This window comes from Furipterus horrens, unplaced genomic scaffold (genome assembly GCF_987537825.1).
Source record: "Furipterus horrens unplaced genomic scaffold, mFurHor1.1.pri manual_scaffold_3, whole genome shotgun sequence".
NCBI classification, from domain to species: Eukaryota; Metazoa; Chordata; class Mammalia; order Chiroptera; family Furipteridae; genus Furipterus; species Furipterus horrens.
Genome location: NW_028327173.1, coordinates 138080616 through 138324408, shown reverse-complemented (window position 1 = coordinate 138324408; position 243793 = coordinate 138080616). Strand labels below are relative to the sequence as shown.

General features: G+C 43.7%; 1 long non-coding RNA gene and 2 pseudogenes across 1 annotated transcript; 2 read left to right on the top strand and 1 right to left on the bottom strand.

Annotated features, from left to right (window-relative positions):
* Positions 1 to 719: 719 nt before the first annotated feature.
* On the top strand, positions 720 to 53836 carry LOC150016104 (uncharacterized). Its single transcript, XR_016510035.1, has 3 exons — positions 720 to 792; positions 50347 to 50476; positions 53727 to 53836. It is a non-coding gene; the product is annotated as an uncharacterized LOC150016104 (long non-coding RNA).
* Positions 53837 to 91503: 37667 nt separating this feature from the next.
* On the top strand, positions 91504 to 131245 carry LOC150016103 (maestro heat-like repeat-containing protein family member 7; annotated as a pseudogene).
* A 16044-nt stretch (positions 131246 to 147289) lies between these two features.
* LOC150016102 (maestro heat-like repeat-containing protein family member 7) lies at positions 147290 to 182728 on the bottom strand (annotated as a pseudogene).
* Positions 182729 to 243793: the final 61065 nt, after the last annotated feature.

The window sequence follows — 243793 nt, the reverse complement described above, 5'->3', positions numbered from 1 at the left end:
GAAACTAGGCTACCTAGGAACCTGGACCGCTGCGATTTTGAGATCCCGCGCAGCCTTTAGCGGCGGAAAACTCGGCGAGGGCTGAAGATCTAGTGCTGTGAGTTTAAGAAAGGGAGCGAGGGGGGAAAAAATAGAGCTGCTCCTTTAAGAACTTCCTTTCCCTTTATGTTTACATAACATGGGGGCCGATCCACCTCAGAGCCGCCGGGGGAAGGCGGGGAGTGGGCGCGGGAGGCCCCACGCACAGTGGGAGGGAGCGCCGTGCGGGTCCAGGGTTCGGGACCCTCGGCGGGGGCGCAGCGGCTCCCACCTGCCTGCGCGCGGCGGGGCGGCTCCACGGTCCTGCCCCCGCCCCTCCCCCGCGCGCTGCTCCCGCCCTTCCCTCCCTATTCTGTTCCCTTCCTCCCTCCCGCGGGGCTTCGGCGGCGGCGGCGGCGGCGACGCTGGGCGCGAGCAGGTCCCCTGCTGCTTAGTCCCATTTGTTGTCTAGTCTGGCTCGGGGCGGCCGCGGCTCGCGGAGCTCCAGGGAACCCGGCGGGGCAGCCGCACAGCCACGACGGAGCAGCCTCGGGACTGGCCGCCCCGCGCCCCCTTCGCCGCCGTGCCCTTCCCCGGCGCGCTCACCCCCTTCTCGGGATGGGATTGTAGCGGCGGCGCGGACTCAGCGGGGATCGCGGCGGAGGCGGCGGCGGCGGCGGCCGCGGAGCGGGGCTCCATGTTTTCCCCCGACCAGGAGGAGCACTGCGCCCCCAATAAGGAGCCGGTGAAATATGGGGAGCTGGTGGTATTGGGGTGAGTCCGGGCATCCCCGACCTCGGGAAGCTTGGGGGCGGGCGGCGAGCGCTCCGGGCTGGGTAGCTGGCCCGCGCCCGCATCCCGAAGCGGTGCCAGCGGGGTGGCTCGGGCACTCTTTGGGGACCACCAGGGCGTTGGGAACGGCTGGAGCAGCTCGGAAGGCTGGGACAGCGGGCGCTGAGGCGGGAGCTGGGATGCGCTATCCGCACGGAGGACGGCCGGGGAGGAAGTGGAGGAGTGGGGCCGGTCCCGGGAGGCGGCAGCGGGCACTGGGGCTACCTCACGCCCCGCGGGGCTCAGTACTCGGGGACGAAGTCCTTGGTGTTATCGCAGGGGCAGGGATTCGACTTCCCGGAGCGTGCTGGGCCCCGGAGGGTCGGTAGGGGCCGGGGCTGAGGCGCCACCGTCGCAGGCACTTCGCTGTGTGGCAGGAGACCCCTCGACTGGCGGAGCTGGGAGGCTCGCGAGGCCCGGCCCCGAGGGGCCCTCTATCCCAGCTCCCTGTGAGCCCGGGGTTGGGCGTCCGCGGGTAGCGCGTAGCATATTGTTATGGTGGCCGCGGCAGGCAGCCGCAGCCCTCGGGCAGTGAACTGTCCCTGACCCGGGCGGGCCAGCAGGCCCTCGGTTCTCTGCGCCGTGCGCGTCCTGGATCGGCAGGGACGCAGCGGCTCCGGCCGCACCCCCTCTGTCCCTCCACCCCGGGCCGCGGCCTCGCAGATGTCCTCCCGGCGGCGAGGAGCTCGCCAGCCTCGGCGCCCTTCCTGGCTCCCTCTTCGCTTGTGGAAACCACATTTTGAAGATAGTAATTATCCGCAATCGTTAAACGGCAGCAATTAGAGACTTCATCTACTTACCGAGTTTCCTTGTGACATTTCTATTGTTTACCCTTAATAAGCTGGGAGGGAGGCTTCGCCGGATTAAAGCTGGTAAAATTGGGCAGTGAAAGGAGAACGGCGTGGGGAGGGGGAAGTGCAGGAAACTCGGGAGAAAGAGCAACTTGGGTTTAGTACTGGAGGAGAAAAGATTATTTTCCCTTGGCTGTGTCACTCCCGGGAACCCGCGCTTTTGTCCTTCTCTGTTGCAAGACGTGTATTGAGAACATCATGAGTGCTGATAGGTAGGTTTAGCGTCCATGTGAGAAATCATGAGTGTGGGAAACCTCAGAACTCTGAAGAAAGTGTTTTGATAACTGAGTACCTTGAAGTAACTGCCGACTTAAAAATAATTTTATACAAGTGTTTTTAAGAGAAGCTTCCAGACACAGTACAGCTCCCAGTTGTCTAGTCCTCCTCACTTTGTTGCTACAGTGGTAAGTGCTGTGTTATTGGAAATCTCATTGCCTATTTTGAAGCTATGTGACAATAAACGTTTTTCTCATCTGCATCTAGTTGCGCTTAGAAGACAGATGTTAGGGTTCACTGGAAGGAGGGAGGGATGACAGGAACCCCCCCCCCCCCAAACTAGGGTTTAGCTTCTCTTATGTATCCTCAGCCCAAGCTAATTTTGTGGAGTTTGGTTCTGTTTGTGTGGCTGGCTGCAAAGTATGTTTAACATTGTGATCCTGGCAGGAAAGATTAACATATGCCAGAACTTGATCTCATTATTTCCTTTTGAGGAAATCATTGTTAAAATGTTTCAGAAAAGCCATGTGTGAATGGGCCTGGAGAGGTGTTGGGTTCAGAGCTAGCTTTAAAATGCCCTAGAAAGGTTTTATACCCTAGATTGTCCTGGTATCATAGGCTTACTGTAAAGTAGGCTAGGGAAACACATGGCCAATTGCATGTTCTCTAATGCTTTTCCAGGAGACACTGAGTGTGACAGAGTTGGCACTCACCGGACACTCAGCAGTCACATGTGCACCTACTATGTGCCAGCACTGTGTAGGCGTTGAGGACCAGCAGGGAACAAGGAGCTTTCATTATAGTGTGATGTGGGAGGCATAAACAGAGAGAAACATGTAAACAAATGAATAATAAATGACAATTTCAGGTGTTGCCAAGTGTTCAGCAGAAGTGGGTTAACTCAGGGAATGTCTGCTCTAGGCAGGTGTTTTCTTTAGGAGGTCAGGGCAAGTCTCTGAGGAAGTGAAACATGAGTTGAGACCAGACTGCTAAGAAGATGCTAGTTTGGTTTTCGAGTACTTAAGAAGAATTGTGGTATTTTTCTGTTCTTTTTTGAGAGTAGGTTTTTGAGTCTCTGGCAATATTGAATGCATCAAATAATGGTGGGGGAATAGGAGAAAGCAGGTAGGCTTTAAAAAGACCCTTAATTCATATTCCATCCTTAGGACTTGAGATAGTATCTTCCCTCTTAAAGCAGCAATAACAATAAGTAATATCAGCTTTGCATGCCTGATCATCTAGGACATAAAATATTGATAAACAGATAATTTGTAGATTTTCTTACCGATAAAATTAATCTTGAGATCTAAAAATGCTCAATATTGAGGAAAAAGGACTCATGGACGGGGACAACAGTGTGATGATTTCTGGGGGAGGGGGTCTAAGGGGACTAAATGGTAATGGAAAAAATACAATAAAAATTTTAAAAAGTGCCCAATATTGATAGAAGCTTTTGTAAAATACAAAGCTTTCTCCTTTTTTTTTGAAACTGTTGTGTGATTGTCCTTTCCAGTTCTCCTTTAAATTTTATAGTAAAATGTCACTGAGAAATCCTGGAGCACAGACAGGAATTGTGTGTGTACTGTATATGTCTCTGTGCGTGTGTATATATGTATATGTGAGAAGCTATATATGTATATATCTGTGTCCATGTAGAAATACTTAGGCGTTTTTTCATGTCTTACACAGTATTAAGGGTATTTCCAGGTATTTAAGATTTTAGTAGGGTCATCACTTTCTTGGCAGGTAAATGGAATTGAATTATTTCATGACTCCAACCGGTGAATTTATCATATCTGCAACTTTTTGTTGTGCTCATGACATTGAAGGTAGAAAAAAATGATTGGTCTGTGAGGTCTTTTTCACAGTTTATTTTAAACCTGAGTACAGGTTTAAAGTTGGGGAAGTGTGGCAGGATTTGAGAGGCAGTTGGTGTGGTGGAGAGAACATGAAGGTACAGACCTGGATTTTATTCCTGCTTTCTTATAGACTGGCTTTGTGATTTTGGCTTAGTCCCTCACTGTCTCTGTGTTTTTAGCGCTAATTAGGTAGTCATCAAGGGCCTTCCTGGTCTGTACCCTGAAGTACTGTTAATTGGCTGAAACGTGGAAAATGTATAATTAATGTATTCTAGGTACCCTGGCTTGTGTTGATATTGTATATTCTTGAGCTGATGTTGCTAGAATTTGAATGAGAACTCTGTTTAAATAGCAGAAAAGACCAATACTGTGACTGCTTTTTATGAAGTAGGTATGTGCAAAACAGGTTATTTAAAACAATGACAGTGGCAGACATATATTTGTCCCATTGGTGTTAGGCTGTACATGAGGGCATTTAACTTTGGTAAAACTTTTCTGTTCCAAGTTTAAGAAAGGCAATGATGTTTTGAAATTAAGCTAAGTAGGTTGAAATAGCTAGCATAAGGAAGAGATAATCAGATAGAATTTTAGAGCTTGAAGGAGCCAAAGAAGTCCCAGTACATGTTCAGCCCTTTTATTTTACTGATGAAGAAACTGAGGCTCCAGGAAGGAAGGAGACTTTTTTAAGTTCATAGCTGAGCTGAGCACTACACTGCCAGGTCACTGCTTTTTCACTTCACTGCTGTCAGTTCCTCAAAGCTTCAGGTGGTTTTTTTTTTTTTTTTTTTTTTTTTTTTTTTTTTGTAACTTGCGTTATGGGAGCTGAATCCCTTTCTGGATTCAATTTGAAGCATACAGCTCTCTTGCTGACGAATGGCCCATCATGGTTTTTGGGAAAATATTGCTTATACTCTTAGTTTCTCTAACCTCACAGTTGAATGGATAGTATATCTTGCAAGGCTTTACTTTTCATTTGATGTTTCACAAATGGATTTTTATTGGCTCTTTCAACCAAGGGTTTTTCATCTAGGGTCCACAGATGCAATCCAGGGAGTCCTTGAACTTAGGAGAAAAATTGCATCTCTTGTTTTCACTATAACTCAGACTGAGATTTAGCATTTCACTCAATTGTGAGAATAGACAACAAACAGACTTACTGCTAGATTTGTTAGTTACTGCATATATACAGACTACACTTACTAATGTGTCACGATTTAAAACTATCTTCATAACTAAATGTAGTTGACTTTACTTGTAATCCTTTGTATTTTACTTTATGCCCTTAAAAACATGTTTCTCAGCAGGCTTTCCCAGAATGCTAATGGGATCCTTGGGACAAAAACAGGTTAAAACCTCGAAAATGAAGGCTTATACATATGTCTGAAAATGAAATATTTTAGTGGAAACTGACCAAGGTCTAGATGAAGCTCAGGAAGTACCTACTTTTTTCCCTTTGGATGGTATAGTGTTCTATCAAATAAGACAGAGGACCATTGCTTAAAAAGTTTATGGTCTTTATTTTTTAAACAAGCAGCTCCTTATTTCTAGATGCTGTTTTTGTTTTCACTTTGGCACTTTGCCTTGACTCCCCCTCCCCTTGGCAGTAATAAGAAACCTTAAAATATACCCTAACACTTTCCCTTTTCTCACCCTCCTCTCTAATTTGGGCCCAAAGACATCAGACACTAGTATACTTGATAGACTAAAGGCCCTTGAACTAACTTACTTTCTTTCTTTCTTTCTTTCTTTCTTTCTTTCTTTCTTTCTTTCTTTCTTTCTTTCTTTCTTTCTTTCTTTCGTCTTTTATAAAGCAAAATCTTTACTGTCATTCATTGTCACTTGGTATGTGGGTTGATTTGAAGAGCTCAGATCTGTTGGTGTGGACGGAGTGTCTAATTCTGTAGGCTATTAAGGGTCATGATGTTATTGGCTTTGGGTTGCTATATATTCCTTTACTAACTTTAGCCTTGTTTGGGGTATGTGGCTGTCTGTATGGCTTCTCGTCTGGCTTGCTCAGATTTATTTATTTCTCTCTCTAAACACACCAAGACTGAAGCCTTCATTAGGACTATTCATTTTTGGTTGCATTTCATCATGTGATCAATATTTGGGGATGTTTTATGTAAACAAAAATAAAACCAGGTTGATTCAGGTCCCAGCAATTTTACCAGACATGTTTTATGCAAAAGATAAAGCACGTACCCAGAACCCTGCCCCCCCACCAACCTTAAAACATGCTAGTTGCTATATTTGGGGCAGACTAATATTGCCACATCTGGGCAGTGGTTTTGTATCTGCTGTGCAGGGATCCACGGTGGCCTCTCTGAAGCAAACGTGTGGGGCTGTAGACTGGCTTTTGAATGGAGACCACAGCAATCTGTTGACTTCACTGGTGTGGGAGAAAAAGGTATTTTTAATTTCTTTCCATTTAATTAAAGGTTTTTCCTGGGGTGTGCAGAATTGTTTTATAAAAGGAAAAGTGAGGGTAAGAATGATTTGTTATTAGTTCTTGCTGGACTTATTGTCACCTTCATCTTTTGGAAAATAAAATAATGAGAGCAGAAAATGTTTCATATTTCTTAGTTTTGTCTAAATCAACTATTTTCAACCAGTATCTCAACTGCCTCATATGATCAAGCTTGAGGTATGTGGCCAGTACTTTATGACAAGTAATAAAGTGTGGATCTTTCAAATGATTCAAAGATGTCCCTTTAATACTGTCATTTTTTTTTTTATTCACTTGCATTCTGGTATGTTTTCTCAAGTGGGAGAAAAAGGGGTGGAGTTACATTAGGCAAGCCAGTAATTTATTCATTCAACAAATATTTTTAGGGTGTCTACTCTTCCACACAGAGAATACAGCTAGACAAGGCAGACACATTCCTGTCCCTTGTGAATTGCTATCCTGTTCTTGTCACAGACCCTTAGTGAACAGTCATTACCCATATACAGTTCGTTTATTTATTCCAGAAATATTTGAGTGTCTCCATGCTCTGCCCAGATGCAGTGATGAGCAGGGCAGGGCTGGTCCTTTTCTGCGGAGCCTATAGTCCAGTTAGGGAGATAGCAACTTAGAGCATTAACAGGCATCTCACCCTGTGCCAGGAAGAGGATGGCCAGTGGAGGTGAGAGGCAAAGAGAGATGAGGAAGGGGAAACACTGTATTCTGAGACCCAGGGGTGAGTGCTCCAATTGCTCCTCACGAGAACCAGGGAAAAGAGTGGCTGAATGAAATACTGAGAGAGTGAGAATGGGAGAACAGGTTATGAAAGGCTTGTAAGTTATTGGAAGGATTATGGATTTTATCCTAAGGGTGTGAGAGACTGTGGCTGGTTTTCAGCTCTGAAATGGGAGTGGGGAAAGTAAAGAGGGATGCAGCGGGAAGTGGAGAGAGAAGCTGAGGCTGGGGCTCCAGAGACAGGCAGAGAGAATGCAGTGTGAGCTAGCAGGCAGCTGTCCTGGTTCCGGTTTCTGGTTCTAGTCCCTCGGAAGACCTTGTCGCATCCCCTGCCTGGAGTTCTGTGTAGTCGGTCATTCATTCATTCAATGACTCAAAGGTACTGACTGAGGACCAGCACTGCCCTAGGCACTGGGCCATACACAGCAGCAAATGAGATAGACTATGACCCGACCTGCATGGTTGGTGGCAATTCAGCCAGCAAAAGGGTAGATAAAATGTTTAATCTCAGAGAGTGCTATGAGGAAAGTAAAGCAGGACAAGGGGGGAAATAGGTGATAGGGTGGACAGGAGTGGGAACTGTTGGGGTAAAGTGCTACAGATAAGGTAGTGGCGGGATCATTGTAGACAGAATAATCAGGAAAAGCTTTTCTGAGAAAATAGTCCTGTGTCCTCTGAAAGTGCCCACCTTTTCCAGTTTTTATTTACTTTCTTATGTTTAAGCTACCCTGCGTGGGTTTTGCTCCTACAGCCAGAGGATTCCTAGCTTTCCATTAGTTAAGGTGGTAAAGTATGTACACAGTTTACCAAAGGGAAAAGAGAAGTGTGAACAAATATAAGGACAATTATTTAACGTTCCTAGACACAAACTGGGTTCAGTCTACTGTGCTGCTTGCCCAGAGTGGTACTTGCATTGCAATAGAGCTCATTGAAACTGTCTGGGCTTCCCTTTGAGGGTAGGAACTCTGACTTCCGCCCCCCTTAAAGTGCGGACCACACCTTTATGGTGGGTACTCTCCGAGTGTCTTGAAGGAATGGGTTTCTGTGACACACTCCAGTGTGCCCCACTCAGCTCTGAGGTGTCTCTGGGGCTCAGTGAACGGTTCTCGAATTGAAAGGAACGCAGATTCTGTAGCACTGCTGTGGCTTTCTAAACAATCCTCCCAAACCGTAAGGGCCTGAGTTAAAGGCTCCCTGCAGTACTAACCGCCTACTTTACTGACATCAGATACTCCAGTTTCAGCCTTTGTTTATTTTTCTTTTTGTCAGTCACCTAACAGTCATTTTGTCACCTGCAGAAAGTTCTGCCTTGAAGGGAAGCAGGCCATCTGTTCTGATTCTGCCAGCTGCTCTGAGCTGCATTGCAGTGCACCACCGTGGCGTTGAAAGGCTGTGGTCATTAGTGCCTGTTAATGATGGCTGGAAATGCTATGGAATACAAGCCTCTTGGATGACAAACCTAATAAATATGCATCGGGGGTATTTTCAGTAGCAGGTTTTAAGACTATTGCAAGTCATTCTCTATTGAGGTTTTATTTCTAGCCATCCACATAATGCTTCTCACTCTCAAACACTTAACTCTGTTTCCTGCTTTTCTGCTTGTGCAGAATCTGTCTTCAGGATAAGAAGCATTATTTCAAGCTTTGTACTTACATTCTAATTTATGCTGGTTTAATAGAATCCAACCAAAGCAGGCAGTTGCGTGTTTGGCCTCTAGGCTTTTGGTATAAGATTGTTCTTTCCTATTACCCAGTGCCTCCAAGGAGCCTCAGAAGTCCCTCTTCCTTTCCCACCCATGCCTGGCCTTCTTGTGCTTCCTGCGACACAGTCATGGAACATGGAACTTGTGATGCAATTAGAGTTTTCTCAAGCACTTGATTGATTACCTTATCTGCACAAGGATTCTAGACACAAAGTAGTATGCTTCACACCAAAAAATTAGGCAGACTGGATTCTTGCTGTCATACAGGAGATTGCATCGTATCATAGTTTGGGTTCAGGATAGAATCTGTATTTTTCCTTGATGTGTTTGTCAGTAGTTTATGCTTCTCAACATAGTTTTTCACATATTTGAACTATTTTCACTTAATAAGCTTTCAGTTGTTTAACCCTATAAACTGTCTAATGAAAGGATTGTACCCAATGGCCATGTTATTGAGGTGGACATTACTCAGCTTTCCTAGTTGGTCTTGCAGCCAGATTGGAGACCAAATAAGAGAACTCTGGGTTTTGACTTGATCCCACATTCTTCCCCTGCTATCTTCAAATACAGTCAGCAGTAGTTCCTTAAATTTGTGGGCTGGACTTCCCATAAGAAGGAAATTCCCCTCCTCTTGAATCTGGGCTAGTTTTGTGATTTGCTTTGACCAGTCTGTATAAAGGAAGCGAAGTTTTGTGACTTCTGATGTTGCCTTACAGGGTGTTGTAGCTTCTGTTTTTGTTCTCTGTATTAGTTTACTACAACTGCCATAACAAAACACTACAGACCAGGTGGCTTAAAGAACAGAAATTACTTTTCTTACAGTTTTTGAGGGTAAACGTCCAAGATCAAGGTGTCAGCAGGTTTGGTTTCTCCTGAGGCCTCTCTGCTTGGCTTGCAGATGGCTGTTCTTGCTGTGTTTTCACATGTTTTGTTTTGTTCTGTTTTTCCTCTGTCTGTGTCCAGCCCTGGTGGCCCTTCCTTTTCTTGTTAGGACACTAGTCACATTGGATTAGGGCCCACCCATAGGACCTAAGTTAACTTTAATTACCTTTTTTGAGACCCTGTCTCCAAATACATTCTGTGGTATACTGAGCATTAGAACTTCAATATATAAATTTATGTCATAACACCCTCTGAGAAGACAGTTGCCATGAAAAGAAGCCTGACTCTCCTGCTGGAGAGAATGGTTGTGGTGGGTGAGAGGTTACAAAAGTAGAGGAGACCCGGCCAAGCCCTAGGCAGTCCGGTGGAGGCCGCAGACATGTGAGAGAAGTCATCTTGGATCCTTGAGCCAATTGAGCAGAGGTGAGCTGTTTCTGACAAATTGAAGAACTGTGAGTGCCACTTGTTTTAAGCTGCTATGTTGGGATGGTTGGTTACACAGCAATAGACAAGTCAGACACCCAGCACTGTATCTGCCTGTGGTTCAGTTGTCAGAGCGGACAGACTAATACAAAAGAATTCACCGGGTTTTTGTTGAGTGGTTTTCTGTTTTGTTCAGGTTATCAATTATGTTAATAAGCATAATTTTAGCCTTTTAGATGAGTTATTCCAAATATTAAGTACTATATGATCTGAAAATTTTAGCTAACAGAAGCATTTGTGGAATAACTTTATCAGGTGTAAGTCATCTGTGAGTTTCTTTGCACTTGTTAATCTCCATAATCAATATTATCTCCTGAAATTCTTTGAGGCACTGCAGTTGAAGAATGGCCTAGCTTAGCTGAGAACCATGCATCTGGTAGACTCGTACATAAGGAGCTTTCATCAAGGATGGCTAATATGTGACACAGGTTTTCAGTCCTTTAAAGGCCACCTGACATGAAATAATACATCTAACAGATTTGAGTACAGCAGGCCATCTAGACCAGCATCTTGCAGGTTTAGGACAGTGAATGGGCCAGAAGAATGTTTCAGCACTGCAGTTGGGAGCAGAAATAATAGGATGAAAAGCTCACTTATATCGGTTATTCCAGTGGAGGTAGCCAGCCCAGTTTCAGCTTTCTGAGAAGGTGAGTTAACTCATTCTCAGGACAGAACTTATTTGAAATCTCCAAAAGGGTCTGTGTTTTCTGTCATTCATTTCCTCCTCTGCATCCCTTCCTCTGCATGGGACAGTAGCTCATGCTGGCCCTAGCCTTCCCCTGAGAGATGGTCATGGAGGGATAAAGCTATCATTCTTTCACTCAGGAGTGTGGTTTGGAAGCTTGTGCTGGAACCTGTGAATGTTTTGGGGTCAAACCCCAACCGGCAGAGCAACCAAGAATCAAAGAACCTTTATGCTCTCAGCCAGCTGCCCTCTGGAACCTTGGTTCCCCTGAATGACCAAGTGATGGTGTCCCATGTGCATTGCCCACCAACAGAGAGGATCTGCAGCCCCCTGGCCCTCCTTCCCCAGCCTCCATGGAGGCTATGTGAAGACCATTCGTGAGCCACCCTTGTGGAGGAATAACTGGGTGTTCCTCTTACAGGCTGTTATGGTAGCCCAGGGTCTCGGCTGTCTCTGGCTCAGTTGTCCCCAGCAGCACAAGTATGGGGACAGGTGGGACTGTATTGCCCATAGAACAGCCTGTCTGGTGGTGTATTAATCCTATTGCTGGGAGAGCAGAGCAGATTCACATTCTGTTTGCAGCAGGTACAGGGTCTCTGCTCACTGTCCTGTTTGCTTTCCCTGTCTGCCCATTACTCCCATGTAACCTCTGCCTCATCTTCAGGGCTCTCTGCTCCTTTTGAATTGAAGTGCAGATCCCTGGTTAGATTAGAAGCGCACAGTTAAAAAAATCATCATTAAAGAGGGAGCATCAGGATCTGAGCCCCCCCACCCCACCCCAAGAATGAGGAAATTCTGGCTAGGCTGTTGCTACTTGGTGGCCTGGCTCTTTCTTTCTTTGGGTAGGTGCACAGAGATAATGTCTTAGTGCTTTCTAAGGCTGACTAAGAGTGCTTTCTCTTAGTCAGGTCCTGTGCAGAGTGCTGCTCACGCTTGGCCTTCTTATGTTCTGACCAAGGCAGATGGGTACCATCACTCATGCATGGCTATTGAGAAACTGGTCCAGGATCGACGGAGCTCTGATTTGAACCCAGGCCTTTCTGATTTCAACACGCTTGTTCATAAATCATCCCTCTGCTGTGTGTGTGGTTTTGCACTTTATTAATTTTTTAACCAAATTCTTTCCATACTGGGTATTCTTACTAAACATAGTAGCAAACCTTTACTCATTTAATGATGTTACTAGTAAGATTAAAAAAATTTTAAATGTTCACAACATATCTGAACTCTTTTGGGGAAATTGCCTACATATTTATTTGGCCCACTAATGTTCCTAGTGTATTAAAAAAAAATCAAATATATGATCTCCTACGAGTAAAAATATGAATTCTCCTCACATCTGCATTCATATTTACTGGACTATATTACAATTAAATTAATGCTTCAAGGAAGTACCTGCTTTTATAATCCAAAATAATTCAAAGTTTATTTCTCTGATTTTGAAGCTGTGCATTGAGTTATTCTTCGTGCAGAACAGCTCTCTAATCTCATGCGCTGTGGCATGTACCCCTAAAATCTTTCTTTTCTCATTTGCTATTACTGGTGATAATTTAGGCTAGCATGTGTATTTTGTTTGTAGCTTGGGAAAGGGGCTTCAAGTTCTGTCTTCTCAAGTACAGGTCTGTCTTTGCCTGGATACTAATGTCACTGTATGTTGATTTTTCCTTTCCTGTCTCTTGCTCTTCCTGTTAGTATTGATTAAGGGAAAAAACCTTCATAGTTCCTCTTCGTCTCCTCACTCACAGTACTTAATACAGCTTGTTCTGGCAGTGACACTGGTTCAGCTAATCCAAAAAGCACAGGCCAGGAAAAGTGTCTTTTATTTGTTTATTTTAAGTGTTAACTTAGACCAGATGCCAACTTGAAGGCTTTGATGGAGCTGTTGACTTAGACCCTTCTGGAAGCTGGCATAGCTTCATGCTGTACAGTTTCAGCCTTCCTGTGAAGGCAGTTAAACCTTTTCGGTTACAGATGTGTTGAGGCGCATTAGACCCAGGATTTCTGGGGGAAAAAAAAAGTTCTTAATAAATAGACATCCTAAGGTATTGCATGGCAAAATATCAAAGGACAAATATAGCATCTTGATAAGCAATATTAGATGTTATATTGAGAAAAAGCAGAGACTTGGAAGCACTACAGGGAACTAATTCAATCAGGTGGTTCTGATAATGTAATAAACTACACAAGGGTGAAACTTGAGTGGTTTACACACCCTAGGATGCCCTTCAATTGAATTAGTGTCTCATAATGGTTCTCTGCCCCTGTACTACTGTTCTAAATATTAAAAAACTACAACTCACATTTTCCTCAGATGGGAGAGAAAAGACACAAATCTTAATCAGTATAATAATCTGTGTGCCCATTTTCCCATCCCAACCCCCTCCCATGACTGTCAAAGCTCACGTTTTGGGTTTATTAGTAGAAATACTGTTCTGGGTAATTAAGCATATAGACTCTGTGTTGTAGAAGAAATCAAACTGCTCCTTGATTTTGCTGAATACAGTTCACCCATGGTGGCAAGCCTGCAGTCTTCTCTAGCTTCTAGGGGAGCCCGCCCACATCCTGCATCCTGCCCTGGAAGAGAAGGTGGTTCTCCTTTCCCCTTATGTTCATTCTCCTGGCAGTTCACCGACAGTAGGAGGCAGTAAGAACTTGGGATCCCTTGCACAGTGTGAGAGACTTGCAAGGGGACCGAGCCCCTGCCAGGTGCTAGTTGCTCCATTTCAGCAGGCCTCAGAGGATGTGATGTCACTCCTGTAGAGAAATGGGGAAACAGAGATGCCAGGAGATTGGAGGGACTCCGATGATTCAGCCTGGTTGTTAGCAAACTATTTTGAAGTTTAGGAATTTGAATCCAGGTCTCAGATTCTAAAACTTACACATATTCTACTTTTCAAAGCATAAATCCTACATCACTGTCAGTAATAACTTTTAATAACGATCTTAGTGTTTGGCATTAGGTTCTAAAGTTGTGTTTATAACAATAGAAATGCTGGTGATGTCCTCAGTGGACCATCTGGGATGGTGGACATGGTGTAGGGGGACAGCCCTGCAGGGAGCCGGCCCCTCCGCACTGCTTGGTGGCTTTGCCTGCTAACAGTTCCCTTTATGCTCCTCTCGGGCCAACGGAAAGGGTCAGAGGATGCTTGCCCCTGTTTTTCCTGTTACCTCCATTCAGATCAAATGTGGACAATAGCACTCTACTCCCTCAGGAGATGGGCTCTGCGGGGCTCCTTAAACTCAGTCGAAGTGAATTTTTCTGTGACCTAATTGTTTGTTTTTTTTTTTAATTGACTTGAAGGCTCATCATGTTAGTTACCATAAATCATGTACTCTTCCATTTTGCTTGTGTAGTAATTTCACCCCAATTTCTCCTAGGGTTAAACCACTTTTAAGTTATATGTCATAGGTTCTTATGAGTTTTAGATGTCAGCACTAATCATCAGCACTAATCACTTAGCTTTCTTCCACTGACAAATTTGTAAATGGAAATTTTTTAAGCAAACCATTTATATTCAGCTAATATGGAATTAATTAAGAAAGCTCTTTGCTATAAAGCTGATATATAAAGAACATTAATGAAATTTTGGAAGAAAGAAAAAAATGTTAAAAATATTTTTATTTTTCTGCATACACTTAGTTATTGTCCATCTACAAAAATATTTTGTATTCTTCATTTTATACATACTGTATGTCCTGCTTTTTAAAGTGTTAGCTAACCGACCTTCATTTTAAGAATTTGATTAATGCTAGATAAGCCTAAGATATTTTTCTTGATCAGAGCAGATATGTTTTAATAGCTTATCCGAAACAAATTCTGTTTTTTGGGGTGGGGTGGGGTGAAGTATTAGGAATTGCCATGTGATGTCTAAGGTTCTTATCTGTTCAGTCAGGGTATATGAGAGAAGAAATGCAGGTTTATTATATCCACTGAGATATTCAAAAGATCTCGGAAAGACTAGCCTGTGGCTAAGGACATGGTTTCTGAAAATAAGTTTCTTAGGTATTTAAAGGAAAGGACACTTTGAAAGACACATCTCCCCATGTCAAGCCCAAGAGAACCTACTTTTTTGCCCTTTGGGCCTACCTCCCGACCCCCATTAGGCATTCATAGAACTTTCTTCTTTTCTTCATCTACTGTGGTTTTTACACCTCATTCCCTCTGCTACATCCTGCTCACCTAGGATGTAGTTCAGGTGTCACTTCCAGCATGATGCCCTTCCTGACTCCTCCTCCCTTTTGCTCTAGCCTGCAGCAGTTATTTTTAATGGGCTCTCTGTGCCTTGTAAATGTCCCCTTCTTCAAGAGCCCCTTCAGGCCAGTGGCAGGTCTCTTTCACTTGCTCTCTGTCCCAGCACCTTGTGTAGGACCAAGCACTCAGCAGGCAGGTAGGTGAGTGGATGGATGGGTGTGGTCAAGGGTATTTTATCAAGTGGATGAAGAAATGCTGCCCTGGAAATAGAAGCATTCTAATATGATGGCTTCCTACTCCTTTCTTTGCTCCCTGCTCTGATTTTAAAGAATGGATTATTGACTTTTAAATGGGTATTTATTTGGTTTATTTATATTACTTTAATTAGCTTCCTGAAAGCATTGTCTTCTTTGCATCTTTTAAGTTGCATGGTTTTTCAGGACATACATTGATGGGCGCTCATTGACAGTTGTCTGTTTGGCCCTGACATGAGATGGTGGTAAATTTTCAATTTTCCTTTTAAACTTTAAGAAAGAGAAGGGATTAAAGTGGATGACTACAGGGATGTGGTCTGAAGCTGACAGTAATTTCAGTTTTAAATGATCTTAGTGTGTAGTATTAAAAATCTTTCAAGAAAAAGCAACAAATCCAAACATGTTTTGACAGTGACAGATCTTTATTTTTACTCAAAATTAGTTGCTCTGGTGTCTTATCTTTCCTCTCTGAAGCCACAGATAAATATTCTTTCCATTATATTTTCCTGATGCTTATCACAGTGGGCTTTTGTGCTCGTGTGCTGGCTGGGTCTGCACTTTTTCACTCTGCATCTTCTATTTTCCAAGTCCTTTCCTTAGGTTTTTAGACAGCTTTGTGCTTATAATGTATATGTGATATTTGCTGTTTAGCCGAATTCAATGTGTTCTTTTTTTATGTCCTTACAGATATACTTGTGTGTTGACTTTTCCCTTCCATCAGACCGTATTGAGTACAGCTTGTTATATATTTGAAGCAAGACAGGTGGGATACTCTGGAAGTCAACTTCAGCTTTATTTGTTTGTTTGTTTGTTTATTTATTTATTTTCATTTCTTTTCTTTTTAAAAATCATTATCACAAGGAACCAGAGATCTTGCCATAAAATGTTTCTTTTGCTGGAGAGAGCTGTGTACGGCAGAGGGATACAAGCCATTTTTCTCCTCTGCTTTTCTTTTATTCTGACTCCCCCCTCTACCCCCAGGCCAGTGTCACACGCAGACTGCAGTCTGTAGAACTCACCAGTGAATATTTGTCTTCTTTCTTTGTTCCCACTCTAGTTCTTATAGGGACCATAAGAGATAACGATTTGTCTAAAATTCAGGTTATCCACGGGATTTACAACAAATGAAAGGAAAATATGGTAGTAAAACACGGTGCACACATAGCAGAGTGCGGCGTGGTGGTATACACTACTCTGAATTCAGGCCCTTGTCCTTCTCGGCGTCTCTGCAGCCCCAAAGCTGTGTTCTAAGTACCAACCTCACACAAGTCAGGCTCTGTGAGCATGTGTGCTGCCTGCCTCATGACTTGACAACGAGTAGGAGGGAAATGGTCTGTCCTTAGTGTGTGTGAGTGCAAATCGCTGGCAGGGGGCTGCAGTCCAGTTGATTTGTGAACTGTGGTTTTGTAAACTGGTTTGATGAACTTCTTCATTCAGTTTTGATTGACTCATAAAAAGAGACTGTCTTATGATGAGTACTGGGCTGATTCCTTTTGCCTTGTAGATTTTTCTTTCTGGTATATTATGGACACCTGCTCTCAATAATAATAAAAAAAAGATACAGAAATTGCAGATATTTTCTCAAAATGAGAAATAATGTTCAGGGATGGTAGCCCAGAGATTTTGGTAGAATGTTGGTGGCTGATGAGTCAATTTATTATTGAAGATCTGTCTGAAGTGAGACTTCTCCAAGAGCTGACACTTTTGACTTTTCGTTGTAAATGTATTAGCTACACCTGGTGACTATTTTTAAATCAAAAACGGCCTTTAGTTTTCTGATAGAAAACATTCCAAAAGCTAGAACTCTTGTCTCTTCTGGACCAGAAGTAATTGGGTAAAAAGAGACTAACAATTTGCTGAATTTTCTGCTTATTAAGAAAATTGAGCCAAGCTTTATATAGTAAGAATTTCGGTTACCCAGGGTGTTTCAGGCGTGGCATACTTACGGACCATGGAAGTTTTAGATTAACTGATGATTAAGTAGAAATCTCTATAGAGGATTTTTTTCCGGTGATATAATTGACATATAACCTTATCTTAGTTTCAGGTGTACAACATAATGATATATTTGTATGTATTATGAAAAGACCACTACAGTAAGTCTAGTTAACATTCATCATCATACATAATCACAATTTTTTTTCCTTGTGATGAAAACTTATACAATCTGAGGAGGATGCTGATAAAATGCAGTAAGTATATGGAGTCTGCTGAGTCTTGCTTTGACGGCTTAGGCTCGCCTTGTTGATCCCTGTGAACATTAGTGATCGTTGAATAACACTGAATTTGAAAGCTAGAAAAAAGGAATCCTATGAAAATCTTTTTAAAAGATTTTATTCCTATAAATAAAATTTTGTAAATAAAAGTTATCTATTACAGGCCACTTAGCTCTCTGTCAGAGCAGATTGTAGGGAAGGCATGTCCGTTGGTGCAGTTCCATTGGTTCACTGACATTCTGCGGATTTGGGTTTTGCAGCATCTCCCTGGGGGTGTGGTGTAGTGCGCCATCCCCAGCTTCTTTGATTGTGCCCAGAGGCGCAGGATTTAGGTAGTGTGGCAGCAAAATAAACACATTTGCTTCCGTAAAGCATATAATTTAGAAGCATCAGTGTTAACTGCCAGATTATATTTTTAACCTTTTAACTGGTGGTTTCTCTTAATGCATTGGGGTGTTGAAAATGAGATTAAATTAGGGTTTCAGCTGAGGGGAATTGGTACCAGAAAGCAAAGCTAGAGTATGCCATACATTTGTGAGATATCATTCTCCAGGGCTGTTCATTTGGAGGGATGCCTTTGTTTAAATAAGAATAAAAATAACAATGGACTCCTTCAGCCCACTGACCTTGGTAATTGTGGCAACCTCTGATGTAATTTATTGAATGCCAAGTGTATTTAATTGATGTATAAAGCATGGAGTTTATATGGGACGCCTGCCAGTGGTCTCACTTAAAAGTTGAATGGGTATCTTTCTTCTCCTTTTTCTCCTTCATTCCTCTGTTTTCTCTTCCTCCTCCTTTTCTTGTTGTAGGTGAGCACTCTGAGATCATTTCTTTTCAGGAGACTTTGGCAGTTTGCCTTTGGCGACTTCCAGTAGGATTTTCACGTGGAGAAGAACCTGCCAGCATAGAATTAATCTGTTTCACAGCTCTCCTGTAAAGCTGCTTCACTCTTTCTTGCCTTCTGGATAGAGGTGACTGTTATTAGGGTTGGTGTCTGGTCCTGCAGAGCTGGGAAGGTTTGGTTGGGTGTTAGCATAACAATGTAAATTTCACCCACCCAGTAGAAACTTTGGTTTCATTTGCTTATTGCATTAAAGGTGAGGGCATCAAGTCTACAGGGAGGAGCCCAAGATAGGGTCTGTAACCTCTTTCAGAAAGTGGTTTATGGCTTCTCATTAACATAAGAATCCCAAAATAACTTCCCTTGGGAGGTGCCTAGTAAGATGATTTTCTCAACTGGAATTTTAGAATTTCTTTTTGGCCATCAGAGTGGGTCATAAGAAAAAAGGGTTTTGGAAGCCACATTAACAAGTAATTGCTTGGTATCTTGTTCAAAGTAGAGGAAAAGAATGAAAACCTAAGCTATTCAGAGTTTATTGGGCCATTAGATCCTGCTCTGTGGCCAGGACAGCACACTTTTTCCAAGAAGTGTGGTTCTTTGTCACCTCCAGAACATTGCTTATTTGAGTATCTAGATTTGATTCTTCTGCAGATGATCCGGCACATGTGTAGGCAGGATGGTTTTGTACAAGCTTCCCCTTTTTAGTATACCAGGGAGCATAGTTAGTGTATGAAAAATGACTACTCACATTAATATGTGGTCTCTAACATTTTCATCAATCATTAAAAAAATAAGATTGTGTGATCAAAGTGAGGCTGTTTGGTTTTAAGATCTTAAGCCATTCTGAGTTAATTTAAGTTGCTTATGTGCTTTATTTAGCTAGTCAAACATGTTTTTTCATCTTGGTAGAAGAGTTCAGAAAACTGTAAGAGTGACGCTTGGATCACTCTCATAGGAATGTTATCTGACTCCAAACATTTCTACAGAAGTGGGGACAGTGAGCCCATCGATCTGCTCTGGGTGGCAGGTCCTTGCCGACCATCACTTCTTTCCTCTGCGGTTCTGGGAGGCTCCAGGATGCCTTTTTTCCCTGCTCTTTGGCTGCAGACATCCCCGGAGACTGTTGCCCTGGGCACTGTCAGGTGTTCCTATGTGTGGGGCCAGCCCTGCCACGTGCCCTGCCACTCGCCTGCCTGCTCTCTGCACTGGCTTGCCAGGGCAGCCTGCATCTGTTATTCGCTCACCGGAGCGTTGCAGTGCTCAGAAAATTGCTTTCTCCAGGGGCTGGCTGTTTTTGTTTAGAACAGTCATTTTTCATGAGGAGGTAAAAGTAACTTCATGAGTAGTCTTTGAAAATTGTACATGTACTTAGTAAAAAGTGCTGAGTCCCAAAGCAGGTGGTGTGTTTTTACATAGGTTTTGACACAAAGCACCTTACATTGGGAGTTTTAATCCTGTCATGGAATTGGAAAAGGCATTTTTCCAGGATTTGAGCATTTCCTCTCTTTGGAATCCCCTACAACTTTCTAATCAAGTCAAAATGCAGGTGGTTCTGTGTTTTTTTTATTTTATTATTTTATTTTTTTTATTTTTTGAAGACTGAGAAACTATTCATCAGTTGCTATTTTTTGTAATAGCTGTATAAGAAAATATTGCGAAATGCAGCTTCCTAAGAGGAATATTATCTAATAAGGTATTTGCCAAATTGAAATTTCTATAGCTGTGATTCAAGAGACATTGTAAAATGATCTATTTGGCACATTTAAGAAAAAGTCAGGTCTTATTGTTAGAGATGTATGAATAATGATGGAATATTAAAATTTCAAAGATTTAATCTACCAAGTTAATAATAGCATTTATTTCTGACTGTAGCTGATTTGTGACATAATTCAAAGATAGAGTGAGCAAATTGTTTTCAATATATTGTCAGTCTAGTAATGCTATTGTTCATTCATTCACCTAGTTTGAAGTCTCAATAGTGTGATTATGGAAACACTTAGTTCATGTTGAAACAATTATTTCTACTGTGTTGTTGGTGTGTTTGTTTTCTCAGGTGCCTTTTCCCAGCCTGGCTTTTGCTTGCTTCCTGCTGACAAAGTTGATGAACATGTGGGGAGGTGGTGGGAAAAAGTGGGGTTACAAGTGATTTAAGCTGGCTCAGCCACAGAGAGCTGGAGGGGTTTTCATAGTGTCGGCGACATAGTTGCTGGGACAGCTGGAGGTGGACTCGTTGGATAAACCACAGAATCCTTAATCATCTAACTGTGTGCCTTGACTCTTGGACACCCTAAATGATAGAGCATTACATACCCTGTCGTTTTCCTCTGTTTGCTGCCCACAGGGGGAGGAGGAGGAGGGTCACGGGGAGGAAAAGGAGACAGATGGGCCAAGGAAGGTGGACCAATAGGAGAGAGGGCAAGGTGAGAGAGACTGTGGGGCTGCCAACAGAGTGGGAATGAAACCTTTGGGGTTTTCTTTGTGTTTGGTAGTTTCAAGCTTATTCTCTTAGACTGAGTGTGAAACTAGACCGAAAATTGGTGTGTCTGTATTTTGTATTCAGTTGCTTGTGTTCTAAGCAGAGTACCATGTAGGTTTTTGTTTAGTGCTTTTGAAGTTCATTTCTTACTGAACTGACTCCTTTTTCCCCTATCTGTTCCTCCTTTTAACATTGTTTACCTTTTCTTCCGGTATGTTTATATTTAGGTTTATTTTTTAAATCTTAGATTTACTGTTGATCTAGTGCCTTAGGTTCTTTTTAAAAACACTTACTGCCTTTTGTATTTCAGCTTTCCTTTTTTTGTTACTGCTGTTCTTCCATGTTGCAAAAAAATTTTTTAAAGTTAATTTTCTCAAAGTATAATTCTGGTAACCAATAGGACTCCACCAGCACAGATGAAGAACAGAAAAACTAGGGCCATGAGAAGTCCTGACAATAATCCTATCACATACCTGCCCCATTAGCAAGCTCCGTTAGAAAGGATGGTGAAAACCAACTTCATTATTAAAAGGGAGAAGTGGGATTTTAGTATTTCAAGCTTGTTATTAGTAGGGCATTTCATTATTGTTTAAATTGGCTTTCATCAGAAGTTAATGACTAATTGAAAATGGGCCTTTCTTGCCCCCACCCTTCTGTTTTCTCCCTTGTTAACATTTTAGTGCATGTATGAATGAAATGAAAATTCAGTCCTGTGGGGTTATGGCTAAGTCATGCATCATTTACACTGGAATTACACTTGACATGTGTAATTCAGACACGAGTATCTCAGTTGAGTGTACTTATATATGAGAAGTTTGTAATTTTATAGAACTGATACATATTTCCCATTGATGTCTTTAGGAGTTGTAAAGAATAGTTAATAACAACTCCCTCCCAAGACACAAACAAATAAACAGACTCATTCCTCTAATTCCAGATACTCATTTAAAATTATTTAAAACAGTACCAATGGTTGCTTTAAATGAATCATTTGAATATATTCTAGTTAGGTGCAAATTAGTCTAATTTTTCAAAAGTAGTAACATCAGCAGTAAATACAACAGCATTGAATTCTTAATTTTTGTTTTACTTTTACAGTGAGGTCTAAAAAGAAAAGGACATAAATTTAAGTAAATCTTATGCAGACAGAGCACAGCCTTCAGCAAGGTCACTAACCCTCTTTAAGAAGGTCTTTGTCAACATCTCCTTATGAAATGACAGCCAGAAAAGAGAATGTTCTAAGCGTAAGAAGGACTTAGTTGTGTTTTTAGTTTGAAATTTTGGTTCAACCACAAGTCAGTGAAAAATTAATGATCCAAGAACTAGAGCCTTGGGGTCTAGTGGATAAGTGGGCAGTTGACTTGATATCAGGAGATGACCGTCCTTCTGTACGCACTGGAGGGAGGGTCAAGAGAATGGGCAGTTACATGGAACTTGGCAGGTTTGCTGGCCAGAGCATGTAGAAGCTGACATAGCAGCTGAGTGCTTATTTCTATCCTCTTTCCCTCTTGGATTATTGTTTCATTGTCCTATCAGCTGAAGAGAGCATTGGTTCAGTAATATAAGAATAGCAATCCTGCCCTGGCTGGTGTGGATCAGTGGATTGAGTGCTGGCCTGTGAACCAAAAGGTCGCCGGTTCGATTTCTGGTCAGGGCACATGCCTGAATTGCAGGTCAGGTCCCCGATTGGGGGGTGTGCGAGAGGCAACCAGTCAATTTATCTCTTGCACATCACTTTTTCTCTTCTTCTCTCTCTCCCTCCCTGGCCCTTCTCTATAAAATAAATAATTAAAATTAAAATCTTTAAAAGAAAGAATATCAGTCTTGTCTGGTTCAGTTAGAACCCAGAAGGCTGGTGGCAGTCTTGGACCATCAGGCTGGGGTGGAAGTTGCATGGTACTGAACTGTTTTTTTTTATAAATCTGGGATTTCCTTGGATGAGATAAAAGCATAACTTGGTTTGTTTGCATTTCTTTCAGTTTTGAAATATAACTGACATTCAGCACTCTTTAAGTTTAAGGAGTGTGCAGCATAAGGACTTAACATTTGTTGCAAAATGGTTATCCCAAGTTCAGTGAACATCTGCCACCTCATATAAAAATATAACTTGTTTTAATCATTTGAAGATAGAGTGATAATTTGATTGACAATGAAAATGTTCAACACTTTTTGGGCGTTATTCAGTCTACTACACGTACAGGTCTGGGAAGTTAAATGCAGGCATGAATGGTAGACCAGAATCTCGCCTGTGCCTCCAGTGCTCCTGCTTCAGGGAACTGGCCGGCCTGTGAATGGCCAGTTAGGCAAATAAGCACCTGTTTTTTGTCTATGATTTTTCTGAGTGGAATTAGCCTCACAGTTTTTAGGAAGTAATTTGTTTCATGGGCATTTTCATGGATTTGAAGTATTATACTGCAAGGAAAATGCTTTTGTAGCATTGTACAAAGGCATTGGGAAAGCTTAAAAAATGCAGATGCATTGTGGTCGTTCAATATAGTATCAATTTAGTTCTCACTTTTTCCTGTTCTAAAGTTCTTCCATGAGCAATGATCACTAATTTACTATGACCTGAACTTGCTCATCCCTCTTGAGTGGCCTTTGACATAGAGGTAGCTGTGGGCTTGCAGATACTGACAGTGGTTTCTGTTCTACCTTTAAAATATTTACTCACCCTTTAAAGTTTAAAAAAACCTTGTTTTCTTCAAGTAAATAACCGATACGTGTATTACACATTTGTAAATCTGTGGTGCAAAATGGGGACACGATGTGTCTTCAGTGTCCTCTCTAATGGGGTTTTTTTTTTTTTTGTTCTTCCTATGGCACTGTCCTAATACGGGAGGCTCACACCAGGAATTGGCTCCATGTACCAGTAATTGTGCTCAGATCTCTCACAGTGGGCAACTTTGCAGAGTTGGGAATTTAGTGCTTAGAGTTGGTAGATTCTCCACTAACGCTGAGCTTCTTAGCCAAGAGATACTAGATTTTAGAAACTTTTAAATATGTTTCATACAGAGAGAGCCATGTCTTCCCAAATCTGAAAATGAAATCATTTTCTATTCTATCATTTCCCTGAACACTATTATTAGAAGAAAGGATTTCCATAGAAAATCTCAGGGTTACCAGAAATCTACAGGTAACAGCAGTGGAAAATTGAAATAATACCTCCCAATTTCTTTTTATAAATAAATGCCTTTCCTTAAGTAAGCTTCAATGTGTTTGGAGGGAAATAAGACACCTCACAGGCCCCACCACATGGAGGAGACAGTGGCCACCTGTGTAGTGTTTCCCTGACAATCCCTAAGCCCCTTCCTGCTCCTCCGCAGGGCAGACCCACAGTGGCTGGAGGGCCAGTGTGGATCAGCTCCTGTGACAGGCCTTAAACTGCTTCGTGGCTGCTGGGGCGGGTGCTTATGTGTTTCTCTCTCCCCACCCTAGGCTCTATCACAGCGTCCTGTGTCCGATAGACTGCATCCTAGCGTGTGCTGTATTCTATATTCGTTTATTTGGCTTTTGTGTCTCTTACACTAGAATGTGTGCTCCTCTAGCCTGAAGACAGTTATATCTCTAAAGCCTGGCAAGTGCCTGCAATATCAGAGGGACTTAGTAGAAAAATATTAAGCAATGAATGAACAAAAAAATGAATGAATCATTCAGGCCTTTCTCTTTGCATACTCACATATGTGTAAGTACATATACATTTGTCCTTAACAAAATTCTTTACAAAATTCTCAGTTTGATTTCTTTTTTCTAGATAGTACAGTTACTTTTCATTTTAGACACAGAGGATACGATTATAATGACACATATTTTCTTTAAAAGGCACTGAAAATTGATATTTATAATATTTATTTTTAGTAAAAAGAGAAGTACACAGTTTTCCAATTTTAAATTAGAAAGATCCAGACTACTGTACTATATTTAAAACTTAAAAAATGCAGGGCCAAATTTGGATCTTTTTTTTTTTTTTTAACCTTAGCTCTCTTTTTTTTTCTTTTTATAATGTATAATTTCAATCTTACATAAAAATTCTAAAAATAGTACAGAGTTCCTGCACACTTTTTACCCTGCTTTCTCTAGTGGTTTCAACTTGCATAACCACAGAACCATGATCCAACCCAGGAAATTAACACTGACAGAACACCAGTACCTAAAACACAGATCTGATATGAATTTAACCAGATTATGCCCTGATGTCTTTTTTTCTGTTCTAGGATCCAGTGCAAGATCTCACATTGCATTGTCTATCATGTCTCCTTAGTCTTCTCCTATCTCTGACAATTCCTCAATTTTTGATGACCATGACACTTTTCATAAGTACTGATCAGTTATTTCGTAGATTGTCACTCTTTTGGGGTTGGGCGTCATGTGTTCTCTGTGCAGTTTTAAGTCATAGAAGTAATGTGCTCTTCTTGGTGCATCATTAGGCGTCCATGAAGATGACTGTCTTACTTTGACCACTTGGCTAAGGTGATGTCTGCTTAATTTCTTCTCTGTAAAGGTGGTATTTTTTTCTTTGTAATTTGCTAAAGATTTGGGGGGAGACACTTTGAGACTAATTTTTGTGTTTCTTCTTAAACTTTTCTTAATTTGCCATAGTTTAGCATTCATTAGTGGATCTTCACTGCATTAGTTTTTAATATAATGTTTGCCTAATAGTGATTTTGTATTGGATTGCCCAAAAAGTCTGTTATATTTTTTCATAAAAGACACATTTTTCATTTTCACCGATAACTTTATTGATTTAGATATCTTGAGTATGTTGGCTATCTCCTGCTATTGGCTTCTAGTGGGTAGAGGCCGGGGATGCTGCTAAACACCTTCCAATTCATAAGACACCCCCACAGCAAAGAATTATTTGGCCAGAAGGCCGATAGTACCAAGAAACTTCGCAAACCACTTTCGACACATTTGATTAGTCATAGCACCTTCTCCATATACTGCATAGATCTTTTTGTGTGTTTCAGTTGTGTTTTTACCTTTCTTGTAATAATGAAGCATAATACACTGAAAATGTTGCATATCTTTTCCATTTTCAACATTAAAATGGCTGCACAAAAATTCACCAATTTTGCTAATTTTTTAAAATGCACACTGATATGACATCTGTCACAAAACAATCTAACAAAATTGTTTCGAATGAAGTTAAAGACAACTGAGCACTACTAGAGCCATCCTATGGTAAAAACATAATGGACTTTTGACCAACCCAATATTTGCTTCATTTCTTTGACCTTTATTAATGGAAATTATTCTGTAAAGAAAGCTGTCTCTTCTCTTTCATGTGTATTTGTTATTTATATCAAAATGCAGTTTTGGGTATTTTAAGGATTACAATCCAGAAGTGTTAACTATTTTTTTGCTCATGTTGTTCCAGATTTGGTCAGTTAAGAGCCCCTGCAGATTGGTTCCTTTTTGATGTTTTGGAGCACTTCCTAGTTTTCTGCCACCATGAGATGTTCAGGCTCATCCTGTATTTTTGCTTCCCCAGCTCTGGAGTCACCCATTTTTCCAAGAAGCCTTGATTTCTTTTATTGGAGAATGATATTCAGAAACCCAGATCCTGGTGTTAAGGGAGCTCATTGCTTCTAGGGCCCTTTCAGTGGACAGAGCTAGGAAAAACAGATACGTACTAACCTATGCTTGCATGCACATCTATGTTTATTACTATATCTATTTATTTATTCTAGCCCTCCCCTCTTTCCTTATTCCCCCTTCTTTCTTAGACGATGAGATATGTGGTTCTCATTATCCACAGCATATTTAGTTATGTGTTCAGTCCTGTTGTTGTATCATTGAGTGTTCAGTCAGAGAAATGGAACTAGAAGAAGATACATTAAAAGACTAATTGCAAGGAAATGTTTCCTGTGATTGTGGGGGCTGGCGAGGCAAGTGCTGCAACTTACAGGCGTGGGGTAAAGCTGCCAGGTGGAATTTCTTCTTCAGGGAAGCCTCAGCTTTGCTCATGAGGCCTTTCAATGGATTGAATCAAGCCCGCATAGTTATCTGGGGTCATTTCCCTTACTTAAGATGACCTGACTATAGACTTTAATTACATCTACAAAATACCTTCACAGAAACACCAAGATTTGTGTTAATATTATTGAGTAACTGGGGGATGTAATCTAGCCAAATGGACCCATGAAACTGACTATCACTCTTCATACTGCATGAAGTAGTTACAGAATTGCTAACACATACTTCTGTGAGAAACAGTTTGGTTTTTAAGCACCGTTTTCTATGTAAAATGTATAGATGCGACAGTGAACATAGAATAGCATTTGTCACAACCTCCAGTTAGCTCTGCTTTTTATAAGCTTATTTATTGTCTGTCTCCTTCACTTGGACCCCTATTCAGTCTTTCCCCGTGTCCCCAAGAGTTGGTGTGGTGTCTGGTACAGTGAACAGCTGTTGAATTAAAAATGAACAAGGTCATTCATCCTGTTATTTCTTTTTTGTGAGCTTTCCTCTCTGTCAGTGTTTGCATTAAGAGGGAGGGGGTGAAGGGGAAGACCCAGTTTGGAAAGGATGGAGAGAGACCCAAAGATGGGTGTTAGTTTAAAGCCTGGATTCCAAGGAAATATTTTGTTCTCTTTACTTTGGGTTAGTACTGAAATACTTAATTAATAGACAGAAACCTATTCCTTTCACAGAATGCCTGCTGGCCCTCCCTTCTCTTCCTACGTCTTCAATAAGTTCTGCTTGGTTTTTCTATCCTTGAGAAAGGGATAACTTCACATAATTTAAAGCTCCTGAATAGATTCATTTGCGGGCATTACCAGACAGAAGCAAGGCACATTTTTGCTGTTTTGGAGTAGTAGTAGCAGCATAATGCAAATTGTCTCCTTTATTCAGCCATATTTTATGAGTTTTCCTATGCCATGGATGCATTTGGACTAACAGAGAACAGGATACAGACTCTGCTATTAAAGCATATGTACTCCAGTGCACTGTTTTTCTAACTTGGTAATACATGGTTCTGTTTCAAAGGGAAAAAAAAAAATCTGGCATCCCTAGTGTTGATTTACATTACTTTGGTAATCATGTTATTTAGGGATGCACAAATACATAACTAGGAATAAACACCTTATGCTTATATCTATTTTACAACTATAAGCCTGAGCCAATTTGTAATGAAATATAAAACTACAGAGTCACTGGAATCTAGATTAACTATGTAATTTAATGTGATGGATGATATTGTTTTGCTAAAACAAAGCACCGTTTGTGATACAGAATACTGCATTGACTCATAAGGGCCAAGGTGCTTGAGTTCAGAGTGCCTTCCTTTTCTGCCTTGGGGTGACTCAGTCTTCCCACCAGCAGCTCCCTTTTGGAATGGCTGGAGTCCTTGTGTGATTTATTTGGCCTTGTGTTGATCCACTTGCATCATCTGCATAGTAGGTTGGCCTCTGTTGGTTTCTTGTTAATACCAGACAATGGAAGTGGTAATAGTCAGCCCCATCCTGATTCTAAATGCAGTACAGACTGGGACACTGAAGGGGAAGGTAGAAAATATGCTTCTTGATATTTTATGGAGCCCCAAGAATATGTCCGTGAATCCCCATTGGAGAAACATTGATTCAGTAAAGAGGGGGGTATGCACACATACAGTTACTGTATGCAGGCTGAGGGCAGTACCAGAGGTATGTACAGGTGCCCTGGGATGGTGGGGAGGGGTCAGCATTTAAGGTGAAACTTGAAGGGTGAGAAGGACTTTAGAGAACTAACAGCCTGTAGACGGTTGTGGGGACCTGGTGGCATGGGTAGCTGGGTCCTGTTGGACTATACTGCAAAGGAGACCTTTTGAAGTCGACAGTAGCATTCTTACACAGTCCTTATTATGGAATTCCGGTGTTTACAAGTTGAGAGATAAATTTTGCTTGTATTATAGCACTGTAATTAAAAGCCTTCATTTTGCTGTTAATGAGTATCTGTTTTTCTTTTTTACAGCTTTATTGAGGTATAATTTATGTGCCATGTAAGTTACCTATTTCAGTGTACAGTTGAATGGTTTTGCAGATTTGTATGTTCATTTATAAATTCATCCTGACAATGAAGTTTAGAACACTTTCATCACCCCAGAATGTTTCCTTGTGCCAGTTTGTAGTAAATTCTTGCTCCCACCCTCCAGCTCTAGGCAGTCACTGACCTGCTTTCTGACCCTGGAATTTTGCCTTTTCTAGAAATCTCCTGTAAATAGGACCATAGAGTATGTAGTCTTTTGTATCTAGCTTATTTCATTTAACATAATGTTTTCAAGAGGCATCCATGTTGTAGCATGTATCAGTACTTCATTCCCTTTTATGGCTAAATGATATTCTTGTCTTATGGGTGGTTGTTTATCCACTCACCAGCTGATGGACACTTGGATTGTTTCTGGTTTTTGGATTTTATGAATAATGTTGTTATGGACTTAGGCTTGCATGTCTTTGTGTAGACATATGTTCTTTGGTAGATACTTAGTAGTAGAATTACTGGGTCTGATAATACGTGTTCATTACATTTTTTAAGGAACTGCCAGACTGTTTCCAAAGATGCTGTACTATCTTACTGAGTATATGGTCTTCTTGACAAGAATGTTGTCATTTGCAGTTATGGGGACAGCAGCACATGCACACGGGCAGAGGGAAAGAAAAGATGTGGTAGTCACTGTGGTGGAATGGGTTGTTTTCTTTTTCTCCCACTTGATATTCTGAATTCCTATACCAGCACCAAAATGCGTAGGATGACATTCTGAGGATATTGCTTTCTTTCTTTGTAATGTCAGTATAATTTTTTTTTCTCTTTATGAACTCTTGTTTTTTGTGAACCTTTTATCAGACACTGGAATAGTGCAAGAGTGCCCCAGTAGTGACCCCCAGCTGTGCTAAAGTATCCCCCCCAGAACTGTCTGTCCTTTGATGGAATCCTTTGGCCCAGCTTTTAGAAAGTGAGGGAGAAGCGAGAAATGTGGAGGATGAGTGGATTTTTTTAAGTATGTGGTTTGGGTGTATGTTGAAAAGGAAAACTAGAGTATGGTTATGTCATCATTACCCGGGCGGTATTTTGACCACAGCTTATTAGTATGACAAGTTGTCTTGGAATCAGCCTCTGTAAGTAGCCCACGGACAGACAGGTTGAGGTTTAATATTTTAACAGCAGTGGATGGGAAGTACAGGTTGTTTCATATATTTTGGTCACAGTATGAAGTTTAGCACCAAGATCAGTATCTCTCTTCCCGCTTCAGTCTGATCCCGACTCTGGGTATTGGCATCATAAGCCCTGCAAACCAGAACCAGGATTGAGTCAACCTCGATCCTCCCCCCACCTCCCACACTGTATGGCTCGCTAAGTTTTTAAAAACTTTTTGCCTTCCAATTTGCCTTCTCTTTCCTGTCCCCTCCATGTCTGTCACCTAGTTCCTTTTCATCTTTTCTCCATTCCAGTGCATCCTTCTTTGTGCAAGTAGAGAGCTATGTCAACAATGAAAGGCAATTTACGTGACCCTCTTAGGATTTATATAAAAAAGTATGCGTACATATGTCGATTGTAGGCTGAAGTGTAAACTTTCTGTCTCCCTTGGTTCCCTGCACGTTGCCTACAGCCTCGCGGATCTGTGCGTCGCTGCTCAGGTGTCCCTAGTGCCCTGGAGCCTGCAGTCTCGGCAGATCCTGCTCTGCGTGTCTGGGAAACCCTGTCCTTCACCACCCTGTCTGCTCTGAATACGTCAGTTCTTCCTTCCAAGATATAGAGGTGGTGCCCAGGCCACCTGCCACCTTTGCAGACACCCTCCCCTCCTGTTGCCTCACAGCACTTTCACACACCTCTCTGTTTGACTGTCCCAGAGCACTGTGGCCGTGTGCTTGCGCCTCTGTCCCCTTGCTGGCCTGTGTGCTCCTTTCCTTACATGTTTGTGACCCTGACATTTAGTACAGTGTGTGGCACCGAGCGTGCATCAGTGAGGATTTGCAGGTGAGAGAGCTGAGGAGTCTGAGCTCAAGGTGGGGCTGAGCGACAGACAGGTGCTTGTGGGAGATGGGAAGTTGCCCGTGAGCATCAGGAGGAGGCATGTTGGGTCACTGTGCATCTTTCAGGATTAGACCCGACCCACTGCTGACGGATAGAGCGTCATCAGATACCACCTCCTGTGCGACTATTTCAGTAATCAGAAGCCCTCGTGCTCAGAAAATGTGGACTTATATTTTACACAAACCCTTTATGCTAGGGTTGTAATGAAATTGTAACAAGAATTGTGAAGTTAGATGCCAGAGTGTGCAAACCAATTAGATCAGCCTTAAACTACATATCCACGATTACGGAAAAGTGGGGGCTTTGCATAGGGTCTTTTTTCCTGTTTAACTTCTGCTTTATGCATAGCTCTGCTTTGCTCTGGTTAGGTATTCTGGATGCAGCAGCTCATTCTTTGTCCTTTTTTATTTCAACAACTTGCCAGGTGTGATCACAGGTGGAATTGTGCATTATAAAAGAAAGCCTGCCTGAGGTGCAGGGAGTCCATGAAGGCAATGCTATGAAGAAGAAATGTACAACTGTATCTCATCACCAGTACTTCTCTGTTTGGTTTCAATAGTTCCATTTTCCTTGGAGATTGGAGCCCACCATCTACTTTTTTGTAAAATCGACATCACAGTTGTGAAGAATCTTTTTGTCATTCTGCCAGATTAATTTTTACCTGAACTTCAGGAGTTGTATTGCCTCAGTTCATTTCCAGATCATATCACTTCTCATACCTTGAAGCACCTGTGAATAAGGTGTTAAGATCTCTATTTAAAATATTGCATACCTTATATTTTTGTACTTGTCCTTAGAGTGCAAGTGTCTGTCAGAGGATAATGCAAATATTTTTTGTCTTTCTCTTTTATATTTAAATGACATTTAATATCTTTCCTTGCATGTACAGAAACACATTTTTTCTGCTCTCTTCCTTTTTTGGTGGTGGTGGTGGGAGACTTTAACAGGTCTTGCTTCCCGCCCTGGTTGATGTGGCTCAGTGGATTGAGCACCAGCCTGTGAACCAAAGTGTCGCTGGTTCGATTCCCAGTCAGGGCACATGCCTGGGTTGCAGGCCAGGTCCCCAGTTGGGGGCGCGTGAGAGGCAACCACACATTGATGTTTCTCTCCTCTCTTTCTCCCTCCCTTCCCCTCTCTCTAAAAATAAATAAAATTAAAAAAAAAAGAAAAAAGGTCTTGCTTCCCAATAACTTTCTATGCTTGTCCTAACTACGTTGTGGGGAGGGTTGATGGCTTTTCGAGATATCTGTGGGATAGTCATTACCAATATTGTTATTAAGAGGAAACGTTAAAACTTAGACCTCTGTAATTATACTTGCTATCTTCCTTCTCAAGGCAGGTGTAAGGATAAATACTAAAGTGCTTTGATCTCCTCAAAAGCAGAGGAGTTTAAGGAGGAAATATTATGGGGATTATGTTCCTGGCAAAAAGCATTATGTAACTGTCAGGTGTGCCTGGTAGTTAACATTAAGATTCAGTGTTAAGTGCCAAAATGCCAACTTAAAGGAAACCATTTCCTCATGGATAGCCAAAGTAAAGAAATTCATTTAAACCGAGTTTAAGAATGAAGATGGATTTTAATGAGTGCTGATTGATCTGATAAAAACTTATAATTTACCCCATTCATTATCTCTTACCCTTTTGTTTAGTGTTTTCTTTCTTTTACCATTTTAAAATAGTTTTCAAGTAGTATTTTCAGATGAGTCTATACTGAGATAATGCTGTGCAGTGGTATATTAATGAATTTTGGGAGTAGATACTTTACATAAATAATTATGTTTAAATAAATGTTTAACTATATTTTGAGGTATTTATAGAATCTGGAAAATATCTTACAACCTTTTATTTCTGTGATGCTAGGTGTTTGAAGGGTTGTCAGTTTCTGTGATTCTAGGTGTTTGAAGGGTTGTCAGATAGAAAAAGGCGGCTTTAACCTGGTATAAGGAAGATTTAACAGAGACAAGGGCGTCCTTGAGCGGGCCTTCCCTGCGGCCATGTTTCAGTAGTGGTGACTGGTTGGGCCTCTGTCTCAGAGATAGCAGAGGGGCGGGCCTCTTGGTGGCAGTGGAGAGGCTGGGCCAGGTGATGCCCAGGTTCCTTCAGTCCTAGATCCCGAGAAATCTGGTAAGAAGACTGAGGTGTGAAAAAGATTAAATGATTTTGCCTCTTTGATGTTAAGAACTTAAGGAAGTGAGACGTTCAAGCACCATTGTCGTGTTACAGCTGGAGCTTAGAAAGAAAAGGTGAAAATGAGATTGAAGGTAGTTTAAACTGGGTGCTGCTGATCAGTTTTCTGACGGTGTCGTCTGCCCACACGTACGCACAGGACCCTGTGGAACCTTTTTGGAGCATCTTTGCCCACCTTGAGAGCAATTGCGGGGGTTTCATGTCACATGGTCTTTTGCATACACAGTTTCTCTGTTCCTCCCTGCCCCTCCTCACGTTTGCCTGGTGAATTTTTACTTCCTATCCAGTGGGCTGCTCTGCATTTTTCTCTGTGAACTCTTCTTTTGACCCTTGCCTACCCCAAACTTAACTGGCTCCAGGGGTTCCATCCTTGATGCTTTGTTACTTACAAAGACCTATTTTAGAACAGCACCCTGTATATGTGTTATTCATTTCTCAAGGGATTGAACTTGCTAAACATGTTACATGAATGTGATAATTCCTTAACCATTGGGACATACTGCATGGCTAATGGTTTTCATCTCAGCTCTGTAATGGTAGACAGGTTGCCCCAGTTTCTCATTTTGAATAAGGGTAATAACAGGGCCTCCCCCATAGGATTGTTAAGAAGATCAAATGAGTTAGTACATGTGAAGTGCTTAGAACAGTGTCAAGTAAGCATTTAATAAATTCCAGTTATTATTCGGACCAAAGCTAAGAACTGAGTTATTAAGAAACAAATTATTAGTAGGGTTTGTTTAAGAAGACAAAGCAAGTTTGGGGCTTCAGTATAATGAAGTTAAGTTCCTCTTAACAAAGATAACCCCCAAGTCACCTAAATACTACACCTGAAATTTAATAAACATTTCCTTGCTCATGAAATAGCCTAACATTGAGCAGTTCACTATTGCTGTGGTCCAGAGGGTCATTCAGGAACCCAGGCTTCTCTCATGTTGTTACTCTCAGGAAGTTGGTCTCACATAGTATGAGCTGTCCTAGCTCCCATCTGTGTCCTTCAGGGAAGAGTAAGGTCAGGGAAAGTGGTTTCAGTTTTAAGGAGAGGAGCCAGAAGTTTTATGCATCACTTACGGTCCCATTCCATTATCCCATCCAGTCACATGACCACATCCTAAACTGTCTTTATTTTAATTTTGGCAGGTTGTGAAGACTTTATTAGCTTTGTATTTGAATTTGGGAAGAGGGAAACTTAGGGAACTTTCCTCTTACGATTGGTTAGTGTCCCGGCTCTGCCACTGAATAACTGTGAGATGTTGGGAAAATTGCTTAACCTGTCTGTGCCTATTATATTTAAAATGGGGTGATAAGTGTACGTATCTCACAGGGTTTTGGTGAGGATTACATTAAGTGAGTACATGTAAAGCATTCAGGACAGTGCTTGGCATAAAGGAGGCACTATGTGGATGTCAGTGATTGTGACTGTTGCATTACTAAAAAAAAGGAAGAAGGGAGAATGAGTATTGGCGGGAAAAGGGAGGAAAACCAGACACTGGGGCTCCCTGGCCTGCCTCATGACCTGGGGTTTCTGAGTGGCCGCAGCTTTACTCTGGTTACTGTGGGTCCCAGGAACTTTGGGGCTCCTGGCTTGCACAGGACTTGTTTAGTTGTGCTTGGGTCATTAGGAGAAAGGCTTATGAGCTGTGTTTTCATTTTTAGCTCGCTCTTCACTGTAGCTTGTCATGTATATACGAAGGGCGTAACTTAAAGGAAACATTTTACTTATAACAATATTAATTTCTCATTTCAACACTCATTCCTCCTTATGGTGTATATAACAGTCAGAAGATGGATATAAAGTGAAATTTCATTCACTGAAATCCATTTCCAGTTGATGTCATTAGACAATGTGTACCGTCGTCGTCGTCGGCAGCCGTCCGTCTCGAGAGACGATGGTGTAGCTTCTTAAGAGTCTATCTGCACCGCCGAGAATGGTTGTGCAGTCCGACTCGGGAGTGACACGGTATCTGTCTCCTCCCGTGTTGAATCGACATCTTGCGATGACGCTGGAGTGTCCTCTCCAGTGAAGCTGAAGCTACAGAGCCTTTCTGATGTCATTAGAAAATGGGAAAGGCAGTATGCAGCCCAGTTATTTCTAACTTTTCCTGTTTTTTCTTCAAGACATTATTATCCCATATCTTTTAGTGACACAGTGGGCTGCATGGTATATACACACACATCAACCCTGGCAGTTCTCAAACTTTGCTGCTTAGAGCACTGTTCTAGGAGATGATTTTGCATGTGCCATGATAGTAGAGCATTAGGTTAAATAAATTTGGGACACACTGCATGCTGTATGTGCCACTTGGAGATTCATAGGGCATATTAGCATATTAAAATTGTGAGAAGTGTGATAGCAGAAAAAGCTGTTTAATTTTTTTTAGCTTACCTAACAAACTCTTTTGAAAATGAACTTTTTTGATTTATTGGTTTATTTTTGAGTACCACTGCTCTCTTAAGTATTCTGGGAAACTGGGTTCTGTACATTCTGGTTTGGACGGTACACAGAGTCCTGATCCACCTCAACGTTTACTACATATCAGGCTGCTAATTCTATGAGTTGGCTGAAATTCCTGCCCTTGTTTGTCATCAGAGTTGAGGTGTAAATATGAAGTCTAATACCCAATTCATCCTTAGAGAAGGCGTCAGAGAGATGATCCTGTGTGAGGGAAATGGAAGTTTGACATTGCTTAATATGTAGTGTCAAGAATTCTCTCCTAGGAATTAATCTAGAAATAAATTTTTTAGATTTAAACTTTTCAGAGGTCTGTTAGTACTCTTAATGATAAATTGCGTGAGTTAAAAATTTGACTAAAGTTCTATATAAAAGAATTAAGTATATTCATGTCAAGAATATCTGTGGTAGAAATAGAAAGCTGGGGATGTTTTTTAATTTAAAAGTACAAAAACGATAGATGCAAGGAGTTTTTTTTTGTAGAGTGACAGTTTTCCCAACTGTGAAGAACTTACTTTTGCTTCTCTGCCAGAGGTAATCCACGCATAAATGCTGTTTGTGAATGTAGCCATTTAACAGTTTAGACACATCGTGGCCTTCTATTGAGTATAAATTTATATTTTCTTCCCATCCTAAGAGTTGATTTTATTTCTGGGTATTGTATCAGAAACAAAATGAACACTATACCATTGGAAATTAAGACAATGAGACCACCTTATTTAATGAAATACATGCTTTTCTAAATGTTTCATTCTAATTTTTAAAAATACTCAATTTTTAGTCCTGACTGATGTGGCTCAGCTGGTTGGGTGTTGTCTGGCAAAGCGAAAGGTCGCTGGTTCAATTCTGGGTCAGGGCACAGGTCTGGGTTGTGGGTTTGGTCCCTGAATGGGGCATGTATAAGAGGCAGCTGATCGATGTTTCTCTTCCTCTCTTTTTCCCCTCCCTTCTCCTCTCTCTAAAAATAAATAAATAAAATCTTTTTAAAGATACTCAATGTAGATATTTAGAAGACATAGAAGAATATAAATAAGAATGAAATCACATAATTATGCTGTCAGTAACCATTGTCAATATTTTGGTGTATTTCAGTTTTTCCTATGAACACTTATTTTGAACTCATTAGTGATACTCTATGTACATTTTGTTGTATTCTCTTGTTCTTGTAATCCTTTTTCATTGCTATTAAGAATTTGTTGCGAATAGAATTTCATCATGTAAAATTGCGTTATTTACTTAACCCATTTATTAAACATGTAGGATATTTGCAGTTTTTCCCCATTATAGGCAATGATATAATTTAACATCTTTGTGCGTAAAACTTGACTTGCATTTCAGGACTATGTGCTGACAGTAGATCTCTCAAATTAGAATTACTAGGTCAAAGAACGTGAGTACTTATATATATATATATCAACATACACATGTTGATATATGTTGCTAAATTATTTTGCAGGGAGATTATACCAATTAAGATTCTCACCAATGGTGTATTACTATTTCACTTCAACAGTTTGGTAGTTTTATTGGCAAATAATGAACTCTTGTTTTCATTTGCATGTTTTTGATTCATGATGAGATTAAAACATTTAAAAATATTTATTAGTTATAGTTAATTTTTCTTGGATTTTCTACTTCTGTTCTTTTCTGTTTTTCTATTGTGTATTTATGGGAATGTCTGTTTTTCTCTTTCATATGTAAAGACATTTATGTATTAAAGATACCGAGCTTTTGTCATATTGTTGCCAATATTTTTTCTAGTTTTGTTGGATGTGTAATTTTATAATTTTTGATATGAAGAAGTTTCAGATTTTTATATATTTAAGATCTTTTACTTTTTTCCCACTGCTTTTATGTTCTTAACATTATTTCTGATTCTGGGCTAGTATAAACATTCAACTTTTTTTTTTTTTTAGTTTTATGATTGTTCACATTTACCTTTGAGTATTTTAAATTTTGTTTTGTGTTAGACTGTAAGATGCAACTCTAACCGTTTTTTTTTATTTTTTTTCTTTCAAAGTAGCTAGTCAGTTTCTGTACACAATTAATTGAATAACCCAATTTCTTTCCCATTGACTGGTGGTCCTTTATCCTCTATTACTTTCTTACAGAGTTAAGGGTGTATTTATGGAGAAAAACATGTTCTGTTCCATTGATTTGTGGTTCTTGTTCTCAAGTACTATATTAATTATTATAGCAATAACACCAGTTTTATATGTTCTTTTCCTATAGTTTATACCCCTTATTTCTAATTCAGTGGTTTTGGTTAGTCTAGGATTTTTAGACCAGAGTTTAATACAAAAGGTAACATCCTTGGTTTGTTCCTGATTTTTAATATAAATGCTTTAATGTTTTTTCTTTAAATAATTTATGGGGAGAAAGTCATTTTTTATTCTTGGCTCTTTAAAACATCAATCAGGAATGGATAAAAAATTTTTATCAAATCCCTTTTAAGTATCTGTATTAGGACTGAATTTAGTAGTTGTTTTTATAAGTGAATCACACTTTACCAGAACTTACACTGAATCCCAAAATGTGTCCCTAGAGAAAAATACTTTGGCTTTGAGCAAAATATATTTTTTGATGCTAACATGTTTTCTTTCCCTCAAAAGGCAGTAGAACATTTTCTTAATTATGAGATAGAAAAACATCTTCAAGCAAGAAATGGAGTTTGAGAATGGCTCCTAGTCCTCGACATTATTCATAGGAACTCACTTAGAAACACAGTGTCCAAAAATTAACAAATTCTAGAAATCTTGAGGGCCGAATTGCACTAGAATTCAGAATCCTACTGCTGGTCAGGCATGCAACCAGGAAGGTGCCTCCTCATTTGACTTGCATGAGCATCTGCCCCAGCGTTGTCCGAAAGAAAGTTTGTGATGGTGGGAATGTTCTGTAGTAGCTCTGCCATGTAGCCTGTAGCCACTGTCTACATGTGGCTGTGGAGCCCTTGAAATGTAGCGCATGGGAAGAATTGAAGTTTTAATTTTACTAAAATTTAAATAACCCTGTGTGGCTAGTGGCTATCATATTGGACAGTATAGCTCTCAAACTGTGTTTCTCTGAATAGGGCTATAAATTTCCTAAGAATCTTCTTATATTTTAAGACTTTGTAACTTGGGAGATGGGGCGTGGGGTTCTGATGTGTTCTGATTCTTAGGTTATTGATAATATACTCCCTGTATTCACATTGTGTACATGGCTGTTGACCGACTTCTATATCCATGTAAACATAATGTGTTATTTGTGTTAATTAAGTTAATGTACTTTTATAGTGAAGATGAAGGTGGTAGTGTGTTTTTTTTTCTTTTTTGCAGCTTATGGCTTAATGCTTCAAACCAAAATTAACTTCTTGATAGCATGCATTGTAGCACTGAAGGGTTGGTTAACAAAAATTATTTACTACAGAGAGGCTCAGAACGCCCTTTTGTATAATTGATTTGATTCACCTACTACTTTGCTGTTATAAAATGAGGTTTTAGAGAGTGCTTTCATTTTTTTAAATAAACGGATTTTTGAGTACATTTTTATATCTAAGTTTTTTAAATCTTGTGTTTTACTTATTAGTTATATGTAGGTGTCCTAGAAATAGAAAAATCTTCTTTAGAAAAGTTATGTGAAAGGGAGTGAATCTGTGTAGCATCATTAGACATGACATAGAGCTGCGAATGTCTTCAAGCTTGGTAGCTCAGTAAAAAATTTATATTTGGTTTAAAATTACTCCTCTGTCCCCCAAATTCTGTCATGGGTAATTGAATAAAGCTAATATATTTTATAACAAATTGTCTTGAGGACTTAATTGTTGTATACGATATCAATTATATATCTTTTTAGTAAGTAATTTGTCAGGGCATTGACCAGTCATGTTCCAAATTTGGATATGCTTGCTCTGACATGCTTATATTTCTAGGAATTTCTAAAAATTCTCTGTATACTCTAGAAATTTAAACTAAATAAACATTAGTAAAGTAGCACATATATTAGTGTGATTATTTTTAGGAGTAGTAAGGGAGGCTTGCCATGAAATTTTTAAAAAGGAAAGGAGCCCTGACTCTGGGGCTTAGTTGGTTGGGCATCGTCCTGCAAAGTGAAAGGTTGTCGGTTCAATTCCCTGTCAGGACACAAGCCAGGGTTCTGTGTTGGGTGCCTGGTTGGGTTACATACAAAAGGCAACCGATCGATCTTTCTCTCTCATGTATATGTTTTTCTCGTTCCCTTTCCCTTTCTCTCTCTCCCCCCGCCCCGCCCTCTCTCTCTCTCAAAACAAACAAAACTAAAAATGAGAAAAAGGGAAGAGATTGGAAGTAATTATTTTTGTAGTTAGGAGTAGTACTGATGAAGTTATGCTACAGAAGAGATTCCAGTACTAGATTTAATTTCTGGCTTTAATACTTACTCAGACTTTGGGCCAATAATCAAATTTCTTTGTACTATCAGGTTCTTTATTTGACATGCCCATAGCTTAATACACATTCAATGGTGGCCTTAATGTTAGTTTAAGATGCTTCCCTTTTAGGCAGCCTATGAGATGCTTACTTTTTAGAGGCCTCTATAGTAGAAGTTGTATATAAACAGATTTAAAAGAATCAATGCTTTGCCAAATAATTACTAAATTTTATACTGATTCTTTTATGTCTAAATTTGGGTTTTAGAGATTAAGACCTTTGTATACACATTATTTAGGTTATTTGAGGGATGATAAATTTCAATTGATAAAATAATTTTTGAAAAGAAAAAATGTACAATTATATTTCATCTTCCTCTTTGAAAAAGTATACATTAAAATATTTCTTTTTTCTTTCAGCCAATTTAAAAAGGGACACAGTTGAAATTATCTCTAATTTTAGACTTCTTCAGAATAAAAGAGCATTCTTCTATTTAAAATATTTTGATGGGTACATATTTGATATGTTATGTATGTGTCTTTAGGCCCAAGTTTTTAGGTACTGAGGAAGTTGCTTAAGTTAATTTGCTTTTGAAATGCAGGGTATTATTTAATGTTTGCTGGGTGATGCTGTGTAACCAGTCATCGCCAACTCAGTGACCTAAAACAACAGCCATTTATTCTCATGAATCCGTGGGTTGTTGAGGGATCTGCTTTACGAGTGGCTTCACTTCACGCTGCATTTAAGTGGTTTGGGTCTCCTCCGTGTGTCTCTTATCCTCCTTGGCGGGCTGGTTGGGACATGCTTTCCTGTAACTGTGGCACAGGTGCCAGACGATAATCCCGACTGCCAAACACACTTCAAGCCCCTGCTTGGGTCACATTTGTTAACATCCCGTTGGCCAAAACAAGTCATGGGGGCCCACCCAAAGTCCAGGGCAATGAAATTAACTGTAATGATAAAGTCATGGTGAAGGGCATGTCTTCAGGGAGGAGTGAAGAGTTGGCACCAATAGTTCAGTCTACCAGAGAGAATTTATACACCTGACCATTGTAATTTAGGTGATGAGAGGCTCAAATAAAGTGATGGGAAAAGAGTATGTAGGATTTAATGTTTTTCAAAATTATAATTGGTAAAATGAATAAAGAGGTGTGGAGTAAGATAGTGCTAATTCAAGAATAAAATCTGATAAATCTTTACCTGGCTGTTCTTGAGTTGTATAAATCTTGTACTATATCAAATCCATTTCTTGGGTTTTTCTCTTCATGTGATATTTCTTCTTTTAGGAATTAAACATTACTGCAGGGTAATACTTAAAAAATAGTTTTCACCCACAGGGTAAAAAATAGATTCTTTCACATAAAAGCACTAATGTTATTAATACATACTTATACAGAAGTCTTACCTGTTTTAAAAGTGACAGAAAGAGCCTTCCCTATAACTGACTTGTTGCTTACCTTCAGGTATTCAGTGAAAATAAGCTCTGCTGTTGGCCCTCTAGCTATGCTGAAAAATCAGGTTCAGTACAGTAAAAAAACTTTATCTTGTGTGATTCAGTGACAGTATGAGTTTGAATGGAAAAGACTTCAAAGACAAATGGATAGCTATTAGATAATAAATATTCTTTTCTTAAAGTTTATTTTTTACATAGACTAGATTTGCTTTGCATGTTCTTGTCTTTTGTTGGCCTTGTTGAAGGGAGAGCCAGTAGGGAAGTGTGATTCTTCCGAGTCCATAGAGCCTGAGAAAATGCAGGAAAGAGCACTGATTGCCCAGGGGCCAGGGCAGGTGTGGCACTCTTGAGGCTGGGGTCACCCTTCCGGGCCTCTCCTGAGCTCCCTAGCTTTGCCCTAACCCAAACCATAGAATGCTATGCTTTCCTACTTTATGGGGAAGGAAAGCAAAGTTCTGAGTTCAGGGACTTGGGCAAAGCCACATACAGGATTGGATGCAGAGCCAGGATGTGGTCCCCCTCTTGCCGTCACACCCTACCTTCTGCTGCAGGGGGCTGGATAAGCGCATGTGTGCAGCGTGAGTGGTGTAGACCCTGAACGAACAGCTTAAAACCTTCTGAGCGTGGGGGGAGTACTGTGGTCCTGATATTAAAAAAAACACTTTTTAATGTTTCACCCTGAAGCTAGAAAACCTCGAGATAAGAGAAAGGTAACCTGGAAGTATACCTGCCATATATCAACCTCTGCAAGGATGTGGGAGTCCTTGTGGAATGGTAGCCAGTGGTTAGAATAACGACCGCCGCCTTCACCTTCATTGGGCAGGTGGCAGATGGATGAAATGCCTTCTGTGTCCATGTTGAATTGAAATATCTGAAAGAGGTTTGGACATCTCTTTTTAAAACTGAATTTGGAACTTTGTGTTGTTTTCTTTGTAGCTGAGGAAACTGAGGCCCGTCTTGGGTAAGCTTGCAGCACCAGCCAGGAAAAGAGCGGGAGCTAGAATTCCTGTCTTGATCTCTACACCACTATCATTATTTCCATACCAACGTTGTGCCTGTTTTGTTGAGCCTCTCCTTAGCTTTAAAGTACTATGCAGAGTGCAGAGGTGTGTGTAGAGAAACGGGAAACTTCTCAAAGAGCATCCAGTCCAAATGGTATAAGTGGAAGATTAACCTGTGTTGTCACACAGGTCTGGTACAGAAGACTGTCATTAAGGTTCTGTGACTCAGATCACGTGTAGGAAACACAAGACACCAGGGTAGTGTCCTAATTCAAAGCTTTCTGCTCTGATTTATGTTTTTGCCATTGTATTTTGTAACTCACTTTCATTAGCATTTATCAGTGTTGTTTTATAGTCTTATTACCTTGCCTACCTTCTCCACCTGACTGAGTCATTGAGAGACAAGGTGTCTTTTTGTATCACTCGCCCCTTACCACCCAGCCCTGGGGCCTGACTTACCTGAGGCGCTTCATTTGATGCATTCTGAATGAATATATAGATTTTCATATTCAGTTGTTCTTATGTAGCTACTTGGAGCAAAGATCATTTCCAGCCAGAAATGGGACATTGAGAATTTTTGTTTTAAGGCCAAGCCTTAGGAAGATTTTCTGAACGGGTTTATGTTTAGAAAGCCGAAGCAGTGAGTCACCAGAGGGGGTAGACTTGTTACGGTGCTGCTCGTTCTCTGGCTGTCAGTGAAAGCCTACTGTTTATTTTATGAGACCCTACAATATGCAGTATTTGTGAGGCACAGTGAAATAATGTTGTGTCTCTGGGCTTTGTATGTAAAGTTCATTCAGGCCGGGCAAGTCCAGATGTGGATGGCAGGTTAACTAATACAGAGTGGGGACCATAATGATGTAAAGCTGGTGTCAGGCACTTACTGGTTTCTGAGCATTTTCTTACGCACAGTTGCAATTGTGCATCCACTGTTGTGGTGAGTTAGTTGTGCTCCTTCAAGACAGGTGCTGCGTGGCAGGGGTTTATCAGACTGTGCCCTGCCTTTGTGCCTCTGGTCTCTAGTGTCACCGATCCATTCATCTGCCGTGCACAGTCTACTCTGGTTGCAGTAGTTGCCTGTGATTTATCTGTGACAGAGATGTTGCTTTCGAGGGAGGGCAGAGCCTTCAGTCTGTAACGAGAAGCAGGCGGCCTGTGTAATGTGATCATTTGATGCTGATGATGCCTCCACTCTGCAGCCCACTTTCTCTTTCCCAGTTCCACGTGGATGCTGCTCTGTGTGTTCAGGCTGTTTTAACACCAAATGCAATGCCTCCAAATTGTGACTGGGAGCCCCCAGCACCCTCTCTTGCTGTTGTCTCCTATAGAAAATTCTTAGGGATCGAGCAAAAAGGAAAACGGACTCACGAACATGGACAAGAGTGTGGTGATTATGGGAGGAGGGGGGAAGAAGGGGGCTAAATGGTAATGGAAAAAAATTCAATGAAATTTTAAAGAAATTTTAAAAACTGAAAAAGAAAAGAAAGAAAATTCCTTTTGACAAATGCATTTTTAGATGGCAGGCATCTTCTCAAGACTCTGTGTTGTATTCCAAGAAATGCCTTGAATTTAAAAATCATCAGAGTTGCCTGCTGGAAAGAGTATGACATTTGGAGTCATTTCGAGCCAGGTGTGGATTCGGGTCCCGTCTGCCCTGTCCTAGTCACACAAATCTGTGTGTGCAAGCCTTCAAGCGTTTCCTCTGTCCACTAGGAGTAATAACACCTTCCCACCAGGGTTTCTTGGTACTAAGTGCACAGAAAATGCTATTAAAAAAACATTAATATGTGACCTCTGAATTTGCAATCAAGAAAAACCCTTTATTACTCCATGAGGTTTCTTATACAGGTTTTCCATTTGCTCTGCCTATATGAACAGTTAAATTTTCATCACACATTTACTAAATAAGTGGATGTCTTTAAGTATCCAGATTTTTTTTTTTAATGTGAAGCCTGAAGGGCAGCTTGTAGGTTTGACTCGCAGTACCCCTATTCCTGTGCAGTAGCTGAAACAGGTATGTCAGTAGCACTTGGAAATCTTATTTCTACAAATGAACTGGCAGAACAGCTAACCAGGCCAGGAAACATTCCAGCCTTTTCTGTGGAACAGTAACTTTTTGCCTTTGTAAACAATTTCATCTGTATGTCTGGGTTCTGCTCCACTATACAGAAGATGGTCCTTCTCTCCCATCATGTAGTTGATTTGGAGGGTTTCAGTGCCTACCATGTGCCCTGTGCAGTGGGCCAGGTGTTGAAGATGGACCCCCTGTTCCCTAGGGGGAAGAGGGGCCAGGTGGGGAGGCAGGAAGAGTGAGAGGAAGATTTGGTGATAGTGTTCAGGAGGAGGTGACACTGCTTAACTTGAATTAGATCAGGGGATGAAGGAGAGACCGGGAAGCAGGGAGAGGGAGACTGCTGAAGGGTTGGGGCTTGTTCCAGGCACCCATTTCTGTGTAACCAGCTATGCCGAACTCAGTAGTTTGAAACAACCACCATTTTATTTATTGCATGATTCTGTGGGTCTGGAATTTGGACAATGGTCTGTTGGGCAATTCTTCTGCCCCACATGGTATTGGCTGAGGTCACTTGGCTAGTCTGGAGAGTCCAGCATTCCTTCACTCTCTATGGCTAGTACCTTATCAGGGTGGTTGGAAGGCTGGCCTCAGCTGGGGCTTGCAGCTGGAGTGCCTGTCTGTGTCTTCGTCAGCATGGTGGTCCCAGGCTTCTTTCATGGTAGCTCAAAGCTCCCAAGAGACACAGGGAGGAACTGCAAAGCTTTTTCAGACCTGGCTTTGGAAGTGTCAGACTGCCACTCCCTCCCCATCCTGGTGGTAAATAAGTCACTGTGGCCCACCCAGGTTTAGGGAGAGGGACTTAGACTCACCTCTCAGTGGGATAACCAATGGAAATTTTTGGCCGTCTTTGATTTACCACACTGTATTCCTTGATAGGAGAGCCAGTTGAATGGAGTGGTAGGTGCGTGATGCGTGACCAGATTTGGAGGCAAAGGTAAAATGACAGTGGATTGAAGATTCAACAGGTGTTGGAAGTGACCGAGTGGATGTGCAGTACTCTTCCCAGGTTCTTGGCTGTGAGAAGATAGAAATGGGAGTGGAGATCAGAGTAAGACTGATGATTGGAGGGATTTGCTTATTTTTCAGTTTGCTTGTTTGACTTGAGGATGGGTGAGGTGACCAATGATCCGATCTTTTCCAGATCATATTTGTGGATTTTTGTTCTACTAACTGATTAACAGTGTTGAAATTCTCTCTTGTCTTTGGTGATACAACTTTCTTCGGACCTCATCCTTCTAAGCCTGTGGCTAAGAAGGGGTTCTTTCTATGAATGGTTGTATGTCCCAGGATCTGGCCTTGCCCTTCTTTATTCTGTATTTTTCTTAAGTAATCTCACCTACTCTCATGACTTGAACTGCCACATGTATGGAGAAAGCACCCAAGTCTATAACTTTGTTGCCTCCTACAGGTCTTCCCTGGATGTGGTTTAATTTCCTTTTCTCTTTTTAATAATGCTATCACTCTGGCCTAGGCCAGAAGCCTATATGACATTCACTTTCTCTGTCCCTTGCTCTGTGTAGCTAAACAGATTACCAAGTACTATTGATTTTTGCCATTAAAACCAAGGTTCACCACTGTGGCTGCAAGTAAGCATCACCTGCGGACGTTTTAAAATGTGCATACCTGGAGCACAGCCCCAGAGCTACTGAATCAGGGTCTCTTCAGACTTAGGCATGCCTGTTTTTTGAAAGCCCCCCTGGTGATTCAGATGTTCATCTATTATTGAAAACAACTCTCTAAAATTTTTCTCTAATCCTCCAGCTTTACTTCCATCAGCAGTGCTTTGGTTTAGGGTTTTAGTTTCCTGTAGCTACCACACAAATTACTACCAGCATGGTGGCTTAAAATAACAATTTATTCTTTCACTGTTCTGGAGGCCCCAAGTCTGGAATCAAGGCATGGGCAGGACCCTGCTGCCTCTGATGGCCTTAGGGGAGAAGCCTTCCTGGCCTCCTCCTTCTTTTGATGGTTCCAGGCACTCCTTGGCTTGTGGTTGCAGACTCCAATCTCTGCCTCTGTCTTCACACAGTTATCTCCTCCCATTCCCTGGGTCTCTTACAAAGACACTTGTCTTTGGATTTAGGGCCTACAAGTAACCAAGGAAGATCTCATCTCAAGATCTTTATTTTGACTACATCTGCAAAAATATTTTTTTCTCCAAAAAGGGTCGCATTCACAGGTCTGGGACATGCACATATCTTTTCAGAGGCTGCTATTCAATTTACTGTACTACTTCTATGGTTAGGATAGTTCTTCCCCACCTGATCATCTTGACTCTAATCTGGCTGCCCATCCTGCGCTGTGCTGCAGTTACTTTATACAGCAGGTCTTTGAATATTGTCATTTTGTTCAATGTCATCATTTTGTTATAACGTTGATGAGATACCATAGGAACTTAACTCTCATTTATATTAATTAGCCTATAGTAAAATTGGTTTCATAATGCATCGTTTTTCTTAAAGTCACAGAACCTACTTAACAACATTACGGGAGAACTTACTGTATACCCAATCATATTGTTACAGAAACAGGGGAGTCCAAAAACAAACCCGAGTTTTTGGCTGGGAGATAGGCAGCAGGAAGCAGCTTTCAGGATGCCCTTGCATGCCTGGAGCTAGTGGCTGGATACATTGTTGCAAAGATCCGCTTTACTTCCAAGACTCGGGAAGATGGGAGGGATCTTGGACTGTGGGCTGATAGTGGACTGTGGGCTGATACGGAAGAAGCAGACAGAGCCTTAGGAGGGTTCTGTGAATGGTCAGAACGGTTTGCAACACCGACTGCATGAGAGGACGCAGGGGGAGAGGGAGGGGAGGAAGAGAGAAGGAGCTGCGGACATTTGGGGCTGGCTCTGGCTCTAAGAGGCTCTCTCTCTCAGGCTCTCTCTGGCCCTCACGCCCTCACTCTCTGGCTCTTGTGGGCTCCCTCCATCTGGCTTGGAGCAGGGGTCTCCAGGCTGCTTTAAGAAGAGGCTCTTGCCAGGCTTCTTTGAGAAGGAGAGGAGATCCATGCGGTTTGCAGGAAGAAGGCAGTTTACAAGGAGGCTGAGAATCCAGGCGGTCCTGCATTGAGAGCTGGAGGGCACCACAGCACAGAAAGGACCTCCCCCATCAGAACTGAGTGATTGGCAGCTACTGGTAAAGCTGAACTGTGCCTAGGAAGTAGGGAAACGGTGTTTCTGACTTTCCTAAGACTGGCCAGGTCTGGGAGGGGGAGGCAGGACTTTGTGTCAATAAACAATTCTTTTCCTTTTCACCAAACTCTGGTATTGAGAGTTATGATTCTGGCGGCGGGCAATCAGAACCCTAACTAAACAGCCCGTGGGTTCTGTTTCAATCGGAGCAGCCCAGGGGTTCTGTTACAATATTAGTCCTTTGCTTAAATCTTACCAGATTCCCCATTCCCCTGAGAGTAAAAAGCCATGCCCCTTATCATGGAGTATCAGGCTGTTACAACCTAGCCCTTGCCTACCTTTTACCCTTCTTTCCCAGTATTTCCTCTCCTTTTGAACTGTATGCTCTGGAAGTACTAAATTATCTGTAGTCCTCCTTGCCTTTGTATATACTATTGCCCTGTGTTCCACACCTAGTCTTGTTCAGAGTTTAAGACAGTTCAGGCGGCATCTCCTCCGTGAAGCTTTCCTTAGTGCTACTAATGGACAAAATGACTAGTGCGCTCACCTGTGTTTTATCACACTTGGTTTTGTGCCTTTCTTTCCTTTTATCAGAGAGCTCTGTCAAGACAGGGAAGACTGATATTCATTATTGTGGCCCTGGTACTTGGTATTATAAATATTGAGTGAAGGACAGTGTAGCTTAACCTAATTTAGAAACTTGTCTCATCTTAACGTTGGTTTTCCTCTGCTACCTTAGTTATTTCGAGTAGGATTTTTTACTGGTAATCATCTAAATGTATTAAGTAAGAAGTCAATGTAAGTAGACTGACATTTTATTTGCTTGACCTGCAATATTTTCATCTATGCTCAGGCAATTTAAATTAAGTGTTTCTGCATATGTTAAGGTTGACATTTCTGGTTTTTGTATTTTTCCCTTTATATTAGATATGATGTGTAAGTAGCAGAAACCAAATTGAGTTAGCTGAAACTAAAAAGAATTTCATGAACAAGAGTCAAACTGTGTCTGGGCCCTGGGAAGCCCTCATGGGTCCACCCTTTTCATCTCTCTGCTACTTGTCTCTGTGCATCTGCTTCGGTCCAGACTGCAACATCCCCACAGCTCCGGTGCTTGTGTTGTACAGCTCTAGCATCCACAGAGACTGGCTGGGTGTCTCTGTCCTGTTTTTGTGTTTTCTGGGATGAGACTGTCTTTGGCCAGCTTGGACCAGATGCCCACCTCCAGCCAGGGCAGTGCAGATGGTGTTGCCCTGGCCATTTCATTCACCCGTGGTGCTGGGGCTCTCTTAAGTAGTTAAGGGATAGATTTCCAAGAACGAAGTGTTGTTGACAGCAGGTCCCTAAAGAGTGTCTGCCATATTCTTACTAGGTAAGATCCTGTTGACCAGCAGCAGATGGTTGAGAGGAAGATGCATCAGAGAGCCAGGGAAGCATGAGGGGCGCAGGAAACCTTGCCAGATTTTGTACCAGTTGCCTGTGGTCCACAGTGGTGAAAATGGTCTTCTGAATTGTGTAGAGTCCTGGCTTTAATTGATTCACATTCCTCTTATTACAGAATGTTCACCTTGATTTAAGGGATATGAAAATATATTAAAACATAGTGGGTTTATAGTGGTAGTTTATTCACAGGTATGTACATTATACTAATAATCACAAACATGTTTTAAATAATGCACATTATTCTGATCTTGCTGCAGAAAAAGGAGATGAATACTTGAAATAAATTATCTATATTATAGAGACATTTTTGTATAGCTGACATTCCTTTGTGATGGCAATGGTAACAGATGAAAAGCACAGCAGGAATAACTTCTGGTGATAATTTAAATCATTGTCATACTGTAGCTACGCAATTGTAAAACAAACACACAAAAACACTTGGTTTCAACTTTTACTGTTCTCAGTGGGCCTGATGTCCTTTCTCTGCCATACTGGCCACCGTGCCCTTTCTTGACAAAGGCAAGGGTGTTAGGACAGGAACTGTTACCAGATGTGCTGCCCCTGACTTTGGTGTTCTGAAGGAGCCCTGGAGCTGTCATACTTATCCATGTAAATATGACCTTCTTTCAGTTCTCTTGGAAAGAATTGCCAAGGGAGAGGGGAAGAATAGTCATGTCAGTGTGGCAGCTTGTGACAGCAGTCAGAACATACAAGAACCGATTAATCCAGAGTTTGAAAATTCAGCTGAAGACAGAAAAGCAACCTGCAATCCTGCATTTGTTTCAAACACTGGTATTAGCTTAAGGTATTAATACAGGGAATCTGCTTCAGGGCATGAGGTGTTTTCCAGGTGACTTCTTATATTATTATTTGACAGTTTGTGGACTAAAACTCATCTTTTTTACCTTCAGGCCATTTTGTGGGCAACCTTCCGGTAGTCATATTTTATGTTTAATTTTTATAAGCTATTTTTTGGCTCACCTGACTATGTGGGGCTCAAATAGAAATGGGAATGAGTGTAGAGAATTCAGAACTTATAAGAATGCAAGTAACTAAGTTTGGTCTTCTTACAAATAAAGATCCTCCAGACATTAACATGATTTGAGAGTGAGAGATGAGGTTTAATTAATATGCTATTTTCTAACTAGTTCATTTAAAAGTATTTCTTAAACGTTTCTCTGGGGTGCATTAGAACAGCGCTTGTTGAATGGAGCCAGCGCTAATAACAGCCTGTGTAGAATTCTCACTTGCTTATTTATATGCTGTCTCTTTCCAAAAAGATGTGAAGAGTCTGATTTTACAGGATAGGAAACCTGTAATTACCTTGTGCACCAGTCCTAAATTAACTTTCTGGAAGCATCTGACTTTCGCTATAGCTGACGTCTGTTTTGCAGCCCTTTCCTTTTGTGGGGTGTTTAGTGGGCAATTCTTTATGACCATTCCTCTCTTTTCCCTGTTCTATCTAACTTTTCTTCTTAAAACTTTTAAAACATCCTTGAATGAGTGAACTCTTTCATCTTTGTTTATAGGTACAATGGTGCATTACCTAATGGAGACAGGGGCCGGAGGAAAAGCAGATTTGCTCTCTATAAACGACCTAAGGCTAATGGAGTCAAACCCAGCACGGTCCACGTGATATCCACGCCACAAGCATCCAAGGTAGGTGGTTCTGGACCGCTGGGAGGGCTTGGCAGACAGTGACTCATGGTGATTTTCTTGTTACTCCTTGTCCTTTCAGTGTTATTTCTCTCTGGGACAGTTTCTCAACCATTTGAAGCTGGAAAAATCTTGGTTGTGAAGTGCTGTCCTGTGCATTGTATGATATGTAGCAACATCCCTTCATCTAGTAGATGCCTGTAGCATGTCAGTCCCCCCCCCCCACCACCACCAACTGCCACCAACATTGTGACAACCAAAAATGTCTCCAGACTTTGCAGAATGTCCCCTGGAGGGTCGAGTGAGCAAATCCCTCCTGCCCACCTCATAAACCACTGCTTTAGGTTATAGTGATTATATATATTTAGGTTATGTATCAATTTAGAATAGTTGTGGTAGGAAGATAAATGATGTTCTTTAGTCTAAGGAGTGTTTTTTATTAACTCTTGGTATAAACTTCATTAAGATTTATTTTCCTTCTGCTAATTGAGTAGTGGGTGTTTTCACATAATTTTCACTAATGTGGAATTGAATTTGTGTAATTATTAAAAGGATTGAAAGTAAACAGAGCTAAATGCTATAAGAAGTCTACACATATTTCCTATCATAAATTTAAAGCGAATAAAATGTTAATTTTTAGAATTATTTTATATGCTCTGATATAAAAGTGGGGACATGAATCTCAGTTTCCATTTTGGTTGATCTGTTCTTCCTGTTTGATGACAGTTTTCCTTTTAATTAAATAAATTCTTTTATGTATAATATAGTTTCCTTTTCTATAAAACAATTAGATTTACCTGAAGTATTTCATATGGAGCACTGGCTGTGCATGTTTATCATCGTGGGTTAGACCATCTGGAATAAATAAGAGACTTGATTCTCATTTTTACTGAAAACCCATGTTCAAAGAGAAATGAATGACTTCATAGAAGCACATGTGGTATTTATACTCAGTCTTAGAAACAGATCACTTTTGTTAATGTTTTTATTTTAAAAGCTCCTGTGGTTGTTTCTGAAGCTGTGCCTGGGAAAAGTTTGCTAGAATGTACCAATTAAAATTGTCTCACATTAATGAGGGAATGGTTAGGCAAGGAAGTATAAGGCTCCAAAGAAATAGGAAAAGAGAGATTAATATTTAGTGGCAAAGTTTTTGTCTAGAGAAGGGGGAATAAAGTAAAAGTTTTAGGAAGAGAAGGACATTTTGTCAGGAAAACAAAGAAAATTGGGCTTACAAAGATTCTGAGAAATGGAGGAAGTGAAATAGCAGCAGAATCTGCGAAAGTCAAGGAAATATGAGAAACATTTTATAGTCCAAAAATCTTTGGTGTGGAAGAACACCAAGACAAGTGTTTTCTAAGCATGGGATGAGTGCCAGAATATCTTGACATTATCGACATGGTCCTTATAATATTGTCTATATGTTGACATTTATTTTTCTTTCCTCTGGCTTTGTACCTTTTTTTATTACATTAACTTTTCTTCTTTTAATCTCAGATTTTATTTTAATACAATGGCTTTAGATATTTTTAAAAATTTTATAGAAATCTTTGATTACTCAGGCTTCATGTTATGATACAATATGAAAATTAGATAGTATTAGAAGGTCAGTGGCTCTTATTCATTACCCATCTCTGTCTGCTCCAGTTTTAGCTTTTTATGTTTTATACTTATGACTGCATTTTACCTGATGTCGTTTTAGATTATAAATCTCTTGCTAGTTGTCTTTCTAAATCTGTGTTTAAAAATATCAGCCATAATACTAATAGCAAGGCAACTTGGGTTTTGGTCTTGACCCTCTCCTCTTGTAACCTAGGAAAAATATATCCTCGTTTACAAAATGAAAGGGTTGGCTATAGGCAGGAGCCACATTGAATCAGATAAGATACTTTGGTGATAAGGAACATGAATGATTCTGGCATAAAAATTAAAAAAGCAAAAAAATGGAGAAATTATTAAAGGGTAGTGAGAGAATAGCTCTCAGAAATGGGGGAAAGTTGAGTAACTAGGTTTTGTGAGAACCTGGGTATCAAAATGCATTAACGTGGATTTTCTTTCAAGGGTGTTGTAAAGTGACTTGGCTCCAGCTACCTCCTATCTCTTTTAAAGGTTTTAAATTCTTAGGAAAGAGAATCTGATAGGCCTGGTCTAGGTCAGTCAACCATGGTGAAAGGAGATGAGTAGACCAGACATATTTATTGCGAGCTGATGAACTGCCCTGTACGACCTGTCCCTCATGCATCTTATTCATTTTCGTACCTGCAGGTTGAGAACCTCGCACCTAGTATTCCATCCTTCTCTAACCTAGCACCTTAGTCACAAACTCCTCACTCCTGTACCCACCCAGACTCCCATCCCTGATCAGTTCTGCCCTTCCACCCCAGCTGCTACCGTCTCTGTTGGCACCCTTGTCAAAACCCCTTACATATTTGACTTAGATGGTCCTCTTACTGCTACAATTTAACTGAGTCCTGGTTTTTATTGATGTGCTCTTTTTACTCTTTTTTTCCCACCTTTTCCTATTCCTGGAACTAGAAATGATTTCATTCTATTTCCATTTCAGTCTCCCTTTTAACCCTACATTATTAACTTAAGCTGCCCTAATCCTACTCCTGACCTCACTGACCTAGAGTTCACTCTTCTGCATCTTCCAGTGATTCAGCACCTAGGCAGGCCCATCTCTGTTTCTCCCCAACACCTGTTTAAACATAAATTAGCATCCATGATTCATACAGTGCTTTAACTCAGTTTCAGAGACTGTCACTTCCTTTCCACTTTTCCCACTGTCATTTGAAAGGGACCATAATCTCTACTGTGTTTACCTTTAGCTTCTTATCCCATCAAGACATCTGGCTCTTTCGCCTGTCCTTATTTGCCCCCATTGTTAGCCCACTGGACTTTTCCATCTGTGTTGCTGACTTCATCCCACATTCCCTTTCCCCAGTACCTTTTGGCACTGCTCTTTGTGGATTTGTGGGACCGGGCCCTGCCAAACCCCACTGGGTTGTTTTTCTTTCTCTTGCTCACCTCATTTCCCACTGGAGTGCCATGGTATGTGGTGGTACTTGGCAAAAGCTGCTTGTCCTCAGTCAGCAGTGGTTTGTCTGCCCTGGAAGTTCTGATTCTGCAGAATTGATCAGGAAAGGGTCGTTTTTGAGTGAAGTTCTAACAGTGAGAGCTAGAACGGTAGTTGTGCTTACCGTGGTTCCATTTGAGCACTTGGCCTTCTGACTGTTATTTCTTCCCTCTGCCCTAGTCACATCCTCTGCCCCACAGTCTTGGGCAAACAAGGGAGTGCGCCTTTGCTGATGGCAGCGGCCGCTGGGAGACGGGAGCTCTCAGTCTTCTGTGCATGCCAGTGTCCGAGCTAAGTCAGGTGAGGATGGCAGGGCGTGCGGCTATTGGGTAATCTCTAGCTGTGTAATCCTCGGTTGTGTACATATTTGCTCTTGCAATGCTAATAGAGAGATTTCACTTAAAAAAAAAGACAACCCTTCAGTCCTGTTTTACTTTTGGTGTGTATGTTACACAGACGTAGGGTATTTAGCAATTTATTCATCCATTCATTTCCTCACCAAATATTTATCTAGCTAGTTCTTTCTGTGTCCAGGTATCATGTTAGCTATTAGATACACTAAAGTCAACAAAAAATGCCTGCATGGAGCTAATTGTCTAGCAAGTAGGCAAACAGTAAGTAATCATGTGAGTACGTATTTAACTGCACATTGTGGAAAAGCACAGTGACGGAGAAGAATAAGGTGCGAGGGAAGACGGTACAGAATTGAAATTGGGTAGGCAGGAAAGACTGAAGGAGTGGCTTGTGAGCTGATAGCTGTAAGCTGTAGGAGGAGTTAGCCAGGAGAACAGTCACATTTGGAGCTCTCGTGAGTCTTCTGGAGAATTCGGATATTTTTCTGAGGGGAAACGTGGAAGGGACCAGCATGACATGACTGAGAGTTTACGCTGATTTATGTTTGTTCATTTACTTTTTAATGAGAGAGGGCAACTGGTTTGCTCTTACATAATCAGTAAATAGTATGATGGTGGTGGTGGTGGTGTTGCCGGAGAGGTGAATGTGTTGGTAGCAACATGGTTTAAATTTAGCAACATCACTGTGGAAAGCTCTTCATTGTGATCTTCCCTCCTGAGATTGTTCTATGTGGAAATCTCCTTTTTCGGTTATTTTTCCTTTTAAATAGTGACTGAATATCACTTCGTTCCAGTTTGCATATTTCAGTATGGAAAATATCAGTGGTCTTAAAATGACAGTTTAGTGAAAAATTAGGGCTATTTAATGTGATTACTACAGCCAGGACTGCTCTTCAACTGTTTTCACTGGAGTGGCTCTCCTGTTTGATAAGATAATGAGACTCTTCCTTATCAGTCAGCAAATAATGTATTGTAACTGGGTAAACTGGTAGAATTAATACATAAATTTCAATGTAAACTCATTAGTTCAAGCTAATTTTATAGGCTACAATCAGGTTTACTTTTGAGGCACTTACTGTCTATCTCTCTAGCCTTGGATCTTGGTGGCAAAGGATGACCTAGCTCCCATTTGAAAAGTTTTATACTTTTAGATATCATAAGCATGAATATTCTGAACCTGTCCAAGAAGAAATAAAAAAGAAATAGTAGTAATAAGTTGCAGTCCAGAATATCTTTTGATAATATACAATAATGCAAACCTAAAACAAATAACTTGTGTTTCCATAATGGAGTACAATTTATTTCAACAAAAAGATTTAAAAATGAATAACCTAACTTTATACCTTAAGGAAGAAGAAAAAGAAAAAGAAAGGAAACCCAAAGTTAGTAGAAGGAAGGAAATAGCAAAGATAAGAGCAGAAATAAATAAGATACAAAAAAAATAATAGAAAAGCAATGAAATTAAGAGCTGGCTTTTTGACACATCTTTAGTGAGACGCATCAAAAAATGAGAGGACACAAATCAAATTAGAAATGAAAAAGGAGATGTTATAACTGATAGCACAAAAATGCAAAGAATCATAAGAGAATTCTGTGAACAATTATATGTCAACAAATAGTCAATCTGGAAGAAATGGATAAATTCCTAGAAACATACAAGCTACCAAGACTGAATCATGAAGAAATAGAAAAACTGAACAAACCAGTAAGGAGATAATTTAAATTTAAATTAAAAATAATTTTCTGTCTTAAAGGGTTTTTTAAGACTTTAAAAACAGTTTTTATGTGAATGTATCATGGCAGCTCAGAGTTCTGGTCCCGATGGTTGCAAAACGTATCTGCTGAGATCCGAAAACAGCTTTCAGAAAACCTAAACCAAGCCTGTGAAATTTCTGTCATTATTGACAAAGCTCTAGCCACTTCTCAACTATATGGTTTAACAATTTACATACAATATTTAAGACTTTGAAGATAGATAATAGTTTTTGTTGATTGTTTTGGAGCTGGAAGGAACAATATCTGAGATATATTAAGCTTTATTGTCATAATCAAGAAAAATTGTCTCAGGGAGTAATGTTTAGCTGAAAACTATGAATTTTATACAGATGGTGAAAGTTTAGTGTTAGAAAAAAAGTTGTCTCCTGAAATTCTAGAAAAACTTTGGGATATTTTCATTTGATGCTGTCTTACTATATTTAGCTAACTCTGCATGATGCCATAGAAAGATAAAAGTAAAGTAGGCTATTTAACATTTTTCTTGATATTTTTATATTTATTTTATATCAAATCTATGCCATCAAGTTAAATAACATATCTGAGAACTTAGGATGGAAATAATGCTATGTTTAAGTTTGGCAGCTTGACTTGCAGTAAAGCAGCGTAATTATTTATCACCATTTTCCCTTCAGATTTATGTGAGTCTCTAAGGTAGGTTGTAAGATGTTTTAGTGTATTTTTAAAATTAAAATTCAAAGTATGATTTACAATATCTACTGTGAATAATTCTAGAAAGTTGAAGAGTTGATTCAGAATATCACATTTTTCTTAGTTTCTGCAGTTCATATAGTTTGACAGTTATATTTTTGTTTTTCTGACCCTTGTTCTAGTATATATAGTTTCATTGTTCCAGGCACTAATAACTAATGGGATTTTTGTGTGTGACCTTGCGATTACAAGGTCATTGTCTTCTTCATTTCTGTTCATTGATATTTAGCATAAATCTCTGCTTTGCTGTGTGGTTTGAACAGAATAATTTTTCATTGTTTTCTGGCAGAGAAATCTATGTCTTTTCTGTATTTATGATGTGGTTGGCAGAATAACGGCTGCCAAAGATCCCCACCCTTTAAATTCTCGGACCTGTGTTTATGTCCTCTCACAGCCGAAGGGACTTTGCAGATGGCATTGGGTTATCAGAGTGAGCCCAGTGTAATCACAAGAATACTTAACAGTGGAAGAGGGACGTAGAAGACTCACAGAGATGTGAGGGAAGAAGGGGCAGGAGAGTCTGGAGTATGAGCAAGACTCAACATGCTGTCCCTGGCTTTGAAGACGGAGGAAGGCGGTCATGCGCCAAGAAATGTAGCGCCCTCTAAAAGCTGCAAATAATTGGCAGGCAGCTGTGAAGGAAACAGAGACCTTAGTCCTGTATTACACAGACTCAGTTCTTCCAACAACCTGAGTGTCCCTGGAAACGGATTCTTCTTCCCCAGAGGCTCTATAAGGGGCACGGCCCTTGATTTTGGCCTTGTGAGACTTGGGGGGAGACACCACCAGATCTGTGAGTTAATAAATTTGTGTTGTTTGTAGCTGCCAGGTTTTGTGGTAATTTGTTGTGGCAGCAAATGAAAACAGATATATACTATTTTAAGGGAAATTAAATACAAAGTACCTTGGATTACTGAGCAGCTCTTAACCTTGTATTGGGGGAAAGGAAAGGATGGGGAAGCCATGAAGGAATTGGGGGACTGGGAAAGAGGTTTGTGTGATTGCTCTTTTTAAAATTCTTTTGGATCCAGAGCGCTGGCCCTGAAAAGTTTGACTCTAGCACTCAATAACATATATTGTAGTGTAATTTTCTGTATTACTCTGTATTACAGATATATAATAATGATACTATTGACTTGATGCAGGTATTCGTTGGAAAAACCATATAATTGGTGTCATTAAAGCACAATTTTATTAGAGTTGCTTTTAGTATGTCAATGTGGGAGAATACTTGTATTTATACTTATAATTATGCCTTTACTAAAATTTACTTGAATTATGACCCTGATTCAGGCACTAACACCCATCTTGGTGGGTTTTTGTGTGTGTGTGGAGGAAAAGAATCTTTTCTTGTAACTTTCGTTTGTAAAAACATTGAACATGAAAGTTGGAAGGAACTTATTTAGACTGACTCCTCGTTTTATAAATGAGGGACTTGAAGAAGTTCAGAGAAACCCAGTATGGAGTCTCAGGTCACTAAGCCAGGTGTGTTGCCCAGAACCCAGGAGTATTGGTCTGTTGTTGCAGGTGGCAGGTGGCAGGTGGAAAGTGCTATGAAAGATGGGAACCAGGCTGGGTCCCGCCCTTGATCCTCCCACCTCCCAGGAGTGACTTGGAAAATCCATTTATTTCCAAACTAGGACTGCTGTAACTATAAAACAAATTAATATAATTGTTAGTAAAAGTGGAAGTTTCTCTGGAGACTTAGGATTAGTAGCCCTGTTAGGATAAAGCTGTCCAGTCTTAAATCAGATTCTGTTCAGGGAGAACCTTTGTTTAACAAAATGAACAATGATGGAGGCTTGAGTTCAAGTAGTTGGTTTGTTTGCAGTGGTGGTTACAAAAGTGAGCGGTAAAAGCTACATCAAAATAAATTCTGTGCAGCTCAAAATAAGTGAAAGCCTGTAAGGGAGGGTCACAGACGTGTCATTGACCGACTTGACTTGGCTGTGGCTTCTTTTGTTACACCTTCGCCTTTACAATAAAGTACAGGGTTGACCTTCTGTCTGTGAGAAGGTACTTCAGCCTCTTTGAAGTCCTGCTGCCGACTGATTCACAGGGATACCCCCTTTACAAGCTCTCCCTTCATCACACCCAGGTCACCAGGGAGGCGTGAATGAGTGGCTCCAGCAACCTTTAGTTTTGTCTTACAAAGTGAGAGTTGATGGGAGCGTATTGGAGCCCGGGCACAGGAGCTCCAGATAGGTAACTCATCCTTGTCTTGCTGCTTATCCTTAGTCCGCTGTCAGCAAGCCTTGCAGGGCCGGTCCTCTCTTCTCTGCGGTCCAGCCTGCCCATTCAGGTGAAACTCCCCCCTGCCATGTTTTCCCTCACCGTCACGCCTTCCATGTTCCCATTTATTGGAAAATGCTTCAGCCTTCTGTACTAACTGATACTCCCACTGTTCTTTAGAACATGACCCAGTTGTCATTTCCTCCTAGAGACCCCCCTGACACTCTTTTCTTTCCCAGCCTCAGTGAGAAGTCCTTTTGTGAACTGAAGTTCCAAAAACGTGTACATCCTGCTGTGTCAGTTGCCTTACTGTCTTGTCATGCTGGGCAGCAGCTTCTTGAGGGCAGAGACTGTCTTTCCTGTCTGCATTCCCGTGGCCCAGCACAGTTTCTCGAGTGTGTAACCAAATAGTGTGGCCTGCCTTGGGCATGTGTGAGAACAGCTGGTTTTCCAGATGGGTCTGTAACTTCTGTGTGGTGTTCTGCAAACCCACAGGCACATGCACTGATCGGTTTATAATTCAGGTACATTTGGTAATTAAAATTACTCTTTTCATGCTGTTTTTGATTTTTTTGTATTATAGACACCAATCATGATAACCAGCTTTATACAAAAACTTGTGTATATCTCTGACCTTTTTTCCTTTGATCTCAGGAATCACATATTTGTTATTGACAGTTTTAAGAATAAATAGGTAAGTTTTGTAAATTATGAAAACAAGAATTGAATGAAAGTGTGGGCTTTGGAGTTTAGACTCTCTGAATGCTTAGTTTCCCTTGTTTACAAGCTGGGGACTCTGGGGCAAAATACCTTTCTGTGACTCACTTTCCATTTTTAGAAAACAGATTTGTGTCAGTCTGTATAGGTCACATTATCCTGCAGTAACAAACAACCTCTCAACCTCAATGGGTTTACTACACAGAACACAGAATATTTATTACTCACATTTCATGTACATTGTGGATTAGCGTGGAGGCTGTGTTCATTGTGGTAATTCAGGGACCCAGGCTGATGGAGGGAACATCTTGACTTAACACTTCAAAGATCATGGATGAGGTAAGAGAAGGACTGAGCTCTTAAAGCCTTTATCTGGAAGTGACATGCTTGCATTTCATTGGCTAAAGCAAGTCTCGTGGTGAACTGAATTCAGAGTTTGGTGATGCACAATCCTTTTGCAGGGAGAGGCATCAGATACTTGCAAATAGCAGTCTCTGCCTGGAGGTAGTGACTCATGAAGGAAACACTTTGAATATACCATATGGCTAGTATAGTATTGGGTTGGCCAAAAAATCTATTTAGTCTTTTCTATGAATTAAAGGACACATTTTTCATTTTCACCAATAACTTTATTGATTTGGATATTTTTAGTATGTTGGCTCTCTCCCACATGGTATGACATTGATTGTTCTCAATTAATGTCTCAATTTGATCACTATCAACTTCAACTGGATTACCTGACCTTGGAACATCATCCAGCAAGATATACACAGCATGAAACTTCGCAAACCACTTTTGGCACATTTGATCAGTCACAGCACCTTCTCTGTACACTGCACAAATCTTTTTTTGCATTTCAATTGCATGTTTATCTGTCTTTAAATAATAAAACATAATATGCTGAAAATGTTCCGTATTTTCTTCCCTCTTCAGTATTACAATGACTACACAAAAATTCACCAATTTTGGTAACTTTTTTTTTTAATGCACGCTAATATGACAGCTGTCACAATACAATCTAACAAAATTGTTTCAAATGATGTTAAAGACAGCTAAGTGCTACTAGAGCCATTTATGGGGAAAAATGAACTTTTTGGCCAACCCTATACATGGTAGTGATTAATTAATGTTTGCTAATATTATTAGTGATTGGTTTCTCTGAAAAGCATTAATTATCTCTTACAAGAAATTATAAATAGGCCCAGGATATGATGAAACCTTGCATCCATATTAATTATTAACAATTTGATTTTATGAAAACTTTACTTAAAATGCACTGATGGATTAAAAATTAAAGCCTGCAGCTTCATGATATGAATATAGGTTTTCTTTGTAAACTTGAGAATTTAAATTTATCATTTTTTAAAGGATCACAGCATTGGATGTTGAAAAAAAAATAGTTGCTGAATTATCGAACTCACTAACTTTGAGAATCAGTGCATTTCCTCCCTGGATAATGTACTTATGAATTAGAACATTTTGATAAGGCATTCTTATGTGAAAATGCATCTGGCCTAAATCAGTTTTGGTTTGTCATGCATTCTTCAGACTGCCAACATTAGCTTCATTCTTTGCTTTTTAAACAAAGGAGTAGTTCTGTGTTTTCTAATGTGGATTTAAATCTTGGTTTCACATGAGCAGTTAGATAAAAATCTTTTTTGGTCCTTCTATAGTGCCTGCTTCAAATTGTTAATATGAATATCAGCATTAAAAGAAATTATTTTATTCTGTAATTTAATATCGTAAATCCAAGAATACCATCTATTTAACTTCTAAATACCATCAATATTTAAGTTTTATAAACTAGGTAGAGCTAATATTGTTATAATTGGTTCCCCTAAAGTGCAAGAGAAAGAGAATTCTGGTAAACAGAGCTTATCTAGCATTTTTCATTTTAAGAAGACTTTCTTTATGCAAATCATAAATGTGGAGTTTGAGAGATTTTCATAGCTTACATACCTTTTTAAGCAGTAGCCAGATCAAGAAACAGTGTTACTAGTACCCCAAGGACCCCGTTGCTCCCCGACTTTCACTGCCCCCCCCACAGTAACCAGTTAACTGTCATCAGGACCCAATGCTGTAGTTTAGTTTTTGTATTTTCTATAAATTGGATCTATAAAATAGATTGTTCATTGCTATATAGTATTCTGTTGTGTGAATTTACCTTGTTATCCAGTATGATTTACAATTTTTAAAAAAATTTATTTATTTTTAGAGGGGAAGGGATGGAGAAAGAGAGGGAGAAAAACATTGACGTGTGAGATACATCCATCGATTCCTCTCACACGCCCCGAACTGGGGACCTGGCCCGCAACACAGGCACGTGCCCTGACTGGGAATCAAGCCAGCAACCTCTCGGTTCGCAGGCCTGTCCTCAGTCCACAGAGCCACACCAGCCAGGGTGCTTTACAGTTTTAATTGCACTAAAACCTCAGTTAAGTTTTTGTAAATTATTTAAGGTATTGTTTTTTAAGTTAGCTATTTTACTTTAGGACATGAAGTCAGAATACACAGAAGTCAGTAATAGCTACCAGCATTCACGTTTATAGCTTACAGCAGTGTAAAATCTGGTAACTTCACTTAGAAAACTGATTTGCCTGTTAAAACAATAATTACAGAATTGAGTATTTCAGTGAAGAACTCTTAATTGTATACTGAACTTTGAATTTTATGGTGTCTTGTATTCCTCTCCTGAAAAACATATACCTGTGTTACAGCTAAGGGCCTGAATGGCACATTTTTTTCACTTTTTACATTTGTGAGATAGGGAGGCAACCTGATATTGGAGGCAGGGAGAACACAGACTCTGATGTTAGATGAACCTAACTGTAGTGGGTCTTAGCTCCTCCCTTTGCTAATGATGTGACCAGGACAAGCCACAGGGCCCCTCTGGGTGTAACAGCCCCCTTCAGCTGTGAGGATTAGATAGAATGAACAGTACACACACCACCTGCCTCCTGATGTGGGTGGGCTCTTGGGAACTGTTCTTCTAGTTACCTCACAAGGGAGTTGTAAGGATGCAGTGGAATCATGTGGTATTTCGAGAGCCACTCTGTATCCCTATAGTAAGCTATTATTGCTCAGGGGAAACATAATCAGTGAGTTGAAAAGACTTTAGAATGATTCCCCTTTTAAAGTGCTAAAGGTGCTTATTCTCACGGGCTGTGTAATTGGATTTCAATATTTAAAAATGAGAGCACATCCTTAATATTTAAACCTTTACTAATTGCACACACACACACAGAGCATCCTTAAAACTTTCTTCTGAAAGGCGAGTGAACTTCCTTCTGAAAGGCAAATGGCCTTTCCCTCACTTGTGAAATCTGTGTTGTCATGCCCCTCCCTCAACTTGCATTAGTCTTGTCCCCAGGAGTCTATGTTCCCAGTGGACTCAAGCTCCTGGAGAGCAGGCCCTGCCCTGCAGACAGGCACCCAGGGGAGAGTGTTCGGCGACCAATGGAATGAACAACAGCCATCCATGATTTTAGAATCCCTTACTGCCCAATTAATTTACATAATTTCCTGAAAGTACAAAGGAAATGAATAATTTTTGGTCAGAGACATATGAAAGCTTTTCTCAGAAAATACATATTTTTAGCATTCCAGATAGTTGAACTGGTTGATAAAGTAAAGAATAATGTATATAAAAAAAAGAAATAAACTAAAACAGGAAAAAAAGAAACCCAATAAAACAAAAAAATGTTTTAAAAATAATAATATATAAGTTGGGAGGTGGCTGATTGAAGTTAGATTTTTCTACGGTCCTTGTAACAGTATTACTTAATTTTACATTTTGCGGTATGAAGTATGCATGTTAAAATGGCTAAAGGAACCCTAAGGGATAGATATAGAATATGGAACTTTCAATGACATAGAAAAGGGGGGGAAAAAGGAATGAAAAAGATGGCAAATGTGGTAATCCTAAAGAAAGTAAAAGAGGAGAAAAATAAGATAACAATAAGGAGAGTCTACCTCTGGCAACGCCAATGTGGCTCCGATCTATCAGAGCAACCCTCCTAGAGATAGGAATTCTGAACAAAATATACAAAACAGCTACCTGAAGCCTCCAGAAAGAGCTCAAAATCAGGAAGGATGTAGAGGGGAGCCAACATTTAAAAGAAGGAAGAGCTTCTACATGCAAAACTATGTACAATCTTACAAACATAATATTGAACCAAAGAAGCCAAAAACTTAAAAGGGTGTTGCTGTGTAATTCCATGTGTGTAAGTCAAAAGCAGACAAATGTAGAGTGGTGTTGGAAGTCAAGATCTGGTACCCTCTGTAGGGGATGGGAACTGGCAGGTGTCTGGGGTTGTGAGCAGCAATGGTCTATTTTCTTGATCTGGGTGCTGGTTGCATGGGTATCCTCGCTCAGTGAAAATGCATCAGCATTGAGAGTATGCGCCATTTCCTATATCTGTATGACGCTTCGGCATACAATTTTTAAAAATCAAAAAGGGAGCAGAAACAAGGTGACAGGCAGACAGAGGATGACTGAAAAGGGGCCTCAAAGTCAGACTGAAGAGCTTGCACGTGACCCTGCAGGCATGGAGACACTGAAGGGGTTAAGGGGGCATTGAGCTGTCAGGGAAGCTGCTTAGCTGCAGGAGGAGCGTGGCTAGCAGAGGGGAGAGCCTGCCTTGTGGGACATTATTGAGAAGAGTGGCCGGAGAAGAGCGGGTCTAATGATGAGGACCGAAGCCAGGCTAGAGGGTGTGGGGTTGGAGGAACAGGAGAGATTTGGACATAAAATTGAAAGAACTGTAACTGCACAGGGACCTTATTTTCTTTAATCTGGCCTTTTATTTTATTTTTTCCTTTGACCCAAGCTGGCCTCACCCAGCGCCCTGGCTCACCCACCTCCCTCCTCCTTGCTTAATCATTAATCCCTCAGGACAATGAGGTTCTGGTCAGCCTCCAGTAGTCCTGGGCCTAGTGACTACAGAGTTTTCAATCAAACTAAAGACAATATCTTGGCCTCAGTTGTGTTTTAGCTCCAGACCCACAGAAGGCAGAACAATCCCACAGAACAAATCCTTGTGAAATTGGACAGAACAACTCCATGGCCGACATCAGGACCAGATGCAATGATCAATTACTCCCTACTCTAGCACTAATCAATCAGTAGAGACCACGACCCTAACTCCTTTAGTAACCACGATTAATGATGTTTTCCCTATATAATTCATCCCCCTGGAAGCTATTGGGGAGCCAGGTCTTTGAGCATTAGCTACCTGTGACTCCGGGCATGGCGCCATCGCCTTAATAAATCCTTACTTTCTTGGCTGCAAACTCCTGTTAGTGTCTTATTGGGCTTTGATGTGTGCAGGCAAATGGACCCCTTGAGTCTGGTAACAGGACTTGGTGGTTCATTCGATGCATGAGACCAGGTGAGGAGAGGGAGGAGTCCAAAAGGGTTCTGGGGAGAGGCTGGTCACTGCAGCGAGTGAGGGGCTGCTGGGAGAAGCAATGAACTTGAAGGAAGGATTTTTGCTGAGAGAAAAGTTAGCCATGTTCACAGGCCACAGGGAAGAAGCAAGTAGAGAAAGAACTGGGACAACACAGTCCCCTGAAGCAGCAGGAGGGAACGAGAGGTGCAGGGCAGATACGAGGTGGACAGGAGAAAATTCACTATGGTGGATGAGAAAAGGGGTTCTATGGAAAGTAACCTCACGGGGAGATTTGATCATAAACTCCTAACTGGGCAGGTCACTGGGTAGTCACACCCCAGGCATGTAAATTTTTACAATTAGTAAAAGCTTTATCTTTGCTTCGAGCAAAACCTTGTGGATGCAACATTAAGTATAGTTCTTTTGTAAAGGGACTTATCAAGCAAGGAGCCCTGGAATTTTCGATTTCATTAGCTTCAGGGTAAAATTGCTTCTGGTGCCAATGGTGAGTGAACCTTCCCTACTTCTGAGGCAGGACGTGAAGCTGCTTGCTTGGAATGAAAGCAGCTCCCATTGTGCTCTGCCTTACTTTTCCCAATGCACAATGGGCCTTACTCCCCTCTGCCCACAGTGCCTGGCAGAGAGAAATAGAGCAAATGGCAATGATTTATAGAAAGCAGTAGGAGGGCTATTTGTGTGCAACAACCCTGGGGAGCAGGCTTTGTCTTCCGTATTAGCAATGAGGAGGATGAGGGTCAGAGGGGGAAAGTCTCTTACCCAAATTCACTAACACTAGTGAGAGGATGAGCTGGGACTTGAACCTGGGATAACGTGACTCCAAATCTACGGCCTTTCCAAAGCCAAGCTGTAAAGATGCACAGCAAAGTTTGTGGAGTAAGTGATTTAGTAAATGAGTGCATGAGCGAATAGTAAATGAGTAAGTGATGAAATCAGCTAGTGAAAGAATGGGTGAGGAAATGGAGACGAGATAAAAAGATGAAACAACAAGCTTACTTATGGAACATTTGACGTGTGCCAGGTGCTGTGCTAGACTCTCGTGGATCTTATTGTCTAGTGGAGAAACCAGATATTATGTGCCAAGAAAAGGGAAGTGGACCAGATGCTTTGGGAACTTACAAGTGGACCTCACTTATGTGGGAGACCTGAAGGCTTTTAATATTTGAGCTGAAATCTGAAGTGGTGGAGCTGTAGGTGTTAGCCAGGACAGAAGGCTGGAGAAAGGGGTGCCCAAATGTAGAAGGCCCAGACCTAACCTAGGAGCCTGGCTCTTTGAAAAAGCTCAAAGGAACTGAGGGATGGTGGAATGGAGTCGGGAAGGGAGTACCATGCATGCAGGCGAGCTGTGGTCTACGTGTGGGGCGGGATAGGGTGGGGGGATTAGGGAGGTCAGCCAGCAGTCAGATTGCTGGGTTGAGGCGGGGTGTGTTTTTGATGATTGCCCCAGCTTGTCCTCTACGTAGCCAGCCCCACCCAGAATAGGCAAACCGTTAGGGACGGTGGGCAGCTCTGCTAAGTCTGCTTTGGGAGTCTAGGCCACAGTCCTAGCAAGTTACGGGTTGGTTGGAAGTGGAGTGACTCACAAGGAAGCTCCTCCTTCCCTTTTTCTACTTAAGGTGGGAGAGGTTCCTCATTTATGGACTTCCTACCATGCACTTGGCACAGTGCTAGGTGCTGTGGATGCCCCAAGGACTAAGATATGCAGCTCTTGCCAGGGTGGAGCTCTGCCCAGCAGGGGCTGGCCTACTAATGGAGTCATTGGAATAAAGGGTGATGAATATTTTGTTGTGTAGGGTGGGGCTGGAAAAGTGGGCTGGGCGTGGTCATGGAGGTCCCTGTAAGTCACACAGGGCCTCATTTGAAAGATAGTGGGGATCCATGGAGAAATTTTAACAAGTGAGGCATTGCCTTTTCTCTCTCTTAGGAACACTGCAGAGAGTGTAACGGTCAGCTATTTGAGAGAAAGGGGCAGTGGCATTGAGGAACGTCTAGACCAGACATGGCTCTGAGTCCAAGGGCCAGTGTGGCCCTCGATGAAGAACCAAAGATGACACCGAGTCTCAACTCCACCGGGGCCCTAGTTTGGGCTCTGGCACCATCTCTGGGCCAAACCCAGATACAGACCTTGTTCCTATCTTGAATCCACCCGGGAATCCTGGCTTGGCTCTTCTTCCAGACCTTAATCTAATTCCGAGTCCTGTCTCTGAGCCAGCCCCTGGCCTGGTGTCTGATAACAGCCCCAGGCCTGTTGACAGTGAGGCCATGGCTCCAGCCTCCCTCCAGATCACCACTTCCCACTCTGGTGAAGCTCTGGGCCTGGATAGGAATCACATCTCAAGGCCCAGCTCACAGGGGCCCCCGTGTTCAGCCTCAAACCTTGTTCTGAGCCCTGGCTCTACTGAGGCCCAGTGTCTGAGCTGGAACAACTCCTCGGGGCTGAATTCTGAGGAGGCCTTCAACTGCCACTCAAGCACAATTTTTGATTTGGGTCAGAGTAACTCCAATCTTCCCAGGCCTGAATCAGATCCACTTATAAGGTCCTATTCAAGAGAAGCCCTAGCTCTGGGCTCATGTATCTCCAGGCCAAGCTCAAAAGGCCTTCTTACTCAAGCCTCAAACTGTTCTCTGGATACCAGCTCCAATGACCTGCTCAGTGTGGGCTCAAGAGCTACCTCCAAGCTGGACCTGAATGTGGCTCCAGGTTCCTGTGGGACCCCAATCCCAAACACCAACGAGACCATCACTTTGGTTTCACATAACACCTCAGGGTCTGTTTTGAAAGGAGCCTTTGGTACAGCCTGGAACGCGAGTTCCAAGGGAACCATCAATGTGGCTTCAAATAGCAATGTGAAGTCTGATTTGAACATGACCGTCACTCAGGCCTCATGCTTGGCCCTGAGTCCTGGCTCCAATGATGATATTAGCCTGCACTCCAGCACCTATGGACCCAATTCCGCCTTTTCTCCACCCTCATACATGACCTTGATACTAGGCTCCAAGGAGACTCTGAGTCTGGGCTCCAGCGAGACTCTGAATCTGGGCTCCAGCCTCATCTTCAGGGACATGTCCACCCTGACACTGAGCAGCCAGCACGATTATTCTGAGGACAACACCATCCACACTGTGCCCCTGGAGGGAGATCAGCAGAGCTTGAGCAAGATGGCCGGTGCCGAGGTGGAGGACAACACCATCCACACTGTGCCCCTGGAGGAAGATCAGCAGAGCTTGAGCAAGATGGCCGGTGCTGAGGTGGGCCAGTTCCCACTGTTGTTCCCCACCCACAACACCACAGACAAGGACACCAGAGCCTTCCAAAGTGTCCCTGAACGTGAGTGTGGCAGGGGTGACAGCCTTAGAGAGGGCACTGTCCTGGAAGAAACTTGTATTTAGACTTGTGGGGCAGGGAGGGGAGAGGAGAGGGGAAGAAAGGGAACATCAATCAGTGGATAACATGCAATATATTAATTATGCACAAGAGATTCAGTGCTCAGCCTCTGCTTGTTGAGGGATTTGGGACAAGCTACTTAATCTCTCTGAACTTCAGTCTCCTTAACTCTAACATCATCCATATGATAATACCTTTATTATGTCCAGATTACAAGTCAACTAACTATACCTTCCTTTCAAAATGTATGCCTCTTTCTTTTTTGATAAATTTCAGACCTGGCTTTCCAGATCAATGGAGGAGGCAGGCTCTAGGCTCAGCTCACCTCTATTATAGAGCGTTTGAGGTTCCCCACCTGAGCAAGGCCTTGGGGTCCTATCTGGAACCTTCACTCACTTCTGATATACAGGTGTTTTGGAAATGAATCTCCTGTTTTTGATGTTGTAAGGATCTCTCAATTATTTAGATCTCTAAATATTTATGTTTGTTCGTGGACCAATACTATATTGCAATTAAAAAATTACCATGGCTTTGCAAATATGTATTCGTATCTGGTAGGGTAAGAATCTCTTTAAAATGTCTCAAAATTATTCTGAGGGTAACAGCATCCAAACCATGCTCTGACGTCTATTAGCAAGCCCTCATTCTTCCATATACATTTTATTTTACTTTTTAAAAGATTTTATTTATTTACTTTTAGAGAGAAAGGAAGGGAGGGAGAAAGAGAGGGAGAGAAATATAAATGTGTGGTTACCTCTCTCATGCCCCCAAACGGGAACCTGGTGTGCAACCCAGGCATGTACTCTGACTGGAATCAAACTGGCGACCTTTTGGTTTGCAGGCCGATGCTCTATCCACTGAGTCACACCGGGAAGGGTCCATATATATTTTAGAATATGTTTGTCTAGGTCTTCAGAAAAATCTTGCTGGCATTTGTATTGGAATGCTATTAATTTATCCATCTATTGAAGTTTTCCTTTATATAGGATATAGCTTTTACTAGAACTGAAAAATTCTCCCTCAAGATCTATTGTATTTTTCGATAGGTTAATTCCTATGTACTTTATAGTTTTTATTGCTTGCATGAATCATATCTTATTTTTTAATACAATTCCTCTTTTGTACTGATGATGCTTGATGGTATAGAGAAATTTTGTTTCTGTATGTTGAACTTTTAAAAATACAACTTTATTGAGTTATAATTTAGATATCATAAAATTTCCCCACTTTAAGTGTATAATTTAATGGTACTAAAATACACACAGAATTGTGCAACTATCACCACAATCAACTGTAGAACATTTTCATCAACACCCCCCACCCCCCAAGAAACCCCCAAACCTCTTAGATATCATCCCAAACCCACTGTCCCCCAGTTCTAGGCAACCACTAATCTACTCTCTGTATAAATTTACCTGTTTTGGACTTTTCATATAAATACGTGGTCCTTTGTGATCGAAAAACAGTAACCCCACTTAATTCCTTCCCCCTAATTTATATGCTGTCCTGGTAATGCATATTCATTATTTTCTTAATCCTATAACATCATTATTATTTTATGTAGTTAATGTTCTTATAGTTACCCAAATATTAATCTTTCTTTTATTTCATTGCTTATTGCATCTCAGACCTTCCATCTGACATTGATTTCCTATGGCTTGAAGAGCATACTTTAGAATTTCCTTTAGTGAATTCTGCTGATGGTAAACTTTTATCATTTTTTGTCTGAAAAAGATTGCCTCTAGTTCTCTTTCATTCCTTTAAAACATGTTAAAACAATGAAAACTTGAAGAAGAATTGAAAGCACAGTATAAAATTTTTTGTCTGTGAATAATTTGATTAAATGGCCAAGTGATGTCCCACATCCCTGAATTTTGTTTTTTATTTCTTACAAAAAAGAACAAAGGTTAACCATCAAAATCATGAAATCAATGTTAATACACTGTTACCATCTAATTCGCAGACCCCATTCAAATGTCACTGATTGTCCCGGTAATTTTTTCTGGAAGAAAAAGATCCAGTGCAGAATAACTCACTGCACTTTTTTGTCTAGTTTGTTTTGTTTCCTCAGTCCTCACCTCAGCCTTTCCTTGACTTTCATGTTCTTTTTTTCTTTCTGAACATGTGCTTTAATGAGCTGTCAGGCCAAGGGGGCAGTAGCTGAGCAGAGCTCAGGGCCTAGAGGGGAGTCACCCATGGCTCCCTTTTGTCACCTCAGGAAGCCTATTTTTTTCCTTTCAACACTGAGAAAGTGTCAGAGGCTTGGCTAGCAGTCTTGTGGATGGTTTTCTGGGTGTACTTGGCCACCCCACCCATGGCTGCAGCCTGGGCTACCCCTTCCACTTGTGCTTCAGGTCCTGCAAGCCCTTGCTGGCTATGGCTGCAGGGGGCCTCTGAGGAGTCAAGGGTAGCTGAAGCCACATTGGATCTCCGGACTTTCATGTTCTTGATACATTTGAAGATTACAGGCCAGCTGTTTTGTAAGTTGTACCCAAGTTGGGGTTTGTCTGATGCTTCCCCATGATCACCTCCGTGTCATGCGCCTTTGGCAGGAAGAGCATGGAAGGGGAGCTAGCCTTTTCTCATGGCGTCCCACCTGGTGGTGTGTGATTTTGGCTTGTTCCGTTACTGATGATGCTCACTTCGGTCACATGAGTGAGATGGTTGCTGCCAAGTTCACCACTGTGAAGTCACTATTTACCCCTTCGTAATAAATATTGTGTGAGGAGGTTATCTGAAACTATGTAAATACCCCATTCCTCATCAAACTTTCTACTTATTCATTTACTTGTTTATATTAGTATGGAGTTGTGGCTTCCTAGTTTATTTAATGGACTGTATCATGTGTTGCTGCCATTATTTATTGTGATACCGAAACTTTCCCCAGTTTGACCAGTGGACTCCTCTTCAAGCAAGCTTTTGTGCCCTTTGACATAGCCTCATTGTTGCTTGAGTTCTCTTGTTCTCCGTTTCAAGATGTCTCTTCCTTGTCTTCTAGCTAATCTTCTATTTTTTGCCCAAGTCCTAGAATCAGCCCAAGGAGCCTTGTTCCTTTTAGTGGAGAATGGTACTTAGAAGCCAAGGTCTTGGTGCTGGCTGTATTTACTACTATTGGGATGTCTCTGCTTCTTTCTCTTGGCTTAATGCTCCAGCAGCCTCTGGTGGCCAAGAGGGCCCTGAAGTTCTAGGCTCTCATAGGTCCTCAGAAGGAGAAGACACACTTTCTTAAATAAAGAGCTCTATTGCCCTGCTCACCCAAGAGCCCATCCCTGGACCAGTCACTGTGGCGGTGGGCACAGGGCTCTTTTTATTGGCCAAGCTTGGGTTGCAGACCCGCGCCTATTTGAAGAGGGGGATAGGTGGGGCTTCAAGGGTTCAGCTTCATCTAACTATATGGAATGGGTAACCCACAGGGAAGGCAGGAATTCTTTTACCAAAGGAAAGATGAGCAAACCTGGGGCTGACAAAATAGCAACTATCTACTACTATAACAAATGAGAGTTTAATTATAAATTGTGATAATGGTTGAAAAAAGAGAGTAAGCTGATGCACAAGAGGATCACAGTGGGACCCCCATTAACCCAAAGGTCAGGGGAGGCCTCTTTGAGGAGAGGCAGGCAAGCTTAGACCTGAAGGACAGGTGTGGGACCTGGGCAAGGGGACGTGGCAGTGAATTGGTCCAGGTAGAGGAAACTGCCTTGTGCAAAGGCCCTGAGCATGGAAGCTTGTCTGGCCAGTGTGGCCAGAGCATGGTGAGTGAGGGAGAGCAGCGACAGTAAGGCTGGGGGTGGGGTCAGGGAGGCTGACCTGGCAGGGCCTTGAAGGCGCTGACAAGGATGCTGACTTTATGCTCAGTGAACTGGGGTGCCATTGAAGGGTCAGGGTAGGGGGAGCCTAGTCTGGCTGCCGAGAGAGTAAGGATTAGAGAAGCCCAGTTGGGGAGGAGAGAAGGGACTGTGGGTCCCTAGGTATATTATATCTTTCTACTCCTTTCTTCCCTCATCGAAACAACGACATGCAGAAGCCTTTGATGACGTGGCCTCATGCCTGGTGAACGTGCCAGGGAAGAAAGAGGATGGCAACAAAATGACTCTGGTATGCATCCTGCCCAACAAACAGCTGACTTCCTGGGATGCCCCCCAGCCCCCACTCCCCAGCCCCAGCCATCCCTGTTTCTCTGCCCAGCTCCTCTTTTCTCCATGGTGTTCATCACCATCCGATGCACAAGATGCTTTCCATCTTTAATCGGTCTCTCTCGCTATATGTATCTCCTATGCACTGGGCATTTTGATCTGTCTTATTCACAGCTGTATTCCCAGCATCTACTGTGGTGCCTGGCATATCAGAGGTGCTCAGTAAGTTTTCTAAACAACTAAATGAATTGTGAGAGGGTCTGTACTGGAGACAGAAAGGCTGGAAATGGCTTGTTTCAGGACATAGGCCTGACGCAGGTCTTGGCCACGCACCAGGCCTCGGGAGGCCAGAGAAAGCCAGTGTCTGCAGGACTTGTTGAGGGCCAGTTGGGGCAGACGGGACAGGCTGGTGGACACGAATATGACACACAGAATGTGGGCAAGGCTGGCTGATGGACAGAGTCTGGAGGTAGGGGATCCACCCAGGTCAGGACTTACAGGGGGGAGGCCCTGCCCTGCCCTCAGGCTGATTCAGAGGCCAGCTCAATGCAGCATGTGGGTGGGGGTGGGGAGAAGCTGACAGAACTATGAAGAGGTGTTGCATTTGGGAAGCATCTGTCTTTACCCCACGGCATTGTTCCAGTTGTCCACCTTGCTCTTGCCACACTAGCCTTCTTCTGTTCCATACCAAACTCATTCTTACCTCAGGGCCTTTGCACTTGTTATTCTGTCAGGAAGGTTCTTCCTATAAGATAGGCCTAATAAAGCTGAGGTGAGGTCTGTGTTACATAATGTATGCACAGCACTGAGCACGGTCCCTGCACAGAAAGAGTTCGTTACTGCAATCACTCGGCAAATTTAGGTGAGCCCTTGCTATGTGCCAGGCACTGTTTCAGGCACTAGAGATACACTAGTGAAATGACATTCTACTTTGGAGAGACAGACAGACCCTCCTTCTTGTTTTTCACATGGCTACCTCTTTCTTGTCATTCAGGACTCAGTCTAAATATTATCTCCCCTGAGAGGCCTTCCTGGACAGTGTTCTAAGTGAGCCATCCCTCTCCCATCACTTTAGTAGCCAAAGTCATTAATCGCTGTTTAACAAACTGCCTCAACACTTAGTGGTTTAAAAGTTCACTCTGACAGCCAGGGAAGTAAGGATGGAAAGGGCCCAATTTCTCATGATTCTAGTGTGACTGGGCTCAGCGGGTGGTTCTTCTGCTCTGTGTGGTGTAGACAGAGATCACTGGGGGAGGGGGCCTGGAACATCCAAGATGACCCCATCTTCCCAAGTCTCTGTGTACCTGACGTTGCCATTCCATGGCAGCTGGGTTCCAGAGGGGAAGGGCTGCCAGTTTCTTTAAGGGTTAGGCCAGAAACTGCACAGCAGCACTTGCATGGCCTTCTGTTGGTCCAAACGCGTGGTGGGATGAGCCCAGAGCCGTCTTGATAGGCAGAGTAAGAAAGAACTTGTGGGATCTTGAACCCACCACACTGTTCATCTGATTACCTTGTTTTGCTTTCTTTACTATATGAAGTCATTTTATTCATTATTTTATTTATTTCATGTTTTTTTCTCCTTCTTCTGCCCTAAGATAAGGAGAATGAATAGATTAATTGGACATTAGTAAATGTGTTGCCTCTCTCAGGTAGCAGAGTGCCTTAATCTGATTAGGACGTGTCCTCAAGAAGGGTAGATAGCAGAAGGCCCATAGGAGGTATTACATATGGTGAGATTTCAGCTTGAGGTGTGGGGGACCCTTTCTGTCCCTGCAGCCGCTGCTTCTCCCTTAGTTAACTGGCAAAGGGGGAGAATTCTGCAGCCCCTGATATCTGTCCTCTTCCAAACGCTGGACTTCAAGGATTATCCACACACCCCTGCTGTCACCTTCTCAAGGCTCACCCACTCCCCAGCTGTTCCCTTTGTGGGTTCTCATTTCTCTTGAGCAACACTGGGGCTGGCAGCTGGGGAGGAGCAAGCTGACATGCCTGCAGGCGGCGGGTGGCTGATGCAGGGGTAGGGACAGCCCCTGAAAGCTGGGTTCAGTGCGGCTCTCACCCTGTGGCTTTGCCCTCTGCTGCCCCCGAGGCTGAGAATGTCATCACCCTCCAGAAGAGCCAGGATGTGCTGGAAGGTGAAGGAGAGAAGAAGACTATGGTGAAGAAGATGATGGTGCGATAGCCACGTCTGGTCTGTGGCATTGGGGTGGGAGGAGCGGAAGTCCTGAGTCTACCCACTGATGAGACAGGGGGCTAGGCAGGGAGAGGAAGGACGAGGAGGCAGGGCACTTGGCCTTGAGTCTCAGCTCCACCTCTAGCTGCTCTCTGCCTGTCTAGAGGGAGCCCAGGCAAGTCATGTCCCTTCTCTGAGCCTCACTCTGCTCATCCGTGACAATGCCTGTGTCACTGCTTGGTGGGGGAGAACACAATCCAATGGTTTACTGTAGAGCATTGTGTACCTGGGAGCAGTTTTATTACTTAATACCAAAAGTTAGTTCTGGTGGGGAATTTTCTTATCATTTTGCTAAATACAGTCATTTCTCAGTTATCCACCAGCATGTGCTGGGTGGGGATAAGCAGAGAAGTTTCCAAAATCATACTTAGCTTTGAGTCCCTTAGAGAGGGAAAATATCCTTGCCCTTGATACCTTCATTTAACTAATATTAATTGAGTACCTATTGTCTGTAGGTAGTAAATCAAAAGTGAGAAGTAATTAGAAGAACATTTTAAAAGGAATTCAACTGGATTTCTCTCGAGGGTCCTTTGTGGTGTTTTTGCTTTGGGCTAGTAAGCTCGTAGAGCAGTTTTTACTGAAGTTCTCCATGATTCAACTGCATTTTCTGCTTCATATGGTCTTGGGTCAGTTGCTTCCTTTCTTAAGTGATCAAATTTGAAACAGATTCTATTTTTTGGATCCAAAAACTTTCCATTTCCCACATCACCATGTTCTGTTATCAATACCTGATCTTCAGAACCTTCAATTTTTACTGGAGTAAACTGGTCCAAGTTATATTGTGCAAATGCATGGGTTGCTCCTTCTCTGAGATTATCATTATTAAGCAGTAACTGAACATCGTTAAACACCTCATTAAATTCTCCAGGAGGGGCATGAATGATGAATTTTGCTGCGATACGTACCTTCTCCTCATCAGACAACTGCTCCTCCAGGTCCGCCATTTCCCTTCGGCGACAAACCGCGGTGGCAACGGCGGCCCTGCGCGCGGCTCACCCCCTCTTGAGGGTTTCAAAGGCTGGGAGATTTGGGGGAGGTCTAGGGGAGATCTCAATAGCATGTTCATTAGCTTTCTGCTGAGGAGCCAAAATGAGATTTATTTCCCTGACTTCATCTGTCCTTGGGTGTGGTTGGCACTAATTGGATTTCTGTTATCTATGTCAGTGAGTAGGGTGATTTAAGTTATTTATCCTCTGGTTAGGGAACAAAGGATTTCACGATTTACCAGATGGTTGTAAACTGCTTGGTCATTTAACTATCTCAGTTTGCCTGTTCCACTTGTCCTGGTCTACAAGCCTGTGTCAGAAGAACACTTAACTGCTTTTCACTGGTGCGTTGGCATGAGCAAGGGCCCCATTGGCTGGGAACTCTTCTGTGTCATCATGTCGACCTCACAAAGACTGTAGCACTGGCCTGGGCTTGGGGGAGCCTAGGTAACCTGAGAGGTGGCTCTGGAAACATTCCAGGAGTGGGGGCAGCCTTCACAGCCTTCACAAGGCAGTTACGGTCTTGACCCCACCCACCCTTCCTGGGTAAAAGTCTCTCTCCTAGGGTTTTAATTCCACAGTTGGAACTTCATACCTTTGTCTTAAAGCTGAATTTTCTGTTACCACATGGATACTCCAGAAGGAGGTAAGGCATTGAACTTTACACCAGCAACTTCAAGCTCACGGAGAAAATTTTGTGAGTGTGGTGGGTGGGAGTTGGGGGCAGGTGAGGGGGAAGAGAGTGAGAAGAAGACTCAAGGAGGCAGTCCCATAGGTTGGGGGACAGAGAAGGCAGACAACCCGGAAGCAAGACTTGGTCTTTTTCTCAAGTCCCCCTGCCCCCACTGTACCCTTACCCAGGGGGAGGAAGAGATGATGAGGATGAATATTTATTGAGGGCCTACTGGGGGCCAGGCCCTGTGATCATCACTCTCTGCATTATTCACTTTGTTCCCTACAGTAATCTTGTGGATTGCATATTAAGATTGATGCTCATTGTGGTAATGTTACAGAACCCCTGGGCTGCTCCAGTTGAAAACAAACCCACGGGCTCTTTAGTTAGGGGCCCGATTGCCCGCCGCCAAAATTATAACTCTCAATACCAGAGTTTGGTGAAAAGAAAACGAATTGTTTATTTAACAGTTATATAGATTTAGTTATTTGCGGATTTCCGTTGTTAAGTCTTATGCTCTTTAAAACACCCACAAACACATATCCTTGCCTCCCCCCCTTCCAAACCAGGCTAGTTTTAGGGAAGTCAGAGAAACCGTTTCCCTACTTTCCCAACACAGTTCAGCTTTACCAGCAGCTGCCAATCATTCAATCTGATTGGGGAGGTCCTTTCTGTGCTGTGGTGCCCTCCAGCTCTCAATGCAGAACCACCTGGATTCTCAGCCTCCTTGCAAACTGCCTTCTTTCTGCAAACCGGGTGGATCTTCTCTCCTTCTCAAAACTGCATGGCGAGAGCCTCTTAAAGCAGCCTGGAGACCCCTTCTCCAAGCCACATGGAGAAGGCCCCTTCACCAAGCCACGTGGAGGGAGCACACGAGAGAGCGAGAGAGCGAGCGCGAGAGTGTCTCAGAGTGAGAGCACGAGCAAGAGCCAGAGAGAGTCTGAGAGAGTCCGAGCGCCAGAGCCAGAGCGAGAGTCTGAGCTTGAGAGCCAGAGCCCGAACGAGAGCTTGAGAGACAGTCCCAGAGAGTCCGAGCTAAAATGTCTGCAGCTGCTTATATATCCCTGACTGCGTCATCTGACGCAGTGGGCGTTGCAAACAGTTCTGACCATTCACAGAACCTTACATAGGCTCTGTGTGCTTTTCATACCGTCCCCTGGTTCAAGACTCCTCCCATCTGCCTGAGGCTTTGGATGCATTAAAGCCATTTGCATAAGAAAGACAGTAGCCACCAGCCTCAGGCATGTGGAAGCATTTGAAAAGCTGCTTACTTCTCCCCATCCCCCAGCAGCAAACTCTGGGGATTTTTGGACTCCCCTGTTTCTGTAACAGTTTCCCCCCTTTCAGACTAAGACCCTTTATAATCTTATAAAGGACAATGGGCGAAGGTCTCATGCTCCTCTAACTGCTTCCTGCTGAACGTGGTCGTCGTCCTACCTACCCTTGGGTCTAGAAAATCCCTAATAAGAATGGGGATGTAGGGGAGGGTGCCCTTCCCACATGGGGAAGAATCTTGCAGAGTCCAGGTCAGTTGGCTATTCCTGCGTAGCAGCATGCTTGGTTTCCAAGGGCTGGTACTGCTGGACAAGCTGGCATTCTTGTCATATTCTGAGGGCAACAGATTAGGCAACAGGGTTAAAAAAAACACAATTCAACCTACAACCACTATATACAAAAGGCAGGAGTTAATTTTTCAATGCCCCACGTTAGGAAAAGAAATGGCTTCTTTGGAGGAAGGTGTGCAGGGCATGTCACACCTGTCCAAAGCCCTTTTGCCCACCATACTTAGCTTGGGTTGAGGGGTATAAATTTTGGATTTCCCCCCTCTCAGACCTCTGGGCCCTTTCTGTCCAAGCCATTAGGACAGAAAAGAAACCAGTTTTAAAGTGAAGCCTGCAGACCACCCCATACTTCACCAACTCAGCCACTTAGTTCAGCCAAACTGTTGAGTCTCAGGAGGTGGCAATGCAGATGGGCTTCTTAAGTGAGGCCTATATGTACAGATAATCACTCAGGTAGAGATCATAGGCTTATGCCCTATGAAAACAGAAAGAACATGCATGTTAAATCACACAACACAATTGACAAACCAGTCTCTTAATCTGAGAGACTGTCTTATTGGGAAGACATCCAGTTGCAAGGCATTTGACATTCTTCTTGCCTGTAAATAAAGCATCCTTTATAATGTCACAGACTTGGTTTAACTTTCAAATGGAAAACAAACTTTATAGACAGTTAGCTGCACTGAGCATTGCAATTTTCCTTAAGTCATGATTTTTCTCCTTAAGATCACCCTCCTTGCCAGTAAAGGGACTGCATTAAGTCCAGTTTTTAATTTAGCCTGTTCATTTGCATAAACACAACAAGAGCAGTGATTGATCACATATGATCTTTAAGTCTACTATGCTGGAACTTCCGCAAGGAACCTTCATGTTGACTTTTGTCTGCCCATCAGGGCACAGAAGCTGAGCCACATACCTGCCATTCAGCCTTGCCTGCAAACACCTGCTTTCCCAAGTTCTTTGGGTTTTCCATTGTGCCTTAAGGTTCTTTCCATCCATCCTTCAGGAAAGCAACCTTCGTTCCTTCCCTGGAAAGACTGCCATGAACCGCACAACCAACCAAGGTGTCAGGCCTTTTTCCTTCTGGGCTTTCCTTAGCTTCAAAAGTCAAGTCCAGTTCCTCAGGGCTTTCTGGTAACAACCAGAGCCTAAGCATGCCTCCTTCAGGCATGTCACTCCAGTCAAAAGTCTTGGTTAATAATACCTTTATTAACAACTGGTCTTTTTAGTTTTATGCAAAGAAACCTAATGTCATTTCTTACTCCTTTAAATTGCCAAATTCTGGAGGGATCAGGTAAGGAGAAAAATACACAGTGTGAAGGAAAGTCCTTGTCCTTCTAATATTCCCAAAATTGCATTTCCATGCCTTATACTTTCTTTTGTTCACTTTCCTACATGTGAAGTTTTTTTAACTTTCTCTGGGAAACCTCAATTTTCCTTTCAGATTATATGGCCAGTACCAATACAGAGAATTCCAGACCCTTCCTAGGCCTCAGAGAATTCTAGACCTTACATAGGTCTCCAATGGCTAATGCCAAACCAATACAGGGAATTCCAAACGACCTTTCATAGGTCCCAAGGCTAAATGCCAACACAGGGAATTCCAAATGACCTTTCATAGGTCCCAAGGCTAAATGCCAACACAGGGAATTCCAAATGACCTTTCATAGGTCCCCAATGGCTACATGCCAATACAGAGGTACAGTAACCATACAATTAGACCACAAGTAGTTGAGGTTTCCCTTTTCCCAGGTTTAAAAACTTTCACAACCTTTCTATATGTTTACCCATTCAGATTTAACCATAACCCATTTCCAATTCTTTTCCACACTGTAAAGGACTCTACCCAAACTCAGTATTTGGCAGCTAAAATTCCCTAGATTTGCAAGCACATGCCTAAAGCAAAAGAAACACTTTTAATCTGTGTTTCAGTTCACTGTCCTTTTTTTCGAAAGAGTAATTTCAAATCTTCTTCCGGAGTGCAGGTCCAACTTTCCCTTTTGGTGTCAGTCACAGCAGCAGGGTCTGTGTCCTCCTCAGGCGGTGCTCGTTTTACCCGTGTGTGGTGTATCCAGGGCTTGATTCCTACCAGCTTCAGCGAAGAATGTGTTGTTAGCATAACATCATAGGGACCAGTCCATTGTTCAGCCAGCTGCTGTTCGGGACTTTGCGTCTTCCAGGTCTTCAGTAAGACTCTGTCCCCAGGTCCGAATGGGTGCAAGGGTTTTCATTTCTACTTCCCTTCTTATGATTTGGACACTCATTTTTCCAGTGGCCCTTCTTTCTGCAATAGGCACACTGGTCCTTGCCCAATAGCTCTTTCCTCCTCTCTTTAGGGTCCTGTCTCTTCCTTTGGCCTCTCCAGCCTGTTTTAAAGAACATCAAGTCCTGTCTTCTCTTTTCTACTCCCCTTGCATGGTAAACTTTAAATGCGATGTCCACTAACTGAGAGCGGCTCATTCCTAATACTCCGTCTATACGCTGGAGTTTCCGTCTAATATCTGGGGCACTCTGCCCAATAAATGTCATGTTCACCATTCTTAAGTTCTCTTGTGCTTGTGGATCAACATCAGTGTACTTTCTATAGGCTTGATAGATCCTCTCTAAGAACTCAGAAGGATCCTCATCTGGTTTTTGCTGAATAGTCTGTACCATATTCAGGCTTTTTGGCTTGGGTACCCCTTTTCTAAGTCCTTCCAATATACACTTCCTGTAGTGTTTCAAAGGAACTAGGCCTCCACCATTTGGGTCCCAGTTAGGCTCTGTCCAAGGAATTGCCACAGTTGGGTCGGGGGTCCCATGGGGATCCTCTCCATGGAGACGCTGAGCCTCTTCATTAGCCTTACTTGTAACCAGTCGCTTCTCATCCCCAGTTAGCAGAATATTTAGGAGAGCCTGTACATCTGCCCAGTTCGGGTTATGAGTGGCAAAAATGGAGGCAACAAGCTCTGTCATTTTCTGAGGATCTTCCCTATATGAGGGGTTAGAATTTTTCCAATTTAGCAAATCTGAAGTGGAAAACGGAGTATGGGCCCAATAGTAGCCAGAGGGCTGGCCTTGCTGATTTATTCCACCTATTGGGTACTGCCGTAGAGGGAATTGGCTTGCTCCGAATTGGGAGGCCTCCTGACTATACTGAGTTCCTTGGTGGGTTCTGGCGGGGGAGACCCTCTCCTCCTCCTGTAAGGGTGGAGTCATTGACTTTGCAGTCACTTCAGAGGCTGGCTCCAAAAACGGTGGCGCGAGAGAAGTCCCTTGAGTTTGCAAAAGGGCGGGCACCGTGGAAGCCACTTCCATCTCTGGAGGTGGTATGGTGGAAGCAGCCTCCACCTGCAGAGGGCGCTGTGCCGTCGCCACTGGCGTTGCAGGAGCTGCGGCTGCCTGCAGAGGGCGCTGCGCCACAGGAACCGCCACCTCAGAAGCCTGGGCCTCCTGCAGAGGAGGTGGAGCCACTGCTGCGGAAGCTATGGCCTCCTGAACCGCCCCCACCTGTGCCTGGCTTGGTACCAAATTAGGGCCTTTGTCTCCCGGATTTAGAGAATTAAAGAGGGCTACTTCCTCATTCTCCCTTTCTTCCGGCGTTTGACTCTCAGGAAAAGGATTTGAGATCTCCTTTTTCCTCTGCACCATTATTCGGGCCTCCATTTCTGCTAAGGTCTTATTATGCAACTCTACAAATGCATTTAGATAATAAACATCTTCCCAATTTCCCGATTGCAGACAGTACCCCTTTAATTGATTAATCACATGGTAATTCAGAGAACCATTCACAGGCCACATTTTCTTACCACCCAGAACATACTCAGGCCAAACAGTGTTACAATAATAAATTAATATTTTTCTAGTCATAGGATAACAACAGTATTTATCCCAATTTTCCAAAATTCTTCCCAGCGGGCTGCCATCAGGGACTTGCCCAGAACTGCTTTCATTAACCCAGACATATATGCTAATGGCTATAACCAAAACAATCCCAAGGACTAGAAAACATATATACCACTCCGGCATCCATAATTCTATTACTTCCAGGAATTCTCCTAACCGGACAAACAAATCTAGTATCCACGATGCCATTATTTCAGAAATGAGTTTTAGCAAACAATCTTACTTCTCTAATCTCTTCCCAGTTCTGTTTTCTTTTCACCACACAGGCGTACTTAGGCGGTCGGCGCCCTCAGAAGGTGTCTCCCAAGGGGGTTGACCTGCCACGGGCAATTATTAATGTCCCACCTGGGGTGCCAAATTGTTACAGAACCCCTGGGCTGCTCCAGTTGAAAACAAACCCACGGGCTCTTTAGTTAGGGGCCCGATTGCCCGCCGCCAAAATTATAACTCTCAATACCAGAGTTTGGTGAAAAGAAAACGAATTGTTTATTTAACAGTTATATAGATTTAGTTACTTGCGGATTTCCGTTGTTAAGTCTTATGCTCTTTAAAACACCCACAAACACATATCCTTGCCTCCCCCCCTTCCAAACCAGGCTAGTTTTAGGGAAGTCAGAGAAACCGTTTCCCTACTTTCCCAACACAGTTCAGCTTTACCAGCAGCTGCCAATCATTCAATCTGATTGGGGAGGTCCTTTCTGTGCTGTGGTGCCCTCCAGCTCTCAATGCAGAACCACCTGGATTCTCAGCCTCCTTGCAAACTGCCTTCTTTCTGCAAACCGGGTGGATCTTCTCTCCTTCTCAAAACTGCATGGCGAGAGCCTCTTAAAGCAGCCTGGAGACCCCTTCTCCAAGCCACATGGAGAAGGCCCCTTCACCAAGCCACGTGGAGGGAGCACACGAGAGAGCGAGAGAGCGAGCGCGAGAGTGTCTCAGAGTGAGAGCACGAGCAAGAGCCAGAGAGAGTCTGAGAGAGTCCGAGCGCCAGAGCCAGAGCGAGAGTCTGAGCTTGAGAGCCAGAGCCCGAACGAGAGCTTGAGAGACAGTCCCAGAGAGTCCGAGCTAAAATGTCTGCAGCTGCTTATATATCCCTGACTGCGTCATCTGACGCAGTGGGCGTTGCAAACAGTTCTGACCATTCACAGAACCTTACGTAGGCTCTGTGTGCTTTTCATACCGTCCCCTGGTTCAAGACTCCTCCCATCTGCCTGAGGCTTTGGATGCATTAAAGCCATTTGCATAAGAAAGACAGTAGCCACCAGCCTCAGGCATGTGGAAGCATTTGAAAAGCTGCTTACTTCTCCCCATCCCCCAGCAGCAAACTCTGGGGATTTTTGGACTCCCCTGTTTCTGTAACAGTAAGGCTACGTGCCCAGGCTAACACAGCTGGTGGGAGACAGGGCAGGTTTTGAATTCAGGTCTATCTAATTCCAAAGCCTGGGGTTTGTGTATTATAAGCATTGGGAGACTTTTGTTGCTTTCATTGATCTCTTCCTTTTAGGATAGAGGCCTAATAGTGGCAGAGGGTTTAGAGAATGAGAACTGGGAAGACGTAGATTCACTCAGTGATTCATGCTTGGAGAATCTCTGAAATATTGTAGGGAAACCTGAGTGTAGAGGACCTGGGCTTGAATCCTGCCTCTGCCACTTGCTGGGGACTTTGCAAAAATCACTTTATATCTGTGAACAGTCTGAATTAATATGCCAGTAAATAAGGTTAATGACACTTACGTTGAAGAGTTGTCATTCATTCATTCATTCAATTTTTTATTTTATGAATATTTTCTGAACTTCCCCTGCGTGCTAGGCACTATGTCATGTGCTGGGAAAACAAGGGTAACTAGACAGCTAGACACTCACTAAGCTCATTTTCTAGATGGAGACGTATATGTACAAGTAAATAAACAGAGCAATTCTCTGATAAAAGAGTTGCTCATGTGAGGAAGGTTCCTCACCCACATTTGAGGGTCTCAGGAAGACTCCTTGAAGAAAGAGATTCTTAAGCTGGCATCTAATACGTGACTATATGTTAGCCAGGGGAGGTGATGGAAGTTTAGTTGGGTAGCCTTGGGTAAGTTTATAGGAAGAAAGAAGAGTATTTGCAAAGTCCCCAAGTCAAAAGGTTGGTCAATGCACTTGAGGCACTGGGAGAAATTGTGAATGGCTTGAGCACGGGATGCAACTTAATTGAGAGTGACTCAAGGATTGCACCAGGGAAGGGGATGGATGTCGCTGAAGAGATGGAGGGGTGAGGCATGTGGGCAGAGCTTACTGGTAAAGGAAATACACATATCAGACAGCAGATCAGGGTGTCCATCCACCAGCTATGTGATCATCACTTTGGGGAGAGGAGGTAGGGAAGAGCTTGCCAAAAAGGCTGATTCCTGGGCCCCTTCAGAGCTACAAAGTAGAGTTTCTGAGAGCAAGGTCCAGCAATCTGTCTTTTAAAAAAATATATAAACTATACCCCGACCCCAGAGTCTGAAAGCCTATGAGAAGTCACAGAGGAGGTCCGAGAGGGAAATGGTGTAGTTGGATTTACAAGCATTTTTCCTTTATTTGAGAATATCAATATTTCCACTTAATTCCTGAAAGAGTCTTGACAGAAAATCTGTAGTTGGCGGTTCTTTTCTTTCAGCAGCTGAAAAATGTATAGCACTTCTCTTTGGCCTCGTGGTTTCACATAAGAAATCCACTGCCATTCAAAGGGATGTTCTCTTAGAGGTAATGTTCTCTGGCTTCTCTGAAGATTTTTTTTATTTCTCTTCTTTTTCTTTTAGTTTTCAGAAGTTTAATCATGATGTTTTGAAATGGATTTCTTTGGGTTTATCCCATTTTGGATTTTCTCAGCTTCCTGAATCTGTATGTTTATATCTTTCACTAAATTTGGTTTATTTTCAGCTACTATTTCTTAGAAATTTTTTTTTCAGCATTCTTTCTCTTCTCCATCTGGAATTCTCATGATAAAAATGATTATATATATATATAATTTCCTCCTACATATCTCTGAGTCTGTATTTTTTTCAGCCTGTTTTCTCTTTGTCAGTGAAATTAAGTAAATTTATTGATCTGTTCATCAAGTTCATTGATTTATTGTCTGTCATCTCTACTCTGCTATTGAGCTCATCTAGTGAGTTAAAAATTCTTTTTTAGTTATTGTGCCTTTACAATAACTTCTACTTTAATTCCAGTTATTGTATTTTTAATAACTTTATGTATTGATTGAGATTTTGTATTTTTATATGTTTTAATAATGCTCAGAAATTCTGTACTTCTGATTCATCTCAGTGTTGGCGTTAGTTGATTATCTTTTCTTAAGATAAGATTTTCCTATTTTTTGGTATGATGAGTGATTTTTGATTGTATCTTTGGTGCTCTGGACATCAAAAGTCTCTTGACCCTACTTTAATCTTCTGTTTCAGCAGGGAGTCAACCTTGGTCTGCTTTGTTCCTCTGGCACTGCTGGGGCTGCCTGTAGGGGCAGACGGTGCTTCCCTGGGACATATGTTGTCCTTGGAGATCCAGGAACTGTGGGACCTGGCAAGTTCTCTGCCACTGGGTAGAGGGCCCAGAGATGCAGGGCTCTGCTAACACTGACACTGAAGTTGGATTGGTCTGTCACGGCCTAGATGTAGATGAAGAGTAGGGATTTGGGCACCTCACTGGGACTTCCCCTCTATTGGACTTCTCCTTTCCTGATCTTTTGGTCAGAAAGCAAGCTTTTCTTCTCCTTTTTCTCTCTCTGTGCGCATGTGTGTGTGCGTTTGTAAGCATTCTTGGCAGAACTGTGTTGCAGGCCTCTCTGGTGCTCAGTCGGGGTTTTATGGGAGATAAAAAGAAAACCTGGGAGCACTCACTCTCATGTCATCCCTTAAGTCCTGAGGTTTCTAGCTAGTTCACTGACTTGTCTGTTGAGCTTTTTTCAGGGTATTTAGTTGTATTTAGGAGGCAGGAGTAGGGAAAAGTGGGTCTATCCCCTGTTGTCTGTTACAAGCATTTAAAAATTGTGATACAATACACTTAGCATAAAATGTATTGTTAGTAACATTTAGTACCTTCACAATGTTGGGTAACACCACTACCTAGTTCCAGGATATTTTTTGTCAGTCCAAAAGGAAACTGTGTACCCATTAAGCATCACTTCCCAGTCCCTCCTTTCTCTGCCCTGGCAACTTTTTTGTCTGCTTTAATGTGCTTTCAGCATCTCTAGATTTGATTATTCTAGTTATTTTATATAAATGGAAGCATCCAATATGTGACCTTTTGTGTCTGGCTTCTTTCACTTAGCACACTTTCAAAGTTTATGTTTAGCATGTATTTAATTCTTTTGTATGGCTGAATAAAATTCCGTTGTGTGGATATACCATTTTTGTTTATCCATTCACCAGCTGACAAACATTAGGGGTATCTCTACCTTTGGCTGTTGTTAATAGTGCTGCTATGAACATGTGTGTACAAGTTTTTGTTGGAACACCAATTTTCAATTCTTTTGAGTATATACATAAGAGTAGAATTGCTGGATTGTATGATAATTCTATGCTTAACTTCTTGAAGAATTACCCAGTTGGTTTTTACAGAGGTTACATGATTTTACATTCCCACAAGCAGTGGGATTCCAACTTCCCACATCCAATTTGAGGGCTCCAATTACTATACATCCTTGCCAACACTTGTAATTTTCCATTAAAAAATTATAACCATCCTAATGGTGTGAAGTAGTATCTCTTTTTGGTTTTGATTTGCATTTCCTTAATGACTAATGATGTTGAGCATCTTTTCATGTGCTTGTTGGTTATTTATATATATATATATATATATATACACACATTTATATACATATAAAATATTTTAAAAATATTTTATATATATGGTCTGTCCAGAAGATATCCAGCCATGTAATATGAAAAGTAGAGACATTTATTGAAGAAGCTACAGGTTACAAGAGACATTGTACATAGGACAATGATGCCCCAGTTCCCTTCAAAGTAGGCACCTTGGGACCTCACACAGTTCTCCCAATCACCATCAGCTGCCCTGTGGTATTTTCCTGAAACTCATTGGTTTTAGTTTTGGGGAAAGCCAGAAGTACCAAACCTGGGCTGTAGGGGGGCCGAGTCACCTGGGTGATTTGATGTTTCACCAAGAACTCTGCACAAGATGTGATGAATGAGCAAGCACATCGTCCTCATGAAGCTGCAATCACCTGTTGCTCATAGCCGCAGCCTTCTGAGTCATGCGAACAGTTTCTTCGGAGGCGTGTTCAAGCTGAATGCAGAACCGATGCAGATTCATGCTCTAGTCGCTCAGTCACTTTGGATGTGACAGCCACGCAGCACACATGCTCACTCAGCGGTGGCTACCACCTTCACTGACTAGTGCAGTGCAGTCATCATCATTTACACATGTGTATTCCTGTCCACTCGCCTTGGCTACCAGCTTACATTGATGTTGCACAAACCTTTCTTGTTCTTTAACCATGGCTGGACTTTTTCCAGACGGACTATTTTTCAAGTGTATGTGTATGTGTGTGCGTGTGTGTATATATATACCCCCCCACACACACACTTCCTTTGGAGAAGTGTCCTGTTTAAGTCATTCGCTGATATAAAAATTGGGTTGTTTGTCTTTTTGTTGTTAAGTTGTTAGAGTTTTTTAATTTTTAGTTTTCTCTCTATATTTTTATTTATTGAATTTATTGGGGTGACATTGGTCAATAAAATCATATAGGTTTCAGGTGTATAATTCTATATGCATCAGCTGTATATTGTATTGTGTATTCACCACGCCAAGTGGTGAGTTCTTTATATATTCTGGATTCTAAACTCTTGTGAGATATATGATTTACAAATATTTTCTCTATTCTATAGATATTTCTCTTCTTAAAAGTATTTTTCTTTTTAAAAAGATTTTATTTATTTATTTTGAGAGAGAGAGAAAGGGATGGAGAAAGAGAGGGAGAGAAACATCAGTGTGTGGTTGCCTCTTGTGCACCCCAAACTGGGACCTGGCCCACAACCCAGGCATTTGCCCTGATGGGGAACCGAACTGGTGACCTTTTGGTTTTCAGGCCAGTTGAGAGTGTCTTTTGATGCGCAAGTTTTTGATATTAATGATGTCCAATCTATTTTTCCTTCTGTTGCCTGTGCTTTGGGTATCATATCTAAGGAACTATTACCAAATCCAAAGTCATGTGATTTACTCCCATGTTTCCTCCTGAGAGTTTTATAATTTTAGTTCTTACACTTAGGTCTTTAGTTTATTTGGAGTTAATTTCTGTATGCAGTGTGAGGTAAGGGGTCAAATCTCATTCTTTTTGATGTCAATATCCATTTGTCTCATCACCATTTGTTGAGGAGACTATTCTTTCCCCATTGACTGGAGTCAGCATTCTTATAAAAAATCAATTGACTATAAATGTGTGGATTTATTTCTAGGCTCTCAGTTTTATTCCACTTGTCTATATGTCTACCCTTAGACCAGTGCCACACTGTTAAATGTAATTTTTAATTTAAATTTTATTTTGTGTTGGTTTCAGGTATGCAGTTTATGGATTGGACAACCATATACTTTTCATAGTGTTCCCCTCCGTATTTCCAGGGTCCCACTGACACCATACAGAGTTATTGCAATATCATTGACTGTATTCCTTATGCTATACTTTACTTCCTATGACTATTTTGTAACTACCAATTTGTGTTGAATGCAATTTTAAGAAGATTTTGTGGCTCAGTTTGGAAAATGGTTTATTGGGTGCAGTCCTTAGATTCAGGGACCATTGTCAAGAGGGCAATTCTAAAACTGAGCCCCAAGGCAAGAGAGTTTCATTAGGGTCTGGGAGTGGTGATGGAGATGTGGCATGATATTTAGGAGCTTTTTTTGGAGCCAGAATGAGCAGAACTTGGCTAAAATGTGATGCAGCAAGTGAGGAAGAATTGTCAAGGATGATACTGTTTCTGGCTTGGATAGTGGAACCAGTTCCTTATAATGGAAGAAAATAGGAGGGTCCCGTTTGGGGAAAGGATAGCAAGTTGTGGTTTGGGTTTCCTAGGTCTGAAATGTCCTAATGCCAGATGTATGTGTGCACTGGCACATGTGCATGTGCACACACACTCACATGAGTGCCTTACACATTCCAGGCCCCTTCATCTGATAAACGTGTTCTCAGTGAGGAACTGGAAGATCCACTGATTTCATTTTCCTGAAAGCACCAGCAGGGGGCTGGAAGGGTTCACTGAGGTGGAGAAGACATGACGGGAATCAGTCCATGATTTTCTCAGTCTTGGATAAGACTAGCTGTTCCATGGCCATCCTCTGCCCTCCCCATTTGGGGCCCTGGGGCCCTGGGGCTTCAGGGCAAAGGCCAAAATATAGCATGTGCCTGTCAAGACAGTAGTGAGTTCCTTTAGTTCCTCTGGGTCCCACCCAAACCCCTCAAGAACCATCACTTCCCAAAGCACAATGACCCTTTAGCAGAGGGTGATGTGGGCTGCGTCAGTCATTGTAGTCAGCTCTGAAGTGTGACTTTTCTGTTGCAGAATAAAGGAGAATCAAAGGAACAGGAGAAAGTTGGGGGAGATCTGCTTTTTTCTCATGAAAGAGGGAGGGTCAGTCAGGGCTGGGACCTGCGGCTTTCTGCCCGTGACTGTGCCTCTGCTGTGTCAGAAGGGCGTAGATTACTCTCTTGGATAGCCCAGACCAGTTAGGCTTTCCAAAATCTTATGCACTGCTTCAGAGGCTTGACCTGATTCATATTTTTTTCCAGGTTGAAAATGCCTCTCTTTGATAACTATGGCATGTGTATGCATGCATGTGTGTGTGTGCCCTTGTGTGCGCAGGTGGAAGGGGTGATGAAGGGAAGATCCAGGGTTTTCTGGAGCCTGAAGCTTTTCATAGTTTTGAGGCTCCTCTTTAAGGAAAAGGAGACAAATTTGTGGATGCAACATTAAGTATAGTTCCTTTGTAAAGGGACTTATCAAGCAAGGAGCCCTGGAATTTTCGATTTCATTAGCTTCAGGGTAAAATTGCTTCTGGTGCCAATGGTGAGTGAACATTTCCTACTTCTGAGGCAGGACGTGAAGCTGCTTGCTTGGAATGAAAGCAGCTCCCACTGTGCTCTGCCTTACTTTTCCCAATGCACAATGGGCCTTATTCCCCTCTGCCCACAGTGCCTGGCAGAGAGAAATAGAGCAAATGGCAATGATTTATAGAAAGCAGTAGGAGGGCTATTTGTGTGCAACAACCCTGGGTAGCAGGCTTTGTCTTCCGTATTAGCAATGAGGAGGATGAGGGTCAGAGGGGGAAAGTCTCTTACCCAAATTCACTAACACTAGTGAGAGGATGAGCTGGGACTTGAACCTGGGATAACGTGACTCCAAATCTACGGCCTTTCCAAAGCCAAGCTGTAAAGATGCACAGCAAAGTTTGTGGAGTAAGTGATTTAGTAAATAAGTGCATGAGCGAATAGTAAATGAGTAAGTGATGAAATCAGCTAGTGAAAGAATGGGTGAGGAAATGGAGACGAGATAAAAAGATGAAACAACAAGCTTACTTATGGAACATTTGACTTGTGCCAGGTGCTGTGCTAGAGTCTCGTGGATCTTATTGTCTAGTGGAGAAACCAGATATTATGTGCCAAGAAAAGGGAAGTGGACCAGATGCCTTGGGAACTTACAAGTGGACCTCGCTTATGTGGGGGACCTGAAGGCTTTTAATATTTGAGCTGAAATCTGAAGTGGTGGAGCTGTAGGTGTTAGGCAGGGCAGAAGGCTGGAGAAAGGGGTGCCCAAATGTGGAAGGCCCAGATCTAACCTAGGAGACTGGCTCTTTGAAAAAGCTCAAAGGAACTGAGGAATGGTGGAATGGAGTTGGGAAGGGAGTATGGAGGGTCAAGAAGGGTGAAAAGAGAGTTGGGGCCACACACAGAATGGTGCTTTGGGTGTTGCTAAGGGTTGAGAATGTTGTCCTGAAGACAATGGGAAGTTATGGAGGGTAGGCAGACAGTTGGCATAAAGAGATGGTCTTGGCTGCCCTGAAGGTCAGTGGAGTGGGTGACCTTCCTCTATTTGAGCTCCACTTCCTTAAGTGTATAATGCAGCAATAATATCTCACTTTGGGACTCTGTATGTGTACACCTGACTTGTAGACTTTGCTCAGTAAGTATTGAAAAAGCCACTCTTCACCTGACTTATCTCCTCCTGTGTCTCCTCCCAGGGACCCATTCCCGACTAAGAGCACCACGCATGCAGGCGAGCTGTGGTCTAGGTGTTGGGCAGGATAGTGAGGGGGCGGGGATTAGGGAGGTCAGCCAGCAGTCAGATTGCTGGGTTGAGGCGGGCTGTGTTTTTAATGATTGCCCCAGCTTGTCCTCTACGTAGCCAGCCCCACCCAGAATAGGCAAACCGTTAGGGACGGTGGGCAGCTCTGCTAAGTCTGCTTTGGGAGTCTAGGCCACAGTCCTAGCAAGTTACGGGTTGGTTGGAAGTGGAGTGACTCACAAGGAAGCTCCTCCTTCCCTTTTTCTACTTAATGTGGGAGAGGTTCCTCATTTATGGACTTCCTACCATGCACTTGGCACAGTGCTAGGTGTTGTGGATGCCCCAAGGACTAAGATATGCAGCTCTTGCCAGGGTGGAGCTCTGCCCAGCAGGGGCTGGCCTACTAATGGAGTCATTGGAATAAAGGGTGATGAATATTTTGTTGTGTAGGGTGGGGCTGGAAAAGTGGGCTGGGCGTGGTCATGGAGGTCCCTGTAAGTCACACAGGGCCTCATTTGAAAGATAGTGGGGATCCATGGAGAAATTTTAACAAGTGAGGCATTGCCTTTTCTCTCAGGAACACTGCAGAGAGTGTAACGGTCAGCTATTTGAGAGAAAGGGGCAGTGGCATTGAGGAACGTCTAGACCAGACATGGCTCTGAGTCCAAGGGCCAGTGTGGCCCTCGATGAAGAACCAAAGATGACACCGAGTCTCAACTCCACCGGGGCCCTAGGTTTAGGCTCTGGCACCATCTCTGGACCAAACCCAGATACAGACCTTGTTCCTATCTTGAATCCACCCGGGAATCCTGGCTTGGCTCTTCTTCCAGACCTTAATCTAATTCCGAGTCCTGTCTCTGAGCCAGCCCCTGGCCTGGTGTCTGATAACAGCCCCAGGCCTGTTGACAGTGAGGCCATGGCTCCAGCCTCCCTCCAGATCACCACTTCCCACTCTGGTGAAGCTCTGGGCCTGGATAGGAATCACATCTCAAGGCCCAGCTCACAGGGGCCCCCGTGTTCAGCCTCAAACCTTGTTCTGAGCCCTGGCTCTACTGAGGCCCAGTGTCTGAGCTGGAACAACTCCTCGGGGCTGAATTCTGAGGAGGCCTTCAACTGCCACTCAAGCACAATTTTTGATTTGGGTCAGAGTAACTCCAATCTTCCCAGGCCTGAATCAGATCCACTTATAAGGTCCTATTCAAGAGAAGCCCTAGCTCTGGGCTCATGTATCTCCAGGCCAAGCTCAAAAGGCCGCCTTACTCAAGCCTCAAACTGTTCTCTGGATACCAGCTCCAATGACCTGCTCAGTGTGGGCTCAAGAGCTACCTCCAAGCTGGACCTGAATGTGGCTCCAGGTTCCTGTGGGACCCCAATCCCAAACACCAACGAGACCATCACTTTGGTTTCACATAACACCTCAGGGTCTGTTTTGAAAGGAGCCTTTGGTACAGCCTGGAACGCGAGTTCCAAGGGAACCATCAATGTGGCTTCAAATAGCAATGTGAAGTCTGATTTGAACATGACCGTCACTCAGGCCTCATGCTTGGCCCTGAGTCCTGGCTCCAATGATGATATTAGCCTGCACTCCAGCACCTATGGACCCAATTCCGCCTTTTCTCCACCCTCATACATGACCTTGATACTAGGCTCCAAGGAGACTCTGAGTCTGGGCTCCAGCGAGACTCTGAATCTGGGCTCCAGCCTCATCTTCAGGGACATGTCCACCCTGACACTGAGCAGCCAGCACGATTATTCTGAGGACAACACCATCCACACTGTGCCCCTGGAGGGAGATCAGCAGAGCTTGAGCAAGATGGCCGGTGCCGAGGTGGAGGACAACACCATCCACACTGTGCCCCTGGAGGAAGATCAGCAGAGCTTGAGCAAGATGGCCGGTGCTGAGGTGGGCCAGTTCCCACTGTTGTTCCCCACCCACAACACCACAGACAAGGACACCAGAGCCTTCCAAAGTGTCCCTGAACGTGAGTGTGGCAGGGGTGACAGCCCTAGAGAGGGCACTGTCCTAGAAGAAACTTGTATTTAGACTTGTGGGGCAGGGAGGGGAGAGGAGAGGGGAAGAAAGGGAACATCAATCAGTGGATAACATGCAATATATTAATTATGCACAAGAGATTCAGTGCTCAGCCTCTGCTTGTTGAGGGATTTGGGACAAGCTATTTAATCTCTCTGAACTTCAGTCTCCTTAACTCTAACATCATTCATATGATAATACCTTTATTATGTCCAGATTACAAGTCAACTAACTATACCTTCCTTTCAAAATGTATGCCTCTTTCTTTTTTGATAAATTTCAGACCTGGCTTTCCAGATCAATGGAGGAGGCAGGCTCTAGGCTCAGCTCACCTCTATTATAGAGCGTTTGAGGTTCCCCACCTGAGCAAGGCCTTGGGGTCCTATCTGGAACCTTCACTCACTTCTGATATACAGGTGTTTTGGAAATGAATCTCCTGTTTTTGATGTTGTAAGGATCTCTCAATTATTTAGATCTCCAAATATTTATGTTTTGTTTGTGGACCAATACTATATTGCAATTAAAAAGTTACCATGGCTTTGCAAATATATATTCATATCTGGTAGGGTAAGAATCTCTTTAAAATGTCTCAAAATTATTCTGAGGATAACAGCAACCAAACCATGCTCTGATGTCTATTAGAAAGCCCTCATTCTTCCATATACATTTTATTTTACTTTTTAAAAGATTTTATTTATTTATTTTTAGAGAGAAAGGAAGGGAGGGAGAAAGAGAGGGAGAGAAACATCAATGTGTGGTTACCTCTCTCATGCCCCCAAACGGGAACCTGGTGTGCAACCCAGGCATGTACTCTGACTGGAATCAAACTGGCGACCTTTTGGTTTGCAGGCCGATGCTCTATCCACTGAGTCACACCGGGAAGGGTCCATATATATTTTAGAATATGTTTGTCTAGGTCTTCAGAAAAATCTTGCTGGCATTTGTATTGGAATGCTATTAATTTATCCATCTATTGAAGTTTTCCTTTATATAGGATATAGCTTTTACTAGAACTGAAAAATTCTCCCTCAAGATCTATTGTATTTTTCGATAGGTTAATTCCTATGTACTTTATAGTTTTTATTGCTTGCATGAATCATATCTTATTTTTTAATACAATTCCTCTTTTGTACTGATGATGCTTGATGGTATAGAGAAATTTTGTTTCTTTATGTTGAACTTTTTAAAATACAACTTTATTGAGTTATAATTTAGATATCATAAAATTTCCCCACTTTAAGTGTATAATTTAATGGTACTAAAATACACACAGAATTGTGCAACTATCACCACAATCAACTGTAGAACATTTTCATCAACACCCCCCACCCCCCAAGAAACCCCCAAACCTCTTAGATATCATCCCAAACCCACTGTCCCCCAGTTCTAGGCAACCACTAATCTACTCTCTGTATAAATTTACCTGTTTTGGACTTTTCATATAAATATGTGGTCCTTTGTGATCAAAACACAGTAACCCCACTTAATTCCTTCCCCCTAATTTATATGCTGTCCTGGTAATGCATATTCATTATTTTCTTAATCCTATAACATCATTATTATTTTATGTAGTTAATGTTCTTATAGTTACCCAAATATTAATCTTTCTTTTATTTCATTGCTTATTGCATCTCAGACCTTCCATCTGACATTGATTTCCTATGGCTTGAAGAGCATACTTTAGAATTTCCTTTAGTGAATTCTGCTGATGGTAAACTTTTATCATTTTTTGTCTGAAAAAGATTGCCTCTAGTTCTCTTTCATTCCTTTAAAACATGTTAAAACAATGAAAACTTGAAGAAGAATTGAAAGCACAGTATAAAATTTTTTGTCTGTGAATAATTTGATTAAATGGCCAAGTGATGTCCCACATCCCTGAATTTTGTTTTTTATTTCTTACAAAAAAGAACAAAGGTTAACCATCAAAATCATGAAATCAATGTTAATACACTGTTACCATCTAATTCGCAGACCCCATTCAAATGTCACTGATTGTCCCGGTAATTTTTTCTGGAAGAAAAAGATCCAGTGCAGAATAACTCACTGCACTTTTTTGTCTAGTTTGTTTTGTTTCCTCAGTCCTCACCTCAGCCTTTCCTTGACTTTCATGTTCTTTTTTTCTTTCTGAACATGTGCTTCAATGAGCTGTCAGGCCAAGGGGGCAGCAGCTGAGCAGAGCTCAGGGCCTAGAGGGGAGTCACCCATGGCTCCCCTTTTGTCACCTCAGGAAGCCTATTTTTTTCCTTTCAACCCTGAGAAAGTGTCAGAGGCTTGGCTAGCAGTCTTGTGGATGGTTTTCTGGGTGTACTTGGCCACCCCGTCCATGGCTGCAGCCTGGGCTACCCCTTCCACTTGTGCTTCAGGTCCTGCAAGCCCTTGCTGGCTATGGCTGCAGGGGGCCTCTGAGGAGTCAAGGGTAGCTGAAGCCACATTGGATCTCCGGACTTTCATGTTCTTGATACATTTGAAGATTACAGGCCAGCTGTTTTGTAAGTTGTACCCAAGTTGGGGTTTGTCTGATGCTTCCCCATGATCACCTCCGTGTCATGCGCCTTTGGCAGGAAGAGCATGGAAGGGGAGCTAGCCTTTTCTCATGGCGTCCCACCTGGTGGTGTGTGATTTTGGCTTGTTCCGTTACTGATGATGCTCACTTCGGTCACGTGAGTGAGATGGTTGCTGCCAAGTTCACCACTGTGAAGTCAGTATTTACCCCTTCGTAATAAATCTTGTGTGAGGAGGTTATCTGAAACTGTGTAAATACCCCATTCCTCATCAAACTTTCTACTTATTCATTTACTTGTTTATATTAGTATGGAGTTGTGGCTTCCTAGTTTATTCAATGGACTGTATCATGTGTTGCTGCCATTATTTATTGTGATACCGAAACTTTCCCCAGTTTGACCAGTGGACTCCTCTTCAAGCAAGCTTTTGTGCCCTTTGACATAGCCTCATTGTTGCTTGAGTTCTCTTGTTGTCCGTTTCAAAATGTCTCTTCCTTGTCTTCTAGCTCATCTTCTATTTTTCCTGCCCAAGTCCTAGAATCAGCCCAAGGAGCCTTGTTCCTTTTAGTGGAGAATGGTACTTAGAAGCCAAGGTCTTGGTGCTGGCTGTATTTACTACTATTGGGATGTCTCTGCTTCTTTCTCTTGGCTTAATGCTCCAGCAGCCTCTGGTGGCCAAGAGGGCCCTGAAGTTCTAGGCTCTCATAGGTCCTCAGAAGGAGAAGACACACTTTCTTAAATAAAGAGCTCTATTGCCCTGCTCACCCAAGAGCCCATCCCTGGACCAGTCACTGTGGCTGTGGGCACAGGACTCTTTTTATTGGCCAAGCTTGGGTTGCAGGCCCGTGCCTATTTGAAGAGGGGGATAGGTAGGGCTTGAAGGATTCAGCTTCATCTAACTATATGGAATGGGTAACCCACAGGGAAGGCAGGAATTCTTTTACCAAAGGAAAGATGAGCAAACCTGGGGCTGACAAAATAGCAAGTATCTACTACAACAAATGAGAGTTTAATTATAAATTGTGATAATGGTTGAAAAAAGAGAGTAAGCTGATGCACAAGAGGATCACAGTGGGACCCCCATTAACCCAAAGGTCAGGGGAGGCCTCTTTGAGGAGAGGCAGGCAAGCTTAGACCTGAAGGACAGGTGTGGGACCTGGGCAAGGGGATGTGGCAGTGAATTGGTCCAGGTAGAGGAAACTGCCTTGTGCAAAGGCCCTGAGCCTGGAAGCTTGTCTGGCCAGTGTGGCCAGAGCATGGTGAGTGAGGGAGAGCAGCGACAGTAAGGCTGGGGGTGGGGTCAGGGAGGCTGACCTGGCAGGGCCTTGAAGGCGCTGACAAGGATGCTGACTTTATGCTCAGTGAACTGGGGTGCCATTGAAGGGTTAGGGTAGGGGGAGCCCAGTCTGGCTGCTGGGAGAGTAAGGATTAGAGAAGCCCAGTTGGTGAGGAGAGAAGGGACTGTCGGCCCCTAGGTATATTATATCTTTCTACTCCTTTCTTCCCTCATCGAAACAACGACATGCAGAAGCCTTTGATGACGTGGCCTCATGCCTGGTGAACGTGCCAGGGAAGGGAGAGGATGGCTACAAAATGACTCTGGTATGCATCCTGCCCAACAAACAGCTGACTTCCTGGGATGCCCCCCAGCCCCCACTCCCCAGCCCCAGCCATCCCTGTTTCTCTGCCCAGCTCCTCTTTTCTCCATGGTGTTCATCACCATCCGATGCACAAGGTGCTTTCCATCTTTTATCGGTCTCTCTCGCTATATGTATCTCCTATGCACTGGGCATTTTGATCTGTCTTATTCAAAGCTGTATTCCCAGCATCTACTGTGGTGCCTGGCATATCAGAGGTGCTCAGTAAGTTTTCTAAACAACTGAATGAATTGTGAGAGGGTCTGTACTGGAGACAGAAAGGCTGGAAATGGCCTGTTTCAGGACATAGGCCTGACGCAGGTCTTGGCCACGCACCAGGCCTCGGGAGGCCAGAGAAAGCCAGTGTCTGCAGGACTTGTTGAGGGCCAGTTGGGGCAGACGGGACAGGCTGGTGGACACGAATATGACACACAGAATGTGGGCAAGGCTGGCTGATGGACAGAGTCTGGAGGTAGGGGATAAGGACTTATAGGGGGGAGGCCCTGCCCTGCCCTCAGGCTGATTCAGAGGCCAGCTCAATGCAGCATGTGGGTGGGGGTGGGGAGAAGCTGACAGAACTATGAAGAGGTGTTGCATTTGGGAAGCATCTGTCTTTACCCCACGGCATTGTTCCAGTTGTCCACCTTGCTCTTGCCACACTAGCCTTCTTCTGTTCCATACCAAACTCATTCTTACCTCAGGGCCTTTGCATTTGTTATTCTGTCAGGAAGGTTCTTCCTATAAGATAGGCCTAATAAAGCTGAGGTGAGGTCTGTGTTACATAATGTATACACAGCACTGAGCACGGTCCCTGCACAGAAAGACTTTGTTACTGCAATCACTCAGCAAATTTAGGTGAGCCCTTGCTATGTGCCAGGCACTGTTTCAGGCACTAGAGATACACTAGTGAAATGACATTCTACTTTGGAGAGACAGACAGACCCTCCTTCTTGTTTTTCACATGGCTACCTCTTTCTTGTCATTCAGGACTCAGTCTAAATATTATCTCCCCTGAGAGGCCTTCCTGGACAGTGTTCTAAGTGAGCCATCCCCCTCCCATCACTTTAGTAGCCAAAGTCATTAATCGCTGTTTAACAAACTGCCTCAACACTTAGTGGTTTAAAAGTTCACTCTGACAGCCAGGGAAGTAAGGATGGAAAGGGCCCAATTTCTCATGATTCTAAAGTGTGACTGGGCTCAGCGGGTGGTTCTTCTGCTCTGTGTGGTGTAGACAGAGATCACTGGGGGAGGGGGCCTGGAACATCCAAGATGACCCCATCTTCCCAAGTCTCTGTGTACCTGACGTTGCCATTCCATGGCAGCTGGGTTCCAGAGGGGAAGGGCTGCCAGTTCCTTTAAGGGTTAGGCCAGCAACTGCACAGCAGCACTTGCATGGCCTTCTGTTGGTCCAAACGAGTGGTGGGATGAGCCCAGAGCCGTCTTGATAGGCAGAGTAAGAAAGAACTTGTGGGATCTTGAACCCACCACACTGTTCATCTGATTACCTTGTTTTGCTTTCTTTACTATATGAAGTCATTTTATTCATTATTTTATTTATTTCATGTTTTTTTCTCCTTCTTCTGCCCTAAGATAAGGAGAATGAATAGATTAATTGGACATTAGTAAATGTGTTGCCTCTCTCAGGTAGCAGAGTGCCTTAATCTGATTAGGACGTGTCCTCAAGAAGGGTAGATAGCAGAAGGCCCATAGGAGGTATTACATATGGTGAGATTTCAGCTTGAGGTGTGGGGGACCCTTTCTGTCCCTGCAGCCGCTGCTTCTCCCTTAGTTGACTGGCAAAGGGGGAGAATTCTGTAGCCCCTGATATCTGTCCTCTTCCAAACGCTGGACTTCAAGGATTATCCACACACCCCTGCGGTCACCTTCTCAAGGCTCACCCACTCCCCAGATGTTCCCTTTGTGGGTTCTCATTTCTCTTGAGCAACACTGGGGCTGGCAGCTGGGGAGGAGCAAGCTGGCATGCCTGCAGGCGGCGGGTGGCTGATGCAGGGGTAGGGACAGCCCCTGAAAGCTGGGTTCAGTGCGGCTCTCACCCTGTGGCTTTGCCCTCTGCTGCCCCCGAGGCTGAGAATGTCATCACCCTCCAGAAGAGCCAGGATGTGCTGGAAGGTGAAGGAGAGAAGAAGACTATGGTGAAGAAGATGATGGTGCGATAGCCACGTCTGGTCTGTGGCATTGGGGTGGGAGGAGCGGAAGTCCTGAGTCTACCCACTGATGAGACAGGGGGTAGGCGGGGAGAGGAGAGACGAGGAGGCAGGGCACTTGGCCTTGAGTCTCAACTCCACCTCTAGCTGCTCTCTGCCTGTCTAGAGGGAGCCCAGGCAAGTCATGTCCCTTCTCTGAGCCTCACTCTGCTCATCTGTGACAATGCCTGTGTCACTGCTTGGTGGGGGAGAACACAATCCAATGGTTTACTGTAGAGCATTGTGTACCTGGGAGCAGTTTTATTACTTAATACCAAAAGTTAGTTCTGGTGGGGAATTTTCTTATCATTTTGCTAAATACAGTCATTTCTCAGTTATCCACCAGCATGTGCTGGGTGGGGATAAGCAGAGAAGTTTCCAAAATCATACTTAGCTTTGAGTCCCTTAGAGAGGGAAAATATCCTTGCCCTTGATACCTTCATTTAACTAATATTAATTGAGCACCTATTGTCTGTAGGTAGTAAATCAAAAGTGAGAAGTAATTAGAAGAACATTTAAAAAGGAATTCAACTGGATTTCTCTCAAGGGCCCTTTGTGGTGTTTTTGCTTTGGGCTAGTCTGTGGTTTAAATAAACCTCCCGACCATGGGGCTTCAGAGACGCAGCTGGTTAGAACGGGGGGTGTTTGGGTGGCTTTGAACTGAGGCTCCAGACATGTCTGAGCAGTGAGCTGGCTCCCTCCGACTGGAGGCTGCCAGAGCGTGGAGGTGGGGAGTTCTGCCCAGGCTGAGGGGCTGCTGTAGCTGCTCCTGGAGGGGTAGCCGCAGCCCTGGTGGTCTGCAGCGGCCTGCTCCCCTCATCGGCCCTTCTGTGTGCCCTGCTCAGAGGCAGATCCAGGAGGAGCCACTGGATTCCCTCTCCAGCCCCGTCCGCCAGCAGGCCATGGAGACCCTGACGCAGCTGAGGTGTCCACAGCCCCTCCCCGACCCCCATCTCCTCTTCTTCTTGCCATGGGCTCCGCCTCTGTCTTCTGGAGCCTCTCTGCTGTGCCCTAACCCCACTCCTGGGCCTTCTCCTCTCCCCGTGCCCAGTCCCTCCCAGGGCTGTCTGCCCTCCGCACCCACTTCCCTCCTCCCCCCACCTCACCTCACCCTTTGTGGATCTGAATCTCAGGCCCACGCCTGGCACCCCGTCGAGGTACCCTCGCCCCAGCCCTGCATTCATAGCTCCAGCCTCCCTCACTCTATGCCTTTGCTTTCTGTCTCCTCACCAGTCACAGCCATCCTGTGCTGGATCTTTGGGAAAGGTCAGAGCTGGTGAACACGTGTGTGAAGAGTGTGTTCTCCCTGCCTTCTGTGCAGGCCATGCAGGAGAAAGATGAGGCCAAGGCTGACACCGTACAGGTAAGCAGCGCCCTCCCCAGTAGGTCCTAGGGTGGTCCAGGGTCCTCAGAGTGAGGTACATGGTAGGACTCCCAGCAGGGAAAGGAAGGGTGCTTGCTCGAGTTGCAGGGCCTGGGGCAATGTGCTGACCCTCTCTTGGTATGAGAGGGATGTTTGGTGAGTGAACGGATTTTTGGAATAGGGATCAGTCCCTCATCTGGAGGGTTCTATTGACTTCTGAGCCCTGCCCAGTGAGAGGCAGGTGGGCAGGCATTGGCATGGCCAGAGGAGGTAGCCAGGATTGACAGGAGGCTGGTTGAGGGCTAGGTCACAAGGAAGAAAGACTGGCTGTGGCCCAGAGAAGCAGGACCTCAAGGAGCTCAAACACATGAAAACCTTTCAACCTCTGCAGTTGTCCTAGGAGGAGCGGTCAGAGGTGACCTTTAGTGTAGGGTGTAGGGTCAGTGGGGGAAGTCAAGGGAGTGGTGTTTCGTCTCAGAGTAAAGCTCATTCATTCATTCATTCATTCATCCTTTCATTCATTGAATATTAACGGAGGGCCTACTAGAAGCACAGGGGTGGGATAGAGGAGGGGCAGGGGTAGGGGTGACATAGACCTTATCAGAGAATTATGCAGTTAATGCAAAATTACAACACTGGTACATGCTGCGAGCAAGAAGTACTGCTGCTATGAAGAGCCTGGAATGGAGGGGACCTGGCCTAGGTGGGCGGGGGTTCAGGATTCTTGGTGCTGGAGCTGAGAGGTTAAAGAAGAGCTTGTTAGCTGAAGGGAGTGAGGCTGGTAGAAGGAAAAGCATGCCGGGCAGAGGGAACAGCCTGTGCAGAGGCCTGAGGCTGGAGAGAACATGGTGACAGCAAGGATGACACTGAGGCGGTGTGGCTGGAGCCCAGGGTCGGGCGAGAGTGCTGAGAAGTGAGGCTGAGAGCTGTAGGGGCAGAGCATGCGGCGGTAAGAGGGCTCTGGGTCCCAGAGGTGGTGCCCTGAGATAAGACCCAAAGGAAGGGCGGGCAATCCTTGTTTGGGCCCAGGAAGGCAGAGGCCCCCTTGTAGTAACAGGTCCAGCCATCAGAGGTCAGCGCTACACAGTGCTGGGCTGCAGATGAGAAGGACCAAGGGGCGTAGCTGGACAGTGAGGTTTGCTTGGTGGTTGTGGTGCAACCCTGGTGTGAATGAACAGACTCAGGAAACCTGGGCAATACCAATGTGAGAGGCAGACATGGGGGACTGGCAGGACAAGGGAAGGCAGAGGAGAGAGGGCCTTTCCAGGGTGGCTCCAACCCATAGCTCAGCCTTGTGTATGTGTAATGCCTGCACCTTCCTAAAACCAAGGCCTGTGGTGTGATTGACAGGGGAGGAGCCCGGGCATGGGAGAGGTGGCGGCCCTGAAGAGGCGACTTGGAAAACCTATTTAAGTATAGCAATTAAAAAAAGAACCAGAGCGCTTCCCTAGAGACAATAATAAAAGTTTACCTAGCTCTTAGAGTCCTGGAGCATTTTCCCACTCACCCTCTCATTTGTTGCTTACTTGGCCTATGGTGAATGTTGGGTGTCTGCTTCCTTCACTATAAGGTAAAAAGTGCAGGGATAATAACGACCAATTTGTGGATAAGGAAACTGTAATCCATGGAGGGGAAGTAATGTGTCCAGTATCATACGTTAAGTTAGTCTCGGGTGGGACCGAAGAGCAGCTTCCTGGGTCCACACAAGGGGTGTCCTGGGGTGAGGGTCTGCTCCAGAGGCCTGCTAGTAGCTTGGTCCTTCTCCTGTCTACAGACACTTTACTGTCATACCTTGGAAGCCCTGCAGACACTGCTCAATGCTCTCTTTGTTGAGTGCCCCATTGCTGCTGGGCTGACGAGCATTTTGGAGGTGAGGGGACAGCGGGGAGGGGAAGGGTGGAGAAGAAAGGAGGATTGGCTTAGGAGGAGGGGGTGATGGGTGCTGGACCCAGAAGGAGTGATTTGATTTCAGGATGTGATCTTGTGCGTGTTCTGCCTCCCTGTCCCAGACCCGTGCCTCTTCACTCTCTCCCTCCCCTCCATACTCCCATGGTAGCTGCCCCCGTATCTTTGCTCTGTTCATTCATGCCCCTGTCTTCTTCTTTGAGCGTCATGATTCTCAATTTTTCATCTCTCTCCTCATTGACCATCCTCCCTCTAGTGTTTCAGTCCTATTCTCAGCTTCTGGACCCCATGACTCCCTATGCTCTAAGAAGAAGAGAAGAACTGTGGGGAGTGGTCTTTATGCTCTCCCCAGAAGCTGATCGGTGAAGACTGGGCTGCCCACCCAGGCAGTAGGGGCTGGCAGCCAGCCTGTAGCTCTGAGTCTTACCCTTGTCCTCACAGCCCCTGGGGCCCTGGATGAACTCTGGAAAGGCCCATGAACGAGCTCGTGCTGTGAGCAGCAATGTTTCTGTGTTGAAGCACACACTTCTCACCCTGCCTTACTCTGTGAGTGGCCTCTGGGAGATGGGGCGGGGGCGTCCTGGGGGGAATATTCCCAGTTCTGAGGGAGCCTGTGCACCTGTCCAAGCTGTCCAGAGATTCCCAGGTGGCCCTTACCATCCTCAGAGGGCTCCGCTATCAGGGACAGACATTCCATCTCTTTTTACCATTTGCTGTATAGCATTATTGAACCTATAAGACTCAGTCCCTAAGATTATTATAACACAAATAGGTATGTTTCGGATTCACGGGCCTGGGGCTTCTGCTGGGAAGACTCACCGTTCGCATCGGGGATCCCGATGAGCATATTGGCCGGGAGGCTCTGGAGGGCATCGCCATCCTTTATACCATCCTGGACGTCCGAAAACGTAAGTCTAGAGCACCTCTGAAGCAAAGCTTCTGAGCAGGCAGGCATTCAGCTAGGCACTTGACTAAGGCAGTAGCAAGGCACTGGTGGGTGGGAGATGGTGGAGACCAGCACAGGGTCTGATGGGGTATGTAGAGGTACAAAGAATTAGTCCCCACAGGACCAGGGACAAAGGCTATAAACAAACCTATTTTGATTGAAGCAATCCTTCTATCTAAGCTTTTCCTCATCCTTCCAAATGTAATCTGTGACTCTCATTTTCACATTCCCGTGGAACCATGTATACTCAGGCATGATAGCCCTAATCTCTTAGTTCCTGGTCTGTCTTCTCCACTAGACTATAATCTCACTTGAGGACAGGGCAAGGCTGTGTCTTGTTCACCGATGAATCCCCAAGGGTTAGCCATGGGCCAGGCACGTGGTGGGTGCTCAGTGAATATTTATGGAATGAATGAACAAAGAACAGATTGTATCTTAGAAGCACAGTGGTTCAAACCTGTAAGTGGAGAACATTCCTGGGATGTTCTTCCAGGGAGCTAGCGTTGCAGCATGGGCTGACACAGGTGCCCAGAAGGCACTGCACCTACAAGCGCACCGTATCATCGATTACTTGTGTCCTTCTTTTTTCCACAGTCCCAACACTGCCTCAAACCAAGGGTCCTTGGCATGTTGTTTAAACTGCCCTGGCTGTGGAGGCAGAGTGACCTGGGTACAAGACCTGGCTCTGGCCCTCCCTAGCTATATGACCTCAGACAAGTACTTTCCTTGTCCAGGTCTAGATTTATTCATCTGTAGAAAAGGGTAAAATAGCATATAACTCGCAAGCTTTCTGAAAAATTAAATGAGATCATATATGTAAAAAGACCAGCTCAGTACCACACATTATAGGCACTTGTCAAATAGAGCTTTCTTTTTTCTTTCTTAAAGACTTTATTTCCTTGTTTTTAGAGGCAGGGGAAGGGAAGGAGAAAGAGAGGGAGAGAAACATCAATATGTGGGTGCCTCTTGTGCACCCCCAACTGGGGACCTGGCCTGCAACCCAGGCATGTGCCCTGACTGGGAATTGAACCAGTGACCGTTTGGCTCGTAGGCCAGTGCTCAATCCACTGAGCCACACCAGCCAGGGCAAGTTTTCTTTTCTCCATGCCTACAATGATGGTCTTATTAGTTTCAGGCCTTTGGGATCTGTCTGGTGTCCCTGCTTTTCTTGACCTCTAACATTTGGGACAAAGATTTGTCCCCTGGACTATTTTTGCTGCTGCCCAGTAACCACTCAGACCTCCTGAGTAATGGGTAAAAGTGATATAAGTCATGTTAATAATCAGCCTTAAGGTCAGAAATAGTATAGACCAAGTTAGTATTGCTAGATTTTACAAATAAAAACACAGAACACTCACTTAAGTGTGAATTTCAGATAAACAATGAATAATCTGATTGAAAGTATTATATATTTGAGAGATATTTTCACTAAAACTTATTTGTTTACCTGAAATTCATATTTAACTGGTTATCCTGTATTTTATCTGGCAAGCCTAGGCCAAATCCACTCTGTTAGATTCTGCAGGAGAAAAGTGGTTTGTCTGGACCCCCTGACCGTAGGAATCAGCAAAGCTAGAATATAAAACCTGCGTTTGCCTGATGCCAGGTCCCAAGCTCCTTCCCTTTACAAAAAACCCACGCACTTGGTTCATGTGGTCACTCCACCTGATGGACCTTTCTCATGCCCATGTCTTGCCTACACTGGCAGATCCAGGAAGGACCCAGGCCAGGCCATAGTAAGGGCTCATAAAATGCACCTGAAATGTTTTTCCTTCAATAGAAAATACAAACCATCATGTGCCAGATACTATTCCAGGCACTGAGACACAGCAGTGATGAAATAAATATAAAATCAATTAATCAAATAATCCACGCTGTTGAACTTACCTTCTTGTTGTCAGTAGACAACAAATAAAAAAGTAATACCTATAGTAAGTCAGATGATGATGAGTCCTAAAGAATAAAGAAAGCAGAAAAGGGGCGTTGGGAATGCCAGGAGCAGGGGGATTGCCGATTAAGGGGCATTGCCATACGCCTACCGGAATGGCAAAAATGAAAGGGACAGTGCCGCACGCTGGTGTAACGTGAGCCACTGGAGCTCTCAGGATCTGCGGTGGGAGCATCACTGGCCTCCACCGCGGAAAGCTGTTTGTCAGTATCCCCTGAAGCTGAATCTATGTCTACCCAAGGACACAGCAATTTCTCTCCTAGTTATCTGCCTAGCAAATGTGTCCATGTAGTCAGCAAAAGACATGATTAGACATACTAGAGTGTTTATAGCAGCACTATGCACAATAGCTGGAACCAACCCAAATGTCCATCAGAGGTAGGACAGATACATAAATTGTAGTATATTCATACCATGGGAACTTGGGCAGCACTGAGGATGAATGAAGCAATGCTGCTTGCAACAGGGGCCATGAATCTCACCCACATGATGTTGAGTGAAGGCCAGACATCAAGGATCACATAATATATGAGTCCATTTGTAGAAGTCCAACAGTAAGGTTATCTAATCTGTGGGCTGAGAAGTCGGAATAGTGGTTACCCCAGGGTAGGGGAGGGACAGAGTGGACTGAAAGAGGGCATACGAGGGGCTTCTGGGGTGCTGATCACATTCTGTTTCTTGACCTAGGCGCCAGTTACGTGGATAGGTTGAGCATTTGAAAATTTATTTAGCTGGGTACCTATGATTTATGCACTTCCTACAATCTATGTTTAACAAGAAGTTTTAGAGAAAGGGTGATCAGGCCTCACTGAGAAGGTCCTCTTCTTACAGGAGCCAGGGATGAGAAAGAGATCCCCAAGACGGAACTGTATGAGAGCAACAAGCGTTTCCTGGGGCCCTACAACCCCGTCAGCCCACGCCAGAACATTCTGCGTGTGATCACGGTGACTGCTTGCTGCCTGCCAGCCCTGGGCCTTCCCGGGAATGGGGGAGAAGGGCAGCACCAGCCTGCCCAATGCCCTCCCCTCCTCTCCCATCTTCCAGGAAGGCTTCCCTGACCACATGGGCCATCCTGAGTGCCCATGACCCCTCTGGTCTGAGCCACAGTGAGTGGGCTGAGTCACCCAGCTCTGGGGCCACGTTGCCTCTTGTTTTGCAGCTCCTCCCCAGAGGTTGCGGGCTCTCCCTGCTGACCTCTGAGTGTGCTTGGTGGTGTTTATGGATCTGTGTATGGCTCATTCAGGGTCTGTCCATGTGTGCCAGCATCTCTGTGCCTTTGTTTCAGGAATTCAGAAGCTTCCTGGGGCCCGAGGAGGTAAAGGACGTGTTGCTAGCAGCCCTGGAAGGGCTGAAGGGTGCCTCGGAGGCTCGGGGGAAAGACTCAGGGGTGACGATGCGGCTGGCCTCAGAGATGACACTCAGCTCAGCGCTGCATTGTTACGAAGACAGGACACTGGAAGTGGTAAGGCCCCTGGGAGTGGGGGCTGGGCTGGGAGACCCCACAGGGCCTGCTCGTCCCTCAGGTAAGGCAGGGGTGGTGGTGGCTGAGTTCAAGGCAGGGAAGAACTCACCCATCCAGTGTGGGGCAGCGGGGGTGGGCAGTGAAGACAGAGTAGCTCGCTTTCAGGGAAGGAGCAGGCACTCTGCCCACTTCCCAATTTCTCTCCTGTGTGTCCCCTTCTATCCTATCACTCCTTTCCTCCTCCGTCTCCCTGCCCCCACAACTCCCTTGGCCTCGCCATTGGCCCTCTGCGTGCTCATGGCTTCCCGCCGTCCTCCAGATCCCAGAAATCACGGAGGCCGTCTACGTGCAGCTGAGCCACATCCAGGAGCCACAGGCACAGAAGGTGGCCCTGCTGCCCGTCTCTCTCCTGGCCAGCTCCTTTATGCCCGAGGTCATGGACGCCCTGCTCCTGTGCCCTCTCCCACTAGACAGGTACCAAGGTGGGGGTTGGCCTCAGAGGGTTGAAGCAGCCCCCGCCCGGGCCTGGGACTCTTCTTCTACCCAGAGGAGTCCCTTGCCCTTCTAGACGGCCCCTCTTCTGTGATCCGTGGTACTACGACGACCATTAGGCACTTCCCAAACACTGCTAGCTGTCTTTTCTCAGCATTAATAGTGCAATAACCCCATTCTACAGATGAGGAAACTGAGGCTCAGGGGAAGTTTCTTACCCTAGGCATCCACTGAGCCAGCAACAAAATGAGGACCTGAACTCAGATCTGACCAACTCCAAGCCCAGAGCTCTATAATGATGCAATAGAAAGGAGGCCGGAGTGACAGTCCTGACTCAGCTTTCAGCTGCTGTGTGGTCTTGGGTAGCCTGCTTGTCCTCTCTGGGCTTCAGTTTTCCCCCATAGGCCAAAGGAAGAAATAATCCCTGCATTCCCACTCCATATGGTGGTTGTGCCGAGTAACACAGCCAGTTGTGCCGGGTCCGTGCAGGAGGGCGCACTGTGCCCTCAGCCTTCAGGGAGCAGGTGGTCTGATGGGCAGAGGGGACTGTGGCCAATGGTGAGCTCATGGCCAGGAGAGACCAGTGTGACTGGTGCAGCCTCCTGGCCCTGGAAATGCTCCCACACCTTTGAATGACTAAATCAAGGCAGAAAGCGTGTGGTCCACATCTTAAGATGGTTGGTTGAGAGTGAAGGTAACAGAATTGTGCAGAGCTATGCAAATGGGGTGTGTCTCTAAGAAGGAGAGTTGGTGTCATTCACAGAAGCCAAGGACATCAGCGGTGAGGGCTGGGGTGACACATATCTGTCCTCCCACCTGCAAGAATTTAAACCTTGTGACTGCACTGCCCACCAGAGGGTTTGCTTCTTAGAGCCACTAGTCATGCAGACTCACAAGGCTGCGGAGGCCACACTTGAAATCAGAGTCACTCAGGATATAGGACAGGATGGCATCAGGGGCTCCTCTTTGCAGGAGACCTTGCAGCAGCCCATGAAGCTGGCCAGACGGAGCAGGAACAAAATTCAAGGAGGCCCTTGCTCTCAGGTGACCTGCCTGCCTGCACTTGTGTGAGCCTGAGAGTGAGGGACTCCTTACGTTTTGTGCCCTGGATGCTTCACTTCCCTTACCCCAGCCTTGGCCCTGGTTCCAAGAGTTGGTCTCGTGGGTCTCAGGCGGAAGGTGCGGGAGCTGCCTTATAGCTTAAGTGGCTCAGGCCACACGGGAACTAGCATTTCTTCTAACAACTCTATAGACTTGGCTTCCAGGGTCCCCACAGGGACAAGCACAGTCACCCCAGGAAGCTCAATGCTACAATGTCCCCATCGGTTCTTATAGTTAATTTATAGTTCCTCCCAGCTCAGATGCAATTTACCAGTTGGGTCACTTTTCCCATAAACAATGTTACCTAGCAACATAGTTGACATACTATCTGTATCAGGTTTCCAGGGGAACAGAGCTGGAAAGTTAATGGGAGGCTCACATGTTCCTGCAGAAGGTAGAAAGGGCTGGGTTAACCCTGTAGCTCACCGGCCCATCAGAATGCCCGCAGGCCGGTGCCGCCTGGCGCAGGCGCCTTCCCCTGCCTGGGGTACTGCCTCCTAAGGGACAGGGGCGTGGGCTTCTTGATATCATGTGACAGATGCAGGGTCCAGGCCCCAAAGGGCTCCTTGGCCTGGGGGAAGGAGCACAGGCTTTGGGACACCAGACCCGGTCACTTCTTGATGATACAACTCATGAGCTGTGTTGTCTTAGACTGGTGACTCCACGTCTCTGAGCCTCAACTCTCCATGTCTAAAATGGGAATAACAACCCACCTTGAGGGTCATTGTGAGAATTCAGTGACCCTGAATGTCTTAAATGTCTGTTCGTATCTGTATCCCCAGAGATATGCTTAGTGCCTGGACGATAGCAGATGCTCAATATTTGCTGAAGTAATAAATTGTATGTAAAGCACCTGGCATAATAGCTAGGAAATAGGGTTTTGTATCGCTGTTAGCCCCCTGCCTCATAGGGAGTGTTTTCTGGACCATTCCAGGAAATTGCTAGCATGCCCATGGGTAACAGTGGGAAGCTGGGTTGCCCCCGCGGGCCTGGTCCCCATAACTCTCTTACCCCCAACCTCCCAGCAATGGAGCAGAGATGTGGAGGCAGCTGATACTGTACAAGTACAGCCGTGATATCAAAAAGGTCCTGGACCTGCTCCTGCTCATCCTGAAGGAGGAGCCTGTCACCAAGAAGGGCGGGGCCTCCAGCAAGCCACTAGCGGTGAGCCCTGTCTGCCTGCCCCTTTTCTCCTCCCCCCTCCTGCTGGACTCAACCCGCCCAGCTTCTAGGGTGCTGCTCTGCGAGCAGCTAGTTGTGTGGCCTTGGGTAAGTGTCTGTCTGTCTGCTCTTGACTGTGATCCATCGATGGCAGCAGTGCTGCTACTTACAGTTACGTCAGTGGCCTGGAATAGTAAACGTCTAACATTTACCTGGCACAGAGCAGATATTCAAGAAATTTCAACTCATATATTTAACAATTGTTTATTGAGCACACGTAAGTTCTGGAGACTCAGCAGAGAGCAAGACATTCTGAGGGAGGGAAGCAAATAAGCAAAGATATGGGGAATGGAGGAGTGGGTGGTATTATCCTTTACAGAGGGAGATCCTCCTGTTTAGGAACAGTCTGTGTCTTGCCCAAGGTCACACAGCCATTGAGTGGTGGTGGCAGGACTCAAACCCAGATCCCGTGCTTCCCCATCGGATCTCTCTGCCTCTCTCTGCCAGCATCGAGCTCTATGGATCAGGCACCCCGTGCCCTCCCTGATTTCGGCATTTAATTCACTCCTCCCATGTATTCTCCAGTCACTCATCCATGCGTCTTGCTGAACAAGCATAGTTTGAGCATAGATACAGTGTGGGCAAATTTTTACCTTGTGGCATTGATACACCATTTGAGCAAGATTAAGCCAAGAGCAGAGCCTTATGGCACATCACCAGAGGCTTTTCTCTATACCGCAGACTGCTTTCTTTGAATAAAGTATTAGTTTTGGGCTGCTGACAAGTGGAAAGGCTTGGATTCCAAGAGACTCATCTTACCTCTGCCACTGCCTCTCTGTGTAACCTTGGCCAGTCACTTCCCCCTCCTTAGCTTTCATAGTAAGATCTGTCAAATGAGTAGTCATAACTCTTGCCTCTCTGTCTTACCTGTTGAGAAGAGTGAGATAGTGGATGCGTGAAAGGGTTTCCTAAGCCGTGAATTACAAATAAGGGCCGTTTATTGTTCTCCTCCAGCCCATATTATGTCATTTATTTCCATGGGAACAAGTCATGGGCTCTTTCACTTCACAATTAAATGGGCCAGCTGCATGGTGGCACAAATTTCAATCATTTCTTTAGGAAGCAGTCTCCCTTCTCCTTCATTCACTTCTCACCACATCTGTGGGGCTGGCTGGACGAGGCCCAGTGACCTCACCTTATGGAGGATGAATCTGAGGCTCAAAGGGGGGCAGGGAGCGGTGGAGCCAGAAAGAGCCATCAGGTCTTGTGACCCCAACCCATTACTGCCTGCTCCCTGCCCCCACATTGTCCTGCAAGTCAGGGAGGATTCAGTGAGCCAAGTGTGAGGGGTGGGCCCAGGCCAGGACCAGAGTGAATGTAGGTGGGGAAGTTGGAGGGGGACAGCGGTGAGTGCAAATTTGGTCCTTGGGAACCTGGTGGGACAAATGCCAACGAAGCCAAATTCCCAGGGCTTGGGAGGATTGGTGTCGGGGGGGGGTGTGTGAGGCAGGTTGTCATGGAGTTCAGAACAGGTCCTTCCTGGCTCCTGCTCCAGGCTGCGGCTTGTTTCTTTTAGCTGCTGGCCACATGGGGAGGCAGTGAGGGCAGTCCACCTTAATGGCCCAAAGTAAAGGGTCAGCTGGTGCCCCTTTGCATCTTTGTTCCTGTGGTACAGAAGAGGAAGAGGAAGGGCATGCCACAGCCCTATCTGAAACCCTCGGTTCAAGACTCAGCCCTGCACCCCAGGGGCTAGGTGACCCTTGGGCAAGTCCCATCACCCCTCTGCTCTTGTCTCCTCACTGGCACAGTGGGATCAAGACCACCACCATGATCTTCCAGGGGTGTGTCAACATCAAAGAGGCAGGCTTTTGTTATTGCTCCAGTGCAGGGCTCACCCACAAAGCCAGGAGTGGGAGTCGGGATTCGGGAAGATCTGGGCTTTCCCAGGCCACGCCAGAGTAGAGCAAAGATCCAGGTCTGACCTCCTAGAGAAGCAGTCCACCCCCTGCCAGCAATGCTGAGACAGTGGGCCAGGACTTCCCACACGCCTCTTCTCTGCCCCCAGGCAGCCAGCGGCCTGTGTGAGCTCCTGTCCGTCGACAGCTGCCTGGACCATGTGAGGCGCATCTATCCCCAGCTGCTTCTGGCCTTGCTCGTTCAGGTGCATTACCACATCGGCCTCAACCTGTCTGGCCTCGTGGGTTCCCACAAGGATGCCAAGGAGGATGCACAGCTGTCTGCCTTCGTACCTGTGCGGTATGCTCCTGCTGTTCCTGGCTCAGGGAGGGCCACCCCCCAAGGGCCCTTCTGAAAGTCTTTAGGGCAATCGGTAAATAGAAATCAGCTGTGAGACTTGAAGAGAAAACAGAACCACACTTCTATGAGAGGCAATCATTTGTTCAGCAGCTATTTGTGAACCCTTGCTGTGTGTCAGACTCTGCTTAGTGCTGGGCTGCGGGAGAGAATCGGCCCTCCCCAGGGGGGTTTTATCTAAGGCCTGAACATCCAGTTTTAAATGATTAATTGGAATAGGTAATAAATGCACATGGTAAAAATCTCAAAAGATATTTTCTTCACCCAGTCACCCTCCCCAGAAGGACAGAGTTCTTTCATGACCTTCCAGAGGTGGTGTGTACAAAGATAAGCACACATTTATTTCTCTGTTTTTCCACCGATGGAACTGTGACCCTTAAACGCAGTTGCACATTTTCGCTTTTAGCATATATTATGTCTTGGAGGTCATTACATATAGTGCCACCCATTATTTTTCACAGCTGCATGATATTTCCATGTAAAAAATTAATTTCAATGTTAATTTCAATGTACCGTAATTTATTTCACCAGAGTCCTCTTCATTTAGGCACTTTGAAGCCCTTTGTGATTACAAACAATGCTGCCGTGAGTTTGCTTGTCCACATGTCTGTATGTGCACACATGCGATCATATGTATAGGAGGAATTCCTGACAGCAGAATGGCTGCAGCAAAGAAGGTTTCTGCATCTAAATAGTCAGGTGGAATAGGAATGTGTGGGGAAAAGGGTTCTTGACCAGTGATGTGATGGAAGAGAAATTGCAATATATCCTAAAGCAACGAACTTGCCAAATAGCCTCCAACAAGGGCACCGCCACCAGTGGTGTATGAGTGTCTGTCTCCTCGCATTTTGCCAGCACAATACTGTATAAAACATTTTCATCTCAGCCAGTCTGAGAACTGGGGGAAAAAAGGTACAGTAGTCCCTCTCTATATCGCAGTTCACTTATCGCAGCCTCACTGCATCACGGAATTAAAAAATATATATTATATTTAATTATTTATCGCGGATTTTTCGCTATATCATGGGATTTTGTGGTACTGTATACGTATGGTGTTAAAGTTACGTAGGTTTCAGAGTGTAGAATAAATATAAATTTCCTACTTCATGGGGGAGGGGGCTCTAGAACGTAATACCTGCGATAAGTGAGAGAATGCTGTATTTTGCTGCAATTTTAGTTTGTGTTTCTCTTATCGTGAGTGGGGTTGAGGTTGAGATGCTATTTGTGTTTTCTGTGAGCCACTTGTTCTTGTCCTTTGTCCAATTTTATACAAAACTGTTGGGAATTTTCCTTAATTATTTGTAAAAGCGCTTTACATATTAAGGACACTGCTCTTTGTCATTTATATTCTAGTTTGTTACGTGACTGGCAACTATTTTATTATTTATTTTTTGTTTGTTTGTTTTTGCCACTCAGACATTTTAAATGTGTGTAGACCAGTTTGTTAGCTTTTTCCTTTCTGGCTTCTCTTGAGTGTTATGCTCACAGAGGTGCACTTTGAGGGGCACAGGGCAAGCAGTTGTGCAGCTGGGCTTGGATTTGAGTCATGGTTCCACCACTTTGTGCTTTGCACTTTAGGGAAACTACCTTAACGTCTTGGTGGCTTGTTCCTTTGCCTATAAAATGGGGTAAGAGATTTCTACCCCGTAGGTGTGTTGTAAGGACTAAAGAGGATGGCATCACAGCAGGACACTGGCTCTCATTCCCCTGGCGCTCACAGGTGCTGCCATGAGGGTGTCACCCCTGACTCAGAAAGCTGGTGGCTGGAGGGAAAACAAAACCAGAGGAAAGTGTAGGGGGCAGTGGAGGAGGAAGAAGAGGAACACATCGTGGAAAAGTCCTGGGCTGCCGAGTGAAGGTGCAAACTCCGGACATGGAGGGCTTCAATCCGCTGACGCTTGCACCAGGGAGCTGGAAGAGAGCCTGAGCGCCCCCCCTCACCTCTGCCTCGCAGGAGGCAGCACCTGAGACAGAAAACCAGAGGTGGGCAAGTGCCACGCTGAAGGGGACCAGAAAAGCCACAGGGTGGTACCTGGGTGGAGAGGGCTGCATGCTGGGTCCCACCTGGAACCTCTAAGTGTGACCTTATTTGGAAAAAGAGTCTTTGAAGATAATTGAGGAGCTTGAGATGACATCCTCCTGGACGAGCCAGGTGGGTCCTAAATGCAGCAGTAAGTGTTCTTACACGAAGAGGAAAAGACGCACACGGAGGGGAAGGCCACGTGAAGAGAGGCAGAGACCGGAGTGCCGCAGCCACAAGCCAAGGAACGCCATGAGTCACCGGAAGCAGGCGGAGGCCGGGACGGGTGCTCTCCTCGACCTTCAGAGGGAGCAGGGCCCTGCTGGCAACTGGATTTGGGACTTGTGGTGTCCAGAATGGAGAGAGAATAAATTTCTGTTGTTTTAAGCCACCAATTATGTGGCCGTTGGTTAGGGCAGCCCGAGGAAACTAGGCACCGGGGCGTGGAAGCCAAGTGGGTCGTGGGTGCTCCAGGCCCCGGTGAAGGAATGGAAAAGCTCTAAGGAGATGGCTAAGTGCACAGAGACTGTCGCACCCTCCCGTGAGGAGAGGTGGGTGGAGGCGATGAGTGTGGGCACCAGCTCTGTCACACAGACTTGGGTTTGACGGGGGTGGGGGCGTCCTGCTGGACCGGACACCATAGATAGAGCTTGACAGTGCATCCCGTGCAGTCCAGCTTCCATGCTCTGCAGCAGCCTCGGGCTCTGAAGCAGCTGGTGTTAGATCCTTGCTCCCTGCCCTCTTCCCACCCCCCATCCCAGTGCAGGAACAGGGCAACACTGGCTCCATTTGCTGGGAAAAGCCAAGGACCTTCCAGGAAGGTGAAGCTCGCAGAGTTGGTGTTTGGAGAGCCGAAGGAAATGCACCCCCTACCCCGCAGCTTTCTCCCAACAGTGTACCTCTGCCTTTTTACAAAGCAGCGCAGGCTGGCCTTCTTTGGGCTTTTCCAGGTGTCTCTTCGGGAGTGAGGTGGGGAGGAAGGGTGATGAAGAAGGTCATTTTTGTTAAACTTTGGAGCCTTATTGAGAAAGTGGTGAAGTGGGAGAAGACAAACTATGAATGACGTAGCTCTGTGTTTGGAAGTTTTGGCCTAAATCTACATTCTTTGTGGGCTGCACAGATGAGGTCAGGGGTCTACTGTGACTGTCTGAAACCTCTTAAGTCACATTCTTTCCTGTGGAGCTTCTGAGCCCTGAGCTCAATGCTGTCCCCAAACCAGTTAGCGAGAGGCGACCAACTGCCACCGGACATGGAGACACATAACAGGGAGCACACGCAGGTGGTTCGTTCTGTTTTAGTTAAAGGTGCTGCTAATACTGGAACTGGAAGGTATAACCTTCCTTCTCTAAACAAAATGCATAAACCTCAGCTTAGCCAGTGCTGGGAGTTTCAGGGGCAGAGGGAGGACAGTGGATGGGAGAGTTGGGGAGGGTGAGCCCTCGGCTGTTAGGGTGAACAACACCTGGGGTCTGCCCCACTGCATCCCCTCGTGTGTGTGTGTGTGTGTGTGTGTGTGTATGCATGTGTGTGCATGTATGCACGTGTGTGTGTAACTTGAAACTCTTAACGGCATGGCTGGTGAAGGACTGTCCCCGACAGCACATGTTTCAAAGAATCCGCACAAGGATTGCATGACTGGAATTTCTACACTGGACTCATATTCATTACAAAACCCCAAACAGAAAAATTCAGAGCAAATTCCTGAACATCACCTGAGTTCCAAAATGCTTTGATGCCTTGTCCGGGATGCTGAGAACCACCAGCCGTGGGCATCAGCTGAACTATGCCCACAAAACTGTGTCTTAAACTCTTAAAGCAAGGGTTTGGCTTTCTGGAAAACTGTGTTTAAATGTAAACTTTATTACACACATTGTCAGTTTTTATTTTACTAAAGGCTCATACACGCATGCACAGATCTACACGCGTGCATATCCAGACACACACATATACAAGATATTCCCATGAGCAGCCGGGGCCGTGGCAGGCATGCAGGAGGATGACAGCCCCTGGTGGAGCCCTCCTTCTGCTCCCTCGTACCGGGGCTCCTCAGGCCCACCCAGGGCCTTCAAAGCACAGACCGGCGTCCCAGCCTGATAGTCCCCGGGTTGCGCAGGCTCCCCAGGAACTTTTGTTGTGCACCTAGACTTGGGACTCACTACTTAAGTGTCCTGAGCGAATGAAGGACTCAGGGTTGGACAGGAGACTGTGTGTGAAGGAGCAGAAAGGACTGTCCCATGGAGCTCCCCCCGCCATGGGCTTGATGGGGGTGGAGGGCAAGGTTGAGGCAGGACCTGGGCGGCGGGAGGCTCCAATCCAACCTCTCCATTCAGTAAAGAAACTCAGGGGAAAGGGAGGGTAAAGCAGCAGCTCCAAAGAGAGGGACATCTTGCTTCTGTTTACTTTCTTGTTCTCAAAGCTAATAATTGTTTGTAAAAAAGCCACTTTTTGTGGATCCACTGGACACCACTAGCTATTGATTAGCATGACAGAGAGGAGCTTGTCTGGCCAGATGGGAGCTGATGGTGGGAGAGTCCTGGGTGGAGGGCGGCCCAGCCTACTGGGGGGGGGGGGTGACATGAGGTCTCAGCTCTCTTATCTTGGCAGCTGGGTGGTCAAAGTGGTGAAAACCCTGCTGCTGAAGATGGGCTGCTCGTCCGAGGCCACCTTTCTGGATGAGCAGGGTGGCTGGGAGCTCATGGGACAAGCGGAGAACCACCACCGAGGAGTGTCCCTGCTGGCTAGGTGAGGCCAGGGGCCCCCAAGGCAGGCGTTGGAGGGAGGGGAGGGACCTCAGCGTCTTCAGACAGACTTGGGTTTGCATGTCTCTGGGCAAAACCCTTCCCTCAGTCCATCACCTCTCCTCTAAAACCAGCAGATCCTGTCTGCCTTGGTGGATAGACAATATAGATGTGAACGATGGTACATGCTCTTCAGAGCAAACTGCTTACCACAGTACCTGGCAAAAGCAGAGCACTTAGGTTGTTTATAAAGCACCTTTCCTCACAGCATCATGAATTTAATACCCCCAATGCTAAAGAAATGATGGGATGGCTGAGAGGTTCAGAGTGTGGCCTTGGAGGTGGTCTGCCTGCATCTGAATGCCCGCTTGCTGCGTTCCATCTGTGTGACACAGGGCAAGTTACATCCCTGTCCATGTCTCTGCTTTCCCTTCAGTAGTAAGGAAGTAATAATAGGACCCACAGCCAAGATTTGGGGTGAGGATTAAGTAAAGAAGTTTGAACAGCCCCTGGCATATGGTCAGAGCTCAGACACACAGGTTAGCTCTTACTATCGTTATGCTGCCTGGTGGGGCAGGAATTACTGATGCAGAGGACGATGCCAGAGAGGGACAGTTGTGTCCCAAAGGTCACACAGCCAGAAAGTGGCCAAGCTGGGAAATGACCTGCTGACCCCAACTGGGGCTCTTCTCTGCAACCACACACAGCCTCCCATGGGGTCAGGAGAGGACAGACACCTTGATTTTAAAGATGTGAGTCCTGCAGGAATGCCTGCCTCAGCCCTGCACCAAGTGCCCAGGATGGGGTCTCCTTGGGGTCTCAGGATACAAGCACATTTATTGAGCACTTACTATGCTTGAGGCACCATGCAAAGAGCTGTATGTATGTGGATTATTCCATTTAATTCTCACCGCGACTGATGAAATAGTACTACTGCTATCCCAGTGTTCCCAAAGAGGAAACCAAGGCACAGAGAAGTTAAGTGACTTGCCAAAGTCACACAGCTAGTGGTGGGGCCAGGATTTGAACCCGAGCTGCCTTACTCCAGTCTGTGCACAGCTGCCACACTTCCTGGGTTCGCTGATAATGGAGCATAGTGCAGTGGTCCCCAGACTTGAGCAAGCAGGGCTTGTTTCAACACTGATTGCTGGGCCCCACTCTCCGAGTTTCTGATTCAGTCGGTCTGGGATGGGGGCCCGAGAATGTGAATTTTTGACACGTATCTAGGGATGCTGATACTGCTGATCGAGGGGCCACGTTTTGAGAACCACTGACTTGGTACAACGAACAAGGCAGCTGGAGTGGGGGGCCCTGGGCTGGGGCGCCAGCTCTGCCATTTTTCCAGTTCTGTGATCCTGAGCAGGTTACACTCGAAGCCCCTGTCCCCTTATTTATGAAAATGGGAATAATAATAATGGTAATCTGCTCGAGGCTTAATGGGGAGGATCAAATGCAATAACAATGTGAAAGCACCTGGCTGCTGCCGGGCGCTTAGTGAGTGGGTCCTCACACCCTCTCCTTCCGGCCTCCTCCTCCTGGGGTGGTCCTGTTCAGTGGGCAGTCTGAAGCCAGGCTGTCTTACTGATTTGCCCTGTGCTGTTGGGCAAGCCACATTCCTACTCTAAGCCTCAGTTTCCCCATCTGTAAAACAAAATAGTTAAACTAGATGGCCTCTGAGGTCCTGTCCAGGTGGGAAATCCTGGGAATGCAGAAGCCCAGGTGACCCTGTCTTGTCCATGGTTTGCAGAGTCTCAGCCAGACTCCCGCACAGCAGGCCTCCCTGGGGCCGGAGAGCCTGAGGGACTGTTCCCCTTCCCCACCTGCAGGGCCATGGTGCACTGCTCCTGCGAGGACCTGTGCCGCGTCCTCTACCTGCTCATCCCGCTCCTGGAGCGAGGCGACGAGAAGCACAAGATCACCGCCACCGCCTTCTTTGTGGAGGTACCAAAGGGGCACCGCGTGCAGGATGGGGCTGCTCCCAGGCCTTCCCCTGAGCATAGGCTTCAGTTCACATTAGCGGTCTTTTGTCCTGCGCAAATAGTACTTAACAATTGACAGCCTGTCGTGCGCATGATTTCTCGTGAATGTGAAGAGCTCCTTCTTCCCTCCCTTTTCTCCTCCTCTCTCCACTCCTTCACTCCATTCCACTCTTCTCAGACCCCTTCTGTTCCCCAGGCAACCGCTATCCTTTGCTGGGCATTTCTGTATGCCAAGCACCAGATTGGAGCTATAAACATACGTTTGACTCTGTCCTGCCCTCAATGAATCCTTGGTGCAACAAAGGAGCGAGATGACATCCTCGTTATAACATGCGGTGCTGTAGAGTGATGTGTGCTATGATGGGGATCATCAGGGAGGGCTTCCTTGAGCAAGTGATATCTAAGCTGAGTGAGTGTGTGTGTGGGTACTAGGAGGGGGTTGCTGGGGAAAGATTAGTCAGGACATGGATAGGGTCAGACCCAGCAGGAGAGACTGACTTATAATAATAGAACATGTACTGAGCACTTACTACCTTCCAGGCACATTCTAGGAGCCTTACACATACCGATTCATGTAATCCTCACACAATCCGGTGGTGCAGATACCATTCTATCTCCCATTTCAGAGGAATAAACAGGCACAGATTTAAATAACTTTCCTAAGGCCATGCAGCCTGTAAGTGGCAGATCCGGCATTCAAACCCAGACATCTGAGCTCTTAGAACACTGTGTGTATGTGTGCGCGCGTGTGCGCGTGTGTGGTAAAATACACATGGGGCAAAAGTAGGTTTACACTTGTGAGTACATTATTTTTGTATTATTATTTATTAATTATTGTATTATTTTCCATACGAACAGCTGTAAGCCTACTTTTGCCCCACCATGTATATCATAAAACTTACTGCTTTAATAATTTTAACTGTACAGCACAGTGGCATTAAGTGCATTCGTAGTGTTGTGCAGCCATCACCACCATCATCTCCAGAACGTTTTCATCTTCCTTCCCAAACTGAAACTTCCCATCCACCCTCTCCTGGCCCCTGGAACCACCTTCTACTTCCTGTCTCTATGAATCTGCCTTTTCTAGGTTTTGGATAAGTGAAATCTACACTATCTGGCTTATTGTACTTAACATAAGGTTTTTAAGATTCACCGATGTTGTAGAATTTCGTTCCTTTTTAAGGCTAAATCATATTTCGTAGTATGTATATACCATGTTTTGTTTATCCATTCATCGGTTGACGGACACTTGCAAAACCCACTCTCTTAACCTACCCCTGTGTGCCTCTTTTGACCTGCCGATTGTCATAGAGCGGGTCAGAGCTATCACCGGGGTCTGTACAGTGGGGCTCAGAGGCAGGAGGCTCAGTTAAGGAAGGCTTCCTGGAGGAGGTGCCATTTGAGACAGGCCTTGACAGGTGAGCCAAGTCTGCCAGGCGGACAGGAGGCAGCATGGCATTCCACGTACTCCTTGCATATTTTCTGCCTCTGCAGAAGTCCTCTTCTGGACTGCGAGTCTGCAGAACAGGGGCCATGCATTGCAGCCCCAGACCCAGTCCTCAGAGGGCTCCCAGATGGGGAGATTGAATAGAGGAGTGAGGGTCGGAATGGACACTTTGCCTGGCTTTGCAGGCACCAGCAGAACATCACCTCCAGGATGATAAGCATGGGTCTTACTTCTAATTTTCCGCATGGTTCCAGTGTGGAAAGGGAAAATACCATTTCTTGAGGGCCTACTATGTCCCAAACCCTGTGCTGACCGCTTTCATTTGTTAGTTACCCTTCTAATCTGCACAGCAGTGCTGCAAAGGAAAACTTGTGATGCTCAAGTTTAGGGACATTTTTCCAGGTCACGCAGCTCAGGAAGTCCAGAGAGCTTCAGACCACGTCTCCATGACTGGCTCTCCTATTGCAATCAGCCTTAGTCTTAAGTGGCTGCCACACAGTTTCTTTGGGGAGGGGTGGGAAGTTGGACCTTGCCAGATCTCGGGGGATGCTCTTGTTTTCACCACAAGGTCATGGATTCTAGACTTAATCTTCCGCAGCATTCCCCTGGAACCCTGAGCAGTGGCCCTTCCTCTGGGAGCAAGGGTCCTCCCCTAGGCTCTCCTACTTCCCAGAAGAGGTGGTGGTCTGCTCCTGGCCAGAGCCAGGCCTGCTGCGTACACTCTGGAACTTTGATGTAGCTCAGATGTTCCTCCCTGGCTCCCCCGGCCCCTATGCTGTGAGTGTCGTGTGTGTACTTGCTTCTACCAATGGCCGGAGAACTCCTCTAGGGAGCTTTGTGACCTTGGGTGAGTCATGGAGCCTGCCTGTGCCTCGGTTTCCTCACCTGTAATATGGGGATAATGAACTGCCCATCTGATAGGGTTTCGATGAGGATTCAGTGAGTTTACATCCAGCACTCAGAACAGTTCCAGGACACAGGAAGTGCTCTCTGTGAGTCAACTCTGTTGCTATTATTACCACCATCATCATCTTTACTCTTTCCTGTATTTCTAGTGCCCAGCACAGAACCTGGTGCATAGTAGGCCTGAGTATCCTGTATGGATGGGTAGGAGCCCCTCTCCCCAGCTCTCTCTTCTCATTATACAGACACATGGTCTCACTAGTCTCAGTAGATATAGGGCAAGGTAAGAGGTAGGAGAAGTGTTTATTAGGACAACTAGGAGGAAATTGAAGAGCGGTGGTTGTGGTGGGTGGGGAGGGTGTGGAGGGAGAGGAAGGAGGTGAGAGTGATGCCTGGTTTGGGGCTGGGAAAAGAACTGGGGAGGGTGGGGGTTTGCTAACCCTGCAATGGGGACACAGGAGGAAGGGCAATTCTAGTGAGGAAAGGATCCAAATTTCATGTTTCAGGCAACAAGTGTCCCCTAAGCACATATGCCAAAACACAGCTGTCTCAAAGGGACCCAAAGGAGAAACACTCGTTTGTGTCCTCAAGGAAACCCACAATGGGAGAGGGCAGGCAGATACATTAGCAGAGGGGAGTCCTAAGGTCTCCATGTTCAGGGCCCTAGGGGGCCCAGAGAAGGGAGCCAGCTGCCGAGGTGAGTCTTGGGGGCACTGTCAGACATGGCTTCTCAGGGGCTGAGTTCTAGATGGAGTCATTCAAAGTAAGCATGGGCTAGAGCGGAGGTGGCTGCTGTGGCAGAAGGGCATCCTGTCCACCCTAAAGGGACAAAACAGTCTGGGTCATTCCATGAATGATGCGCAGCTTGTTTAGAAGCTGGTTGATAGTGAGTGTGGCTAGAGGGCAGGCAGGCACGAATGGGGCCCCAGAGCAATTAGGGTTGATGGTGGAAGGCAATGGGGGAGAATGGGGGCTCTGAGCTGGGTAGTGACATGTTCAACTCTGACATGAGGTGCTGGACATCCAGTGGAGGTGTGCGGTAAACTGTTGGTTTTCCAAATTGGAAGCTCCAGATGGAGGCTGAGCCGGAGGCACAGACTTAGGAGTTATTTACCCAGGGACAGCAGTTAAGATTCTGAGAATGGGGGGCTCACTGGGAAGAGTAGGCAGAAAGGACAGGGCACAGGGCCGTCACCACTGAGTGCCGGGTGGAGACAGAGGACCAGTGGCTATCACTAACCAAAGCTGGACCGTCCAATATGGTTGCCACCAGCCACATGGGACCTAGTGACCCTTGTAATGCAGTCTGAATTGAAAGGTGTTTGGAGTATAAAATTCACACCAAGTTTCAGTGTGAAATATATCAATAATTTTTATATTGATTACATGCTGAAATGATACTAGTTTGGATATACTGGGTTAAATAAGATGTATTAGTAAAGTTAATGTTACCTATTTCTTTTCACTCTTTTAATGTTGCTATTAGGAAGTTTAGGCCTGCATTGTGGCTTGCATTGGACGGTGCTGACTGGGCAGTAATTGTTCGTGCTCCACACCCGGCCCCTGGTCATCCGGCCTGTGCTACCAGTGCATGGGGACCCAGAGGGCTGCCTATCCCCTCCGTCCAGGGAGTAATCACTGTCCCTCCCTTAGCTCCTCCAGATGGAGGAGGTGCAGCGGATTCCTGAGAAATACTCTTTGGGGCGGATGGTGGAAGGCCTGAACCACCGCGATCCCATCATGAAGGTTCTGTCCATCCGAGGCCTGGCCACCCTGGCCCGCAAGACTGAGAAGGTAAGCCGAGGGTAGAGGAAAGCCCAGCCCAGCTGGACTCTGGGTTGGAGGAAGGACAGAGCTGGCTGTCATCGACTTTCAGATGCCGGTGACTGGAATCAGAATCGGAGCCTGTTTCTGTCCCTGCCTCAGTTGCTCCATCTGTAAAATGGATATCCCTTAATAATTCCCTAAATACTTCATTTGTTTTGAAGTAGTTTGTAATCCAGAGTTTTCACAATGTCCCTAAAGGCAGCGTGTGTGAGAGAGGGGCTGGGGATGGCAGTAATTATTCCTGCTTTACAGATTAGGAAACCAAGGCTAGGATTGTTGGGACATCATTAGCATTTCTTAAAGTGCTTTGCTTTTTTCTACCAAGCACTGTTACGGCTCATGATATATATATATATATATATATATAGCAGGAGAAATGACAAGATGTAGACTCTAAAGTTAACTAATAATTATACAATGAAGGGAGTAGACAGCCAAGTGCTTCGGGTATTCAGGCCAGGAAGGAGTCGGCAGAGCCAAAGAAGACTCTGAGGACAGCAAGAGCTTCAGTGAGGGTGTCCCAGGCTGGAGGGATGGCAGAAGCTAAGGCCTGGAAGTGAGCCTTGTTGCACTAAGTTCTTCTCGGTGAAGCAGAGGCTGGGTCTCCCACCTGTTAGCCCAAGTAGGAGGCCCCATCCCAAATGCTCCTGCCCCACAGACCACCAAGGTGCAGGCTCTTCTGCCGTTCATGGTGAAGGCTCTGAAGGATGTGGATGGGCTGCTGTTGATGGAGGCAGGCGAAAACCTCAAGACCATCTTCAAGGGGTTGGACCACAAGAAACTGAATGACAGCTCAGCCTATGTGGAGCTGCTGCAGATCCTGCTGCCACACTTCAGTGATGTAAGGGACCCCCTTGGGTGTGGGTGGGAGGGGTGGGAGTTGGCTATAGAGGATGGTTCTTTACTTCCCTGCAGGTTGCAATACCTCCATGGCCCACTGGCACCTGGGCAGTGCCAAGTGGGCAGGGCCAAGTCAGCCCAGGGGAAGGGGTACCTCATTCATCATTCCAACTTGTCTACATCTTTTTGTAATAGGTCTGCATAGAAAGGTCCTTTTCTAATTGTCTCGCATGGAGGGAGCTCTTCTTTTATAATCAAGTCTCCCAGTGACTTGCTTCATTGCTATTGGTCCACCTACAGGAGGTGCATTTCTTATTGGTCCAGGCAGAGGGCTCATTTTCCCACTTGACTCTAAGACATGTTTTGGGTGAGCAGGAGGCCTGGCTGGGAAGAGCGGGAGGAGCTCCAGACCTGGGCTCCAGCAGGGAGACACCAGCCCCAGATCAGGCCCACCAGGGGGCCTCTGCTCTTCTCTGTCTCTGTGCCTCCTGTGCCTGGAGGGCCACTCAGAACGAGTGGAAGGAAGGCCGTGGTGTGTCCCTGTGAGGCGCAGAGGCCCAGGCTGCCTCCTGGAGGAGGGAGCGTGCCTAAGCCTCCACGTCTCTCCCAGTCACGAGAAGACGTGCGCTCCTCCTGCATCAAGCTGTACGGCAAGGTGGTCCGGAAGCTGCGGTCGTCGCCCCGCACCCCTGCCATGGAGGAACAGCTGATCAGCGCCTTGGTTCCCCTGCTGCTGACCATGCAAGAGGGCAACACCAAGGTGGGCCCGGTGAGTGCGCGCAGGCCCCTGGCCCTGCGTGTGCCTCTCCCTCTATGGAAACTGACCCGGAGTCACTAACCACTCTGGTGAGAAGTCTGTTTTCCGAAAGCACCTGTGTCAGGATTCCTCTTCCAAACACCAGCTGCGCTTGTCCACTTCAAATAGGAATTGATTCTCCAAAGTGCCGTTTCACACGACTTTCTTCTGGAACATGTTCTGGCTGTCCCGGAACTCCACAGCTCTGGTATTCTCTTTCTGTTGGTCCTCAGTGCTGCGTGAAGACCCTGTCCCGCTGTTCTTGCTTCATGGCGTGGGACTTGCCAAAAAGAGCTTATAGCCGGAAGCCCTGGGACAGCCAGCAACGGACGGTGGCCAAGATTTGCAACTACCTTGTGAGTGCTTCCAAGACGCCAGTGGTTCCTTCTGAGTATGTTGGAGGTGGGCAGTTCTTTCCTTTCCTCTTCTTTCTTTTTACATCTTGACTGGAAATTCCAATAGCACCCATGAGTTGTTGGCTCCTGAATGTTCATCTCGGTCTCTAACTTCTCTCCTTACTCCTAGTGTTCCCTTTCCAGGGGTTTACCACACACAACCCCCAAACTGAACCACACAAACTGTGAGCTCAGCATGTCTCTTCGGTACTTATGACTTTCTGTTGCAATTTTGCTCTGTCCCTCTTGAGCCCCAAAGCTGAAACCCAGAATCGGCCTAGACGCCTTCATCTCCCTCACCTTCCACACTGGATCAAACTTAAATATCTTAAATACGTCTGAATCTGATTTTCCCTCCCCACCCCCACTGTCACTGCCTTTAGTTCAGGTCATGGATGTCTCTCAGCTGGGACTTGGGTCTAGCCCTCCAGTGGGTCTCCCAGCTTTTATTCTCACCTTTCCAATCCATTCCCCACTCAGGCCACCAGAGTGGTCTGGTGAAAACACACATCTGTTTATCTTGCTGAAAGGGCTTTACCGGCTCCCTTTTCTACAACAGTAATTCCCAGAGTGTCTTGTCTATGACAACGGTTCTTTTGTTTCTTTTTATCCTTACCTGAGGACATGCTTATTGGCTTTTAGAGAGAAGGGAAGGGAGGGGGAGAGAGGAAGAGGGAGATGAACATCGATGTGAGAGAGAAACATCGATCAGTTGCCTCTTGTATGCACCCTGACAGGCCTGGCCCCCAGACCTAGGCACGTACGCTGACTGGGAATAGAATCCGAGATCTCTTGGTTTATGAGATGATGCTCCAACCAAGTGAGCTGCAGCAGGCAGGGCTGTGACACCAGTTCTATAGGATATGCCCTACTGGGGAGAAAGGACGTTCTCAGACGTCCCAAACTAGGTTTGCGAAACACTGCATTGTCATCTTCCTCTTGGGTATTTGCAGCACCATCAGCTCTTTAAAGTCTCTGAGATGTTCCGTGCTAAGGACACGTTTCATGGCTGTTTAATTTACGGTTTTCCAAACTTATCTGACCACACAGAACCCCTTTTCTAGGTAACACCTGAGAACATCCTAAGGTAGTAAAGTGCTGGGTATGGCCCAGTACCTACGCATAACATTTAGGAAGGTTTGGCATCTGGTCCCACTTACCCTCCCTGTTGTCATGGGCAGGGTTCCCCTGGATGCAGACTCTTAAGACGGATTAGCACGCACGGGGTTTATGAAGGTGCACCCTTGGGGTTAACACCTGCAGAAGGGAAAGCGAGGAGCAGGAGTGGTAGAGCAGTCAAGTCTCCTCGTGGTTGCAGGGAGGCCTCAGCCAGCACTTCATGAGATTCCCCAAATTGGAGTCGGGGGTCATATCTTTACATCCTGCCTGTCTCTGGCCGCCAGTCCCCCTGGGAAGGGACGTGACCTTGGGTTAACGGTTTTCTTCAGCCAAAGCAATCTCCATAGCTGGGGGAATACATTTTTCAAACCCAAAGGGAGATTTGGACCGAGCATGTCAGTATTCCCCATACCAACCTAACAAATATATACAAAATATCAGATTGGGAAGATGTTTCAGGACCACCATTCTCAGGAAGGCTCAAAATCTCCTCACCCAGTGTCTAATATCGTTACCATCATTTTACACAGAGAGAAAACGCCCTGGAGGAAGTGCTTGGCCAGGGCGCTAATTCACATACTTGCAGTGCCCAGGGACTGGGCAGACATGATCACGAGTGACGTGGCAACGGTAGTGCCTGTGGCAGCCTGCAGGGCCCAGTCCTGCTGAAAGCCCGAGTGGAGTGCTCCAACTCACTGTGCAGCCACTCTTGCCAGGTCCTCGCCTTCACAACAGAAGCTAGAAACCCAGATTTTTTTTTTTTATTAGAGAGAGAAACATTGATTTATTGTTCCACTAATTGATGCATTCATTGGTTGATTCTTGTATATGCCCTAACCAGGGATGTGACCCATAACCTTGGCATATTGGGAAGACATTTTAACCAACTGAGCTACTTGGCCAGAGTGAAACCCAGATTTGTATAAGACATTAATCAGTAATCAGTTTAGCTTGCTTAAAACACTGTGTGGGTCACCACTTGGCTGGTCACTTATGGCCCGTGCGCTGCCAGCTCGTGACTCTGCAGGATCCTCTGTCCATAGTTTTGCTCACGCGAAGGTTAAGTTCTACCGTTTGGTTTAGGAAGGGGTTGGGAACCTAGTCACCAATTCATTCATTCACTCACTCACTCACTCATCCATCCATCATCCAACAGTTTCTGGGCACCTGCAGCATGCCAAGTCCTGTGCAGGCCACTGAGGCCCTGAGTGCAGTGAGATGGCTCCTTCTCTCTGGGGAGCTTAGGATCCGGTGGAGGAAACGGGTATAAATAATTACAACACAATGTCATAGGTGCTGTGACAAAGATTGTGCAAGATGCTGCAGAAACATCACAGGTGCTGGGATCAGCTCTGCCTGAGGTTTGCGGGAGCTTCAGGGAGGAGCTGGCTTCTGAGCTGAGCCTCAAGGGATGAGAGGGAATTCCTCAGATGAAGAGAGGGAAGGGCGCTGCAGTTAGGAGCAACTGCTTGCATCAGGCACAGATCTGAGGAGAACTGGGCTACGTCCTGGGACTGGAGCATAACGTGCATGGCAGGTGAAGGCAGTGCAGAAGTTGAGGCCGAGAAGGAACATGATCATAAAGGCTTTGCATCATGCCCAGGAGTTCACTCCGTGATGTGGAGATTGTCAACAGGGGAGTGATCAGATCAGATTTCTCTTCATTTCCCACAACAGCCTCTTAGCAAGATGTCTGCCCCCTAGTTTCTACTTGATCAAATTCATCCCAAACACCACTGTCAGATTATTTTGCCCAAATTATTGCTTTGCCATCACCTTATCAAGAACGAATGTTGGGCTTTGGCTAGTGTGGCTTAACCCATTGAGCGCTCACCTTCAAACTAAAGGGCCTCTGGTTCAATTCCCAGTCAGGGCACATGCATGAGTTGCAGGCCAGGTCCCCGGTTGGGGGCGCACAAGCAGCAACCACTTGTTGATGTTTTCCTCCCTCTTTCTCCCTTCCTCCCCCTCTCTCTAAAAGTAAATACATAAAACATAAAAACAAGACAAAAAAAATGAATGAATGCTGGCTTCCTATTTTCTAAAGCATAAGTCAGCCCTCTGCCTGCTTGGCTTTTAAGGGCCTTTAAGAACTTCCTCACTTTCCGGTTTATTCCCACCTGCTCTGCAACTTGAATCCTTCACCCTGGTCAGACCTTTCTCCTTATCGATCATGTCCCTTGTACGTCATGTGCATTCTCGCCTCTGAATGGACTTGCATTTTAGAATTTTCCTTCCAGCTGCAGCAGGGGGGTGGGTTGGAAGAGGAGACACTCGAGGCAGAAAGACCACAAAAGTGATTTTTGTAATCCGCCAGGAGATGAGGCCTGGCCTCTGGGGGCTCAGGCAGAGATTTTCAGGAGGCAAGAGGCCAGGGCTTGGCTGCCTGACAGTCACCATTCCCAGCTTCGGGAGGAGTGGATGAGTAATTAGTTCTCATGAGGGCTCAGCACTTTGGGGGTTCTCTTTGTCCCAGGTGAACACCCACCGAGACAGCGCCTTCACATTTCTCAACCAGAGCCTGGAGTACGCCAAGAATTCCCGAGCCTCCCTGCGGAAGTCCTCCGTCATGTTCATAGGTAACCTACCTGGGCACTAGTGCTGCTCCTGGGGCTCTGCACAATCTCCAACTTGGAAGGAAGCTGCTAGCCCTTTGGGCACCTGGGTGGGTGCCTCCCCTGGGGTTTGAGGGTTGGTTAGCGGATAGTTGTGGTGCAAATTAGAAAGGTCTTCTCTCCTCTGAGATCACTGCGTGGACCACAGGCTGGATTCAGCCTGGAGTCCTTGTGCAGGTCAGAACCTTGGCAACTATACACAGCAGAACAGTTCCCCCTGGAGTGCAGCCTGGGCCCAGGTGCAGCGAGGCCCTGCCACTGTGGACGTGGAAAAGTGACGTCGAATCTCAGCTCCATGACCCCCCTTTCTGAGCTCAGTTTCCTTACCTGTGAGATGGGGAGCAACTACTGTTTCACATACTAGACAAGAATTTTTCTTTTTTTTTAATGTGAAGCCTGGCACGTCAAGGTGCTCACTCAGTGTTAGTTACCTTCATTCTCGCCACAGTGCCAGGCTCTGTCTCTGTGTGGAAAAAACAAATAGCAGATTCCCCTCACCCAGAATCCCCTGCAGGACCCTTCTGATGACATGCTGGGTATGTCTTCTTTCAGCTATACTCCTACTCCCCACAAAATAACTACACACCCTTCACCAAAGACCAGGAAGCCCTGCTGCAAAGAGGCTTAGAGAGGATGACGCTCCCAGCCCTGTACTTTGTAGAGTGATGTTTCCTTGACTTTCCTCAAATCAGTTGCAGTTTTTTATCCATCCATCCATCCATGGATCCCTTCAGTGGTTTGTGTAGCAAATGGTGGTTGACCGTCTACTCTGTGCCAGTCACTATGCCTAGTCCAGGCAAACAAAGAACCCTTCAGGGGGTGATGCCGTTCACATGATCAGTGATGGGACAGAGGAGTCATGCCCTCAGAATGTGGGGGCCTGTTCAGAGGCAGCTTCTCCCGGGGAGTGACATTACTTCCTAAATCTTGTTCCAAATTAATCACTTCTAAAGATGTTGGTGTTTAACACCGTGGGAGTCTCCTCTCTGCCAGGCGCTGTGCTGGGGGAACAGAGTTGAGCATTGCCAGCCTTGCCCACAGACAGCCCCCACTGTGGGGCAGGACTCCAGCCTCCATGGGTGACCGATCTTTTGTGAGCCTCTGAAGAAAGTTAGGAACACCTTTTCTAGGAAAATGCATATCTGCATACAGTTGTGCCCATGCTCTAGGATCCTTGGAGACTGCCCTCCCTCTCCCCCAGGGAGTTTAAGCTGAAGAAACCCCTGGTCTGATGGGAGAGTCATAAGTCACATGTAAAATACAACAGGCCATATACAGATAGAGAGAGACTCACAGGGACTCTGGGAACCCAGAGAAGCATTTAACCTAGCTTGGGGGCAGGGGCAGGAACGATTTCCTGGAGGAGCAACTATGTTGAGCTGAATATTCAAAAATAAATAAGAATTAGCCAGGTAAGAAAGTGTAGGAAGGGCCTTGCAAGAGGTATAGGCCATTTAAGGATCTGGTGGCACTTTGGGAGCCAGGCATGCAGGCTGGGGGCAGGGGAGGGCTAAGTAACATCGCTGAGGAGCTGGGTCTCAGCCCCTCCATGGGCCCTGCCAACTGCCTGCCTGGAGGGTATGCCAGGCACTTGGTGTCTTTCATGTTATTGTGGTTCCAACTCCCCAGAGAAGGGGCAGCTGGGGCAGCACCGCCTCCAGTCTCAGGTGAGGATACTAAGGGCCAGTCTGACTAAGTGACTGCCTGGGGCTGTCTGTCAGAGTTGGCTACAGCCCACATCCTGCCCCTGTCCTGGAGCCATCCCTGCCCGTTGAGCCTGCCACCTCTCTCAGGGCCTCTGTTGCAGGGTCAGAATGAAGTTCTCCTTTTGTGTCCTCATTTGCAAGGCTGGAGAAGGGTGGGGAGAGCTTGTCTGAGGAGGTCTGGTCCGAGGGTGAGATGGGGGTGGGGTCAGAGTAAGGAGGTAGGTATGCTCACCTCTCGGATTATGCTCAAGGGTCCCTGGTCCCCTCCATGAAGAACGTGATGACAGAAGAGCATCTGCGTGAAGTTAAAGCTGGTAAGTTGTGCTCTGCGTTGGTGAGATTTCAGGGGCGAGTGAGAGAATGGGTAGGCTCACAGTGGGTCATAGAACAGGAAAGGGATAGGTCCCAAGGGAAGGGTCCTCAGCTCAATCCAGTTAAGTCTTTATGCAGATGAGTACATGTTATGTACCATGGAGTCGCCAAGACAGAGAACATAGCCCCATCCTGATGGAGTTTATAGTGTAAGAAACCAGACTTCAGGCTTTGAAGAAGCTGGGAGGAAGGTAAGATGACGGGAGGTTGAACAACGGGTGCCGAAGCCCTGTCATGGAAGTGAGAAGGAAGGTAAGGTGTGAGACCCATGTGGAGACCTGGTCTTCACAAGTGGTCCCTTTCCTTCCCATGACTCAGCTCTGAAAAACTTGAGACACGACCCAGAAGCCTCCATATGTATCTGTGCGGCCCAGGCCCAGGACAACATCCTGGCCAGCTGTTGGCTGAACTCATCGCCACTGCCACATGGGGATTCAGCCATCATACATCGCGGGAGCCCTAGTGATGAGAACCTGCCCACTTCCAACCGGCGGCGCTCCTGGATCATGCGGGCACTGGGCTTCTGATCGATGTCCTTGAAGCAGTGTTTTGATATGATATGGTTACAATAGTTCCAAGTTTTTCCCGTTTACTCCCCTCCACCCAGCACCCCCGCCCCAGCAATCCGCCCCCAAGTCCATACCCATGGCTCATATGTACAAGCTCTCCCGCTTCACCCTTCTATGTATTCTTTTTATCCTTCTTCTTTTAATAAATAATTAATGATTTTAAGAATAAAAAATAACAATCCCTCCCTCTTAGATATTAAGACCCTTAATAATCTTATAAAGGATACTGGGTGAAGGTCTCATGCTCCTCTAGCTGCTTCAAGCTGGACATGGTCGTCATCCTACCTACCCTTGCGTCCAGAAATCCCTAATAAGAGTGGGGGTGTGGAGGGGAGGGTGGCCTTCCCACGTGGGGAAGGATCGTGCAGACTCCAGGTCAGTTGGCTGTCTCCGGACAACGGCGTGCTTGGTTAAACAGGCTGGCCTCCTTGTTGTATTCTGGGGGCAACGTATTTGGCAAAAAGGGTTAAAAGACATCATTCAATCCATAACCACTAGATGACAAAAGGCAGGGATTAATTTTTCAATGTTCCACATTAGGAGAAAAAAAAAAAAGGCTTCTTTGGAGGAAAGTGCTAGGCACTACTCACCTGTCCAAAACCCTTTTGCTCATTATACTTAGTTTTGGCTGAGGGAAATATTTTAGGTTTCCCCCCTCTCAGACCTCTGGGCCCTTTCAGTCCACGCCATTAGGATAGAAAAGAGAAACCAGTTTTAAAGTGAAGCCCACAGACCACCCCATTCTTCACCAACCCAGCCACTTAGTTCAGCCAAACCGTGGAGTCTCAGGAGGCAGCGCTGCAGACAGGATTAAGTGAGACCTATACGTACAGACAATCACTCGGGTAATGCGGTCATAGGCTTATGCCCTTTGAAAACAGAAAACACATGTTAATTTATGTATCATAACCTACAAACAAGTCTCTAAATCTGTAAGACTGTCTTATTGGAAAGACATCCAGTTGCAAGGCATTTGACATTCTTCTTGCCTGTAACTTAAATATCTCTGATGATACCACAGACGTGGTTTAACTTTCAAGTGAAAACATATTTTAAATGAAAAGAAACTTTAAAGACGGTTAGCTGCACTAATTTATAGTTTACCGCTGATCATTGTGGTTTTGCTTGAATAATGGTTTTTCTCCCTAAGATTACTCTCCTTGTCATTAAAGGGACTGCATTAAGTCCATTTTTAATTTATTCTGTTCATTTGCATAAACACAACAAGAGCAGCAAATGATTACTTATGTTCTTTAGTTTTCCTTTGCTGGAACTTACCCAAGGAACATTTAGGTTGACCTTCAGTCTGCTCTTCAGGGCACAGAAGCTGGGCCACATACCTGGCATTCAGCCTTGCCTGTACACTCCTGTCTTTTCCAAGTCCTTCTGGTTTTTCATTGTGCCTTAAGGTCCCTTCTAGCCATCTTTCAGGAAAACAGCCTTCGTTTCTTCCCTGGAAAGATTGCTCTGGACCGCACAACCAACCATGGTAGCAGGCCTTTTATCTCGCGGGCTTTTATTACCTTCAAAAGTCATTCCCAGATCCTCAGGGCTTTTTGGTAACAACCTGAGCCAAAGCATGTCTCTTTTGGGCTTGACATTCCAGTCACAGTCTTGGTCAAAAAACAAAACAAACAAATAAAAAAAATCACCCTCTATTCACAACTGGTCTTATTAATTTTCTGCAAATAAACTTATGTCATTACTTACTTCTTGAGAATGCCAAACTCTGGAAGGATCAGATAGGGAAAAAAATATCCAGTGTGAAGGAAAATCCTAGTCCTTCTAATATTCACTGAACTGGCATTTCCATTCTTCATATTTTCATTTTTGCCCCACTAAAAATTTTTTTGTCTGTTTTCCCATTACAGTTGTCTCAAAATTTTCCCCCTCTTGCTTCCCTGTCCCTGTTCCCTCCCTCTCCAACATTTAGTCCCCACTCAGCTGTCCATGTCCGTGGGTCATCCATATATGTTCTTTGACTAGACCCTTCCCCTTCTCTCTCGCGCGCCTCCCTCCTTGTTACTGTTAGTCTACTCCTTGTTTACATACCTGTGGTTCAATTTTGCTCATTTGTTTGTGTTGTTCATTAGTTTCCTGTAATAGGTGACAGCATAAGGTATTTTTCTTTCGTTGCCTGGCTTATTTCGCTAAGCATAATTCTCTCTAGTTCCATCCATGTTGTTGCAAACGGTAGAAGTTCCTTCTTTCTCTCTGCTACATAGTATTCCATTGTGTAAATGTACCACAGTTTTTTGATCCACTCATCTACAGATGGGCACTTAGGTTGTTTCCAGCACTTGGCTATTGTAAATAGTGCTGCTATGAACATAGGGGTGCATAGGTTCTTTTGAATTGGTGTTTCAGGATTTTTTGGATATAATCCTAACAATGGAATTGCTGGTTCAAAAGGCAGTTCCATTTTTAGTTTTTTGAGGAAATTCCAAACTGTTTTCCATAGTGGCTGCACCAGTCTGCATTCCTACCAGCAATGCACCATGGTTCCCATTTCTCTGCGTCCTCTCCAGCACAAGTTGTTTGTTGATTTGTTGATGATGGCCATTCTGAGTGGTGTGAGGTGGTATCTCATTGTGGTTTTTATTTGCATCTCTCTGATGGCTAGTGATGTTGAGCATTCTTTCATATGTCTATGGACCCTCTGTATGTCCTCTTTGGAGAAGTGTTTGTTCAGGTCCTTTGCCCATTTTTTAATTGCGTTGTCTGTCTTCTTGGTGTTGAGTCGTGTGAGTTCTTTATATATTTTGGAGATCAATCCCTTGTCTGAGATGTCATTGGCGAATATATTTTCCCATATGGTTGGTTTCCTTTTCATCTTGCTGATGTTTTCTTTAGCTGAGCAGAAACTTTTTAGTTTGATGTAGTCCCATTTGTTCATTCTTTCCTTTATCTCTCTTGCCTTAGGAGATATAGCAGTGAAAATGTAGCTACGTGGGATATCTGAAATTTTCCTGCCTATTTTTCCTTCTAGGACTTTTATGATATCACGGCTTACATTTAAGTCTTTGATCCGTTTTGAGTTTATTCTGGTGTATGGTGTAAGTTGGTGGTCTACTTTCATTTTTTTTTGCATGTCCCTGTCCTGTTCTCCCAACACCATTTGTTGAAGAGGCTCTTTTCACTCCATTTGATGTTCCTTCCCCCTTTGTCAAATATTAGTTGACCATATAGACCTGGGTTTATTTCTGGGCTCTCTATTCTGTTCCATTGAGCTATATGTCTTTTCTTATGCCAGTACCAGACTGTTTTGATTACCGTGGCCTTGTAATATCGTTTGATATCAGGTATTGTGATTCCTCCTGCTGTGTTCTTCTTCCTCAAAATTACTGTGGCTATTCAAGCTCTTTTTTGGTTCCATATAAATTTTTGAAGTATTTGTTCTAGGTCTGAGAAATATGTCACTGGCATTTTAATAGGGATTGCATTGAATCTATAAATTGCTTTGGGTAGTATGGACATTTTAATGATGTGGATTCTTCCCATCCATGAGCATGGTATATGCTTCCATTTATTTGTATCGTCTTTAATTTCTTTCTTCAGTGTTATGTAGTTTTCTGAGTACAGGTCTTTTATCTCCTTGGTTAAGTTTCTTCCTAGGTACCTTATTTTTCTTGTTGCTATGGTAAATGGGATTTTTCTTTCAGTTTCTATCTCTGAGTTTTTATTGTTGGTGTACAGAAATGCCTTCAATTTCTTAATATTGACTTTGTACCCTGCTATTTTGCCAAATTCACTTATTAGGTTGAGTAGTTTCTTTGTGGAGTCTGTAGTGTTTTCTATGTACACTATCATGTCATCTGCAAATAATGACAGTTTTACTTCCTCTTTTCCAATTTGGATGCCTTTTATTTCTCCTTCTTGTCTGATTGCTGTGGCTAGAACTTCCAAGACTGTGTTGAATAGGAGTGGAGAGAGTGGGCATCCTTGTCTTGTTCCTGATCTCAGGGGGAATGCTCTCAGTTTTTGCCCATTGAGTATGATGTTGGCTTCAGGTTTCTCGTATACGGCCTTTATTATGTTGAGGTATGCTCCCTCTATTCCCATTTTGCTGAGAGTTTTCATCATAAATGGGTGTTGTACTTTATCAAATGCTTTTTCTGCATCTATTGATATGATCATGTGGTTTTTGTCTTTCATTTTGTTTATGTGGTGTATTATGTTTATTGATCTGCGAATGTTAAACCATCCTTGCATCCCTGGGATGAATCCCACTTGATCGTGGTGTATGATATTTTTAATGTGTTGCTGGATCCGGTTTGCCAATATTTTGTTGAGGATTTTAGCATCTATGTTCATCAGTGATATTGGCCTGTAGTTTTCTTTCTTTGTTGTGTCTTGACCTGGTTTTGGAATTAGGGTTATACTGGCTTCATAGAACGAGTTTGGGAGTCTTCCCTCTTCTTGGATCTTTTGGAATAGTCTGAGGAGGATAGGAGTTAGTTCTTTCTTAAAGGTTTTGTAGAATTCCCATGTGAAGTCATCCGGTCCAGGGCTTTTGTGTGCTGGGAGTTTTTTGATTACTGCTTCAATTTCACTAGCTGTTATTGGCCTATTCAGACCTTCTGCTGCTTCTTGATTCAGTTTGGGAAGACTATAGGTTTCCCGGAATTGGTTCATTTCCTCTAGGTTGTCAAATTTCTTGCCATAGAATTGTTTGTAATAATTTCTTATATTCCTTTGTATTTCTGTTGTATCAGTTGTGATTTCTCCTCTTTCATTTCTGATTTCATTTATTTGGGTCCTCTCTCTTTTTATCTTGATGAGCCTGGTTAAAGGCTTGTCAATTTTGTTTATGTTGTCAAAGAACCAGCTCCTACTTATGTTGATCTTTTGAATTGTTAGTTTCGACTCTATGTCATTTAATTGTGCTCTGATCTTGATGATTTCCTTCCTTCTACTTGATCTGGGCTTTGCTTGTTGTTCTTCCTCTAGTTCTTGTAGCTGTAGGGTTAAACTTTTTATTAGAGATTCTTTTAGCTTTTTTAGGTAGGCCTGTATTGGTATGAACTTTCCTCTCAGGACTGCTTTCGCTGTATCCCATAGGTTTTGGGTTGTTGTGTGTTCATTATCATTAGTTTCCAGAAACTTTTTGATTTCTTCCTTGATGTCATTGTTAACCCATTATTATTATTTAGTAGCATGTTATTCATTCTCCATGAGTTTGAATGTTTTTGAGTGTTTTCCTTGAGGTTGATTTCCAATTTTAAGCCATTGTGATCTGAGAAGATGCTTGATATAATTTCAATTTTCTTGAATTTGTTCAGGCTTATTTTGTGTCCTACCATGTGGTTTATCTTTGAAAATATTCCATGTGCACTTGAGAAGTCTGTATATTTTTCTTCTTTGGGGTCAAAAGTTCTATATATATCGACTAAGTCCATTTGATCTAGAGTGTTGTTCAGTGCGTCAATATCTTTGGTGTTTCTTTGCTTCGAAGATCTGTTCCTTGTTGACGATGGGGTGTTAAAGTCTTCTACTATGAGTGTATTGCTGTCTATATCTTTCTCGGAGTCTTTTAAATTTTTTCTTATATATTTGGGTGCTCCTAAGTTGGGTGTATATATATTTATAAGGGTTATATCTTCTTGATGGACTTTTCCCTTAAGTATTATGAAATGCCCTTTTTTGTCTCTTTTATGTCCTTTGCTGTGAAATCTGTTTTGTCTGATATAAGTATTGCTATGCCAGCTATTTTTTTCTTTTCTTTTTTTTTAGCTTTTTTTTTTTTTCATGTCCATTTGCTTGAAATACTTTTTTCCATCCCTTCACTTTTAGTCTGTGTAGATCTGTTGTTCTAAGGTGGGTCTCTTGTAGACAGCATATATGTGGGTCATTCTTTCTAATCCATTCAGCTACCCTATGTCTTTTAATTGGAGCGTTTAATCCATTTACATTTAAGGTTACTATTGATAAGTACTTATTCATTGTGATTTTCCCCCTTTGTACTTGTGTTCTTGTCTGTCTCTTTCTGTTTCTTTATCTTCTTAAAGCAGACCTTTTAGCATCTCTTGCAATGCTGGTTTGGTGGAGATGTATTCTTTTAACCTTCTTTTGTCTTGGAAGCTCCTTATTTCACCCTCCATTTTAAATGAGAGCTTTGCAGGGTAGAGTATTCTTGGTTGTAGGCCTTTGTTTTTCATTGCTTGGAATATTTTTTGCCATTCCCTTCTGGCTTGTAGTGTTTCTGCTGAAAATCTGATGATAGCCTTATTGGAGCTCCCTTGTATGTTATTAGTTTTTTCTCTCTTGCTGCTTTTAGGATTCTCTCTTTGTCTTTGAATGTTGGCATTTTAACTATGATGTGTCTTGAAGTGGGCCTGTTGGGGTTCAACTTCACTGGGACCCTCTGTGCTTCCTTGACTTGCATGACTCTTTCTCTCCTCATGTGAGGGAAGTTTTCTGTCATTAGTTTTTCAAAGAGGTTTTCTATCCCTTGCTCTTCTTCTTCTCCTTCTGGAATTCCTATGATACGGATATTATTATGTTTCATGTTGTCCTGCAGCTGTCTTAGAATGTCTTCAGTCTTGTTCAGTATTTTTTCATTTTGTTGCACTGTCTGGGAGTTTTTGTCTACGTTGTCCTCTAGCTCCCTGATCCGATCTTCTGATTCCTCTAGCCTACTTTTAATTCCTTCTACTGTGTTCTTCAGTTCAGAGATCGTATTCTTCATTTCCTCCTGGCTCTTATTGATAGCTTCTATGTCCTTTTTCATGCTCATGTAATTCTCAGCAAGTTCCTTGTAGTTTTTTTGGAGTTCCTTGTAGTTTCCCTGGAATTCTTTGTAGTTTCCGCTGAGCTCATTCAGCTTCTCCATAATCCATGTTTTGAATTCCATATCTGATAGTTGGCTCCCCTCTATTTTACTTAGCACTCTTTCTGGGGTTCTACCTTTCCTTTTGATGGGGGGTTGTTTCTCTGTCTCCCCATTTTTGTGACTCCTGTTGTGTGTTGGTGCTTCTTAGAATGATCTGCACTTCCTGGATCTGCCCCTGTTGGCGTCAGATCCTGTATCATTCTGGGCCTAGGGAGCCTGTTGGAGACTTCCAGGGATCTACTGCCTTTGTCTGTCTTCTTTAGTTGTTAATCTACTCAATCTATGAGTAGCCATCAGGCTTAAGGACTATGGGTGTGGCAGCTTAATTCCTGTAGGCAGGGATTTATTTCCCCTCAGGCTGATGCCACTCAGAGGGGAATGGTCTGCCTGCAGTTCTGGGGATGAGTCAGCACTGGGACCTGGTCGGCTGCTCCTCCAGTTCTCCCCTCAAAGCCACAGCGTCAAACTCTCCCCAACTGTCTTCAGTCCTCTCTGCCTCCCCTCTGATTGAGCTCAGGGTAAGTGGGGGCCAAAATAGTTTTGTATGTGATTCACTTAAGAGCTCTTTTTCTCCTGCTGTTTCTCTCTGGCTAGCAACAGACCGTGTGGCTTTTCACTTGTCACAGTTGGATACTATTTTACTTTCCACTCTGTTGCTGTAGGCTGGGAAGCCCAGCTGTGGATTTAGACCCTGCCCTTCTCAAGGGGAACCCCCGGCTGCTAAGCTATTTCTCAGTCCCTTCAGCTGCTACCTGTGGGATCCCAGCCAGCCCTTCTGCGTCTCTGCACTCCCTACCAGTCACGTTGTGATGTTGTGACCTTTTCTGTCTCTCCATGGTTATAAGACTTCTTTCCAGCTGATTTTCATTTGGTTATTCCAGATGATTTCTCCAAAGTTAAGTTGTAAATCCAGACTGGTCCTGGGAGGAGGTTCGTGTAGCTTCCACTTACTCCTCCGCCCTCTTGGATCTCCGTCTGTGTTGTCCTTTATGTTATTTGTTTAATCTGTCTGGTTGTATTTCAGCTACTCTTTGGTGGGCCTTTTTCTCTTGTTAGTTGATTGAGAGTCACTCTGCCCACCTTGTCTTGAGACCTTTTGTGGTGGTGCTGTTAAAACGTAATCACACAACTCAGGCAAGAAACCCACACCCTCCAATATCTCCCCCAACTACAGCCTCACTATAGGTTGCAAATGAGCCCATATTAATATACTTGTGGAGATATTGGGACTAGTATTTCGTAGGAGAAACAGATAGCAGTTGTTTTAAATGAAGGAAGGGTAATTTTTCAGAGGGAAGTTGATAGAGTAAAAATATTAGCAGTTGGGATCAAGGCTATGTAAGACAGCAATTAACATATACACTGTATGTTTGAAAAGGAGGAGAGGGGAACAGTATGTAGTGAGAAAGTGGAAGTGTATAGTATTAAGATTATATAATCGGTATATGCTATATGTTTAGTGTGGAAGGGAGGATATAAACAACAGACATCCAGGTAGACAGACAGCCAAAAATTGAAGCAGAAGGCTGAGGGGGTTAGAAGGTAAGAAACAGATTGAGAAAGAATTTTTCAAGAATAAAAATACAGAGTAGAAAATAGCAGGACAGGAGGGAGTGAGGAAAGAGACAGAGAAAGTAGAGAAGAGGAGGGTAGGAAAGAGAACGAAAGAAGAAGGGGAGGGAGAAGAGAGGGAAATGGATTAAAATTTTTAAAAAATTAGAAGATTAAAACATGATATAAAATAGCGAGATAGAGAGAAAGAGAGAATATATAGGGAAAGGAATAAGAGATGGGAAAGGGAATAAAAAAAGAAATGAATGGAGAGGGGGGGTAAAATAAAGAGAAATATTAATAAAAGTACTTAGAAAGAAAGAAGAGAAGAAAGAAGAGGATGAGGGAGGGAAAGAACACGGGGGAGGGAAAGAAATTGAGAGGAAGAGGAGATATTAAGGAGGGAAAAAATTGAAATTGAAGAGTTGACAAAAGATAGGATGAAGGAGAGAAATAAAATAGGGAGAGAAAGGAGAGAAGGGATGGGGAGGAAAGAGAAAAGGGGTAAGAAGGGGATGGTGAAGAGGGAGGGGAATATATTAGAATTAAAATTAAAAGATCAGAAAATAAAGTGGACTAGGGAGGAAGAAAGAAAGAAAGACAGAATATATATAGGGAGAGAAGGAAAACAAGGGAAAGGGAAGAAAGAAAAACAAACGATGAGGGAAGGGGGACAAAATAAAGAAAGAAAGTTAATAAAATTGAAAGTGCTTAGCGCGGAAGAAGGAAAGAGAGAGAAAGGCAACAGAGGGAGGATGAGAATAGGGGGGGCGGGAAGGAGATAAGAAGAAGGGAATAGGAAGGAATGGGAAAGAACTTGAAATTAAAAAATTAACAAAGAATAGGATGAAGGGGAGACATCCTAAAGGGAGAGAAGGGAGGGAAGAAGAGGGGAGAAGAGAAGAGAGAATAAGAAAGGACGGGAGGGTCAGTAATAGAGAGAGTAAGAAATAAAAGAATGAGATGATTTTAATTCAATTCAACTTTTGGACACAGTCTCTGTTTTTTCTTTGTTGTTGTTTGTTTGTTTTTTGTTTTTCCTTCCGTCCTTCCTGGATCCACCCCTATTCAAAATTCAATGGGTTTCAAATCTTTTCTGGTTGGTTGGCTGGCTGTGAGAGGGTTCTGCTTGGTTCTGGGATTGCTAGTCTTTTATTCGTGGGCCTACTGCCGCTCTGCTGGGAGCTGCGTTTAGTTGTCCCCTCCTGTGGCACCCTCAGCCCTCCTCAGGCTTGTCCAGCTACTCCTTCTCCCTGTTGGTCCAGCCTGTGCCTGCCAGCAATCCCCGCCCTGCCTCTAGTCGTGTCTCTATTCCCAGGCTACAGCTTCTGCTCTCTTCCCTGTCTATATGCCTGCGCGCCCTACCTCTCTCCCTGTCTCAAGACCATCCCTTTGTTCTGCAGGACTCTGGCGCAGTCGGTCAAAGCACCGGGCCCAGTGGCACTCTCCTGTCCAGGGCCTCTTCCCTAGTCTGGAGCTCTGCAGTGGCTTTCCTGCGTGGGCTCCTCTCCTTGCCCCAAAACTGTCTCTATTCTGAGCTCCAGCTTCCGCTGGCTTCCCTGTCTATAGGCCTGCGCGCTCTATCTCCTTCCCCGCCCCAGCACCATCCTTTGTTCTGCAGGACTCTAGTGTTGTCGGTCAATGCTGCGCTCTCCTACCCAGGAGCTCTCCGCCAGTCTGGAGCTCCACAGCAGCCTTTCCCCGTGGGCCCTTCTCCCCGCCCTAAAACCGTCTCCACTCCCAAGCCACAGTCTCAGCTCGCTTCCCTGCTTACATGTCCTGCATGCCCTATCTCTCTCCTAGCCCCGAACCCGCCCTTTGTTCTGTGGTATTCTAATGCCATCACTCAAAGCGCTGGGGCATGCACTACTCTCCTGCTCAGAAGCTCTCCCCCGGTCCGGAGTTCCACAGCGGCTTTTCTGCACAGCCGGTCTCCTTGCCCCCAAACTGTCCCTTAGTCCTGTAGGGCCCTAGCGCCGGTGCTGCGCGCACCCGGAATGCTGAGCTCTTGGTTGGAGGTTGCAGCTGAGGAGGTTTCCCTTTAGACTCAGATCACACAGTTTCTCCCAGTCCTGGTTGTTCACTGTTCTCTCCCTCCTCTGGCTTTTTCAGCCGAATCCTCTCCCTAACTCCCTATAAGAATTCACTTATCAGTGTGCCCCTAGCAGGGGGAGCCTCCAAGCAGCTCTCAGCTATTGAGCCCTCAGGCGTGGTACTGCAGATGACCGGGTCCGAAATGACTCAGCCTGCAGTGCGTGGTAAACCCCTCCACCCCCCTCCACACTGCTCCCACACTCTCCTCCCTGTTCACGCTATCGGAGATCCACACCCACTCAGTCACTCCTCTCCGCATTCGTTCCTGGAGTCTCTCCTTAACAGGAGTGAGCAGAGAACACTGTCCCTACTCCGTCGCCATCTTCCCCTCTCTTTTTGAGCTATTTTCTTTCTTGTTAAATTGAATTTACTGGGATGACATTGGTTAATAAAATTATATAGACTTCATGTGTACAATTCTAAAATACATCAACTGTATATTCTATTGTGTGTTCACCAACCTGAGTCAAGTCTCCTTCTATCATTATTTACTGCCCATCCCCGACCCCCGCCATTCCCTCTTCTGCCTTCTCTTATCCCCCTTTCCCTCTGGTAATTATCATACTGTTATCTACCTCTATGAGTTTAAAAATCATATGTAACTATTGTATTAGATTGCACTTCTCTGGATTATTACAAGAATTCTTACTCACTTAAATAATAGTCTTTCTCATTTATTTGCTGTTTTTCATGTTAACCTTTTCCTTTTTTCTTTGTTCTGGAGAACCACCCAAACTACCAACAGGCTTTGCATAAGAGAGAAACAAATTGTTGACGTATAAAACCAATGAAATTTCATGCATTGGAAGAGTCCACATAGTTAAAATGGCCAGAGCAATAGAGATTTAGTGCAATCCCCGTCAAAATTCCAATGGTATTTTTAAAGCAAATGATTTTTTTAAAAAATAATCAGATTTGTATGGAACCACAAACACCCTCGAAGAGCCAAAATAATCCTGACAAAAATAAATGAAGCTAAAGGTATTACACTCCCTGACTTCAAATTATACTGCAAAGTGCAAATAATTAAAACAGCATGGTATCAGCAGGAAAAGAAACACACAGACCAATGAAAGAGAATTGAGAGCTTAGAAATAAATGCATGTGCATATGGGCAAATAATTTTTGACAAAGAAGCCAACAACACACAATAGGGAAAAGAAAACCTCTTCAATAAATGGTTTAAAAAAATTGGAAAGCCAAATGTAAAAGAATGAAAATAAACCACTGTTTGTCCCCATATACAAAAAATAACTAAAAATGAATCAAAGACGTAAATATAAGACCTGAAACAATAAATCACACAAAAGAAAACATAAGTACTAAACTTATGGGCCTTGGTCTTAGAGAGGATTTTATTAACTTAACCCAGAAGACAAGGGAAATAAAGGCAAAAATAAATGAATGGAACCATATCACATTGAAAAGCTTCTGGACACACACAGGAGACTTCTGGCCAAGCTGGAGGCCTAGACTGACACACTCTGTCTCCCTCCACAACTAAGAAGGAATACAACTACCACAAAACCAGAAAAAAACAGAAGTTCTAGAAAATAAATGGAAGTCCAAAACATGAAGTTATAAAGAAGTAGTGCTCATCTGGACAGGTAGGAGGGGCAAAACCGGGGCAGAGAGGTAAAGCTGTGCTTGCAGCAGCAGCAACAGTGACAGTGGTGGGACGGCGGTAAGCACAGACACCTATATTTAAGGGGAGGTTAGAAGCACTGGGGGAGCACCCCTAGCTGCAGACCAGATCCTCCAGCTTGAGATTCCAATGCCGGGAAAGGCAGACCCCCATTGCCTTGGACTGTGAGGGCTGGAAGATGTGGGGATGGAGGAGGAGGCTCCCATTCTCTCAGCGGAGAATGAATGGCAGGAATCCATCTTGGACTCCCACCCCCACAGAAAATGCTACAGCATGGTGAGAAGTGTTGACTGGTTGTGATGAGTGCACGGGGCTCTGCCCCCTATAGCGTAAGAGGTGTGACAGCCCCACCCAGGAAGAAAAGCTAAACAGAAAACTGTCAGGATGGCACAGATCATGATAGAGATCCCAGTGAAGGAGCTGACCATCTAATGCAAATATCTAATCTAATGAAGCTGCAGATAGGAAATCTTTCTGAGGGACAGTTCAGAGCTCTTGTTATGAAAATGCTTACAGACCTAACAGAAGATCTTAAACAAGATGGAAAAGGAATGAAGGCTAGTTCTGTTGAAATGAACAAAGACACATACAAAACTAGTGGTGAGGGAAATAAAACCAGGGATCAAATCAATAAATCGGAACATAGAAAAGGAACAAACAGTCAACCAGCATAGAAAGAGGAAACAAAAAGTGAGGAAAATGAGGAAAGGCTCAGAAACATATGGAACAGCTATAAGTGGGCCAACATCTGTATCATAGGGTTGCTAGAAAGTGAAGATAAAGAACTAGAAATTGAAAAATTATGTGAAAAATAATGAAGCAGAACTTCCCAAACTTGGGGAAGGAAATAGACTTACAGGTCCAGGAAGCACAGAGAGTCCAAAAAAAACTGGACCCAGGGAGAACCACACCAAGACACATTATAATCAAATTGTCAAAAATTAAAGATAAAGAGAGAGTCTTAAAAGCAGCAAGAGAGAAGAAAAGAATCATGTACAAAGGGGTCCCAATTAGACTATCAGCTGACTTCTCAAGGGAGACTCTGCAGCAAGAAGGGACTGGCAAGAAGTATTCAAAGTAATGAAAATCAAAAACCTAAAACCACAAATATTCTATCCAGCAAAACTGTCATTCAGAATAGAAGGGCAGAGAAAGTGCTTCCAGGACAAAATAAAACTGAAGGAGTTCATTAGATCCAAACCACTATTATATGAGATATTAAAGAGAATGGTTTAGAAGGAGGATCAAAACTATGAACATTAAAATGAAAACTCATTACAACAACCAACAACAGAAGCTAGGGAATCGAAACAAAGGGAAACTAAGTAGGCAATGAGAGTGGAGAAAGAACTATAGGTATGGGGAACATACTGGGGGGAGGTCAGAAGGTGGGGGAAGGGGGAGAGAGAGGGAGATGGTATAGGAATTAAGAAGCATAGTAGGAGGGAATGGAATAGACAGGAAGAGGTTGAGAAGAACTATATGCACAACCAATGGACATGGACTAAAACGGGGGGACAACTGGAGAGAGGGAGGCATCAGGTAGAGGGCAGCAGAGAGAAGGGAAATTGGGACAACTGTAACAGCATAATCAATAAAACATATTTTTTAAAAAACTATGAACATTAAAATGAAAAATGTATCACAACAACCAACAACAGAAGCTAGGGAACTGAAACAAAGACAAACATAGTAGGCAACGAGGGTGATAAAAGAATTATAGGGATGGGAACATTATAGGGGACGGTGAGTAGGGAGGGGGGAAGGGGGACAGGGAGGGAGATGGTACAGAAATTAAGAAGCATAGTAGGAAGGAGTGGAGTACAGAGGAAGATGTTGAGAAGAACTATATGCACAACCAATGGGCATGGACTAATGGGCAGGGACAACTGGAGGGAGTGGGTCACTGGGTGGAAGGGAACAAATGCAAAAGAAACAGCATAATCAATAAAGCATAATTTTAAAAAGGAAATAAATTCTCTTTGGTATAAAAAATTAAATTAATTATTAAGTGGATAAATTAATTTTTGAAGCTGGAGGTAAAAGCAAAAAATCAGAATCCGAGATGTGATCTCTAAAATTCCTAGCTAAGTCTTTTTGATATAATACCTGCAGAGCAACTTCAAAAGAATAACATTCTACTTAATCAAATGAGAAATACTCCATTTCCAGTTTCTAAATTAGGTTGGAAGTTTTAATACAACTAAAACATTCATTTCAATACATTTTTTGTGACTGAGAACAATATGTACAGTGGCCGCCTGCTTACCAACAACCTATGCTTATTAATCAACATTGGAGGAGTTTGTGTCCTAAGCCTTGACCTGCATGTAAAAATTCTAGTTTGCTTGCCAGTAAGGAATACATGAGGAGTGGTCCAACTATACAGAGAAATACTTTTTCCTATGTTGCTCTTAAGAGTTGAAAAGTTTAAAAATTATTAAAGCCTCTATCATCCTCAATCCATTTGCCTTGAAAAAACCCCAGGTAATTCTCTGTCTTTGCAATCACAGGTAAGAATTAGGAATAAATTTTTTTTATACAGATGTTGTTATAAATGGTATTTACAAAATAGGAGTCTGATACTGTTTTACAAATTATATGTAAGAAAGGCTAAGGCATATGGAGAAAACTATTGAATAAAAATAATCAGAAAGCATTCTTGAAATGGATGAATTATAAGACAACATCTTAAGTTTCCCAGAATAAAAATGGGTTTTCTGAATCATGCAAATTACTAGTTATTCTTCATCTTTTCTGGGAACATCTCTTTTCTGCATGGACAATGGAAAGAGCACTGCCCAGAAGCTGAATGAGTCAATTATGAGCACCCTCACCAGCTGATACCTTTGGCTAAATCTATTTATTTTTTCCTGAATCTCAGTTTTCTCATCTATAAAATGTGTGATAAAATTATTTACCTCACAAAATTGTTACAAAAATACAATGAGATTGAAAATATAACTTTTTTTTTGTATTTACAAAGTGTTTTGTAATAATAATTTGATCTATGACGTGGGATCTCTCTAGTAAGTAGAATTTGTAATTTGATTTAGTCAGCTATTATATAAACATTATATAATGTTCCTCTATATCCTTGAATATTATTTGAATCAATGAAAATTGCACTTGCCTCTTTCACTGGTTAAATGCCATTCCAGTTGGAAAACTTTCTAGCTGTCTTCTTGATCATGGTCCCACCACATGGATTTGGACAACCCGCAATCTTCTTGGATCAATAAAACTTTCTGAGATAGAAATGTTATCTATATCCAGATAGTCACACTACAAAATTGTAATATGTATAGTGTTGCTTCTTTTATGTATGTGCAGCTTAAGAAGAAGTCCTGAGTCTGTCTGCCCATCTGTTTCTCTCTCCCAGAATTTTATGAGTTTATTGTTATACCATTGCTTCTGAACTTGGTCTGCAAGAACTTTTTATGTTTCTGCTTCAAAGAGAGAGAAACTATAAGCAATCTTTATGACTCATCACAACCCTGAGGGAATAGTTGGGCCACTGATTGAGCAGCAGCTGGAGAGTATTGTTAGGCAGAGAAAGTACAAGGGTAATTACCACTAAAGGACTCATCGTAAAAGTATAGGCTATTTGATAAGTAACTAAGTAATAAATATTGAGGCCATTTCTACAGTTTTGCACAATTTACTCAGGGAAGTGGAGAGGGTGGTTCTCAGTGTCACTATATTGAACAACTAACCCAACAACAAAATATTGGTTTATAAGACTTTTTAAATATTTTGCTTTATTTTAAAATTTGCTAAAGCTCAAGTAGGCAAGCAAAACTTTTAATTTAGTGGTGCTGTGAAGGTGCTGCCTCAGTCCATATGAGCCATGGGTATGGACTTGGGGGCGGATTGCTGGGGCGGGGGTGCTGGGTGGAGGGGAGTAAACGGGAAAAAGTTGGAACTATTGTAACCATATCATATCAAAACACTGCTTCAAGGACATCGATCAGAAGCCCAGTGCCCGCATGATCCAGCAGCGCCGCTGATGGCAAGTGGGCAGGTTCTCATCATTAGGACTCCTGCGATGTATGATGGCTGAGTCCCCATGTGGCAGCGGCGATGAGTTCAGCCAACAGCTGGCCAGGATGTTGTCCTGGGCCTGGGCCGCACAGATACATACTGAGGCTTCTGGGTCGTGTCTCAAGTTTTTCAGAGCTGAGTCATGGGAAGGAAAGGGGCCACTTGTGAAGACCAGGTCTCCACATGGGTCTCACACCTTACCTTCCTTCTCACTTCCATGACATGGCTTCGGCACCCTTTGTTCAACCTCCCCTCATCTTACCTTCCTCTCAGCTTCTTCAATGCCTGAAGCAAAACCTGCCTCTTCCAGGAAGTCTTCTTGGAGTGCCCCAGCCTACCTTCAGTTTTCCCATCAGCTTTCCCAGTTACAAAATTAATCTTCCCCTTTTAAGAGTCTGAAGTGCTTGCCCTGAACTAAGTGATTTTGAGTCTGGTTCTCTGAGTCTGGTTTCTTAGACTATAAGCTCCCTTAGGATGGGGCTATGTCCTCTGTCTTGGCGACTCCATGGTACATAACATGTACTCATCTGCATAAAGACTTAACACAACTGAATTGAGCTGAGGACCGTTCCCTTGGGACTTATCCCTTCCCTCTTCTATGACCCACTGTGGGCCTACGCATTCTCTCACTGGCCCCTGAAATCTCACCAACGCAGAGCACAACTTACCGGCTTTAACTTCATGCAGATGCTCTTCCGTCATTACGATCTTCATGAAGGGGACCAAGGACCCTTGAGCATAATCCGAGAGGTGAGCATATCTACCTCCTTACTCTGATCCCTCCCCCATCCCACCCTCGGACCAGATCTCCTCAGAGAAACTCTCCCTTACCCTTCTCCAGTCTTGCAAATGGGGACACAAAAGGAGAACTTCATTCTGACCCTGCAACAGAGGCCCTGAGAGAGGTGGCAGGCTCAACGGGCAGGGATGGCTCCAGGACAGGGGCAGGATGTGGGCTGTAGCCAACTCTGACAGACAGCCCCAGGCAGTCACTTAGTCAGACTGGCCCTTAGTATCCTCACCTGAGACTGGAGGCGGTGCTGCCCCAGCTGCCCCTTCTCTGGGGAGTTGGAACCACAATAACATGAAAGACACCAAGTGCCTGGCATACCCTCCAGGCAGGCAGTTGGCAGGGCCCATGGAGGGGCTGAGACCCAGCTCCTCAGTGATGTTACTTAGCCCTCCCCTGCCCCCAGCCTGCATGCCTGGCTCCCAAAGTGCCACCAGATCCTTAAATGGCCTATACCTCTTGCAAGGCCCTTCCTACACTTTCTTACCTGGCTAATTCTTATTTATTTTTGAATATTCAGCTCAACATAGTTGCTCCTCCAGGAAATCGTTCCTGCCCCTGCCCCCAAGCTAGGTTAAATGCTTCTCTGGGTTCCCAGAGTCCCTGTGAGTCTCTCTCTATCTGTATATGGCCTGTTGTATTTTATATGTGACTTATGACTCTCCCATCAGACCAGGAGTTTCTTCAGCTTAAACTCCCTGGGGGAGAGGGAGGGCAGTCTCCAAGGATCCTAGAGCATGAGCACAATTGTATGCAGATATGCATTTTCCTAGAATAGGTGTTCCTAACTTTCTTCAGAGGCTCACAAAAGATCGGTCACCCATGGAGGCTGGAGTCCTGCCCCACAGTGGGGGCTGTCTGTGGGCAAGGCTGGCATTGCTCAACTCTGTTCCCCCAGCACAGCGCCTGGCAGAGAGGAGACTCCCGCGGTGTTAAACACCAACACTTTTAGAAGTGATTAATTTGGAACAAGATTTAGGAAGTAATGTCACTCCCCGGGAGAAGCTGCCTCTGAACAGGCCCCCACATTCTGAGGGCTCCCCCAGTCCAGGCATGACTCCTCTGTCCCATCACTGATAATGTGAACGGCATCACCCCCTGAAGGGTTCTTTGTTTCCCTGGACTAAGCATAGTGACTGACACAGAGTAGAGGGTCAACCACCATTTGCTAAACAAACCCCCGAAGGGATCCACGGATGGATGGATGGATAAAAAACTGCAACTGATTTGAGGAAAGTAAAGGAAACATCACTTTACAAAGTACAGGGCTGGGAGCATCATCGTCTCTAAGCCTCTTTGCAGCAGGGCTTCCTGGTCTTCGGTGAAGGGTGTGTAATTATTTTGTGGGGAGCGGGAGAATAGCTGGGAGAAGACATACCCAGCATGTCATCAGAAGGGTCCTGCAGGGGATTCTGGGTGAGGGGACTCTGCTATTTGTTTTTTCCACACAGAGACAGAGCCTGGCACTGTGGCGAGAATGAAGGTAACTAACACTGAGTGAGCACCTTGACGTGCCAGGCTTCACGTTAAAAAAAAAGAAAAATTCTTGTCTAGTCTGTGAAACAGGAGTTGCTCCCCATCTCACAGGTGAGGAAACTGAGCTCAAAGAGGGGGCATCATGGAGCTGAGATTCGATGTCACTTTTCCACGTCCACAGTGGCAGGTCCCCGCTGCGCCTGGGCCCAGGCTGCACTCCAGGGGGAACTGTTCTGCTATGTATAGTTGTCAAGGTTCTGACCTGCACAAGGACTCCAGGCTGAATCCAGCCTGTGGTCCACGCAGTGATCTCAGAGGAGAGAAGACCTTTCTAATTTGCACCACAACTATCCGCTAACCAACCCTCAAACCCCAGGGGAGGCACCCATCCAGGTGCCCAAAGGGCTGGCAGTTTCCTTCCACGTTGGAGATTGTGCAGAGCCCCAGGAGCAGCACTAATGCCCAGGTACGTTACCTATGAACATGACGGAGGACTTCCGCAGGGAGGCTCGGGAATTCTTGGCGTACTCCAGGCTCTGGTTGAGAAATGTGAAGGCGCTGTCTCGGTGGGTGTTCACCTGGGACAAAGAGAACCCCCAAAGTGCTGAGCCCTCATGAGAACTAATTACTCATCCACTCCTCCCGAAGCTGGGAATGGTGACTGTCAGGCAGCCAAGCCTTGGCCTCTTGCCTCCTGAAAATCTCTGCCTGAGGCCCCAGAGGCCAGGCCTCATCTTCTCCTGGCGGATTACAAAAATCACTTTTGTGGTCTTTCTGCCTTGAGTGTCTCCTCTTCCAACCCACCCCCCTGCTGCAGCTGGAAGGAAAATTCTAAAATGCAAGTCCATTCAGAGGTGAGGATGCACATGACGTACAAGGGACATGATCGATAAGGAGAAAGATCTGACCAGGGTGAAGGATTCAAGTTGCAGAGCAGGTGGGAATAAACTGGAAAGTGAGGAAGTTCTTAAAGGCCCTTAAAAGCCAAGCAGGCAGAGGGCTGACTTATGCTTTAGAAAATAGGAAGCCAGCATTCATTTATTTTTTTTTCTTATTTTTAGATTTTATTTATTACTTTTAGAGAGAGGGAGAGGAAGGGAGAAAGAGGGAGGAAAACATCAACATATGGTTGCTGCTCACGCGCCCCCAACCAGGGACCTGGCCTGCAACTCATGCATGTGCCCTGACCAGGAATTGAACCAGAGGCCCTTTAGTTTGCAGGTGAGCACTCAATCGGCTAAGCCACACCAGCCAGGGCCCAACATTCATTCTTGATAAGGTGATGGCAAAGCAATAATTTGGGCAAAATAATCTGACAGTGGGGCTTGGGATGAATTTGATCAAGTAGAAACTAGGGGGCAGACATCTTGCTAAGAGGCTGTTGTGGGAAATGAAGAGAAATCTGATCTGATCACTCCCCTGTTGACAATCTCCACATCACGGAGTGAACTCCTGGGCATGACGCAAAGCCCTTATGATCATGTTCCTTCTCGGCCTCAACTTCCGCACTGCCTTCACCTGCCATGCACATTATGCTCCAGTCCCAGGATGTAGCCCAGTTCTCCTCAGATCTGTGCCTGATACAAGCAGTTGCTCCTAACTGCAGCGCCCTTCCCTCTCTTCATCTGAGGAATTCCCTCTCATCCCTTGAGGCTCAGCTCAGAAGCCAGCTCCTCCCTGAAGCTCCCGCAAACCTCAGGCAGAGCTGATCCCAGCACCTGTGATGTTTCTGCAGCATCTTGCACAATCTTTGTCACAGCACCTATGACATTGTGTTGTAATTATTTATACCCGTTTCCTCCACTGGATCCTAAGCTCCCCAGAGAGAAGGAGCCATCTCACTGCACTCAGGGCCTCAGTGCCCTGCACAGGACTTGGCATGCTGCAGGTGCCCAGAAACTGTTGGATGATGGATGGATGAGTGAGTGAGTGAATGAATGAATTGATGACTAGGTTCCCAACCCCTTCCTAAACCAAACGGTAGAACTTAACCTACGCGTGAGCAAAACTAGGGACAGAGAATCCTGCAGAGTCACAAGCTGGCAGCCCACGGGCCATAAGTGACCAGTCGAGTGGTGACCCACACAGTGTTTTAAGCAAGCTAAACTGATTACTGATTAATGTCATAAAAATCTGGGTTTCACTCTGGCCAAGTAGCTCAGTTGGTTAAAATGTCTTCCCAATATGCCAAGGTTATGGGTCAGATCCCTGGTCAGGGCATATACAAGAATCAACCAATGAATGCATCAATTAGTGAAACAATAAATCAATATTTCTCTCTCTAATAAAAAAAAAAAATCTGGGTTTCTAGCTTCTGTTGTGAAGGCGAGGACCTGGCAAGAGTGGCTGCACAGTGAGTTGGAGCACTCCACTCGGGCTTTCAGCAGGGACTGGGCCCTGCAGGCTGCCACAGGCACTACCGCTGGCACGTCACTCGTGATCATGTCTGCCCAGTCCCTGGGCACTGCAAGTATGTGAATTAGTGCCCTGGCCAAGCACTTCCTCCAGGGCGTTTTCTCTCTGTGTAAAATGATGGTAACGATATTAGACACTGGGTGAGGAGATTTTGAGCCTTCCTGAGAATGGTGGTCCTGAAACATCTTCCCAATCTGATATTTTGTATATATTTGTTAGGTTGGTATGGGGAATACTGACATGCTCGGTCCAAATCTCCCTTTAGGTTTGAAAAATGCATTCTCCCAGCTATGGAGATTGCTTTGGCTGAAGAAAACCGTTAACCCAAGGTCACATCCCTTCCCAGGGGGGCTGGCAGCCAGAGACAGGCAGGATGTAAAGATATGACCCCCGACTCCAATTTGGGGAATCTCACGAAGTGCTGGCTGAGGCCTCCCTGCAACCACGAGGAGGCTTGACTGCTCTACCACTCCTGCTCCTCGCTTTCCCTTCTGCAGGTGTTAACCCCAAGGGTGCACCCTCTTAAACCCTGTGCATGCTAATCTGTCTTAGAGTCTGCATCCAGGGGAACCCTGCCCATGACAACAGGGAGGGTAAGTGGGACCAGATGCCAAACCTTCCTAAATGTTATGCGTAGGTACTGGGCCATATCCAGAACTTTACTACCTTAGGATGTTCTCAGGTGTTACCTAGAAAAGGGGTTCTGTGTGGTCAGATAAGTTTGGAAAACCGTAAATTAAACAGCCATGAAACGTGCCCTTAGCACAGAACATCTCAGAGACTTTAAAGAGCTGATGGTGCTGCAAATACCCAAGAGGAAGATGACAATGCAGTGTTTCGCAAACCTAGTTTGGGACGTCTGAGAACGTCCTTTCTCCCCAGTAGGGCATATCCTATAGAACTGGTGTCATAGCCCTGGCTGCTGCGGCTCACTTGGTTGGAGCATCATCTCATAAACCAAGAGATCTCGGGTTCTTTTCGCAGTCAGCGTACGTGCCTAGGTCTGGGGGCCGGGCCTGTCAGGGTGCATACAAGAGGCAACTGATCGATGTTTCTCTCTCACATCGATGTTCATCTCCCTCTCTCTCTCTCCCCCTCCCTTCCCTTCTCTCTAAAAACCAATAAGCATGTCCTCAGGTAAGGATAAAAAGAAACAAAAGAATTGTTGTCATAGACAAGACACTCTGGGAATTACTGTTGTAGAAAAGGGAGCCGGTAAAGCCCTTTCAGCAAGATAAACAGATGTGTGTTTTCACCAGACCAATCTGGTGGCCTGAGTGGGGAATGGATTGGAAAGGTGAGAATAAAAGCTGGGAGACCCACTGGAGGGCTAGACCCAAGTCCTAGCTGAGAGACATCCATGACCTGAACTAAAGGCAGTGACAGTGGGGGTGGGGAGGGAAAATCAGATTCAGACGTATTTAAGATATTTAAGATTGATCCAGTGTGGAAGGTGAGGGAGATGAAGGCGTCTAGGCCAATTCTGGGTTTCAGCTTTGGGGCTCAAGAGGGACAGAGCAGAATTGCAACAGGAAGTCATAAGTTTGGAAGAGACATGCTGAGCTTGCAGTGCGTGTGGTTCAGTTTGGGGGTTGTGTGTGGTAAACCCCTGGAAAGGGAACACTAGGAGTAAGGAGAGAAGTTAGAGACCGAGATGAACATTCAGGAGCCAACAACTCATGGGTGCTATTAGAATTTCCAGTCAAGATGTAAAAAGAAAGAAGAGGAAAGGAAAGAACTGCCCACCTCCAACATACTCAGAAGGAACCACTGGCATCTTGGAAGCACTCACAAGGTAGTTGCAAATCTTGGCCACCGTCCGTTGCTGGCTGTCCCAGGGCTTCCGGCTATAAGCTCTTTTTGGCAAGTCCCACGCCATGAAGCAAGAACAGCGGGACAGGGTCTTCACGCAGCACTGAGGACCAACAGAAAGAGAATACCAGAGCTGTGGAGTTCCGGGACAGCCAGAACATGTTCCAGAAGAAAGTCGTGTGAAACGGCACTTTGGAGAATCAATTCCTATTTGAAGTGGACAAGCGCAGCTGGTGTTTGGAAGAGGAATCCTGACACAGGTGCTTTCGGAAAACAGACTTCTCACCAGAGTGGTTAGTGACTCCGGATCAGTTTCCATAGAGGGAGAGGCACACACAGGGCCAGGGGCCTGCGCACACTCACCGGGCCCACCTTGGTGTTGCCCTCTTGCATGGTCAGCAGCAGGGGAACCAAGGCGCTGATCAGCTGTTCCTCCATGGCAGGGGTGCGGGGCGACGACCGCAGCTTCTGGACCACCTTGCCGTACAGCTTGATGCAGGAGGAGCGCACGTCTTCTCGTTACTGGGAGAGACGTGGAGGCTCAGGCATGCTCCCTCCTCCAGGAGGCAGCCTGGGCCTCTGCGCCTCACAGGGACACACCACGGCCTTCCTTCCACTCATTCTGAGTGGCCCTCCAGGCACAGGAGGCACAGAGACAGAGAAGAGCAGAGGCCCCCTGGTGGGCCTGATCTGGGGCTGGTGTCTCCCTGCTGGAGCCCAGGTCTGGAGCTCCTCCCGCTCTTCCCAGCCAGGCCTCCTGCTCACCCAAAACATGTCTTAGAGTCAAGTGGGAAAATGAGCCCTCTGCCTGGACCAATAAGAAATGCACCTCCTGTAGGTGGACCAACAGCAATGAAGCAAGTCACTGGGAGACTTGATTATAAAAGAAGAGCTCCCTCCATGCGAGACAATTAGAAAAGGACCTTTCTATGCAGACCTATTACAAAAAGATGTAGACAAGTTGAAATAATGAATGAGGTACCCCTTCCCCTGGGCTGACTTGGCCCTGCCCACTTGGCACTGCCCAGGTGCCAGTGGGCCATGGAGGTATTGCAACCTGCAGGGAAGTAAAGAACCATCCTCTATAGCCAACTCCCACCCCTCCCACCCACACCCAAGGGGGTCCCTTACATCACTGAAGTGTGGCAGCAGGATCTGCAGCAGCTCCACATAGGCTGAGCTGTCATTCAGTTTCTTGTGGTCCAGCCCCTTGAAGATGGTCTTGAGGTTTTCGCCTGCCTCCATCAACAGCAGCCCATCCACATTCTTCAGAGCCTTCACCATGAACGGCAGAAGAGCCTGCACCTTGGTGGTCTGTGGGGCAGGAGCATTTGGAATGGGGCCTCCTACTTGGGCTAACAGGTGGGAGGCCCAGCCTCTGCTTCACCGAGAACTCAGTGCAACAAGGCTCACTTCCAGGTCTTTGCTTCTGCCATCCCTCCGGCCTGGGACACCCTCACTGAAGCTTTTGCTGTCCTCAGAGCCTTCTTTGGCCCTGCCGACTCCTTCCTGGCCTGAATACCCGAAGCACTTGGCTGTCTACTCCCTTCCTTGTATAATTATTAGTTAGCTTTAGAGTCTACATCTTGTCATTTCACCTGCTATATATATATATATCATGAGCCATAACAGTGCTTGGTAGAAAAAAACAAAGCACTTTAAGAAATGCTAATGATGTCCCAACAATCCTAGCCTTGGTTTCCTAATCTGTAAAGCAGGAATAATTACTGCCATCCCCAGCCCCTCTCACACACACGCTGCCTTTAGGGACATTATGAAAACTCTGGATTACAAACTACTTCAAAACAAATGAAGTATTTAGGGAATTATTAAGGGATACCCATTTTACAGATGGAGCAGCTGAGGAAGGGACAGAAACAGGCTCCGATTCTGATTCTAGCCACCGGCATCTGAAAGTTGATGACAGCAAGCTCCGTCCTTCCTCCAACCCAGAGTCCAGCTGGGCTGGGCTTTCCTCTTCCCTTGGCTTACCTTCTCAGTCTTGCGGGCCAGGGTGGCCAGGCCTCGGATGGACAGAACCTTCATGATGGGATCGTGGTGGTTCAGGCCTTCCACCATCCGCCCCAAAGAGTATTTCTCAGGAATCTGCTGCACCTGCTCCATCTGGAGGAGCTAAGGGAGGAACAGTGATTACTCCCAGGACGGAGGGGATAGGCAGCCCTCTGGGTCCCCACGCACTGGTAGCACAGGCCGGATGAACAGGGGCCGAGTGTGGGACATGAAAAATTATTGCCCAGTCAGCACCGTCCAATGCAAGCCACATGTACAGGCCTAAACTTCCTAATAGCCTCATTAAAAGAGTGAAAAGAAATAAGTAACATTAACTTTACTAATACATCTTATTTAACCCAGGATATCCAAACTAGTATCATTTCAGCATGTAATCAATATAAAAATTATTGATATATTTCACAGTGAAACTTGGTGTGAATTTTATACTCCAAACACCTTTCAATTCAGACTGCATTACAAGGGTCACTAGGTCCCATGTGGCTGGTGGCAACCATATTGGACGGTCCAGCTTTGGTTAGTGATAGCCACTGGTCCTCTGTCTCCACCCGGCACTCAGTGGTGATGGCCCTGTGCCCTGTCCTTTCTGCCTACTCTTCCCAGTGAGCCCCCCATTTTCAGAATCTTAACTGGTGCCCCTGGGTAAATAACTCCTAAGTCTGTGCCTCCGGCTCAGCCTCCATCTGGAGCTTCCAATTTGGAAAACCAACGGTTTACCGCACACCTCCACCGGATGTCCAGCACCTCATGTCAGAGCTGAACATGTCACTACCCAGCTCAGAGCCCCCATTCTCCCCCATTGCCTTCCACCATCAACCCTAATTGCTCTGGGGCCCCATTCGTGCCTGCCTGCCCTCTAGCCACACTCACTATCAACCAGCTTCTAAACAAGCTGCGCACCATTCATGGAATGACCCAGACTGTTTTGTCCCTTTAGGGTGGACAGGATGCCCTTCTGCCACAGCAGCCACCTCCGCTCTAGCCCATGCTTACTTTGCGTGACTCCATCTAGAACTCAGCCCCTGAGAAGCCATGTCTGACAGTGCCCCCAAGACTCACCTCGGCAGCTGGCTCCCTTCTCTGGGCCCCCTAGGGCCCTGAACATGGAGACCTTAGGACTCCCCTCTGCTAATGTATCTGCCTGCCCTCTCCCATTGTGGGTTTCCTTGAGGACACAAACGAGTGTTTCTCCTTTGGGTCCCTTTGAGACAGCTGTGTTGTGGCATATGTGCTTAGGGGACACTTGTTGCCTGAAACATGAAATTTGGATCCTTTCCTCACTAGAATTGCCCTTCCTCCTGTGTCCCCATTGCAGGGTTAGCAATCCCCCCACCCCCAGTTCTTTTCCCAGCCCCAAACCAGGCATCACTCTCATCTCCTTCCTCTCCCTCCACACCCTCCCCACCTACCACAACCACCGCTCTTCAATTTCCTCCTAGTTGTCCTCATAAACACTTCTCCTACCTCTTACCTTGCCCTATATCTACTGAGACTAGTGAGACCATGTGTCTGTATAATGAGAAGAGGGAGCTGGGGAGAGGGGCTCCTACCCATCCATACAAGATACTCAGGCCTGCTATGCACCAGGTTCTGTGCTGGGCACTAGAAATACAGGAAAGAGTAAAGATGATGATGATGGTAATAATAGCAACAGAGTTGACTCACAGAGAGCACTTCCTGTGTCCTGGAACTGTTCTGAGTGCTGGATGTAAACTCACTGAATCCTCATTGAAACCTATGAGATCGGCAGTTCATTATCCCTGTATTACAGGTGAGGAAACCGAGGCACAGGCAGGTTCCGTGACTCACCCAAGGTCACAAAGCTCCCTAGAGGAGTTCTCCGGCCATTGGTAGAAGCAAGTACACATATGACACTCACAGCATAGGGGCCTGGGGGGCTAGGGAGGAACATGTGAGCTACATCAAAGTTCCAGAGTGTACGCAGCAGGCCTGGCTCTGGCCAGGAGCAGACCACCACCTCTTCTGGGAAGTAGGAGAGCCTCGGGGAGGACACTTGCTCCTAGAGGAAGGGCCACTGCTCAGGGTTCCAGGGGAATGCTGCGGAAGATTAAGTCTAGAGTCCTTGACATTGTGGTGAACACAAGAGCATCCCCCGAGATCTGGCAAGGTCCAACTTTCCACCCCTCCCCAAAGAAACTGTGTGGCAGCCACTTAAGACTAAGGCTGATTGCAATAGGAGAGCCAGTCATGGAGACGTGGTCTGAAGCTCTCTGGACTTCCTGAGCTGCGTGACCTGGAAAAATGCCCCTAAACTTGTGCCTCACAAGTCTTCCTTTGCAGCACTGCTGTTTAGATTAGAAGGGTAACTAACAAATGAAAGCGGTCAGCACAGGGTTTGGGACATAGTAGGCCCTCAAGAAATGGTATTTTCCCTTTCCACACCGGAACCATGCGGAAAATTAGAAGTAAGACCCATGCTTATCATCCTGGAGGTGATGTTCTGCTGGTGCCTGCAAAGCCAGGCAAAGTGTCCATTCCGACCCTCACTCCTCTATTCAATCTCCCCATCTGGGAGCCCTCCGAGGACTGGGTCTGGGGCTGCAATGCATGGCCCCTGTTCTGCAGACTCGCAGTCCAGAAGAGGACTTCTGCAGAGGCAGAAAATATGCAAGGAGTACGTGGAATGCCATGCTGCCTCCTGTCCACCTGGCAGACTTTGCTCACCTGTCAAGGCCTGTCTCAAATGGCACCTCCTCCAGGAAGCCTTCCTTAACTGAGCCTCCTGCCTCTGAGCCCCACTGTACAGACCCCGGTGATAGCCCTGACCCATTCTACGACAATCGGCGGGTCAAAAGAGGCACACAGGGGTAGGTTAAGAGAGTGGGTTTTGCAAGTGTCCGTCTACCGATGAATGGATAAACAAAACATGGTATATACATACTACGAAATATGATTTAGCCTTAAAAAGGAACGAAATTCTACAACATCCGTGAATCTTAAGAACCTTATGTTAAGTACAATAAGCCAGATAGTGTAGATTTCACTTATCCAAAACCTAGAAAAGGCAGATTCACAGAGACAGGAAGTAGAAGGTGGTTCCAGGGGCCAGAGGAGGGGGGATGGGAAGTTTCAGTTTGGGAAGGAAGATGAAAACGTTCTGGAGATGATGGTGGTGATGGCTGCACAACACTACGAATGCACTTAATGCCACTGTGCTGTACAGTTAAAATTATTAAAGCAGTAAGTTTTATGATATACATGGTAGGGCAAAAGTAGGCTTACAGCTGTTCGTATGGAAAATAATACAATAATTAATAAATAATAATACAAAAATAATGTACTCACAAGTGTAAACCTACTCTTGCCCCATGTGTATTTTACCACACGCGCGCACACATACACACACATACACACAGTGTTCTAAGAGCTCAGATGTCTGGGTTTGAATGCTGGATCTGCCACTTACAGGCTGCATGGCCTTAGGAAAGTTATTTAAATCTGTGCCTGTTTATTCCTCTGAAATGGGAGATAGAATGGTATCTGCACCACCGGATTGTGTGAGGATTACATGAATCGGTATGTGTAAGGCTCCTAGAATGTGCCTGGAAGGTAGTAAGTGCTCAGTACATGTTCTATTATTATAAGTCAGTCTCTCCTTCTGGGTCTGACCCTATCCATGTCCTGACTCCTCTTTCCCCAGCAACCCCTTCCTAGTACCCACACACACACTCACTCAGCTTAGATGTCACTTGCTCAAGGAAGCCCTCCCTGATGAGCCCCATCATAGCACACATCACTCTACAGCACCCCATGTTATAACGGGGATGTCCTCTCGCTCCTTTGTTGCACCAAGGATTCATTGAGGGCAGGACAGAGTCAAACGTATGTTTATAGCTCCAATCTGGTGCTTGGCATACAGAAATGCCCAGCAAAGGATAGCGGTTGCCTGGGGAACAGAAGGGGTCTGAGAAGAGTGGAATGGGGTGAAGGAGTGGAGAGAGGAGGAGAAAAGGGAGGGAAGAAGGAGCTCTTCACATTCAGGAGAAATCATGCTCACGACAGACTGTCAATTGTTAAGTACTACTTGCGCGGGAAAAAAGACCGCTAATGTGAACTGAAGCCTATGCTCAGGGGAAGGCCTGGGAGCAGCCCCATCCTGCACGCGGTGCCCCTTTGGTACCTCCACAAAGAAGGCGGTGGTGGTGATCTTGTGCTTCTCGTCGCCTCGCTCCAGGAGCGGGATGAGCAGGTAGAGGACGCGGCACAGGTCCTCGCAGGAGCAGTGCACCATGGCCCTGCAGGTGGGGAAGGGGAGCAGTCCCTCGGGCTCTCCGGCCCCAGGGAGGCCTGCTGTGTGGGAGTCTGGCTGAGACACTGCAAACCATGGACAAGACAGGGTCACCTGGGCTTCTGCATTCCCAGGATTTCCCACCTGGACAGGACCTCAGAGGCCATCTAGTTTAACTATTTTGTTTTACAGACGGGGAAACTGAGGCTTAGAGTAGGAATGTGGCTTGCCCAACAGCACAGGGCAAATCAGTAAGACAGCCTGGCTTCAGACTGCCCACTGAACAGGACCACCCCAGGAGGAGGAGGCCGGAAGGAGAGGGTGTGAGGACCCACTCACTAAGCGCCCGGCAGCAGCCAGGTGCTTTCACATTGTTATTGCATTTGATCCTTCCCAGCTGTGTGTGGTTGCAGGGAAGAGCCCCAGTTGGGGTCAGCAGGTCATTTCGCAGCTTGGCCACTTTCTGGCTGTGTGACCTTTGGGACACAACTGTCCCTCTCTGGCATCGTCCTCTGCATCAGTAATTCCTGCCCCACCAGGCAGCATAACGATAGTAAGAGCTAACCTGTGTGTCTGAGCTCTGACCATATGCCAGGGGCTGTTCCGAGTTCTTTACTTAATCCTCACCCCAAATCTTGGCTCTGGGTCCTATTATTACTTCCTTACTACTGAAGGGAAAGTGGAGACATGGACAGGGATGTAACTTGCCCTGGGTCACACAGATGGTTCACAGCAAGCGGGCATTCAGCCGCAGGCAGACCACCTCCAAGGCCACACTCTGAACCTCTCAGCCATCCCATCATTTCTGTAGCACTGGGGGTATTAAATTCATGATGCTGTGAGGAAAGGTGCTTTATAAACAACCTAAGTGCTCTGCGGTTGCCAGGTACTGTGGTAAGCAGTTTGCTCTGAAGAGCATGTACCATCGTTCACATCTATATTGTCTATCCACCAAGGCAGACAGGATCTGCTGGTTTTAGAGGAGAGGTGATGGACTGAGGGAAGGGTTTTGCCCAGAGACATGCAAACCCAAGTCTGTCTGAAGACGCTGAGGTCCCTCCCCTCCCTCCAACCCCTGCCTTGTGGTTCCCTGGCCTCACCTAGCCAGCAGGGTCACTCCTCGGTGGTGGTCCTCCGCTTGTCCCATGAGCTCCCAGCCGCCCTGCTCATCCAGAAAGGTGGCCTCGGACGAGCAGCCCATCTTCAGCAGCAGGGTTTTCACCACTTTGACCACCCAGCTGCCAAGATAAGGGAGCTGAGACCACATGTCACCCCGCCCCCAGTAGGCTGGGCCGCCCTCCACCCAAGACTCTCCCACCATCAGCTCCCATCTGGCCAGACAAGCTCCTCTCTGTCATGCTAATCAATAGCTAGTGGTGTCCAGTGGATCCACAAAAAGTGGCTTTTTTACAAACAATTATTAGCTTTGAGAACAAGAAAGTAAACAGAAGCAAGACGTCCCTCTCTTTGGAGCTGCTGCTTTACCCTCCCGTTTCCCCTGAGTTTCTTTACTGAATGGAGAGGTTGGATTGGAGCCTCCCGCCGCCCAGGTCCTGCCTCAACCTTGCCCTCCACCCCCATCAAGCCCATGGCGGGGGGAGCTCCATGGGACAGTCCTTTCTGCTTCTTCACACACAGTCTCCTGTCCAACGCTGAGTCCTTCATTCGCTCAGGACACTTAAGTAGTGAGTCCCAAGTCTAGGTGCACAACAAAAGTTCCTGGGGAGCCTGCGCAACCCGGGGACTATCAGGCTGGGACGCCGGTCTGTGCTTTGAAGGCCCTGGGTGGGCCTGAGGAGCCCCGGTACGAGGGAGCAGAAGGAGGGCTCCGCCAGGGGCTGTCATCCTCCTGCATGCACGGCCCCGGCTGCTCATGGGAATATCTTGTATATGTGTGTGTCTGGATATGCACGCGTGTAGATCTGTGCATGCGTGTATGAGCCTTTAGTAAAATAAAAACTGACAATGTGTGTAATAAAGTTTACATTTAAACACAGTTTTCCAGAAAGCCAAACCTTTGCTTTAAGAGTTTAAGACACGGTTTTGTGGGCATAGTTCAGCTGATGCCCACGGCTGGTGGTTCTCAGCATCCCGGACAAGGCATCAAAGCATTTTGGAACTCAGGTGATGTTCAGGAATTTGCTCTGAATTTTTCTGTTTGGGGTTTTGTAATGAATATGAGTCCAGTGTAGAAATTCCAGTCATGCAATCCTTGTGCGGATTCTTTGAAACATGTGCTGTCGGGGACAGTCCTTCACCAGCCATGCCGTTAAGAGTTTCTAGTTACACACACACGTGCATACATGCACACACATGCATACACACACACACACACACACGAGGGGATGGAGTGGGGCAGACCCCAGGTGTTGTTCACCCTAACAGCTGAGGGCTCACCCTCCCCAACTCTCCCATCCACTGTCCTCCCTCTGCCCCTGAAACTCCCAGCACTGGCTAAGCTGAGATTTATGCATTTTGTTTAGAGAAGGAAGGTTATACCTTCCAGTTCCAGTATTAGCAGCACCTTTAACTAAAACAGAACGAACCACCTGCGTGTGCTCTCTGTTACGTGTCTCCATGTCCGGTGGCAGTTGGTCGCCTCTCGCTAACTGGTTTGGGGACAGCATTGAGCTCAGGGCTCAGAAGCTCCACAGAAAAGAATGTGACTTAAGAGGTTTCAGACAGTCACAGTAGACCCCTGACCTCATCTGTGCAGCCCACAAAGAATGTAGATTTAGGCCAAAACTTCCAAACACAGAGCTACATCATTCATAGTTTGTCTTCTCCCACTTCACCACTTTCTCAATAAGGCTCCAAAGTTTAACAAAAATGACCTTCTTCATCACCCTTCCTCCCCACCTCACTCCCGAAGAGACACCTGGAAAAGCCCAAAGAAGGCCAGCCTGCACTGCTTTGTAAAAAGGCAGAGGTACACTGTTGGGAGAAAGCTGCGGGGTAGGGGGTGCATTTCCTTCGGCTCTCCAAACACCAACTCTGCGAGCTTCACCTTCCTGGAAGGTTCTTGGCTTTTCCCAGCAAATGGAGGCAGTGTTGCCCTGTTCCTGCACTGGGATGGGGGGTGGGAAGAGGGCAGGGAGCAAGGATCTAACACCAGCTGCTTCAGAGCCTGAGGCTGCTGCAGAGCATGGAAGCTGGACTGCACGCAATGCACTGTCAAGCTATCTATGGTGTCCGGTCCAGCAGGACGCCCCCACCCCCGTCAAACCCAAGTCTGTGTGACAGAGCTGGTGCCCACACTCATCGCCTCCACCCACCTCTTTTCACGGGAGGGTGCCACAGTCTCTGTGCACTTTAGCCATCTCCTTAGAGCTTTTCCATTCCTTCACCGGGGCCTGGAGCACCCACGACCCACTTGGCTTCCACGCCCCGATGCCTAGTTTCCTCGGGCTGCCCTAACCAATGGCCACATAACTGGTGGCTTAAAACAACAGAAATTTATTCTCTCTCCATTCTGGACACCACAAGTCCCAAATCCAGTTGCCAGCAGGGCCCTGCTCCCTCTGAAGGTCAAGGAGAGCACCCGTCCCGGCCTCCGCCTGCTTCCGGTGACTCATGGCATTCCTTGGCTTGTGGCTGCGGCACTCCGGTCTCTGCCTCTCTTCACGTGGCCTTCCCCTCCGTGTGCGCCTTTTCCTCTTCGTATAACAACACTTATTGCTGCATTTAGGACCCACCTGGCTCGTCCAGGAGGATGTCATCTCAAGCTCCTCAGTTATCTTCAAAGACTCTTTTTCCAAATAAGGTCACACTTGGAGGTTCCAGGTGGGACCCAGCATGCAGCCCTCTCCACCCAGGTACCACCCTGTGGCTTTTCTGGTCCCCTTCAGCGTGGCACTTGCCCACCTCTGGTTTTCTGTCTCAGGTGCTGCCTCCTGTGAGGCAGAGGTGAGGGTGGGCGCTCAGGCTCTCTTCCAGCTCCCTGGTGCATGCGTCAGCGGATTGAAGCCCTCCATGTCCGGAGTTTGCACCTTCACTCGGCAGCCCAGGACTTTTCCACGATGTGTTCCTCTTCTTCCTCTTCTACTTCCCCCTCCACTTTCCTCTGGTTTTGTTTTCCCTCCAGCCACCAGCTTTCTGAGTCAGGGGTGACACCCTCATGGCAGCACCTGTGAGCGCCAGGAGAGTGAGTGCCAGTGTCCTGCTGTGATGCCATCCTCTTTAGTCCTTACAACACACCTAGGGGGTAGAAATCTCTTACCCCATTTTATAGGCAAAGGAACAAGCCACCAAGACGTTAAGGTAGTTTCCCTAAAGTGCAAAGCACAAAGTGGTGGAACCATGACTCAAATCCAAGCCCAGCTGCACAACTGCTTGCCCTGTGCCCCTCAAAATGCACCACTGTGAGCATAACACTCAAGAGAAGTCAGAAAGGAAAAAGCTAACAAACCGGTCTACATACATTTAAAATGTCTGAGTGGCAAAAACAAACAAACAAAAAATAAATAAACAATAAAATAGTTGCCAGTCACGTAACAAACTAGAATATAAATGACAAAGAGCAGTGTCCTTAATATGTAAAACGCTTTTACAAATAATTAAGGAAAATTCCCAACAGTTTTGTATAAAATTGGACAAAGGACAAGAACAAGTGGCTCACAGAAAACACAAATAGCATCTCAGCCTCAACCCCGCTCACGATAAGAGAAACACAAACTAAAATTGCAGCAAAATACAGCATTCTCTCACTTATCGCAGGTATTACGTTCTAGAGCCCCCTCCCCCGTGAAGTAGGAAACTTACATTTATTCTACACTCTGAAACCTACGTAACTTTAACACCATACGTATACAGTACCGCAAAATCCCGTGATATAGCGAAAAATCCGCGATAAATAATCAAATATAATATATTTTTTTTAATTCCCTGATGCAGTGTGGCTGCGATAAGTGAACTGCGATATAGAGAGGGACTACTGTACCTTTTTTCCCCCCGTTCTCAGACTGGCTGAGATGAAAATGTTTTATACAGTATTGTGCTGGCAAAATGCGAGGAGACAGACACTCATACACCACTGGTGGCGGTGCCCTTGTTGGAGGCTATTTGGCAAGTTCGGTGCTTTAGGATATATTGCAATTCCTCTTCCATCACATCACTGGTCAAGAACCCTTTTCCCCACACATTCCTATTCCACCTGACTATTTAGATGCAGAGACCTTCTGTGCTGCAGCTATTCTGCTGTCAGGAATTCCTCCTATACATACGATCGCATGTGTGCACATACAGACATGTGGACAAGCAAACTCACGGCAGCATTGTTTGTAATCACAAAGGGCTTCAAAGTGCCTAAATGAAGAGGACTCTAGTGAAATAAATTACGGTACATTGAAATTAACATTGAAATTAATTTTTTACATGGAAATATCATGCAGCTGTGAAAAATAATGGGTGGCACTATATGTAATGATCTCCAAGACATAATATATGCTAAAAGCGAAAATGTGTAACTGCGTAAGGGTCACAGTTCCATTGGTAGAAAAAGAGAGAAATAAATGTGTGCTTATCTTTGTACACACCACCTCTGGAAGGTCATGAAAGAACTCTGTCCTTCTGGGGAGGGTGACTGGGTGAAGAAAATGTCTTTTGATATTTTTACCATGTGCATTTATTACCTATTCCAATTAATCATTTAAAACTGGATGTCTAGGCCTTAGATAAAACCCCCCTGGGGAGGGCCGATTCTCTCCCGCAGCCCAGCACTAAGCAGAGTCTGACACACAGCAAGGGCTCACAAATAGTTGCTGAACAAATGATTGCCTCTCATAGAAGTGTGGTTCTGTTTTCTCTTCAAGTCTCACAGCTGATTTCTATTTACCGATTGCCCTAAAGACTTTCAGAAGGGCCCTTGGGGGGTGGCCCTCCCTGAGCCAGGAACAGCAGGAGCATACCGCACAGGTACGAAGGCAGACAGCTGTGCATCCTCCTTGGCATCCTTGTGGGAACCCACGAGGCCAGACAGGTTGAGGCCGATGTGGTAATGCACCTGAACAAGCAAGGCCAGAAGCAGCTGGGGATAGATGCGCCTCACATGGTCCAGGCAGCTGTCGACGGACAGGAGCTCACACAGGCCGCTGGCTGCCTGGGGGCAGAGAAGAGGCGTGTGGGAAGTCCTGGCCCACTGTCTCAGCATTGCTGGCAGGGGGTGGACTGCTTCTCTAGGAGGTCAGACCTGGATCTTTGCTCTACTCTGGCGTGGCCTGGGAAAGCCCAGATCTTCCCGAATCCCGACTCCCACTCCTGGCTTTGTGGGTGAGCCCTGCACTGGAGCAATAACAAAAGCCTGCCTCTTTGATGTTGACACACCCCTGGAAGATCATGGTGGTGGTCTTGATCCCACTGTGCCAGTGAGGAGACAAGAGCAGAGGGGTGATGGGACTTGCCCAAGGGTCACCTAGCCCCTGGGGTGCAGGGCTGAGTCTTGAACCGAGGGTTTCAGATAGGGCTGTGGCATGCCCTTCCTCTTCCTCTTCTGTACCACAGGAACAAAGACCGCAAAGGGGCACCAGCTGACCCTTTACTTTGGGCCATTAAGGTGGACTGCCCTCACTGCCTCCCCATGTGGCCAGCAGCTAAAAGAAACAAGCCGCAGCCTGGAGCAGGAGCCAGGAAGGACCTGTTCTGAACTCCATGACAACCTGCCTCACACACCCTCCCCGACACCAATCCTCCCAAGCCCTGGGAATTTGGCTTCATTGGCATTTGTCCCACCAGGTTCCCAAGGACCAAATTTGCACTCACCGCTGTCCCCCTCCAACTTCCCCACCTACATTCACTCTGGTCCTGGCCTGGGCCCACCCCTCACACTTGGCTCACTGAATCCTCCCTGACTTGCAGGACAATGTGGGGGCAGGGAGCAGGCAGTAATGGGTTGGGGTCACAAGACCTGATGGCTCTTTCTGGCTCCACCGCTCCCTACCTCCCTTTGAGCCTCAGATTCATCCTCCATAAGGTGAGGTCACTGGGCCTCGTCCAGCCAGCCCCACAGATGTGGTGAGAAGTGAATGAAGGAGAAGGGAGACTGCTTCCTAAAGAAATGATTGAAATTTGTGCCACCATGCAGCTGGCCCATTTAATTGTGAAGTGAAAGAGCCCATGACTTGTTCCCATGGAAATAAATGACATAATGTGGGCTGGAGGAGAACAATAAATGGCCCTTATTTGTAATTCACGGCTTAGGAAACCCTTTCACGCATCCACTATCTCACTCTTCTCAACAGGTAAGACAGAGAGGCAGGAGTTATGACTACTCATTTGACAGATCTTACTATGAAAGCTAAGGAGGGGGAAGTGACTGGCCAAGGTTACACAGAGAGGCAGTGGCAGAGCTAAGATGAGTCTCTTGGACTCAAAGCCTTTCCACTTGTCAGCAGCCCAAAACGAATACTTTATTCAAAGAAAGCAGTCTGCGGTGTAGAGAAAAGCCTCTGGTGATGTGCCATAAGGCTCTGCTCTTGGCTTAATCTTGCTCAAATGGTGTATCAATGCCACAAGGTAAAAATTTGCCCACGCCGTATCTATGCTCAAACTATGCTTGTTCAGCAAGACGCATGGATGAGTGACTGGAGAATACATGGGAGGAGTGAATTAAATGCCGAAATCAGGGAGGGCACGGGGCGCCTGATCCACAGAGCTCGATGCTGGCAGAGAGATCCGATGGGGAAGCACGGGATCTGGGTTTGAGTCCTGCCACCACCACTCAATGGCTGTGTGACCTTGGGCAAGACACAGACTGTTCCTAAACAGGAGGATCTCCCTCTGTAAAGGATAATACCACCCACTCCTCCATTCCCCATATCTTTGCTTATTTGCTTCCCTCCCTCTGAATGTTTTACTCTCTGCTGAGTCTCCAGAACTTACGTGTGCTCAATAAACAATTGTTAAATATATCAGTTGAAATTTCTTGAATATCTGCTCTGTGCCAGGTAAATGTTAGACGTTTACTATTCCAGGCCACTGACGTAACTGTAAGTAGCAGCACTGCTGCCATCGATGGATCACAGTCAAGAGCAGACAGACAGACACTTACCCAAGGCCACACAACTAGCTGCTTGCAGAGCAGCACCCTAGAAGCTGGGCGGGTTGAATCCAGCAGGAGGGGGGAGGAGAAAAGGGCAGGCAGACAGGTCTCACCGCTAGTGGCTTGCTGGAGGCCCCGCCCTTCTTGGTGACAGGCTCCTCCTTCAGGATGAGCAGGAGCAGGTCCAGGACCTTTACGACGTCACGGCTGTGCTTGTACAGTATCAGCTGCCTCCACATCTCTGCTCCATTGCTGGGAGGTTGGGGGTAAGATAGTTATGGGGACCAGGCCCGCGGGGGCAACCCAGCTTCCCACTGTTACCCATGGGCATGCTAGCAAATTCATGGAATGGCCCAGAAAACACTCCCTGTGAGGCAGGGGGCTAACAGCGATACAAAACCCTATTTCCTAGCTATTATGCCAGGTGCTTTACAGACAATTTATTACTTCAGCAAATATCGAGCATCTGCTATCGTCCAGGCACTAAGCATATCTCTGGGGATACAGATACGAACAGACATTTAAGACATTCAGGGTCACTGAATTCTCACAATGACCCTCAAGGTGGGTTGTTATTCCCATTTTAGACATGGAGAGTTGAGGCTCAGAGACGTGGAGTCACCAGTCTAAGACAACACAGCTCATGAGTTGTATCATCAAGAAGTGACCGGGTCTGGTGTCCCAAAGCCTGTGCTCCTTCCCCCAGGCCAAGGAGCCCTTTGGGGCCTGGACCCTGCATCTGTCACATGATATCAAGAAGCCCACGCCCCCGTCCCTTAGGAGGCAGTACCCCAGGCAGGGGAAGGCGCCTGCGCCAGGCGGCACCGGCCTGCGGGCATTCTGATGGGCCGGTGAGCTACAGGGTTAACCCAGCCCTTTCTACCTTCTGCAGGAACATGTGAGCCTCCCATTAACTTTCCAGCTCTGTTCCCCTGGAAACCTGATAAAGATAGTATGTCAACTATGTTGCTAGGTAACATTGTTTATGGGAAAAGTGACCCAACTGGTAAATTGCATCTGAGCTGGGAGGAACTATAAATTAACTATAAGAACCGATGGGGACATTGTAGCATTGAGCTTCCTGGGGTGACTGGGCTTGTCCCTGCGGGGACCCTGGAAGCCAAGTCTATAGAGTTGTTAGAAGAAATGCTAGTTCCCGTGTGGCCTGAGCCACTTAAGCTAAGGCAGCTCCCGCACCTTCCGCCTGAGACCCACGAGACCAACTCTTGGAACCAGGGCCAAGGCTGGGGTAAGGGAAGTGAAGCATCCAGGGCACAAAACGTAAGGAGTCCCTCACTCTCAGGCTCACACAAGTGCAGGCAGGCAGGTCACCTGAGAGCAAGGGCCTCCTTGAATTTTGTTCCTGCTCCGTCTGGCCAGCTTCATGGGCTGCTGCAAGGTCTCCTGCAAAGAGGAGCCCCTGATGCCATCCTGTCCTTTATCCTGAGTGACTCTGATTTCAAGTGTGGCCTCCGCAGCCTTGTGAGTATGCATGTCTAGTGGCTCCAAGAAGCAAAGCCTCTGGTGGGCAGTGCAGTCACAAGGTTTAAATTCTTGCAGGTGGGAGGACAGATATGTGTCACCCCAGGTCACTGGTTCAATTCCCAGTCAGGGCACATGCCTGGGTTGCAGGCCAGGTCCCCAGTTGGGGGTGCACAAGAGGCACCCACATATTGATGTTTCTCTCCCTCTCTTTCTCCTTCCCTTCCCCTGCCTCTAAAAACAAGGAAATAAAGTCTTTAAGAAAGAAAAAAGAAAGCTCTATTTGACAAGTGCCTATAATGTTTGGTACTGAGCTGGTCTTTTTACATATATGATCTCATTTAATTTTTCAGAAAGCTTGCGAGTTATATGCTATTTTACCCTTTTCTACAGATGAATAAATCTAGACCTGGACAAGGAAAGTACTTGTCTGAGGTCATACAGCTAGGGAGGGCCAGAGCCAGGTCTTGTACCCAGGTCACTCTGCCTCCAGAGCCAGGGCAGTTTAAACAACATGCCAAGGTCCCTTGGTTTGAGGCAGTGTTGGGACTGTGGGAAAAAGAAGGACACAAGTAATCAATGATACGGTGCGCTTGTAGGTGCAGTGCCTTCTGGGCACCTGTGTCAGCCCATGCTGCAACGCTAGCTCCCTGGAAGAACATCCCAGGAATGTTCTCCACTTACAGGTTTGAACCACTGTGCTTCTAAGATACAATCTGTTCTTTGTTCATTCATTCCATAAATATTCACTGAGCACCCACCACGTGCCTGGCCCATGGCTAGCCCTTGGGGGTTCATCGGTGAACAAGACACAGCCTTGCCCTGTCCTCAAGTGAGATTATAGTCTAGTGGAGAAGACAGACCAGGAACTAAGAGATTAGGGCTATCATGCCTGAGTATACATGGTTCCACGGGAATGTGAAAATGAGAGTCACAGATTACATTTGGAAGGATGAGGAAAAGCTTAGATAGAAGGATTGCTTCAATCAAAATAGGTTTGTTTATAGCCTTTGTCTCTGGTCCTGTGGGGACTAATTCTTTGTACCTCTACATACCCCATCAGACTCTGTGCTGGTCTCCACCATCTCCCACCCACCAGTGCCTTGCTACTGCCTTAGTCACGTGCCTAGCTGAATGCCTGCTCAGAAGCTTTGCTTCAGAGGTGCTCTAGACTTACGTTTTCGGACGTCCAGGATGGTATAAAGGATGGCGATGCCCTCCAGAGCCTCCCGGCCAATATGCTCATCGGGATCCCCGATGCGAACGGTGAGTCTTCCCAGCAGAAGCCCCAGGCCCGTGAATCCGAAACATACCTATTTGTGTTATAATAATCTTAGGGACTGAGTCTTATAGGTTCAATAATGCTATACAGCAAATGGTAAAAAGAGATGGAATGTCTGTCCCTGATAGCGGAGCCCTCTGAGGATGGTAAGGGCCACCTGGGAATCTCTGGACAGCTTGGACAGGTGCACAGGCTCCCTCAGAACTGGGAATATTCCCCCCAGGACGCCCCCGCCCCATCTCCCAGAGGCCACTCACAGAGTAAGGCAGGGTGAGAAGTGTGTGCTTCAACACAGAAACATTGCTGCTCACAGCACGAGCTCGTTCATGGGCCTTTCCAGAGTTCATCCAGGGCCCCAGGGGCTGTGAGGACAAGGGTAAGACTCAGAGCTACAGGTTGGCTGCCAGCCCCTACTGCCTGGGTGGGCAGCCCAATCTTCACTGATCAGCTTCTGGGGAGAGCATAAAGACCACTCCCCACAGTTCTTCTCTTATTCTTAGAGCATAGGGAGTCATGGGGTCCAGAAGCTGAGAATAGGACTGAAACACTAGAGGGAGGATGGTCAATGAGGAGAGAGATGAAAAATGGAGAATCATGAGGCTCAAAGAAGAAGACAGGGGCAAGAATGAACAGAGCAAAGATACGGGGGCAGCTACCATGGGAGTATGGAAGGGAGGGAGAGAGTGAAGAGGCACGGGTCTGGGACAGGGAGGCAGAACACGCACAAGATCACATCCTGAAATCAAATCACTCCTTCTGGGTCCAGCACCCATCACCCCCTCCTCCTAAGCCAATCCTCCTTTCTTCTCCACCCTTCCCCTCCCCCCTGTCCCCTCACCTCCAAAATGCTCGTCAGCCCAGCAGCAATGGGGCACTCAACAAAGAGAGCATTGAGCAGTGTCTGCAGGGCTTCCAAGGTATGACAGTAAAGTGTCTGTAGACAGGAGAAGGACCAAGCTACTAGCAGGCCTCTGGAGCAGACCCTCACCCCAGGACACCCCTTGTGTGGACCCAGGAAGCTGCTCTTCGGTCCCACCCGAGACTAACTTAACGTATGATACTGGACACATTACTTCCCCTCCATGGGTTACAGTTTCCTTATCCACAAATTGGTCGTTATTATCCCTGCACTTTTTACCTTATAGTGAAGGAAGCAGACACCCAACATTCACTAAGAATCTACCATAGGCCAAGTAAGCAACAAATGAGAGGGTGAGTGGGAAAATGCTCCAGAACTCTAAGAGCTAGGTAAACTTTTATTATTGTCTCTAGGGAAGCGCTCTGGTTCTTTTTTTAATTGCTACTCCTAGACTTAAATAGGTTTTCCAAGTCGCCTCTTCAGGGCCGCCACCTCTCCCATGCCCGGGCTCCTCCCCTGTCAATCACACCACAGGCCTTGGTTTTAGGAAGGTGCAGGCATTACACATACACAAGGCTGAGCTATGGGTTGGAGCCACTCTGGAAAGGCCCTCTATCCTCTGCCTTCCCTTGTCCTGCCAGTTCCCCATGTCTGCCTCTCACATTGGTATTGCCCAGGCTTCCTGAGTCTGTTCATTCACACCAGGGTTGCACCACAACCACCAAGCAAACCTCACTCTCCAGCTACACCCCTTGGTCCTTCTCATCTGCAGCCCAGCACTGTGCAGCGCTGTCCTCTGCTGGCTGGACCTGTTACTACAAGGGGGCCTCTGCCTTCCTGGGCCCAAACAAGGATTGCCTGCCCTTCCTTTGGGTCTTATCTCAGGGCACCACCTCTGGGACCCAGAGCCCTCTTACCGCCGCATGCTGTGCCCCCACAGCTCTCAGCCTCACTTCTCAGCACTCTCGCCCGACCCTGGGCTGCAGCCACACCGCCTCAGTGTCATCCTTGCTGTCACCATGTTCTCTCCAGCCTCAGGCCTCTGCACAGGCTGTTCCCTCTGCCCGGCATGCTTTTCCTTCTGCCAGCCCCACTCCCTGCAGCTAACAAGCTCTTCTTTAACCTCTCAGCTCCAGCACCAAGAATCCTGAAACCCCGCCCACCTAGGCCAGGTCCCCTCCATTCCAGGCTCTTCATAGCAGCAGTACTTCTTGCTCGCAGCATGTACCAGTGTTGTAATTTTGCATTAACTGCATAATTCTCTGATAAGGTCTATCTCACCCCTGCCCTTGCCCCTCCTCTATCCCACCCCTGTGCTTCTTGTAGGCCCTCCGTTAATATTCAATGAATGAAAGGATGAATGAATGAATGAATGAGCTTTACTCTGAGCCGAAACACCACTCCCTTGACTTCCCCCACTGACCCTACACCCTACACTAAAGGTCACCTCTGACCGTTCCTCCTAGGACAACTGCAGAGGTTGAAAGGTTTTCATGTGTTTGAGCTCCTTGAGGTCCTGCTTCTCTGGGCCACAGCCAGTCTTTCTTCCTTGTGACCTAGCCCTCAACCAGCTTCCTGTCAATCCCGGCTACCTCCTCTGGCCATGCCAATGCCTGCCCACCTGCCTCTCACTGGGCAGGGCTCAGAAGTCAATAGAACCCTCCAGATGAGGGACTGATCCCTATTCCAAAAATCCGTTCACTCACCAAACATCCCTCTCATACCAAGAGAGGGTCAGCACATTGCCCCAGGCCCTGCAACTCGAGCAAGCACCCTTCCTTTCCCTGCTGGGAGTCCTACCATGTACCTCACTCTGAGGACCCTGGACCACCCTAGGACCCACCGGGGAGGGTGCTGCTTACCTGTACGGTGTCAGCCTTGGCCTCATCTTTCTCCTGCATGGCCTGCACAGAAGGCAGGGAGAACACACTCTTCACACACGTGTTCACCAGCTCTGACCTTTCCCAAAGATCCAGCACAGGATGGCTGTGACTGGTGAGGAGACAGAAAGCAAAGGCATAGAGTGAGGGAGGCTGGAGCTATGAATGCAGGGCTGGGGCGAGGGTATCTCGACGGGGTGCCAGGCGTGGGCCTGAGATTCAGATCCACAAAGGGTGAGGTGAGGTGGGGGGAGGAGGGAGGTGGGTGCGGAGGGCAGACAGCCCTGGGAGGGACTGGGCACGGGGAGAGGAGAAGGCCCAGGAGTGGGGTTAGGGCACAGCAGAGAGGCTCCAGAAGACAGAGTCAGAGCCCATGGCAAGAAGAAGAGGAGATGGGGGTCGGGGAGGGGCTGTGGACACCTTAGCTGCGTCAGGGTCTCCATGGCCTGCTGGCGGACGGGGCTGGAGAGGGAATCCAGTGGCTCCTCCTGGATCTGCCTCTGAGCAGGGCACACAGAAGGGCCGATAAGGGGAGCAGGCCGCTGCAGACCACCAGGGCTGCGGCTGCCCCTCCAGGAGCAGCTACAGCAGCCCCTCAGCCTGGGCAGAACTCCCCACCTCCACGCTCTGGCAGCCTCCAGTCGGAGGGAGCCAGCTCACTGCTCAGACCTGTCTGGAGCCTCAGTTCAAAGCCACCCAAACACCCCACGTTCTAACCAGCTGCGTCTCTGAAGCCCCATGGTGGGGAGGTTTATTTAAACCACAGACTAGCCCAAAGCAAAAACACCACAAAGGGCCCTCGAGAGAAATCCAGTTGAATTCCTTTTTAAATGTTCTTCTAATTACTTCTCACTTTTGATTTACTACCTACAGACAATAGGTGCTCAATTAATATTAGTTAAATGAAGGTATCAAGGGCAAGGATATTTTCCCTCTCTAAGGGACTCAAAGCCAAGTATGATTTTGGAAACTTCTCTGCTTATCCCCACCCAGCACATGCTGGTGGATAACTGAGAAATGACTGTATTTAGCAAAATGATAAGAAAATTCCCCACCAGAACTAACTTTTGGTATTAAGTAATAAAACTGCTCCCAGGTACACAATGCTCTACAGTAAACCATTGGATTGTGTTCTCCCCCGCCAAGCAGTGACACAGGCATTGTCACAGATGAGCAGAGTGAGGCTCAGAGAAGGGACATGACTTGCCTGGGCTCCCTCTAGACAGGCAGAGAGCAGTTAGAGGTGGAGCTGAGACTCAAGGCCAAGTGCCCTGCCTCCTCGTCTCTCCTCTCCCCGCCTACCCCCTGTCTCATCAGTGGGTAGACTCAGGACTTCCGCTCCTCCCACCCCAATGCCACAGACCAGATGTGGCTCTGGCACCATCATCTTCTTCACCATAGTCTTCTTCTCTCCTTCACCTTCCAGCACATGCTGGCTCTTCTGGAGGGTGATGACATTCTCAGCCTCGGGGGCAGCAGAGGGCAAAGCCACAGGGTGAGAGCCGCACTGAACCCAGCTTTCAGGGGCTGTCCCTACCCCTGCTGCATCAGCCACCCGCCGCCTGCAGGCATGTCAGCTTGCTCCTCCCCAGCTGCCAGCCACAGTGTTGCTCAAGAGAAATGAGAACCCACAAAGGGAACATCTGGGGAGTGGGTGAGCCTTGAGAAGGTGACCGCAGGGTTGTGTGGATAATCCTTGAAGTCCAGCGTTTGGAAGAGGACAGATATCAGGGGCTGCAGAATTCTCCCCCTTTGCCAGTCAACTAAGGGAGAAGCAGCGGCTGCGGGGACAGAAAGGGTCTCCCACACCTCAAGCTGAAATCTCACCATATGCAATACCTCCTATGGGCCTTCTGCTATCTACCCTTCTTGAGGACACGTCCTAATCAGATTAAGGCACTCTGCTACCTGAGAGAGGCAACACATTTACTAATGTCCAATTCATCTACTCATTCTCCTTATCTTAGGGCAGAAGAAGGAGAAAAAAAACATGAAATAAATAAAATAATGAATAAAATGACTTCATATAGTAAAGAAAGCAAAACAAGGTAATCAGATGAACAGTGTGGTGGGTTCAAGATCCCACAAGTTCTTTCTTACTCTGCCTATCAAGACGGCTCTGGGCTCATCCCACCACTCGTTTGGACCAACAGAAGGCCATGCAAGTGCTGCTGTGCAGTTGCTGGCCTAACCCTTAAAGGAACTGGCAGCCCTTCCCCTCTGGAACCCAGCTGCCATGGAATGGCAACGTCAGGTACACAGAGACTTGGGAAGATGGGGTCATCTTGGATGTTCCAGGCCCCCTCCCCCAGTGATCTCTGTCTACACCACACAGAGCAGAAGAACCACCCGCTGAGCCCAGTCACACTTTAGAATCATGAGAAATTGGGCCCTTTCCATCCTTACTTCCCTGGCTGTCAGAGTGAACTTTTAAACCACTAAGTGTTGAGGCAGTTTGTTAAACAGCGATTAATGACTTTGGCTACTAAAGTGATGGGAGAGGGATGGCTCACTTAGAACAAACTGTCCAGGAAGGCCTCTCAGGGGAGATAATATTTAGACTGAGTCCTGAATGACAAGAAAGTGGTAGTCATGTGAAAAACAAGAAGGAGGGTCTGTCTGTCTCTCCAAAGTAGAATGTCATTTCACTAGTGTATCTCTAGTGCCTGAAACAGTGCCTGGCACATAGCAAGGGCTCACCTAAATTTGCCGAGTGATTGCAGTAACAAAGTCTTTCTGTGCAGGGACCGTGCTCAGTGCTGTGTATACATTATGTAACACAGACCTCACTTCAGTTTTATTTAGGCCTATCTTATAGGAAGAACCTTCCTGACAGAATAACAAGTGCAAAGGCCCTGAGGTAAGAATGAGTTTGGTATGGAACAGAAGAAGGCTAGTGCGGCAAGAGCAAGGTGGACAACTGGAAGAATGCCGTGGGGTAAAGACAGATGCTTCCCAAATGCAACACCTCTTCATAGTTCTGTCAGCTTCTCCCCACCCCCACCCACATGCTGCATTGAGCTGGCCTCTGAATCAGCCTGAGGGCAGGGCAGGGCCTCCCCCCTGTAAGTCCTGACCTGGGTGGATCCCCTACCTCCAGACTCTGTCCATCAGCCAGCCTTGCCCACATTCTGTGTGTCATATTCGTATCCACCAGCCTGTCCCGTCTGCCCCAACTGGCCCTCAACAAGTCCTGCAGACACTGGCTTTCTCTGGCCTCCCGAGGCCTGGTGCGTGGCCAAGACCTGGGTCAGGCCTATGTCCTGAAACAGGCCATTTCCAGCCTTTCTGTCTCCAGTACAGATCCTCTCACAATTCATTCAGTTGTTTAGAAAACTTACTGAGCACCTCTGATATGCCAGGCACCACAGTAGATGCTGGGAATACAGCTGTGAATAAGACAGATGAAAATGCCCAGTGCATAGGAGATACATATAGCGAGAGAGACCGATAAAAGATGGAAAGCACCTTGTGCATCGGATGGTGATGAACACCATGGAGAAAAGAGGAGCTGGGCAGAGAAACAGGGATGGCTGGGGCTGGGGAGTGGGGGCTGGGGGGCATCCCAGTAAGTCAGCTGTTTGTTGGGCAGGATGCATACCAGAGTCATTTTGTAGCCATCCTCTCCCTTCCCTGGCACGTTCACCAGGCATGAGGCCACGTCATCAAAGGCTTCTGCATGTCGTTGTTTCGATGAGGGAAGAAAGGAGTAGAAAGATATAATATACCTAGGGGCCCACAGTCCCTTCTCTCCTCCCCAACTGGGCTTCTCTAATCCTTACTCTCCTGGCAGCCAGACTGGGCTTCCCCTACCCTTACCCTTCAATGGCACCCCAGTTAACTGAGCATAAAGTCAGCATCCTTGTCAGCGCCTTCAAGGCCCTGCCAGGTCAGCCTCCCTGACCCCACCCCCAGCCTTACTGTCGCTGCTCTCCCTCACTCACCATGCTCTGGCCACACTGGCCAGACAAGCTTCCAGGCTCAGGGCCTTTGCACAAGGCAGTTTCCTCTACCTGGACCAATTCACTGCCACGTCCCCTTGCCCAGGTCCCACACCTGTCCTTCAGGTCTAAGCTTGCCTGCCTCTCCTCAAAGAGGCCTCCCCTGACCTTTGGGTTAATGGGGGTCCCACTGTGATCCTCTTGTGCATCAGCTTACTCTCTTTTTTCAACCATTATCACAATTTATAATGAAACTCTCATTTGTTATAGTAGTAGATAGTTGCTATTTTGTCAGCCCCAGGTTTGCTCATCTTTCCTTTGGTAAAAGAATTCCTGCCTTCCCTGTGGGTTACCCATTCCATATAGTTAGATGAAGCTGAACCCTTGAAGCCCCACCTATCCCCCTCTTCAAATAGGCGCGGGCCTGCAACCCAAGCTTGGCCAATTAAAAGAGTCCTGTGCCCACTGCCACAGTAACTGGTCCAGGGATGGGCTCTTGGGTGAGCAGGGCAATAGAGCTCTTTATTTAAGAAAGTGTGTCTTCTCCTTCTGAGGACCTATGAGAGCCTAGAACTTCAGGGCCCTCTTGGCCACCAGAGGCTGCTGGAGCATTAAGCCAAGAGAAAGAAGCAGAGACATCCCAATAGTAGTAAATACAGCCAGCACCAAGAGCTTGGCTTCTAAGTACCATTCTCCACTAAAAGGAACAAAGCTCCTTGGGCTGATTCTAGGACTTGGGCAGGAAAAATAGAAGATGAGCTAGAAGACAAGGAAGAGACATCTTGAAACGGAGAACAAGAGAACTCAAGCAACAATGAGGCTATGTCAAAGGGCACAAAAGCTTGCTTGAAGAGGAGTCCACTGGTCAAACTGGGGAAAGTTTCGGTATCACAATAAATAATGGCAGCAACACATGATACAGTCCATTGAATAAACTAGGAAGCCACAACTCCATACTAACATAAACAAGTAAATGAATAAGTAGAAAGTTTGATGAGGAATGGGGTATTTACATAGTTTCAGATAACCTCCTCACACAATATTTATTACGAAGGGGTAAATAGTGACTTCACAGTGGTGAACTTGGCAGCAACCATCTCACTCACGTGACCGAAGTGAGCATCATCAGTAACGGAACAAGCCAAAATCACACACCACCAGGTGGGACGCCATGAGAAAAGGCTAGCTCCCCTTCCATGCTCTTCCTGCCAAAGGCGCATGACACGGAGGTGATCATGGGGAAGCATCAGACAAACCCAAACCTGGGTACAACTTACAAAACAGCTGGCCTGTAATCTTCAAATGTATCAAGAACATGAAAGTCCAGAGATCCAATGTGGCTTCAGCTACCCTTGACTCCTCAGAGGCCCCCTGCAGCCATAGCCAGCAAGGGCTTGCAGGACCTGAAGCACAAGTGGAAGGGGTAGCCCAGGCTGCAGCCATGGGCGGGGTGGCCAAGTACACCCAGAAAACCATCCACAAGACTGCTAGCCAAGCCTCTGACACTTTCTCAGGGTTGAAAGGAAAAAAATAGTCTTCCTGAGGTGACAAAGGGGAGCCATGGGTGACTCCCCTCTAGGCCCTGAGCTCTGGTCAGCTGCTGCCCCCTTGGCCTGACAGCTCATTGAAGCACATGTTCAGAAAGAAAAAAAGAACATGAAAGTCAAGGAAAGGCTGAGGTGAGGACTGAGGAAACAAAACAAACTAGACAAAAAAGTGCAGTGAGTTATTCTGCACTGGATCTTTTTCTTCCAGAAAAAATTACCGGGACAATCAGTGACATTTGAATGGGCTCTGCGAATTAGATGGTAACAGTGTATTAACATTGATTTCATGATTTTGATGGTTAACCTTTGTTCTTTTTTGTAAGAAATAAAAAACAAAATTCAGGGATGTGGAACATCACTTGGCCATTTAATCAAATTATTCACAGACAAAAAATTTTATACTGTGCTTTCAATTCTTCTTCAAGTTTTCATTGTTTTAACATGTTTTAAAGGAATGAAAGAGAACTAGAGGCAATCTTTTTCAGACAAAAAATGATAAAAGTTTACCATCAGCAGAATTCACTAAAGGAAATTCTAAAGTATGCTCTTCAAGCCATAGGAAATCAATGTCAGATGGAAGGTCTGAGATGCAATAAGCAATGAAATAAAAGAAAGATTAATATTTGGGTAACTATAAGAACATTAACTACATAAAATAATAATGATGTTATAGGATTAAGAAAATAATGAATATGCATTACCAGGACAGCATATAAATTAGGGGGAAGGAATTAAGTGGGGTTACTGTTTTTCGATCACAAAGGACCACGTATTTATATGAAAAGTCCAAAACAGGTAAATTTATACAGAGAGTAGATTAGTGGTTGCCTAGAACTGGGGGACAGTGGGTTTGGGATGATATCTAAGAGGTTTGGGGGTTTCTTGGGGGGTGGGGGGTGTTGATGAAAATGTTCTACAGTTGATTGTGGTGATAGTTGCACAATTCTGTGTGTATTTTAGTACCATTAAATTATACACTTAAAGTGGGGAAATTTTATGATATCTAAATTATAACTCAATAAAGTTGTATTTTTAAAAGTTCAACATACAGAAACAAAATTTCTCTATACCATCAAGCATCATCAGTACAAAAGAGGAATTGTATTAAAAAATAAGATATGATTCATGCAAGCAATAAAAACTATAAAGTACATAGGAATTAACCTATCGAAAAATACAATAGATCTTGAGGGAGAATTTTTCAGTTCTAGTAAAAGCTATATCCTATATAAAGGAAAACTTCAATAGATGGATAAATTAATAGCATTCCAATACAAATGCCAGCAAGATTTTTCTGAAGACCTAGACAAACATATTCTAAAATATATATGGACCCTTCCCGGTGTGACTCAGTGGATAGAGCATCGGCCTGCAAACCAAAAGGTCGCCAGTTTGATTCCAGTCAGAGTACATGCCTGGGTTGCACACCAGGTTCCCGTTTGGGGGCATGAGAGAGGTAACCACACATTTATATTTCTCTCCCTCTCTTTCTCCCTCCCTTCCTTTCTCTCTAAAAGTAAATAAATAAAATCTTTTAAAAAGTAAAATAAAATGTATATGGAAGAATGAGGGCTTGCTAATAGACGTCAGAGCATGGTTTGGATGCTGTTACCCTCAGAATAATTTTGAGACATTTTAAAGAGATTCTTACCCTACCAGATACGAATACATATTTGCAAAGCCATGGTAATTTTTTAATTGCAATATAGTATTGGTCCACGAACAAACATAAATATTTAGAGATCTAAATAATTGAGAGATCCTTACAACATCAAAAACAGGAGATTCATTTCCAAAACACCTGTATATCAGAAGTGAGTGAAGGTTCCAGATAGGACCCCAAGGCCTTGCTCAGGTGGGGAACCTCAAACGCTCTATAATAGAGGTGAGCTGAGCCTAGAGCCTGCCTCCTCCATTGATCTGGAAAGCCAGGTCTGAAATTTATCAAAAAAGAAAGAGGCATACATTTTGAAAGGAAGGTATAGTTAGTTGACTTGTAATCTGGACATAATAAAGGTATTATCATATGGATGATGTTAGAGTTAAGGAGACTGAAGTTCAGAGAGATTAAGTAGCTTGTCCCAAATCCCTCAACAAGCAGAGGCTGAGCACTGAATCTCTTGTGCATAATGAATATATTGCATGTTATCCACTGATTGATGTTCCCTTTCTTCCCCTCTCCTCTCCCCTCCATGCCCCACAAGTCTAAATACAAGTTTCTTCCAGGACAGTGCCCTCTCTAGGGCTGTCACCCCTGCCACACTCACGTTCAGGGACACTTTGGAAGGCTCTGGTGTCCTTGTCTGTGGTGTTGTGGGTGGGGAACAACAGTGGGAACTGGCCCACCTCAGCACCGGCCATCTTGCTCAAGCTCTGCTGATCTCCCTCCAGGGGCACAGTGTGGATGGTGTTGTCCTCAGAATAATCGTGCTGGCTGCTCAGTGTCAGCGTGGACATGTCCCTGAAGATGAGGCTGGAGCCCAGATTCAGAGTCTCGCTGGAGCCCAGACTCAGAGTCTCCTTGGAGCCTAGTATCAAGGTCATGTATGAGGGTGGAGAAAAGGCGGAATTGGGTCCATAGGTGCTGGAGTGCAGGCTAATATCATCATTGGAGCCAGGACTCAGGGCCAAGCATGAGGCCTGAGTGACGGTCATGTTCAAATCAGACTTCACATTGCTATTTGAAGCCACATTGATGGTTCCCTTGGAACTCGCGTTCCAGGCTGTACCAAAGGCTCCTTTCAAAACAGACCCTGAGGTGTTATGTGAAACCAAAGTGATGGTCTCGTTGGTGTTTGGGATTGGGGCCCCACAGGAACCTGGAGCCACATTCAGGTCCAGCTTGGAGGTAGCTCTTGAGCCCACACTGAGCAGGTCATTGGAGCTGGTATCCAGAGAACAGTTTGAGGCTTGAGTAAGGCGGCCTTTTGAGCTTGGCCTGGAGATACATGAGCCCAGAGCTAGGGCTTCTCTTGAATAGGACCTTATACGTGGATCTGATTCAGGCCTGGAAAGATTGGAGTTACTCTGACCCAAATCAAAAATTGTGCTTGAGTGGCAGTTGAAGGCCTCCTCAGAATTCAGCCCCGAGGAGTTGTTCCAGCTCAGACACTGGGCCTCAGTAGAGCCAGGGCTCAGAACAAGGTTTGAGGCTGAACACGGGGGCCCCTGTGAGCTGGGCCTTGAGATGTGATTCCTATCCAGGCCCAGAGCTTCACCAGAGTGGGAAGTGGTGATCTGGAGGGAGGCTGGAGCCATGGCCTCACTGTCAACAGGCCTGGGGCTGTTATCAGACACCAGGCCAGGGGCTGGCTCAGAGACAGGACTCGGAATTAGATTAAGGTCTGGAAGAAGAGCCAAGCCAGGATTCCCGGGTGGATTCAAGATAGGAACAAGGTCTGTATCTGGGTTTGGCCCAGAGATGGTACCAGAGCCTAAACTAGGGCTCCGGTGGAGTTGAGACTCGGTGTCATCTTTGGTTCTTCATCGAGGGCCACACTGGCCCTTGGACTCAGAGCCATGTCTGGTCTAGACGTTCCTCAATGCCACTGCCCCTTTCTCTCAAATAGCTGACCGTTACACTCTCTGCAGTGTTCCTAAGAGAGAGAAAAGGCAATGCCTCACTTGTTAAAATTTCTCCATGGATCCCCACTATCTTTCAAATGAGGCCCTGTGTGACTTACAGGGACCTCCATGACCACGCCCAGCCCACTTTTCCAGCCCCACCCTACACAACAAAATATTCATCACCCTTTATTCCAATGACTCCATTAGTAGGCCAGCCCCTGCTGGGCAGAGCTCCACCCTGGCAAGAACTGCATATCTTAGTCCTTGGGGCATCCACAGCACCTAGCACTGTGCCAAGTGCATGGTAGGAAGTCCATAAATGAGGAACCTCTCCCACCTTAAGTAGAAAAAGGGAAGGAGGAGCTTCCTTGTGAGTCACCCCACTTCCAACCAACCCGTAACTTGCTAGAACTGTGGCCTAGACTCCCAAAGCAGACTTAGCAGAGCTGCCCACCATCCCTAACGGTTTGCCTATTCTGGGTGGGGCTGGCTACATAGAGGACAAGCTGGGGCAATCATCAAAAACACAGCCCGCCTCAACCCAGCAATCTGACTGCTGGCTGACCTCCCTAATCCCCCCACCCTATCCCGCCCAACATCTAGACCACAGCTCGCCTGCATGCATGGTACTCCCTTCCCGACTCCATTCCACCATCCCCCAGTTCCTTTGAGCTTTTTCAAAGAGCCAGGCTCCTAGGTTAGGTCTGGGCCTTCCACATTTGGGCACCCCTTTCTCCAGCCTTCTGTCCTGGCTAACACCTACAGCTCCACCACTTCAGATTTCAGCTCAAATATTAAAAGCCTTCAGGTCCCCCACATAAGTGAGGTCCACTTGTAAGTTCCCAAGGCATCTGGTCCACTTCCCTTTTCTTGGCACGTAATATCTTGTTTCTCCACTAGACAATAAGATCCACGAGAGTCTAGCACAGCACCTGGCACACGTCAAATGTTCCATAAGTAAGCTTGTTGTTTCATCTTTTTATCTCGTCTCCATTTCCTCACCCATTCTTTCACTAGCTGATTTCATCACTGTTTCATTTACTATTCGCTCATGCACTCATTTACTAAATCACTTACTCCACAAACTTTGCTGTGCATCTTTACAACTTGGCTTTGGAAAGGCCGTAGATTTGGAGTCACGTTATCCCAGGTTCAAGTCCCAGCTCATCCTCTCACTAGTGTTTGTGAATTTGGGTAAGAGACTTTCCCCCTCTGACCCTCATCCTCCTCATTGCTAATACGGAAGACAAAGCCTGCTCCCCAGGGTTGTTGCACACAAATAGCCCTCCTACTGCTTTCTATAAATCATTGCCATTTGCTCTATTTCTCTCTGCCAGGCACTGTGGGCAGAGGGGAGTAAGGCCCATTGTGCATTGGGAAAAGTAAGGCAGAGCACAATGGGAGCTGCTTTCATTCCAAGCAAGCAGCTTCACGTCCTGCCTCAGAAGTAGGAAAGGTTCACTCGCCATTGGCACCAGAAGCAATTTTACCTTGAAGCTAATGAAATCGAAAATTCCAGGGCTCCTTGCTGATAAGTCCCTTTACAAAGGAACTATACTTAATGTTGCATCCACAAGGTTTTGCTCGAAGCAAAGATAAAGCTTTTACTAATTGTAAAAATTTACATGCCTGGGGTGTGACTACCCAGTGACCTGCCCAGTTAGGGGTGTATGATCAAATCTCCCCGTGAGGTTACTTTCCATAGAACCCCTTTTCTCATCCACCATAGTGAATTTTCTCCTGTCCACCTCGTATCTGCCCTGCACCTCTCATTCCCTCCTGCTGCTTCAGGGGACTGTGTTGTCCCAGTTCTTTCTCTACTTGCTTCTTCCCTGTGGCCTGTGAACCTGGCTAAGTTTTCTCTCAGCAAAAATCCTTCCTTCAAGTCCATTGCTTCTCCCAGCAGCCCCTCACTCAGCCCCTCACTCGCTGCAGTGACCAGCCTCTCCCCAGAACCCTTTTGGACTCCTCCCTCTCCTCACCTGGTCTCATGCATCGAATGAACCACCAAGTCCTGTTACCAGACTCAAGGGGTCCATTTGCCTGCACACATCAAAGCCCAATAAGACACTAACGGGAGTTTGCAGCCAAGAAAGTAAGGATTTATTAAGGCGATGGTGCCATGCCCGGAGTCACAGGTAGCTAATGCTCAAAGACCTGACTCCCCAATAGCTTCCAGGGGGATGAATTATATGGGGAAAACATCATTAATCGTGGTTACTAAAGGAGTTAGGGTCGTGGTCTCTACTGATTGATTAGTGCTAGAGTAGGGGGGTAATTGATCATTGCATCTGGTCCAGATGTCGGCCATGGAGTTGCTCTGTCCAATTTCACAAGGATTTGTTCTGTGGGATTGTTCTGCCTTCTGTGGGTCTGGAGCTAAAACACAACTGAGGCCAAGATATTGTCTTTAGTTTGATTGAAAACTCTGTAGTCACTAGGCCCAGGACTACTGGAGGTTGACCAGAACCTCATTGTCCTGAGGGATTAATGATTAAGCAAGGAGGAGGGAGGTGGGTGAGCCAGGGCGCTGGGTGAGGCCAGCTTGGGTCAAAGGAAAAAATAAAATAAAAGGCCAGATTAAAGAAAATAAGGTCCCTGCGCAGTTACAGTTCTTTCAATTTTATGTCCAAATCTCTCCTGTTCCTCCAACCCCACACCCTCTAGCCTGGCTTCGGTCCTCATCATTAGACCCGCTCTTCTCCGGCCACTCTTCTCAATAATGTCCCGGACTTCCGGCCAAGATGGAGGCTTAGACGGACACACTAAGTCTCCCTCTACAACTAGAGAGGAATACAACTACTTCAAAACAAAGGATAACTAGAAATTCCAGAAAATAAAACTACACGGAAGCCCAACATATGAAGTTATAAACCAGCGGTGCCATTCAAGCAGGTAAGAGTTAAAGAGGGCAAAGCTGTTTGCGGTCAGTGGCGGGGCGGCGAAAAATCCCGGCGGCAGTCAAGCCCCTGGCAGTGCGCGACCCCAGCGCTGGGGAGAGCGGCCACCGCATCGCCTTGAACAGTGAGGCCCAGGGGGGCGGGAGGACGGATCCCGGTCTCCTAGCTGAATAACTGTGTGAATCCATTTTGGACCCCCACCCCCAAAGAAAGAAAGCACCACAGGGCTGCGAAATAGGTCGCAGACAGGCGCCGGTCGCTGACTTGTGACGCCAAACGGCGCCGGTCGCTGGGTCATTACGAGTACACAGGCACTGCCCCCGACATCCGGCCCAAGAAAACAAAACGCATCTGTCAAAATGAGGCAGACAACTATAGAAATACCGGTGACACACCTCACCAGGCAGCAGATAGAGAACCTGACAGATGAACAGATAAGAAACCTGTCAGAGGCTCAGTTCTGGGCCATTGTTATCAGGTGGCTTACAGAATTCACAAAAGAGCAGGAAAAAGATAAGAAAGAAGCAAAAAACTTTCATAACGAAAGGAACAAAACCACATACGAGACAGATGGTGAGGAACAAAAATCCAGAGTTCATTTCAACAAACTGGAATATGGAGAAGGAACAAGCAGCCAACCAATGCAGCAAGAGGAAATGGGAAGCAACAATGAGAGGATCAGAAACCTCTGGGACAGCTATAAAAGGCCCAACATAAGAATCATTGGTTTGCCAGAGAATGAGGAAGATGAACTAGAACTTGAAAAATTGAGTGAAAATATAATAAAGGAGAACTTCCCAGACTTGGGGAAGGGAATAGACTTGCAGGTCCAGGAAGCAAGGAGAGTTCCCAAGAGACTGGACCCAGGGAGAACCACTCCAAGACACATTATAATCAAAATGTCAAAAATTAAAGATAAAGAGAGAATCTTAAAAGCAGCAAGAGAGAAGAAAAGAATTATGTACAAAGGGGTCCCAATTAGACTATCAGCAGACTTCTCAAGGGAAACCCTACAGGCAAGAAGGGACTGGCAAGAAATATTCAAAGTAATGAAAATCCAAAACCTACAACCACGAATACTCTATCCAGCGAAATTGTCATTCAGAATAGAAGGACAGAGAAAGTGTTTCCAGGACAAAATAAAACTGAAAGAGTTCATTAGATCCAAATCACTGTTATATGAGATGTTAAAGGGACTGGTTTAAAAAACAGAAGCTAAGGAGATGAAACAAAGGCAAACTAAATAGGCAACGAGAGTGGAAAAGGAACTGTGGGTACGGGAAGCATATTGGGGGGAGGTCAACAGGGAGGGGGAATGGGGAAAGGGAGGGAGATGATATAGGAATTGGGGATCAAGGTAGGAGGGAATGGAATAGACGGAGAGAGGTTGGGAGGAACTGTATGCACAACTAATGGACATAATCTAAAATGGGGGGACAACTGGAGGGAGGGGGGCCACCGGGTGGAGGGGAGCAGAGGGAAGGGAAATTGGCACAAATGTAATATTTTAATCAATAAAACACATTAAATCTGAAAAAAAAATTTCCAAGTTAATAGAAAAAAAAAAAAGAAGTATTCAATGTGATGAAAAACAACCTACAGCCAAGATTACTCTATCTAGCAAAGCTATCATTTGGAATGGAAGGGCAGTTGAAGTGCTTCCCAGACAAGGTGAAGCTAAAGGAGCTCATCATCACCAAGCCATTATTATATAAAATGTCAAAGGGACTTAAGAAAAAGAAGATCAATACTATGAACACTAAAATGACAACAAACTCACAACGATCAACAACTGACTCTTAAAAATAAAAACAAAATCCAACTAAGCAAACCAGAATAGGAACAGAATCAGAGGTACGGGGATCATTTGGAGGGTTATCAGCTGGGAGGAGGGAGGGGGAGAAATGGGTAAATGGTGCAGGGACTAATAGGAAGCATAACCGGTTGGTACTAAAGAGGCAGGGGAATGTTAAGAATAATATAAGAAAGTGTGAAGACAAAGAACTTATATGCATGACCCATGGACATTGGTGCAGGGGTGGGATTGCTGGAGGGAAGCGGGGTACTGGGCAAAGGGGAGCAAAGGGTAAAAAAATTGGAACTACTGTAGCAACATAATCAATAAAATATACTTAAAAAAAAAACCTGCCTTGATTCAACATTTACTAAGATCTGTGCACAAAAGTATTACACACAGTTTTATCTTGAGGGTTTCCTGCCTTTTCTTAATGTGTTTTTAGAAGGCTTAGAAATGTGCTTTTATACACAATTCATAAAAGAATTTGAGTTGTGAAAGAATGAGTTTTGAGGGAACACTGATAAAAATATAAAAGCTGCTATTAACGCTTGTCATTTTTATTCTTTGCCATATAAAACTACAAATTATTCTTAATTTGGGTTTCATCCTTTCCTGTAAACCTTCATTCCTCTTTACTGTTTTTGTCTCTGCCAGCTTTTATTTCATTCCCATTTTATATCTGAATATTAATTTTTGGAAACTCTGTCTTTTGTCTTTTTTCTTCTTTCTCACTTTGAGGAGTTACCTTAGTTCACTAACTGGTTGTTTTCTTGGAGCCCCCTTTGTCCTTTCATCAGAATTGACCTTACTCCAGGATATCTCCTTGGAGTAAATGGTAGGTTCAGTGGTTCAGTGGTGGGAGGTGAGGGACTTCATTCTCTTCACACAGGGGCAGCTGGAAGATTCCCATCCTATGTGCTCAGCTTTACTGGTTGTTTTCTTTTAGTATTTTCTCTTAAGCAACATATAGCAAGATTTTTAAATTTTGATTCAATCAAATAATTTCTTTTTATATATGTTTTGACTCAATTCTAACATTGATTTTGGTCTTCACATGCGCTTGTTTTTTCTTTTCTTTTTAGTCTTCTATTGCATCGCTAAAATTTTCTGGTTTTCTGTCTGCTTATTTGAAAAATGTGAAGTTTTTTTTCTTTTTACCAGTATCCTTGATTATTCTCAAATGTGTGTGTGTTTTTCTATATCATTTCTGCCTACATTATCTTCTTGTATTTTGGATTAGTTTATCTCTTGTTGTCTTTAGAATGACCTCAGTGGCTGGTTGAACAAATGACACACCAGCTGTATATTAGGACAGTAATTTCAGAGAGAGATGATCAAATGAGCTCTTAAGCTATAGTTCCAATGCACATTAAGGAGAATATAGTTGGAAATTATTCAACACAAAAAACAGAACGTGAGTTTTCTCCCTTCTCCCTCAGAGCCTTTGTCCCTGATCTTCCCTCTGCCTGGAGTGATCTTCACTTACTATTCTCAGGGCTCATTCCTTTATATCTTCCTAGTGTCTGCTACTTGAGAAACATGTGCACATGTGCATGTGTGACTAGACAAGTGCTCAAAAAGGCTTATTGTAGTGTTGTATTTCATAGATAAAAATCAATATATTAATTGTTCATTGCGGAAGGGCTATTTACACAATAGCATATCAGTCATATGGGATATAATGGAGCAGAAGGATCTAAGTGTGTTAACATGACAAATGTATTATTGAGTTCATAAAACAAGTTACAGAAAGGTATGCACAATATGTCTATTTGTATTATAATAAAGTATAAATGAAATACTATGTATTTTCTGTTGATTTAAATATTTAGTAAAAAACCCAAAACTATAAACTTCAAATTGATCAGGATGAAGAAAGAATTAGTGTTAAGTGATGGAAGAGTGGGAATTGAGAGTAGTACTCAAAGGGTATTTTAGTCTATATGTAATGTTTTATTACTTTTAATAATACATATTCATGAATTTCTTGTACTGTTAAATTAATAGTCATAAGCCACTATAAAGTTTATCTGTATTCTTTATTCTTCTCATCAATATAGGGGAAAAGGAGAAAATGGCACCTAACATACTTCATAAGATTTTTTTCAACCATCTCCAGTATAAGCACTTTTCTTCTTCTGGGACCATATCATGTTTAGTTTTCAGTCCTCTGAGGGCCATACTCTTTGACTGTATTTAGTTATGTATACTCTTGTCTTCCCCAATAGCCTATAAAATGGATGTTACAATCAAAGTTAAAGAAATCAATTAAAAAGCACAAGAAGAATTTTATCAAAATAATAATTTTCATGATATGACATTTTAAATGTAGGATTTAAAAAAAATTAAATGTTTTGCGGTAACACTGGTCAATAAGATCATATAGGTAGATTTTGGTTCATTTATTATCTCCATCCAGTCTAAGCAATTTCTTTGTTTTCTAAAGATCTGCACTTCCTCCATTAGGATACATTGAGTAAATGAGGCTGTGGTAGAGTGACTGCTGAGTTAGCAGGTCTAAATTCCTCTTTAATGATGGTTTTGGCCCATTAGGGGCAATGCAGGCTTTACAGAAAATGACTTTCTGATGGTTCTGAGGGTTGAGCAGTTAAGAAGGGAGACCAGTGAGCATGTGAGCCTTTCAAATCATAAACAGCAAAAGTGAAGAGAGGGTTAATGTTTGCCCAAAGTTCATCTCCGTTTTCCAGCTGTGCACTCTATGTAAACAACAGAAAGCTGGACTCCGTACTGTATGTACCCATTGTGAGAACGATTCTCTGTGCTCAGTCACAGGAGTAAGAGTGTTACTGGTCATTGTGAACACAGGAGCTCAATAGAAAACATCTTTACAACCTGTTTTTAATTTTTAATTGTTTTGACTAAAATTATCCAAAATTTTAGACCCAGAAATTATCCTAATACCCAAAATATCTTACCTTTCCATATGTCTCTGTAGAAGTAGAAGGAAAAAGAAAAAATAAAGAAAGAAAAGAGAAGAAAAAAAAAGTACAGAAGAAAAAGGAGAGGACAATTTTTATCTTAACCAGCAGTGTGGTTGCTTCCCAATTGGCTGTGTGAGTCAGCATGGTATCCAAGACTTAGACAGCAGAAGGGGACAGGTGGAAATTAAGTCAGAGTGGACATTGTACACATATTCTATATTTCATCAAGCAAATTTTGTTGGAATCATTTTCTATGCAGATATTGACTGTATGTCTGGTTTCTAGAACTCTACTGACAAAAAAAAATAAGAATTAACTTCTGCAATGTACAATAATGCTATCAGTGTTCCTTTATCAGAATGTTCATTTAACTGAATTCTCAAATTCTCTATCAAACTATGCAAGTTGGGAAATGGTGCTCATTCTCCTTGGGATTCTTTAAGGTTATACATAATCTGAGACACTTTTTCTTTTAGAAACATCATTCACCCTTCTTCACACATTATCTCACAAACTTCTTATAAATATTTTAAGAAAACAAACTGTATATCTTCATACACTGTATATCTTCATACACTGTATATATTTCCCCTTAGTCTCCTGCACAGTTCTTACTCAGAATTTTGGAGCAATGACTGTGCCTATCACTAGGACATGTGGGTGGAGTTTGCTGTAAGGATAAATGACAGAGCTCAGATGTGACTGGTGCTCAGTGAGACTGGTGGAACACACTGAGGGTAGGGACAAACTTTGCCTGAGTCCAGGATTCTACACCTTCCAGAGCAGGGACATAGGCACCACAGCCACTGGGAAAGAAGTCATGGAGAAACACTGGGGAACTATGCTGTGGCTTCTGTGGGCCCAGGTGTGCTGTGAGTTGGGGCCATCCCAGATGGGGAACTGGGGAGTGGTCCACAGCTGACAGTGCGAGAGGGAAGGAAGACCTGTCACAGAGCTCCTACTTCGATGTTCTGTGGGATATTTCACAGCTTTGAAAACTGCATCAGTCATCTGTCAGTGATGTCATTTGTGTTTGTTTCTCTCTTTCCAAGCAGGGGTGAGAGGACTGAAGGTGGAGCAGAGTCCTTCAGCTCTGAGCCTTCAGGAGGGAACCAACTCTACTCTGAGATGCAATTTTTCCACCTAGTGACCAATATGCAGTGGTTCCAACAGAATCCTGGTGGTGGTCTCATCAATCTATTTTACATGACCACAGGAGCAAAGCACAATGGAAGGTTAAGCTCCACAATGAAACCTAAGGACCTGTATAGCACCCTGCACATCACGGCCTCCCGGCTGGGTGACTCAGCCACTTACTTCTGTGCAGCGGAGGCACAGTGCTCACAGGTGATCTGCAGCCTGCACCCAAACTGTAGCTGGGCCTGCAGCTCCACCCCTTCCACAGGGCGGGCATGCATGCTGCCTCACGTTATGAGCCTTTACATGTCTTTGGGTTTTTCAATTTAATTTCCAGAACCTTTCCCTTTGTATAATTGCACTATTCATCAGTATCATTTCACTTGGATTTCTACCCCTTTTCTTCCCAGAAATCCCTTTACAAGTGAAAAGCTCTACTGTGGGACCATTAAAAATAACCAATAAGATGCCAACATCCGATGTCCTGCTACTACAGATCCCCATTCAGGTCGCACATAAATGACATTAATAACTCTGCTGGAAAAGGTTTGGAAAAATATATAGTGATCAAGAAGTAGAAAGAGATGACTCATTTATTTAGTTATCTGCACGTTTGTCTACTTTCAAGGAAAAGGAAAGAGAGCCTGTGGAATTATTTTCAAAATTTGTATTAAGCTTATTTACACATGGAAATAACAAATATAAGAAAAATAACTGTTGAAGATTTGGCACTCAAGCTAGTGTTTTACATATAACACTGATAACACTCTGTAAATAAGTACTCTCTGTGCTTTTATAAATGAATAAAGTGAAGACTGTAGAACGTAAGTGACTTGTATGAGCTAACAGTATTAGTAAAGAGTGAAGCTTGAGTGTCATGAAAACTTACGTTCTGAGCTTACTGGTTTAAAACACTCTTGCTTCACCTAATTGAAATGATTTCTATTGAAATATTTATACAACATGCTTACATACTTCACTAAGAAATACCCATTTAGGTCATTTTTAAAATTAAATTTATTGAGTAACACTTATGAATAACATTATGTAACTTTTAGGTATAAAATTTTTTAAATGCTTTGTTTGTATATTGCCTGGTACACTCACCACCCAGACTCTAGTCTTTCTCTATCACCATATATTTGATGGCCTTCATCCTTTCCTTCCTCCCTTCAATCTCATTCTCTTCTGGTAACCACCATACTGTTGTCTGTGTCTGTAAGTTTGTTTATTTGTTTTGTTTGCTCATTTGTTACTTTCTGTTATTTGTACTGCATATGATTGAAGTCGTCTGGTTCTTGCATTTTTCCATCCTAATTTTTCACTTAACATGATATTCTAAACATACATCCATGTTGACCTGAAATAAAATATTTTATATATATTATTTATGGCTGAGTAGTATTCCAATTTGGGTATGTACCAAACTTCTTTATCCAATCATCTGTTAAAGGACACTTAGGTTGTTTTCATGCACTGGCTATTGTGAGTAATGCTAAAATACACATGGGGTATGTGCATCATTACAAAGAAGAATTTTCAATTTTTTTTTGATGGTGTATACAAAGAAGAGGGATTGCTGGGTCTTATGAGAGCTTTATTCTTATTTTTTTTTGCGGAACCTCCATAGAGTTTCAAAAAGGCTTCACCAATTTACATTCCCATCAGCAATTTAGGTAATTTCTAAACACCTTGTATGGAAGAGATTGTGAAAATTTTCCTTCTGTTCCATTAAAATTTACTGCTCTTTCTTGCATTTTTAGTAAGTCTATTATTCATGATTTTGTAAAATCATTCACAGTCTGAAAAGTTAGCAGAAAACTTCCTCAACTATCTTAAAAAAACCTTATCTATTATATCCAGAGACAAAGACTTCTCGCCACCAAACACAAAGTTTAAACTTTCATGTGGGACTTCCGGCCAGAATGGAGACCTAGACAGACATGCTGCATCTGCCTCCACAACTAAGAAGGAATGCAACTACCTCAGAACCAGAGAAAACCAGAAGTTCCAGAAAATTGAGCTGCATGGAAGTCCAACAAATAAAGATATAAAGAAGAAATACACATCCACACAGGTAGGAGGGGCGGAGCTGGGGTGAAGAGGGTGTGGGGTGGTGGTGGTAGCAGCAGCAGCGGCAGCAGCAGGCCAGCGGAAAGCGCAGTCACACATTTAAAAAAGTTAGGAGGGACACCTAGGGAGTGCTCCCAGCACCAAACCAGACTGCGAGGCTCATGGTCCCAGCTCCATGGAAAATAAAGCCTCATTGCTTTTGATTGTGTAAACCAGTGGGAGTTGGGACAGAGGAAGAAACTTCCCATTTCTCAGTAGAGACTGCTTCTTTAAAGGGCTCCCATGGTCCTAGAATGTCCGCAGACCCACCCACTCTGGGAACGATGGCCAGGGCAACAGCTAGAGAGGTGTCAGTACCACACAAAAGTGGGAGAAGTGCCTGGAAAAGGGGCGAGTGCTGAGCAAGTGGCATTGTTCCCTCTCAGACCCATTCCTCACATAAAGAGCCACGACGTGGTGTGACAGGTCACCCTCTACTGACAAGAAAACCTAAGGCTCTGACCCTTACAACATAACAACAGTGACAGCTCTACATAAGACACAAAGGCAAACAAACACAGGAGCCTGTCAAGATGAGGAGACAAAGAAGTATGGCCCAAAAGAGGACATGGATCAAGGTTCCAGTGGGAGAACTAAGGGATGAGGAGATTGCCAAACTAAGAAATGAGGAGATAGTCAACAAAACAGATGCAGAGTTCAAAACACTGGTGATAAAGATGCTCAAAGGCTTGACAGATATGCTTAAGTATGACAAACACATAAGGAAGAAATGAAGGCTATGCTAAGTGAAAAAAAGGAAAATCCACACAAAACCAGTGATGAAGGGAAGGGGGTTCAAATCAATAATTTGGAACATAAGGAAGAAAAAATCAGTCACCCAGTACAGAATGAGTAAACAAGGACTGAAAAAAATGAGGAGAGGCTTAGGAACCCCTGGAACAACTTTAAACGTGCCAATATCCGAACCATAGGGGTAGCAGAAGGAGAAGAGGAAGAGCAAGAAATTGAAAAGTTATGTGAGAAAATAATGAAGGAAAACTCCCCAAATTTGATGAAAGAAATAGACATACAAGTCCAGGAAGCACAGAGAGTTCCAAACAAGCTAGACCCAAAGAGGACCACACCAAGAAACATCATCATTAAAATGCCAAAAGTTAAAGATAAAGAGAGAATATTAAAAGCAGTAAGAGAAAGGCAGAGAGGTTCCTACAAAGGGGTGCCTATAAGACTATCAGCTGATTTCTCAAAAGGAACTTTGCAGAAAAGAAGGGACTTGCAAGAAGCATTCAAGGTGATGAAAAGCAAGGACTTACAACCAAGATTACTCTATCCAGCAAAGCTATCATTTAGAAAGGAAGGGCAGATGAAGTGCTTCCCAGACAAGGTAAAGCTAAAGGATTTCATCACCACCAAGCCATTATTATATGAAATGTCAAAGGGATTTACTCAAGAAAAAGAAGATAAAAATTATGAACGTTAAAATGTCAACAAACTCACAACTATGAATAACTGAATCTAAAAAATAAAAACAAAATCCAACTAAGCAAACCAGAATAGGAACAGAATTATAGGTATGGGGACCATTTGGAGGGTTATCAGCTGGGAGGGGAAGGGGAATAAATGGGGAAATGGTACAGGAATTAAGAAGCATAATTTGTTGGTACAAAATAGGGGGAAGTTAAGAATAATATAGGAAAGGGTGAAGCCAAAGAACTTATGTGCATGACCCATGGACATGAACTAAGGAGGGTGGGGTTGCTGGAGGGAAGAAGGGTACTGGGCAGGGGAGCGCAAAGGGAAGAAAACCTTGGGACTACTGTAACAACATCAAGAAAATATACTTTAAAAAAAAAACTTGCATGTGGAATAATTGCAATGCAAATTGTCTCCCAACCTACATGTCTTTTATTTCAATGTAAGAACATCGTTAGAAAGAAATGGAGCCCCCCAAATTAAGATGAAGACAAAGGAGCAGACTCCAGTGAAGCTGAGAGCAAGACCAGTTTCCTGGACATGTGACCTGTGAAGTTGCAGAAGGAACCCTGCCCTTGGCTTAAGGCTCTCTATCATTATCTTGAAATTTTTAATAAATTTTTTCTTTATGCTTGTGTTTTTGTTTTTAAATGTTTTATTGATTATGCTGTTACAGTTATCCCAATTTATTTTTCCTATGCTCCCCTCCACCCAGTGACCCCCCTCCACTTGTCTCCCCTCCTAAATCCATGTCCATTAGTCGTGCATATATTTCTTCTCAACATCTTCCTATCTACTCCACTCCCTCCTACTATGTTTGTTAATTCCTGCATGATATCCCTCCCTTTCTCCCTTCCCTCTCCCGACTGACCTCCCCCCTTTATGTTCCCCATACCTATAATTCTTTTTCCACTCTCGTTGCCTACTTAGTTTGCCTTTGTTTTGATTCCCTAGTTTCTGTTGTTGGTTGTTGTGATACAGTTTTCATTTTAATGTTCATAGTTTTGATCCTCTTTCTCCTAAACAAGTCCCTTTAACATTTCATATAACAGTGGTTTGAATCTAATGAACTCCGTCAGTTTTACTTTGTCCTGGAAGCACTTTCTCTGCCCTTCTATTCTGAATGACCCCTTCGCTGCTTACATTAATCGTGGCTATAGGTTTTTGCTTTTCATTCCTTTGAATATTTATTGTCAGTCCATTCTTGCCTGCAGGGTCTCCTTTGAGAAATCAGCTGATAGTCTAATTGGGACCCCTTTGTACATGATTCTTTTCTTCTCTCTTGGTGCTTTTAAGATTCTCTCTTTATCTTTTTTTTAAAGTATATTTTATTGATTATGTTGCTACAATAGTCCCAATTTTTTCCCCTTTGCTCCCCTATGCCCAGTAACCCCCTTCCCTCCAGCAATCCCACCCTCCTTAGTTCAAGTCCATGGGTCATGCATGTAAGTTCTTTGGCTTCACCCTTTCCTATATTATTCTTAACATCCTATTATGCTTCTTAGTCCCTGCACCATTTCCCCATTTCTTCCCCTCCCCCCTTTCAGCTGATAACCCTCCAAATGATCCCCATACCTATGATTCTGTTCCTATTCTGGTTTGCTTAGTTGGATTTTGTTTTTATTTTTAAGATTCAGTTGTTGATCGTTGTAAGTTTGTTGTCATTTTAGTGTTCATAGTTTTGATCTTTTTCTTAAGTAAGTCCCTTTGACATTTTATATAATAATGGCTTGGTGATGATGAGTTCCTTTCGCTTCACCTTGTCTGGGAAGCACTTCATCTGCCCTTCTATTCCAAATGATAGCTTTGCTGGGTAGAGTAATCTGGTTGCAGGTTGCCTTTCATCACATTAAATACTGCTTGCCAATCCCTTCCTGCCTGCAACGTGTCCTCTGAGAAATCAGCTTATAGTCCTATAGGCACCCTCCTGTAGGCAATCCTCCGCCTTTCCCTTGCTGCCCCAGGACTCTCTTTATCTTTCATCTTTGGCATTTCAGTCATGATGTGTCCTGGTGTCATCCCCTCTGGGTCCAGCTCATCTGGGACTGTCCCTACTTCCCAGACCTGTATGTCCTTCCCTTTTGCAAAATTTGGGAAGTTTTCCTCATTTTTTTCAATTCTTTCTTTCTCATTCTGCACTGGTTGACGGATTTTTTTGTTCCTTATATTCCAAATCATTGATTTGAATCCTGGTTTCCTCCCCTTCACCATTGGTTTTTTGTGGATTTTCCTTCATCTCACTTAGCATAGACTTCACTTCTTCACTTATGCGTTTGCCGTACTCAAGCATATCTATCAAGCTTATGAGTATCTTTATCACCAGTGTTATAAATTCTGCACCTGTTAGGTTGTCTAACTCCTCATCTGCTAGGGTGGCTATCTCCTTGTCACTTAGTTCTCCCACTGGGACCTTGATCCATTTCCCCTTTTGGGCCATACTTCTCTGTCTCCTCATTCTGACAGGCTCCTGTGTTTGTTTGCCTCCGGGTCCCAGGTAGAGCTGTAAGCGGTGGAGCCTTAGGAATTCGTCGGTACAGGGTGACCCGTTTCACAAAATTGTGGTGCGGTATGTGGGGGAGTGGTCTGAGAGGAAACAATGCCACCAGCCCAGCACTCACCCCTTTTCCACGTACCTCTCCCACTTTCTCACCTGACTGGCACTCCTCTAGCCGCTGTCCTCGCCATCGTTCCCAAAGTGGGTGGGTCTGCAAACATTTTAGGACCATGGGGACCCTTTAAACAAGTGGACTCTGCTGAGACTGGCAGTTTCTGCCTCCACCCTAATCCCCACTGGTTTGCACAGTCAGTAGCAATGAGGTTTGATTTTCCCTGGTGCTGGGATAGTGAGCTTCTAGATCTGGTTTGGTGCTGGAAGAGCTCCCCAGGTGTCCTTCCTGACTTTTTGAAATGTGTGACTGTGCTTTCCGCCAGCCTGCCACTGCTGCCGCAGCTGCTGCCACTGTGTCTGTGCTTACTGAATGAAGTCCTGCCGCCCACCTGTCACTGCAGCTGCCGCCACTAGCACAGCTTGACGTCTCCATCCCGGCTTCACCCCTCCTACCTGTCCGGATGAGCACCACTTATTTATAACTTCATATGTTGGACTTCCATGTAGCTTTATTTTTTGGAACTTCTGGTTATTTCTGGTTTTGCAGTAGTTGTAGTCCTTCTTAGTTGTGGAGGGAGATGGAGTGTGTCTGCCTAGGCCTCCATCGTGGTCGGAAGTTGTGTGCTTGTGTTTTTTAAGAGAAGTCCTTTAAGTTGTTGGAACATGTGTGATAGTAGAAGAGATGTATGTGACAGCAGGACACAGAACAGGAACATACATGGGCTCTGGCTCATAGTCACAGCAGGGAATGTGTGAGCTAAGCAGTTGTCAGAACCACCTGTTGTGTCTGTTAATGATTTTACTCTCTGAGACTTTTACATGCAGCAAAGGAGAGCAGTAAACTTTATTAGTGAATGTGTGTACATAGGATATTTCAATAAAGCAGCCTGTTTTTTTAAAAATGTAATATTCTCATCATATGATGTAGTAATGTTGTTTATGGGTATTTATCTAAAGAAGTTAAGAAATTATGTCTACACAAAATCCTGCCCACTGGTTCTTTTCACAGCTATATTAATAATTGTCTAAACTTGAAAGCAACCTAGAAGTCTTTTAGTAGTTTAATGGAGGAATAAAGGTGGTCCACTGAAATAATAGAAAATTATTCAGCACTAGAAAGAAAGGAGCTATCAAGCCATGAAAGGATAGGGAAAAGTTAAATGTATGTTACTAAATAAAAAAGCTAACTTGAAAATGCTATATACTGTCCAAGTCCAGTCATGTATAGGTCATTATACATTTGTGTAAACCGCTACATTGGACAACACCAAGAGTAAACTGTATGGTGAACTATGGACTTTGGGTGGTTTATGTGTCAATATAAAAAATACATTTTGTTAATTTTAAGAATTATATAACTCTTGTGAGGAAATTCATAATAGGAGAGGATATGCATATGTAAGGGCAGGAGGTATATTAGAAATTCTGTGCCTTCTTCCTCATTTTTTGTGAGCCTAAAATGTCAAAAATGAAGTCTTAAAAACTTAAACTCAGACTTACATGAAACTGACTAGTATGAAGAGTTAAGGCATTTTAGAAAAACGGTACCTCTAGAAACATTACCCAATGACACTTTTTAATTACTTTTTTGAATGAGATTCCAATTTTCATCTCAACTGGATCTCAAACATTATATACCCAATACTGGCTGGGAATTTTGAACCCCCAGACTACCCTTGCTAGGAGAAAGCCCAGAAGACAGGATGCCATTAGGTATTATTTAAGAAATAGGATCAAAACAATGAACACTAAAATGACACCAAACTCACACCTATCAACAACTGAATCTAAAAAAATAAAAACAAACTACACAAACTACCAGAAGAGGAACAAAATCATAGGTATGGGGATCATTTGGAGAGTTATCAGCTGGGAGGGGGAAAGGAGAGAAATGGAGAGTGGTGCAGAGATTAAGAAGCATAATTGGTAGAAACAAAATAGACAGGAGATGTTAAAAATAATATAGGAAAGGGTGAAGCCAAAGAACTTAATACATGACTATAGACATGAACTAAGGAGGGTGGGAAGAGTGGTACTGGGTGGTGAAGGGCAAAGGGAAAAGAAATTGGGACTAGTGTAACAGCATAAATCAATAAAATATACTTAAAAAAAAAAGAAGCAGCATAATTGGTAGGTACAAAATAGGGGGATGTTAAGAATTGTGTAAGAAATGGAGAAGCCAAAGAATTTATATGCACAACCCATGGACATGAACTAAGGGGGAAACTGCTGTAGGGAAGATGGTACCTGGTGGAGGGGAGCAAAGGGGGAAAAATTGGGACAACTATAAAAGCACAATCAATGAAATATATATATTTTAAAGGTGTTTCTTACTTTGCATATTTATAAGTTCATCCTCTTCCTCTAGGTTCTTCTATCTCTGAAGATTTTCTTTATTTTTTTCCCTACAAGATCTATAATGATATATTATACATATACATATAAGAATGGGCAACAGCAGACCCTCCATATCACCCTGCCCAGGCTCTGTAGCTTCAGCTTCACTGGAGAGGACACTCCAGCGTCATCGCAAGATGTCGATTCAACACGGGAGGAGACAGATACCGTGTCACTCCTGAGTCGGACTGCACAGCCATTCTCGGCGGTGCAGATTGACTCTTAAGAAGCTACACCATCGTCTCTCGAGACGGACGGCTGCCGACGACGAATACATATAAGAAATAAGTCTTCAGAAGAAATACTGCTTATCCATGTCTTAGCCATACAACCAACTCTATCTTTCTGCCTATGGTGTTATTAACATTCTGTGGTGAAGTCCCATTTTATTCCATTTTACTATAACCCAGGTTCTTCTTAATTCATCACTGATCTTACAGGAGAAATGAAAACTCAGACAGAAACTAATCCTGAGGACCCTGTCTCAGCCACTGAAAAGGGCCCAAAGTTGATTAGGGACCCACATATTGAATGTGAATGCAAAAATGGTCTTGGGATTCCAGGATGCAGGACAATATTTCACCACTCTAACATGACTGTACCTTGTGCTCTATGAGTCCTCAATAAATAATTGCTTTGTTATAATAGTATAAAGAAATTTTAGAGGTCCAAGAGGCCGTAGAAATCCTCTAGACCAACCTTATTTTACAGAGACACAGACTAAATTCAAGATTCAAGTACAAAACAATTAGATAATAAATGAGCTGGGAGTAAAAAGAAACTGGATCATCTTACTTCCTCTCCAGCAATCTTTTTCCTGCTTCAATCTTGCAGGACCATATTGCTGAGCAAAGAGGAGCTGTCTAATGCAAGCTCAGCTACTTAGATCTCTGTAGTCTAGGTCTGGGAAATCCTTGGTCAGTCAGTTAACTACTGGAATAGGGAATTCCAATATGTGTAAATGTTTGACACCTTGGCAAGATAGGAAATAAAGGCTGAGCCACAGTTACTGTATCAGTAAGCAGTCCACTAGTTACTAGCTTGTCTGAGAGGAAGCAGAGGTGATGGTGTCACCCTCAACACACAGATGTATTGCAATGGACCTTCCTGAAAGTGGACATTCCTTGAAGGCAGCGTGTGAATAAAATGAGCAGAACACATATAGTCAACAAAAATAATTGGGATAGGAAGTCTCATGCAACTAGTGGTTCATGACGATGCTAGGTAAAGGTTTTTCAGGTCACAGTTTAATGATAAAAAAATATTTTATGAAGTAATCATTGAACTGAGGATATTGTCTAAGGGGTGACTATACCTGTGATATAGTTAATATACAAAACACTTACTTTCATATGAATGGTCATGTTCACACCATTACAGTCACTTTTGTATGCCATACCTCAAAAGGGCAAATATTAACCTTAGTATCTGTCTCCATAAAGTATGAAATTTGCCTACAGAAGGGTTAAAAAATCTTACCTCATGGGGAATAAATGAGAGAATGGAAGATCCTTAAAATCAAGAAGTTTTACCTATATGAAAACACACATTTTATATATACATTTAAATCTATATATTGAGTTTATATTCTTTACCAAAGCTGTGAGAGGTGGAAGAGAGTTCAGATTTATTGTTTATAATTCTAGAGGACCAGTGAGTTCAAATCACAGGAAAGGGTCTCCCACTTCTGGAAATGAGGCAGTCTTGGGTTCATAGGTACCATTTCTCATGATCAGTTCCTTAGGGTCAGTTTCTGTTTGTATTATTCCCTTAGCAGACACAGGCAATATTTACTTTTCCCTAGATTTATTCTCACAGAGGCAATAAGAAAACTCCAAGATATTAAAGTGGACTAGAGAAGGTTATTTGTAGAGAAAGATCATTCTGGAAACTCACAGGACTGAAGTACTTGATCAATGTCATGAGGAAAGAACATTGAGGTGGAGTTTGGGAGAAAAGTGTAGATTATGGAATCTGAACCAGCAATGGCCAGGGAGGCAGGAACCCAGGCTAGGAGAGCTGGCTTATACTTTAAAGGAAATCCCACTAAGGATATTGCATTTTAGGATATGCCACCCAGTTTGATATAAAAAGTGAAACCACCTCCAGAATAAAGTTCCATGACTTTATAATTTCTGAGTCTGCAGCCTGATGTTTTCTCAGAAGTTGTATTCTTTCCATATTTTGAGAAATATAAGACACAGCATTGAAAAAGATTTCTTAAATCATGTCAGATTTCTCATTGCAAATTAACCCAATCTATGTGTCAAATTGTTTCCTATGGTTGAAAAGTCTAAAACTTGTGGCTGATTTCTCCCTGCTCCCTTTATTATTTAGATTCAATTTTTATTTTTCATTATGGTCATTAGTTGATTCCTCATTATGACTGTCTGTACTGTCAGTTCTTTGGGAAGAGCAAGGTCACAAGCAAGGGCAGTTTGGAGGAGCAAGGTAAGCACTTGAACTATCAAATTATTTTCTCCCTCATACTCTTCTCTTTGACTTACACGTTCCTTTTAGGAAGAGTTGTTCTTCATGGTAGAAAACAATACTACAATAGAATTAGCTAAAAAAGAAAGGTTTTATATTATCTTTAACAGTGAATCATGGCATTTCCTTGATTTCAAACATAAAAATGTAAATTTGAACAAATACCAACATCATCTGCCTCTTTACAACATATTAACAATGACTGAGCAGTATGCAGAGATATAATTCTTGATCTCTACATTCTTACTTCATCTCTGATGTAAGACTTAATTTGTTTGACTTATTGCTGTCTTTGTGTGTCTGAGTCTCTTACAGGCACAGGGGAAGAGAACATTTAACGAGATCAGTAGTTACAGATGTGACCACAAGATGGTGGTGCACCTCTGCTGATACAGAATACGTAGTGGATTCATTTTAGTGGATTCTTTTTAAATAGGTGTTGGCAGAAGCACCATCTTTTACTTATTGGCTGGGTAGAGAATGTGAGAGACCCCTATTATTGTTAGAGGAAAAAATAGAGAACTTTATAATAGCAGTAGCTCTCCTTGCTATAGATTGCAAGTCCACAATTGATTAAAGCAGGAAGAATGATGAAGACATCCATTGGAGCATTTCTCATATTCTTGATGTTGCAACTGAAGTGTGAGTTGAGTGTGTTAGTGGATATTCTTTAGAAGACAACTCTGGCTTTATTTGGGTTTCCTTATTTACTATACTATAGAAAAATAAAATTCTGAAGCTTAATAATCTGGACACTCTTCTTTTTTCTCTGTATTTGTTTTTCTGCATAGGGGTCAGCCGGGGAGAGAAAGTGGATCAGCATCCTTCTACCCTGAATGTTCAGGAGGGAAACACCTCTGTCATCACCTGCTCTTATTCAGACAGTTCCTCGAGCTACTTCCCATGGCATAAGCAAGAAGCTGAAAAAGGACCCCAGCTCATTATAGACATTCGTTCAAATAAGAACAAAAACCAGCTTGGAAGACTCACTGTTTTCTTCAATAAGACGGCCAAACATTTCTCCCTGCACATCGCATCTACTCAACCTGGAGACGCAGCTGTCTACTTCTGTGCAGCGGGTGCACATTGCTTCTTAGGCACCTACACCTGGACACAAATCTGCAAATGCAGCTGCCCTTCTTCTTTGGGACAGATCTTCAAGTATAGCATGTCATTTTGCTTGTCTGAGAGTGGAAACTAATGTGTTTTATCTTAAAAACACATAATAAGAAAGTTAGTTTCAAGATGATCCAGAAAATGTTAGAACATTTTGTTGGATGATTGTTGCATAATGGATTATTCAAGTGACTTAGTAGTTTTATTTTGAAGTCAAGGTTTAAAGATTGCTTCACATTTATAGTTAGATATCTCTCCTATAAACAATCTCTTAGTATCAACATCAAATTTTTATTAAAGATGAACTTTTAAATATTTTGTTTTCAAAAGAACATTTTTTTCTGATTATAAATCATTAAACTGGGGGAGGGAAAAGTAAGTTTACAGTTGTGACTATGTGAAAGAATTAATTCTGGTATTATTTATTATTGTGTTATTTATTTGTATTACAACTATAAACCTACTTTTCCTTATTCTGTACTTCAAATATAAAAAATATGTAAAATACTAAAAATATGAAATGATAATTCTGTATTTAGGTAATATTTGGATTAGTCTATCAATTTTATTGTTATTAGATTCATGATTTTTCACTTAATATTATATCTTGAGCATTCTTCATTTCATCATCTTTTTAAATACCTACTTTGTATTAGGTCTGTGAGAGATTGTAATAAATTGCAGTTTTATGTTAATTTTCTTCTATAATGCTGGCAAAATGGGACAGTCCTTCCCTATGTGCTCTGACCAGGTTTTTGTTAGGAAAATGTGACATGGTTTTCCTCTAGAGCCCAGTCATGGTATATATTATTTATGTGTTTGAGGAAATTAGGAGAGGAAGTGATTTTAGACTGTGAGCTTCTGATTAAAACCATAAATTGATTCTTTTTTACCAAATTCTATGCATATCTATTCACATTTATTTTCTCATAGAATTAAAAAGGCAGATGTGTTATATTCGCTGTTTTAGTTGCAATACCTTCCACAAACTTTTTCACATATTGACTTTCAGTAGCTGTTTATTAAAGAATGATGGAATAGTGAGCTTTTTTATTGATTCATAATTTTAATTTAAGATTTGTGGTAAAATTAAATTTATTAATTGATTGATGAACAACAAATCTCTTCAATGGGTGTATTTGATTATCCAGTGTTTAAGAACATATTATTTCTTTCCATTGATATCTTTGTCTTTTTAGATAGTTTCATTATTTTAAGATAAATTAAAAATCATTTCATTATTATTAAAATCTTACTTTCTGAAGTTTATGGAAAATGTTATGTGTATTTATCAATCACCTTCTTATTATTAATGGATTGAATAAAGGCATTGGACTAATTTAAGAGTAACTTTTTACAAATCTCCCTGACTCATCTTCATATTTTGACTGAGTGAAACATTACAAGCCACATCCTTCCTTAAAAAGGTTATCTCTTTTAGTGTTATAGATAAATTAATGAATGAAAGATGTTGCATAAATAATTAATTACCTAGTTCTTCCAACCTTGGTCAAGGGAAGGCTATTTTTGAGATCTCTCATATTCTTCCTAAGGATGGACATAGCTGATGATTGTTTGCTTTAAATTTTATTTTTATTGTTTTTCTATTAAAATTGTCCCACTTTTCCCCTCATTGCTACCCCCCCATCCAGCCCACCCCCTCTCCCATGGTCAATCCTCACCCAGTTGTCTGTGCCCATGGCTTATTTATACTAGTTCCTTTACTATACCCTTCCCCTGTTTATGCCCCTTCTCTCCCTCCCCCTTCTCCCATGATAACTGTTACTCTGTTCCTTGTTCAGTTTTGCTCATTTGTTTGTGTTGATTATTAGTCTCCTGTATCAGGTGATATCACATGGTATTTTTCTTTCATTGCCTGGCTAATCTCACTAAGCATAATTCTCTCTAGTTCCATCCATATTGTTGCAAATGGGAGGAGTTCCTTCTTTCTTGCTGCTGCATAGTACTCCATTGTCTAAATGTACTACAGTTTTTTAATCCACTCATCCACAGATGGGCACTTAGGCTGTTTCCAGCTCTTGGTTATTGTAAACAGTGCTGTTATGAACATATGGGTGCATAAGTTCTTTTAAATTCTGGTTTCAGGATTCTTCAGGTATAATCCTAGCAGTGGAATCACTGGTTCACATGGCAGTTCCATTTTTAGTTTTTTTGAGGGAATTTCATACTGTTTTCCATAGTGGCTGCACCAGTCTTCATTCCCACCGACAGTGCACCAGGGTTCCCATTTCTCCACATCCTCGTCAGCACTTGTTGTTTGTTGATTTATTGATGATGGCCATTCTGACTGGTGTAAAGTGGTATCTCATTGTGGTTTTTATTTGCATCTCTCTGATGGCTAGTGATGTTGAGCATTCTTTCACATACCTATGGACCCTCTGTATATCCTCCTTAGACAAGTGTTTGTTCAGGTCCTTTGCCCATTTTTTAATTGGGCTGTCTTCTTTGTGTTGATACATGTAAATTCTTTATATATTTTGGAGATCAATCCTTTGTCTGAGGTATCATTGGCAAATATATTTTCCCATATGGTTGGTTCCCTTTTAATCTTGCTGATGTTTTCTTTTGCTGAGCAGAAACTCTTTAGTTTGATGTAGTCCCATTTGTTTATTTTTTTCTTTATTTCTCTTGCCTTAGGAGATGTATCCATGAAAATATTGTTACGTGGGATATCTGACATTTTCCTGCCTATGTTTTCCTCTAGAGCTGTTATAGTGTCACATCTTACATTTAAGTCTTCGATCCATCTTGAGTTTATTCTTATGTGTGGTGTAAGATGGTGGTCTAGTTTCATTTTTTTTGCACATCCTTGTCCAATTCTCCCAGCACCATTTGTTGAAGTGGTTCTTCTCACTCCATTTTATGTTCCTTCCCCCTTTGTCAAATACTAGTTGACCATAGAGACCTGGGTTTATTTCTGGGCTCTCTATTCTGTTCCATTGATCTATATTTCTGTTCTTATGCCAGTACCAGGCTGTTTTGATTACAGTGGCCTTGTAGTATAGTTTGATGTCAGGTATTGTGATTCCTCCTACTGTGTTCTTCTGTCTCAAGATTGCTGTGGCAATTTGGGGTCTTTTTGGTTCCATATAAATTATAACTCATGATTGTTATGGTGAGATAATTCCTCTGGCTAAGTTTTTGTTGTCTGTTATTAACTAATTGGTTTGTTCTTATAAGGAAAGTCACTCGATTAAATTACATTTATAACATCTGAAAAAGAAAGGCCAGTATTGTAACCCAACACCTCCATACCTTTTACTATCTCCTCACTATAACCACTAACTCCAGTCCAGTGAAAAAAAGGTGACTCTTGATTGCTCCACTTTCTCTGATTAATGGAGGGAGAGAGATGCATGGCTCTGTTTTGTTGCCTTATTCTTCTTAATCCAAGTTAGAAGAGAGAGAGAGTGTGTGTCTGCAGTTATTATGGACTCTGCTACTTTATCACACTTGAGAATTTATTTAAAGGATAAAAAAGAAATGCTCTAGCCAGATGTGCAGAGTCAGGATGTACTTAGACACATTCAAGCTTTAAACCTTAACCATGGTTTGCATATTGGTTTCCTATCTTCTCTGGGCAATTACTACCACCGTGCCCCTCTCTTGATCTTGCAAAGCCAACTGGATGCTGACAGCGTCCCTTTTCCTTGCTTTCCCTAGGGTGGTGTTGACTGCTCAAGTTTGTGTGGTTTCATCTAGTGCTGTAGAGTGGAGCCCTTTCTGTGCATGCTCACTAGCCATCTGCAAAGGATCATTTAAAAAATTTTATTAAATGTATTGGGGTGACATTGATTAATAAAATTACATAGGTTTCAAGCGTAGGATTCTATAATATATCTTCTGTACATTGCATTGTGATTCACCACTGCTGCAGTCTCCATATATTTGATCCCATTATCCTCTTCTCTCTCTCTCTTGCTCACCTCTCCATTCCCTCTGGTAAATGCCATACTATTTTCTGTGTCTGGTTCTTGACTTTTTCTGTCTGACTTATCTCACTTAACTTGATATTCTCAAGATTCATCCAGATTGTCACAAATGGCAGTATTTCATAATTTTTAATAGCTTAGTATTTTCCATTGTATATTTGTACCACATATTCTTTATCCAATTATCTATCTAAGGACACAGATTGTTTCCATGTTGTGCACACTGTGAACAAAGCTTCAGTGAATATAGGGGTGCATATATCTTTATGAATAAATGTTTTCAAAAATTTTCAGTAGATACCCAGAAGATGGATTTCTGAATCACACGGTCACCCCATGCTTCATGTTTTGAGGAACTGCCATACTGTTTGCCATAGTGGCTGTACCAATTTGTATTCCTATGAGCAATATGAGGGTTTCCTTTTTCTCCACAACTTCTCTAACATTTATTTCCTGTCTTTTTGATAATAGGCATTATAACAGGAGTGAGGTGGTATCTCATCATGGTCAGTGGCTCACTCTTGTTTCCCTCCTAAGTGCATGGGCAACAGGGTGGAATGAGAGATGCTGAGCATTGGGGGTGCTCATGAGTGAGTTGTGGGGATCTGCAGGCAAGGCATCCCCAGAAATTTCTGGGAAGGATCCTGATGACATCTGTGTTGTGGTCACTAGAATTCATGTTCTTTTACTCCCCACTGGGGGCCCTGGCTGCTGTTTTCCCAGGTGCTTCCCACTTCTCACCTCTGTGCACACTTCAGTATCCTAATGAGGCAAGAATGAGGTGTGTCTCTTTGACAATGTCCCCCCAAACACGAGGAGCTAGATACTCTGTTGCATGCTCTAACTTTTCCCTATGGAAGAAATCAAAGACCTAGAGAATTTATCTTGGCACTGAGCTGTGTTGCACAAGAAGATGTCTGACTAGGCTAATGTGAAATTGTTCTTTTTATCCTTTCAATGCCTCCAATCTCAGGTATTTCTGCTTCCACATTGTGTTTCTCCCATGGAGTAGCTTCTCTGTTGTACTGGAGTTTCTCAAAGGTGCTCAATTTAATGTATGATTGCAAAAAATTATATATATATATATATATATATATATATATATATATATATATATACACACATATATATTTTGGCAAGGGAAGATGCTAGAAAATACATATTTCACCATTTTGATCTCTGTGTTTTTAATTTTCATTTAAAAATATTAAAATGACTATTTTTGATATACAGTTCTTTAAGTTGTAAATACATTGTATATATCATGTAACCATCAAATGACCATGATACAAAACAGTTGCATGTAGTATTTTTAAATAGATGCCACCACCCAATTTCATCACAAATACAATGATTGAACATAGCAGTCTGTGAAATCATCAGTCTTCTTTTCAATATACCAGTTTACTTATGTTTTTGTTGATGTAATTGTTTTAAAGTTAAGGTGGGCTAATTAAAAAGAAAGTTTGGGTTGACTGCTACTCTCAGCTGGTACATACAGAAGTCTGACATGACCCACAGCAATGTGCTGCACCAGGAAACCCTGTTTCCTGTTCTGGGGCTGCAGCAACACAGCCAGCATTTCATCTCTTCCTGTCAGAGTCATCTCACCTGGCAGAGCCCTGAAACTGAAGAAGCACAAGATATTTTTCACCTATTGGAGGAAATTGATCATGTTGCTCTCCATCCTTCTGAAGGTGGCCCTGGCTTCAATGTGGCTAGGTAGGGAAGCCCCAGTGGTATGGGTCTCCTCTATGACCTAAGGACTGGGTTTTCAGGCAGTGTTTTATAAATACCCTTGGAAGAAGAAGTAGCAGGGTGTGAAAAAGAATTTTTGTCACACCACTTATGCTAACATCTTCTGATTTTTTTTCCTTTCAGAATCCAGTATTGCCCAGAAGGTAACTCAAGGCCAACTAGCAATGTTAGATCAGGAGAAGGAGGCTGTGTCCCTGGACTGCACATATCACACCAGTGATAGTCATTATAGCCTGTTCTGGTACTAGCAGCTCAGCAGTGGGGTGATGATTTTCCTTATTTGTCAGGACTACTATAACCAGAAAAATTACACAGAATGTTACTACTCATTGAATTTTCAAAAAGTGAACAGTTCCATCAAACTTGTCTTCTCAGTTTCCCAGCTGGAGGACTCTTCAGTGTATTTCTGTGCCCTGAGTGAGCACACAGTGAGAGGCATTAGGAAGGAGGAATACCAAAACCCCAGGGCTCTGCTTGACGCATCCACCTGCTGAGGATCCAAGGCTGGGAATTGCCAACACAGTCAAGAAGTGGCAAAGGCTATGGCAGCACAGGTGTAGATAGGATTCAAGGGAAACACTCTATAAAAATACCTCCCTATTTCCACAGACCATGTGTAGAGTTATCATTCATCATATACATCTGTATCCTTAAAATTTTGAGTTTAATTATTTATTGAAGATAAGAAACAACTATAACAAACCATTTGCCATTTGGTGAGAGATTAAGCTAGAAGAATTGACTAAGGAAATTCAGAAACACCTGAATCTAAAAACCAGTACACTATAAATGTTTTTGGAATTGTAAGATTTTCAGATCAATTTGTTCCATAAATATTTATTGAGTAAATTTTATGTTACAGGCACTGATTTGAATTAGAAAGGCTGTTTAATGAATAAGTTTAATATAGATTTGTTAGTTGAATTAAGTGTACTCTGATTTATTTTCTAAGATGCTTCTTATGTGAAAAACTTTGTGTTGATGCTCTTTCTATAATATTAACATTCTAACATAGATCAGCTTATTTCCATCATGCAGATTTACCTGCCTCTCACCAGTCTTACTCATAAAATGATCAAGAATTAGTGGCTGTAGTGGGATATTGTGTAGAAGCAGAGTGTGAATTATCTTCTTTTACTAATCTTGTCCTTCACTTCACCGCTCCTTCAAAAGCATTTTTTGTTGTTGTTTCCATCATTGGCTAATTTGTACACCTCTATGCCCTCTTTGTTCAATCAATGTTCCCCAATTTAAAATTCTCATTTTCTCTTATTTCCACCTCTTACTTCTAACCCTGTTGTCTCAGTGTATATAATGTAAATGGTAATATATGTTTCATAAGTGATTTGCATTATAACTCACTCCCATATTTTTATTTGGGAAGCAGATGTGCACATTAGAAATCTGAGACATAGTGTCTTTAAAAAATGTTTTAAGTTTAAAATTTTTACTGTTTTAACATAAATTTTAACCATTTAAAAAATTTAAATGTGTAATCCAGTGATATTAAGTATATTTACATTGTTTTTCAGCCAACACCACCATCTATCTCTCTAGCACTCTTTTCATTGAAAATGGTAAACAATAACTCCTCGTACCCTGTTCCTTGCAGCTCTTGGCAACTACTTTTCTACTTATTTTTATGAGTTTAACTATTTTAGATACCTTATAAAAGTAGAATTATGCAATATTGGTCATATTGTTACTTATTTCACCTAGCATAGTCTGAAAGTTCACTCGTGTTGTAGTGTGTGTCAGAATTTCTTCCTTTTCTGAGGTTGAATACTATTTCAGTGTCTGCGTATACCACATTTTGTTTATCCATATCCATTCATGTGTTGATGGAATTTGTGTTCCTTCTACCTTTGGAGGAAACATGTATATAAATATATCAATATCTTGGGTATATACCCAAATACTTTCAATTTTTTAGGATGTACACAAAAGTAGATTTGCTGGATCATATGGCAAGTCTATTTAAATTTTTTGAGAAACATTTATAGTGATTAGTTTCAAGAACTATTGTCTACACGGATTTATCACATGCAAGTTTAAAAGAAAAAGAATGATCATTAGCCATGAAAGAAGGTGTTGAATATAATGGTCTCTGTAAATGGCACAAAAATGTCTTTGTCCTTCTTGCTCTTTATCCTTTTATACAAAAGCTTTGAATGTGATTAGAAATGACAAGAAAATATTAGAGTTATTGCTTCTAGAATGGTCACACCAGTTTGGTGGTAGTGGAAAAAGAGCAACAACCCTGGCACCTGGGATGAGAAGACCTAGAACCATGAGGGGAAGGAGGCAGGTAATGCTCTGTTTGTATACTATGTTCAGTATTACAGCCTAATAAAACAACCATATGATCTTCTGGAGTCAAGCAGCAGCTGCTGCTGGCAATCTGACCTGGCCTGGTTTTTTATTCTCTTCTATATTCTATGAAAACAGAAACACTCCTATGAATATGGCCTGTCCTGAACTATTGCTCTGTGCCTGACACCAACAGTGGAAGCCTCCCAACATGGTTTTCCATCCCCATTTGTGTGCAAACACATAAATCAGCACAACCTTGTTTCACTGTGATTGGTACAGATGTATACATTTCTAATCTTTAAGCAGTCTTGAGCTATGTGTCACGAATGTCTGTAAAGGTTGCAAATACTCAGTAGCACTGCTAATTTAGCTTAACCAGATTGATGTGATGGTGATTCTAATCAAGTTCAACAATAGATCCCAAACTTGATCCACTTATGCCTCTTTGGGTTATATGTTAAAGTCTGAGGAGAAAGAACATCCGTCCATTTGAAAAGGTGGTTGCTTCTTGGTTTCTTCTTGGCAATTAAACCAAAGATTAGTGTGTCAAATTACTTTGCATGAATCATAATAATTATTATACTATTTCCTAGCTGTTTATATCCTGAGACTTATTCACAGTTGACTAATTCTGGGATCCTAGGAGGCATAACTGAGGTTAATGTCACAGATTGATCTCATCTTGCTATTTAGAGTTCTGCTAATAGTAGATTTAATTAAATGTTGAGACTATTAGAATGGATGTAGTCTCAGTTTCTGTCAGTCAGATTAATCAGAATAGCTGATGAAGTTTTTTACTTGTGAGAAAAATTTCTAGAAACTAACACAATATGGGACCATGTGGATATTGTTGAAAGACAGTCAATTGTGAGTCTCTCATACTTGCTGGATGTGCCACTAATGTAAGGCCATCACCTCTCAACCTGAACCATTTCACAGGGTTGTGCTTGCAACAAGCAACCTTGAGAGACAAGGTAATGTTTTCTCTGAGACAAAGAGCAGGCTTACTACTTGTTTAAAAAAAAAGAAGTGAATTCTCCAAGCTTAGTGTTTCTTAGCTATTACACAATCCATCTGCACCAATTTTACCACCCTATGAGACTTAAGGGCAAAGGCAACTGAAGCAAACATGCTGATTGTCATGCTCCTTGCTATGCCATAAGTAATAAAATCCTTTGTCTCTGACCCAGGAGTCTTGTGTCTTTACTGACAGCATCAAAGGAAAATCAAGCTTATTATCTTGTAAGAAGGGTAAAATCAGGGACCTGATATATTCCCTCTCTAGCACTTTTATAGATACTATAGTAAAGACTTGAGTTACTATTGAGAAGTAGAAGTTTTCCAAAACTGGTCCAGAATGAACATTTTGAGAAGGATGCAATGTCTAGCCCCATATGAGATTTAATTTTCACTTCTAATCAAATACTTCAGCAATTTTCTGATATGTTTTAATGAAATAAATACTACTGGGAAATCAGTGTTACACACTTAAATGACTATTGATTGTGTGAGGAATCTAATAACCACCAGACAGTCAGAAGTAAAATAATTATGAGCCAGTCCTCTGACCATAATAATGTTCTTTAATCCAACTTTTAAAAAAATCTAATCTCCTAGAAAATGTTTCTACCAAGGCTAATTATTTAAATATGTCTCCTGAGGGGATTTTCTTCTGCAGTGATTTGAAATAAAGGATTGACATGTGCTCATAATTATTTGACTTGAAGGTACTTTTATACTTTCCAAAGTCTTCTGGATGTGTATTTTTTTTTCTTTTATATATTTCACCATGGGGTTATTAGCTTTCCAGTTGACCAAGTTCATTCAGATAATGCCTGATAAAGTGATGTCAGTTGAGTGATGACAGGCTGAGACCCTGAGTGGGTCTAATTATCAGAGCCCACTGAGCAAAGGAAGGCTGAGAATGTAAGTCTGGGGTAAAGGGGCAGAGGGGACTGAATTGTACCACATAACCAATCAAGGAGAACATACACAAAGTTGAGTTACTAGGGTAGGAATGAGGGGAAGGAAATAGAGAGGTAGAGAGAAGGACCAAGAAAGATTAATTCAGTAGATATTTATTAATTACTAGTATCAAACAATAACTACTCTATGCACTAAGGATAAAGCCATGAACAAAAACAACAACAATAACTCTGACCTCATAGAGGTCAATATTCTAATCTAGGGCATAAACAATGAACACATTGACACATAAATCTATAATATAACTGCATGTTATAATTACCACATTAAACAAAATAACCAGATTGTGATAAGAGGTTAAGAGGAGGTCTATGGATAGGTGCATTTTTCAAGGAGATCAGCAGAGGTCCAAGAGCTTTCTCTACAGCAATGGTATTTGTGCTGAGAACTGAAGGATGAAAATGAATCAGGCTCACCAAGATTTTGGGGAAGAAACTTTCAGATAGATGAAAGGCTAAGACCGAATGTGGGAAAAGACATGCAAGTTCAGAAACTAGAAAGGAGATCAGAGCTGTTGCTGCCAAGAGCCAGGGAAAGAGAGGTAAGAGCTGAGATTGAAGAGCTGGGCAGAATCTTGTATCTTACAGCCTGGAGTTGCTATTTTCTTCGAGGTGCAATATAAAAACATTGCCACATTTTAGGCAAGTAGAGGTAACTTTTGATTTTTTATTAAAAATATCCCTCTGGCAACTGGTTAGATTAGTGTTTCTCAAACTGTTCAGAGATAGAATCACATAGGGATCTTGTTAAAATACAGATTCAACTTCAGTCCCTCTGGATTATGCACAAGTTCCAGTACTAATTGTCCACATATTGAGTATCAAAGATGTGAGAAATACATTGTTTTGAGAGAAAAGAAACCACTTAGAAGGAAACTTGGACCTGAACTGTGTTTTTAAAACTTTGTTTAATATATCTTATTTTATGAAATTGTATTCTTATTCTGTGTTGTACTCTGAAGTTTTTTAATCTTATTTTATTTTAATTATTTTAATGACAAAATATGTAACCTCACAGGTTAAAAGAAAATTAAGACACTAAAATTTTCACATAGCGAAATGGAAACAATTTAAAAATAACAATATTCATTATTGGTAAAGTGTTGGAAAATCAGCAGCCTCATTCATATACTCCTTCTGAAGTCATAACTTGGTAAAAAATTTGTTCATGGAAACCGGACATTTATTATCATGTATTTTACCTTATTTAAGTAATTTCCTTCCCATTAAAGCTACAGATTTAATGATGTTCATAAAAAACTTTGTCTCTAATATCAGATAATTGGAAACAGTACTAAAAAGTAATAAATTTAAAAAATACATCCATATAACAGAAACTAGGCTGTCATTTGAAATTGTGTTCTCAGTGTATGTTTTCTGGCTTAGGAATACCTACAATATAATGCTGAAAACATTATATGAGAAACAAGTATGTTAACAAGTACTAGGTACATTATAAGCGCCTCTCAAAGCAAAATGTAGCTGTGTATGCATACCAAAGAATCTGAAAACTCATAACAGTCATTATTTCTAGGTCATGAAATTATGGGAATGTTTTATTTTTTCTGGGTGCTTATATCTTCTAATTTATCTGATATATTTAAAGTATATTTTATTGATTATGTTGTTACAGTAGTCACAATTTTTTTCACTTCACTACCCTCTGCCCAGTACCCCCCTTCTCTTCAGCAATCCTATCCCCCTTAGTTAATATCCATGGGTTGTGCATATAAGTTCTTTGGATTCACCCTTTCCTATATTATTAACTTCCCCCTGTCTATTTTGTACCAACCAATTATGCTTCTTAATCCCTGCATCATTTCCTCATTTCTTCTCCTTCTCCCTCGCAGCTGATAACCCTCCAAATGATCCCCATACCTATGATTCTGCTCCTATTCTGGTTTGCTTAGTTGGATTTTGTTTTTACTTTTTAGATTCGGTTGTTGATAGTTGTGAGTTTGTTGTCATTTTAATGTTCATAGCTTTAACCTTCTTTTTCTTAAGTAAGTTCCCTTGACATTTCATACAATAATGGCTTGGTGATGATGAGCTCCTTAAGCTTAACCTTGTCTGGGAAGCACTTCATCTGCCCTTTTACTCTAAATAATAGTTTTCCTGGATAGAGTAATCATGGTTTTAGGTCCTTGCTTTTCATCACATTGAATATTTCTTGCCAGTCCCTTCTTTTCTGCAAAGTTTCTTTTGAGAAATCAGCTGATAGTCTTATAGGCACCCCTTTATAAGTAACTCTCTTCTTTTCTCTTGCTGGTTTTAAGATTCTTTCTTTATCTTTCATCTTCGACATTTTAATTATGTTGTGTCTTGGTGTGGTCCTCTTTGGGTCTAGCTTGTTTGGGACTCTCTGTCCTTCCTGGACTTCTCTATTACCTTCACCAAATTTGGGGAGTTTTTCTTCATTACTTTTTCATTTAAGCTTTCAATTTCTTGCTCTTCCTTTTCTTCTTCTGACACCCCTATGATTTGAATGTTGGTATGTTTAAAGTTGTCCCAGAGGTTCCTAAGCCTCTTCTCATTTTTTTCAATTCTTGTTTCCTCATTCTGTACTGGTTGACTGCTTTTTTCTTCTTTATATTCCAAATCATTGATCTGAACTCTAGTTTCTTTTTTTTACCATTGGTTTTGGGTGGATTTTTTTTGCTTAATTTAGCATAGCTTTCACTTCTTTCCTTATGTGTTTGCCATACTTAAGAATATCTGTCAAGCCTGTGAGCATCTTTATCACCAGTGTTTCTAACTCTTCAACTGATAGGTTAGCTATCTCCTTGTTTGTTAGGTTGGCTGTCTCCTCGTTGCTTAGTTCTCCCACTGAAACCTTGAATCGTTCCCTCTTTTGGACCATATTCCTCTGTCTCCTCATCTTGACAGGCTCCTGGGTTTATTTGCCTCTGTGTCTTAGGTAGAGCTGTCACACCTGTTACATTGTAAGGGGCAGAGCCTTAGATATTCATCACTACTGGTGACTCTATTCACCATGTTGTGGCGCTGTATGTGGGGGAGGGATTTGAGAGGGAACATTGTCGCTTGCTCAGCACTCACCCCTTTTCCAGGCACTTTTCTCACTTCCTTATGGTACTGGCACCTCTCTAGCTGTTGCCCTGGCTGTCATTCCTGGAGTGGGTGGGTCTGCAGACGTTCTAGGACCATGGTGGCCTTTTAAACAAGCGGACTCTGCTGAGAGACTGGCAGTTTCTTTCTCCACCCCAACCCCCACTCGTTCGCACAGTTAGAAGCAATGGGGCTTTATTTTCCCTGGCGCTGGGACCATGAGTTGTGCAGTCTGGTTTCATGCTGGGAGTGCTCCCCAGGTGTCCCTCCCAACTTTTAAAAATGTTTGACTGCGCTTTCTGTTGACCTGCGGCTTTCATCACTGCCATCGCTGCTGTCAACACCACACTGCATCCTCTCTGCTCCTCTTACCCGTCAGGATGAGTATTTTTTCTTTATATCTTTGTTTGTTTGACTTTCATGCAGCTTGATTTTCTGGAACTTCTGGTTGTCTCTAGTTTTGAGGTAGTTGTATTCCTTCTTAGTTGTGGAGGGAGACCCAGCATGTCTCTCTAGGCATCTATCTGGCCGGAAGTCTCCGTATGAAAGCTTTTTCATTTTCTTCATTTGCTTAAGTACCCAATTAGACATTTAAATCTTTTTGAATTTTTTGTATTATAAGTAGAATCTTTCTTTTATATTATACTGCTGTTGGGAGATTGTTTAATGAATATTTATGAATAATCTTATCTTTTAAAGTTTTTGACTATTGGCCACAACATTTTCTAATGGTCTTAAAAAGGTACTTTTTATTTATTACAGGATTAGATATTTTATTTTTAGTTAATTGAGACTTTATATCAAAAATATATTTTGAAATTTACAATTTCTTGTTTTCTTGCAGGGTTACAGAGATTTTGTGTTTTTCAACTGGAAGAATTATATTTGACCATTCTTGAGTTCCTGGAATAAAGAGTATTTATAATAAGTATATATTTTTATTTATCTTGTTTTCAAATAAGAAAAACTTTCACTTTTATTCCAGTTAGCTAATCCCACCATTCTCCTACTCAGAGGACAGTAATGTTATGGTTTCATTTTGTGCTTCTAGTTATGTATATGAGGTCTGTCTGGAAAAAGTCCAGCCATTGTTAATATAATGAGAATGGTTTATATGACATTGCTGTAACCTGGCAGCCAAGGGGAGGGGACTGGAATGCACATGCATGAACAATGATGACTTCACTGTACCAGCTAGTGAGAGCTGTAGCTACCATTGAGTGAGCATGTGTACAGTGTGGTCATCCCATTCAAAACTTCTGAGCAAGTAGAGCAATAAAACTGCATCTAATTTTTCATTAAGCTTGGACAGTCCTCTGAGGAAATTATTTGGATGATTCAGAAGGCCACAGCTATAGGCAACCAGGGACTGACAGCTTCATCATACAACACTCCCACTCATGCACCACATCTCATGCAGACATTTTTTGTGGAACATCAAATCACTCAGGTGACTTAGCCACCCTACAGCCCAGATTTGGCACCCAGCAAATCTGGCTTTTCCCAAAACTAAAATCACCTTTTAAAGGGAAGAGATTTCAGAATGTCAGTGAGATGTAGGAAAATACAACACAGCAGCTGATGGCAATTCCAACAAAGGATTTTTCAGAGTGTTTTGAACAGTGGAAGAGATGCTAGGAGAACTGTGTAGGGTGCCAATGTACCTACTTTGAAGGGGACTAAGACATCATTGTCCTATGTACAATGTTTCTTGTATCTTGTATCTTCTTCAGTAAATGTTTCTATTTTTCCTATTACATGACTGGATATGTTCCAGACAGACCTCGTGTTTTTTTTTTTTTTTTATGTGTGTTCAAATGCATACAAATATTAAGGGAACTAGATTCTTTCCCTCTTTGTTGTAAGACAGTGGGCAAGTCCTTTAATTTCTTGGAGGTACGTAGTATCTTTTAATTATAATTCCAAATTTCATCACAAACTTTTCAAACCTATCTAGTGTTTTTAAATAACATCAGTTGCTTGCTCAGAAAGCTTTAACATTTCTTTGTTTCCTGCTGACCAATGTCCAGATTTATTTTTGCAGACATGCTGCCCAAATCACCTTCCAGTCTTATCTCCTCGTACACTCAAATCCATAAATAGCTCCAGCCATCATTCTCTTCCCTTTTTTCTTTTATCAAAGAAGTTTCTTTCTTCCTTTCCCTCTCCCCGACATCTCACTCTATTATAAGCATAAAATATCTTAAAACCCAAGACTTCTGGCCAAGATTGAGGCCTACACGGACATGCTCCATTTCCCTCCACAACTAAGAAGGACTACAACTACCGCAAAATAAGAAATAACCATAAGTTCCAGAAAATAAAACTACATGGAAGTCCAATGTATGAAGTTATAAACAAGTGGTGCTCGGCTGGACGGGTAGGAGGGGCGATGCCAGGGTGGAGAGGTTAAGCTGTGCTGGCGGTGGCAGCTGCAGTGATGGCAATAAACACAGACACCCATATTTAAAAAGAGGTGAGAGGCGCCTGGGGAGCACCCTTGGTTGCAGACCAAACCCGTCAGCTTGCGATTCCAATGCTGGGGAAGGCAGACCCCCATTGCCTTGGACTGTGAGGGCTGGAGGGCATGAGGATGGAGGAGGAGGCTCCCAGTCTCTCAGTAGAGAGTGAATGGCAGGAATCCATCTTGGACCCCCTCCCTCACACAAAGCGCCACAGTGTAGTGAGAAGGGTCACCCGGTAGTGACGAGTGCAAGGAGCTCCACCCCCTATAGATAGAAGGTGCGACAGCCCCGCTCAGGAATCAAAAGTAAACACAAAACTGTCAGATAGCAGGGAGAATGATAGAGATCCCAATCATGCATCTGACCAAACAGCAAATATATGATCTATTGGACAAGCAGATAGAAAATCTTTCTGAGGCTCAGTTCAGAGCTCTGGTTATAAGAAAGCTTACAGATCTAACAGCAGATTTTAAACAAAACGGGGAAGGAATGAAGGCCAACACTGCTGAAATGAACAAAACCACATACAAAACAAGTAGTGATAGAAGGAAAACCAGGGATCAAATCAACAAATCGAAACATAAGGAAGAAACAAACAGTCAACCAATGCAGAAAGAGGAAATGAAAAGTGAGGAAAATGAAGAAAGGATCAGAAACCTATGAGACAGCTATAAGCGGGCCAACATCTGAATCATAGGGTTGCCATAAAGTGAATAAGAACTAGAAATTAAAAAATTATGTGAAAACAATGAAGCAGAACTTCCTTAACGTGGGGAAGGAAATAGACTTACAGGTCCAGGAAGCACAGAGACTTCCAAAAAAACTTGACCCAGAGAAAAGCACACCAAGTCACATTATGATCAAAATTTCAAAAATTGAGGATAAAGAGAAAATCTTAAAAGCAGCAACGGAGAAGAAGGAAATTACATACAAAGGGGTCCCAATAAGACTATCAGGTAATATCTCAAAAAAAACTCTGCAGGCAAGAAGGGATTGGCAAGAAATATTCAAAGTAATAAAAAAGAAAAACCTACAACCATGATTACTCTATCCAGCAAAGCTGTCATTCAGAATAGAAGGGCAGAGAAAGTGCTTCCAGGACAAAGTAAAACTGAAGGAGTTCATCAGATCCAAACTAGTGTTATATGAAATGTTAAAGGGACTTGTTTAGGAGAAAGAGGATCAAAACTATGAACATTAAAATTAAAACTGTTTCACAACAACCAACAACAGAAGCTAGGGAATCAAAACAAAGGCAAACTAAGTAGGCAACAAAAGTAGGAAAAGAATTATAGATGTGGGGAACATATTGAGGGTAGGTCAGTGGAGAGGGAAAAGCGGGAAAAGGGAGGGAGATGGTACAGTAATTAAGAGGTATAGTAGGAGGGAGTGGAGTAGACAGGAAAATGTTGAGGGGAACTATATGCACAGCCAATTAGCATGGACTAAGGGGGTGGGAACTACTGGAGTGGGGGGGTCACTGGTTGGAGGGGAACAAAGGGAAAATAAATTGGGACAACTGTAACAGCATAATCAATAAAGCATATTTTAAAAAATATATTTTAAAACCCATTTAAAAAACATTTACAAACTACTCTAGAGTATGTTTGCCATTCTTTTTGATGTGTAGGAAACAGTAGATTCATCAGACATTAGAACTGCAAAAAATCACAGGGCTCTTTCACCAAAACATTTTATCTTAAAGCTGAGCAGTAGAAACATTGTCTAATAATAAACACGAAGATCTGAATCTGATTCTGTCATTTACTAGTTGTGTGGCTTCCAAGTATCAAATTCTATAACTCTCCCTAAGTGAAAGGTGTATGTTCTTCACTACCACTTCCTGCAATGTTGTTTTTTGAGAGTGGGTACTTCTATAATCAAATACGTAACAGTTTTCCATTCATTTATTCTTGCTCCTAGTAAGATAAATGCATGTGAAATATAGTTTTCTTGTTACAGTTTTGATATTACTAAAAATGTGTTTGTGGAGATAATTGGGCATTTGTATTTATGTGCATGTTTGGTGAGAAAGGTGGGGAAAGTAGTTTGCATAAAGACATGGTTGCCAAATGCCAGACCTTATACCTCTGACATCACCTGTGTTGGAATCACCTAGAGCACCTTTGAAGATCTGGATTGTTAGGATTTATCCTGGTTAACTCAATCAGTCTGATAAAATGAAGAATTTGCATTTTTTAATGAACATCATTTCTCTCAGGGATTGGTTCAACCTCATGTTACAGAAAACTCAAATAATAAGGTTTTGAAAAAGGCGGAGTTTTTATTTCACATAAAGAAACTTTATACTATGTAGTCCAGGGCCAGTATGCTAGCTTTATCATGTTATGAGGGATTGAGGGTCTTTCAAGCTTACTGTGTCTGCTCCTTAAGGTGTCACTCTTGTTTTCATAGTTTCAAGAAACTATCAGAGATCCACCCACTTCATACACCTACCAGGAAGAAAGAAAGTCAAAGGACAAATGGGTACATGCTGGCTGAGCCAATCAGTTCCAGAACTTCCACCCAAAAGCTCCTACTTATATTTTATTTACCAGAGTGTTACTCAGTGTCTCCATGCCACTGCCATCTGCAAGGTAGACAGGACGATTGGAATAATTTTTTAAAAATTTTAACATGTTGACACCCACATCAAAATTGTGGTTTTATTAGTAAGAAGTAGGAGAGAATGGGCACTGTATAGGGAAACAGCAATTTCTGCCATACTCTTAGTTTAGGGTATAGTAGGACTCACATTTTAAAAATTCAGTTATTTATTTTTGAAATATCTTATCCAATCTATCTTTCAGTCCTGTTGAATTAGCCTCTGAAAATCATCCAGAAGACATCACAGCCTACACAGTCCAATTCACCTCCACAATCCTAATTAAAAATCCATGTGAATCTCTAGCTCACCAGCCCACTTGATACTCCCCATCACCCCTCAGAGCAGTCTTTAGTGCTGTAATGACAGTAATCTGTGAGAGTGCCAAGCTGGCCATGCAATCACCTGGATCCCCATTTGCTTTTAGAATAAAGAATAAGGCTTTGGTATTACCTACAAATCCTTGAATAAAATTTAGGATCTTGCTACTCTTCCAACTTCATTTCACAAACATGCTTCTAATCTCTCTCTCCTTATCTCTTCAATACTATTGGCATTATTTAGTTTCCTAAAAGTACTCTGTTCCTCCTATATGGCCCTTCCTGTACATCTTTCCACAGGTCGTCGTCGTCGGCAGCCGTCCGTCTCGAGAGACGATGGTGTAGCTTCTTAAGAGTCTATCTGCACCGCCGAGAATGGCTGTGCAGTCCGACTCGGGAGTGACATGGTATCTGTCTCCTCCCGTGTTGAATCGACATCTTGTGATGACGCTGAAGCTACAGAGCCTGGGCAGGGTAATATGGAGGGTCTGCTGTTGCCCATGCAGCAGACCCCCCCTCTCTTCGCAGCTGAAGGGTCCAAGGGAAAGACGGAGTCGATACAGCTTGGGTTCAGGTGCGCCGCAGGAGTTGCCGGTGTTGACTACAACGTCAAACCGCCTTAGGGACTCCGGCTCCGGATTTTCTGTCGGGGTTTACTCCCTTAGCCTTTCCCCTGAAGAGGTATGCCGCAAGGCAGCGGAGGTTTTTTGGAGTCAGAGTTTTCCTTCTCTGAGGTACCCTGACTGGAAGATAGAACCAGCGACACTTAGCTCGCAGGCCGACGCTCAATCCACTGAGCTAAACCAGCCAGGGCAAGTAACTGAAATAAACTCAATGTGCATATTTAGAATCACAGATCTCTGCCTCTTCCAACTTGCAGTTTTTCCTGTATTTATTATTTAATTAAAATCTATTTTCACTACTACTCTGTGATCTCCTTAATGTCAGGGACAATATCTATGTTTCTTGCCCTTAAATCCTGAGCACCAAAGTATCTTAGGCATTAGGACCATCAAATCTTTTTCTTCTTCCTTTCTATCTAGTAACTCATTTAATATATATCCTATATTTTAAGCCTCCTCAAAAAGCTAGTATAATATTGTAGAAAAAATACAAATGAAATATGGCTGAGTTTTTCAGGCTGGCGTCCATGGATCTCTGTAGGTTTATGGATAAATTCTTGGGGTGTAGAAGTGTTACAGAACCCCTGGGCTGCTCCAATTTAAAACGAACCCATGGGCTCTTTAGTTAGGGGTCCGATTGCCCGCCGCCAGAATTACAACTCTTAATACTTCAGTTGAGTGAAAAGAAAATTGTTTATTTAACAGTTACACATATCCTTGCCTCCCCCACACCAAACCTAGCCAGTTTTAGGAAGGTCAGAAACACCAGTTTCCCTACTTCCCAAACATAGTTCAGCTTTACCAGCGGCTGCCAATCATTCAATCTGATTGGGGAGGTCCTTTCTGTGCTGTGGTGCCCTCCAGCTCTCAATACAAAACCGCCTGGATTCTCAGCCTCCTTGCAAACTGTCTTCTTTCTGTAAACCGCGTGGATCTCCTCTCCTTCTCCAGAGCACCCCTGCGAACACCTGCCAGTGAGGGAGACAGCCCCAGAGTGCGCCCCCCTAAAGTATTCGCAGCTGCCTATATATCCCTGACTGCGTCCTCTGATGCAGTGGGTGTTGCCAACAGTTTTGACCATTCACAGAACCCCACATAGGCTCTGTGTGCTTTCCATACCATCCCCTGGTTCAAGACCCCTCCCATCCACCTGAGGCCTTGGAAGCATCCAAGCAATTTTGCATAATGAAAGACACCAGCCACCAGCCTCAGGCGTGTGGAGGCATTCTGAAAGCTTCTTCCTTCTCCCCATCCCCCACCCGCAAATTCCAGGGATTTTTGGACTCCCCTGTTTCTGTAACAGAAGGGGTTTTCAAACTCTGGCCCACAGGTTAAAGCTGCCTGCCCCCTATTTTTTAAAATAGGTTTTATTGAAAAACAGCCTTGCCCATTTATTTATGCATTGACTATGACTGCTTTGTGCTGTAACAGCAGAGTTTGATAATTGCAACAAAGACCAAATGACTTCAAAACCTGAGGTATTTACTATTTGACCCTTTACAAAAAAAAGTTTGTGAACTCCTGGGGGACAGAAATTACATGAAAAATTTTAGATTTAGCATTTTTGGTTCAATATAAAACTTGTGAGCCTCAGAAGTTTGTTTTAACTCCTTTATTTTGTGCACTATAACTTTTTAAAGATATTGAGTATGAGAATTGTCCTCTATTTGAAGATCAGTACTTTGAGAAACATTGAATGCACCTGTTTTCTAGGTCCTGGTTCTGCCTCTGAAAGAAGCCGGTCAAATGCTCTCATTGAGACTATACTTCTTAAAAAGATAATTGTACCTACCAGACATCTCCACTCATTCATTTATTCACTCATTCATCAGATATTTTTTAAACATCAACTGTGAACTAAGGGACTGTATATTCTCAGGAATTGGCTACCTAAACTCATAAGATTCAGTTTCTGATCACAAAGTCACCAACTGTAGTTTGAAAAACAGGATAAGGATGATTCTAGATATAGTAATGACAGTGATGATAATGTTAGAGGTAAACTGGTAAAATAGAGGAGCACCAACTCAGCCTGAAGAGCTGGGTGAGTACTTTCATAGGAAGGTAGCATGTAAGTTGGATCTTAAAGAATAAATAGGAGAGATCTGGCCAAGATGGCAGCATAGGCAGACATGGCTTGCCTCTTCACACAACCACATCCAAATTACAATTAAAATATACAACAATCATCAACCAGAACCATCAGAAATTAAGTTGAAATAAAGTTTGACAGCAACAGAATTAAAGAAACCACATCCATTGACACAGGTAGAAGGGATGCAGATGTGTAATATGATGTGGATAAAAATTTGGGAGGGATATATCAGGAGCGAGGAGTCCCAGCCCTACACCAGACTCCTCAGGCCAGGGCTCCAGTGCCAGAAAGATAAGTCCCAAAAACTTTTGATTGAATCAGTGGGAGAAACTGCTGGAGCCCCAAAAAGTTCATCTTAAAGAACCTACACACAGACTCAGCTGCTCAGACTCTCTCCCTCTGGGCTCCAGCACCAGGGTGGCAGCTTGAGGGGCACCAGTGGTATAAAGGGAGAAACTAAAGTGGCTGACATCAGGGTGAGCAGAGGCCATTGTCTGTTTTCTGGGCCCTCTTCCCACAGAGCTGGCAAGCTGGTGCTCTGTCCAAGTCTCCATCAACCTGGTTACACTGATCTGCCTTGTAGATCTCCAGAGACTCCACCCCACCCAATTTATGTCCCCACCCAATCTTCTTTTCCATATGAATGGCTGATCTTGGCTTATGTTTCAAAACTTCCTAAATCCTATCAAACAAGTAACTGTGAACTAAGAAACTGTATATTCTCAGGAATTGGCAGCTGAGACTCAAACAAGCTGACCTCAGTGAGTTCAAGGTCCGGCAATACCAGCAGCCAGCTTAGAATCACAGCTTGGCTTTGCCTGGGAATCTCCAAGCCCAGCACAAGTAGCAGCCATCTCGAATTGCTTTTTAGCTCAGGCAGGATGCCTGAGGCAAAACACAGGTGGGGGCTAAACTTGGCCTGCACCACCCAGGAAACCCTGGGGCCAGCCCACTCAGTGGACAGCAGCAGACCACGCCAGAGCACCACCACCACCCTGCCCCTGCACAGATGATCCTCCACAGAGGTTGGTGGTATGTGGTAACAGCCAATAGGTGCAACTGACTGACCTAGATTACTCCCTCTCACTGATTTGCCAACAACAACCAAGGCTCAACTACAAGAGGAGGGTGTACTCAGCCCATATGAAGGGTGCACCTCAAGTACCCAGCTTCGGTGATAGGGGAGGCTATGCCACTGGACCCTACAGGACACCTACTACATTAGGCCACACTACCAAGACACAGAGTCAAAGCAGCTCTACCCAAATACACAGAAAAAAACACAGGGAGGCTGCCAAATTGATGAGGCAAAGAAATATGGCTTAAATGAAAGAAAAGAACAAACCACAGAAAAAGAAATAAATAAAACAGAGATAGCCAACCTATCAAATGCAGAGTTCAAAACACTGGTGATTGGGATGCTCAGAGAAATGATTGAATACAGCCAAAAAATAAAGGAAGAAGTGAAAATTATACAAAGCAAAATAAAGAAAAATATATAGGGAACTAACAGTGATGGGAAGGAAGCTGGGATTCAAATAAATGATTTGGAACAAAAGGAAGAAATAAACATCCACCTGGAACAGAAAAAAGAAACAAGAATTGAAAAACATGAGGAGCGGATTAGGAAACTCTGAGATAACTTTAAATGTACCAACATTCAAATCATAAGGGTGATAGAAGGAGATGAGGAAGAGCAAAAAATTGAAAACTTAGCTAAAAAATTATGAGAGAAAACTTCCTTAATTTGGCAAAGTAAATAGACATACAAGTCCAGAAAGCACAGAGTCCCAAACAAGTTGGAGCCAGAGAACCACACCAAGACACATTATAATTAAAAAGTCAAAGGTTAAAAATAAAGAGAGAATATCAAAAGCAGCAAGAGAAGAGAGTTACCTACAAAAGGATTTCTATAAGACTATCAGCTGATTTTTCAAAAGAAACTTTTCAGGCAAGAAGGGGCTGGCAAGAAGCATTTAAAGTGATGAAAAGCAAGGTCATACAACTAAGATTACTCTATCCAGAAAAGCTGTTATTTAAAAGAAAAAGGCGAGACTTCCGGCCAAGATGGAGACTTAGACGGACGCGCTAGGTCTCCCTCTACAACTAGAGAGGAATACAACTACTTCAAAACAAAGGATAACTAGAAATTCCAGAAAATAAAACTACACGGAAGCCCAACATATGAAGTTATAAACCAGCGGCGCCCTTTGGGCAGGTAAGGGGAGCGAAAGGGGGCGGTGCTGTTTGCGGTCGCACCTGGGACAGCTGCAGGGAGAACAACCCCGGCTGCAGTCGAACCCCCGGCAGCTCGCGACCCCAACGCTGGGGAAAGCAGCCACCACATCGCCTTGAACAGTGAGGCCCAGGGGGGCGGGAGGACGGATCCCGGTCTCCTAGTGGAATAACTGTGTGAATCCATCTTGGACCCCCGCCCCCAAAGAAAGCGCCACAGGGCTGCGAAATAGGTCGCGGACAGGCACCGGTTGCTGGATTGTGACGACAAAGCACCACGGCGCAGCAAGAAAGGTTGCCGAACGGCGCCGGTCGCTGGGTCATTACGAGTACACAGGCACTGCCCCCTACAGCTGGCCCAAGAAAACAAAACGCATCTGTCAAAATGAGGCAGACAACTATAGAAATCCCGGTGGCACAGCTCACCAGGCAACAGATAGAGAACCTGACAGATGAACAGATAAGAAACCTGTCAGATGCTCAGTTCTGGGCCATTGTTATCAGGTGGCTTACAGAATTCACAAAAGATCTGGAAAAAGATGAGAAAGAAGCGAAAAACACTCATAACAAAAGGAACAAAACCACATACGAGACAGATGGTGAGGAAAAAAAATCCAGAGTTCATTTCAACAAACTGGAATATGGAGAAGGAACAAGCAGTCAACCAATGCAGAGAGAGGAAATGGGAAGCAACGATGAGAGGATCAGAAACCTCTGGGACAGCTATAAAAGGCCCAACATAAGAATCATTGGTTTGCCAGAGAGCGAGGAAGATGAACTAGAACTTGAAAAATTGAGTGAAAATATAATAAAGGAGAACTTCCCAGACTTGGGGAAGGAAATAGACTTACAGGTCCAGGAAGCACAGAGAGTTCCAAAAAAACTGGACCCAGGGAGAACCACTCCAAGACACATTATAATCAAAATGTCAAAAATTAAAAATAAAGAGAGAATCTTAAAAGCAGCAAGAGAGAAGAAAAGAATTATGTACAAAGGGGTCCCAATTAGACTATCAGCAGACTTCTCAAGGGAGACCCTGCAGGCAAGAAGGGACTGGCAAGAAATATTCAAAGTAATGAAAATCCAAAACCTACAACCACGAATACTCTATCCAGCGAAATTGTCATTCAGAATAGAAGGACAGAGAAAGTATTTCCAGGACAAAATAAAACTGAAAGAGTTCATTAGATCCAAACCACTGTTATATGAGATGTTAAAGGGACTGGTTTAGAAAAAGGAGGATCAAGACAATGAAATCTAAAATGAAAACTGCATCACAAGAAACAACAGAAGCTAGGGAATTGAAACAAAGGCAAACTAAACAGGCAACGAGAGTGGAAAAAGAACTATAGGTACGGGGAACATATTGGGGGGAGGTCAACAGGGAGAGGGAATGGGGAGAGGGAGGGAGATGATATAGGAATTAAGGATCATGGTAGGAGGGAATGGAATAGACAGAGAGAGGTTGAGAAGAACTGTATGCACAACTAATGGACATGATCTAAAAGGGGGGGACAACTGGAGGGAGGGGGGCCACTGGGTGGAGGGGAGCAGAGGGAAGGGAAATTGGCACAAATGTAATATTATAATCAATAAAACATTAAAAAAATAAAATGGATTATAATGTCACTTAAAAAAAAAAAAAAAGAAAGAAAAAGAAAAGAAAAAGGCAGCTAAAATGCTTCCCAGACAAGATAAAGCTAAAGGAGTTCATCAGCACCAAGCCATTATTATATGAAATATTAAAAGAAATTACTTAAGAAAAAGAAGACCAGAATTATGAACATTAAAATGACGACAAAGTCACAATTATCAACAGCTGGATCTAAAAAGTAAAAACAAAAACAAACTAAGCAAAGAATCAGAATAGGAATAGAATAATAAGTATGGGGATCATTTGGAGGGTTATCAGCTGGGAAGGGGGAGGGTGAGAAAAGGGGGAAAGGTGTGGGGATCAAGAAGCATAATCGGTAGGATCAAAATAGACAGGGAGATATTTAGAATATATAGAAAAAGGTGAAGCCAAAGAACTTACATAGACATGAACATGAACTAAGGTGGGGGAGGGGGTGTGATTGCTGGAGGGAATGTGTGTACTTAGCAGAGGGGGGCAAAGGGAAAAAATATTGAGACAACTGTAACTGCATAATCAATAAAATACACTTAAAAAAGAAGTAAATAGAAGTTACCAAGGCAAGAGTAGTGGAGAGAGGGGTATATTCTAAGCAGAGGAGCTCATCCTCTGGTTCCAGGGGACAATGGTGGACTATGTCAAGAAGAGAACTCAGATAATGATTTTTTTCATTCTCGGTATGCCCTATAATTCCTAAACTAGCTTAATACTTGGTGTGGACACACATAAAATGCTGGGACTAGGAAGACTTAAGGGAACCATATTGCCCTGAATCTTACATAGGGTGACTGAGGAATTGCACACCCTAAGCCTCATACACTGCTGTGAAGTCTGCAGAAGGAGCTTTGTTCTTCCTTCCTGGAGCTCTTCCTCTCACCCAGACACCTGTTTCCCATCTTTGTCTATAATTTAAACGCCATTCCCAGGTAAATGTCAAATTCAAAGATGTGAGGATGGCTGCAGATCAGAGGAGAAACCACAAGAAGGCGCCGCTCCCCTTGGGTGCTAGTTTGACATATCTTCCATGTCTGAACACGCCTCTTTTTTTTTTTTTACAGCCTGTGACATGAACTTGCAAGGCAGTTTGTCTTAACACATCAGCCCAGGTATTCTAGAACTTCACCAAAGAATCAAGAAAGTAGCAGAATAGCTCTCTCAGATTCGATATTATCAAACAAAACCTGCTGCTGCTTCTCTGCCAGCCATGCTGTCTCCTTCCTGCTTGGGACTTGTGATTTTGTTGATATTGAGTAAGTAACATTTATTCAGGATTTCTAAGGTGTTCTAATCCTTGGTTTTAGGGTGACTTTTAATGCCCACCAAACTGGAAACTATTCTTCATTGCCAATATAACAATGTCTTTACTTCTTTTTTTTTAAAGGAGGGACCAGTGGAGACTCTGTGAACCAGACAGAAGGCCCTGTTGCCCTCCCAGAGGATACAGTTTTGACCCTGCAATGCACTTACCAGAGCACCTATGAGTATTCAGATTATTATCTTTTCTGGTATGTCCAATATCCAAACAAAGAGCCTGTTCTCCTCCTGAAAAGCTCATCAGATAATCAGGAGGTGAACAGCAGAGGTTTTCAGGCCAAACTTGTGAAGAACAACAAATCCTTCCACCTGAAGAAACCTTCAGTGCAAATGTCAGACTCGGCCGTGTACTTCTGTGCTGTGACAGACACAGTGAGGGAGGCTGCATGGGGAGCTGAGCACAAACCCAGAGGGGCTCACATGGGGCTACAGGGGAGCAGCCTGGCTATTCTGGGAGCCACAGTGAGCCTCCCTAACTGTTATCAGGAGACGTACAGTATTTGCCAAGGAAATGGAGACTATATTTTCCAAACACAAACAAAAATACTTGATATGGCAAATATGTCTACTCATTGAAAGTGTAGGACATAACATTTTCTGTTCTGTGACTGTGTATCTCATTAAAACAGTTTTCTTACCCAGTTAGTAAATACAGGTATGATGTCAACACGATGTGGAAGTTTCACTTATTCTCTGTGATTTTTCTAAGCACATTAATAATTTGTGTTACACCAAAGAACTATCGGAACAAATTCCTCATTATAAAAGTGCCTCAACTCTACTTTAGTATAAATGTCGTTTGTTTTAGTAGAGTTCAAGAATTCCCAGAGTTTTCAAGGCAAGCCACCAGATGAAATGGAGAGGAAGGGTAAAATGACCCTGCTATCCCCAACTCTTATCTTATTAATTTATGAAAAACAATTACATTTAAAATTTTGATGAATCTGGTTTTATTGGAAATACATGTTCCCATGAACCTGTATCTAGAGAAGTGAAATACAAGTTCCAATGTTAAGGACTACAGAGAGTTTACTGGCAATGATACAAAGGACAAATGCCAATGGAGATTTGAACTTTGCTGGTACTTTTAATAGGATTTCTTTCTTTCTTTTTATAATGCTCTTGTTACAAAGTTGTGGTGTCTAAGGATTTTCTCTTTCTTAATTTTCACCATAATTATTATATGTGGTTTGGAGGAACAAGAGGATTCTCAGAAATATTTGTATTGAGTTATAACAGAAATTCCTGTACTTAGGCACAGAAATTTGTTCACACACACACACACACACACACACACACACACACACACACACACACACATGTTTTCTCCCAGCTATTACTGAACGTGGCACATACATGACACATTTTGTGACTCAGTAGGCTGATGTGAAATCATTCATTAACAACAAAATATTTCTCATGTAAATTTAACTGGATCCCATGCAAGATGGAAACAAAAACTGAGACTAAAATTTTGCCTTCTTGTTAGAAAGTTAAAACCTCATGATTACTCTCCACATTGATTCTCTTGGGAGAAAAGGAGACATATATAAGACCTAAAGATACATTATTAACTATGTTATCCAATGTATTCACCATAGTTCATAATAAATTATATTCTATAAGAGTCCCACATTTCCATCAAAGAGGAATTAACTGAACAGGATTTCATTTCTCCACTGTTTATTTCCAGTCCACTAAGTTATAATTAGACAAAATAAGTTTAGCTCAGGAGTCTAGCATGTCCCACCAATACAGGAAGCATGTGACATGACATAGGCAAACTTGTCCTATAGCCACTAACTCTATTTCCTCTGTGGGGCAGAGCATCACACAGCCCAGAGACCTTGCCTATGCCTCTTGAGCACAGGATACAAAATTAAGATCTGGGTTTGAGATGGAATATAGAACATTTCATTCAAGAGAAGAGCTACCAATATGCTGATTACCAATGTGCTGAAGATAGTCATAGCCTCTATCTGTCTAGATAAAGATGGCCACAAGCACAGGACTCCAGCTCCTCTCAGCGCTGAAGGTTGTGGAGAGAAGCAGATCACTGTAGTCTGATAAGGCTTAAAAGGGAGGACAATGGGCAATGGAACTGGGGTGCTGGGTCCTAAGCCACTTCATCCCTCATACCCTCATGTTCACAGTCCATTTCTTCTCTCTTTCCTGCATGATCCAGCATGACCTAGAGACATCCAGTCTGCAATTTCTGTGGTAGAGAAAAAGGCTGTAACCTTGTACTATGTTTATGAAACTAGCAATTACACTTATTATTTATTCTGGTACAAGTGGCAAGTGGGAAAATGACTTTCCTTATTCAACAAGAGTCTTATGATGAACTAAGTACAACAGAGGGTCAATATTCTCTGAACTTCCAGAAACCAGCCAGTTCCATCCACCTCAGGATCACAGACTCACAGTTTGGGAATTCAGCTGTGTTTTTCTGTGCTCTGTGAAAGGCAACAGTGATGGGGTGCTTTGGGAGCCCCACGAAATTGTCAACATGAGGTAGGGTTCCCAGGGAGAAACTCCATCACAGACAGGATGAAGCAGGGGCTGTGTCAGCACAGGTGGGGGTTTGGTAAGGAAACCTTAGTTCAATTCATATAGAATGTCTAGATATATCATTCGATAAAAGCATGTGTATCTCCCATTCTTTAGAATAGATTAAGTTAGAATATGTAGCATGTAAAATTTTATAAAACAAAAAAGGGCAACAAGTAAATCTATTAATCTTTTGTTGATTTTATTGAGATGAGAGAAAGAGCTAATTATCTTTAGACAAAAGAGGTGGCTCCACTGTTGGTATTGTTAAATCTTCAGAATCATTCATACATTTATGAATTCATCATCATGTCAAATGCTTTAATCTACTTGTAATAAAAATGTCTTTCATTGATTTTTCTTAAAAATCATCATTAGTCCATGAGGTAGAATGAATTACTTAATTTAGATTTTTTTTCTGTGACCATTATGATGCTCTCTTGCACAAGAGAATTAGATTTGAAATGTCCCTCAAACTACCTCTCCTTGGCTCTTCTCTTTTTTGTGACATGATCATGATGATTAGAAAAACATCAAAATGTGCTGCTCACTTGTAGAGGCTGCCTACAGAAGAGACATTTAAAGTGAGGATTTGTTCTAACCTGTGGAGTCTCTTGCCTTCCCTTCCCCCTCCTCCAATAGCCCCCTCCCCAACCACCCAGGTGCCAGGGTCAGAATGACAGCTGCATGGCAACCAAGGCCCATCTGCGACTGTCCAGTGTCTGCTTTCTGTGCAGAAATGTGTTTTTTTCAGATGTTACAATAGATGTTCGAGAGCAAAGATTTTTAGTTTTTCTTCCACATTAGTGTTTAAAAACCTCTGAGTTAGTTGTCAATATCTAAAAATCAAACATCACATTAAAAATTGGATTTCTAGATTCTCTAGATCTAGGAATATGAGATTCTCTGAGGTAGAGGTCAAAAGTTCTGTTTGACTACATAATGACTTTAATGTAGTCTCATTTTATTTAAAAATCTTCAAATTTTCCATTCGCAATATGAATTAATCAGAAGTAAAATTTTAAATTATTAGTCATAATATACAAGCTAATCCACAAGACAAACAAATCTGAATTAACATCTCATTTAACTATGGCTACTTCCCACCTGATATTTCATTTGTCACAACATGCATTCCACTTTGATAAACTCAAGTCTATTCATTAGTTCAAAAAATACTTAGTTTTATGGTAAGCGCTGGGGAAACATTAGTTAGCAAGACTGATTCGGTTTTTGCCTTTATTGGAGATTTTATTTTCCAGTGGCACACAGTACAGAATAGAAGGGAGAAAGAACATTGACTTATGTTTTAGAGCTTATTACACAAATAACCTATGTGACTTTAATCAAGTTGTTAACTTCTCTGAGTCTGTTTCCTCATCCATAACATGTAGAGGTTCAATTAGGAAGTAGCTGTTGAATACTGTTCCAAATATTACTAGCCTCACAGGGGCACTTAGTCCACTGTTATTTTTAAGTTTCAATTCCCCTTTATTTAGAAATAGACTCTCAGGTGTTATAGAAACTGTCGTGCTGCTCCACTCATTGCATGATAATGATCTAGTAATACCAAGAAGTCAAATGGAGCAGAAAGAGAGGACAGTGACTTGGGAAGGCACTTCCTTATAACACAGAAGCTATACTGTTCTAGGTAGCTGGGCAGGAGAGAGTAGGGAGGGGCAAAGTAAAGGAGAGTGGGAGAGCCAGCACAAACTCATAAGTAAAAGTTATTTGCATTCGATGTTATGGTTTCTTTCACAAAGATTAAGCATGCTTTCTCATCTTAGTTTTGCAGAATTGGGAAATGAAGAAAATGCCCTTTTGATGAGCATAAGGTCACAGTGAACTTGGACCTGCTGGGTGGAACTCTAGATAATATAGCTCCTTCTGTGTAGTTCTATGGCAGGCTGAGAGACTGATTTTTGAGTTAGAGATATGTCCAATGTGCCTTGTAAAATGAAAATAATTCACCCAACCCTAGAGAAACTAAGAACATTGTAAGAGGGTGAGGTTCTTTTATATCAGACAGTTTGGTCTACGGTGGGGTTTCAAATGCCAAAGCTCACAGGTGCCAAGAACAGAATGAAACTGAGTGGAGAAATCCAAATATTTTTCAAATGCTGCAAGTCTTAACCTGCACTGGTCCTCAGTATCAGAGGGATGAAAGAAAGTGATGTTTCAAAATCAAGGTTTCTCCCAAGTAGACGGAGTGCTGAAAGGTGATTTAAAGATTGAAGCTTTGTCTTTGAGTCCTTGAGTCCCATTCAAGTCTGGCTGCAAGCTTATTAGATATGGACAGTCTGAGACAGAAGCTATAGTGCAGGGGGCCTCTGGGTCAGGAGGTGAGGATGTAAAGCTGTCATAGCCTATAGGACAGCTGGGGCTCTCTGAGAAGTCCCTGAAATAGACCCATGAATAAGGGGGCTGATTGCAGCCATCAGGCTCCAGTCCCTGTTACTTCACCATCTTCCTTCTTCAGGTGTTCCCTGAAATTACCTGAGGTATCCCCCACATCTCAGAGCCTCTGTTCTAGCACACGATATCTCTACTGCAAAGTTGTTCCAGTGCCCCAGGATAGAGTTTCACCTAAATCAAATAAAGCAAAGTAACACAAATTTAAACATTTAAATAAATATACAAAAGCTACTGCTCACACAATTCACTCTCTGGTTTCCTGAATCACTTAGACTATACAATTTCTGTTCTGGACTTAATCCATTCTGTTGTTTTTAAAGATGGAATAAAGTAGTACATATGACATGTGATACAAATAAGCTCTGAAGTTGATCCTTTATCCCACTTTGTTCTGCTACATGTAGCAGTGACCTTTTGTCTGGCCCCTAGTGCAATCTGTCTACTACCTACTTCATCTACTATGTTTGCCCTTATTCCCATCTTCTTCCAGAGAATGGGATGCAGGTTCAACAACTTAGTGCCGACCCCCGGTCATCTTTAAAAAATCCTTGTATTTGACTTTATAATGAAAGTTTCCTTTTCTTTGACAAAGAGTAAAATTGCCCTTCAGTGTCAGATGTCCTTGGGTGTGAACAGTACTCCCTCTCAAGTGGAGTGAGCCCCATGTTTCACACCATTATTACACTATAATCTCCAGTCCTCTCAGCATATCTGAACAGAAAAACAAAAACAAAACAGATTAGCTGGATGTGAAATAGTAATTCAGTCTGAGGAGCTACCTAAAGAAGTGAAAAACATCATTTTTTTGTTATTTATTATATTAAAAAAGAATCTTCCCTTTTTATGTAATCACCAACTTACAAGAAGCACAAAGGATAGAGGAACATATGAAGTGCATCAAAATTATACAGTAAGTGGATATTCAAGATGGAAGAGGAGTAAGTGAAAGCTTACTCCCCTCCCCAGACCTATCTGGAATTACAACTAAATTGTAAAGAAATCATCTGGAATAACCAACTGAACACTAGCTGGAGAGAAGCCGTATAACCAAAGACAGGTGGAAGAAATCACTTCACCAAAACATGACCGGAAGGGAGTGCAGAGGAGACATGAGAGGGCTGGCTGGACTCCCACTGGTGGCAGCTGAAGGTTCAAAGGGATATTTCAGTGGCTGGGGGGTTCCCCTGAGAAGTATGAGGTCTAAATCCCAAACTGGGTTCCCAAGTCTATAGCACCAGAGCCAGAAAGGAACTCAGGTATTATCTAGCTGTGAAAAGCAGCAGGATTTTTGTCTGCCAGGAAGAGAGGACTGGAGACTGAGAAAGCTTATTAAAAAGCCAACACACAAAATTTAACTTGCAGCCACTTACTCTGGACTTCAGCACAAGGAGGGCAGAGTGGATTAGAGATGCATCAGGAGAGTCTGGGGATGGTGGCTTTGGGGAGAGAAATGAGGGAGCAGCCCCCAGGATCCCTGTGCTGAGTCATTCCCCATACTAAAGGAGCCATCTTGCTCAGGCAGAGCAGTCACCTCCCAGTGTCATCAGCCTGAGGGGAAGCAGGAATTACTCTGCCCTGCCCTGTGGAGCTTAAGCCAGACTGCTTATAGCTTGACAGTTTAACAACACATCAGTTTAATGATTGATTAGTTTGAAAGCTAAGGTGGAAAATACAAAGAAGCAGCTCAAATGGTAAGACAAAGAGACAGACTTCAAATTAAAGAACAAGATAATTCTCCAGAAGATGAAATGGAGGCAAGCAATTTATCAGATAAAGAGTTTAGAGTAATGATTATAAGGATACTCAAAAGCATAAAAAAAGACATAGAAACCATAAAAAAGGACTTGTCAGAATACAGAAAGCAATTCAGTATTCCCTCACTTATCATATTATGCTCTAGATCCCCCCATGAGAGGTGAAAATCCGCGAAGTAGAAACCTTATATTTATTTTAGTATTTATATATATTTTAAGGTTTTATAAACCCTTTCAACATACTTATAAACCATTCCCAGTCCCTTATTAACCTTTCCCACTCCCTTATTAACCTTTTCTACACTTTTATAAACACTACTTATGTTCTTAAACATATTCTACACTCTTAAACCTACATAACTTTAACAACATACATATACAGTACTGGAAAATCCCATGACATAGCGAAAAATATGAGATAAATAATTAAATATAATATTTTTAAAAATCCCGCAATACAGTGAGGCCACAATAAGTGAACCGCGATATAGAGAGGGGGACTACTGTATTTAAAATAAATAATACATGGGAAGGAATAAACAGTAGGCTAGATGAAGCAGAGGATCTCATCAGTGGTTTGGAAGACAAGGTAGAAGAAAATACCCAGGCTCTGGCTGGTGTGTGAACCAAAGGGTCACCAGTTCAATGCCAAATCAGGGTACATGCCTGGATTGAGGGCCAGGTCCCTGGTTGGGGGAGCACCAGAGGCAACCACACATTGCTGTTTCTCTCTTTCTCTTTCTCCCATCCTTCTTCTCTAAAATAAATAAAACCTTTAAAAAAATACCTAGGCAGAGCAGCAAAAAGAAAAAAGAATTTTAAAAAATGAGGAGAGCTTAAGAAGTATTTTGGACAACATGAAGTAGGACAGCATCCACATCATGGGAATACAAGAGGGAGAGAGAGCAAACAAGGGATCAAGAACCTATTAGAAGAAATAATGACTGAAAACTTCCCTGATTTGATGATGAAAAAAGACATGTAAGTCCAGGAAGCTCAGAGAGTTCTAACGAAGTTGGACCCAAAGAAGCTTACACTGAGACACATCATAATAGAAACAACAAGGCTTAAAGACAAGGAGAATCCTAAAAGCCCCAAGAGAAAAGCAGGTAGTTACCTACGAAGGAGTACCAACTAGACTGCCATGTGATTACTCAACAGAGACACTTCAGGCCAGAAGGGAGTGGCATGAAATATTCAAGGTGATAAAAAGCAAGGACCTACAACCAGGATACTTTACTCAGCAAGGCTATCATTTAAAATCAAAGGAAAAATAAGGAGTTTCCCAGACCAAAAAAAAAAAAAAAAAGCTAAAGAAGTTTGTTAATGCCAAACCAGTACTGCAACAAAAGTTAAAGTGCTTGTTTTAAGAAGATAAAGAAGAAAAAGAAAAAGAAAGAAGGAAAAAAAAAAACAAAAAACAGAGGAAAACTGTCTAACAATAAAATGCCACTACACATGTATCTATCAATGATCACTTTCACTGTAAATGGCTTAAATGCTCCAACCAAAAAACATAGGGGAGCTGAATGAATGAAAAAACAAGACCTATAATATGGTGCCTCCAGGAGACCCATCTTAGGTTGAAAGATATACATAGACTAAAAGTAAAGGGATGAAAAAGTACATTTTATGCAAATAGAAAAGAAAAAAGAGCTGAGGTAGCAGTACTTATATCTGAAAAAATAAACTTTAAAACCAAGGCTACAGTAAGAGATAAAAAAAAGACACTACATAATGATAAAGGGAACTATCCTACAAGGATATAATCCTAGTAAACATTTATGCACACAACATAGAAGCACCTAAATATGTGAAGCAAATCTTGATGGACACAAAGGGAAAGATCAACAGAAATACAGTCAAAGTCAGAGACTTTAACACCTATTGACTTCAATGGACAGATCTTCCAGGCAGAAAATCAACAAGGAGACAGTGGCCTTAAATGACGCACTAGGTCAAATGGATTTAATTGATCTCTTCAGAGCATTTTACCTCAGAGAAGCAGAATATACATACTTTTCAAGTGCACATAGAATATTTTCTAGGATAGACCATGTTAGGAAACAAAACAAGTCTCTATAAGTTTAAAAAGACTGAAGTCATATTAAGCATTTTCTCTGACCCCAATGCTATGAAACTAGAACTCAATCAAAGGAAGAACACTGGAAAACATGCAAAGACACAGAAGCTAAATAACAAATTATTAAACAACAAATGGGTCAATAAAGAGATCAAGGAAAAAGTTAGAAGATACCTCAAAACAAATGAAAATAAGGACACAACAAACTAAAATTGGTGGGAGACAGGGAAAGCAATCTTGAGGGAAATCCATAGATTTACAGGCTTATCTTAAAAAAACAAGAAAAAGCTCAAGTAAACAATCTAACTTCACCCTTAAAGGAAGTTAAAAAGGACAAAAAACAGAGCACAAAGCAAGTAGAATGAAGGAAATAATAAAGATCAGAGCAAAAATAAACAAAAGAGAGTCTAAAAAAAAAAAAGATAATACAAAAGACCAATGAATCTGGGAACTGGTTCTTTGAAAAGATAAACAAGATTGATTAACCTTTAACCAGGCTCATCAAGAGAAAAAGAGAAAGGACCCAAGTAATTAAAATCAGAAATGAAAGAGAAGAAATACAACTGACACCAAAGAAATACAAAGTATTGTAAGAAAATATTACGAACATCTCTATGTCAATAAACAGTACAACCTGGACAAAATGGATAAATTTCTAGAAATATACAATTATCCAAAACTAAATCTGAAAGAATCAGAGAATCTGAATAAGCAGATTACAACTAGTGAAATAAAAGCAGTTATTAAAAATCTCTCAATAAACAAAAACCCTGGACTGGATGGCTTCACAGGTGAATTTTACCAAACGTTCCTAGAAAAACTAATACCTCTCCTTCTCAAACTATTTCATAAAATTCAAGAGGAGGGAATGCTCCCAAACTCATTTTATGAGGCCAGCATTATCCTAATTCCAGAACCAGATAAAGACACTACAAAGATAGAAAATTATAGGCCAATATCTCTGATGAACAAAGATCCTAAAATCTTCAACAAAATATTATCAGACTGAATACAGAAATGCATTAAAAGATCACACACCATGATCAAGTGGGGTTTATTCTGGGAATGCAAGGTTGGTACATTGCAAATCAATAAATGTGATTCACCATATAAACAAAATGAAGGATAAAAACCACATGATCATATCAATAGATACAGAAAAAGCATTTTATAAAATCTAACACCCATTTATGATGAAAATTCTCAGCAAAGTGGGATTAGATGGAACATACCTAAACATAATAAAGGCCATATATGACAAACCCACTGCCAGCATCATACTCAATGGGCAAAAACTAGAAGCATTCCCCTTATGAGTGGGAACAAGTCAGGGATATTCGCTTTCACCTCTTTTATTCAACATAGTACTGAAAGTCCTGGCCACAGCAATCAGAAAAGGAGAAGAAATAAAAGGCATTATTGTAAAAGAAGAAGTAAAACTGTTTTTATTCACAGATGACGTTATTCTGTACATAGAGTACCCCAAAGATTTCACCTAGAAACTACTAGAACTGATAAATGAGTTCTGCAATGTATCAGGATACAAAATTAATATCCAGAAAGCAGTTGCATTTTTATATTCCAATAATGAACTAACAGAAAGGGAAATCAAGAAAACAATCCCATTCACAATTCTTCAAAAAGAATAAAATACCAAGGAATAAACCTAACCAAGGATGTGAGAGACCTGTACTTGGAAAATTATAAGACCACTGAAGAAAGAAATTAAGAAAGATACAAAAAAGTGGAAGCACATACTGTGTTCATGGGTAGGAATAATTATCATCATTAAAGTGTCCATACTACCCAAAACAATATATAGATTCAGTGCAATTTCTATCAAGATTCCAATGACGAAAGGCCCCACATAGCAACAGCAATCCTGAAAAATAAGAACAAAGTTAGAGGACTCACACTAGCTAATGTCAAACTGTACTATAAGGCCATAGTAATCAAAACACCATGGTACTGGAATAAAAACCGACACATAGGTCAATGGAACAGAACAGAGAGTCCAGAAATAAACAGATACCTTTATAGTCAATTACTATTTGACAGAGGAAGCAAACACATACAATGGGCTAAAAATAGTTTATTCAATAAATGGTGTTGGGAAAATTGGACAGATATATACAGAAAAATGAAGCTAGACCATCTTCTTACACCACACATAAGAATAAATTCAAAATGTATCAAAGTCTTAAATGTCAGGCCCAAAATCATAAACATCCAAGAAGAATACATAGGCAGCAAAATTTTGGACATTGTGCCTAGAAATGTTTTATCAGATATATCTCCCCAGGGAAAGGAAACAAAAGAAAAAATAAACAATGAGACTACACCAAACTAAAAAGGTTTTGCACAGCAAAGGAAATCATAAATAAAATAAAAAGACAACCCAGAGAATGGGAGAACATATTCACTGATACATCTAATAAGGGGCTGATATCCATAATTTACAAAGTACTTAAAAAACTCAACACCAAACAAACAAACAAACCAATTAAAAGATGGGCAAAGGACCTGAATAGACACTTCTCCAAAGAGGACACACAGATGGCAAATAGACATGAAAGATGCTTAATGTCACTAATCATTAGAGAAATGCAAATTAAAACCACAATGAGATATCATTTCATACTTGTCAGAATAGCTATCATAAATAAATCAACAAACAACAGGAGCTGTCAAGGTTGTGGAGAAAGAGGAACTCTTTTGCACTGTTGGTGGGAATGCAGACTGGTGCAGCCACTGTGGACAGCAGTATGAAATGCCCTCAGAAAATTTAAAATGGATCTTCCTTTTGATCCAGTAATCCCACTTCTGGGAATATATCTGAGGGAACCCAAACACTAATTTGAAAGAACATAAGCACACCTATGTTCATTGCAGCGTTATTTATAATCAACAAGATACAGAAGCAGCCCAAGTGTCCGTCAGTAGATGAGTGGATAAAAGAACCATAGGACATTTACACAATGGAATATTACTTGGCTGTAAAATAGAAGAGAATTTTACCCTTTGTGACAGTATGAATGGACCTGGAGAACATTATGCTAAGTGAAATAAACCAGTCAGAGAAAGGCAAATACCATATGATTTCACTCATATGTGGAATCTAATGAACAAAGTGGACTTACAAGGAAAATGGGGGCAGACTTATAGATGGAGAGCAGGATGACAGCTAAGTGGTGAGGGAGTAGAGGGTGGAGGGATTGAGGAAAAAGGAAAAAGGACTCATGGACATGGACAACAGTGTGGTCATTGCAGTGGGAAGGGGGTGTAAGGGGACTAAAAGTAATGTAAAAAAATACAATAAGCAAAGCCCATAATATGGAAAACTCTATAGGGCAAACCAGATTCTTCCAACAATAAACTACAAGAAATGAAATGGAGTGAAAGGATGTATGGACTTATAGAGGCCTTACACATTGTAGGTAACTGTAAATTTCCAGAAAGAATGCTTGCACTTCACTTCCCAAATGTGCACAAGAGTGTGAGAGCAGCCAGGTGATCTGCTTAGCCAGAGAATCTTGCCAACATGCTGACCCTATTAAAGAGCTGAATTTTAGTAAGAGTTAAAGTTAATTTTAATTTTGGGGGAAAATCTATTTAAAGTGAATATTATTATTTGAAGAAAATGATATTTGTCTTCAACTGACATATTCACAGGCACTGTTTTTTTATTTTGTCTTCAATAATTTTTTAAATGTGCTTTATTGATGATAGTGTTACAGTTGTCCCAATTTCCCTTCCCTCTGCTCCCCTCCACCCGGTGGCCCCCTCCCTCCAGTTGTCCCCCCGTTTTAGTCCATGTCCATTGGTTGTGCATATAGTTCTTCTCAACCTCTCTCTATCTATTCCATTCCCTCCTACTATGCTTCTTAATTCCTATACTATTTCCCTCCCTCTCCGTCTTCCCCATCCCTGCTGACCTCCCCCCAATATGTTCCCCATACCTATAGTTCTTTTTCCACTCTCGTTGCCTATTTAATTTGCCTTTGTTTCAATTCCCTAGCTTCTGTTGTTGGTTCTTGTGATGCAGTTTTCATTTTAGTGTTCATAGTTTTGATCCTCTTTTTTTCCAAACCAGTCCCTTTAACATCTCATATAATAGTGGTTTGAATCTAATGAACTCCTTCAGTTTTACTTTGTCCTGGAAACACTTCCTCTGCCCTTCTATTCTGAATGACAATTTCGCTGGATAGAGTATTCGTGGTTGTAGGTTTTGGATTTTCATTTCTTTGAATATTTCTTGCCATCCCTTCTTGCCTGCAGGGTCTCCCTTGAGAAGTCAGCTGATAGTCTAATTGGGACCCCTTTGTACATGATTGTTTTCTTCTCTCTTGCTGCTTTTAAGATTCTCTCTTTAACTTTTGACATTTTGATTATAATGTGTCTTGGAGTGGTTCTCCGTGGGTCCAGTTTTTCTGGAACTCTCTGTGCTTCCTGGACCTGTAAGTCTATTTCCTTCCCCAAGTTCGGGAAGTTCTGCTTTATTATATTTTCACTTAATTTTTCACTTTCTAGTTCTTCTTCTTCACCCTCTGGCAATCCTATTATTCTTACGTTCGGTCTCTTATAGCTGTTCCAGAGGTTTCTAATCCTCTCTTCACTTTCTTTGTTTCCAGTTTCCTCTCTCTGCACTGGTTGACTGTGTGTTCCTTCTCTATGTTCTGGTTTGTTGATTTGAACTCTGAATTTTATTTCCTCACCATCTGTCTTGTATGAGGTTTTGTTCCTTTCAGTATGAGTGTTTTTCAATTCTTTCTCATCTTTTTCCAGATCTTTTGTTAATTCTGTAAACCACCTGATAACAATGGCCCTGAACTGAGCCTCTGGCAAGTTTCTTAATTGTTCATTTGTGAGATTCTTCATCTGTTGCCTGGTGAGCTGCGCCACCAGGATTTCTATAGTT